Raw genomic sequence first — 288358 nt, forward strand, 5'->3', positions numbered from 1 at the left:
CCTAGGTATAGGGGAGACTCTGCCGGATTTTCGGCACGACTTAGGACGTATTCGGTCTTTTCTTGATTTGTATTGAGTCAATTGTATTAAATAATTATAATGTAATTGTCAGGTGAGCCGGGACAGCCTTCTTCCTCCGCCCAGCCGCCACAGTGGTCGTTGTCAAGTTTGTGAGTAAAATATTAATTTTAATTGTAATTTCAATAGTATTATATGTTCAAGCATGCCCATGCATTACCTATATGCATATATCTATGTAGTTAAACTCTAGGCACGTTTTATGTTGCATTCACAACTGTTAAAGTGCCATGTATGTTGTTGTGGTAGTTTGGAGCAGTGTGCGTGCGTTGGCGTGCGTGTGATGTGGTGTTGGCTATGGATAGGACGGGTAGTCACGGCTTGAGATCTTCGCTAGGACTCGATCCTTCGGGGATAGTCACGACTTGAGTTCTTCGCTGGGACCCCGATTTGGTTTATTAAGCGAAAGTCCGGCTTGAGTTCTTCGCTGGCACCAGGTTGGATTTAAGAGAGCTGTATAGGGGATCAGCTCCCATATATTATGATTGATATTACTGGGTGTGTGAGTGCTCCAAATTACCTTTTTGCAGTTATGATGTGAATTTATTGCTGATGTTGCATTTCACTCTACAGGGTATATTAGTTTTAGATAGTTATAGAGATTATGGTTAAAATTGATATTTTACTCTCTGAGTCGAACGCTCACTCCTGTTCAATATTTTTCTAGGCCATAGGAGGATGTTTTTGAGGTTAACCTGCTTTCTCCCTCGTAGGTTATTTATTCATGTTTGTGTAATTCTATAAATTTCTAGAATTTTCGCATGTGTTAGAAACCTTCATTTAAATTGGATCTGTAATATAAATTCTTATTTTGGACCCGTAAACTTATTATTTTATGCATGTTGATGGACTGGATGAGGGAGCAGAGCTCCCATTTATTTGATGTTGTTATGAGTATGTAGGGGGTGAGCTGAGCTCCCCAAATTGATATATATAGATTGTGTTTACAGGTCGGGTGAGTAAAAAACTCCCCGTTGAAAGGTCCATTTTATGGCCGGACTCTGTCCGGTTGATTTCTTGAAATTGGGCCCAAATGGGCCTTAGGGTTGGGTCAATGAATAGTTAGGCTTACTACAAGCCTCGGGGGCTTTAGGCTGGCCCAGGTCCTAGTGCAGGTCCGGCCCATATGTTGGGTCGTGACAAATGTGGTATCAGAGCTTAGGCTCTAGATTCTTAGGGAATGTTTGTCTAAAGTGTTGTGAAGAGTCTACTAGGAGTCACATGAGGAAAATAGGGTCCACATTCGTCTTGCATTGTCATCTTTGCTTCTAGTTTCTGCTTCATATAATTATGTATAAATATGAGTATATAGAGCTGTGTAACATGTTGTTTTGAATTGAGTGGGCTAATGCTGCTGAATTTCAGGAAAATGCGTAGAAGCAGGAGGGCTGCCACTGCACCAGAACCAGATGTGCCTAACGAGGTGTCAGCACAAGATGAGGCGCCTGCCCCGAGGAGGCGGGGTAGGAGGCCAAGAGCTGCTCAAGTAGAAGAGCAGCTGCCACCAGTTCAGGATCAGTCTTTTATGGCATAGGGTCCCATGGACCCAATGGTAGCTACTCTAGCTGGGTTATAGAGAACCATCGATATGATGGCGCAGTATATAGTCCATCCTCCACAGCAGCAGCAGTCCACCGCACTAAGAGTGGAACCTTACAAACAGATAATCAATTTCAAGAAGTTGGTGCCTGGTACTTATGATGTGTCAGACGATGCATATCGGTTTTTGGATTCTATGATGTGCAGAGCAGTGCTGATTGGTGATAGAAGACTTATAGAGTGTATGCATCATGTCATGGGACCTATGCCTAGACAATGGATGAATGACTACATATTACCTTGGATGGAGGGTTTATCGTGGACTCAGTTTGTGGAACTGTTCATCAATCAGTTTGTGCCAGAAAGTTTCAGAGATCAAAAGCAGTGGGCCTTTGAGGCCTTAAGACAGAATGGCAGGTCTGTAGATGAATATGCTATAGAATTTCTGGAACTGAGCAGATATGCCCCTACACCAGTAGCTACAGAAACTATGAAAGTGAAGAGATTCCTAAAGGGGCTTGACAGGAGGTATGCGAACCTAGCCATGATGTCTGATCAGTCTTTTGATGTGATAGTTGATCGAGCCAGAAAGATTGAGATTAGTTATACTGTGGATGACAGTGGAAGGGCAAAGAAAAATAGAGCAGAGGGTTCTTCAGGTGTTCCTCACATGGGTACTCCGGATAGTGGTGGCCAGAGTAATTACAGAGGGAAAAGTAGGAACAAGAAGAGTGGTTTTAGACATAAACCTCGAGGGTTCAGACCAGGATATGGATCCAGCAGTGGTCACAGTTTAGGGTACAGCAGTTCTGGGTCTGGTTCAGGATCCTCTTTGGCACCTTGTGCACAGTGTGGAAGAGGACATTCAGGACCTTGTATGATGGGTTCAGGAGTATGCTTCAGGTGTGGCCAACCAGGTCACTTTGCTAGGGAATGCCCCGTGTTCAGTGAGCCACAGATGGGGTCACAAGGTTCTGTTGCAAATGTTCATCGACAGTTGTATCCTGGTGCTTCCAGCATGGCAGGCAGTCAGTTCAGTGGCCAACAGGGCCGAGGACAAGGGGGACGTGGATTTGGAGGCAGATAAGGAGGTAGAAGTCAGTATCAGGGTTCTGCCACTCAGGGTAGGGGTCAAGCTCGGGTTTTCACGCTGACCCACCAGGATGCTCAGGCTTCCAATACAGTTGTGGCAGGTATTCTTCTAGTCTGTTCCTATAAGGCTCGTGTTTTGATAGATCCGGGTGTTACGCACTCATTTGTCTCCTCTGTGTTTGCCATGAGATTGGGTAGAAACCCTACCACTTTAGAATGCCCTTTGTCGGTAGCTATCCCACTTATCGACAACATAGATGTAGATATGGTTTTTTCGGGTAGTCCAGTGGTAGTGGATGGAAAGATCCTCCCAGTAGACTTGGTCCCTCTACCAGTAATGGATTTCGATGTAATCTTGGGGATGGATTGGTTGGCAACTCATTATGCCACTTTAGACTGCAGGAACAAAAAGGTGTATTTCCACATACCTGGTGTGGAAGAGTTTAGTTTTGACGGTGAAAGGAGCGTGGCTCCATATAATTTGGTGTCAGCAATTAGTGCTAGAAAAATGTTGAGGCGTGGATGTCAAGGGTATTTGGCATTGGTGAGAGATACATCTGTAGGAGGTGTCAATATGGAGAATGTTCCTGTTGTTAGAGAATTCATGGATATCTTCCCTGAGGAGCTTCCAGGGTTGCCACCAGGAAGGGAAATAGAGTTCTGCATTGATGTTGTGCCGGGTACAAACCCCATATCAATGCCGCCTTATAGGATGGCACCAGCAGAATTGAAAGAGCTAAAAGAGCAACTACAGGAGCTTTTGGACAAAGGTTTCATACGTCCGAGCACTTCACCCTGGGGTGCTCTTGTTCTATTTGTAAGAAAGAAGGATGGGTCATTGAGGTTGTGTATTGACTATAGACAGCTGAACAAGGTGACTGTGAAGAACAAGTATCCACTTCCTCGGATCGATGACCTGTTTGATCAGCTCCAAGGGGCTAGATTCTTTTCCAAGATAGACCTGCGATCAGGCTACCATCAGTTGAGAATTAGGAATGAGGATGTGTCCAAAACGGCATTCAGAATAAGATATGGTCATTATGAGTTCTTGATGATGTCTTTTGGACTCACTAATGCACCAGCAGCCTTCATGGACTTGATGAATAGGGTGTTCAAGCCATTTTTGGACCGTTTTGTCATCGTATTCATAGATGACATTTTGGTATGCTCTCGGACCGAGGAGGAACACGTGTGGCACTTGAGAATGGTGTTGCAGACTTTGAGGGAGCACCAGCTATATGCCAAATTTTCAAAATGTGAATTTTGGCTAGAAAGCATCTCATTCTTGGGACACGTGGTTTCTAGTGAAGGTATTCAAGTGGATCCCAAGAAAATTGAAGCTGTAACTGATTGGCTTAGGCCTACAATAGTCACTGAGGTGCGAAGTTTTTTGGGTCTAGCTGGCTACTATAGGCGTTTTGTGCAGGATTTTTCCAGGATAGTAGCTCCCTTAACTAAGTTAACTCGGAAGAATGTTCCATTCATTTGGACAGATGACTGTGAGGAGAGTTTCCAGAAGCCTAAGGAGTGTCTAACCACTACCCCTGTATTGACACTACCTATGAGTGGTGAAGGATACACCGTGTACTGTGACGCCTCCAGAGTTGGCCTAGGGTGTGTTTTGATGCAAAATGGAAAATTAGTGGCTTATGCTTCAAGGCAGCTGAAGAGGCATGAACAGAACTACCCCACCCATGATTTGGAAATGGCGGCTGTAGTCTTTGCACTAAAAATCTGGAGACACTACCTGTATGGTGAAGTGTGCGAGATATACACCGACCACAAGAGTTTGAAGTACATCTTCCAACAGAGGGATTTAAACTTGAGACAGAGGAGATGGATGGAGCTTCTAAAGGACTATGATTGCACCATCCAGTACCATCCTAGGAAAGCCAATGTAGTAGCAGATGCTTTGAGCAGAAAATCTTCTGGCAGCTTGGCGCACATTTCAGCAGAGAAGAGACCGTTGATTCAGGAAGTACATGAGTTGATGGATCAAGGTTTAATCCTAGATCTTTCAGATGAGGGGGTATTGTTGGCTCATTTTTCAGTGAGGCCAGACTTGCGAGACAGAGTTAGAGTTTTCCAGCACAGAGACCAACAATTAATGAAGATCATAGAAAGAGTACAACAAGGTGAAGGTGGTGAGTTTGGATTTGCCAATGATGGCGCCCTAGTGCAAGGTTCTAGGATATGTGTGCCCGATGTGGACAATCTCAAAGATGAAATCATGCGAGAGGCACACTATACACTGTACAATGTCCACCCAGGCTCCACCAAGATGTACCATGATGTGAAAGATAGCTATTGGTGGAATGGCATGAAGAGAGACATAGCAGACTTTGTGTCCAAGTGCTTGACTTGTCAGAAGGTGAAGTTTGAACACCAGAGACCGTCAGGGAAGTTGCAAGAGCTCCCTATCCCAGAATGGAAGTGGGAAATGATTACTATGGATTTTGTGATTGCGTTGCCTCGTACCATGCAAGGGTATGATTCGATATGGGTAATTGTAGACCGCCTAACCAAATTAGCTCACTTCTTGCCTATGAAGACTACATATTCTGTTGCACAGTACGCCCGACTCTATATTCGAGAAATCGTCAGATTGCATGGAGTTCCGGCTTCTATAATATCTAACAGAGGGCCCCAGTTCACTTCTTGGTTTTGGAGAAAGTTGCAGGAGGCACTTGGCACACAGTTGAACTTCAGTATGGCTTTCCAATCTCAGACAGACGGACAGTCTAAAAGGATAATCCAAACACTGGAAGATATGCTTCGCATGAGTGTTTTGGATTTTGGAGGTCAATGGGATGATCAGCTAGCTTTGGTAAAGTTTGCCTACAACAACAGTTACCATTCTAGCATAGGGATGGCACCCTATGAGGCACTATATGGAAGAAAGTGTAGGTCTCCTCTGTGTTGGACGGAAATGGGAGAAGCGAAGGTGCATGATGTAGACCTAGTGCAGTACACTTCAGAGATAGTTCCTTTAATCAGGGAACGATTGAAAACTTGACTTTCAAGAGGCGTAAGAGTTATGCGGACCCAGACGGAGGATGTGGAGTTTGCGATGGCGACTATGTATTCCTGAAGGTTTCTCCGATGAAGGGAGTCATGAGATTTGGAAAGAAGGGCAAGTTGGCACCTCGGTATATTGGACCTTTTGAGGTTACTGATAGAGTTGGAGCAGTTGCCTACCAGTTGGAGCTACCACCCAACCTTTCTCACGTTCATCTCGTATTTCACATCTCCATGCTCAGGAAATACATTCCAGATCCTTCTCATGTACTACAGCTAGACGTAATAGAGCTAAAAGAAAACTTAACATTTGAGGAGCAACCTGTAGCCGTAGTGGACTACCAAGTGAGACAGCTAAGATCAAAATAGATCCCTATGGTTAAGGTTTTGTGGAGGAGCCAGTCAGTGGAAGAGTGCACCTGGGAGTCAAAACGGGACATGTGTAGCAAGTACCCTTATCTGTTCAATGTGTAATTATGTACTTTATTCTGCCTTGTGTAAAATTCAAGACGAATTTTCTAAAAGGGGGGAAGAATGTAACACCCAAAATTTTAAATTTTATTATTTTATGAGTATTATTGATATTTTAATTTTATTTAAATTTTAAGAAATTATTTGAGATTTTTCGGATTTTAAAAATCGGGTTCGATTTTTCGAAAATTTAAGCTTTGATGATTTTTAAAAATTAATTTAAAGACCACGTGACAAAACTAAAAATATATTTGGAGTCTACAAATTTTTCTGAGTTTTTTGGAATTTTTTAGAAATTTTTGGACCTCGTTTTCGGTCCCAAGGCAGAGTAAAAATTTAAAATTTTGTATCCTGAATTGAACCGGCCTTTTCTTTTTCTTCCTTCTTCTCCCCGCGCGCGTCCCGGCCCTCCTCTCTTCCTCACCCGTTTTCTCTCTCCTCCCTCCTCCCCTTGCCACCCAACCGCCTCCCCTGCCACCCCCATTTCATGGCGCCCATCCTCAGCCGTCCCACCAGCGCCACAGAACTTGGAAAATGGCTCCGGCGACGAGGCAGCAAGCGCGCCGCTCAGTCTTCCCGGCCGAAATTCGACAGATCCGGCCACCAATCGGACCGGGTCTTGTGTCTAGATCCATCTACTCGTTGAGAGCTTTCCATAGACACTAAGAACACCGAAATCCATTGAGCGGTTTGTCCAATTTTTGCCCGGAAAGTTTTAGCCCATTTTGACTTTTGGGCTAGATTTCTCGCAAACCATGAACCCCACGAGAATACTGAGAGTACCAGAGCGCTCCACTCATCGAGACCTTTGCGGCGATATAAATTTCGAATTTTTCTGACATCGTTTTTTGGTGGGTCCCACGGAACTTCGCAGTATTTTTCCGAGCATTTAATGAGCTTAGGAAATTCTAAAAAATTTATGTACTAACCCCCGTGTTATGGGCTTCGTATAGGTTTCTTCAATTTGCGAAAATTCGACAGTTGTCCGGGTCTGTGAATTTCCGGCCAGACCGACCGGCTACCGGAAAAAGTCTCCAAATTGAATCGAGGTTTTGGCTACCCCATCATTGTTAGACGTCTCGAGCGCGTCCCCAGAGTCGGAATTGATAAAGGTAAACCCGAACCTTGCTTTTTCGTAATTTTCTAGTGTTTAAATAGGATTAAAAATCCATAAAATATTCGTGGTAGCTCAGAAAATTGTGATTCTTTTTGTAATAGCCTAGTAATATTGCTAAGGACCGCGGAGCAAAGTTTTAGAATTTTTAGAGCGTGTTTGGGTAGTTTTTGCAAAAATGATCAATTATAAGGACTAAATTGAAATTTTACATATTGTGATGGATGATTGATTTGATGGGCCCAGGAGGGGCTGTGTGATGTGATTGAGTTGTGGATATATGGATTGTGAATATAGAAGTGTGTTTTGAGCCATTTTGCAGGTTAGGTAGGTCCTAGGTATAGGGGAGACTCTGCCAGATTTTCGGTACGACTTAGGACGTATTCGGTCTTTTCTTGATTTGTATTGAGTCAATTGGATTAAATAATTGTGATGTAATTGTCAGGTGAGTCGGGACAGCCTTCTTCCTCCGCCCAGCCGCCACAGTGATCGCTGTCAAGTCTGTGAGTAAAATATTAATTTTAATTGTAATTTCAATAGTATTATATGTTCAAGCATGCCCATGCATCACCTATATGCATATATCTATGTAGTTAAACTCTAGGCACGTTTTATGCTGCATTCACAACTGTTAAAGTGACATGTATGTTGTTGTGGTAATTTGGAGCAGTGTGCGTGCGTTGGCGTGCGTGTGATGTGGTGTTGGCTATGGATAGGACGGGTAGTCACGGCTTGAGATCTTCGCTGGGACCCGATCCTTCGGGGGTAGTCACGGCTTGAGTTCTTCGCTGGAACCCCTATTTGGTTTATTAAGCGAAAGTCAGGCTTGAGTTCTTCGCTGGCACCAGGTTGGATTTAAGAGAGCTGTATAGGGGATCAGCTCCCATATATTATGATTGATATTACTGGGTGTGTGAGTGCTCCAAATTACCTTTTTGCTGTTATGATGTGAATTTATTGCTGATGTTGCATTTCACTCTACAGGGTGCATTAGTTTTAGATAGTTATAGATATTATGGTTAAAATTGATATTTTACCCTCTGAGTCGAACGCTCACTCCTGTTCAATATTTTTCCAGGCCACAGGAGGATATTTTTTAGGTTAACCTGCTTTCTCCCTCGCAGGTTATTTATTCATGTTTGTGTAATTCTATAAATTTCTAGAATTTCTGCATGTGTTAGAAACCTTTATTTAAATTTGATCTGTAATATAAATTCTTATTTTGGACCCGTAAACTTATTATTTTATGCATGTTGATGGACTGGATGAGGGAGCAGAGCTCCCATTTATTTGATGTTGTTATGAGTATGTAGAGGGTGAGCTGAGCTCCCCAAATTGATATATATATATATATATTGTGTTTACAGGTCGGGTGAGTCAAAAACTCCCCGTTGAAAGGTCCATTTTATGGCCGGACTCTGTCCGGTTGATTTTTTAAAATTGGGCCCAAATGGGCCTTAGGGTTGGGTCGATGAATAGTTAGGCTTACTACGGCCCAGGTCCTAGTGCCGGTCCGGCCCATATGTTGGGTCATGACAAAGACAATATAGGTGACTAACTTGTATTAAATCTAAGTTCTTATTGGAACTTAGGAAGAACATAGATAAAACTCTCTCAAAGGAGTTCTTAAGCTTACAAGCTTAACAATGGCAAATTCTGAAAACTGGCTAACAAAATGAAGAAGAAAGCCTTATAAGGCTGCCCATTGTTCTGCCAGCACTTGGAGTCTTTATCCAAGAGTTTCCCCAAGTGTTGGATAAAATACATTCACCTCCATTTTAGGTAAAAATCACATTTACAAGTCTGAATTAAATCCAAATTTTGAAATCGGAATTAAAAAGTTTCTTTCATCTTGTAGCTGAAAATGACAATGTTGTTTTTCCCTTTATATCTTAGACAAAAGACTCTCCCACTTTCCTTTGCAACTTGGATAAAGCTCACAAGGTGCAAGGCTACTGAATGGACAGAATTGGAATCTCTTTAAGATGGAAGAGGTTCGGTTTGGTGCACTTTGCTGGACTTTGGTTTGGCTCACTTTGCTGAACCATGGTTCGTTTCACTTTGAATACTGAATTGCATTAACACACCACACTTATGCTCCTCTTAAATTCCTTGCATGTTGGGCTGCCATATTTGATCAATATGTGCTTGAATTATCCTTGCAATCTTAGTCCTAGCTCTTGTGATTGCTCCTTTGAACATGGGAAATGGTTCGGCCATGTTGTCCTCATGATGCTCATCATCCCCTCCTTCTTAGAAAGAATTCGTCCTTGAATTTAAATATGCACCAAGATATGGAGATGGGTCAGAAACATTAAATGTAGAGCTAATGGATCCGTACCTGTTAGGAAGATCAATCTTGTAGGCATTATCATTGATCCTTTAAAGACTTAGAAAAGACCATCACTTCTTGGCTATAACTTGGACTTCCGTTGATTAGGAAACCTCTCCTTACGCAAATGAATTCATACAAGATCACTTGGTTCAAAGATCAATTGCTTCCGCCCTTTGTTGGCATTGCTAGCATGCTTAGTATTCTTAGCCTCAATTTCTGCACAGGCCTGCTCATGAATTTTCTTCACTATTTTGGCTTTCTTCTTATCATCAACACTAGCAAGCTCATCAATAGGCAAAGGCAATAAATCCTTAGGGTTAGAGGATTAAAACCATAAATAGGTTCAAATGGAGAAAAACTAGTGGAAAATGCACTATCCTATTATATGCAAACTCAATGAATGACAATCCTCCCAAGACTTAAGATATTGTTTAATTACAACCCTCAAAAGTGTGGACAATGTCCTATTGACTACCTTAGTTTGACCATCCATTTGGGGATGGCAAGTAGTGGAAAACAATAATTTAGTTCCTAACTTCCCCCATAGGACCTTCCAAAAATGACTAAAAAATTTGACATCTCTGTCACTCACTATAGTCTTGGGTATGCCATGTAATCTGACAACCTCTCTGAAAAACAAATTAGCTACGTATGTGGCATCATTAGACTTATGACACGGAATGAAGTGTGCCATTTTGGAAAATCTATCCACTATCACAAGTATGGAATCACAGGCTCTTAGACCTAGGCAATTCTAAGATAAAATTCATGGACATATTAACCCAAGGTTCCTTAGGAATGGGCAAAGGTGTATAAAGACCATTCAACATTACTCTAGACTTAGCTCCTTTGCACTTTTCACACTAAGAACACACCCTGTCTACATCCCTTCTCATGTGAGGCCAAAAGAAGTGTTCCATAAGAATGTCCAAAGTCTTGGCAACACCAAAGTGTCCCATTAACCCACCACTATGTGATTCATACATAAGCAAATCTCTTAAAGAGCTCTTAGGCACACATAACCTGTTTTTCCTAAACAAATACTTATTATGCCTAAAATTTTTTTGAAATGCAACCTTTTCACTTGCTGTAACACTCTCATATTAAGTAATCTATACATTCTACTATTCCAGTGACTAGTGTCTGTCCGGACAGTCAGGATGTCTAGAACTATATCTGTATCATCTAGAAAAGTCATGAATAAAAATTAATAGAAATTGTATGAAGGTGAAATACAAATAAGAAAAAGCATAATCAGTTAAATGAGCCGAGGTCCCAGCGATGGGTGACCAAACTGGGAAGTGACTGCGAGCTCAGTTGCTGCCCTAATTTCGTGTGGGACTCTGTGACACCCCAGGCCAAGGGATAATTGCGAAGTTAATGGTATTATGAAAACCATAGAAAAGAATAGAGAACCAGTTCAAATAATTGAATTAGAGTTCAGGAAGCAACCTAGTGCTATTGGAAAATTTGCTTAGACCGATAAAGGGAAATTTGATCAATTCACCCTTAGAGGTGACTCTTGGCCTAAATATCCATTAAAATGTAGGAAATTAAAATTATGAAAAATAGATTAAAAGTGAAGAGGTGAATGGAAGAAAAGAAAATAAAAGGAAAGAAATTTAAAAATTTAAAGCTTTATGACATCATAATGACACTAGCATGACACAATTAAAAAATTTATTATTTAATTTAAGTATTTGGATAAGTATAAAAGGGAATAAATGAGAATTAAAAATAAAGCAAATTCTTTCTTCTTCTTCATCAAATAGCTGTCCCACTCTCTCTCATTTTCTCTCTCAAAGTTCCACCATAGCCAAGCTGTAACACCCTCACTGTAGGTAGTCCGTAAGTTCTACTATTCCGATGACTAAAGTCTGTTCGGACAGTCAGAATGCCTAAAACTACACTTAAATGATAGTGAGGAGACATAAAATGATGGAATACATGATAAGAAAATACAAGAAAAATTAAGGAAAAATAAAAGACATGAAATGCAATTAGGTTAAATGAGTTGGAATCGCATTGATGGGTGATCGTATCGAGAAGTCACTACGTAGGCAGTTGACGATCCCAGACTTACGAGGAACCCTAGAAAGAAATTTTTGGGACTTAATTAAAGATTTACTGAGGTACAAATGACATTAAAAATGTTAAATAAAATTTAGTTAATCAGTATAAATGAAAATAAAATTAAAGGAACCGTCGGATCAGGGATTTAATCGGTATTATCAAAAAAGTATGACTATAACCCGAAGAGGGGCATTTTGGTCATTTAGCACATAGAGTTGACTTTTGACCTAAATTTCCATTAAAATAAGTGATAATAAAATTTTGAAAATCCCATGAAAATATGAAACTATATATGTAAAGTAATTAAAGGAAAAATGAGGGGGATTATTTGAAAAATTAAAACTTTAATTATTATAATAATTAAACAAATTCTTAGTGGAGTATATAAAGGCATAAAATGACAACATTCAGCAACTAAGTGCCATATTCTTCCTCACTTCATCACTTGGCAGAATTCAGCTCCCATTGTTGTCTCAATCCAAATGACCAAATGATGAACCCAGAAAAATTGACCAAATGAACAGTGTACATTCATTTGGTCATAACTAGCTCTAGACAGGTCCAAATGACCTAAATTTTATACCATTGGAAAGCTTACATATAGAACTACAACTTTCATGAAGATCACAGAGCCCAGAAATCCCTTTAACCAAATCAAATTGTTGGCCCAATTTAGGTAACAAAACTACCCAGAACCATATTACCCAGAAATTGCTAGAAATAGGCTTACTTGACCAGTTTTGGTAAAAAGGCTATAACTTGGTCCACAGAAATCCAAATGCCCTGAAACTAGTGCCAAAATTTTAATAAGACATAAACCTACAATATTAGTATTTTGACCAAAACCTAAAAAACAAGGAAACTAGGTCAATTGGCTAGTTCAAGTTAGCATACCAATTTTTGAAAATTTGCCTAAGTGACCATTGACTATAGAACAGTATTCAAGTCATATCTCCCAATAGGAAACTCCAATTGGGATTAGCCATATTATTCTAGAAACCTGAGAAATAGAGATACAACTTTGTTTTAGACATTTTTCTCAAATTATAAATGTAAGAATCCCAAAAGTTGAGTCAAAGCTATTGACCTGAACTAGGATCCTGTTGCCATAGGGTACTTGAGTCCATGCCAGTGATTTGGCTATAAGTAATTCTACAAAACTTAAAAAATTGTAATTCAAAATTTTAAGTGACCATAAAACATAGGACAATAAACTCTATGAAGAATACTAAGCCTAAAAGTGACTGCAACATATCCAATTAAATTGGTAAAGTGTAATTCCAAAATCTGCCTAGTTAAAGAGTCAGAATTAGGAATTGAACCAGTTATGATTAATTGACCATAACTTGAGTTCCAGAAATCCAAATGACATGATTCAAAAAAGAAAAACAAAGACAAGACATTGAGGAACAACTTCCATAAAGGAAGTATGGCTAAGCAGTAGCCATAAGGTGATTAAATTGATAAGTAAAGTTAAGGCACTAAAGCTGAACCTAAAGAAAGGTTCCCAAAACAAGCTATTTTATGGTAGAGTTTAACCCTAATATATTGCTAAACACTAAATTACATGAAATAGGTATGTGGGACCCACTTTTCCACTATAAAGTGACATGAAATTTCTAATAATTGATAATGCTTAATTGCCCAAAGTAAACCTAGACTTATGTATACAGTTTAGATCGATTGGTATATCAATTAGGGACTACAGATAGCAGTACTGCCTACATGGATAATTATTGATTGACAAAATATGTCTGATATGATTAATATAGGCTCTATACCTGCCCGTTGGCCATTGTGCCTAATTTTATTTCTGGCTTTAAAATCCTACCCGCTGGCCTTATGCCTGACATGATAGATGTATATTGGATAGACATATGACTGTCTAACCAGTATACTCTCATGTATCTAGCCTTATAGTCTGTTATAGGTTACTTAGGCATTGATATGATTTTAAAAGACTGAGAATGAAATAAATGAATAGATAAGATACTGATAATTAATTTATTTTCAAAGTGTAATAAAAAATGTAATAAAAATACAATTGACTGAGAGTTATGAAATTCTACCTAGAATTATTATTTTAATTATACAGTTATTTTTCTTTAAAGTTATGCACCACTAAGCAATTCGCTTAGCGCGTTGATTTTTCATCGCGTAGGTACTGACACAGCCACAGCAGCAGTCGCAGCAGTAGTGTCCTGGCAGAGATTTGATCAGATCTGACAGTGTCTGCTAATCACCTTAGCAGAGTAGTTTTAGTAGGGCCCATGTATATTTAGTTTTGCATTTTGTTCATTGCACTTAAATAAATGATGTAAATCTTTTTGAGATATGTAATTCAATTTTGATATTGTAAATAAATTGTAATTATATTTTAGATTGTAAATAAAGTTGTGAACTTTTATATATAAACTTCCATATGAATGAATGAATGAAAAATATATTTTCTTGAAATTGTATAAGCAGAAATGATAGGATATGACATGATGTATATGTAAATATGAGATAGATATAAAATTGTTTTTAACAGGTGAATAGTGAAACTCGTTAGATACTAATAAAAAAGAGGAGGCTCTGCCTGGGTATCCACAGAAACGATTTGTGATAAAAAAAAAAAATTTACCACATGTTTTCTATGAAGTATAAAATTAACAATGGACAGGACAAGATAAGATAAGATAGGGTGCTCCGGCACCGAATGTGGCACGCTTTACTCGGCTACACTATAGATGGGTAAGGGGTATCACATAAGCAATTTCAAGCTTTCAAAGCTTGATTTCATCCCATGAACCCTAACAATAACCCATAAAAAACTCTTAATTGACCCTAGAAGAGAAGAATTGAAGGGAGAAATTGAAGAAGAAATTGAAGATTGAAAAGCTCCATTAGAGGTAGGTGATTCCAAGCTTATTTTTTTGTATAATTGGTTAAGTTTAAGTTGAATAAGTAGAAATTAACATAAGAAAATAAGAAATCATGCATGATTGAGAAGCCATGGATTTCAGCCAGCCATGGTATAGTGAGGATTTGTTGTGTTTTAATCCAATTAAACATGCGTTCAACCTTAAATGAGTAAGAATAAGTGGTTAGTATGTTTGAATTTGCATGAATTAGGGAATTAGGAAATTAGGGTTCTTGGAGATTAGGGTTTTAGGAGAAATTTGGGCATTTTGAGAATTGATGACCAATTAATGTGTAAGATGCTCAATTTTGGTCTTTATGGTGTTTTGAATTATGAATTGATGATTGGAATTGAGTTGAGTTGTGGATATGAAATAGTTGAATTCTGGACAGCCTGACCTCTATTCATTTAACAGGTTATAAGTTGAATTGTGTTACTCCAATTGATGTGAGGTCAATTAGAAATAAAATTAGGGTCATAATGCCATAATTTTGATGGAGAAACCTTGCTCAAAAAGTGACCATAAGTTAGTCTAAAATTAGGTTGAATCAGAAATTGGTACCCTGATTCTGGGCAGAATTGACTATATAAACAGTATATGTTCAAATGGTCATAACTTTTTATAGAGAGGTCCAAATGATTTGATTTTTAAACCATTGGAAAGCTTAGACATAGTAGAGAACAACTTTCATGAAGAATAGAAACCCGAATTCTGACCATAACCTAGTTAAATTACTAACCAAAATTAGGTCACCAAAACTGCTAGAACCAAAAACTTGCCCAGAAAATATGGAATTGACCAATCCAGCCAGTTATGGTAAAAATGCTATAACTTGAGCTAAAAAACTCCAAATGAAGTGATTCAAAAAGGGAATTAAACTAGACAAATTAAGGAACAACTTTGATGAAGAAATTTTAGCCAAATTTCTACTGTAGATTAGTCTAATAGAACAGTACCTAAGTGACTATATCTGAAATTTTGAAATTTCATCTAATAGGCCTTAAATTGTAATTGGCAATCAATGCCAACAAATTTGTGACCTAAAATGTGGTATGACCATGTGTTTAGAAATGGTATACCTATTAATTATCAAGAAAGTCAATATTTTATATGAATAGTCAAGTGAATAGTAACCACAAATATACCAAATGTACAAAACTCAACCCTTAGGAGAAATTATGAGTAAAATTAAATAGGCAAAAATTTAATTATTGGATTTAGTATTAGAAATGGTTTGAATGGGTATTGAAACACTTTCAAATTATGTGATTCAGTTGAAAAGAAGCCCTCCAAGGAAGGAGGAAGAGGGGACTAAGTCAAGGCAAACATAAGAGGTTTGTGCACAATAATTTTAATTCTTTGTTTTCTACTTGAAAATCAATTTGAATAAATGTTATGAATAAATTGTGATTATTTTGGCTTTGAGAATTTTAATTGAAAAATAGTGTGTTGCCCACTTTGTAAATGAGAAATTTGAAATGAATTATGATTTGTGATTGATATGAAATATTTGAATTATGTGATTTAAATGTGATTTAGAAATCACACTTGGCGTGACAGTTCCATTGTGTTCTTTCTCTATTTATGGAGTTGAGATTGATTTTATTCTTCCCTCTTTGGCTTGCCAGTTTGAAGTTGAGATCAGATGAGTACTCATACAGCTAGTTAGCCACCTCCCTCATTAATTTCGGTTAGTGTGATTGTAGATTACTTTGTCGTAGTGTACAACACAACATTGATCATAAAATTTTGTGTCATGACCTAAGTTGCGTATTTATTGGCAACACCATGGTTTACAATTTATTTTGATAAATTGTTATTAAAAATCTTGACAACAATTTTGTGAACTGTGATTGTGAAAATTTTAGCTTCTTATTATTAATGAATGATTATATTTTTAATGGCTTTAGAAATTATTATTGTGCACCACTGAGTAAAATTACTCAGTGATGACTTTTTCTTACTGTCGCAGATAGGAAGAAGGATAAAACAGTAGAGTGAGCTGCTAAAGTTGCAGGACAAAAATCTATTTTTGGGTTTTGTACAGGTATAACACTTTATACTCAACTCAACTCAACTCAAGCTAAGCCTTTATCCCAAAAATTTGGGGTATAACACTTTATACCTTTGTAAATTTCTTTTGATGTAAATTTTTGTTCATATGTATCTATTGAACTAGATAAGCAATTGTACAATTAAAATTGTAATAATAATATTTTGTTCTCTCCTTTTGGAATTGCAAAAATTTGGGGGTATAACACTTTATACCTTTGTAAATTTCTTTTGATGTAAATTTTTATTCATATGTATCTATTGAACTAGATGAGCAATTGTACAATTAAAATTGTAATAATAATATTTTGTTCTCTCCTTTTGGAATTGCAAATTTTATATTTGAATTACACTAAATTAAATGAGATTGAGATTGTTTGAAAATGTGTTGGATTGTGTTGACCTTAAATGGAGTTGTGGGTATTTATATGCATATTGGAATGTTTTTAATAGGTTTTGAAAAACTGTTTTTTCCATTTTTAGCTGGCACTCTGCCAAAATTTTTGTAAAATTTTCGCAACACTGAATTAATTAAAAATTATAGCTTATCTTACAACTTCAATTAAAGGCTTTTAATAATTATTTAATATTACTTTACATTTTAAAATGATTGAAAATTGATTTAAAATCCCTTGTAATAGATTTAATGGGTTATCGGTAGGCGAAGTTTGATAATTCATTAGATATACTACAGGATCATGCTATGCCTTACGAAGGAGTAAAGTGTGACACATGCAGCATATATAGTGGCAAAATCCTCATTATCAGCATACAACTCTTTAACAAACTCAAATAAGTAACTTGGAATCAAGAGTGTTGAGAAGAGAATGCCTGCGTGAAAGAGCATTCGCCACTACATTCTCCTTGCCATGCTTATACTGGATCACATATGGGAATGATTCAATGAATTTCATCCACCTTGCATATCTTTTGTTCGACTTGCCTTGCGCCTTGATATGCTTCAAGGACTCATGATCCGAATGAATGATGAACTCCCTTGGCCAAAGATAGTGTTGCCCAGTCTCTAAAGCTCTCACCAAGGCATAAGGCTCCTTGTCATAGGTGGAGTAATTCAATGCCACCCACTAAGCTTCTCACTGAAATAGGTTATCAGTCTCCTTTCCTGCATAAGAACAGCACTAATACGTTTCCCAGAAGCATCACATTTTGTAACACCCCCTACTCGGTCTTCAGTGTAACTAAGTAAGGCGTGCTACATTAGGTGTCGGAGTACCCTATCTTATCTTACTTTATCCCTTTAAAAAATTTGAACTCGTTATATTTTAAAATAAATTAAGATTCATAGGAGAAACTGACAGAATTTCCCCTAATTTATTATTGTTTGGCGTGTCTCGCTATTTATCTGTTTAAAAATCTCATATAAATTTTCAATAAAATAATACATGATCTCATCATCATCAACTCACATTCATTTCTTCCAACTAACATTCATGTGTATCCATTCATGCGCAATTCATATATCAAAATTTTCAAATTTCATTAATTTACATGATTTACAAACTAATTATATAAATTCATAATTTATAAGATATAAAAATTAATTATATATAAAAGAGCTAATTTATTAATTTACATCATATATATATTAAATACATTTTTATAACTTACATTACATTACAACATGATAATTATTTACAAAATACAAAATATATTAGTATGACCTATATGGGCCCTATCTACATGCATTGCTGAGGAGATGACAAACTTGGCCACTTTGCAGATCCGGACTCCAAAATCCCAGTCTAATATCCACTGGGCTTTGTCTTCAGTACCTACGCAAGGAAACAATCCATCGCGCTAAGCATTTCTGCTTAGTGGTGCAATAATACAATAAGAAATAATATACAAATAAAAATAAAAATAAAAACTAATTCATGTAATCAAAAATTATTTTGATTTCATATAGAATTTTAATACTAAATATGTTTTATCATTCTTAACATTCTTTGGAAGTGCTTATCTCTTAATTTCATAATAATATATATATATTATACAAAATTAATTAAAATATTAAAACTTATATTCATAGTATTATAGAAGATGTATTTGTAATATTTATTTAAGTTAAATTTATTTTACTAATCTTTTTATCGCTTTATTTCACATTTTCTTATGTTTTAGATAATTTCATAATAAATAAAATTTTATAGCTAATCTAGTTCATTTCAAGTATTTCTTACTCAATTATTTAATTTCTAATATTATTAATTCCTAATATTCTTAACTTATTTCACTTCCTAAGTAACCTATGACAGGCTGACTAAATTGGATAAGCAGGTCCTTGGCACTGGACACCGTGGTGTCTCAGGCCGTCATACCATAGGACGTAAAATTTCAACCACGTATGCAATTAATATAGTTGACACAGGGCACCGCAGTGCCTTGGGCCATCATACCATGGGACGTGAATACGCAAAACGTCAACCACGTATGCAATCAATATGGCTAAGAAGCCATGATAACAAATAGTCGGGCATACAAGCCATAAATAAGGGCATAAAGCGATAAATATAAGTATAAAGCCTTACACAGTACTGCTCAAATAATCCCCTATTGACATGCCAATCTATTTAATCTGACACACGTGTCTAGGCAATACGTGGGCACATTAGTACCATTAAGTGTTTATATGTTTTATTATTTCATTATATCTAATTATAATTTATAGTATTTTAATTTTATTCATAGTAGAAACATAAATCTCCAAATCTTAATTTTTACATACTTTATGCATTCATCATACCATTCATGTTAATTGCAATTCACATCAATCGATTTTTATGTACCATTTGTACATCGAAATATTTTCCTTTCTCTCATAATAATAACATTTAGCCCCTTCACCCATCTATGTGATTCATTTAATTATTACAATATTTATATAAATTATCATTAACATTATTACCTCTTATGTACTAATTATTGTACAAGGTATTATTATCCTATTTGTAATAGAGACATAAGTCTTAATAATAACTTCATCTCATTTATACCTTTTAACAATTCATTCATGTTAATTACTTTTCATATTGTATTACTTATATATTATGAGTTCCATGTGTGATGGGAATACAAATTCTAACTATCTATTCACATAATTTAAGTGTTCATTAAGTCATTTAGGTGAATTACCATTACTATTCCAAGTAATCCATGAACATTTCATGGATTTCAAACTTCATACCTTAATTTTCTCTAGCAATTTAGTTCTTACATTTTGTGTCATTGTATTTACTATTTATATTACTATTCATGTAAATTTTGACTATTTAATAAATAATAGGATTACTAATTCTAAATTCATAATAATACTACATTTTAGGTTATACACTTGTTAGCACTAGTTGCCAATTACAATTCAAAGTTCCCTAGATGTATTTCCAAAATTTTAGTTTCGATCACTTAAATTTACTATTCCATTGGACCTATCTACAGGGGGAATTTGACTAAACTTCCTTCATCAAAGTTGTTCCTTAATATCTCTACTTTAATTCCCTTTTTGAATCACTCCATTTAGAGTTTTGTAGCTCAAGTTATGAAATTTTTACTATAACTGGCCGGATTGGTCATTGTCCAGAATTTATGGGCAATTCTGGTTCTGGCATTTTTGATGAGCTAATTTTGGTTAGCAATTTGATTAGGTTAAGGTCAGAATTTGGGTTTCTATTCTTCATAAAAGTTGTTCTACTATGTCTAAGCTTTCCATAGGTTCAAAAATCAACTCAATTGGAGCTTCCTAGAGTGAGTTATGACTAATTTACAAAGTACTTTTCATTTGGTCATTTTCCTGGATTCTAGAATTTCACTTCCAGATTCCAGCTCCAATTCCAACCTCTTCCAGCCATTTCTAGGTCAAGTATCCTACATGAAAATTGTAGTATTATGTCTTAGGTTTATTTTGCATTTGGTTTCACCTCAATTGAATTTACCTAGCTCAAGTTATAAGCAAATCAAACTACTGGACTCAAGCTGTCTAGATTCTGTCTCAATACACAACATTGCTCCTATTCAATTGTTTGGTCATCTCATTGATACATATCAACAATTGTGTGCCAAATTGACTAAATTTAGGCATAATTACATTAATTATATCATAACAATTAAAATCCCTAATTTTAGCAAACCCTAAATCAACTTGCATAAACTTTAAATTCCAAGAGAATTTCTAGCGCTAACCTTATTCCTTAGCTTCAATCAAGCTCAAATCACCCTTCAATTAGCTTAAACTTCACTTCTCCTTGTTGAACCACTTCTTGGCTGAATTTTCTTGCTTTCTAAACTCCTAAATTTTTGTAATTTCTTAGGAGTTTTCTTCAATTCAAGGTTGAATTTTGTGGTTTCTATTGATTTCCTAAAGAAATTATGTGAGAAGCCTATGGTTTTAAGCTAAATTTTGGGTGTTAATGGAGGAAAGTGTAAGAAAGAGAGAGAAAAAGAGCAATGGACGAGACTTTGATGAAGATGAAGGCTGAAATTTCAGCTCAATAATAGACATATATATTAAATAAATGTTTAATGGCAATATTGTAAATAAGTGGAATGGCAATTTTGTAATTATTTTGAAGTTTATAAACATTATAATTTGACTTTTCAATCATTATTTTTAATTTTCATAATCTCAATTAATTAAATTAATCTAGCTTTATTAAATTAATAATCCTCATTTTTGGTCAATATTGGACCCTAAAATTTAATTGACCAAATTTTGCTCTTACCGGGTTTATGTCTGTCTCTTCCATAATACCCGATAACTCCTTATCTTCCCTTACTTTGTGCTTATTTCTTTTCATTTTCTTGACTTATAAATTCATAGAAATTCCTTTAATTAAGTCCTAAATAATTATTTCACAGGGTTCCCCATGGTTTAGGGTTGCCAACTGTCTTCATAGTCGCTTCTCGTTAGGGTTGCCCATTGCCGGAGTTTCGACTCATTTAACCTATCTCCACTTCATTTCTTTTAATTTTTCTTTAATTTTTTTTGTCATTATTTAGGTTATTTATGACTCCTTACTCTAGTTTAAGTCTGGTTCTAAACATTCTAACTGTCTAAATAGACGTTAGTCATCGGAACAGTAGAATATGTAGACTTCCTAAAACGAGGATGTCACACATTCAATGTCAAAAGCTTTAATAAAGTCAGGCAAAATCAATAAAGGTGCCAAACACAATTTTTCTTTCAACAAATTAAATGCATGTTCTTGTTCCTCACCCCAAACAAATGCAACATTCTTCTTAACTAACTCATTCAATGGTGTTATTAGTATGCTAGAGTTCTGAATAAATCTCCTATAGAAATTAGCTAGCCCATGAAAACTCCTAACTTTAGATGCATTCCTAGGAGTAGGCCACTCTTTTACGGCTTTGATCTTTTCCTCATTTACCTTTACTTCTTTCGCACTCACAACAAAACCTAAAAAGACAATTTTTTCTATGCAAAAAGAAATTTCTTAACATTTGCATGCAACTTCTCTTTTCTCAACACGTTAAAAATAAGTCGTGTAATGCCCTCACTTTAGGTAGTCTATATATTCTACTCTTACGACAACTAATGTTTGTTCAGATAGTTAGAATGTCTGGAACTACACTCAAACTAGAGTGAGGAGGTATAAATTGACTGAATAAATACTAAGAAAAATCAAAGAAAAATAAAACAAGCAAAGTGCAATTCGGTTAAATAAGCCGATGCCACAGCGATGGGTGACCGTACTGGGAAGTGACTGCGAAGACAGTTGCTGATCCTAGATCCACGAGAAACCCTAAGAGATAATTTTGGGACTTAACTAAAGGTCTAATGAGGCATAAATGACATTAAAAATGTCAAAGAAAATTCAAGAAAGTTAGTTAATCGCTATAGATTAAAAATAACCCGATGAGCTTAATAAAGGGCATTTTAGTCATTTCACCCTCAGAGTGAAATTTTGACCTAAATGTCAATTAAAATGAGAGAGATTAAAATATATAAAATAAAGTAAATCATGAATTATATAATGGAAAAAGGAAAAAGAAAAGAAAAGAAAGAAAATAAAAAAGTAAATGAATTATGAGGTAAGCATGACCTAATGGTGATGTAATTAAAAAGAGTAACCAATTAAATGTTAACAAATATTTATAAGAGAAAAGAAGAGATAAAATGAGAAAAAATTAACATAAAAAGCAACTCATCTTCTTCTTACTTTCATCATGGCCGAACCATTATCCTCCCAAGCTCCTCCAATTTTTTTTTTCTCTTTTCAAGCTTGATTTCCCATCCTTTCTCACCATAAAACCCTAGACTCCATTTACTAAAAATCATCCCTACACTATAAGGAAGATTGTGATTGTCAAGAAGTGAAGAAAAATTTGAGTTTCACAAGTCCAAGAAGTGCTCACAAAAGGTTAGTGCATTAAACACATTTCTTTCCTTCTCTAAGTATGATTAGTATGGTAAATTGAAGTAAATTTCCATGAAATTAAAATGAATACCATGAGTAAGGGAAACCCTAATTTTGGCAGCCATGGAAAGTGTGATGAATTGATGGTTTTGAATTAGTTAGTGATGTTGATTGATGAACTTATATACATTAGAAGTTGAATTGCTTTGAGGATGCTTATGATTGAAACTTTAAGTTAGGGTTTTGACCTAACTTTGGGGCTTTGGTGTTATTACTTGAAATTGGTGTTGTTGAGACTATTTGTTGACTATTAGAAGTTCCATGTATGTCAAATGAAGTTTGAGAGTTGGAGGAATTGAAATTGAGAGTGCAATTTCTCTTGCAGGAAATTCGGACCTTTGAGTCCAGTGAGGTTTTTGAACCACAAATAGAGTTGTGTTGCTCCAATTGGTATGAGGCTAATTGGAGATGAAACTAAGGTCATAATGCCCCATTTTTCATGAAGAAACCATATCCAAAAACTGTCCCTAACCTAGCCTAAAATTGACTTGAATCCGGTTAACCCTAATTTTGACCTGGAAAAAAAAAAAGACCAAATGAACAGTAAATGTTCAAATGGCCATAACTCACACTAGGAAGGTCAGAATGACCTAATTCTTGAACCATTGGAAATGTTAGACATAAGAGTACATTTTTCATGAGTAACATAGAACCCAGATCTGCCTCTAACCAAGTCAAATTGTTAGTACAAATTAGATCAACAAAGCTGTCTAGAATCAATCTGCCCAGAATTTGTTGGACTTAGGCTCACCCGACTAGTTTTGGAAAAAATATCATAACTTAGTCTACAAAATTGAAAAAGCAATGAAACTGGTGCCAAAAGTTTTATAAGACATAGATCTACAATATTGATGTTTTGACCATAACCCAGAACCCAAGGGAACTAAGTCAAATTGTTAGAATAATTTAGTAGACCAAATCCTGGAATTTGCCTCAACTACCACCTGACCCCAGAACAGAATTTATATCATAACTTTCAATAGGAAATCCCAAATGGGATGATCTAAACTTTTTTGGAAACCTAAGAGATAGGACTTCAACTTTGATTTAGAAAATTTTCTCAAAATTTGAGTGTAAGAACCCTAAAATAAGAGTCAAAACCACTGATCTGAACCTGGAATCTTGTAGACACAGGGCACCTGAGTCTAGGCCAGTTAATTTGGTATAATTAATTCTACAAGATCTGAAAAATTGTAATTCAAAATTTCGAGTAATCATAAGATATAGAGTAACAACTTCTATGAAGAACATTGGGTCTAAAAGTGGCTGTAACATGTCCAAATAATTAGGAAAAAATTGACTCCAGAATCTGCCTGGTTCTGGAACTTGAGTGAGTTAAGGAACCAGTTTTGGTTATTTGACCATAACTTGAGTTCTAAAACTCCAAATGACATAATTCAAAAAAGGAAAACAAAGACAAAACATAGAGAGACAACTTCCATGGAGGAAGTGTAGCCAAACAGTGGCCACATCTTAGCCAAATTGCTAGGAGAATATAAGATACCAAATCTGAACCCAAAGAAAGGTTCAAAATATTATTTGATACATGACATGTAAATTACCTATATGAATTGCTAAATGCATAAGTTATATGAAAATGAAGGGAGAACCTATTTTCCCACTATAAATTGACATGAAACTACTATAAAGCACTAATAGTGCATGACATGAAATGATAAGATCATAAGTAATTAATAATACTAATTTGCCCAAAGTATACCTAGACTTATTTATGTAGCATGGATTGATTGGTATACCAATTAGGGACTACAGATTGCAGTACTGTCCACAGGAATAATCATTGATAGATAATATATGTCTGATATAATTGTTCTACAGGTTTCATGCTTGCCCGTTGGCCATTGTGCTTAATTTTATTTCTAGTTTTATGCCTGCCCGCTGGCCTTGTGCTAGATATGACAAATGTATACACGATAGGCATACAGATGTCTAACTTGTATACCCCTGTGTATCCAGTTTTTATAATCTGTTATAGGTTACTTGGGCACAGATATCAGTAATACACCTTAAATTTAAATAATTACATGAAGAGATCACAAATAAGAGTAATAAGACTGCACATGGAATAAATGAACAGAAAAGATCCTGATTAACTTAATTTGCTACCAAAGTTCTATAAACATGTAAAAGACTATAAACTCATGAAATCTATATTTCCTTATAAAGTTATACGTGAAATAAATATTTCAATTATTTAGTTATTTTTATTTCAATTTATGCACCACTAAGCGTTATACTTGGCGCTTTGGTTTTTCCATCGCGTAGGTACAAGAGATCACCAACAGCTGCAGTAGAGCTTAGACAGGGCTTTGATCAGATCTGCTGTAGTGTAGATTGTCACCTCATACTTTTTTTTTGGTAGGGCTCATGTATAGTTAAATTTTGCATTTTGGGTATTGTATGTAATTAAATGATGTAAATCATTTTGTGACTGTAAATAGATATGTAAATATTGTATTTGACTTTATACGAATGAAATAAAGTATTTTATTTATTTGAAATGATTATGAGTATTATGATCACATGAAATGAATATAGACTGTTTAACAGGTAAATAAGGAAACCCACCATGCACCAATAAAACAGAGGAGACCTTGTCTGGGTCTCCACAAAAATAAAATGTGATAAGAAAAGAAAAAAAAGAAATTTCTACACGTAAGATAATATAATTAAATAGACAATTAAATTGATATTGTACATGACAAGATAGGATAGGGTGCTCCGGCACCGAATGTAGCACATCTTGCTCGACTACAATGTAGACGGATGAGGGGTGTTATAAGTCTTAAGTAATGCATTTGCTCATCTATATTCTTACTATACACAAGAATGTCATCAAAGTAGACAACCATAAATTTCCCTACGAAAGATCTCAAAACATGGTTCATAAGTCTCATAAATGTGCTAGGGGCATTTGTGAGCTCAAATGGCATCACCAACCACTCATACAAACCATATTTATTCTTAAAAGCGATTTTTCATTTATCTCCTAATTTCATACGAATCTGGTGGTAACCACTCCTAAGATCTATCTTAGAGAAAATGCATGCACCATTCAGCTCATCTAACATGTCATTAAGTCTAGGTATGGGATGTCGATATTTTATCATTATCTTATTGATGGCACAACAATCAACACACATGTGGTATGTCCCATCCTTCTTTGGTACCAACAGAACCAGTACTGCACATGGGCTCATACTCTCTCTAACATGACCCTTAGTCAATAGCTCCTCTACCTTCCTCTGCAGCTCTTTGGTCTCCTCTAGACTACTCCTGTATGCAAGATGGTTTAGAAGATATGCTCCAGGTATGAAGTCCATCTAATGCTCAATGCCTCTGATGGGTGGAAGTCCAAGAGGCATCTCATCTGGGAATACATCTTCATACTCCTGCAAAAGAGAACAAGCAACACTAGGAAGAGATGGGTCAAGGTTAGTCATAGTCAATAAAGATTCCCTATACATAAGTAAACATAATAGTCTACCACTATACAAGGACTCTTTCACTTCTCTCCACTTAACATATGAATTTGTTTTTCTCTCTTTGCTCACCATTTGCCCGGAACCTTCTGTCTTTCCTTTTTCTTTTCCCTCCTTCTTATTTTCTCTCTTCTCACTTTTATTGCCTTCTTTTGGTTCAACCACTCTAGCTTTTTCACTCCCCTCATTTTTCTCACCCCATGATCTTCTAATGTGAAGTTGGACTTCAAGAACTTAAGATAGGGTTAAAGGGTTCAAGGTGACCTTTTGGCCATCCTTAGAACAGGAACAAGTGTTCCTTCGACCATCATGCAAAACTTCCTTATCGAATTACCATGGTCTTCCAAGAAGTAGATGTGTAACTTGCATAGGCACCACATCACAAAGCACCTCATCTTGGTACTTGCTTATTGAGAAAGGAATCACTACTTACTTGGTAACCTTGACCTTCCCACAAGAGTTCAACCATTGCAAACCACATGGCCTAGGATGCTTCAAGGTAGCTAAGCCCAACTTTTCCACCGTTAAAGTGCTAGCCACATGGTAATAACTCCCACCATCCACAATCACACTGGACACCTTTTCTCCCACATGGCACCTAGTATGGAAAATGTTCTCCCTTTGCTCTAAATCCCCATTATCAACTAATTCAGCTTATATAGTCAAAGTGCACATAGTGATCAAGGTGCAAGCCAGATCCACATCCTCAAACTGATGCTCATCCTCATCATCCTCTTCATTATGCACATTCGGCTCACTCTTATCATCTTCACTCTCTAACTCTCCATATTCGATCAAGATTATAACTCTTTTGTTAGGACACTATGAAGCTATATGTCCATTCCCACATACCTTAAACACTTGATGTCCCTAGCTCTATTAGTGGTGTTTGAAGCTACTGAAGTGACATTCTTTTCTTTCCCTTCCACCTTCTCCTTTCCCTTCCACTCCTCCTTCTTGGATTTATGAATAAACTTATCTTCTGTAGCCTTCTCACTATTCAACTTCCATGAAGGCTTAGGAGTTTAATAGGTTGCACTACCATGCTTAGCCAAATTCTTCTTCATAAGCTGTTTCTCAACCTTCATGGCCATGGACACTATTTCATTCACATCCATGTAGTGGTGCAACTCCACTATATTGGCTATGTCTTGATTCAGCCCACTAAGAAATCTAGCCATGGTAATTTATGAATCCTCTTCAATAATAGCTCTAATCATGGCAATCACTATAGCTTTGTGGTAGTTTTCAACACTTTTGGACCCTTGAACCAACCTTTACAACCTTTGGTGAAGCTCCCTATAGTAATGTGGAGGCACAAACCTATCCCTCAATAAATTTTTCATCTCCTCCCATGATTTGACCATTCGACCCCCATTCCTCCTTCCCCTAGATTGCAACTGGTCCCACCACATAATAGCATATTCCTTAAATTTAACGGCTGCAAACTTCACTTTCTTATATTCTGAATAATGGTGACATTAAAAAATTAATTCTACTTGCCTTTCCCACTCTAAATACACATCATGATTATTCTCATCATAGAATGGTGGTATCTTCATTTTAATGCTCTCTATATTCCCATCAACTATGTCTCTCTTTCTCTTCCATAACCATGACCATCTCTCTCTCCAAAGTCATCTCTTCTCCATTGCTCTCTCCTAGGTACCCTACAATTCCTTCTACCTCTCATCCCTCTCCCCCTAGGATGTGGTGGCTGAATTCCTCTCCCACTTGCTTGAGAGGTATGGCCATCAAAATCATCATCTCCCCACTCTTCCTCATGTTGGTCATTTCCCCAATCCGCTCTATCATGTTCCCTCCTATCTCTCCTATTTTCCCTAATATGAATTCCCAAATTCCCTTTTTTATCTTGCCTCACATCACTTGATCTCCTCTCACTTTCCCTTTCTCTGAAACTATTCATCATGCCTTTCTAACTTGTCCCTTACATCTCTCATCAAGGCAAACATCCTTTTAAATTGTTGCTTTATTGTTTGCTCTCTCAACGAATTACTAGCTTCCTTATTCCTCCCTTCACTTCTCTTCCTACTACTTTCTGCTTCATTGCTTTCTTATGACATGGTTTAAGCTGCAAAGAAACAAAGTTAGCAATAAAAATCCGTCACTTCACTCCCTTATATGTTTACTCTTGAGAAGGTTCAATCCACTCATGTCTAGCACAACTGGCTTTTACCCTTTTGCTATGCTCACAACACTCAAGCCTTTTTCCTCTCAATATGCTCAATCCAAGGTTCCCTTGGAACTCAAATTTGTCAACACAAGAAATTCATAAACATTGTCCAATATTGATATCCACACAAACAAGACAGAACAAAATGAAAATTAAAACATATGTATTGTGACACTAGAAGCAAAGAAAAAAAGGTAGACTCCAAAATGGATGTTATGACAAATAAGAGAAGTAGTTTTGAGAATCTGTTTGAAAAGAGATTCAAGCAAATGATAGAATTTCTTTACCAAAACTTACCACCAACTTCCCCACATAGAAATTAGATGTCCCATAAATTTTAGCTCATTCTAAGTTGGTTTGCTATATGAAACAAGGTGACTTCTAGTTTGATACTAAAATTTGTTCTATAGGCAGATGGATGAATTTTAACTTGAAATTTGGTACAAAGACTCCCAATACACTTTCTAGATGGCCTGTATAATTTTAGAATTTTCTAATTGTGTTTGCTTTGTGAACAAATTAAAGTTTCGTTTATGGCCAAATTTTGGTACCCTACACAAACAGGGGAACTTGAGCCTAAAATTTTGTATACTACCATCCCAAATAGTTTTTAGTTGGCCTACCAAATTTTACAATTTTCTAGGTGGGTTTGCTATGTGAACCAGTAAAAGCCTAGTTTATGGCCAAATTTTAGTACCCTACGCAAACAAGAGAATTTCAATCTAAAATTTTATGTAATATCTCCTCAGATATTATTTAGTTTGCCTACTAAGTTTCACAATTTTTTGGATGGGTTTGCTTAGGTTTCCAAAATTCACTCTCAAATCTCCTATTAGGCTAAACCTGCCAATTTCGCTTTTAGGACTAAACAAGCCATATTGTAACTTTTCAAAACATTAGTCAACTCTCAGCACATATACATTCAAGATAATACAAGATGCAAAATAGGTTAAAGAAGGGTGGTAAGGAAGAGCAGCAACACAAATAGACAAAACTAAGAAAAATGTGATAAGTAAGAACACAAAAAGAAAATTTTGAGAAGGAGATACAAAGATTCAGCTCAACACAAAGGAATAGACTTTAAAACCAAACAAGAACACAACAAAGATGAAAACTCACTTGGTTTTGAAGGCCAAGAGCTCTGATACCAAATGATGTAAGCTCACGTCTAGGCTGGAAACAAGCTCACATTTTATTGAAATGATTTTTCCATGGAATGTTCAAAACCAAGCAACAATCATAACTTAAATAACTCTTTTACTAACAAGATGACATAAACACCAATATGTGATGAATAACCATTTGAATAGTAGAAGAAAGTCAAGGATCTGATCCAAATAAGGCAACTTGTGCCAAATTACACCAGATATCAAAATGAGACAATATAAGTGACTAACTTATATTGAATCTAAGTTCTTAGTGGAACTTAGTAAGAACATACATAAAACTCTCTCAAAGGAGTTGTTAAGCTTACAAGCTTAACAATGGCAAATTCTAAAAACTGACTAACAAAATGAAGAAGAAAACTTTATAAGGCTGCCCATGGTTTTGCCAGCACTTAGAGTCTTTGTCCAAGAGTTTCTCTAAGTGTTGGATAAAATACATTCACCCCCATTTTAGGTAAAAACCACATTTACAAGTCTGAATCATTGAAATCTGAACCAAAAAATTTCTTTTGTCTTGTAGCTAAAAATGACAATGTTGTTTTTTTCTTTATATCTTGGACAAAAGGCTCTCCCACTTTCCTTTGCAACTTGGATAAAGCTCACAAGCTGCAAAGCTACTGAATGGACAATCTTTGGGATGGAAGAGGTTCAATTTGACGCACTTGGTTGGACCTTGGTTTGGCTCACTTTGCTGGACCATGGTTTGGTTCACTTTGAATACCGAATTACATCAACACACCACACTTATGCCCCTCTTGAATTCCTTGCATGTTGGGCTACCATACTTCATCAATATGTGCTTGAATTAGTCCTTGCAATGCGTTGGCCCTGTATCTTGTATTTGCTCCTTTGAACATGGGAAGTGGTTTACCATGTTGCCCTCACGATGCTCATCACGATGCTCATCGTATCCAAACCCATTTATAAAATAATTAATTATATAAATATATTTTTATGATATTATTTATAAATTTTGTTATAGATTATATATTAAATAAATAAAATTTAAATATTTTATATAATTATTAAATTTTAAAATATAAATTATTAATAAAAAGTATTTTTTTATTTAGAATATTAATTAAAATATAAAAAGCTAAACAAGTTTGGATAATGATAATCGGATTTAGGATATATTTGGTTAAGGATATATTCGGTTATTAAAAATATTAATGAGGTTCGGGTGGGATATCCTATCCATTACCTTTCCTTTAGAGAACAAATTGAGCTAAGAGGGTGAGAGATTACAAGTAAATATTTAAAACACTTGAGTTTGTAAGAGTTAATTTAAGCGAGAGATTTGGGTATAGTGGATTAATTAGGTTAAGAGCAATTTAATTATCTTTGTGAAGCACTTATTTTCTTAATGAAAATTATTCGATTCGTGGACATAAACTTTACAATAAAATAATGTTATATTTCTATGTGCTCTTATATTATTTAATTTTTGTCATTTTATTTTCTCTCTTAACCAATCTATAAAGTATTGGAAGTGTCATTGTGGAATTAGCTAATCACGTCACTTTTGCTTTCCCAATCATCAATTCAGGCAAGAAGCTAACACGTACGAGGTGAAAATGAATGTACGTTGTGGAATTAGCTATTCTTATAGTAGAATCAAGGGCGGATATATGTTCACTTGAGTGGGTCAATTGACCCATTCATTATATATATATATATATATATATATATATATATATATATATATATTTTATATGATTTCATCAAAATAATTTTTTATTCGATTAAAACTTTTTAAATATTATTATATTTAATAAACTTAGATTTATTGAACACTTCACTATAGACACCTACTATTTTAATATTTTAAATAAATAATAAAACCTAAAAAAATCAAAACATATCTACTAGAACTTTATTAATAATCAAGAATTAAAATTTTCTAATTATTCAAGTGTATTTTAATTATAGAAACTTTATTTTTTTTTTGTTTTACAATCAATTGATAAATTAGTGTTTGTTGATTTTTCTACAAGCTTTATATTAAGTATACTAATAGTTATTGTATATATTATTTTGACAACTGACGTGTAATATATAAAAAATCTACAAGCTTTACATGCTTGTAAAATTAGTGTTTATATTATATGTTGCAGTTGCAAGCATTGAAAGAGCATTCTTTACATTAAAAATTACAAAGACAAGTCAAATGACAGATCAATTGTTGAATGATTATTTGTTTATATATATTAAAAAAGATGTCTTTGATAGTATTAGTATTGAGTGATCATATAATGCTTCAAAAAAATGAAAACTTTCTAAGGACAATTGTTAATTTAACATTATAGTAATAATTTATTATTTTATGAAATTATTTTTTTTCTACTTAATTATTGTTATATATTGAAAATCTTATTTTTTTTTCAATAAATAGCTTATTATTATATACAATATATTTTTTTTCTTTTTCTTTTCTGTCTTGTTTAATCAGCAGTGTTTTTATGGTTTGCTTGCTTAGGTTCTTTGTCTTGGTTGTCTCTTGATTGGCTTGTGTCATTTGCTAGGCTCCCTGGCTTCTAATTATTAAAATAATAACTCATTATTGCTTGCTTATCAGACACACCAATAAATAAATAAATAAATAAATATTTAAATAAAAATAAAAAGAAGAAGAAGAAGATTGCTGCTGGCTTTCGGTGCCTTTGCAACAAGAACAGATGCATATATGGAACGGTTAGCATCATCTTAAGGACTTTGGCAATGATACCTTTAAGTTAGTTTTTGCAGAACCCAAGTGATGAGCTACCAGATCCAGACACAAAAGCTAGGAGAATTTTGGAATCTACTGCTAGTGCCGTATCATGTTGGTAGCCTCTGACGAAACAGTCTCTTGGATAAAAGATCAAGCTTTATCTTATCCATGTTAGGAGACGCTTTGTTTTGCACTGTGGCTGGTAGCTGGTGATTTTGTTGGCATCTCTTGTTAAACAACATTGTGGAAGCAAAATTGTTTTCCTAAGGATTTGCTCAAATGGAAATAAAGATTGAGACAAATAGATTTTAAGATGTTATAATACTGTTGTTATCATTATTATCCAATTTTAGTTATAGGAGAAAAACAAAGCCATTAATTTGCACAAGCTATTAGCATTATTTGGTTATTGATAATAGATACTCCTTTAGTGTTGGTCAAAGCGCTGCCCTGTGGCTGGAGCTGTGGCTGCGCATCGTATTTTATTAGCAACAGCGTTTGCATGGTGGTGTTGCCGAGTATGAAGATTGTTTTTCTGATGCTTTAGGTTTTGTTGGTGTTGCTGGTTCAGGCTTCACTGTGGGTGGTTGAGGTGTTGATGGCGGCTTCTTTTCCGGGGCGTCGTCCTTCTTCGGCTTCTTATTATCTATTTCGTCCAGAATCTACAAGAGACTTAATTGTGTTAATGATAGATGGATCTAGTCAATGTAGTTGATAACCAACAATAACATAATAATTCTAAACTAATGAACAGATGGTTGAGTAGTAATTAAGAGTACCTTAAGTGCTAGATCTTGGAAACATTTGTCCACATTTTCTTTAATTTTAGCACTACTTTCAACAAACAATAATCCATGCTTTTCTGCTAGAGCCTTTCCTTCATCTTTACTTACAACCCTTTCAGATTCCTGAATTCACATTTGATATATTGTAATTTGACATTCAATTTATAATTTGTTTGATTGATTGTGAGCAAACAAGAAGAGGAGAAAACTTACTTTATCAACTTTGTTTCCAACTAGTATCTTCACACATTTCTCCTTTGTGGTATTTTCTTCCATTTGTTTAATCCATTTGTTAACTAAGTTGTTGAATGTTGATCTCTGTGTCACATCATAGACCGTAATAAATGCATAAATATTAAATGTAGATTTCTTTTCTCATAAAAGAATAATTTATAAGAATAATTAAAGGTTTAAATAAAATATCATTTTAAATCATGTTGAAAAAAATAGTTTGACAAAAATAATTTTCTTATTCTAATAATTTTATGATTAAAATTTATTAAATTAAAATTTAAATAATATTTTAATATTTTTAACTAATATATATTACAAAAAACTTTTTTCAACAATAGCTCTAGCATCTAAATGCTGCCCATAAATTGTAGCTGCTGGAATCAATACTACCTTTAATTTTTTGGCAGTGATTTAAATTAAGAACAAACCTAAATATTAAGAAAATATGTATAGTATAAAAAGGAATTGTTGGAAAATGAGGGGTGAAAATATTCCCACATAAGTTGGGGAAAATTAAAAAAATGGAGTCTTCAAAAAGAGAGTGACCCAGAAAAAATAAAGCCCAAAATTTTGTTACGAGAATGAAAGTTGCTCCGCAATCAATGGCCTGAAAAATCAACATAAATAATGAACAAACATTATTAATGTCTCTTTATTTTGCGTATCTTTGATATTACTCAATATTTTAAACAAGCACTTAGTTCTTGTAAGCAATATTAGCTTATTTATAAGTTATTTTATTGATTATTAATTATTAAATATTAAATAATATTGCACAACTTTCTAAGAATAATTTTCATAATAAAATTCAATTTAATTCACTTATAAAAGTTTAATTGATGTGATTATATAATAAAATTCATGTGTCATCTTTAGAAATTTTCATCTGTGCACTCTCCTTTCTTTTTTAACTCTTGAATAGTCACTAATGAGGTTTTGTAACGCCTTCACTAGTCCGTACATTTTACTGTTCCAATGACTAATATTTGTTCGGACATTCAGATATCTGAAACTATACTTAAACTATAGTGAGGAGGCATAAATTAATGAAATAAATATTTAAAAAAATATAGGAAAAATTTTGAGAAATAAAATAAAATTTAGAGAATTTATTAATTGGTATAAAATAATAAAAATAACCCGATGAGCACCATGAAGGACATTTTTGTCATTTCACCCCTAGAGGTGAATTTTGACCTAAATGTCAAATTAAAATTAGGAAATAAAATAATTAACATAAATTAAATTTATGAATTTGAATTTGGAAAATGAGAAGAGAAAGAAGAAGAAAAGAAAAGAAAAGAAAAGGAAAGAAAAGAAAAGAAAGGAAATAGACTTATGAAATTTAAAAACAATAAAGTACAATAATTATAGAAAATATATAAATACTCATAAGATGACAAAAGCCACCAACTCACTTCTTCTTCTTCTTCTCTCTCCCTTGTGTGCCGCCCACCATTGTTCCCTCTTCCTCCATTTTTTTTTCCAAGCTTCAAGCTTGAATCTTCCTCCATTTACCCATCAAAACCTTTAGCACCCTTCACAAAAAATACTCCCCACTCCATAAGGAAGCCATAGATACCCATAAGAAGCAAGAAAGTTGAGGTTTGGGAAGCTCAAGTAAGGTTAGTGCTCTAATCCATCTTTCCTTCTTCATTAAACATGAAAGGCATGTTTAGCTAAGGATAAATTTCATGAAATTAAAAAGTAAACCTTGAGGGAAGAATCTTTGATTTTTCGGCAGCCCTAGGGGAGACATGAAATTGATGGTTTTTGTTGGTTTAAATTAGGTTAGGGAAGTGAACTAACAAGGTATTATATGTAGGAATTGATTTGCATTTAAATTTCATGAGATGGAAATTTGTGAGTTAGGGTTTGACCTAACTTTGGCACTTTTGTATTATATCTTGCAATTGGGATTATTGAGATATGTTGATGATATATAGAAGTGCTATGAATGTCAAAGTGAAGTAAGAGAGTTGGAGGAAATTGAGATTGGGAGTGTTTAATTTTCTGCAGGTTAGGACTCAATGAGTCCAGTCACTTTTTAAACCATAACTGAAAATGTGTGACTCCAATTGGTATGAGGCCAATTGGAGGTGAAAATAGACTCAAAATAGCCCATTTTTCATGCAGACACTATGCCCAAATTTTTCCAAAATCATGACCAATTCTCTGCCCAAACCCGAATGACCAAACACTGAAACCCAGAAAATGACCAAATGAATAGTACGTATTCATTTGGTCATAACTCTCTCTATACTGGTCCAAATGACCTAAAATTTACATCAATAGAAAACTTAGACATAGGGCTACACTTTTCATAAAGACCACTTAACCCAGTTTTGCTTTTAACCAAGTCAAATTGTTAGCACAAGTTGGGTCACTAAAACTGCCAACCCAGAAATAGTCCAAAATACTGTTCCTTTGGTATGCTTGACTAGTTTTGGCAAAAATGCCATAACTTGGTCTCCAAAGCTGCAAATTGAGTGAAACTAGTACCAAAAGTTTTATAAAACATAGCACAACAATTTTTATGTTTTGACAAAGCTCTAGAAACCATTGCATCCTAGGGAAAATACTAGCCAAAGTTAGGAATTGAAATCTGAAAAATGTTAAGTTGAACCCAGAATGCCATTTGATACCCATGTGTTCATTTGGCCATAACTCCCACTAGGAAATTCCATTTGAGATGTGCTAATATGATCTGGAACATGATACTTAGGGCTACAACATTGATTTAGACACCTTTGCCAAATTCTAAGTGTAAAAATCCTAAAAAGAGGGTCAAACATACTGCCCTGAAGTTTGACTATTACCTTTATAGGATTAAGAGTCCAGGTCAATACATTGATCATAACTCACTATACTAAGCTTGAAAAATTATGAAATTGTACCTGGGAGTCCCTAAGACATAGAGGAACATATCTTGTGAAGGAACCTAAGTCTAAAAATGACCATAAAATGATCAAATGACTGGTCAAAGTTTATTGACTAGGAATTATAAACTATGGATAGCTTAGAGGCAAAGGGACCAATTATGGTATTTTGACCATAACTTGAGTTCTATAACCCCAAATTCAGTGATTCAAAAACTAAAATTTAAGTTTAAACATAGAGGAGCATTTGTTATGAAGGAAGTGTGACCAAATAGACATCCTAACCTAGTCAAATTCCTAGATAAAGATAATATATCAAAATGAACCTAAAGAAAGGTTCATGGGAAAAATGCTATACATGGTGATTAAAATACTCATAAGGCTAATTAAATATTAAAAATGATATGAATATATAAATTGGGACTAATGTCTTATTAATATAAAATTAATGGTACTACTGAACGGTACCAGAAAATAGTAATAGTGATTAGTGCTAAAATAATTAAAAATGTTTAATTGCCCATAGTATACCTAGACTTATTTATTTAGTTTGAATAAATTGGTATACCAATTAGGGACTACAGATAGCAGTACTGCCTACCGAGAAAATCAGGAACTGATAATATATGTCTGGTATGATTGTTCTACAGTCTCTATGCCTACTTACTGGCCATTGTGCCCGACAGCTGGCCTCGTGCCTGACAGACGTATACTAGACAGACATATGGCTGTCTAACCAGTATACACCTGTGCATCCAGCTTTTATAATTTGTTATAGATTTCTTGGGCATTGATGAAAATTAATTAAAACTTAAAATACAATAAGTAATCATAAAAGATCCCGATAATATTAATTATCTCTAAAGAGCAATAAAAACGTAAAAGACCCAGAAATCATGATTTACAGATATTAATTCAATTGTTTAATTATTGTTATTATAAATTATGCACCACTAAGCGTTATGCTTAGCGCGTTGGTTTTCCATCGCGTAGATACTGAAGATCAGCAGCTGCCACAGCAGCAGCTGCCACAGTAGTATTCGGACAGAGTTCCGATTAGATCTACCACCAACCAGAGTCACGTCACCAGTCTTTCGTATTTTGGTGGGACCCATGTATAGACTAGTATTTTAGTTCATTATGTCTAGTTATGATGTATTTCATTTTGGACTTGTAATTAAACTTGAGATTGAAATGAAAACTTGTAATTTATTATCTATGAATTTTCATATGAATGCAATAGATGATACTTCATTTTGAGATCTTATAAATAGTTATGAATGATATGATAAAAGAGAATATGATAGGGAAATATGTGAAATGAATATGGACATGTTAACAGGTGATTAGTGGAAGCCCTCCAGATGCTAATAAAATAGGGGAGGCTCTATTCGGGTCTCCACAAAAATAAGATATAAAAAAAAAAACTACACATAAATTACCTAATTTAAATGACATTAAAATTTACAATAGACATGACAAGACAAGATAGGGTGCTCCGGCACCGAATGTGGCACTTCTTACTCTGCTATACAGTAGACGGGTAAGGGGTATCACATTTTAGTGGTATTAGAGCCGAGGTTTAGGCAGTCCTAGACCTAGATAGATAGAAAGAAATAGATGCATCACATGCATGGGCCTTTAGCTAGAGTCGAGGTGATACTAATACAGATCTGTTCTTTGTCTGTTTTATAGGATCGATGGCATCTGATCCTTCAGAGCACGGACCTCCAGGACCGATAGAGGAGGAGGTAGAGAGTCATGCACCTGCACCTGCACCTGCTCCTAGTAGGGAGCGAAGTAGCAGAGCAGAGTCATCTCGAGGTACTGTGAGTAGGGCATAGCAAGCCTTCTATGGCCAGATGACACAGCTGCTCCATTAGGTCACCAGAGCTATACGACAGCCACAGCCACCTCCACCTCCACAGCCACCACCACCACCACCACCACCACCACCTATAAAGCCACCACCGACCCCACAGTCGCAACCTGTACATAGATCCCCACTAGAGAGACTGTGGAAGTATGGGGCAGTTGACTACAGGGGTAAGAGGGAGGATGATCCAGCCGCAGCAGAGTATTGGCTGGAGAGGACAGAAAGGGTTTTGCAGCAGCTCCACTGCACCCCAGAGCAGCAGTTGGAGTGTGCTCTATCCCTATTACAGGAGGATGCATATAGATGGTGGGTGACAGTATCGAGAATGGAACAGCCTGCACAGATCACTTGGGAGTTCTTTCTGGCTAAATTCAAAAAGAAATACATTAGCCACGTGTATTTGGAGGCCAGAAGGAGAGAATTCCTAGCACTGAGGCAAAGGCAACTTACAGTCTCCGAATATGAGCGGGAATTCATGAGACTTAGTGGATATGCATTAGAGCTAATGCCTACATAGGTTGATAAGTGCAGAAGGTTTGAGGATGGACTGAATGACAATATCCGACTGATAGTTACATCTCACCACTTCACAGATTTCTCCCTATTAGTAGCGTCAGCTCTGGATGTGGAGAGAGTCAGAAATGAGGAGTAGTCCAGGAGGGATAGACAACGTAAGAGAGGTCCTGGACAGGGCTAGTTTAGTGCACCAGTTACTAGTAGTAAGAAGCATAAGAGTTCACAGAGCCAGACACATGGCCAGAGGGGCTAGTCTGGAGTATCTATAGCTAGTTCCCTGGGTACAGTAACAATAGAATCAATTTCAGTGCCAGAAAGGGGAGTGTCGACTGTTGACTGGTGGATGTTTCAGATGTGGGTCTACGGATCATTTCATACGAAGTTGTCCACAGGGGAGTGCTCCCACTACACTACCACAGACAGAGAGGACTACCCTGGTAGTACAGAGGGGCAGAAGACTTGTGAGGCTTGAGACAGCTGGTATATCACAGAGGGCCTATGAGACTACAGAACAGCCTAAGGCTGGAGTAGCACCTCGTGTGTACGCTATGGCTCGAGAGGAGCCAAATCCAGTAGACATTATTAGAGGTACATTTCTTAATTATAATACCTTTAAGTATGTATTGATAGACCCTAATTATATTCACTCCTACATATACATTGTACCTCCTGTTAAAAGAGGATACCGAGAGATGGGTTAGAAGATGACATGTTTGTCACCAACCTTTTGAACCATAAGGTTATGATAGATTATCAACCGAAAAGGATCGTATCAAAGATAATAGATGGAAATGAGAAGGAAGCTGTATATGAGAAGAAAAAAGATGAGTACGGAACTGGTTGAGGATAAAAAAAAAAAAAAAGAGTTAGTCTATTGGGATATACCGTGGTAACTATGCAATGCTCTTGATGTATGTGCTGTAAGCTGCAGACTACAGTACCAACTTGGGACTATTGTATAGAGCTACATATTTCCAATATTAAATCGAGATAAGGATAAGATTGTAGAACTAGGATTAATAAGACAGATTAAAGAAAAAGTAAAGTATTATAACACAAAAAGGCGAAAAGACAAGGAGATAGCGGTCCCTCGATTATTTACACTGTGTAAATTTCGAGGACGAAATTTTATTTAGAAGGGAAGAATTGTAACGCCCTCACTGTTGGTAGTCCGTACATTTTACTGTTCCGATAACTAATGTCTGTTCGAACAGTCAGGATGTCTGGAACTAGACTTAAACTATAGTGAGGAGGCATATATTAATGAAATAAATATTGAAAAAAATATAGGAAAAATTTTGAGAAATAAAATAAAATTTAGAGAATTTATTAATTGGTATAAAATAATAAAAATAACCCGATGAGCACCATGAAAGGCATTTTGGTCATTTCAACCCTAGAGGTGAATTTTGACCTAAATGTCAAATTAAAGTTAGGAAATAAAATAAATAACATAAATTAAATTTATGAATTTGAATTTGGAAAATGAGAAGAGAGAGAAGAAGAAAAGAAAAGAAAAGAAAAGGAAAGAAAAGAAAAGAACGGAAATAGACTTATGAAATTTAAAAACAATAAAGTACAATAATTATAGAAAATATATAAATACTCATAAGATGACAAAAGCCACCAACTCAATTCTTCTTCTTCTTCTCTCTCCCTTGTGTGCCGCCCACCATTGTTTCCATTCCTCCATTTTTTTTTCCAAGCTTCAAGCTTGAATCTTCCTCCATTTACCCATCAAAACCTTTAGCAACCTTCACAAAAAATACTCCCCACTCTATAAGAAAGTCATAGATACCCATAAGAAGCAAGAAAGTTGAGGTTTGGGAAGCTTAAGCAAGGTTAGTGCTTTAATCCATCTTTCCTTCTTCATTAAACATGAAATGCATATTTAGCTAAGGATAAATTTCATGAAATTAAAAAGTAAACCTTGAGGGAAGAATCTTTGATTTTTCGGCGGCCCTAGGGGAGACATGAAATTGATGGCTTTTGTTGGTTTAAATTAGGTTAGGGAAGTGAACTAACAAGGTATTATATGTAGGAATTGATTTGCATTTAAATTTCATGAGATTGAAATTTGTGAGTTAGGGTTTGACCTAACTTTGGCACTCTTGTATTATACCTTGCAATTGGGATTATTGAGATGTGTTGATGATATATAGAAGTGCTATGAATGTCAAAGTGAAGTAAGAGAGTTGGAGGAAATTGAGATTGGGAGTGTTTAATTTTCTGCAGGTTGGGACTCAATGAGTCCAGTTTACTTTTTGAACCATAACTGAAAATGTGTAACTCCAATTGGTATGAGGCCAATTGGAGGTGAAAATGGACTCAAAATAGCCCATTTTTCATGTAGACACCATGCCCAAATTTTTCCAAAATCATGACCAATTCTCTGCCCAAACCCAGATGACCAAACACTGAAACTCAGAAAATGACCAAATAAACAGTACGTGTTCATTTGGTCATAACTCTCTCTATACTGGTCCAAATGACCTAAAATTTACATCAATAGAAAGCTTAGACATAGGGCTACACTTTTTATGAAGACCACTTGACCCAGGTTTGCCTTTAACCAAGTCAAATTGTTAGCATAAGTTGGGTCACTAAAACTGCCAACCCAGAAATTATCCAAAATACTGTTCCTTTGGTATGCTTGACTAGTTTTGGTAAAAATGCCATAACTTGGTCTCCAAAGCTTCAAATTGAGTGAAACTAGTGCCAAAAGTTTTATAAGATATAGCACAACAATTTTTATGTTTTGACCAAGCTCTAGAAACCATTACATCCTAGGGAAAATATTAGCCAAAGTTAGGAATTGAAATATGGAAAATGTTAAATTGAACCCAGAATGCCATTTGATACTCGTGTGTTCATTTGGCCATAACTCCCACTAGGAAATTCCATTTGAGATGTGCCAAGATGATCTGGAAACATGATACTTAGGGCTACAACATTGGTTTAGACACCTTTGCCAAATTCTAAGTGTAAAAACCCTAAAAAGAGGGTCAAACATACTACCCTGAAGTTTGACTATTACCTTTATAGGATTAAGAGTCCAGGTCAGTATATTGACTATAACTCGCTATACTAAGCTTGAAAAATTATGAAATTGTACCTGGGAGTCCCTAAGACGTAGAGGAACATATCTTGTGAAGGAACGTAAGTCTAAAAGTGACCATAAAATAATCAAATGACTAGTCAAAGTTTATTGACTAGGAATTATAAATTCTGGACAGCTTAGAGGCAAAGGGACCAGTTATGGTATTTTGACCATAACTTGAGTTCTATAACTCCAAATTCAGTTATTCAAAAACTGAAATTCAAGTTTAAACATAGAGGAGCATTTGTTATGAAGAAAGTGTGACTAAATAGACATCCTAACCTAGTCAAATTCCTAGATAAAGATAACACATCAAAATAAATCTAAAGAAAAGGTTCATGGGAAAAATGCTATACATGGTGATTAAAATACTCATAAGGCTAATTAAATATTAAAAATGATATGAATATGTAAATTGAGACTAATGCCCTATTAATATGAAATTAATGGTACCACTGAACGATACCAGAAAATAGTAATAGTGATTAGTGCTAAAATAATTAAAAATGTTTAATTGTCCATAGTATACTTAGACTTATTTATTTAGTTTCGATAAATTGGTATACCAATTAGGGACTACAGATAGCATTACTGTCTACCGAGAAAATCATGAATTGATAATATATGTCTAGTATGATTGTTCTACAGGCTATATGCCTACTTACTGGCCATTGTGCCTACTTTATTTCTGGCTTTACAAGCCTGACAGCGGGTCTTGTGCCCGACAGTTGGCCTCGTGCCTGATAGACGTATACTGGATAGACATATGGCTGTCTAACCAGTATACACCCGTGCATCCAGCTTTTATAATTTGTTATAGATTTCTTGGGCATTGATAAAAATTAATTAAGACTTAAAATACAATAAGTAATCAAAAAAGATCCCGATAATGTTAATTGTCTTCAAAGAGCAATAAAAAAGTAAAAGACCCAGAAATCATGATTTACAGATATTAATTCAATTGTTTAATTATTGTTATTATAAATTATGTACTACTAAGCGTTATGCTTAGCGCGTTGGTTTTTCATCGCGTAGGTAATGAAGATTAGCAGCCGCCACAGTAGTGTTCGGACAGAGTTCCGACCAGATCTGCCACCGATCAGAATCACGTGACCAGTCTTTTGTATTTTGGTAGGGCCCATGTATAGACTAGTATTTTGGTTCATTATGTCTAGTCATGATGTATTTCATTTTGGACTTGTAATTAAACTTGAGATTGAAATGAAAACTTGTAATTTATTATCTATGAATTTCCATATGAATACAATAGATGATACATTTTGAGATCTCATAAATAGTTGTGAATGATATGATAAAAGAGAATATGATAGGGAAATGTGTGAAATGAATATGGACATGTTAACAGGTGATTAGTGGAAACCCGCCAAATGCTAATAAAACAGGGGAGGCTTTGTCCAGATCTTTACAGAAATAAGATATATAAAAAAAAATTCTACACATAAATTACCTAATTTAAATGACATTAAAATTTACAATAGACATGACAAGACAAGATAGAGTGCTCCGGCACTGAATGTGGCACTTCTTGCTCGGCTATACAGTAGACGGGTAAGGGGCGTCACAGATTTTCTCTCTTTTTTTTTAATTTTTTTTTTAATTTTTTTTTTATTTTAAGTTAATAATGATTAGATTTACTCTCTTTTTAGTAAATTTATATTTGTTGCTTCAATAATCAAATTAGATTCATAAAAATATTATAGAGTGAAACAATAACTAAAAATTACAATCGACTAAAGTATAATTCCCATCAATTAATTTGACAAGTTTAAAATTTTCATCATTCCAATTTTTGTCTTTGAATCAAGATAGTTATTTACATATTTATATATTTCCCTAAATAGATATTGTAACTTCACTAATTTCTACAGCCATTTATTCCCAATGCTTTTAATTATTTTAATCATAAAATTTCTTAAAAAAAATGAAAAATAGAAAGATGAAAGTGTGCATACGAAGAACGATCCCGTCGGCATCTCTATAATAATTAGCCGTAATTGCTTTGAATCTCTCTTGTCCGGCTGCAGGAAGCACAATGATTATTGATAATTGATTTGTGATTAATTTGGAGAAATCAAATAACTCATGCAGTACTACTGCAAAACATAACTTGGGTAAAATTTTTATTCCGTGAATTTGATTTGTTATGGTAAAATTTATTTATTAAGTATATAAATTTTATATATTTATATATTAAATTTACCCTGGATGCAAGAGTTTTTCATCTTGTATGATTGATCATAAAAAAATCATACACACCCATATACATATATACACTAATCATGAAAAATTAGAACTTAATGCAAAATTAATTAAATTGCAAGAAGGATTAATCACTGATTAAGCAAATAAGTAATTAATTAAGAAGTGTAGAAGCTAAATTATATGCAAAAAAATTCAATGGGAAAGTAATGTAAAGAAAAATATACAAACCAGTGTCCCAAATTGAAAACTTCAATTGCTTCCCACCAACATTTATCTCTTTGGTCTTGTTGGAGAAACCTTGAGACAAAACAAAAAGACACAACATCATCATACTAAGTATGCAAGTGTACTTTGTAATTAGCACCCAAAAACTAGGAAATCAAAGGGTAAAAATTAAAGTACCAATAGTGGGATTAGGATTCTTGAAGGCACCGGAAACGAAACTTTCAATAAGAGTGGTTTTTCCAACAGCAACGTCACCGATCAAGACGATCTTGAAGGAGTAAACATTGTTACTACCTTGCCCTGGTGGAGTTGCCATGGTAATTATTCAATCCAAGAAAGAAAGAAACAACAAACTTAATAAGCTTTCTCTTTCTTTGGATATGCAGATATTAACTACTCCTTACTCCAACACAAAATGTGTTATCATGTTTATATAGAGATCCAAAGAGAATAATACGATAATTAAGTATAAATTAAAGGTAATGGTCCACTGCTATTTTTGATACCAACTTAATTTTGTCTCTACTTTAATTTGTGATATATTATAATTAATGCGATATAAACTTGATATGTAACGGTTTTTTCTTTTTCATGTGTGAAAAAGAATTTATTATTAAATGGCCAGAGAATATTTTAAGATTATTTATTTTGAATACATCATATTAATATAAGAGGATATATCATTAAAATCGTTTTAATTTTAATGAAAAATTTGACCCGAAAATACTATGAACATAAATAAAAAAAAAATTAAAAAAAATCATAATGATTTTGTCAATTTCCAAGTTTTGGTTTATAGTTAGAAAGCTAACTTTGGATGAGCATCACGAAACAATCCAATCTCAACGTCACAAATATATTCCTCTAATTATTAATAATCAGATAAATATGTGTAAATGGCATTATTCCCAAGCAGTAGCACGCCACCCATATTATTTATATTTAAATAAGGCAAATTATTACGATTCACTTATCAGCATCTTAAAAAAGTTGGTTAATTAATTAGTTTTCCATTGTCATTTGCCTCAAAAATATTTCTTCAAATTCTCCAGAATCTTTCATTGCGTTTTCCTCATATGTATTCGTACACATCCTTTTCTTTCCATTTGCAAGAATCCTTTTCCATGGAATATAAGATAAGATAACAGCTAGTTTGGTTAAAGTATGTCTTGCATTATTCGTTCTCATTGAAAAATTACGTTTAATGGTAATTCTAGCTTTCAGATGATATTGCAGAACGCATAAACAGAACAGAACAAAACACATGAATAGAACGCTTTGTGACAAAGTACGAAGCATGCTCTCACATTCAAGTTTGGGAAAGAACTAGGCTGAAGCAATTAATATAGCATTTTTCTTAGTTAATAGATCTCCATCTACAGCTATTGAGTACAAAATTCTTTTTGAGATCTGGTCCTGTTCACCTACTGATTACTCTCAGCTGAGACTCTTTGGTTGCCTTGCTTATGCTTATGTAAGAGATGGTAAACTTGAGCCGAGGGCAAGAAAATGCATATTTATAGGGTATGCCTTTGGAGTGAAAGGCTACAGGTTGTGGTGTGATGATCCAAAGTCTCCAAGATTAATTATCAAAAGGGATGTGATATTTAATGAGTCTACTTCATTGAACAGTCGGAAGAAAAGTCAATCGCAAAATCAGATCACGTTGTCAGAGAATGGGTAGAGCTTGAGTTTGATACTTCAGCAGTTTAGTCCAGCAATTTAGAGGATAAGGTGCAAGTTTCTGATCAACAAGAGGATGTATCTGAGCAACAGCAACAGGAACCATATAGCATTGCAACTGATAGAGAGACAAGACAGATTAAGACCCTACAGAGATATGCATATGCAGATCTAGTTGTGTTTGCCTTGTCAATTACTGAGACAGTTAATGTGTATGAACCTAGCAATTATAGAGAAGCTATTTCTTGTTCAGATGCAAATCAATGGGTCAGTGCTATGGTTGAAGAAATTGAATCTCTTCGCAAGAATCAGACTTAAGAGCTTATAACGTTGCCTAAGGGATTGAAAGTGATAGGTTGCAAATGGGTGTTCAAGAAAAAGGAAGGCACTCCAGGGGTTGAAGCACCTCGATATAAGGCACGATTGATAGCAAAAAGCTTTACTCAGAGAGAGGAGATTGACTTTAATAAAGTGTTTTCTCTAGTTGTGAAGCACAGTTCTATCAGAGTCTTACTTTATAGTTGCTCTTCATGATCTAAAGCTCAAGCAACTAGATTTGAAGACATCATTTTTGCATGGTGAGCTAGAGGAGTAAATTTATATGAGTCAACCTGAATTTATATGAGTTAGCCTAAGGGATTTGTCATTGGAAGTATGAAAAACCATATTTGCTTGCTTAAGAAATCCTTATATGGTCTGAAATAGTCGCCTAGTCAGTGGTACAAAAGATTTGATACATTTATACTTCGTAATGGCTTTATTCGTACTTCAAATGACAATTGTGTGTATCATAGAAAGATTTTAGATGATTTCTTTATTTATTTGCTATTGTATATGAATGAAATGCTTAATTGCTGCTAAAAGCATGTCGCAGATTAACATTCTGAAAAAGTAGTTGAGTGATTAGTTTGAGATGAATGATTTGGATGCTGCAAAGAAGATATTGGGAATGAAAATTACTAAGGATAGAAGTGTTGAAAAGCTTTTTTTTGTCTCAGCAGGCCTTTGTTAAGAAAGTGCTTAAGCATTTCAACATGAATAATGCTAAACCTGTGACTGTTTCATTTGCTGCCTATTTCAAGTAATCTGCAAATATGTCACAAAAAATAGATGAAGAGGAGCACATGTCCAGTGTTCCTTATTCGAGTATTGTTAGTAGCATCATGTGTATAATGGTTTGCACCCGACCTGACATTTCACATGAGTTCTGAGGTATCTGAAGGATACTACAGATGTTGGTTTGACATTCGATAGGGCAAAGATGAGTGATTCAGTTATTGGCTATGTGAATTTAGATTTTGCAGGAGACTTAGACAAGAGGTGATCTTTGATAGGTTATTTGTTTACTTTTTCTGAAAGTGCTATTAGTTGGAAAGCAATATTACAAGTTACAGTTACTTTGTTCACCATAAAGCCTGAATATATGGCTTTAGCAGGGGCAGTAAAGAAAGCTTTATGGTTACAGGGTTTTGTGAGTGATTTTGGGTTGATACAGAACAAGCCAATAATATTTTGTGACAGCTAGAATGCAATACATCTCATAAAGAATCAGATATACTATGAGCTAACTAAACATATTGATGTTAGATATCACTTCATTCGAGACATTGCATTTTAAGGGACTGTAGTTATGGAGAAAGTCTTTACACAAAATAATCCAGCAGATATAATGATTAAGGGAGTTTCAGTCAGTAAGTTGAGGCATTGGCTAGACTTGATTAGTTTTTGTTGTGCTCAATATTGCCCTTGCAAAGACACATGACAAGACAGAGTATTGTGGTGATTTTTTGTTGATGATGGAGGGAATTCAAGCAAAGGGAAAGAATTATTATTTTTATATGGCTTGAATTTTAGATATGTCTTTTATGGATCCAATTTGTGATACGACCCGACTGGAATAAAAGTGAGGTTTTTAGTGGTAGCAAAGGGCCAAAGCCGATAGGCCCGGGTCCGTATGGACCAATATAAATATTGTAATATTATTCCCTTTGCAGTAAACTTGTAGGATATTCAGGAAACACATTGGGGTTAGGGTTTGAAAGTTCCAAGTGATTGTATATTACTCTTTTCAACGTAGTGAAACTTTTTCTCTTGTCTTGCCCATGGACGTAGACCTTATAATCGAACTACATAAATTCTGTATTATTCTTTTTTTCATTCTTATATTATGTGATTATGTATGTGTCTTAAATTTGTGTGTCTGCTATAATATTATTTATATGATTTCATTAAAATGGTTTTTTAAATATTATTATATTTAATAAATTTAGATTTATTGAACAGTTCACTACAGATACCTATTGTTCTAGTACTTTAAATAAATAATGAAACCTGAAAAAATAAAAATCTATCTACTAGAAATCTATTAATAAACAAGAATTAAAATTTTTTAATTATTCATGTGTATTTTAGTTACAGAAATTTTATTATTTTTAATTTGCAATCAATTAATAAATTAGTGTTTTTTGATTTTTCTACTAGCTTTATATTAAGTATATTAATAATTATTGTATATATTATTTTGACGATTGACATGTAATATATAAAAAATTTAAATATATCCATCACTTTACACGTTTATAAAATTAGTGTTTGTATTACATGTTGCAATTGCAAGCGTTGAAATGGCACTCTTTGCATTAAAAATTGCAAAGACAAGTTGAATGAAATCAATTGTTGAATAATTCTTTATTTACATATATTAAGAAAAAATGTCTTTGATGAGTGATCATACAATGCTTCAAGAAAATGGAAACTTTTCAAGAACAATTGTTAATTTATTATTATAGCAATAATTTATTATTTTATGAAATTATTTTTTTTTACTTAATTATTATTACATATTCAAAATCTACATGTGTTATTATTTTTTTTTTAATAAATAGTTTATTATTATATACATTTTTTTTTGGTTGTCCTGTTTAATCAGCAGTGTTTTTACGGTTGCTCGTTTAGGTTCTTTGTCTTGGTTGTCTCTTGATTGGCTTGTATCATTTGCTAGGCTCCCTGGCTTCTAATTATTCTCAACAATAACTCATTATTGCTTGCTTATCAGACAAAAAACAAAGAAGAAGAAGAAGATTGCTGCTGGCTTTCTGTGCCTTTGCAACAAGAACAAATTAATGTATATATGGAACGGTTAGCATCTTCTTAAGGGTTTTGACAATGATACCTTTATGCCATACTTGCTACTAATCAGTTAGTTTTTGCAGAACCCCAGTGATGAGCTACCAGACCCAAACACAAAAGCTAGGAGAATTTTGGAATCTACAGCTAGTGCGGTGTCATGTTAGTAGGCTCTGACCAAACAATCTCTTGGATAAAAGATCAAGCTTTATCTTATCCATGTTAAGAGACGCTTTGTTTTTCACCGTGGCTCGTAGCTGGTGATTTTGTTGGCATCTCTAGTTAGACAACATTGTAGAAGCAAAATTGTTTTTCTAAGGACTTGCTCAAATGGAAATAAAGATCGAGACAACTAGATTTTAAGATGCTATAATAGTACTGTTATTATCATTATTATCCAATTTTAGCCATAGGAGAAAAACAAAGCCATTAATTTGCACAAGCTATTAGCATTATTTGGTTCTTGATAATAGATACTCCTTTCGTGTTGGTCAAAGCGCTGCCCTGTGGCTGGAGCTGTGGTGGCGCATCGTATTTTATTAGCAACAGCGTTTGCATGGCGGTGTTGCCGAGTATGAAGATGGTTTTTCTGATGATTTAGGTTTTGGTGGTTCAATTTTCACTGTTGGTGGTTCAGGCTTCACTATCGGTGGCTCAGGCTTCACTGTTGGTGGTTCAGGCTTCACTGTTGGTGGTTGAGGTGTTGACGGCGGCTTCTTTTCCGGGACGTCGTCCTTCTTGGGCTTCTTATCATCTATTTCGTCCAGAATCTACAAGAGACTTAATTGTGTTATTGATAGATGGACCTAGTCAATGTAGGTGATAACCAACAATAACATAATAATTCTAAACTAATGAACAGATGGTTGAGTAGTAATTAAGAGTACCTTAAGTGCTAGATCTTTGAAACATTTGTCCACATTTTCTTTAATTTTAGCACTACTTTCAATAAACAAAAATCCATGCTTATCTGCTAGAGCCTTTCCTTCATCTTTACTTATAACCCTTTCAGATTCCTGAATTCACATTTGATAAATTGTCATATGAAATTCAATTAATTTGTTTGATTGATTGTGAGCAAACAAGAAGAGAGGAGAAAACTTACTTTATCAATTTTGTTTCCAACTAGTATCTTCACACATTTCTCCTTTGTCGTATGTTCTTCCATTTGTTTAATCCATTTGTTAACTAAGTTGTTTAACGTTGACCTTTCTGTCACATCATAAACTGTAATAAACACACAAATATTTAATGGGAATTTCTTTTCTCATAAAAAGAATAATTTTTAGGAATAATCAGAGAATTGATATTATGATTGTAGGTCAAATTTTTTTTTTTTATGAAAAAAAAATTATTTTAGATATTATAGAAAAAAATTAGTGTTAAAAAAATAAATTTATTATTTATTTTCCTTATAATTAAAATTTATAAAATTAAAATTTAAATAATTTTTTAATTTTCTCTAATTAATATATTTAAAAAAAAAAAATACTTCCCTCAACAATAGCAGCTTTGACATCTAAATGCTGCCTATAAATTATAGCTGAAATCAATGCTACCTTTGATTTTTTTTTATGGTTATTAAAACTGAGAACAAACTAGGGTTGGTAATTTTTGATATGATCCATTTACAAGACGTATAGTTAGGCGAGTTTAAGTTAAATATAAATAGATTTGAGTTATAAATTGGTCAATCTATTTAGGACATGCTAAAAATATAAGTTTAATCGGATTGACTCACTTAATCCACTTAAACACATGACATTTAAATGGGTTAACAAATTAACTTGTTTTATTTTAATGTGTTTAAATCTATTATGACCCATTTATGTATATTGCTAAATTAATTACGTGATTTTATTATACACATATAAAAATGTATTTTGATATTTTTTTTTAACTCTTACCAGTTATTAATGAGATTTTCTCTCCCCTTTTCTTTTCAATTTTTCTTTATTTTTTATTTTAAGTCAATAATGATTAGATTGACTATCTTTTTAGTAGATTTGCATTTGTTGCTTCAATTTTGAGGATTTTTGCTTCTCTTATTTTGGAGGTAATCAAATTAGATTCATAAGAAGACTATAGAGCGCAATAGTAGCTAAAAATTACTACTAAATGGAGTGCGATTCCCATCAATTAATTTGGCGAGTTCAAATTTTTACTATTTTAATTTTTGTCTTTAAATCAAGATAGTTGTTTATATATTTAATTTATTATAGGACTTGTGTTAAATTTATCTAATAAAAAAAGGATTAATAGTGCAAGAAAGTTTATTACTTCTGATTTATATCATTTTTTTTCAATGAACCTTTATCTTTCCTTCTAAAAAAGATTGTAAGAAACCCCGCAAAAATACACATTATCGACTTGTTATAGTAAAAATAATAAATCTAAAATCTCCAATAAATGAAAGAGATTAAATTTGAAAAACCATTTGAATAGATAAATTTTTTTACTTAAATTTGATTAATATAAATTAAAGATATAAAATATATGATAAAATTTATTTATTAAATAATAAATCTCATAAAGTGCATATATTTTAAAACTATGATAAATCTAAATATTAGACAATATTATAACTTCACTAAATCTCTACGGCCATTTATTATCAATGCTTTTAATTATTATAATCATAAGTTTTCTTACAAAAATGGAAAATATAAAGATGAAAGTGGGCATACCAAGAGCGATCCCGTCTGCATCTTCATAATATCTTGCCGTATTTCCTCGGATACGTTCTTGTCCAGCTGCAGGAAGCATAATGATTATTGATAGTTGATTTGTGATTAATTTGGAGAAATCAAATCAATCATGCAGTACTACTGCAAAGCAAATCTCTTGCATATAATTGATCATAAAAAATCACACATACACGTGTATGTGTATATATATACAGACACACACTAATCGTGGAAAATTAGAACTTGATAGATAATTAATTAAATTGCAGGAAGGATCCATCACTAATTAAGCAAATAAGTAATTAATTAAGAAGTGTAGAAACGCTTAATTATATGCGCCCATATTCAATGAAAAATTAACGTAAATAAAAGATTTTTTTTTATCTAAATTTAATTTAATATGAATTTAAAATATAAAATATATAGTAAAATTTATTTATTAAATTCATATATCTCATATAATTATGTTTTAAATTCACAATAAATCAAGTAAGAATTTTCTGTAGAAAAAAATATACAAACCAGTGTCCCAAATTGAAAGCTTCAATTGCTTCCCACCTATATTTATCTCTTTGATCTTGTTGGAGAAACCTTGAGACAAAACAAAAGACACAGCATCATCACACTAAGTATGCAAGTGTATTTTGTAATTAGCACCCAAAAACTAGGAAATCAAAGGGTAAAAACTAAAGTACCAATTGTGGGCTCAGGACTCTTGAAGGCACCGGAAACGAAACTTTCAATAAGAGTGGTTTTTCCAACATTAACGTCACCGATCAAGACGATCTTGAAGGAGTAAACCTTGTTACTACCTTGCCCTGATGGATTTGCCATATTAACTATTCAATCCAAGAAAGAAAGAAACAACAAACTTAATAAGATCTCTCTTTGTTTGGATATGGAGATATTAACTACTCTCCTCACTCCAACACAAGATGTGTTATCATGTATTATATAGAGTTCCAAAGAGAATAATATAATAACTAAGTTGAAATTGAAGGTAATGGTCCACTGCTGTTTCTGATACCAACTTAATTTGTTCTCTACTTTAATTTGTGCTTAGACCTTGATTTTCCCCAAGCACATTATGGAGAATAGGTTCCACAGTATATATATATATATATATATATAGAAAAGTAACATTTAAGAACACCACACTCCAATAATTCATCTTATCTATAATATATATATATATATATATATATGAAAGGAGTACATTTGTTTTGTCAAAAATACCCTTTTTTTTAATTATTTACAATTATATTTTATTATTGAAATTAATTTTAAAGTTTATATAAATTAAAATTCTTAATTTTATTTATACTTAAATTCTATTTAATTAAAATTTTCATTATAATTCAAAATAAAATTTGATAAAAAATAACAAAAATAGAAATTTGTTTTTTTTAAATCGTTACTTTCATTTTTTTTTTCTAAAAATATAGTTTATTTTACATAAAAATTAAGTAAAAAATCAGAAATTTACTTTTTTTTATGAATTTTATGTTTTCAAGAAGATTGAGGAACGACATTAAATTGAAAATTAAAATGATTTTAATTTTATTTTTATGGCTTTTCTTATGGCGGATTTTAATTGTCAAAATTTGTTACCTTATTTTAATAAATGAAAACATAAATGATAAGAGAATATATATTAAAAGTGTCCTTATTTACTAAAATGCAATAAGTAATAGAATTCTTAAACAAATGAAGAATTAAAAAGATGAGGGGAAAATGAATTGCACTTAAATATATGTCAATAGAAACATGCTCAGTTCTTGATTGCTGATAAATTGTAAGTATATTTATTTTCATATATATTCTAAGTAATGATAACATCTCAAAAATAAATATTAATATTATTATTTATTTTAATTTTTTTTCACAATTAGTTCCTACAAGAACTCGAATTCAATAGCTCACAACCATGGATACTACTTTAGTATTACTGAGCTAAAACTCATATTATTATTTATTTCAATTCTATTTTAATTTGCATATTTTCAAGTCAATAAGCTGAGAATCGCAATATATCTAAGTATGTGCCTGCAGAGGGCAACAAAGTTGAAATTTAGGCCAGAGAACAACTAATTTGCCAAGTTTTTTCTGCTATTCACTACTATATACTTGATACATCCATGATCATCGGAGATGGTGTCCTTACTCCATCTATTTCAGGTTCATTTTTACATTGTTATTAAATAATTGCATAAGATAAAAAATTTCAAGATAAAGAAAGCTATTCACGTGCATGTAGTCTAATTATATAGTTTATTTAAATAATTTTTATTCTTTTTTAATATAAGTCTCTATTTTCTTATAAAAAAAAAAAAAGAAGAAAGAGTCACTATTAATATTCATTCCCATAATTCTATTTAAATATACTCACCCTCTATTCAATTATTGATATAGAGAAATTGGTTTAATTTACTTTTTGGTGCAAAGATATTATCTTTTTATGTTTTAGTGATGTCCTACATAATTTCTACTATTTCAGTTTATGTTGGTTTTTGTTATATGGAATATACGCAGGGCCGATTCATGTATCATGTATATTATTAGAATTTGGATTGATTACATTTGTTTATATCTAATTTGTAGTCTTAATCTGAGATTCATAGTATATAAATGACTATATTTTATAGCCTTTACTAATTTATGATATCACGACCCAATTTATAGGCCTGACTGGCACTAGGACCTGGGCCGGTATAAAGCCCCCGATGGCCGTAGTAAGTTTTACTGTTCTCAAAATCCATAATCAATCAAAAATTTAGACCCAACATGTAAATAAAATTAAATAAAATAAAATATTTTTTATTCGGATCAACCCAATCCGATAACCATCAAAAAGTGAAGTTAGGGGAGTCCCTCTCAACCCTGATACCATCACTTACAAATTGTTTAAATACCATATAAATCTTCATTTATTAATATTTTCCCATAAAATAATAAATTTAAAAATTAGAGGTATTACATATAAGAGGCATCTTAATTTTTTATATAATATATATTCTTAAGAAAATAAAGAAATAAAATTTCAAAATATTTTAAGATTTATTAGTTAATTAATGAAATTTTCTAAAATTACATATAAAAAAATAAATAACGAATATGAGCAATAAGTACAACAACGCACGCTACAAAAAAAGCTAGTTATTTTAAAATAGCAAGTGATTTTTCATATGCAATTTTAATACATTGAAATTTTTTTTCTTTTTTAGTAGAACATCAGAGGAGTGGAGATTCGAATTTAAATTTATAAAATGAGTAATATGCCTTTAGCTGCTGCATCAAGTGAAGCCACATATAATTTATTAAGATTTTGGTAATGCTAGATATAAATAATGTTTATATATTTTAAGTGAAAATATATAGTTGATAATTAATATAAGGTGGAAACTTTATATTAGCAACAGTATATTTACACTAAAAATGTATAGATATATAATATCAACGCTAAACATTTTTATTAAACCTTATTAATATCTTTACAATTAAAATTTTCAAAATTTTTAAGTAAACGTTAACATAATGAATAATATATTTATTAAAATTATTTTAACAATTATATTCTAATTCATTCAATAAGTTTATTAGAATTTATCTCAAATTTAAGTAAATTTTATTACATTCCTTGTCATTTATACTTGTCTTAAATATGATTATCATCATTTATATATTACTAAAACTTGATAGTCATATAAGATTATAGGAAAGCTATGATTACTCTTAGGTCATATTAGGTAACGGCTTTTAAAGTAGTATTTAGTATTTTGATAATAGTCAAAATACTATCTGTTTTATCTAGTATTTTGATCATAGTCAAAATACTATCTGTTTTATCTATATTGTTTAGTGATATAATATTTATAGTGATATTCAGAGGTTGAGGGAATGGTTCACAAAAAGCTACCCCTCATAGTTTTTAGAGGTTAAGAGAGAATTTTAACTAATGTTAATAAGATAATACTACTATTCTTACATTTAACAGTTAATCCAATAGTTATTTTTATCGAATACTTCTATTATAAAATCACTATATTAACAGCTAATATCTAATTATTAACAGTTAGTAAAATAGTTAATAGTTACTAAAACAATTAACAATTATTAGAATAGTTAATATTATCGAACAAACTTTACTATAATTTATTAATAATAAAAGTTATTATAATCAATACAATATAGTTACAATATGGTTTATATATGTGGAAAAAATTCATTATCAATCAAAGTTTGATTTTACTAGAGAATAATTTAAAATTATTTATTTTGAATATATCAAATCCATGCATGAGAATTGCTCTTAGAAAATGATCCAAGAAAGGGACTTACTTTTAATGAACGAAAACTTACTAAAGATATATTATTATGACCATAAATATCAACAAAAATGGAAAAGAAAAATATCCATAATGATTTTGAAGCATAATGGAAAAGAAAAATATTCATAATGATTTTGAAGCTTTGGTTTATATATATATAGTGCTTAACTTTGGATGTATATCACGAAACACTCGAATCTCAACGTCACAAAACAATGGAATATTAACATCACAAATATATTCCCCTCATTATTTGATTATCAATAAATGGCATTCGATTCCCTCTGGCAGCAGCATCCTATACAGTTGGCTAGTTATTCTGATTCACTATTATCGGCATCCTGAAAAAGTCGGTGGTGAATTACTTTTCCTCATAAAAAAGGTATTTCGTTTCTTTTAAATAATAATTTTATTAATAAAATCTAGGAAAAAATTTATTTATATGAAATTCAGACCTGTAAACCTACCAATATATTCAACTTAAAATATAAAATGTTAAGTATAAAAATATGGAACAACATCAGAAAATAATAATATTACACAAACAATTTATATATATATATGCTTTTTCCATTAAATACAAGATGTATAATAATAGCCAATTCTGTTGAAGAATGTCTTGAATATATAGTTGAATTACTCATGTTCCACTTATTGAAGAATTACATTCAATGGAAAGATTAGCTTTAAAATTTGAAAGCAAGATCTCATCACATGGCTTTGGAGAAGATTGAGCAAATCTCCTCAATCTTTGAATGAATCTCTCAAGACTTTGTGAAAATATGCTTGGATTTCTTCATTTATGATGTGGGGCCAAATATGCTTTATTTCAAGCACATTTCATGGCTATATTTAGCCAAGCTTACAAAATATGTTACAGTGGTGTGAGAGTGAAGAAGCAAGAGTGAAGCAGAGAGAGCAAATTGAGATAAGAGGTTAAGATATCACAAGTGAGTGGTCAAAGTACTTGAGCTTGTGAGAATTAGTATGAGTGAGATTTCGGTATAGTGAGTCAATTAGATCGGAAGCAATTTAATTATTTTTGTAAATTTCTTCTTTTTTTAGTGAAAATTCTTTTCTATAGTCTTCTCATGTACACGTAGGCTTCACAACCAAATTAACGATGTAAAATTTCTATATGCTCATGTTATTTATTTTTTATTATTTTATTGTCCTATACTTAATCAATCTATAATGTTTTGGGAGTGTCATTTATGCAACAAGATATGTGGTGTTGGGTTGGTTAGCTAATGGTGTCACTTTTGCTTTCCCAACCATCAAATGGGACAAGAAGCTTATATATATGAGTTGAAAATGAATGCATAGTGTGGAATTCATTGCGCCTATGTATAGAAGTACACATTGTGATTTGGATTTGTCTAACTTAAAGTGATCTATAATTACTTGTTTCAATTCAGACAAAATTCAAAATGATATGAATCCAACCACTTATAAAATTCAAAAAAAAAAGAAAAGAAGAACTGTACAAGTAAAAGCTTCATTTCTGTTTTAATATGAAGCTGAAATTTCCTAGCAAGTAACATTCGGATAATAATAATTGGATTTGAGATCGACACAAATAATATAAATTTTAATTAGATTTAGAACGGATATAAATATTAAATTATTAACTGATTTTAAACTCAAATAAAGTAATTTTAATGAATATTTTACCCATCATCATCTAAATTTCAGAGATTTATTGCTCTTTCTTCCCTTTGAAGAAGTATTCTTTCTTTATTGAATCTGACTCCCAATTCCTTGCATTACTAATGCCAATTAACTTTGATGTGATCTTCACTTTATATCTGTTAGTCATGTCCTTGTGGAAGTAAATTTTATTACAGATAGTCTAACAAAATTTGGTGCTCTTGGGAGCTCTAATTTTATAGTTTGCTTTTGATGATGACTTGTTATTTTACTTTCAGACATACTGTTTCTATATATTTTAGCTTTTTTTTTTTTCACAATAATTGAAATGAGATCATAATCTTCTTTTGAGTGTGTTAAGAGAGACATATAGATCGGACAGTAATAAAACTTTCTTTTTTCTATTATTTTTTTTTTCAATTTTATAATTTCCCAACACTTGGGAATTATTGGGCTTTGGTAATGCTTGGAGAGGAGACATATTTGGAACTTAGGACAAGGCTCTGTTTAGGCAATGTGACGGTTGATCAGGCTATATATGTTGGGGCAGTATATATACATACATATATAAAAGGTTTGCAAAACTTAATTCATCATGATTTAAAATACAAGCAAGTAGATTCCACTTATTTTACATATGAATATTACTATATATATATTCTGTCATTGGTTTATGATAGATCGGATTTAAACAATAACTAAATAACTCAGATTTTTAACAACAGCCACCTTTACCTCCACCGCTGCCACCACCTGGCACTCCAGTGTATGAAGATGGTTGGGATTCAGTTGTAGATTTAGATTCGGGTTTAGGTTTAGGTTCCTCTTGCTCTGGTGGTTTATTCTTTGGTGTCTCTCGTTGTTTCTTTTCTTCTTCCTCTTTCCTTTTCTTCTCTAATTCCTCCTGCCTTTGCTTTTGTAATTGCTCCAACATCTATAAGGAAAATAATTAAGAGTAATATCCGACAGTCTCATAAATTAATCAGTTAAACAATAAATTTTGATTCAATGATATTGAAATTATATTTAGAAATATAAAATTTTGAATTCAAACTCTAATTGGAGTCTAATAAATTAGAAAAAAAAGAAAAAAAACTAATGGTTTGTTGCTAGAGTACGTACCTTGAGTGCCAGTTCTTGAAAGCATTTCTTCACATTTTCTTGAGTTTTAGCACTCGATTCAAAAAATAAAAATCCATGCTGTTTTGCCAAAGCCATTCCTTCTTCAGTACTTACTTCTTTTTGAGACTCCTGACACTATAACAAATATAGGCTTTGATAACATTTTTTTAAACATCATTTTATGCATGATATGAAAGTAATAAATAACATTAAAATAACGTATTCAGATATCAAGATTAGGGGTGTGAAAATGGTTGGTTCGGTTTGAAACCGAACCAAACCGATAAAACCGAAAATCGAAAATAAAAAATTTTAAAAACCAAACCAATTATTAAGAGAAAATCGAACCGAATCAAACCGATAAATATCAATTCAGTTCGATTTTAAACCGATCAAACCGAATTTTGTAAAATTTCATATTTTCAACATTAAATCTCAATAACAAAAACATAAAAAAAAACTTAGAAATCAAAACTAAAAAATCTTAGGTTTCCTTGATATATATATATATATATATTAGTAATTTCGGTTTGGTTCGATTTTTTTTATGAAAATAACCGAACCATACTAATTAACAGAAATTATCAAAATTTATAAATCAAACCGAACCGACTGATTTTTAAAACCGAATCGATTGAACCAAATTGACTCGATTCGGTTTGATTTTTCGGTTTAAACCGAAATCTGCTCTCCCATAATCAAGATAGTATATATATATATATATATATATATATATATATAACATCGTGTATAATAGTATTGTAAATTAATATATAAGTATTAAAAATTTTAAGTTATAAAATTTATGCATATTATTAGATGCTTACTGATAATTTTTATTAATAATATGTTTTAAATTTTAAACGGTATGTATAAGGCCTAATGTCAAAGTCTTAATTTGTTGTAGTGTGAAATGATTATTTGCAACCAATCTCTAATTGTTCTCAATCAAACAAGTAGAAGTTTATGAAAATTTACTTTATCAACTTTATTTCCAACTAATATCTTGACGCAATCCTTCTTTGGGGAGCGTTGTTCTACTTCTTTAGTCCAGAAGCTTGTTATGCTGGTAAAGGATCTTTTCTGTGTCACATCATAAACTGTGATAACAACAAATACTAATGTGAAAACTTCTTTCTGATTGAATAATAATAACAGAGCATGCGGTAAATTAAATGACTGTAATAGCAAAAGCTCTAGCTGCCTGCAAGATTGATTAAGCAGGAACCAGAATTGGTTCTACAATTTTTTATTTTCAAAGTTATCATGATAAAGATTAAAAGAATAAAACCAAAGCCAAAGCATATTTATAAATTTGTAGTAATATTGGAAGCATGTATATATACCAAAAATGATCCCGTCGGCACCCCTATAAAAAGGGTCTGTTATTGTTCTGTTCCTCTCTTGGCCAGCTGCATGAAAGAAGCACACGATCATGATTTTGCAAATCAATCATGCAGTGCAAAATATTTACAAATTCCTTTTTCCTAGGATAATTGAAAGAATATGCAGGCAGCAATGAAACAAATTATTGTTATTATAATTAACTAGACACTTATCTGAGCATTGCTATTAAAATTTAGTAGAATTATTTTTTCAATAGTGATTTTACTTGGTATTCATTCATAATTCATGTATGTTCATTAATTATTTTTTATTTTATTTTTCATTAGCTTCTATTATAACTCAGTTTTATATTATGCTTTTATTTCGTAACTCAGTATTATAATATATATATATAGATATTATGTTAAGAATTAAAAAAAAAAGTTATTCATAATAATAATATGATCATAAATTTAATAAGACCAATAATTTTTATTTAATATAAAAAATATAACTAAGAAAAAGATAGAAATAATTAGATGCATTAAAATTATAGGCAATTTATTTGATTGTATTTTTAATTATTTATACCCATCAGTTCTAAAATTAAGAATTTTTGACAATTATTATTCATAAATATAGATATAAATTAATTTTATTTAAAATTTTCAAGTGGAAATATAAATACCAGTGTCCCAAATTGTAAGCTTCAATTCCTTGCCACCTACTTTTATATACTTGATCTTCATATCCACACCTTGAGACAAAACATCATATAATTAGAAACCTCAACATATTATCATACTAAGTATGAAAGTATAATTAAATTCTAATTAATAATCAACGTGCAGGAAATCAAGTGTGAAAAATGAATGAAGCAAGTACCAATGGTGGGATCAAGCTCTGTAAAAGCATCAGAAATGAAACTGAGAAGAAGAGTGCTTTTGCCAACTCCACTATCACCTACCATAATGATCTTGAATGAGTGATCATACTTCCTGCTTTGCCCTGAAGATGATCCCATAATTAATTACTCAATCCAAGAAAGAAACTTTAGCTCTCGAGCTTTATCTTTGGATGGAAACTACTAATTCTTTACTCCAACGCAGAATTTGTTTTCATATTTATAGAGAGATCGAAAGAGAAGAGAATAATACATAGAAAGGGAAATGGCATCAATATTTCTTCTTTTGAGCTCGTTTTTTCTACTAGATTCCTAATAATGTTTATACCATGCTTTGATATAGATTCTCTTAAGCGATCTCTTTCTTTGGATGCAAACATATAATTACCCCAACACGGGATTTTGTTAATTATGTTTATAAAGAGTTCATCGAAAGAGAAGAGAAACAAGACGCAGTCATGGCATCTCATGATCTTGAGGTGACGGGCCATTTTCATGGTCATAGAGAGATTAGGTGGAAGGATTACTTTATTTTTTTAATGCATTATATATTTTTTTAATTAGTAAAAATTAAATGAAGAGAGTAATAATTAATAAACTATATAATATGAAAATTTTCATCTTAAAAGTGATAAATATCAAAATAAATAAATAGAAAGAATTGGGACTCTTATTCTCGGACTTTTAAAAGCCAAAAAAATCATAAAAATTAAAAAAAAAAGGAAAACTATCAAATTTGAATTTTAAAATTTCTAATTATGACACAGCTCATAGTGCATCATGAAGGATTCCATTTTCAACATCAGAAATCATGGAAGCGTTCATGGTATGGGATTCCCTCGTACAGATCAATCAAGTCTATCTTAGTTGGCTAATTACTTCTCATTCTCACTCCCCCAACCTCTCTACTAAAAAAAAGATTTGGAAGTTAGTTTCTTATTCATTATCTTCACATACTTTTTTTTTTACTATAACTTTCAAGTTCTAATGATAGAGATTTATAATAATGTCAAATTTATATTGAATTTTTTTTGCTACTAAAATTTCGTAAAATTATTTTTTCAATAATAATTTACATGGCATTCATTTATGATTATATACATGTGACAATGACTTTTTACATGCCATTGTTATATTCATTAATTATTTTTTATTTTATTTGTCATATGCCTATTTATCTTCCTATCATAACTCAATTTTATGTTGTGATATTATTCCATAATTTAGTCTTATAATATCTATATAGATGTTATTTTAAGAACTAAAAAAATTGATAATAAGTGATTAGTGATAATAATATGACTACAAATTTAGTAAGTCAATAAATTTTATCTAATATATACATATTAATCATTATTAATGAGAAAAATATACACTATATATTATAATAATTATTATTATTAACGAATTTTATTTAATTTAATATATACATATTAAGTTATTATTAATGATAAAAATGAACAAAAATATTAAGTATAAAGAAACTAAAAGGTCATATATTAAATAGTGGTCATAACAAAGTAAGGGTAAAATTGGCAAATGGAAAAAAAAATCTAATACTGTACCACTTTATCAACTTTTTGTGAACTTGTTTTGGAGACCAACTTTATTTTATTTATTTATTTATTTATATTTATTATATAGTTATAGATATGAACCTTGTTCACACCTGCTCATGCATAGAAGCATTCTTTCCGTCACTGCAAGAAGGGTCTTTTCATGAAATATATGCAAAGTTATGGTTGCCACTTGAAAGTCGCGGACACAAAAGAAATGAGGATAGAAAAAGCATATTAACTTAAACCAACAGAATAGAATAAATTATGTTCTTCCAACATGAGTGAATATTGACCAACAAAAACAAAGGCAAACAACTATACAAAAGCTAATGGATATTATTTGAGTGCCTGTATTCCCAGAATGATGATGATGATGATGATGATGATGATGATGATGATGATACAAGTGAAAGAAGGCAACTTCGTGACCGCATCAATAGTAGCAGTAAAAGAACACAGGAAAGCAATTTTCATATGCATGATCTGTTCATGATGTGTTGAGTGGAACTCATTGTGCATGCCATCTTCTTCTTGCAGCTTATGAAGAGCAACAACCACTAGATCTGGAAGGAGGTGCTTGGTTTTCCTGTTTCTGCTTTAAAATATTTCTCTTCACTGCAGTAGATCCTTCTTCCAAAAGACTAGGAACTTCCATTATCTGTAAGGCAAATCCTGGAATGTCAGTCAGAAATGGGAAGTAGTAACAGCAAATTTATCTCTTATCTGTATAATCTGAATAATGTATACAACTTTAATACTATAGTAGCATCATGTTTTGCCAAATTCTTTAATCGTGACAATTCTTTAATTCTGCTAAGACAATTTAAGTAGTTAGGATAAATAACTTATTCTTTTCAAAAGAGTTGCAAAAATAATTGTCGAGATCATATCATAAAATTCCTTGCATTCCATATGTAAACATGCTACTGTTAGCATACATTTTATGTTATCTGAAAAGAGTACCTTGAGTGCCAGTTCTTCAAAGCATTTCTCCACATTTTGTCTAGTTTTAGCACTACATTCAAGAAATGTACATCCATGCACTTTTGCAAGAGCGTTTCCCTCTTCTCTCCTTACAACCCCTTCAGACTCCTGAAATCACATACAAATAGAACAATAATGCCATTAAATAAGAATAAACAGGAGAAAAGGCTCACTTTTCACCCTTTTTTCCTTTCTCAAGCACTTTCCATTTTTTCCCTTCTCAGGTAATTTTATCGCATGAATGAAGAAATAAAAAAAGAAAGTTTGCAACTTAGCAACCTATGCGTCTAAAACAGGTAGGGAAAATTTTTTTCCAGGTATACATTTGTAAATGCAAATTACCATCTATGTTACTGGTTCAATATACCAGAAAGAGATATCAAAAATGCAATATGAAGACTTAAAGAAAAATGAACAGAAATGAACTTCTTTCATCCCAAAGGCAACTAGTCAAAAAGGGGATGCATAAGACATTCAAATTTGCAAGTCTTCTAAATTTCTTAGCAAATTTCAGCAGGCACTGACTGACTCAATTCTCACATGGTTGAGTTTACATGGAGATGATAGACAGGATGTGGAACCACAAATTATACATCCAACCGTCCAAGCACAAGTTGTTGCATTTCAATGTAAGGGCAATAATGCTGCAGAGTATGCAGAGGAGTCGTGTGACAAAAATTACAGGGCAATAGGACATTCTGCCAAAGTAAGATATATTGAAAATGAGTTCAAACGGACTCCAAGTGAAAACTTCATTAAATGATTTGCTGAGCAAAAAACTTCATTAAATGATTTATTAGTCTTCCATGTATTTACACTATTCAACAAAGAATTAAAACGTACTATATCGACTTTATTTCCAACAAGCATCTTCACACAGTCCTTGTTCGTGCAGTGGAGGTCAACTTCTTTAGCCCACACATCTGATAAGTTTGTAAAGGTTTCTCTCCGTGTCACATCATAAACTGCAATAAAAGCAAACAGCTGATTATTCTTTGAGTATGCATGCATACTTCAAAACATGTTACAAACATAATCCAGCAATGACTTTCTATGGCAGAACAATAGTGGAAATTTTAGCTAGTAGCATATCTATGACCAAAATTATCAACATCAGTTTCATGTCAACAAAGCACTAATCCAGCCAAGCAGAACAATGTCCAAGTGTGAACAATCAGATGCCCATAAATGAGTAGAATAATAGAAAAGCAGTTCCCTGATTCCTGCAAGCTAATCCCACAAACCTTCTTTTTTTTCATTTTCTTTTAGTTTTTGTGAAAAGTATTGATGCCAAAGGTATTGAGATAAGAATCATATCTATAAGCATTGATTTAAATTAATATGGCATATCCTGCAAAAGTAGAAAGAACTATAAGCAGAAGCACTCTGTAAAGCATTCTCCATATCTGACATGGCAACAACATTATTTATATTCAACATAATATATGCCAATATACAATATTTTCATTAATTGGCATCATCTCAAAAATCAACTTGATGCTAGAGCTATGTTCTAATATTGTTACTTCACATGGTTCTTTGACCCTACATCTACAAGGAATTAGTGCTAACACCAAGCCATGATAATTCATGAATTGCAACAAATACCATATTCTCAACCTGAATTTATAATGTAGGTAGCATACCAAGAATGATTCCTTGTGCATTTCTATAGTAAGAGCTTGTTAATGTTCTGAATCTCTCCTGTCCAGCTACAAAATACATAGTGATTTTACAAATCAGTCATGCATAATAAATTTCCAGTCTCAAAGAAAAGGAGGACAAAAGATAAGGAAAGAAGTAGGCACCAGCATGAATGACAAGGTTATTACTATTAAAATAAACAGGAACTAACATAACCATCCTTGTAATTTATTTCCAAAAAAAAAAAACCTTCAAAAATTTGCATATTAAATTTAGTAGACCAAAAGGTTGTTAATATATTTTGAGCCAAAACAAACTAGCATAGTTAAGTGGATCTGATATATTAAACTCAAAACAATTGTCTCTAAAGGAGTTGGAAAAAGTGAAGTGGTCACAACCCACCCTCTGACTTCTTTTGACTGAACAGTTCCTCACACTTTTGATTTACTTTGAGTATCCCACTGTTGCATTGATGGCAAACTTACATACTGGTAAAAAATATTTGAAAATATTTTGACAATGCAGGCTTCATCACTCACTTATGAGGAAAAAAGTAGAAACCAAAAAAAATAAATAAATAAATATTCAATGGGCAATGAATAAGATGGCAAATGGCATACCGGTATCCCAAATTGTAAGCTTCAATCGCTTCCCACCTACCATTAGCTGCTTGACCTTAAAATCCACACCTTGACACAATGAATAATCATATTAGAGAAGTGAACATTTCATCTGTGTTAATCAATCCAAATTAAATGAAGCAATCACACAACTCTCCTTTAATTTTTCCTTTTTTTGTAGATACAAAGTTCACAGAAAGACATTTGCTCACTGATACACATTTCATCACGAATAAAAAACGAAGAGCAACTAAAATAAGCTAAAACCATCAAAAACCCTGTCATGTTTTACAACCAGTCAGATGCTTTTCAGCTGGAAAGAGATCCAAAAGCATTACACCAATCTTGCAAACTAAGAATCCATGGAACAGTAAAACGACAACGAGAAAGAGATTCACAGAAATGGATAAGAATTTTAATACCAATGGTGGGAGAAAGATCCTCTACAGAACTGGAAATAAAACTGACAAGAAGACTGCTTTTACCAACCCCAGAATCACCGATCAACAAGATCCTGAATGAGAGATCAAAGCCACTGCCTTGCCCTGAAGATGATCCCATTATTCAATCCCAAACCCAAAAAAAATTAAAAAAATAAAAAAGAACAAAGAAACAAGGTCTCTCTTTTCTTATATCCCGTTTCTGGGTTTTCAAAGAAAATTCAAACCAAAAATTCTTTTGCTCTCAAATCCCTGTGAATGTGTTGTCTCTAATGATGTTCAAGACTTCTGGGCCTTCGTTTCTCCCCCCTAAAAGTACAGTGAAAAAGAAATGTATGTTGTTATGTATATAAAGCGAGAAGAGTGACAGATAAAGCAGAAAAAGTTGGAAAGGTAATGGGCATCAACATTGTTTTTTTGACAAAGCAAAAGAAAACGGCTAACTGCAGAGGAACACCTGACACCAACGTTATTCTTTACTTCTCTGTATACAGAACATGCGATGCCGTTTTCGCGCAATGCCCATGTTTGTTTCCAACTCCGGGCCCCACCTTTTGGTATCGTCTTTTCAAACTGGCGGTAAGTGCGTGATGTACACGCTCCGGCCAACAGACGAGGGTAGGATTGGTCTCCCGAATCCAAATCAGTAATTTTGTTTCAGAGGGATTAGCTCCCTCGAATTCGGTTTGATTTTTATATTGATCAAATTTAATAGTTAATTCTTTTAATATTTTTGAAAACATAGATTTAATTAAATTAAATTAATAAATTTTAATCTAATTTAAAACCAATTTTAATTAAATTATGCTTTTAAATTAAATTAATTCAATTTCAATCTAATTTTAATTTCGAGCCAGAAGGTGAAGGGCCAATGTCAATGGAAATTAGGCAACCTGTAAGGGTCACTGGGAATGGGTGAAGGGACTAATGGGTTACACCTGAAGGGTCCATTCAAATGTTATGTAACCATAAGTGGCTATGTCATGTTTACTTATTTGAGCTAACTAATTGAAAATAATTTATTGTTTGTTTATGGCAAAACCCATTTTCGAAGTTTATTTAATTTTTAGTTTTGTATATTGAGTCAATTGTATGCTATCGAGCACATGTATTTTCACTTTTAAAAATTTTAAATTTAATAATTTAAATTTAATAATTAAAAATATATCACTAACTTATCAGAAATTAAATTTATACCTTCAAACCTTAGTAAATAAGATTTTAACAACGAAATTTCTAAACTACCAACAACACATTTTTAATTAAGTAATAAACTTATTTCTTATTTACTTTATTTATAATTTATTATTTAAATAATTTATTATTTAATCCTTAAATTTTAATTGATATTATGATTTGATTTGTATATTTTAAAAATTAAATAATTTAATCTCTCATTTATACTTCCCTTAAAATCAAATATTCTTCTATTTAATATTGTCATTAGTTTAAGTGCAAAGATAAATACACTCTTTATTACAGTTAGTCCCTGAATTTCGACTGATATTATAACTTGATCTCTGTATTTTAGAAATTGAACAATTTAGTTCATGTGTTTGATAATTATTGAAATTATTAGAATTTCTTTTTTTTTTTCTTATTAACTTTGTTCTTAATAAAATTTTTTCTTAAATTCTTTTCATATAATAGAAAAAAATAATTTATTTGATAACAATTAATCTTAATTGAAATGAAATAAAAGTAAAAGACTAAATTATTCAATTTCTAAAATATAGTTGTAATACCATTCAAACATATAGAGCCAAATAGTAAATTTTACTTAATAGAATAAAGTATATATTTATTTTTTCACTTAAACTAATAGCAATATTAAAAAAAAAACTACTCATTTTGACGGAAGTATAAGTAATAAATTAAATTATTCAATTTCTAAAATAAAGGGACTAAGTTGTAATATCAATCAAAACTCAAGAATTAAATAGTAAATTTTCCTTATTATTTTTGTCATTAGATAATCCATTATTAATTCATCCAATAAACAAAGATTTAACTAAGTAATCTTAGAATTTATCTTTCTATACGTGTTACTATTAAATAAATTTTTTTTGTTGTATCTTTAAAAAATTAGTGAACTCGTAGATATATTAGCACATAATTAATGAATTGAACACAATAAATATTTTTTTAAATTGTTGTTGAAGGATTAAATGTTGATTTAAAATTGATTTGTGAAAATAATTTATTATTTTAAATGTTATTAAAAAATATTATATTGTTTTGAAATTTATGATTAAAATATGTTAATTTAAAATTAAAAGTTTTAATAAATATTTTTTAAAATAATAATTTCTCAATAATTTAAATAATAATAATAATATCAATTAGAATATAAATGTAATCATTTTAAAAATTGTAAGAAAAGCAATTCAATTAGACACTATCAGTAGCAATGTGGATTATTTTTCCATTTTAATTTGCATAGCAATCATCAAAGGAGTGCCCACAAGTCCACAACTTGTTAAGCAAAATTAAAGCCTGGTGTAACATTTAGCAAACCCAATAATGGGAGGTTCCAATTGGTAAAATTAGTGTGTCAGGGCAAATATATGTGTTTACTGAATTTTATGAGTGTTTTAATAAATGATTAAATTTTAACTTTTTTATAAAATTTATTAAATTTTAATTTGATTTTATAAAATTTACTAAATTTTAATTTGATTTTATAAAAATAACTGTGACCTGTTATTAAAAGTTTTCAAATTAATCTACATACCTGTCAATTACTTTATAAATAAAAGTATCTTATTTTATTAGTTAAAAAAAATAAATTATGACGCATAAAACGCTACCCTCTTTCGCAGTCAAATCCCTCTTTTTTCTCTATTTTTCCTTTACATTAGCTACTGCTTAGGTAATATTATTCATAAAATAATTGACAAGTTAGTAAATTAATATAAAAATTTTTAATTTTTTATTATAATAATTTTTATAAAATTAAATTAAAATTCAACAAATTTTATTAAAAAAAATTAAAATTTAGTAATTTCATAATTACACGTGAGTCCAAGCTTCTTAAGATTACCTTTCAATATAAGCTTCATGGGTTTGTCTTGGATAAATAAACCTTGAGGAGTGAGTTTGAATTTAATAACTTAACTTTTGATTATTGGTCTTAACTTTTGATTATTGGGACTTTTGTGACTTAATGTATAAATTAACATTTTAATTTTTATAAAAATTATAGTTATCTCCTCAACTTCAAAAATATCTTATCTCATTTTTAAATTTTAATAGTTTAATAAATTTAAAAATATCAAACACATATAGTAGCATCTTCAACTGATACAATTTCTCCTTTAATTTTCAGATTAGGATTATAAGATTCACTTAAGTTCAATTTAAAAAAATTAAGGTGTAAGATATAACTTTTTAAACGTTAGGATGTCATTAACCTTTTCATTTAAAAATAAAAATTAAACTATGCTATCGACCTTTATTTAATAGAACGTGCTCAAGGCGAAAGTGTATGGTTGAGAAAATAATAGCAAAACACTGTAAAATTAAAAGAGAAAAAAAAAAAAAGAATTGGTTTTGCAAATAAGGAATTACCCTGGTTTGCCCACCTTTGGAAGCTTGATATTGTTAAGTTTGTTGTGAGAGTCCCTTTCTTTATAATCTAACAAAGCACCTGCATATCACCCATGGTGATACCAACAATCACCACCACTGTCATCACCCAATTGAATGTTTCCCTTGTATGAGTTTTAATCGTGGGAAAATTATTATTTAATTTATATATTTTAATAAAACTAACTATTTGGTTTCTATATATTATTTAATTTTTGTAAAAACTTCGATTAAATTATTTAGTTCCTCCATAAAATTTTTTGCTATTCAATATTCGTCAACCTACTATTTATTTCCTCTATTTCAGTGACACTAATTAGTTAGTCCTTATATTTTGAAAAAACATATTAGTTAGTTTATATAATTTGACTCTGTTAACTATTTAATTTCATAGTTATTTTTTATATCTAAACGATCATAATTTTCTCTCCTTATTTTTTTCTTATCTTTTTTTTTTTTTAATTTTTGTTTGAAGCTAAAAGTTTTTAATTGCTGGAATGTGACTTTTGTATGGGACTGGTAGCCAAAAACAGGATTGACTTGTTTAGTGGATATGAATGGTATGAAGTTTTGCATTGCCTCCAAAATCGAGCTGTTTTCTTGTGGGGGCTTTGTCTTTGAGTCCTTGCTCTTTAGACGAAATGTGGCCTATATGAGTTTTATAGTAGGAATACTTTGAGCTGTGCTCCCATTTCTGCACTTGGGCACTAATCTCACTTGGTTTCTTAATATATTTTATTGATTTATCTGATTTATGTTATTGATATATTAATTTAACATCAGATGAACTTGTGGTTGATTGGAACTTAGTGTTCGTTTGACATTGAGTTTGGGAGGTTAAAACTATTTTTTTAATAAAAGTATCATTACATGCCGTTAAAAAAAGCAGTTTAAAAAAATTATTTTATTATTTTAGTATTTTTACGATTAAAACCTATTAAATTTAATTTAAAATTATTTTTTTTAATACTTTTTAATTAGTATATTTAAAAAAATAATTTTTTCAACTGCAGTTTCAACAGTAATAACAAACAAACCCTTAGTTTGATCCATAATTTCTGAACTAACAAGTGTGTGTATGCGCCTGCAGCAAATGGCACAGCAGCTCCCGGTGTCCCACAAGGTCTTAGCCACCACCACCTCCATCACAAGGACTATCACCAGGATTTAGACCACCTCCACCACCAATATCTGGATCATTATCCCCTCCTCCGCCTCCCATGACAAATGGTCCCAGGACTATGCCTCCTGGTGGAACCCCAGCTGCCCCACCACCTCCCCCTGGTGGCAGTGGAACAATGGCAAATTTCACTCCTGGTGCTTAGGTGGGCAGGCTTCCAATGCCTCCACCCAGTTTTTCCAGCCAACAGATGTAGTAATAGGTCACATGGCCTTCAGAGTGTTTGCAAGAGTGTTGTTCCAGTGTCTTGAGAGGCTTATGCAGAGTTGATGGCTTTTGCTGAACTTGAATGTATTACTTATCCATTAGATTTTAAGATAGCTGAAACTGAATGTATTACTTATGCATTAGATTGAATACATTAATCTATGATCTATATATTCTTCTTTGATCTCACATTATCTTTTTATTAAAATATTTTGTATATCTAACTTGTATACATAATATTTTATTGAAATTTTTTTAGTCCGTTTCGAATTTTAAAATTTTAATATTCATTATTTAACTAGGTGACCTTTTTTGTTCTTTCACAACTAAATTCAACTTGAGAAATAAAATTTAAAAAAAAATCGTAAAATTATGATATGATCTGCAAAATTCAAAAAGATTCAATAAATTGCTAATGGTTAAAATTATGAGTTGATAGTTTAATTTAAATAAGATAAGTTGACTATAGTTTTTTCCTGTAATCTATATAATCAATTCGAAAACTAAAATTTCAGCTCTTGGATTTTGACAGTCCTCATATATCTGTACAATCTGAACCAACTGAAAACCCAACTGAACAATCCAGTGGGTGGCAAACCTTTTAACTGGAACGCAGGCTTGCTGCTTGCTACTTACTACTGGTTTTTACAATTAAAAAATATTTTTAATTATATATATATTTTATTAAATATTTTTAACAAACTAGCAATGCATATAATTACATAATCAAAAGAAAATTTTATATAAAATTTAGTTGGGAACCAACATAGCAAACAGGAACAGGAAAGAACATCGCATTGTTTTATAGAAAAGCTGAATTAGGATGACCAAACTCGTAATTCATATGTGCTTTAGCGTAATTATGTACTAAGAAGAGCATCAGCTTTGCAATTCAAGTTTTAATAAGATTGGATGAGCAGAAAGTTATATCTTCGGTTATTTGCATACAATTTACTTGACAATATGATCAGGTGAAAACATAAAGTGCATTTCACTCTCCACTTGTATGGTTAATATCCATTAACATATCAACGTAGGTATAACAAATGGTTCCTACACCATGAAAATACTGGCTAATTATTAGGCGTACCCGGTGCACTAAAAAATTGGGTCTCACATGATTGTGAGAGAAGCTGTATCTATAACGGAGGTGCACCTAATAATTTCTCGAAAATACTTGCATGAAACAGAGGGAATGAAGCACATCGATCACCATAAGAGAAGACGAATTATAGCATAAAATACTTTTGGTCACTAAGATCTCTTGCAATGCGTGTTTACATGAATGGTAGAAGACAATTCCGTGAAATAATTTTTAATAAAATAATTTTTTTAATAAAATAAATTAGGATCAGGTTCCTAATTGCAGCTCTTAATTGTCTCCCAGGTGAAGGGTTTTAATCTGTGATGCCTGAAACACACTCTAGAGAGTTGAACCATAACAAAAATATGATCATATGACAAATAAACATATCAAAAGTGCATTGTCTTGCAAAAACATTAAATACACAAGCGAGCAGCATCCTTTCTAAGCATTTCATGTATTCCATTCAAATTTTTGGTCACCCAATTGATGTTTTTGCTGCAAGATGGATAAATGCTCATCTGTGGTAGGTTGTGCAGCGTTTTATGTACTTCTAGATAAAAGCTGCTAGTTCTATCTCCTTGTCAAGAAGTTGTCTGTGCAGGGTTTCAGATTCCTCTTCTAACTTATTCATTCCTTCTGCAATTGAGAAACACAACATTTTGATCATGCTTCAAAACGGTTATTTTCCATATCATCTTACCATAAGCCTGAACCTTGGAGATGGATAACTTTTATTATTTACCTTGAAGCCTTTGGAGAAGGGATACAAGGGAGCAGGACCTCAAAACTTTTCTTTCTGTCTGTCCAGTTCATTTAATTTCTCATGGGTAGCAGCCAACTCAGCTGTCTGTATTATTCTGCACTATGGACCAAAAAATAGGAGAAATTCAGTTTTAAATTTTGTGCACAACGAAGTCGAACAAAAGAGAAAATGAGACAAAGCATCAAGATCTCACCTGGTTCCTTAGCTCCATTATATGTGGCTCCTTGTCCAAGTTCTCCGCCATTCATCATAAATAAAAGTTCAACATCTTTTTTCTCTCCACTAATAGTTCAAAATAATTTGAACATCATAAGGGAAAATGCATATATATATATATATATATATATATATATATATATATATATATATATATATATATACACACATGAAACCTCTTACTAGCCGGCTGTAGAGTTTCTTGGCGAAGTTCATCCCTTATCTGATAAAAGAAGTGATCGCAGTGCTCACAAATTGGCAACACTAAGTTTCAGAATGAAGGCAACAAGAAATGCATTTTTCCAAATAATTTTCTACTCCCGCCTAGTGCAATTAAAATGAAAAGGAAATTTTCCATATTCCATGGTATGATGCGTAAATCACAATTAAATGGTTCACAGAAGTGCAGTTGTAAAAACGATTATAGAGAGAAGTCAAAAGATTTCTTATGAGTGCATATGTGCAGGCCGACATAAATGCATGAGTACTGTATGTATGTGCCACATTTGGGTAATGGGCATGTCAAAATATATTTAATAGAAGGAATTTCAAAATCTTGATTTTTCCTCTTTCTACCAACTTCTGATAACTATTACCAATGAGAATCATAAAAAAAAGTAAGGTCGCGAAATATCTACCCGTGCATTTAGCAATTGCAATCCAATCTTTAATTATTGAATTCTATTCAGCCCAAAGAAAACAAAGCATGCAAACATTCACCACTTAGTATTTACAGTTCCCAGTCCTTGTTAGTTTCCAAAACTTTCATATATGTTCAAGAGGCGAGAAGACGCATAATCTTCGGTTGACTCAAGGACAAATCAGGATGGCACAACCCTTATTTCATGGCAAGGGAACTGAAAGTAAAAATTGATGGTATGCATCCTTATCTGACAATAGTTTCCGAAGCTCATCAACACTAGAAATATATAAAAAGAAAACAGAGATAAAACAAGTTATTTGGTAACAATCAGAGTGCCTAGATTTTTTTCCCTTCTCAAAGAAGCTAAAAAGAAAAATTATCTAATTCTAAAAGATAGGATTTGAACCTATGACCTAATCCAAGCGATAGTTACAAAATTAATGATCTGATAACAAACATGCCTCAATTGCATCTCACAGGCCTTAGGTCCTTGTATGATATTGGCAACGTACTTGGCTTCACTAAGGTCAAATCTACATCATGGCATATAATGCGGATCTCTAGTCACAGCACCTATAGCTTCTTTCATGTCAATTTCCATGCATGTTGTAAATTTTTCACACCCAAATGGATTGGAAGAATTAAGCGTAACGTGCCCAAAATATTACCCTTTCTTGAGTCACTAGAAATATTCAGTGAGCATAAATAATGAAACTGCGAGCAAATCGAAGAAAGAGAAACAAATCTCATATAGCCCACAAAACTCGAAAATAATATTGCAAGAAATAATAAATACAATAACAATATGCATACTGTTCTAACAAACTATAAAAACTATAGATACACTAAAAGGTAAAACTCAACAAACACTATTTTTGCACTTCAATAAAACTCATATCAATCCTAAATATAAAAAATTGATCCTCATTCAAGTTGCGTTTGACAAAATTTACACAAGACACAAAATTAAACATGTGCTATCAAGTGGATTTCAATGTTAGCAGTTTAGCACAAGTTTAAAAGTGTTACTGTTCACAGGGACTAGATAAATGCAACAATTTGCTTTATATTTGCTCCCTCTCAATTCTTTCCCTTTTTGCTTTAAGTCTCAATTTGCCCAATCTTCGTGAGTGATCTACAAAAAATAAGCAAATGTCACTTTTGAGTTTAATGAGGGTAAATAATAAAATGAAATGAAATGAAAATTATAAAAGGATACGCTTGGGTTGCCTCCCAAGAAGCACATGTTTAGGGTCTTAAGCTTGACCTTCCACTCCAAATCACCCAAACATTCCCAGTTAGGGAATTTAGCCATGAAACCTCTACAACCTTTTGTGTGGGCTCTCCAACAATATAATATTTTAATCTTTGCCCATTAACTTTGAAGGTACCTGAGGTTTTATTCCCTATCTCCACAGCTCCATATGGATATACCTTTGTAACAGTATAAGGCCCTGACCATCTTGACTTCAATTTTCCGGGAAATAATCTTAACCTAGAATTATATAAGAGAACAACAGTCCCTTCTTGAAATTCTTTCCTCCTAATATGCTTATCATGTCATCTCTTAGTTCTTTCCTTGTAAAGCTTGGCATTTTCATAAGCATCCAATCTAAGTTCCTCAAGTTCATTTAATTGCAACATTCTTTTTTCTCCTGTAATCTTTAAGTCAAAATTCAGTGTCCTTATGGCCCAATATGCTCTATGCTCTAACTCCAAAGGTAAATGACAAGCTTTCTCATAAACCAATCTAAAAGGGGTGGTGCCAATGGAAGTTTTAAAAACTATCCTATAGGCCCAAAGAGCATCATCTAACTTTAGTGACCAATCTTTCCTTGAACTATTCACTGTTTTCTCAAGAATTCTTTTCAACTCTCTATTTGAGATCTTCACTTGACCACTAGTTTGTGGATGGTAGGGTATTGCAACCTTGTGTTTTACTCCATATTTTTGTAATAATCCCTCAAATTGATGGTTGCAAAAAAAGAGAACCTCTATCACTTATAATGGCATGTGGAGTTCCAAATCTTGTAAAAATAAACTTCTTAAGGAATTTGATCACAACTCTAACATCATTAGTTTGAGATGGTATAGCTTTAACCCTTTTGCTCACATAATCTACCCTAACTAAAATGTACTTGTATCCAAAGGATGATGGAAAGGAATTTGATGGTTGCAAAAATTCCTTGTGGATGGTAGGGTATTGCAACCTTGTGTTTTACTCCATATTTTTGTAATAATCTCTCAAATTGATGGTTGCAAAAATGAGAACCTTTATCACTTATAATGGCACGTGGAGTTCCAAATCTTGTAAAAATAAACTTCTTAAGGAATTTGATCACAACTCTAATATCATTAGTTGGAGATGGTATAGCTTCAACCCTTTTGCTCACATAATCTACCCCAACTAAAATGTACTTGTATCCAAAGGATGATGGAAAGGGTTCCATAAAATCAATGCCCCATACATCAAATAGTTCCACTTCCAATATGTTTTGGAGGGACATTTCATCTCTTTTTGAGATATTTCTCATCCTTTGACATCTATCACATGCATTTACAAACTTTCTTACATTTTTAAATATATGCGGCCAAAAGAACCCTGCTTGAAGAACTTTTTCTGCAGTCTTTGTAACACTCATATGACCCCTATAAAGTGAAGAATGACAATATCTAATAACATTTCCTATCCCCTCATCAGCTAAACATCTTCTAATCAGCTCATCTCCACATCTCTTAAACAAAAATGGCTCTTCCCAATCATAATCCCTCACATCGAAAAGAAATTTCTTCTTTTGCTGCCATGCCAGATCAGGTGGAAGGATTCTACACACCAAATAGTTCACGAAATCTGCATACCAAGGGATTTTTGCACTCATGATTACCAACAGCTGCTCATTAAGAAAATAATCATCTATTGGAAGCTCTTTCCCTAAATTATCTCCTTGTTCTTGCCTCAATCTAGACAAATGATCTGCTACCACATTTTCTACTCCTTTCTTGTGCTTAATTTCTAAGTCAAACTCTTGAAGGAGTAGTACCCACCTTATTAACCTCGGTTTCGCCTCTTTTTTTTGAAGGAGATACTTGATAGCTGCATGATCTGTGTACACTATTACCTTAGACCCCACAAGATAGGACCTGAATTTATCTACTATGAATACCACTACCAAAAACTCTTTCTCTGTAGTAAAGTAACTTATTTGAGCATCATCTAAGGTCCTACTTGCATAATATATTGCATACACCTTCTTATCTTTCCTTTGTCCCAAAACAGCCCCAATGGCATCATCACTAGCATCGCACATCAACTCAAAAGGTAATGACCAATCGGGTGGCTGCATAATAGGAGCAGATATTAAAGCTTCCTTTATCCTGCAAAAAGCATTCATATAATCAGTATCAAAATGAAATTCCATATCTTTACTCAATAAATTGTTAAGAGGTTTAGAAGTCTTAGAAAAATTCTTGATGAATCTCCTGTAAAATCCAGTATGCCCCAGGAAACTCCTCACTCCTTTCAAAGATGTCCGGGGTGGCATTTTCTCAATAATTTTTACCTTTGATTTGTCAACCTCAATACCCCTGTTTGACACAAGATGTCCCAAAATAATTCCTTCTTGTACCATAAAATGGCACTTTTCCTAATTTAAAATTAAATTAAACTCTTCACATCTCTGCAAAACTTTAGACAAGTTAGATAAACGTTCATTGAAAGATTTACCATACACAGAAAAATCATCCATAAAAACTTTCATAATATCCTCAATCATGTTAAAAAATATGGACATCATACATATCAGAAATATAGCTGGGGCATTACATAATCCAAATGGCATCCTTCGATATGCAAAGGTACCAAAGGGAAATGTGAAGGTGGTTTTATCCTGATCATCCGAGTGAATAGGGATCTGAAAGAATCCTGAATAGCCATCCAAATAGCAAAAATAGGAATGATGAGCTAATCTCTCAAGCATCTGATCTATAAATGGTAATGGAAAATGTTCATTTCTAGTTGCATTATTCAGCTTCCTATAGTCTATACACATTCTCCATCCAGTTACAGTCCTAGTCAATATTAGTTCATCATTTTCATTTTTCACTACTATGATGCTCCCCTTTTTAGGTACAACATGAACTGGACTTACCCAATTGCTATCAGAAATAGGGTAAATGATACCTGTATCAAGCAATTGCAAGATTTGTTTTTTCACAACCTCTTTCATATTTGGATTCAATCTTCTTTGTGACTCTCTAGAGGCTTTATGATCATTTTCCAATAAAATTCTATGCATGCACACAGAAGGATGTATTCCTTTAATATCATCAATGGTATAACCAATTATCCTTCTATGCTTTCTAAGTACTCTTAATAATTTTTCAACTTCACAATCATTCAGTTTAGTACTAACAATCACAGGATATGTAGAATTTTGACCAAGAAAAGCATACCTGAGATTTGTTGGAAGAGGTTTTAACTCTACCTTTGGTGTTTCACTTTTTTCAAGAATTGATGATGAAGTTGTATCTTGCTTCAAATCTCCAATCTTGTCAATACTAGCCACAGGCAAAGGTGGATTTCCTTTCAGAATTTGAGCATATTTTGTAGCTTCTTCAATCTCATCCCCCTTTTTGATGTTGTAAACCAAACAAGCTTTTAAGGGATCTTCAGGATGTTACTTTTTGAGCACTTCTCTGACCACTTCATCTATCACATCAATTCTCAAATATGAATTTGAATCATCTTTCTTTTTCATTGCTTGAAACAGATTAAATTCAACTTTTTCTTCCCCAACTTCTAATGTAAGCCTTCTATTCTTTACATCAATCACAGCTCCAGCAGTAGCAAGGAAAGGTCTACCAAGAATAATAGGAATGTGTACATCCTCCTCCATCTCTAATACTACAAAATCTACCGGTATGAAAAATGTTTCAACTTTTAGAGGAACATTCTCAATCACCCCAATTAGAAATTTAATAGACCTATCTGCTAACTGTAGTGAAATGGTGGTAGGCTTCATTTCTCCAATCTTCATTTTCTCATAGATAGACAATGGCATTAGACTAACACTGGCTCCAAGATCACATAAAGCCTTATCTATACTGATATCCCCAATGTGACATGGTATGGAAAAACTACCAGGATCTTTCAGTTTGGGTGGAAGCTTATTTTGCAAAATAGCACTGCTTTCTTCTTTGAGAGCTACGGTCTCAAATTCTTTCAACTTCTTCTTGTTAGACAAAATCTCCTTAAAAAATTTAGCATATGAAGGCATTTGTGCTAAGGCATCAGTGAAAGGAATAGTCACATGCAAAGACTTCAATACCTCTAAAAACTTCCCAAATTGTTTATCCAACTTTACTTTCTGGAACCTTTGTGGGAATGGTAAAGGTGGCATGTAGGCTTTAGGTGCTACATATTTAGGTTCTTCCTCTTTACTCTCTCTCTCTTTACTTCCTTTTTCTTCCACTGAACTCTCTTTCTCAGCTTCAATTCTATCTTCAACTTCAATTTTTTCATCTCCTTCTCTATTTTTCTCTTCTTCAACTTTCTCTTCAATCTTTTTATCTCCACTCTCCAATATTTTTCCACTTCTCAATGTAATAGCCTTGCAATGCTCTCTTGAATTTTCTAATTGGCTAGGAAGCTTCCCAAATGCTTTGTTGTTTGAAGAGCTAGCTTGTTGAGCTATTTGATTCTCTAGCATCTTGTTATGTGTTGCCATTTGATCTACTTTAGATGCTAATTGAGAAATCATATCTTGTTGACTTTGATGGCTTGCAAGTAGAGTCTCAATCATAGTTTCCAGTCTAGCTGTTTTGTCTGGTTGTGCTTGTTGTGGTAGAGGCTATTGTGGTTGTGGTGGAGCAAGTGCATTTTGAGGTTTAGGAATTCTAGGAGGAGGACCTCTATTCTGCTGAAAATTCTGATGTTGTTGATACCCAGAAGGTTGCTTAAATTTTGGTGTTGTCCTTGTCTACCTCCCCAAGAGAAATTTGAGTGATTTCTCCATGCTGGATCATAAGTTGCAAAAATGGGTTATTGCCTGGTCTTTGATTGTAGTTTCCCACATAATCCACTTGCTCACTTGAAAAATCTTGACTAAGTGCAGAAAAATCAGCTGCACAATTGACATTTGCAGCTCCAACTTCTAATGTAATACTAGAACCTCCAACTGAAGAATCTACGTTCATGCTTAGCTTGTCCATCTTCCTTGTTAAAGCATCAAACTTAGCATTAATCATATTCATGGCATCAAGTTTAAACATTCCAGCTGGTTTCTTGATCTCATTCCTCTCACAACTCCACTGGTAATTGTTATAAGCAATTTTATCTAGAGTAGTAAAAGCTTCATCTTTAGATTTCTCCATAAGATCATCTCCAGAAGATGCATCAATTGTACTTCTAATAGTTGATGAAACTCCATTGTAAAAGTGTTGAATAAGCATCCACTTAGGAATCCCATGATGTGGACATCTCCTTTGCAAATCCTTGTACCTCTCCCATGCTTCATATAAGCTCTCATCATCTCTAGGTTTGAAAGAAGTCAGCACATTTCTTAGCTTAGCTATCTTGCTTGGTGGAAAATATTGAGCTAAAAATGCTTGAGAAAGTTCATCCCATGTTGTGATAGAACCTGGTGGCAAAGAATGTAACCACTCTCTAACTCGGTCCTTCAAAGAGAAGGGGAATAATCTGAGTCGAATTGCATCATCAGAAACTCCATTTATCTTCAACATATCACTGATATCAAGAAAGTGTGCTTAGATGAACATGTGGACTTTCACTTGGACTTCCCCCAAATTGTGATTGTTATACCATCTAACAGAGTGCAGGCTTCAATTCAAAATTATTAGCTTCTAATCTTGGTCTTGTGATACTTGGCATGAAATCCCCAATGTTAGGATAGGCGTGATCCTTCACAGAGCGGTTGTTATTGTTGTTGGCCATTTCTTCTTGTAATTGCTCTTGCTCTTGTGCTCTTTCTTGTTGTTGTTGAGCTTTAAATTTAGATTTTCTCCTCCTAGATTCTGCTCTTAAAGCTCGTGCTGTCTTTTCTATTTCTGGATCAAAGAATAAATTGATTTCTTCACTTTTTGTCCTTCTCATAAAATAAAGTACCTGAAAAACAATATAATCAAATTTTCAAAGTAAAATGGTAAAAGAAAATAAAATAAAATGCCCAAATTAACCAAACAAACAATCATTCAATATCAAACAAAAATCAATTCCTCGGCAACGGGGTCAAAAACTTATTGGGCGTATTTGCAAGTATACGGGTCGTCTCAAGTAATAGAGTAGTGAATCAAGTATCTTTCCCACGAGGATTTGTCGTTTGAGTGGTAAATGCAAATGAGCAAAGTAAATTGATTAATCTAATTGGAATGGGTAAAGAGCAAGCAAATAAATTCTAAATCTAGATGCAATTGAACTAAATTAATAATGGGTAATTTAAATCAAAGTCTAATTATGTTTAAAGTGATTCCAGAGTTGGGGGTTTATGTATAAATTAATTAGGATTTGTCTTGGGTATTCCAATTTTAAGGGAAAATAGAGTTTGGAGGTGATTGATTCTAAATCCCTTTGATATCTTTTTTAAGAAAACCAAAGTGTGTTCTAAAATAATCAAATCTACTTTCGTACGATATTTGATTAATTTAAAACCCATTAAGTTTTGTAATCAATCGTTAATTCCTCTTAAAACCCTAGTTTATTTCCAAATCTAAGTGATTTTAGGTTACAATCCTTGATTATCTATCAATGACCTTCACCTTTCGGTCCTTCAATCAAAGATTAACACAATACCCAATGAGTACTAACATTAGGCAAGTAAATCAAGCACACAAGAAAGGAATCGAAACTCATATTTGTATAAAATATGGAAATAATCAGTCCAAATCCACAAATTAATCTAATACATATTTTCCAACTATAAAGTTCAGAGAGTTTACTCACTCATGTTGGTATTTACAAGAGAAATTAATGGAAAAGTAAAAAAAAAAAAATGATAAGAGGACTAAAAATAGAAAAACCCAGGTAAAAGAACACAAAACTCTGATTTCTGGAGCTTCTAGAGATGGTTGCAGCAGCCCCTCTTCCTCAGAATTTATGGCGTCCTCCTCCTCTCTATCTTTTTAATTTTTCTCTTTCCTTTGGTTTCTTAATGTTTCCTTTTCTGGCAAAAACTAGAAAATGATGATTTTATATTGTCCCAAAAAGTTTCCCTAAAAGTGAATAAGAGCCCAGGAGTGGATAGGAAATGAGTTGTAGAAATATCCAAGTCAGCAGAGTCATTCACGTTTTGGGCAGTCTGCTTAGGGTACTGCTTACCCTAAGTAGCTTCTTTAGCAAATTTCGGCCAGTGGTTGCACTGTCTGCTTAGGATTAAGTAGACCCTCAGCAAATCTCGACAGACTTGGAGTAAAATGAACTTTTCTGCTCATGCTTGACTTTCAGCTTGACTTGTGCTGCACCTTAAGCACTGCCACTTACCCTAAGCAGGATTTTAAGCAATTCTCAGTAGGTTTTGGAGTGAAAGCTTGAATATGTAGGATTTAAGCCATGCTTGACTTTCAGCTTGAACAAACTTAAGGTTAAGCTTATATGACATACCCTAAGCATCATAAGCAAAGTCTCAAGCAAATTTTGACTAATTTGCTCTTTCAAGGCTTGATTTCTTCAACTTTCCTCCATGCTTAAAGAAGTCCAAATTTCTTCAAATCACTTCCTAATGCACTTATTGATCCTCAATTTGCCACAAAAACCTATCAAAAACAACAAAGTTACAAAAATCAAATATAAGGTATCTAAAGTTAATAAATAAGCTAAAAATATAAAATATACTAAAATATAAGGGCAAAATGGATGCAAAACTACCCTAAAATGCCTATATAAAATGAGTGTAACATGGTGTTAAATGAGAAAAGGGTTCCCATATCATGGAAGGGTGTGGGTAAAAAAGTTAGTCCATATGACAGATAGTAGAACAGATAGTGAAACAGAACACAAGGTAGGCATAGAGAACAATAAAAGATATCATAGAAGGAGATTAATTAGGAAGGAACAGGATAGGAGGAGAATCATGGTTGGTACTTGAAATGTTGGATCACTTACAGAAAAATTAATGTAGCTTGTGGATACCTTGAAAAGGAGAAGGGTGAATATTGCTTGCATCCATGAGACCAAATGGGTAGGAGAGAAAAGTAAGGAAGTGGGTAATTCAGGGTACAAACTGTGGTTTACCGGAAAGGAGAGGAACAGAAACGGAGTGGGCATAATCATAGACAGGACATTGCAAGATGCTGTAATAGTTGTGAAAAGAGTAGGAGATAGAATTATACTAGTAAAGCTAGTACTAGAAGGAGAATTAATAAATGTAATTAGTGCTTATGCCCCACAAATAGAACTGGATAGTAAGAGTAAACAAAGGTATTGGGAAGATTTGGATGATCTAATGCAAAGCATACCAAATGAAGAGAATATTTTCATCGGTGAAAATTTGAATGGACATGTAGGATGTGATAGGCAAGGTTATGAGAATGTTCATGGAGGTTTTGGTTTTGACAGCCGAAATGAGGAGGGAAAAAACATCCTTGATTTTGCTATGGCATACGATCTAATACTAGCAAATACCTACTTTATAAAAAGAGAGTCACATTTAGTGACTTTCAAAAGTGGGCAATATAGAAGCCTAATTGACTTTCTCTTAACCAGGAAGACAAATAGAGCTCTATACAAAGATTGTAAGGTCATTCCGGGAGAGGGTTTAATAAGTCAACATCGGTTAGCAGTCTTGGATGTCAAGTTTAAGAAGAATTCAAGTAAGGTTAGAAGAGATAGTGTAGCTCAAATAAAGTAGTGGGAGTTGAAAGGAGTAAAGTAATTAAAGTTTAAAAATGAGCTTCTCGAGTCCGAAGCATGGAAGCTGGATGTGGAGTCCAATAGTATGTGGATACAGATGGCATCAAAGATTAGAGAAGTAGCTAGAAAAGTACTTGAAGAGTCTAGAGGATATGGACCACCCTTAAAAGAGAGATGGTGGTGGAATGAAGAAGTACAAAAGTTAGTGAAGAGAAAGAGGGAATAGTATAAGAAATTACCTAAGTATGATAATAATGAGGCATATGAATAGTATAAGATAGTAAAGAAAGAGGCAAAAAAGACAGTTAGTCAAGTAAGAGCGTAGGCCTTTGAAAAGTTGTATGAGAAACTTAGAACTAAAGAAGGGGAGAAAGATATTTATAGATTAGCAAGGAGGAGAGAAAAGAAATGTCAAGATCTCAATCAAGTTAGGTGCATTAAGGATAAAGAAAGAAAAGTGTTGGTGAAAGATAAGGATATTAAAGAAAGATGGAATTATTTTGATGATCTTTTTAATAATTGTCAAAATGGTAATAGCGTGAATATGGATTACAAAACAATAGAAAAGAATATGAATTATACTAGAAGGATTAGATCTGTAGAAGTAAAGTAAACACTTAAGAGAATGAAAGTAGGTAAAGCCTGTGGACTCGATGGAATACCAATTGAAGTGTGGAAGTGTTTGGGAGATATGGGAGTGGCATGGTTAACTAAATTATTAATTAATATTCTAAACTCAAAGAAAATGCCTGATGAATGGAGGAGGAGTATTTTAGTACCCATTTTTAAAAATAACAGAGACATACAGAGTTGTTCAAACTATGGGGAAATTAAACTTATGAGCCATACTATAAAGCTGTGGGAGAGAGTTGTGAAACATTGACTACATCATGACACTTCTGTCTCTCCCAATCAATTTGGCTTCATGCTTGGTCGTTCAACTATGGAAGCGATCTTTCTCATTAATAGCTTGATGGAGAAATATAGAGATGTGAAGAAAGATCTACACATGATTTTTATCGATTTGGAGAAGGCTTATGATAGTGTTCCAAGAGATGTATTATGAAGAGTGTTAGAACAAAAAAGGGTATCTATTAGATACATACAAGTGTTGAGAGATATGTATGAAGGAGCAACTACTATTGTGTGCACAGTAGAGGGGACACAAGAGATTTTCCTATTTCAGTTGGATTACATCAAGGTTCAGCTGTAAGCTCTTACCTTTTTACATTAGTTTTAGATGAATTGGTGAAACATATACAAGAGAGTATCCCTTGGTGCATGATGTTTGCGGATGATATAGTTCTGATAGATGAGACGCGACAAGGAGTTAATAGAAAGTTAGAGCTTTAGAGAAGTACTCTAGAGTCAAAGGGTTTTAAGTTAAGTAGAATGAAGACAGAATACATGCATTGCAAGTTTAGTGAAGGCCGAATTGGTGATAGGGAAGGAGTTAGTTTGGATGAAGTGGTACTGTCCCACAGTAATCACTTTAAATATCTCGGCTCAGTCCTTTAAGTAGATGAGGGATGTGAGGAGGATGTTAGTCATAGGATTAAAGCCAGATGGTTGAAGTGGAGATATGTCACGGGAGTTTTATGTGATCACAAGATTCCTAATAAGTTGAAAGGAAAATTTTACCGTACAGTTATACGACAGGCCATGTTATATGGTAGTGAGTGTTGGGCACTGAAGGAATCATATGTGTCTAAGATAAAAGTTGCAGAGATGAGAATGTTAAGGTAGATGAGTGGCCATACTAGACTAGATAAAGTCCGTAACAAGAGTATTAGAGAAAAGGTAGGAGTGGTACCAATTGAGGATAAGTTGATAGAAGGGAGATTGAGGTGGTTTGGTCATGTGAAGCGTAGACATACAGAGCCTCCAGTTAGACAAGTAGAGTACATTATGTTAGATGATAGAAAGAAAAGAATGGGTAGACTTAAACTGACCTGGAGAAGAGTAGTACAACATGACCTAAAAGCATTACACATTTCTGAGGATTTAACCCAAAATCGTTTAGAGTGGAGAAAGAGAATCCATATAGCTGACCCCAAATTTTTGGGATAAAGGCTTAGTTGAGTTGAGTTGAGTTGAGTTAAGTTGTATCCTTAATAAATAGCTTTTGTTTATTTTACTAAATTAACATTCTACTTTATTTATTCTTTTATTTCCATTGATTTCCTTCCAAAATAAAAGGATATAGAAAGTAGACTTAGAGGGAAATGGAGAAGTTCATTTTTCTTTAGTTTTCCTTCTCTTCAATCCTCTTTTTAACACCCAAACAAATGAAGGAAATTTCAATTCAGTACTGCCCCAGACCCAATTATCCTCACTTCCTTCGAAATGAGCAAAACATTAGAGAGAGAGAGAGAGAGAGAGAGAGAGAGAGAGAGAGAGAGAGAAATGAAAGGTAACTGGAGATACTAGTTGATACATAATCATCTGCCAAATCACTCTGTGAATAGTTGCTTTTGAGTTCTGGTATTTAAGCTTATCACACTTGTATTAGTTTTTCATGGTCTGAACTTTTGTTGTTACCCATCTAATTAATTTTATGAGTTCTCGTAGAATGGGTATTTGGTTCCAAAGGACACAATATGTTTATGATGGATTTAATGCGTATCATTTATTTTTGAAATATTCTCCTATTGGTTTCCTAGAAAATGAAATTTGTGAACTGATCGAAACATGAGGCGCCTGTGGTGATCTTTTAGAAACAAATTATGGTTGCAAGAAATTGTTTTAAGCATGTAATTTTTTTTGTTTGAATGAATGGTGTGAAGCTCTGATTTGAAATATGAGTGCTCTGTTGCTTAGGCTCAAAACATCATGAATGGGTATCAGTACGAAGTATGTATTCAATGCAGCAAAGAAAACTTGGTCCTAGCAGGTCCTGCCAAGACTATAATGACAGTGAAATGTGTTCTTCTTCAAGTTAGATTTCTTTTTTTCATGACCATGGGAATTTGGTTTTAAGAGGGAGACATCTTACTTCAAATGAGAGATTAGGTTAGCCTTAGAGAAGAAAAATAGATTGGTTTTACTTGACTTCAGATGTGTGACCTTCAGTCCATATTTGGGCATTTTTTTGACTCATTCAGCTCAGATAGATATTGAATTGACAAGAAGTATCTTTTATAGGGCTACAAATTTCAGTATCTTATCTTTGTTTTTCTAATTTAGCATGCTTTACCTGACTTGTGAAGAGTAAAAGCATTATGTAACTGTTTCTGGCATAGAATTAGGACCTGAGCATCCTAACATTTGAATTTTATTCAATTGTTTGTGCACATCATATTACTCTCAGAAACTTTAACATGATGCCATTGTGTCTATTTTGGAATTCGTATGCCTATATTTTATTTGTAAGGAGGAGAAAACCAGGCCAAGAGTTGCTAAGTTCCAACCAAACCCTATTTTGCATGGGCTTGCAGCATCTGACTATGTTCTTTGTGCAATTTCAAATGTTCACACCAATGATCTGGAGCAGACATCACTGGTATGTGAGTACTATGTAATTACTTTTATAAAAATTGTATAGAGTTCACTTAAATGTTAATTGGTGTGTTTACCAATACAGCAGATAGTAGATGAACCTGTTAAGGGTTGGGGTGGGGGGCACGCGCATGCGGTGTGTGTGTGTGTGTGTGTGTGTGTATAACTATTTATGAAAAAAAAACTTGACTATCTTATTGTTGAGTGAGCTGAAAAGGGTTTATATACAATGTACAAGAATAATCTAGAATTAATAAATTTCTTTATTCTACCCTGCCTAGTTTATAAGATCTAAAAACTAATTTTTACAACAAATCTGTTGGGACAAAATGCATGTAATGTTGAGCTGGAATGGGAAACAATCTAGAATAATCTATATGCTCTCTTTTTTTTTCTTTTCCTTCAGCCCATGTCCATACTTCAGCCCAACCCATTGATGGACTATCTATCAGGCCCCTCCTCAAGGTGGAGACTCGTGTGTATCGTGGATTCCCATCTTGAAGAGATGTCCATTGAATAAGGCAGAAGTTAAGGGTTTCGTGAAGAGATCGGCGAGCTGGTGTCTCGACGGTACATGCATGGTGGTGATGAAGCCCTTGTTCAACTGATCACAGACCACATGGCAATCGATCTCTAGGTGTTTGGTCCTCTCATGGAAGACTGGACTAGCTGCGATATGTTCAGCTGCTCTGTTATCGCAGTGGAGTGCGATGGGGAGATAGAGTTTCAAGCTGAAATCTTCAATCAGGTAACTGAGCCATTTTAGTTCACAAACAGTAGTTGCCATGCTTCTATACTCAGCTTCAGCTGAGGATCTGCTTATTGTGGTCTACTTTTTGGCTTTCCAGGAGATTAAAGAAGGTCCCAAGAAAATACAAAATCCTATAATAGATTTTATGCTCATAGGACAAGACGCCCAATCTGCATCGCAGAAGGCTCGAAGCTTCTGATCACTTTCTTGAGGGAAGAATAAGCTTTTGGAGGGGCATCCTTTCAAGTATTTGATGATATGGATGGCTGCGTCCCAGTGTGGTTTGCGAGGAGCTTGCATAAACTGGCTCAGCTTCTGAGTAGCATATGAAAGATCCGGCCTTGTAAGTCCCAGGTATAACAATTTTCCTATAAGCCTTCTGTATTTGTCAGGGTCTGTCATTAATTCTCCATTTTCATTATCTAGCTTCAATCCTTTTGGCATAGGATAGGGGCTTGTTTTGGCATTTTGTAATCCCATGTCTTGGATTATATCCAAGATGTATTTGCGCTGGCTCAGGAACATGCCCTTTTCTGACCTGGCTATTTCAAGACCTAAAAAGTACTTAGCATAGCCTAGGTCTTTGATTGTGAATTGGTCATCTAGGAATTTCTTAACTTTTATAATCTGATTCGTATCTGCACCTGCAATTAGTAAATCATCTACATAAACAATTAGCGAAATAAAATTGAGACCAGATCCTTTAGTAAACAAGCAATGGTCAAATGCTGACTGATGGAATCCAAATGCTTGTAGCTTCCCTATTAATTCTTTGTTCCATTGTCTTCGTGCATGCTTTAGACCATAAAGGCTTCTTACTAATTTGCATACTTGTCCCTGAGCTACTTTTGTATAACCTTCTGGTGGCTGCATATATACATCTTCATCCAAATAACCATGTAAATATGCATTGTTGATATCTAATTGATGAATGGGCCCATTGAATGTAGTAGCTATAGCTAAAAATAGTCTCACAGTAACTAATTTAGCTACAAGTGAGAAATTGTCATGATAGTCAATTCCAACCAATTGATTGTACCCCTTGGCAACTAACCTTGCCTTGTACTTGTCCATAGTACCATCTGGTTTGTATTTAATTCTGTACACCCATTTTGAAGCTATAGCCTTTTTGCCCTTGGGAAGGGTAGTGAGAACCCATGTGTTGTTCTTCTCTAAAGCCTCCAGTTCAGTTTTCATAGCATGAGACCAATTACTGTCCTCACTAGCTTGATGGTGGTTCATGAATAGTAGATACATTTGCCATAAATTGTATGTAATCATGATTATATTGAGGTATGAAGGGAAAATGTGATATGAAAGGTGAGAAAGAGATACCTGCAGATTCTGTGGTAGTACTAGAAAGTGTGATTGCATTAGAACTGTTGGCACTGACTTGAGTTACAAAATCATTTAACCATAAAGGTTTTGTTGTCATCCTTGTGCTTCTTCTGACTGATGCAGGACTGTGTGATAGCTGAATGTGGTTGATGCGTCCCTACCGCAAGTGCACGGGTCGTACAAGTAGTATAGAAAAATATCGATCCCACGAGGAGTCGTGTTAATGATTGAATTTTTGATATAAAAGTTAACTAAATCGAAGTATCTATGAAATTAAAGAAGTGAATTGATGAGTAATGGAGCGTAAAATCTATATGTGCAAAAACAATATTCTATTTAACAATGTATTGCATTAAACTAAAATTGCATCAAATTGAAATAAGCAAGTTCAAATATGACAATATTGAAAATGGCAATCAATTAAATTCAATTGAAAATTAACAATGGTAAAAAGGCGATTCCGGAGTTCGGGATTTCATATTCGAGCTATTTTGGGATTTAAATCGGTTATCCGATTTTATGAAACTTATGGGTTTTAAGGAGATTAATTCTTAAATCCTTTGAATTCCCTTTCGAGTGAGACAAAGAGTGCCTTAATCAAACTAATCCTACTTTCGTGGAGTTAGAATTAATTAAGACCCATTAAGTTCTTTAATTAATCTGTGAATCCTCTTAATCCTTAGCCTATTTCTAGGTCTAAGTTAATTAAGTCCAATTTCTTGATTATCTATCACAAGGTCTTCTCCTTTCGGTGCTTCAACCATGGATTAAGAACATCACTTAATGGGATCCTACACTAAGCATGTCATTAAGCATACAAGAAATGAATAAAACTCATTAAAACCACAAAATATGGATTACCCAATCAAAATCCACAAAATATCTCAAATATTACAACCCTTACTCCAGAATCAAAAGTAAACTACTCACTATCCATACTGCTTACAAGATATGATGAGTTTAAATGGAAATAAAGCTTTAATCTAAGCTAAGAAGTAAGAAATTAAACACTAAAAATGTAGAAAAATGTAAGGGAAGAAAGAAATCTGCAAATCTTGGTTGAGAATGGTGTGGAAGGTGAAAGTGACTCCTCAAATTCTGCCTCTCTTCTCCTCTTCTTCTTTGCTTCTAAAATGGGAAAATGGGACTATTTATAGCATTTTTCTGACATGGAGCCCTAAAATAGTATGTTCTAGGAGGAATTGATTGAGGGAATCTTCTGTCAGCTCATTAATGAACTCTTTATGGGACTGCATAAGTGGATCGCATAAGTTATGCGATCCCTTATGCGATTTCACCGGTTCTGAGTCACTTATGCGAAACTGCATGACTTGGTGCATAGGTTATGCACAATTCCGTGAAGGTGTATAAGGGAGGCGAGAATGTGCATAAGCTATGCTGTCTCCTTATGCACATTTCGACTGGTTCTGGAACAGTGATCTCTCTCCTTATGCAGATCTGCATAGCTTATGCGGCAAGTTATGCATAATTTGGTCAATGCATATTTCAGCTTGAAAACTTGTTTTTGACATCTTTGGCTGTAGAAGACACTCCTCAATGGCAAAATTCTCTTCAGTCCTTCAAAAACACTATTTTTCCTACAAAACAAAGTAAAAATTACAAATTAATCCAAAATCGACAATTATGAAAAACTAACTAATTTACTAATGAAGTTAGCTAAAGATAACTAATAATAGAATAAAATGGCTATAAAATTAGACCTAAATGACTATGCAAAATGTATGCATCAAATACCCCCAAACTCAAGCTTTTGCTTGTCCTCAAGCAAAATGTGGTGCAAAGTTTTTAGGGGTGTCTTATCCAAAGAGTTATGAAAATTACCAATTGAAGTAACTTAACACACCTTCAGCCATACCAGCAATCCATATACCCATCCTTCAAAATGCAAAGAATTTAATGCTTATCCAAGTTTTCACCGCTTAGCCATCAAGACAATTATCATTCAAAATCTCCAAACCAACCAATCAAAAGAGAGGGTCATGCTCAAAAGGAATTCTAGAACAATCAATAGTCAAAGTGTCTCTATATGGAATGATGGAATTGAATGAATGAATGAATAGTTCTCCAATCCCATAGGCAAATTCCCCACTCCTATCTCCACTAATGTAGCAAGTACTTTCAAGAGATCAAAGGTCTTTTTATGGATGTAATGGGGCCATGGGATTCAAAAAGAGGCTAAGAAGAAAAATGGGTAAAAAGTATTCAAAGCATGAAAATATGTTGCAATTTTGAAATATAAGGTACACTTTATTATATCTTTTTCTCTTTTCTTTATATGTATATATATAGGAGAGAGAAATACATAATGAGGATTGTCAAGTGCTAGCATATTTTACAAGACACATAAAATGGAGGGACATTTTGATACTTTAGACTTGTATTTTGCATTTTCTTTTGATGATTGTCCCTAAAGATGCCACCCCCAAACTCATTTCTTTTAATACTTTGGGTGGATTTCTTTCATTTTGATTGACAATGGTGAAAAGCACATATACTAGCACTTTTACAAGGTGACAAGTATTTCTTCTCCCTTTTATTGTATATTTTTTTCTTTTTTTTAATTTTTATTTTTATTTTTTTAGAAAGTGTACCTAACATTCAATATTATTCTCATGAAAAGGGTTGGAGTGTTTGGTTCATTGGCTAGGTAGCAATAAGGATTTCAAGAAAAATTAGGGATAAAAAGGTTCAAAGGGGTTTGCAAGGGTAAATTTTAATTGGGAAAAAGGGCCAAAGGTTTAAAATGAGAAGGTTTTAAATCAAAGAATGCCTAATCATCTCTCTCTTCAAGTACAAGCTGGTATTTCGCCTTGAAAGGTTTAGAAAATTTGTTCTAGGATTGGTGAGACATCATTTGACTATCTTATATCCAATAACTCCCTCTAAACACTTCCTTCTCCAAATGGCTAGTTGGGTGGCTTTTTGGCTAAGAAGATATAGACAAGAGATAGACACTTCAAAACTTTGCACCTTTTAGGAAACTTTCAATCCACAAACCCAACTAAAGGGTGAGTCAAATCATTCTCATAGGCACATTTTCAATACTCAAGGGATTTGGCAAAAGATTTTAATGCATGATGCATAATTCCTAAAATGAGTAATGCATTAACTAAATGGAGGGAGTCTATTTGTATTCAATGTGTACAATTTCTAAGTGATGTATAATGTGTGTGTAAATGTGTTATGTATATGTATGTGTGGAAATATATGTAAAATATTTACAATATATGTAAATGAAATGGGATGAGATGTTCCTATAATCAAAATGTGAAAAATAAAGCTAAAAATCAAAATGTGCACCCCCAAACTCAAAATTGGACATTGTCCTCAATGTCTCAAGCAGCAGATAACCAAAACTCAAAGCAAATAATATTGACCAGGAATTGTAAAAATTAAGACCAAAAAGAAAGAGTTACCTGGTATGAGAATTCAAGATAAAGGGAGGCATAAGAAGCTGCACAGGTTGTGCAGAGTTAAGAGCTGTCCAGAACATGTGCATAGGTAAGGTGCATAAGCCATGCGGTGCTGCATAAGAGGCAATATATGTTGCATAGGCTATGCAGGACAGTTGCATAAGGGGAATACAACCTGTGCAGTTCTGCAGAAGTAGCAGAAAGAGTTGCACAGGCTATGCAAAAGTTCTGCATGAGGAAATTCATAGTGCAAAGGTTGTATACAAAAGTCATGCATGGGAATTGGCAAGGGGAAATGTACAACCAGCAGTAAAAGTATTGAAATATATACAGAGTATGGGCAAATATGTACAAAAGGGCAATAAGTGCAATAAAAATCAAAGAAGACTAATGTAATAGCTATCCAATAAAACTTCAAGAAAAACATAATTTAAAACAAACTAATTTAGAACTAACAAACATAATCCAAAACAAACTATAAATGTTTGAACATATTTACAAAGGAAAAGTCCTACAAGTTGGAACAAAAGTAAAACAAACACTAATCTAGTTCTATTGTCTTGCCCTTGTCCAATGATGTTGCTAAGGGGCTGGTGGCTGCGGCCGGCTGTCGAAATGATGGTGCTGGAGGAGGTGATGGAGGTGGGGGTGGCATGCCCAAAAAGATCATGAGTTGCTTCACCATCTCCTTCAGTTCTTTCTGTTTGTCCCTGGTTTCCATGACAAGGTCAAATAGTTGATCATGACGATCCTTGAGTGTATCAAGACCAGTGTCAAGCTTCCTATCCATAAAGAATATATCATCACTAAGCCTTTCAAGATAGGTGAATAAGGCTTTAGTGTTGAATGCAGGAGGTGCTGTGGATGAGGAAGGTTCAGCTGTAGGAGGTATGGGCTGAGCAGAGGTAGCTGGAATGTCCTGAGCAGGCTGAGGGGGTGGGGTAGGTGTAGTAGGGTGCTGTGGGACGGATGGGAAAGCTTGGGTTTCTGGTTGTGCAAGGCCTCGGTTTACTGCAGGCGCAAGATCAAAATATGACAAATTGAACCCTGTTTTGGTTAAGTGTGCAGTATCAAAATATGAAGTGTCCTCAAGTGCTGGTATTGAGTGCTCTGCAGGATTAAAACCAAAATGCTTGGCTATGACAGTGATAAGCCCACCCAAAACAATGTCACCTATGGATTTGGTGGCAATATGCAGCACATGCTCACAAAAGAAATAACCGGGAGAAACCTTAACTTTGTGAAATGCACACCATAACATAAAGAGTTCAGATTTTCCTACAGCACCAGAACTAGTCCCTCTGCCCAATATGGTGCTAGCCATCAGCCTATGAATAAACCTAAGTGCAGGGTCAAGTATTTGGGATGTTTTGATCTTCCAGCAGAGAAAGTTTGAGGTTGGTTTGTGATGATTCTCCAAAATTGGGCAGCATTCCAAATGCCCTTGTTGGCTACCTCTACTCCAGTATGTGGTACTCTAAATAACCCATCAATAGCAAAACCACAAATGCTATGAAATTGGTCTAATGACAGTTCTCTATTTTGCCCCAAGCATCTAAATTTCATAATTGGCTTATGGTCTACATCATGCAAGTTGAGGGTAGCAGAGAATGAAGAAATAAACTCCAAAACTAGAATTGGATAAACTATCTCTTGCTTATGCACAAATTCTGTCCAACCCATACCATCAAGATATGCAACTACATTGTCAAATAAACCAAGAGATTGTAAAGCATCAGCAGATATATACCTAGTGGGTTGTACCTTCCTATCCTTAAGTCGCTTAAAAGCTGCTTTTTGAATCATATCAGGGAGAGGCCAGGGTAGCTTTGATACAAATGAGGTTGCTGAAATTGTCTTTTTGCTGGAAGAGGGTGTAGAGGCTGGAGCTTTTGGCTTTTTGGGAGGTGGTTCCGACAATGGGGTGGGTGGTTCTTTGCGTTTGGACAGAGGAGGGGCAGAGGACATGGGTCGCACAGATTTTGACCGGATTTTGCGTTTGTATGTGGTTGGGGGAGGTGGTGGGGTGTCGCCAGGAGGAGAATTGGGATTAGGGGGTATCGATGACAATGGAGAGACTTCGAGAGGAGAAGGTGGACTGGGAATGGGGAGGGGACTCCATTCTTGATGGAGAAGATGGAAGAGATAAGGGGGAAATGAAAATGTAGGGGGAAATTTAGGGTTTACGTGATGAAAGTGCTAGTGGAGAAAACGGGATAGAGACGGTGAGAATGCCGGAAGGAATGGAGGTTGAAGGACGGTCGTGGGGTGAAGAGGCGGGAAGTGGAGGTGGGGACTTTTGGGTGCCGAACATGTTTGTGAATCGGTTTTGTTAGAGATTGCTTAAGGGGAATATGATTTATGCATAACCTGTGCACTCTTTTATACATGTTTCAGAATGATTTAAACTTCAGAGAAATGGCTTATGCACAAGTGCATAAGTCATGCAATCGCCCTTATGCATGTTTCGCAGTATTGAAATCTTGGGTTGGTGGTCATGCGTTGTGCATAAGTCATGCACCTTCCTTATGCAAGTTTCGTGACCCTTGAAATTTTGAGGAGCGAAGTCATGCGGAGTGCATAAGTTATGCACTCCTTATGCATCTCTCGAAGTGGTTTTTCGAAAATCGGTCATGCGTAGTGCATAGGTTATGCACTCGCTCATGCAATCGCTCGGCAATTTTTTTGAATTTTGGTTGGTGGTCATGCAGATGTGCATAAGCTATGCACTCTGCTTATGCACTCTTCGGTGGGTTTTGAAATTCAGAATCTTTGGTTATGCAGAAGTGCATAAGCTATGCACATTGCTTATGCAGGTCTCAGCAACTTTTGGAATTTTACGATTTACGGTCATGCGTATGCATAGGCTATGCACCTTCCTTATGCACCCCTCGGCAAGTTTGGTTTTTCTGGGTTTCTGGTCATGCAGAAGTGCATAAGTTATGCACCTTCCTTATGCACCCCTCGGCAAGTTTGGTTTTTCTGGGTTTCTGGTCATGCAGAAGTGCATAAGCTATGCACATTGCTTATGCACTCTTCAGCAGAGAGAGAAAATGAAGGATTTGAAGTTATGCAAATGTGCATAGGTCATGCACTCTGCTTATGCAAGTTTCTAAAGATGTGAAATTTGACAAAATTAGGCTATGCAGAGTTGCATAAGCTATGCACTCTCCTTATGCACTTGCAATAAAGGTGAAAAATGGCAAGAATTGTGGTTATGCAGGATTGCATAAGCTATGCAGTTGCTTATACACAATTCAACAAGATTAAGTTTGCAATGGAACATGAATTGCAAGTATGAAAAATACCCTAGAATGAAGAAATATAATTCCATGAAGCATAAACCATGAGAATTTTCACCAAAACACATCAATATATACAAAGTTCATCAAAAATGCATCACACGAGCATGTAAAAATGGATCCTACATAAAAGACCTTTGAGAACTATGCCATTTTGACTCAAATTCTTCAAATCAACATTTAGCACATAAAACTCCATAAAATCTGCATAAAGTTGCATCTAACCACAAATGAGAAATGAACTCTCCAAGTTTTGCCAAGAAGATGCAATATTGTCCACCTTGAATTCCACAACCCAAGTAATCTCAAAACTACAAAAATGACCAACTTACCACCATATTAGCATTAAAAACACATATACTTAAAAGTCACACACCCAACCTCACCAAAAACACAAGCCATCTGCTGCAAACACCCTCTTTGCTGCAGAATTTTTTTTCTTCCTCTCTGCAGAAACCAGATTGCAGCTCCTGCACAGGTTAAAAAAAAAAATCAGTTCTTGGGAAAATTTGAAGGACAAAATTTTCAAGTTAAGAATCACTTCCCCATCAGTTTACCAGCCTTTCTTCATTGAATTACATCTACAAGGGACAAGATTTAACAATGTCAAAAATTGAATTTGGGGAGATTTAAGATAAAACAAAATCAATGAAAATGAAAGTAAATTAGCAAAAGCAAAATAAAAGGACTTGGGATGCCTCCCAAGAGGGCTAATTTATAGTCCTTAGCTGGACTCTTCATGAATTTCACTGAAAAGAGGTGAGGGATTGGAGAGCTTATAACAGCTTGCTCCCTTTATTGGGTCTCCAGTTATGTAATGTTTCAATCTATGCCCATTGACCTTAAAATTCCCAGATTTTTCACTCCAAATTTCAATTGCTCCATAAGGGAAAACCTTAGAAATTCTATATGGACCAGTCCACCTTGACTTGAGTTTTCCAGGGAACAATTTTAATCTTGAGTTGAACAACAAAACTAAATCACCTTCTTTGAATTCTTTTTTTCTCAGATGCTTATCACGCCAAACTTTAGTTCTTTCTTTGTAAATACGGGCACTTTCATAAGCATCCATCCTCAATTCCTCAAGCTCATTAAGTTGTAACAACCTTTTCTCACCAGCTTGCTTAAGATCAAAATTCAAGGTCTGAATGGCCCAATATGCTCTATGTTCTAGCTCCACAGGTAAATGACAAGACTTACCATACACCAACCTAAAGGGAGTAGTTCCTATAGGGGTTTTGTAGGCAGTCCTATATGCCCATAAAGCATCATCTAGTTTGATAGACCAATCTTTCCGAGAATTGTTCACTGTTTTCTCCAAAATATGCTTGAGCTCTCTGTTAGAAATTTCAACTTGTCCTGAAGTTTGAGGATGGTATGGGGTAGCTATCTTGTGCACTACACCATACTTCCTCATTAAGCTCTCAAATTGCTTATTACAAAAATGGGAACCCCCATCACTAATTATAGCCCTAGGAGCTCCAAATCTGCTCAAGACAAATTTCTTCAAAAATTTCACTACCACTCTAGCATCATTAGTTGGAGTTGCAATAGCTTCCACCCACTTTGACACATAGTCAACCCCAACTAAGATGTATCTATTACCATATGAAGGAGGGAATGGCCCCATAAAATCTATTCCCCAAACATCAAATAATTCCACTTCAAGAATATTATTTAGGGGCATTTGATCTCTTTTTGACAAATTTCCACTCCTTTGACATTTATCACAATTCGACACAAATTTCCTCACATCCTTAAAAAGATTTGGCCAAAAGAAACCAACTTGCAAAATTTTACTAGCTGTCTTAGAGATTCCAAAATGACCTCCATAATCAGAAGCATGGCAATGATGCATAATACTCTGTACCTCCTCTTCAGGAATACATCTTCTAATCAGACCATCACAACATCTCCTAAAGAGTAAAGGGTCATCCCATCTATAAAACTTCACCTCATGCAAAAACTTTTTCTTTTGTTGCCATGTCATACCTAGAGGTAAAACTCCACAAGATAGATAATTCACAAAGTCTGCATACCAAGGTAGTTTAGCAACAAGAGAGAAAAGTTGTTCATCCAAGAAAAACTCATCAATAGGGATTTCATCCAATTCTTCACCATCCAATTTCAACCTACTAAGATTATCAGCAACTACATTTTCAGCTCCTTTCTTATCTCTAATCTCTAAATCAAACTCTTGTAGCATCAGAATCCACCTAATGAGCCTAGGTTTGGCCTCCTTTTTACGGAGCAAATACCTGATGGCTGCATGATCTGAAAATATAACCACCTTTGAGTCAATAATGTAAGGTCTGAACTTTTCCAATGCAAAGACAATTGCCAAAAATTCCTTTTCAGTTGTTGCATAATTTGTTTGAGCCTCATCCAGTGTTCTACTAGCATAATAAATAGCATAAGCCTTTTTGTCCTTTCTTTGACCAAGAACAGCCCCAATTGCATAGTTGCTAGCATCACACATAATTTCAAAAGGTAGGCTCCAATCAGGTGGTTGCATGATTGGTGCAGTGATAAGAGCTTGCTTCAACCTGCAAAAGGCATCCAAACACTCTTGGTCAAATACAAATGGTGTGTCATTACTTAACAAATTAGACAAAGGTTTAGCTATTTTAGAAAAATCCTTGATAAAGCGTCTGTAGAACCCGGCGTGTCCTAGGAAACTTCGAATTCCCTTGACATTGGTAGGAGGAGCCATCTTCTCTATCACTTCAACTTTGGCTTTATCAACCTCTATTCCTCTGTTAGACACCAAATGTCCAAGCACTATCCCTTCCTGAACTATGAAATGACACTTTTCCCAGTTTAACACAAGGTCGATTCGCACATCGCTGCAAAATCTTAGAAAGGTTAGCCAAGCATATATCAAATGAAGATCCATAAACAGAGAAATCGTCCATAAAAACCTCCATTATGTCTTCAATTAAATCTGAGAAGATTGCCATCATGCACCTTTGAAAAGTGGCTGGTGCATTACATAACCCAAATGGCATCCTTCTATAAGCAAAGGTTCCATATGGACAAGTAAAAGTGATTTTTTCTTGATCATTTGGATGGATAGGGATTTGAAAAAAACCTGAATATCCATCTAAATAGCAAAAGTAAGAATGCCTAGCTAGTCTTTCCAACATCTGATCAATGAAGGGAAGTGAAAAATGATCTTTTCTAGTGGCAACATTTAATTTTTTGTAATCTATGCACATTCGCCAACTAGTCACTGTTCTGGTGGGAATTAATTCATTATTTTCATTTTTGACAACTGTCATTCCACCCTTTTTTGGGACAACATGTACTGGGCTCACCCAAGTACTATCTGAGATAGGGTAAATGATCCCTGCATCAAGCAACTTCAAAATTTCCTTTCTAACAACTTCTTTCATATTTGGGTTCAACCTCCTCTGATGTTCAATAGATGGCTTACAATTTTCTTCCAAAATGATTCTATGCATACAAAAGTGTGGGCTTATTCCCTTAATGTCATCTATGGTGTATCCTAAGACTTTCCTAAATTGTCTCAACACTCTTAACAACTTATCAGCCTCTAATGTACTCAAATTTGCATTTACAATTACTGGATAAGTGTTATTGGTGCCAAGAAATTCATACCTGAGCTGAGAAGGAAGTTGCTTAAGTTCTACCTTAGGTGCATCTTCTTCCTTGAATGATGGTTGCTTAGATTCGACTTTTTCCTTTTGTGTGAGTTGAAAAACTGGAGCAGAAATGAATGGTGGACTTCCCTCTAAGTGTTGAGCATATGCAGCTACATGAGGGTTGTCATAGTCTATGCCTCCTCCATGAACCAGACAATTTTCAAGTGGATCTTCTGGATATTTCTTTCTGAAGTGTTCTTCAACCAGCTCATCAATGATATCAACTCTCAAGCAAGTATCAGCTTCAGAATGATGCTTTTTCATAGTGTTATTAATATTGAAAACCAATTGCTCTTCACCAACCCTAAGAGTTAATTTTTCTCCCTTGACATCAATCAATGCTCCTGCTGTAGCCAGAAAAGGCCTTCCCAAGATAATTGGAATATTAAAATCTTCCTCCATGTCTAAGATGACAAAGTCAATAGGTATGTAGAACTTCCCAACCTTCAGAGGCACATTCTCCAAAATCCCTTCAGGATACTTAATTGACCTGTCAGCTAACTGAAGAGAAATGTGGGTTGGTTTAAGATCTCCCATGTTGAGCTTCTCATAAATGGAAAGGGGCATAAGGCTAACACTAGCCCCTAAATCACATAAAGCTTTTGTAGAACATGATTCTCCAATGTGGCATGGAATTGAAAAACTCCCTGGATCCTTGAGCTTTGGAGGAAGTTTCCTTTGGAGGATAGCACTACATTCTTCTGTCAAAGCTACAGTTTCATCATCTTCAAGTTTCCTCTTGTTTGAGAGAATTTCTTTCAAGAATTTTGCATAAGAGGGCATTTGTGAAAGAGCATCAACAAAAGGCACATTTATGTAAAGTTTCTTCAAAACCTCTAAGAACTTCCCAAATTGCCTATCAAGCTTGGCTTTGTGAAATCTTTGTGGAAAGGGAAGTTGTGGCTTGTAGGGTTCAGGAGGTATATATTTCTCTTCCTTCTCTTCAATTTTCTCTTTACAATTTTCTGCACTCTCTTGTTTTTCACTCTCATCAGTATTTTTCTCATTTTCTCTCTTCTCACTGTTTTCACTCTTCTCATCATTTATAACTTTTCCACTTCTTAAAGTAATAGCTTGACACTGCTCTCTTGGATTTTCTGGTTGACTTGGAAGCTTTCCAAAAGACTTAGCACTTGAGGAGGATGCTTGTTGTGCAATCTGGTTTTCCAGCATTCCGTTGTGTGTTTGCATATGTTCCAACCTTGCTTTCACCTCTCTCATCTCCTCATCATGCTTATTTTGGTTAGCAAGTATCTGTTGCAATAAAGCTTGATGGTGGAATTTCGTTCTTCTTTGTTTTGGTGGAGGGTTCATATTTTCTGCTGAAAATTAGGCGGTGGTTGCCTATTTTGCTGATATGGAACTTGACTCTCTTTGTTGTGGTTTAAAATTCTGATTTTGAACTTGATTTTATTGATTTCCCCATGAAAAGTTGGGATGATTCCTCCAATTTGGATTGTAAGTTTGAGAATAAGAATTCCCATTTGTTTGTTTCCATAATTACCAACATATCTCGCTTGTTCTCCATAGTCTACTCCACAGCTGGTTGTTTCCTCTGCATAAGCCACTTGTTGTGAACTTCCAGCTGATGATGATGAACTAACCAACATACTCAAATCTTCCATCTTCTTAGCAAGGACATTTGTGAGTGCATCAAATTTTGCATTAATCATGTTGAATGGATCAAGATCATACATTCCAGCAGCTTGCCTTTTCTGAGTTGGAGCTGGTCCTCTTGGACTACTCCAAAGATGAGTATTCTTTGCAATTTTCTCCAATAGCTCATAAGCTTCATCTTCATGCTTTATAATAAATTCTCCTCCTGTTTGAGCATCAATAATTCCTCTGATTGCAGGAGTGACATTTGTGTAGAAATTCTGATTTATCATCCATTTTGGAATGGCATGATGTGGGCATAATCTCTCTAATTCCTTCCATCTCATCCATGACTCATAAAGAGTTTCATCTTCTCTTGGTCTGAAAGCTGTCATTTGATTCCTCAACTCTTGAGTTTTTCCAGGTGAAAAATATTGTGCAAGAAATGCATCAGTGAGTTGCTCCCAATTTGTAATGGAGTTGTGAGGTAAAGAATCAAGCCAATCCAATGCTCTATCTTTCAAAGAGAATGGGAATAGCTTCAATCTTGCTGCATCATCAGACACTCCAGGTTGTTTTTGCATGTCGCAAATCATAGCAAACTTCTTCAGGTGTGTGTGTGAATTTTCAGAAGGATGTCCTCCAAATTGAGAATTTTGAATCATTTGAAGAACTCCAAAATCCATCTTGTAACTATTTGCATTAATCCTTGGTCTTGCTATGCTCTCTCTCAAATCATCAAAACGTGGAAAAGCATGATCCATCATACTTCCCCTAGGCACGTTTGCATTAACAACTTCTTCTCCGTGGGCTTCATTTTCATTGTTTTGACCATTTCCAGCATTACCAACACCAATTCTAATTCTTTCATCAGCCATGTCTTCTTCAATTTCAATCTCTCTCAAAACTTCCTTCCTTTTTCTGGTCTCTTTCTTGTTGGCTTTACAAAATTTCTCAATTTCAGGATTGAACAGTAAGGTTGTGTCACTTGAGCTTCTAGCTCTTCTCATAAAAGATTAAAAGTACCTGAAAAAGAACAAACAAACACAAAAATGAAAAGATAACAAAAATAAAACTATAATCAACTAAAATAATCAAGAATTCAATCTTAAACAAACAACTCCCCGGCAACGGTGCCAAAAACTTGATGCGTCCCTACCGCAAGTGCACGGGTCATACAAGTAGTATAGAAAAATATCGATCCCACGAGGAGTCGTGTTAATGATTGAATTTTTGATATAAAAGTTAACTAAATCGAAGTATCTATGAAATTAAAGAAGTGAATTGATGAGTAATGGAGCGTAAAATCTATATGTGCAAAATCAATATTCTATTTAACAATGTATTGCATTAAACTAAAATTGCATCAAATTGAAATAAGCAAGTTCAAATATGGCAATATTGAAAATGGCAATCAATTAAATTCAATTGAAAATTAACAATGGTAAAAAGGCGATTCCGGAGTTCGGGATTTCATATTCGAGCTATTTTGGGATTTAAATCGGTTATCCGATTTTATGAAACTTATGGGTTTTAAGGAGATTAATTCTTAAATCCTTTGAATTCCCTTTCGAGTGAGACAAAGAGTGCCTTAATCAAACTAATCCTACTTTCGTGGAGTTAGAATTAATTAAGACCCATTAAGTTCTTTAATTAATCTGTGAATCCTCTTAATCCTTAGCCTATTTCTAGGTCTAAGTTAATTAAGTCCAATTTCTTGATTATCTATCACAAGGTCTTCTCCTTTCGGTGCTTCAACCATGGATTAAGAACATCACTTAATGGGATCCTACACTAAGCATGTCATTAAGCATACAAGAAATGAATAAAACTCATTAAGACCACAAAATATGGATTACCCAATCAAAATCCACAAAATATCTCAAATATTACAACCCTTACTCCAGAATCAAAAGTAAACTACTCACTATCCATACTGCTTACAAGATATGATGAGTTTAAATGGAAATAAAGCTTTAATCTAAGCTAAGAAGTAAGAAATTAAACACTAGAAATGTAGAAAAATGTAAGGGAAGAAAGAAATCTGCAAATCTTGGTTGAGAATGGTGTGGAAGGTGAAAGTGACTCCTCAAATTCTGCCTCTCTTCTCCTCTTCTTCTTTGCTCCTTTTTTTTTCTAAAATGGGAAAATGGGACTATTTATAGCATTTTTCTGACATGGAGCCCTAAAATAGTATGTTCTAGGAGGAATTGATTGAGGGAATCTTCTGCCAGCTCATTAATGAACACTTTATGGGACTGCATAAGTGGACTGCATAAGTTATGCGATCCCTTATGCGATTTTACTGTTCTGAGTCACTTATGCGAAACTGCATGACTTGGGGCATAGGTTATGCACAATTCCGTGAAGGTGCATAAGGGAGGCGAGAATGTGCATAAGCTATGCTGTCTCCTTATGCACATTTCGGCTGGTTCTGGAACAGTGATCTTTCTCCTTATGCAGATCTGCATAGCTTATGCGGCAAGTTATGCAGAATTTGGTCAATGCATATTTCAGCTTGAAAACTTGTTTTTGACATCTTTGGCTGTAGAAGACACTCCTCAATGGCAAAATTCTCTTCAGTCCTTCAAAAACACCATTTTTCCTACAAAACAAAGTAAAAATTACAAATTAATCCAAAATCGACAATTATGAAAAACTAACTAGTTTACTAATGAAGTTAGCTAAAGATAACTAATAATAGAATAAAATGGCTATAAAATTAGACCTAAATGACTATGCAAAATGTATGCATCAGTGGTTTGAGGAGGATGGAAGAGGTGAATCTAGTTCTGTAGTAGGTGATGTGTCAATGGTTTCTGAATTATCATTGGATTCATTTAACAAGGTGGGTTCAAAATGTGAGTGAACTAGATCTATATCAGGTATGGCTAAAGGAATGACACTTTTGTGTTTGGCATGCTCACTTGCACATGGAAAATATTTTTCATAAAAAATCACATCTCTGGAGATTATGATTCTTTTATTTTGCAAATCATATAGTTTGTATGCCTTAAAACCTGAAGCATAACCTATGAAGATGCATTTGAAAGCTCTTTCTTCAAACTTGTGTTTTTGTGGCCTAATGTTAGTGGCATAACATAGGTAACCAAAAATTTTGAGGTAATTGTAATCAGGTTTTTTGTCAAACAAAATCTCATAAGGGGTTTTCCAATTTAAAACTTTGCTAGGCATTCTATTTATGAGGTATGTAGCAGTTAAAATGCTTTCCCCCCAAAAATATTTTGGCCCGCAAACATTAAAGCCCTTGCCACTTGTAGTAAATGCTTGTGTTTTCTCTCCACAACTCCATTTCATTGTGGAGTGTATGGGCAAGTTCTTTGATGTAAAATCCCTTTTTCTTTGAAAACTGTTGTAAGTTGCTGATTGATAAATTCAGTGCCATTATCTGACCTTACTGCCTTGACTTGTTTTTGAAATTGATTTTGAACCATATTTAAAAATTCCAATAAGGTTTTGTAAACCCTGGCTTTGTCAGGCAGTAAATATGTCCATGTGACTCTTGAAAAATCATCAACAATAGTGAGAACATATTTTGAATGTGAAATTGAGTATTCTTGGTAAGGTCCCCATAAATCAATGTGAATTAAATTAGAAAGTTCTTTTATAGCAATTTTGCTTTTTTGAAAACTAAGTCTTTGTTATTTAGCAAGTGGGCATACCTCACACATTTTATGGTTTTTAATTTCTGGTGTGATGACTGTGATATGAGATAACTTGGTATCTAAAATGTGTCCAAGTCTGTAATGCCATGATTCATAAGAATTGGGAGAAATAAAAGATTGTATGACTTCATTTGCTTGAAGTTTTGGATGAACATGGCTGAATTTAGGAGCAGAATTACAGTTACCCTTAAAGATCTTATGATTACTTTTGTTTGCTCTTATTACATATAGCCCTCCTTGCAATTCTCCTCTTGCTAGTACTACCTCAGTCACTGGGTCCTGCAGGAGGCAATGGTCAGAGAAAAATTAGATTGAAATATGATAGGTTTTAGTAAGTGCACTCACTGACAGTAAATTATATTTGAAATTTGGTGTGTATAGTGTATTGTGGAGATATAGGTATGGGTTTATCATGATGTTTCCACTGTATTTGACTGGTTTGGTGTTTCCATCAGGCAAGGTAACAAAACAGTGATTGTTTAATTTCACAGGTTTTTGGAAAAGGGAAAAATCATGACACATATGAGTTGATGCTCTTGAATCTACTATCTATATACCACTATTCTTACCATGTCTACTAGTAGAGTAGTAAGTTGGATTCTTACCTGCAAAGCCTGTGAAATTAACACAGCTTGCCTCATTTGTTACAGGATTCTGATTCTGCATGTATTTGGCAATTTCAAGCTAGACTATGCTTGCCCAATCAACTCCTGTTACTTCATTCTTGTGATCTGTCTTGCCTTTGCATTCAGGTATCTCCTCATACACATTAGCTACTGTGTTTTGCTTAGCCTTGCCCTTTTTCTATTTTAATTCAGTAAACCATTCTGGATACCCATGTAGCTTGAAGCATGTGTCTCTGGTATGACCATTGGCATTGCAATGATCACATGTTCTGGTTTCTTTCTTCCCAAACTCCTTTTTCTTGCCTTGAAATTTATCTTTCTGAAATTTCCCTTGATCGCCATTGTCAGAGTAAAATTCTCAAAGATCAACATGAATTTCCCTCTGCTTTTCTACTCTAAGTATCATAGAATAGGCCTTGTTTACACTTGGCACGGGATCCATTAGAAGGATCTGGTTTCTGACATGGTCGTAAGTCTCATTTAATCCCATTAAAAATTGCATAAGTTTATCTTCACTATTTATTTCTTCCATTTGTTTGGCTGCACCACATTCACATACTGGCAAAGGCTTAAGACAAGCCAATTCATCCCATAATTTTTTAAGTTTAGTGAAATATACTAAAACAGATGCATTATCTTGAGTTAGAGTACTTATCTCTCTTTTAAGCTGGTATAGGAGAGGTCCATTACTTTCTCCAAATCTCTCTTTAATCTCTTCCCACAGGTTCTTAGAAGAGGTTGCATAGATGAAGGCATCCACCAATTCTTTTGAGAGTGAGTTGAGTATCCATGAGGTGACCATGCTATCTACTTTCTTCCATTTATCCAAAGTTGTAGCATCTGTAGCAGGAACTTCATAGCTCCCATCTACAAAACCCAGCTTATCTTTGGCTCTCAAAGCCAGTATCATGGATCTACTCCATGACAAGTAATTTCTTCCTGTGAGAGGTGAACTTACAAGCATCATGCCCGGATGGTTAGAGTTGTGCAAATGGAAGATATCATTTCCACCATTATCGATCTACATTCCAGTGGTATTTCTGACAGCAGTACCACTACCAGTAGTATTTTTTGCAGTTGGTGTTTCAACCATGGAAAAACTTGCTGAATTGTATTGGATTTTAGAGAAGAACAATATATCAGTAGCACAGGTTGTGCTCTGATACCATGAAAAAAAAACTTGACTGTCTTATTGTTGAGTGAGCTAAAAAGGGTTTATATATAATTTACAAGAATAATATAGAATTAATAAATTTCTCTATTCTACCCTGCCTAGTTTATAGGATCTAAAAACTAATTTTTACAATAAATTTGTTGGGACAAAATGAATGTAATGTTGAGCTGAAATGGGAAACAATCTAGAATAATCTATCTGCTCTTTTTTTTTTTTCTTTTCCTTCAGCCCATGTCCATACTTCAGCCCAACCCATTGATGGACTATCTATTAGTTTACCATTTCATGAAGAGAAATTTTGTCAAGAGACCCTTGACGAGAAATAAGGACTTGATCAAGCCAAAATTACTCTTTGTTAGTTTGAACCTAAAATAAATTAATAGGTTGCATGGATCACAATCTTTACGGTTTTGAATCACGGTTCATTTGATTTGAGTGGTTCCATGTCATTTTGTCTATAGCCTAAGCAGCATGTAGTCGATTTATGTCGTACACACTTAAAAAATTAAGGAGTCCAATTTGGAAAAATCAGCTAATTATATTAATTGAGTGCAATTGTCTCTCTGAAGGTACTGAAACCTTTCTTATGATCCTTGTTGCTGATGAAATCTCGCCATGTCTCATTCTCATAATTACTCAAGTCAGATGAAGATAATATATTGCACATCTGGTCTGCATCAAATAAATGAGAGAGAGAGAAGTATTTGGTTCCTCAGTACTTCTAAAAGTAAAAATGCCTCGTCAACCGAGAAGAAAAAAAAAATCCTATTCCTTTCCTTCTGCCATATGATTTTGCTCTTAAGGACATGCTTAAGTTAATTAGGTCCTGATTTTTGGTTTGGATTATTATTCTTGAAAGTATAAGGAGAAGTGGTTTTCTTTGCAGGCTTTACCATTCTCGGATGCTCTGAAGCTGCTCTCATACTTTAAGGATTGGGTCTCAAATCCTGATATGGTTGGCAGTCACAAGCATTTGAATGAACAAAACTGTGTATTCATCATGTGCTAGCATTTATTAAATAACATTGGTAAGTTGTTACCTGTTTTGTTTCTATATTGTGCTAATCATGTCCATCCGGACATGATTTCTCCACCTACTTTGAACCATTCATTGCTTGCACATGAAAGAACATGTTTCTATGTCAACTTTAAATAATTTAGTTGTTAAGTTATTACTTGCTTTGCATTCCAGATTGAGCTTGTTTGCAGGGTTGCTACTGTGCTATTGCAGACACATCATAATCAATTGGTTACTACCCCGGCTGCAAGACCTGTGTTGACTGTTCTCAAGGACATTCTTTATGCAAGAGTCAAGGTATTCATTCGGTTCAGCCTTATTTAGTATATAGGTTCAGCCTTATTGAGTATTATATTTCATCAAGTTAGGTGAACATCCAATTCAACATTGGTCCCGTCATAACATATGCCTGATTTCTGCGTAGTGTGTTCTTTGCAACAAGAAATTTGAGAGTCTGCATTGACAAGATGATACACCTTCCAGGAGTTCAAGGATACACTTGGATTCAATCTTGCAGCAGTGGATCATTTGAAGGTATGAACATCAGAATGATTTTTTATTAAAATGGTAGACTGAAACCCTTCCATCCCTCCCTCCCCCCCCCCCCCCCGCCCCCCTTACCTTCTTTTAATTCCCTCATCTTTTTCCTCTGCTTCAGCCTTTGGGTTTATATACTTATTTTTTTTTTCTTTGGTCCTTTTAATAAATCAGCAGTTGATGGCATCTAGATCAGATGCACTCTTTAAAGATGCGAAAATAAAACTACTAGAAATCTGTTCGCAGCAGTCTAAAAGGTTGGAAGCAAGGACAGATACAAAAGAGGAGAAAAGGAAAAGGAAAAAAAAGAAGAAACCAAGTGATATGCATGCTTGGACATGAATAATTAAGCAAGAGAGGAAATGCAATAGATAATGTAACACCCTCACTGTAGCAATTATGTACATTCTACTACATTCTACTATTCCAGTAATCGGTGTCGGTCCGGACAGCTAGAACGTCTGGAAAAATATTTAAACTAAAGTGACGAACTTTAATTAACTCAAATATTAATAAGAAAAATGTAGAAAAGGTCTTAGAAATAAAATACAATCAAGTTGAGCCGATGCCTTAGCAGTGGGTAATCCAGTGGAAAGTTGCGGTTCTCGTAATTAGGAGCCCTAGACTCGGGAGAAAATTTATAAAATAATTTTTGGGACTCCAGAGAAGAGTCATTGAGGTTTCTATGGCATTAGAATGCCAAGAAAAGACTCAGAAAAGTTTTTCAATTGGTACAGACAATTTTAGTCTGTTAAACCAAACGGAGGGCATTTTGGTCATTTCCTCTTCAGAGATGATTTTTGACTGACTTGTCCAGTTAAGTAAATAATTATTATGATCTAAAATATGAATAAATACTGTTAAAAATTGAATTGAAAATGAGTAGAAAAGAGAAGAAAAGAAAAATGAAAGAAATTAGGAATTATGACATCATATGATGTCATTAAACACTCTCTACCGAATCACAACTTGACAAACTAATTAAAAGGGATAAAAACTAATTAAAAAGAGACAAAATGAAAAACCAATTTGTACTCTCATTTTCAAACAGCCGAAACATAGAGAGAAAGAGAGGGGTTCCACCATTGATGAAGCTTGTAAGCTTCATTTTCTCCCTTATCTTACCCCAAAACTCCTAATTGTCTTCACTAAAATTTCATCTTACACCTTTAGGAAGCTTTAAGTAGCAGAAAATTGAAGAGATTGAAGTTTTAACAAGTCAAGAAAGTGGTTAAAAGAGGTTAGTGCTACTTTCTTCCATATTTTTTTAGTAAACTTAAATTTGAGCATGAAAATGGAAAGAATTACAAGAAAAAAATTCAGAATTTATTCATGTTTGATGGAAGAAGAATTTTGGTCAGCATGTATACCTATGGGAATTGATGAATTTAAATGAAATAAAATGTGTTTATTAGAGTTGCTTAGTAGGTATTTGTGATTGGATGTATTAGATAGCATGGATAGTATGAAATGGACATTTTGGGAATTAGGGTTTGTGAAAAATTAGAGTTTTGCTTATGTAATAGTATATTAACATTGTAATGGTCAATTAGTGACCATTTGAATGTGTGTGAGGAGGAATTGAAGTGAGTAAGGATGTTGGAGTTAAACTTAGGCATGCTGCCCTTGGTAACCTGCAAGACTAGTTGTGAGTCTAGCAGGTTTGGGCAGTCATAAATGGAGTTGTATAGGTTCAATTGGTGCAAGGCCAATTAGACATGAAACTAGACACATAATGGCACAACTTTGGTGAAAAAACCCTGTCCAGAAAACCAAACTAAGTTGACTTAAAAATTGCCCTAATCCGGGTGACTTGCATTCTGCCTGGGCAAAATGACTAAATAAACAGTATTTATTCATTTAGTCATAACTCAGTGTAGAAATGTCTAATTGACTTGAAATTTTACCAGCTGAAAGCTGAGATATAGACCTACAACTTTCATGAAGAACACAAATCCAAATTCTGACCATAACCTAGTCAAATTGCCAACTAAACTTTGGTCAACAAATCTAGCAGAACCAAATTATCCAGAAATTCTGGGTACAGGTCAATCCGGCCAGTTATGATAAAATGACCATAACTTGAGCTACAAAACTCCAAATGGAGTGATTCAAACAAAAGAAATGTAACTAGACATAATAAAAAACAACTTTTATGAAGGCAATTTTATCAAATTCCTACTATACAAATGACCAATGGAACAGTAAACTTAATGCTTGAAATCTGAAAATTGTGAATAACTAACACTAAGCTTTGAAATGGTATTGACAACCAATACCAACAACTTTAGAATGCAAAATGTGGTATCTTGGTGAACTTAGGTTCAATAAATTTATTATGTATAAAAAAGTCAACAATTCGAGTGAATAGTAAGGTGAATAGTAATACAAAGACACATAGTATAAGAACTAAATTAGTAGAGGAAATTAAGGCATGAAATTTGTCATGGATTACTTGGAATAGGTAATTGAGATTTATACTCCCAACACCAGTGGAATTCATAATATATTAGCAAAACAACTTGAAGTATGAAATGTTCTTTACATGAATGGATTGTTGAATGTATAAATGAGATAAAAGTGTCATTTGGGATTTAAGTTCCCATCAAGAAAGAAAGGAAAAATGTTTTGAATACAATGGTACATGTGAATCATTGTTTAAAATTGTGATCAATATGAATAGCATAATGAATGAATAAATGAATCATATTAATGTATGAATGAGACATTAGTTCTCATTATTGTAGAAAGAAAAAGTACTTTGAGTATAATGGCATAAAGGGATAATTGATGTGAATTATGATCATATAAATGATCAAATGAATGTATAAATTATAATTGAGATTTATCATGAAATAATGAAGTCATAAAATACAATATATTAATATTTAATGATATTATGTGCCCTTGTATTGCCTAGACATGTGTGTCAGATTGGATAGTTTGGCATGCCAATAGAGTATTATTTTAGCAGTACTGCGAAAGGCTTTATACTTGTATTCATGGCTTTATGCCCACATTCTAAGCTTTATGCCAGTACTCATGGCTTAATGCTCGATTATGTGTTATCATGACTTTTTAGCCATACTAACTGCATACGTGGTTGACGTTTTGAGTCCCATGGTATGACGGCCCAAGGCGCTGTGGTGTCCAGTGCCAACGACTCGTTATTCAGTTTAGTCAACCTGTCATAGGTTACTTGGGCAGTCTCATTTATTAAAATAAGTTACGAATATTAGCAATTAAAAATACTAGAAAGCAAATAAATGAAAAAGAAGTTTTGAAATAGATTAGATTAGCTCCAAAATTTTGTTTCTTAAAAGGGTCTGAAGTAAATTAAATTAGTTCAAAAAAAAATTTAAATATTTTGAAATGATTGTAAACAACTTAGAAAGTATCAAGGAAGTGATAAAAAGACTAGTATAAGAATTATAACTTAAATAACATTACAAATGTGACTTACATAAGAATATAAGTATAAGTTTAAATTTTAGATTATTCGTATCTGGTATATTATTAATGTAAATTTCTAAACTAAGCACCTCCAAAAAAGAACATGGCAGGATAGAGGATAGTTAATATTAGAAACTAAATTAATTATAAATCTAAATTATTAGAACAATGGTTTATTTCTACCTTTATTTGTATATTATTTTCTTGCTATATTATTGCACCACTAAGTAGCAATGCTTAGCGCGATAGATTTGTTTCCTCGTGCAAGTACTGAAGTTAAAGCCCAGCAAATACTAAACAGAGATTTTGGAGTTCTGATCTGCAGAGTGTCAAAGGTTGTCACCTCCTCAACAATGTATGTAGATAGGGCCCATATAGATCATATTATGTATTTTGTATATTATAATTAGTTATTATTTGTAATGTAAACTATAAATTGTATGTTGAAATATAGATTATGGAACTGTAATTAACTTGTAGATCATGTAAATTATGAATTTATGTAATCAATCTGTAAATTATGTAAATTAATGAAACTTGAGAATATATATATATAAATTGTGCATGAATGGAAATGCGTGGAAATGAATATGAAATTGAGATATATGAATGAGATTTAAAATATGAGATGGTTATGAGAATAATTGATGAGATAATTATGATTAGCATGAATGAGATTTTTATTGTAAAGTATTATTAAAAATTTCAAACAGGTGAATGATGAAATGCGCCAAATAGAAATAAAATAGGGGAAACTCCGCTGATTTTTCCGTCTGAAAATAATTGATATAAAAAAAATAACTTGATATTAAATAAAACGAATTCAAAATCACTAAAATAATAAAGATAAAATAGGGTGCTCTGACACCGAATGTAGCACGCCTTGCTCAGCTACACTGTGGTCGGGTGAGAGGTGTTATAAATAATCAATAAAATCATAGGTTATACACATTATGATAGCCATAACGACAGTCCACAAGTCAAAAAGAAATTGTTTTGCTAGAGGTAAATAGCATGCAGATGTGTTACTTTGTGGACTGAAGTTAGCAGTTTTGGGACATTATTTAGCAAGTATTCATCTCGTTCTAAATGTAAAATATTTAGTGATGGTTTGACCCAAAGGAATTTCAGTTTCCCATGAAATGTTGAATGTGAGTGATAGTGAGGATGTTTAAGTGAGCATATCATGAAATGAGAGCATTGTTGTTGAATTGTAATTTTGCCAGAGCAGAATCTCTTGTTCTTCTTCCCCACAGACACACCTCCCACACCACCCACCACCCCCCCCCCCCCCCCCCAACTTTTTTTTTCAAGGTGATGAAGAAACATGATGGAGATTGGAGTGATGGTTTGACCCAAAGGAATTTCAGTTTCCCATGAAATGTTGAATGTGAGTGATAGTGAGAATGTTTAAGTGAGCATATCATGAAATGAGAGCATTGTTGTTGAATTGTAATTTCGCCAGAGCAGAATATCTTGTTCTTCTTCCCCAACCCCAACCCCACCCACCACCCCCAAACTTTTTTTTTCAAGGTGATGAAGAAACATGATGGAGATTGGAGTAGACAGTAGAAACATCATGAAGTAAAAGTTAGAGGTTATATATTAAAATAATTCTAATGGTTACAATTCTATTAGCAGAATCCCTCCAAAACCCATAATCAGCAATTAGGAAGGAGACCAGAGTTTCTATTATATATATATAGATTGCCCAGCTTTGTTGTATTGCTCTACTTGAAGTTCTTGCCCTCGTATGTCTGACCAAATTGCCAGTTCTTAGGGGCAACATGCCATGAAGTTGAGCATCTGCCATCGCTTGCTCTAGCCCTGAAGGTCAGTGACTCTCCAACCATATGAGCACTGGTTTTCCAAGTGGAACCCCAGTCTCTTTCCATTTGAGTCCACCTAAGCTTGTCATTGCCCTTCACTTGAACACTAACAACATCTCCAGCTCCACCAACATTCCACACTATGACCTGATTGAACCATGGATTCCCCATTATTGTGAACCTGATTCCTCCTTTCTTCTGGCAAGGAACCCTGCAGCCAATACAACTCATTTAAATATAAGATCTACCTGCACATTTTAATAAGGATTTATTGGGTAAAAGCTTTGTAACTATAACAATCAATGGTTATGATGAAACTATAACATGTATATCGGTTTCACCATATAAAATTTTCCCATGCTAACCCTTCACACCAGGTTGCAAGGAAATGCCATTATCATCTAACCTGCGGTATTGGATAGGAACAATGCCAGCAGTGTAGTCAGCGATTTGGTTGAAGACGGGCTTGGCTATATCGAAATGCTGACGAGGTGAATTGCACCAGCCTCCATTGTCACTTGGTAGAGATGGATTTGGTGGGCAGTGATCGGTTGCTGTAACAAACAGAGATCCTTTCTTGCACCATTTAGGGTTATCGATACATTGAATTTCATAACAAGCACCACATGTCTGCCCTTTCCTGAACAAAACTTCGCTTAGAGCTGCTGTGTTCAAGCCGTAGCCTTCCCCTACAACGTCTTTATAGTTACATGCTCCCCCTGCAAATTTTTTTATATTAGTCCAGGAAGAATGATGAAAAAGAATAATCATTTAAAAAAAAAAGCAATTGAATTCTCATACAATTATTTAAAATTGAATTCTTTTATTTTAAACATGAAAATTAATTAAAAGAAAATCAATTAAATTCATTTTTTTTATAAAATTTTAATTTTTCAAACAAGAAAAATTAGAATCTTGCAGGAGATATGAATCTTAATAAAAGAAGCAGGGGTTATTAATAATTGCATTGTCTTGTAGAAAAAGTATTCTGACAATTTTTCTTCTCGAGACCAAATTTATATTTCTCGTGTATGTGCCAAATCAATAGCATCACGACTTTTGAATTTTATTCTGCAACTTTCATTATATTTCAAAATAAATTTTCATTTAAATTAAAAAAACTGCTAATTCAAATCCATTAAGGGGAAGAAAGGAAGAAGAATAAGATATAAATTATTTATTACCAAATGATCCAGTGCCACCTTCATAAAAGGTGGCATGAGCTTTGCTCCAAGGCCCCGGCTTGAACTTTGGCTTGTGATGTTTGACAGGTTGAACACGTTGGCTGTGTCGTCCAACTGCATGGAGAGCAGAGTGCATAGCTTTTGCTTCGCAATTAGCCAATGCAATAGCTAAGAGCAATAATAATGTGGCAGACAAGGCTCCCAAAGGCGATGCCATCCTGCAGGGCACAATGACAACTTCTGGCACTTCGCCTTTGGTTCTTCTTGTCTCTTCTTTTTGTTTGAGGGTTAGATTTTTTTTTTTTTCCCAGCCAATGCTATGATATTTATAGTGCTAGATTTTGCTTGTGTTTGTTATGGGTTTCTATTGTCAAGGCATTTGTTGAAAGGATCTAAGTGAATTTAGGCCTTTACGTAGGGTAAGCTAAGCTCTGGCTTCGTAATTGCCTTCCATTTTTAACAAAGAATTAAGCTCTATTGCTTTTGCAATGTTCATTCTTCAAGTACCACACTTTCTTTTAATTTCTATACAATGTAAGGCATAGAGGGAAACCTGATAACCCGCGTTCCATTTTCACCGAGCTATGGCTAGACATGTATAGCAGCCTCAAGTGTCTATCTATCTATCTATCTCTCAATTTTTTTTTTTTCTTTATAATTCATTAACAAACATCAAAATGTTAGTAAAACATAATTTTCTCGTGTGTGTGTATATTTATATATATGTAAACAATTAAAAACTTATGTTAAAAGATGATTTGGGTAGAGCAAAAATAATTTTTATATATAGTAACTGATCATTTTTCATTTTATACAATAAAAGAACCTTTTATAATAATGTCATTTGGTCCCAATATAGTTTTGTTTTATTCATTAATTTGGTTAATTGCACATTTCAATAATTTAATAGTCATATTATAATCGGTAAAAGTTTGGTTGAATTTCAATTTAGTGATTTGTAGTGAGATTTGATTAACTTTCAACAAGTGGGAGGTTTGAGTTAGAAGTGATTAGTGGAATTGGATAGCCCTTGTATGTTCTAATTCTCAACTCATTCCAACTCTTTTTATCAGAAAATCTGAAATGAAGCCGGTATGTATATCTGTTGGTTGGTATTTTTAGCAGGGGATCTGGGGAAATAAGAACTCTCGAACTTGGATATGTCAGATGATTGATATGCCTTTAGCCACTTAACTAAGTTAGGTTAAGGTTATAAATCTTAGGTTTTGTTGTAGTTTACCTATCATTATCCAAAGCATTGGATTTTTATTAAAACAAACAAATAAAAATGAAAAAAAAAAAGCTTTTCTCCTCATCAATTAAGTCTCCCATATCAAAAAGAATTAGAAATAATTAATGATAATAAGAGTGATTACCGACCAATGAAACTGTAGATCAAGTGCAATAGAACTCATCCTCTAGTCATTATATAAGGCTATCAAATTCCCCATTTTCTGTCATGCTTTGTTTCGATTCTATTATCTTCTAAGAGTGAAGTTTGATTAACTAGAAATCAATGATGAAGAAACAATTTGCTATTCTGCTACTTCACCTTTTTTGCTCAGCTGCATTTTTCCCTCAAGGTCTAGCTCGGCCATGGTTGCAAGGGTTTGAAGATGAGGAACCTCAAGGTTTTGCACTTCCACCCATTCCCTCTAAAGTTGCAAAATGCTTGGGAGATTTCCACGTTGAAAAGAAATGTGTTGGTGAGATAATTGCATCAATTTGGAATCACAAGGTTTCGGTTGATCCAGAATGCTGCAGCTCAGTTGACGAAACGAGTGAAGATTGTGCTGGAACTATATTTGCCGGCCTTAGCCATTCCTTTTTTACAATTGTTTTGAAAAATTATTGTGCTCATCATAAATAAGCACCACAGCTTAAAGCTTAGTTATCTTCATTAGGATTTTGTTTTGTTCTTTGAATGATATTTAGGATTATATTCATCATTAGAGATTAGGATTTTTAGATTTGGTTTGTTGCTATGAGTGTCTCCATATGATAAACGTTAATAAAGATTGCCTTGCCTTTTTCAATACGGTAGTAAGTACTCAATTCTAAAAGAAATTCTTGTAGAGATCCATTTCTCTTAGCTTAGTCATTGATAGTACTCAAATTAAAATTGGCAAGTGAATTTGATCCAATCTAAACACGCAAGTGAATAGTCTTGCATGATTTAAGGGGGGAAGAACTTAGAAGTCTTGCATGATTTAAGAAGGGAAGAACTTAGAAGTCTTGCATGATTTAAGGAGGGAAGAACTTAGAAATGTATTGAGATGAAGAACGTAATGAAGGGGTAACTTGAGCGTAACGTCTTAAATTTATCTTCACTATCTTCAATCAACTGTACCTAACTTAATTAGTCATTAGTCCTACAGCTTGGAACATGATTGGATTTATCGATCCTTTATTCATCATCAGCTACCAAAATATCCATCTCTTCGTTAGAAAATGATAAAATTTAATTTCCATGACTAATTTGTCATGGGATCGTTGACTTGTGGTAGCTAGCTTAAATTTGGTGGGTGCATTTGCAACTTGCCTTGGTGGAAAGGTCAGCGAAGACTAAATCCGATCAAGGCTTGGTTTGACCCATAAATCACATTGGAATTGACCTGAGTCAACGGTTTCAACTCTTGAATCGATTCTGAATCTAACCTTTTTTCTTGAATTAGAGTAAGAACCGATTAGAAACTAGCAGGTTCAAATCGATGATTTGTCTTTTTAATTTTTTACATTAGAAACTAAATAAATTATGTCTAAAAATTTATTATAGTTTGATAATACGTAGAATCGAATTAAAATAGACAACAACCATTTTCAACCAAAATCGAGCCAAACCATGAGGTCGGTCGAACCAATGATTTCGCCTTGAAATTGGACTGCAGCCAAGTCTATCAAAGACGATTTCAATAGATTAATATCATTCATCGTATCTCAATTTAGGTGTTGTATTATAATAAAAGTATCTAAAAATTAACTTATAGCTATACATCTTTTAAAATAAAATGAAATAATATATATAATTAATTTTTTATTACATTAAAATAAAATAAAAAATTAAGATAAATTAAATGTAAATCTTTTGTATATTAACCTGAATTTGAATTAAAAAGTAATACAAGTAAAAATAATATTATTAATTTTCTTTAAGAAAATAATAATTTCATAATTTTTAATAAGATAAATTAAATAATTAATTTTAAATATTTACAAAAATATTACATTATTTTTAAAAATATGATTTTATTTCAAATAAGTAAAAATAAATACAAATTTAAAATTTTAAACTAATTGTAAAGTTTGGAAGAAAATTTCCATAATCATATTCATGATTTATTTTGAATACTTTTATAAAAATTGCAAAAAAAATTAAATTTAAGTTTAGAAATTTTCGTTATACAAATTAAAATTGAATAAAGATCATGATGCACCATATAAGTCAAGAGATAGTGAATGATATTTAATTATAAGTTAATCTATAAACTGATGATAGCAGGACACAAGAAGAAATTTTAATAATATTAAAATTGAAATTCGAGAATTTTTATAATTCTAAATTTTAGAGAATATCTCAATAAAATCATCTAAAATTAAGAGACTATTAATAAAATTTAACCCCAATTTCAACACTATTAAATTAAAGCTGGTTAATACTAATGAATAATGAAGTACATGCTAACCTTTTTGTTCCCAAACAAAAGCCATGACTTTTAATTGAATTTTGATTTAATAGTATTGTAGACATTTTTAACATTAGAAAACTCAAATAATCTGAGTCAAAATTCAATTAATAAAAATAATTAAATATATAAACAAAATTACAAAACTATTCGAAGATGAGGTGTAATGGACTATCAATAATACGTCAGAGATATGAGAAATCATGCAAAAACTGTAGTTTAGAGGTGTTGGTGGAAAGAACTTGATGGATTAAAATTTGTATATCAATTGTGGACTAGGAAGTTCTTATCTAAACCTGTTTTATTATGAATTTAAGATATAAATATGTGAGATTTATATATTTAATAAATGAATCTCGTTATAAATCTTACATTTTAGGTTCATGACAAATCAAGTGTAGGTAAAAAAAAATTCTATGGAATTAGACTATAATATCGATTTGGTTAGTAATTTTAGAGCCGGTTAATAACTCAGTTAGTTAAGAATTCAATTCAATTTAATTCGGTTGATCAAATGCTCACCCCTATATGAACACATTGACCTTATTAATATGTACATGTGTCCAGCTAGATGCATGACGGGTATGCTAAATGGAATCTTCCATTTAATATATGTGAATTTGAGAAAAAAGTTTTTCTTACTTTGATAGTGATGATTAGAAAATGGAGACATCTTAAATAGAAAAAATATCAAAGAAAAATAATAAAATTAATTAAGAGGAAAACTATACATTTAAAAAAAAAAAAAAAGAAGATAGAGTTTTCAATAATGAAGACAAAATATAAATTTGAAGTATAAAATTTCGTACTGCTGTAATTTTACATGAAAAAATTTAAGATAAATTTTGTGTAAAATAAAATTATAATTATCTTAATTTGAAGGGTTTGATCGTATTCACATAACATTTAGATTATATAATAATTAAATAAAAAAAAGTAATAAAAATAAACTTTTAAAATAAAGCTTACAAAAATATCCTGTTTCCTGAATATAATTTAAAATAATTAAAAGTTACACCAATATAGAAAAAAAAAATCTAAATTTCTCTTTTAGCATAACAATTGAATAATCAACCCTTAAACATAACCCATCCCCTGGTAGGACACCACAGCATCACTATATATATATGTGTACACCCAGCTAGCTATGCACCCCATTCTCCATAAGTGCTCAATCCTATTCCATTCAAAGCAATCAACCATGAACAAGACTTCTGTGCTCCTCGGCCTTACTTTCACCTTTCTTTTTTGTGGTAATCTCTACTTGATAGCATATATATATATATATATATATATATATATATATATACATATTAATGAAATTTAACTATAAGGGATATTGGCTATGGTTTTTGTATTTATTTTTTTATTTGAATTCAATTATACCTTAATATAATTGAGTTCTTAATTTTTTTTCTTTATGTTTTTATAGAAATTTAGAAATATTATGAAACGGGTTAATAATTTTATTTTTATATATTTTTCATATAGAAGTTTAATTTTCACAGTGAAGCCATTGGTTTATATATTAATTACTGTCGATTAATCATGCAGGAGCTCACCCGGCGAAGATAACTTTCACAAACAATTGTCCATATACAGTATGGCCAGGAACCTTAACGGGCGGCAACAGGCCTCAACTCTCAAGCACCGGTTTTCAGTTAGCAACCAAAGAAACTCAATCCCTCGATGCTCCAGCCCCTTTCACTGGAAGGTTTTGGGGCCGAACACTGTGTTCCACCGACTCCTCTGGCAGGTTCACTTGTGCAACTGGTGATTGTGGATCAGGACAAGTATCATGCAACGGCGCTGGTGGAAATCCACCAGTTAGCCTCGTAGAATTCACTTTAGCAGAAAACAATGGACAAGATTTTTACGACATTAGCCTCGTTGATGGGTTTAACGTGCCAGTATCAGTGTCTCCACAAGGCGGGTCTGGTAATAACTGCACTACTGCGAGCTGTCCAGGAAATGTAAACTCAGTCTGCCCTACACAATTAGCAGTTAAAGGGTCTGATGGAAGCATAATTGCTTGCAAGAGTGCATGCGAGGAATTCAACCAGCCAGAATATTGCTGCACAGGGAACTTCAATACCCCAGAAACTTGCAAACCCACAAATTATTCAATGATCTTCAAGAACCAGTGCCCTCAGGCTTATAGCTACGCTTATGATGATTCAAGTAGCACCTTTTCTTGCAGCGGTGGAGCTAACTACGCTATCACTTTCTGTCCATGATGAAGACTTTAGGTTGAAAATTAAGTAGTGGATTAAATAAAACAAAAGTCTGGACAGACTTGACAGAAATTAATACTATTATCGGTAATTAAGGGTGTATGAATAAGCACCAATTTTTGGTGAATTATTAATATATACTTTTTCCTTGATGAATTATACAATAATATTAAATATTTGATATCCGTAGCCGTTTGTTCTTTTTGTGCACCCTTTTCCCTTTTTTTTTTTTTTTAATTGATTCTGGGGTTGGAATTCAAAATCTCAACAATTCTAATTTTACTGAATTAGAAGTTCATTATTTTTTTTTGTAGTGGTTATGTTTGGATATCATACGATAAATAAATTAATTTATTTATAATAAAATATAAATTAATTTATTTAAAATTTTTATAAATTAATTATTTAATTCTAATTATATTAAAACCTAATAAAAAGATGGTTGATCAACCAATGCCATTGCAAGAAAGACAGTTATTTTCGTTAAAAATACAGAGCATCCAATGGACTCAGCCATAGCAGAGTAGTCTGAGAGAAGCCAAGAAGAACAGATACCAAGGCTGGCCCTTGATTGCAAACCCACAAAACTTTCACGATTTCAATGTTCTTTCCTCATAATTCAAGCACAGGTATAGGCATTCTCTTTTAAAACAAGTACATGTTAAAGTGTATTCGCTTTTGTAGTACTACAGATTTCACACTTTGCAGAAATTCCAATCTGGATTAATTTATTCTCTCTCTTGTTTAATGTAGACATTTTTAGGCTTTAAAAAGAAAGGAATATCTAAGTGCACATAGGCAATTACTTGGAAGCCTTGTTGGATCTGATTATCCTTATCCGCAAGATCAATCATCTGGTAAGTGGTATCCATTTGTTCTTTAAATTTCTCCTCTTCAACTATATGAAAAATTCAAATGAATCAACAAGGGGGCACACAAGATTAAACCTAGAAGACGGAGCAAGACTATTTAAATAGCTTCACGCTTGTTTTCCTAAACAAATGAAGAAAGCCCATGCATGTTCATCACAGATTAGCAAAAGGTACTAGTGCCTCCTTTCAATTCTTGTGGGATGGACAATTATCTATCACTATATTACGACTCTATGCCCTTGTAGAATCGCCTATTAGAATGTAATCAACCTGGATTATTCCTCATATATAGACATTGACCTTATTATTTTGCACATGTGTATAGTTGTATAGGAGATTTTCTTTAACCTTATATATGAAGAATGGTTAATTAGAAAATAGAAGCATCCTAAATAGAAAAATAAGAATGAAAAATAATAATTAACTAATTAAGAAGGAAAACTATACAATTTTACAAAACAAGAAAAATAATAAAAATAAACTTTAAAAAAAATCCTACAAAAATATTTTCCTTCCTAAAAAAATAAAAATAATTAAAAAGTTACACTAAAAACAAAAAAAAAAAAAAAATCTAAATTTCCTCTTTAACTTGACAATTGAATAATTAACCCAAGCCCCCGCCCAGGCAGGACGCTGCAGCATCACTATATATACACTTAGCTGGCTGCGCCCGCCCCATTCTCCTTGAGCGCTCTGTCCAACACCATTCAAAGCACTCAACGATGAAGAAGACTTCTGTGCTTCTCGGCCTTACTTTCACCTTTCTCTTTTGTGGTAATCTATGGATGTATAGTTTTTATATAGAAGTCTAATTTTCATCCTGAAGCCATTGGTTTATATATTAACTACTGTCGATTAATCATGCAGGAGTTCACCCGGCGACGATAACTTTCACAAACAATTGTCCATACACAGTCTGGCCAGCAACCTTAACCGGTGACAACAGGCCTCAGCTCTCAAGCACCGGCTTCCAATTAGCAACCAAAGAAACTCAATCCCTCAACATTCCAGCCCCATTCACTGGAAGGTTTTGGGGCCGAACACACTGTTCCACCGAATCCTCCTCCGGCAGGTTCACTTGTGCAACTGGTGATTGTGGTTCAGGACAAGTATCTTGCAACGGTGCTGGTGGAAATCCACCTATTAGCCTCATAGAATTCACTTTAGCAGAAAACAATGGAAAAGATTTCTACGACATTAGCCTCGTTGATGGGTTTAACGTGCCAGTATCAGTGTCTCCACAAGGCGGGTCTGGTGATAACTGCATTACTGCGAGCTGTGCAGGAGATGTAAACTCTGTCTGCCCGACAGAATTAGCAGTTACAGGGTCTGATGGGGGCACTGTGATTGCTTGCAAGAGTGCATGCGAGGAATTCCACCAGCCAGAATATTGCTGCACAGAAAACTTCAGAATCCCAGAAACTTGTAAACCCACAACTTATTCAATGATCTTCAAGAACCAGTGCCCTCAGGCTTACAGCTACGCTTATGATGATTTAACTAGCACATTTTCTTGCAGTGGTGGAGCTAATTACGCCATCACTTTCTGTCCGTGATGAAGACTTTAAATAAAGTTCATCTATTTTTTGACAACAGGTAGAAAAGTAGTGAATTAAATAAAAGAAAAGTCTCGACAGACTGGACAGAGATTAATATTGTTATTGATAATTAATGTGTATGAATAAACAGTTAAGCAAAATTTGATATCGTCACGTTACCTGTTTTTTGTTTTCTTCGTGCATCCTTTTCCTCTTTTTGCTTTGCTTGCCGTATACATTTGGTGGTGTTTGGATCATTGGATGAATCATATACTCATCTCTGCTCTGCTCTTGGCATATAATGACAAGAAAACATGTTCAGCTAATTTAACATAGAATCTCCAATTCTCCATTCTATGTTTAGGAACCATTTCCTAAGAGATAAGCTGATCTGCTTCATCAGCTGGACAAATTTTTTAAAGGGTCAAAATAAAAAATATAATAATTTTTATTTGCATTTATCAGCTGTCCAATCCAGCTCTTTGTCTTGGATAACTCAAATTATTTATTTAAATGGGTATTTCAGAATTCATTTTGAATAATGATTCAAATTATAAATTATTATATTTTTAATTTTTATCATTTATTAATTCAAGTTAAATTTAAAAAGAAAAAGTCATAAGTTTTAGTTTAAAATTTAATTTACAGTTATTAATATTTTTAATAAAATTATTATATTTTAAATGTAAAATTTTTAAATATTAAATATTTTAAATTATGTTTTTAATAATATTTAATAAAATATTTTTTTTTTATTTTTTAACCCAAATTTTTGATAAAATATTATATTTTAAATGTAAAAGTTTTATAAGATTTGCATTGCAAAACTCAATGCACAAATAATAAAATAAAAAGGGCTTAATATTATATGCTAGAGAAAAAAAAAATCGCTCATAGCATTCTATAAATATATGTCACATAGAGAATTAGAGTAAATTAATATTTATCAATATAATATTGGTAAAAATCAATAAATTCATAATTATAAAAAAAAAATAAAAAACCTAATGAAAATTGAGTTGTGGAAGGGAGGAAACGCACTAAGGCAGGATACTGAATTTATTTGTAACTTATAAATAGAAGGATAGTGCCAAAGATTAGGAAAGATTCAACAAAAATGTAAAACATTGAGATACTATTACAAATATGATAGGCCGATGACTAACTTGGTGAGATAATTTTATCTTATCTTAATTCAAAAATAAGTTATCTAATAATTTTTTTCATTGTATTTTATAAAGAGCATTAAAGGAAAAATAAAAGATTTTTTTTTAAGAAGTACAAATCAATGGAGACAATGAATGCTATAATAAAGTTACAATGGTGAACTATATTGTAAATTTTTTAATTGGTTGTTTTTAGTTAATAATAATTATTTTCTATTGATGTATTATTGGTTGTTTCTATTATATTTTTTTAATTGATTGTTTTTAATTGATAATTATTGATGCTCTAAATGTTATTTATTAAGTTTAGGGGAGCTCAATAAAAATAATTGAAAATCATTACTTAATAGTACATATAAAGTAAAATTTTTCATGAAGTTTGGGGGCTTGAGCCACCCAGCCGCCTCCCTTCGCCACCACACTTTTATTTATTTATTTATTTTTTATTTTTTAATTGTGAAGTCTTGCATTGACAAGGCCCAAAGGCTAAACTTACATCAGATGTTCAGATTCAATATAAAGGCCTTGTGAGACCTAAAATCCAACCCATTATAGAACTCCAAAATAGCAACCATCAATGCATGCAGCTAGTAAACACAAACCGCCTAACACGTTTACAGCATCGTCTGGCCTCCTAGAGCCGAAGATGGTGCAGTAACAGAAGAAGAAGCCACCACGATAGAAGAAACTGAAGGTCTGTAAAGCTCCTAGGCCTCACACCTCTGCTGAACTGTTGTCAACGAAAATCACCGGAGGAGATGATGGGTAGAGCTCAAGGCATCTCACTTCTTATAACCTAGGGGTAAGTCGACAACCTCAAGATGGCCTACTTCCGACCTAAGAGATACCCATCAAACAAGACCAAATAGCTTTCCTCTAGGAGACTGTCCACGTCGGCGAACAAACCAGCACATAGCAATACCAAAACCATCACACCAGGTCTTCGCTAAATGCCCACTTACTGAAACTCTCAACCTGCAGGTCAATAAGCACAAACCCAAAAACACATATACACTCAAACTCATACGAGGGAGGGCTATCCCATCCCATAGGCTCAAGAAAACAACGTCTTTAATTCCTTGCTCAGAGGTGGGGGAAGTTGATGAAAAGAGAAACTCGGCGAGCCCGAGAGAAGGAGAACACAGTACCAAAGATTGAGAGAAAATTCTCTTTCTCAAACCAAGAAGGAGAAACTTTTTTCCGCTATTACACTTTTTATGCACTTCATATTCAGTGATAGAATATACTCTATAATAAAATCATGGTAAAGATATTCAAATTGTTTGATAGAAAATAATTGAGAGTTATTATGTTGTTGTCATGCCTAAAGAAGAACATAAAATCTATAGTAAAGCAAAGAGAATGTGGCATGTCGGGGAATAAACTTAATTATTATATCTATAAAAATAAAGAGTTAATACATTAATCTAGTAATTAGTGAGATTTTTTTGTTAAGAAAATGATATTAAGTATTATACATGTAAGTGAACATATGATTGAAGATCACATTCCTACTATAATATATGTTGTTTTGTGTTCTCTCTCTTCCCATACGTTCTTTGAGAATTGTGTCAATTCCTTTCCTTTCCAACAAAGTGGCAGCAACCTGAGATAGTCGAAAGTTGGCAAAAAAAAAAAAACTTCCGTTCTAAAGACAGCACCAGTAAGATCAAATGGGCAATAAGATTTATTTTAGTATATCAGCCAATAGCATTGCAAGAATGACAGTTAATTTCGTTAAAAATACAGAGCACCCAATGGACTCGGCTATAGCAGAGTACTCTGAGAGAAGCCAAGAAAAGCAGGCCCACGAAATTTTCATGATTTCAATGTGCTTTTCTCATAATTCAAGCACAGGCATTCTCTTCCAACTCCCAATTCACTGCAATGGCGAAGAAGAGAACAACAGATAGGCAAAAGACAAGGAAGAAGAAATTACACCTAATTGATAACATACCAAATTACACAAAGCAGCCTAGGAGCCCCGCACCTAAACGCCGTTCTGATTTCTCTTCCTTCTTCTCCTCCCCTTCTTCTTTTATCTCCAATTCAGGTTTGTGGTTTCAATTTTCTCTGTTTACTTCTCGATTGAGGGTTTTTTTTCAATGATAATCTCTGTTCCGACGAATTGCCTGTGTATTTTCTCACATTGGTTCGTTTTTATTGTGGATGTTATTTGCTTGGCATATCAATTTTTCTGTTGCCTTGTCAAATTTGGGGCTTTGGAATATAATTTATTCTCTGGGTGTGGAAATTGCTTGTGGGTCTTCTTCGTATGCTTCATACGTACATTGTTTTAGAATTTTTGCATCATTGCTTGTTAATCGTTGATTTTACCACAGAAAACAAACTGTTCTTTCTGATGGGTTCTATTTTAAGCTGGATAGGAGAAAAAATTGTGCATTGTAAAATATGTTAGAGGGAGAATTTTATATGCAACATGTTTAACATTTTTATATCACGTTGATTAACTACCAAATACATCATGGAGACTTCTCGGGTTCTGGCTATTGCTGTATCTATACTGATACATTCTTAGCCGGTTGAATTTGTTGCAGCTATGTTAAAAATTAAGACCCTTTGAAATTCCATTTATAAGTTTTGTGGCTGTGATGTATTATCATTTCAATGAAATATGGATTGAGATACAACTTTTGTTTGGATCGTGTAATCTGCAGGTCCCCTTAGACATGGTTTGTTCAGTATCACGATCAGTAGTTCGGATAAAACTACAGTTCAGGAAAAAGAATTGCCTGAGCTCCCTATAGTTCGGTGCAGAAATTCTGCAGATAAAAAATCAAAACTGTTATCTGATTTATATGAAAATGCAGTTATAAAAATCAAATCAGTTGCCCAACATACAATTGTTGATCACTGCAGTGATAGGTTTGTCCTGCACCCATGAGTACTACTTGTAGCCATATGTAGTCAATTTCAGCCATCTGATCACTGATATGATTATTTCTCTCTCCTTTTAAAAATTTCAGTTATCAGACAAGTTTCATGACAATGGAATCTACCCCCGAGAAATCACAAGTTACAGAAAGCACTAGCTTTTGTGTAACTCCAGGAAATGTTGTGTGGGCAAAAATGGACTGCCAAATTTGGTGGCCTGCTGAAGTAGGTTATCTTTTACTTTGTTCTTGTAATCCAATGTGATATTTAGTTGTTGCTCTTAATGCAAATTTTCTCTCCCACTGATTGTCTGATTCTAAATATGCTATAAACTATTGTCAATATATGAGTGTTTAGACCCCTCAAATATGGAGCATACTTTTCATTATATTCTGTTGATGCCAATTTATCAATAAAACATGGTTAACCTTCTTTTAGATAATTGGAGAAACATCCTCTGAAGCTGATTCAAGAAGCAAAGGTATTGATGGCCATGTTCTAGTACAGTTTTATGGCAATTACAGAAGGTACGATTCAAAACTCTTGTTTGCTTGGACATTCCTTGGAACTTCAAAAATTTTCCTGCCTTTCTATTGTTTGAACTAAAGGTTGATCCAATATTGCTTTTCAGTGCTTGGGTTGATCCAGCTAGAGAAATTTCACAGCTTGAGGATGTGAGCATTGACTATTCCACTGCTCCTGTAGATAGTCTCAATTCATATCATTATTTAATCAGTGCCAACCACAAATTAGTTTGAAGCCTTTGAGTTCTTTTTATTTCTTCCTCCTAGCAACTTATTTTTTGCAAGGAAAGATTGGGGGATGGAGCCTAATCCCTCTGCACATGTTATTCTTGAGCATAGTTTGGCAATTGTTGTAATTTATAAAAGTATTTGATTTTGAAGCACCATGAGTTTATTATGTTGAACTACTCGAAATCGATATAGCCCTTCATTGAGGTATTTTAGTTTGATTCATCAGTTACTCTGCCTACTGTCTGTTTACATGCATGGCCTTCACCTTTTTTCAGTGCTTTGAAGAAAGGAGCAGTAACACTATGGACACATTTCAAGATGCTTTAAAACAAGTACATGTTAAAGCGCATTCATTTTTGTAGTACTACAGTTTTCGCAATTTGCACAAACTCCAATCTGGATTAATCTCTCTTGCTGAATGTTGACATTTTTAGGCTTTAAAAAGAAAGGAATATCTAAGTGTACATAGGCAATTACTTGGAATCCCTGATGGTTCCGATCACCCTTATCAGCAAGATCAATCATCTGGTATGTAGTATTCATTTGTTCTTTAACTTTCTCTCGTCTTCAACTGTGTTAAGGAAAAAAAAAAAGATCAAATGAATCAACAAGGGATTGCACAAAATTAAACATAGAAGATGGAACAAGACTATTACTAGTGCCTCAATTAATTCTCGCTGTGATGTGTGAACATTTAGATGAGAGAACTATTTTTTCATCAGACCAATACAAATTCTATTTTCCCATCATTCAGTCTAAAGCTTATATTTTGCAATATGCATTTTTGTACCTAGGAAAACTACAATATCTTAAAAAACAAAATGTTCTTTTTTCCCTTTTAAGATTTTATTTTTCTTGTTTGAGCAGATAAATGGACTTCATCAATTTCTAGTAGAACAGAATGCAATTTCCTTAAAAGAAGAAAGGGCAAGAAGAAACAAAAACCTAAAATTTGCTTTGACGTAAGTTGCCAGCATATATATTTGCACCTTCTAATGGTAAGCTGATTGCCCAATTTTGTTTTTACAGTTTTCACACTCTTTTGCAGGAAGTTGTGTTTCCTTTAAGATCTGCCAGAAAGGTTCGCCGGTTCAGGATAATGCGGTACCTTGGCCTTGTAGCTCCTATAGGTTCTCCTTTCTGACTTGTGCAACAATTGCTTTGTAGCTAGTATCCTATACTTTTGCTTCTCCTTGTTGGCTTTTGTAAATACATAAAATCTTTCTTATTTAAGTTTCTGAGCATACTATTGGGTCTGTCATTTGGTTATTAGGAATGCAAGTTTTCAAAATCACAAGTGATGCTATTATGAGCATAATTGACGTTTTCTTTACATATTTTTTCCTTGTTAAGTGAAGATAGCAAAAATCTTAACACAACCAAATAAGTTCGTAACATAGATGAAGACTAATATCATATAACTTTGAAAATGTACCCTATGATTTAAAAAATCAATCTAACTAATACCATCAAGCATCACAATGTTTTGAAATTAGAGATTAAATTTAAAATCAATAGAAATTGAACTAAACGTGCTCATCTTTATATTCAAACATACTATTTTTTAGGTTTTAGTGATAAAGGTGAAATTAAATGGAAATAGATGCGTGCTTAAACTCTCTTACTCTCTATCATTATTGAATGCCATCATGTGGCTGATTGCCTTGCTAAACAAGGAGTCACAAGAGATGTGGATTTTGTGGCTTGTTTATGGCGTTTTTGTGAATATGAAATGTTCATCAGTTAGCCGCATCTGTCTGTTCGGTTTGGTCTTCTGCACAACAAACGTTTCATGTTTTGGGCTGGATGTAAGGTATTAATTGCCTTGGTTCTTAGTCGATGGCCTTGGTGTTAATTTCAGGTTCCTTTTGCTGTTAGGTCTTGAAACTTGGAAATCTTGTTTTGTGTTACAGCATCTCTGAGAATATTTGGGGCTATTGTCTGTTTTAGCTGGTTTATGTAATTAAATTGTGGCGCTTGTGTCCTCTATCTCTCATTTGCTGTCAGGAACATGTTACTTCCTTTTGGTCTTGTATCTGTCTCCAAGTTCTCCCACTTAATAGTGTATGCCCTAGCCTTGGATTGATTATCTGAGTTTTGATTTGATGATTAGAGTTTAATATGGCTTGCTCTGTTAAAATTTTCCTGAATTAATATTCAATAAAAAATTTTAGCTTGTAAAATTAAAAAAAAAAAAGGGTACAAAGATAAAAATCCAATACAATTCACCTCACCAATACTCAAAAAGAAAAATAAATTGAGCTAGTTTTGGGTTTGAATTAGGTCAGGTTCATTTTCTATATATGGTATCAGAGCTTACCCTATTTTACTTTTAATATTGGATTACCTGCAGATGTTCATACTTACAAATTTTATACCCCAAATGTTCATACTTGGGCATTAGGGAGATGTATTGTTTCATATTTGTACTAAATATAAGACTTAAATAAACCTTTTCCTTTTGAGTTAGCTTTTGATATTAGGTTAGGTCCGGTTTATTTCTTCCACATAAGTTGTTAAAATTTAAAAAATAACATGTAGAAAAGTTATTTCTTAGAAACATTTTTTTTTAGAATATTTTCTTTTTTAAAGTTATTTTTTTTTTTAGGGATTTTTAAGGTTAAGTTCCATTTTTTGATATTGTAAGGCAATAAAACACATTGATCACTTTATTGATATTTTTTTTTATTAGGAATCTAATTTTAAATATAAATAAAAAAGAGTGGTTTTCTCATTCATAATTTAATTTGATGTGAATAATTTTATTTTTATTAAAGTAGATTGCAAATTTATATCACATATATAAGGCATTGCCCTAAGGATAGGTTCAATATTTAATTAATCAAATCGAATTAAGTTAAATTTATCCAAGTGCATGCATTGTCAAATAATAAAGTAATTATTATAATAATAATTGAGATTGGATTTTTTTTTTCTAGAAGCCCCTAGAGTGTATAATTAATTATTTAAATTAAAATTTACAACATCCAATGGATTGTTTACTTATCCTTTTGACCCTTCATGGATATAATTTTATGTTATTAGATTTTTCATGTTATATATGTTTCTTAATATAGCAATTGGATGTGACGTTTAATATATATACATACATATATATATACACACACTCTAGAAACTTCTAGAAAAAATATCTACTCTCAATAATAATAATAATAATAATTATTATTATTATTATTATTATTACTTTAATAGGGAAATTATTCTATTTTCTTATTCCATCCACATTTTCTAGAAAAAGAAAATATGAAATGCGTTTATAAATGAAAGGATTTTCCATAATTAATTCATGTTATAACAGGTAATTACCTTGTTAAGTACAGATACAATAGGAAAGCAATTAGAGGAAATATGTTTCATTTATTTTTTCTAATTTATTATTATATTATTATATTATTTTTTTTAATTTATATAATTATACTATATTCATTTATTTTTTGAATAAATTATAAAATACATAAGGTGTTTGTGCACTTTCACTTGCTAAAAAGTAATTTTTCTTTGAATTATAGAGGATGAGACTCACGTTATTATGAGTAAGAATAGATGTGCATAGAATGCACTAAATAATTTTTCAAATTTTTGGGATTACTTTCTTAATAAATTTCACACTAATTTTGAACCGTCAAGTTTGTCTTATGGAAATAAATCTTGAGTCTTATTTGGTTGTTTCTCCTAAAGTGTAAAATATTAATTTGTTTGGTTGGGAGTGAGTGTAAGTGAACATAAATGCTCGTCTTTGGAACCACAAAATCCTTACATGTATGCAATTGTCTTTGGAACCACGGAATCCACACAATATTTTCTTTATATATCTTCTCTGTATGCTGGCAGAAAGAGAAGCATTATATACCCACACATCATGCTATAGACATAACCACAGTTCAAAACTCTTCATATTATCACCATGGGTTCCGAGTCCCAACAACTGCACTTTATCTTGTTTCCTTTTATGGCCCAAGGCCACATGATTCCTATGATGGACATGGCTAGATTACTAGCTCATCATGGAATGATTGTTACAGTAATCACTACACCACTTAATGCAAAGCGTTTCCTACCAACCCTTTCCCGTGATGTGGACTCTGGCAGTATTCGGTTTATTGAAGTCCAATTTCCTGGAGAAGCAGGACTACTAAAAGATTGCGAGAACGTTGACATGCTTCCTTCATTGGGTTCGGGCGTTGATCTCTTCTTGTCAACCTACCGGCTTCTGGAGCCAGTCCAAATATTGCTTGAAGAGCTAAAGCCATGGCCTAGTTGTATAATTTCTGATATGTGTTTACCCTACACAGCTGAGGTTGCTAGGAAGCTTGGTGTTCCAAGAATCGCTTTCAATGGCGCTTGTTGCTTTTCTATGCTATGCCTTCACTGCATAAACGCTTCCAGCATACTGGAGAGTATAAAATCTGAATCCGAGTACTTTGTTGTGCCTGGATTGCCCGATCATATTGAATTAACCAAAGACCAGCTCCCAATATGGGTGCGTTGAGTCAGCAAGTAGAAGTTGCTGAACAGGTGACTTGTGGGATTATTGTTAATTCCTTTGAAGAGTTGGAGGCAGCATATGTCCAAGAATACAAGAAGGTAATGAGCGATAAGGTTTGGTGCATTGGTCCGGTATCACTATTCAACAAGAACAACTTGGATAAGGTTCAGAGAGGGAATAAAGCCTCAATTGAAGAATATGAATGCTTCATGTGGCTTAATTCCCAGCAACCAGGGTCTGTAATATATGTCTGCTTTGGTAGCCTTTGCAATTTATTAACTTCACAACTGATAGAACTTGGTTTAGGCTTAGAAGCATCAAACAGGCCTTTCATTTGGGTGCTAAGAGGAGGGGGGAAATCAAAAGACATAGAAGAGTGGATTGTAGAAGACGATTTTGAGGAGAGGACCAAAGGGAGAGGCCTCATTATTCGAGGTTGGGCACCACAAGTACTAATACTGTCACACCCAGCTATTGGAGGGTTCTTAACACATTGTGGATGGAATTCAACGCTAGAAGGGATATGTGCTGGTACACAGATGGTTACATGGCCACTTTTTGGAGACCAGTTCTGCAATGAGAGGTTAATTGTGGATGTGCTGAAGATTGGTGTAAAGGTTGGGACAGAGGTTACTGTGAGATGGGGAAATGAAGAGAATGTTGGAATTTTGGTGAAAAGGGAAGCTGTTACAAGGGCTATACAAAGGTTGATGGATGAAGGATAGGAAGTTGAGGAAAGAAGAAAAGGAGCAAAAGAGTTCAGCATCATGGCAAAAAACGCAATTGAGGAAGGTGGATCTTCTTATCTCAATATGACACTACTAATACAAGATATCCTGCAACAGAAATGTTGAGTATTTACCAGCATAATAATGTAAAATAATGTTGCTGAGATTGTTGCTCTTGGCTGGTAAAGAAGAATAATTTATTGCTTAGCAACTTATCCATGTTTATGTAACAATTTCGTCATTGATTATCTAGCAAATTGCTGAATTTATGGGACTGTGAGTTCTTTGACAAAGAGTGTATACTCTTCTTTGCCCGATTCATTATATACATTATTATATATATTGTATTTTAAATTTATAATAAATTATGTATAAATAAAAAATTTTAAAATAAATTATAAGTAAATAAAACATTTTTTTATTTATATTTATTAGCACCAATATTTAGCAACAAATAAAAAAATTATTTTAACTCAATGCTATTCCATTAAAATTAATTTAAAAATATAAAAACTTAAATTTAAATCTAAAAAAATGAGGCAATTACACATAAAATTTTGGACCATCAAATCAGCGTCTCTTTGTCCTATCCCGGCAGACAAACCTGCATTATTAGTTCGGTTTGGCATCCGCCGAATCCAAGAAACGCAAAAGATTATGCAGACAAATTCCTCCATCAAATCCCATACACTGTGCAGACGTGGTCCACTTGCTCTTGGCTTAGCAACGTAAGCTCTTGCGTCACCAACTAGAAAAGCTAGCTTTCTGTTTCTCTAACTGCTCATAGAAGAAGAAGAAGAAGAAGAAGAAGAAGCAGAAGCAATATCTACGTATCCACACACTATATGAACACAGACACAGATCATTATTCATTACCATGTCTACCTATTCCCACCAACTGCACTTTATCTTGTTTCCTTTCATGGCCCAAGGCCACATGATTCCTATGATGGACATAGCTAGATTATTAGCTCATCATGGAATGATTGTTACAGTAATCACTACACCACTTAATGCAAAGCGCTTCATACCAACCCTTTATCGTGATGTGGAATCTGGACTCAGAATTCAGCTTATTGAAGTCCTTTCCTGGAGAAGAAGCAGGTTTACCCAAAGATTGCGAGAATGTTGACATGCTTCCTTCATTGTGTTCGGGCGTTGAGTTCTTCTTGTCAACCTACCAGCTTCTGGAGCCAGTCCAAAGATTGCTTGAAGAGCTAAAGCCAAACCCTAGTTGTATAATTTCTGATAGGTGTTTAACCTACACGGCTGAGATTGCTAGGAAGCTTTGGAGTTCCAAGAATCGCTTTGAATGGCTCGTGTTGCTTTTCTATGCTATGCTTTCACTGCATATACACTTCCAGTATACTTGAGAGTGTAAAATCTGAATCCGAGTACTTTGTTGTGCCTGGATTGCCCGATCATATTGAATTAACCAAAGACCAGCCCCCAGGAGCAATGATTCACAATATGGGTGCGTTTACTGAGCAAGTAAAAGTTGCTGAACAGGTGACTTATGGGATTATTATTAATTCCTTTGAAGAGTTGGAGGCAGCATATGTCCAAGAGTACAAGAAGGTAATGAGGGATAAGGTTTGGTGCATTGGTCCGATATTACTATTCAACAAGAACAACTTGGATAAGGTTCAGAGAGGGAAGAAAGCCTCGATTGAAGAATCAGAATGCTTCAAGTGGCTTGAACAACAACAACCAGGGTCTGTAATATACGTCTGCTTAGGTAGCCTTTGCAATTTATTAACTTCACAATTGATAGAACTTGGTTTAGGCTTGGAAGCATCAAACAGGCCTTTCATTTGGGTGCTAAGAGGAGGGCCGGGGAAATCAAAAGACGTAGAAGAGTGGATTGTAGAAGATGGTTTTGAGGAGAGGACCAAAGGGAGAGGCCTTATAATTCGAGGTTGTTCACCATACTGTCACACCCAGCAATTGGAGTGTTCTTAACACATTGTGGATGGAACTCAACGCTAGAAGGGATATGTGCTGGTACACAGATGGTTACATGGCCACTTTTTGGAGACCAGTTCTGCAATGAGAGGCTAGTTGTGGATGTGCTGAAGATTGGTGTAAAGATTGGGACAGAGATTACTGTGAGATAGGGAAATGAAGAGAAGGTTGGAATTTTGGTGAAAAGGGAAGCTGTTACAAGGGCTATAGAAAGTTTGATGGATGAAGGAGAGGAAGGTGAGGAAAGAAGAAAAAGAGCGAAAGAGTTCAGTATCATGGCAAAAAATGCAATGGCGGAAGATGGATCTTCTTATCTCAACATGAAATCACTAATACAAGATATCATGCAACAGATAGCAAATTTTGAGTAGTTACCAATGTAATGCTACATTTGGATTTGGATTTGGATTGGTGTGAATTTCAATTAACAATAAGTACTTGAATTTGATATCACCTTAAAATTTTACAATTTTCATTTAAATTTCAAATTGAAATCTTTAATTATTTCAAATACATACACCCCTATATCCAAATGCGATCTAAAATTATTTCTTAGATTATTGCTCTTGGTTGCCAACTGAATGCATGTTTATGTAACAATTTATTCATTGATTATCTAATACTATGTCTCTCCAATCAGGCCAAGTGCATTTTAGTTAATGTTGTGCTGGTTGTGGAACTACTGGGAATTGCAGTAAATGTGTGGGAGTTGAGACTGTAGTGAATTGGGAACCAGGCGACAAGTTTGGGATAGTGGCGAGGAGAGTGCAAGTAAAGAAGAGGCTATAGATTAGGGATAGCATCGGATGAATAGAATGTGGAAGAGGTGAGGATAAAAGGAAGAGAGCAAGAGAGGTTGAAGATAAGGCTAATAGAGCAATAAAAGAAATTGGATCTTCTTGTGATGGAATCCAATGTGTGTCAGTAAATGGTCCCTCCAGGGTTTGGCGCCATTGTACTGGTGTTGCCTTGCAAATTGCCAATATCAATAAATAGAACTTAAAATTAAAAAAAGAAAATATTTAAAAAAAAGGTAGTGGTTGATGCCCTACTTTTTAATGTAAGAAATAACTTTTCTACAATAATTTTTAATTTTAATTTTTTTTTCATTTCTTCTATTTATACTAAAAATAATTCTTTAAGGTTATTGATTATTTTTAAGCCTCTCGTTAATTAAAATTAATTTTTACAATCAACCAATCAACTTACATTTCAATTGTCAATTTATCATTTATTTTATCAGTGTCGATTTTATTTTTCAATTATTACATTTAAATTTTCAAAATTTTGTATTTACTTTTCAAACAATTCAATAAACTTCTTTTCAATTTTCTACACACTTTGCTTTTAATTAATTATAAAAATTGATAAAATTACGCACAACAGAATCAATTCCTACAATTATTTATTCAGTAGATAGAAATAATAATTAGATGATATACTTCATATTTAGCACACTTGCATTTAAGTTGTTAACAGCTAAATTATTTTTACAATATATAATTTTTTTTTAATATTGGTGTGGAAAATTATATTAATGATGAGATTTATACATTTACGTTTATTACTGTTTAATCTCACACCTTTATCACCGGCTAAAACCTGAAAAATAGTATGTTTGAATATAAAGATGTGCACATTTTGTTTAATTTCTATTAATTTGTAAATTTAATTACACTTTAAACCTTTAATTTTGAAATTTGATTAAATTTTAAATTATAATTAAATAGTTTTATTGTGATGCTTAATGATAGTAGTTAGATCAATTGCTTTAAAAATGATGAAATCTTGTGTTTTAATCTTAGTTAGAGTTAAATTAATAAAAAAAAATATTATAGTGTAAAATTAAATACTTTAATTCCTCTTATTTTTATTTTTTTCATTTATGGTATGCAAAGGCTTAAAACGTTTAATTTTAAAATAATGGAGAAGGAAATTTATATAAATTAATCAAAACCTTCAGGACTTTTTAGTACATTACTCTATTTTTGAAGGATTTTTTTGCAGAATTTTTTTTATTTGAACTCGATTTACTATATAAATTCAAGATATAAAATATTAGGTGAGATTAACCTATTAAATATATAAATATCACGTATTTATATTTTATATGAGGATGAAATAGGTAAAAATTTCTCAGATACCACTAAGTAATGAATTGTGAATTTGCCTTGAATTTTCTCATATTATTTTTTATAATTAGCTTAACAAATTTCACCGTAATTTGGACCTCGAAGTCACCTTCTCTTTGTCTTATCCAGACAAACCTTGGTTCCGTTTAGCATCTGCCGAGATCCAGAAAAGGCTAAAGAATATGCAAACAATATTCTTTATATGTATGCTCTCGTCTTTGGAACCACAGACTCCACCAGCTAGGCTCCTGCACTGTCTCAAGAGAAGCTAGCATTTGTATCCTCTCTGTATGCCGGTAGAAGGAGAAGCAATATATACCCCATCCCATACTATAGACATAACCATTGTTCAGAACTTCCTATTATCACCATGTGTTCCGAGTCCCACCAACTGCAAGCTAGCATTTGTATCTTCTCTGTTTGCCGGTAGAAGGAGAAGCAATATATACCCCATCCCATACTATAGACATAACCATTGTTCAGAACTTCGTATTATCACCATGTGTTCCGAGTCCCACCAACTGCAAGCTAGCATTTGTATCTTCTCTGTTTGCCGGTAGAAGGAGAAGCAATATATACCCGCACCCATACTATAGACATAACCATTGTTCAGAACTTCGTATTATCACCACCATGGATTCCGAGTCCCACCAACTGCACTTTCTCTTGTTTCCTTTCATGGCCCAAGGCCACATGATTCCTATGATGGACATAGCTAGATTATTAGCTCATCATGGAATGATTGTTACAGTAATCACTACACCACTGAATGCAAAGCGTTTCACACCAACCCTTTCTCGTGCTGTGGAATCTGGACTCAGAATTCAGTTTATTGAACTCCAATTTCCTGGAGAAGAAGCAGGATTACCTAAAGATTGCGAGAATCTTGACATGCTTCCTTCATTGGGTTCGGCCCTTGAGTTCTTCTTGTCAACCTCCCGGCTTCTGGAGCCAGTCCAAAGATTGCTTGAAGAGCTAAAGCCAAGGCCTAATTGCATAATTTCTGATATGTGTTTGCCATACACTGCTCAGGTTGCTAAGAAGCTTGGTGTTCCAAGAATAGCTTTCAACGGCTTTTGTTGCTTTTCTATGCTATGCGTGCACTGCGTTTACAGTTCCGGGATACTTGAGAGTGTAAAAGCTAAGTCCGAATACTTTGTTATTCCTGGATTGCCTCATCATATTGAATTAACAAAAGAGCAGCTCCCAGAAGCTGCGCTTCCAAACGCGGGTGCGATTCATGTGCAATTGGAAGAAGCTGAAAAGCTGACATATGGGATTCTTATTAATTCCTTCGAAGAGTTGGAGGCAGCATGTGTCCGAGAATACAAGAAGGTAAAGAGGGATAAAGTTTGGTGCATTGGTCCGGTTTCATTATACAACAAGAACAGCTTGGATAAGGTTCAGAGAGGGAATAAGGCCTCAATTGAAGAATCTGAATGCTTCAAGTGGCTTGATTCAAAGCAACCAGGGTCTGTAATATACGTATGCTTTGGTAGCCTTTGCAATTTATTGACTTCACAACTGATAGAGCTTGGTCTAGGCTTAGAAGCGTCAAACAGACCTTTCATTTGGGTTTTAAGAGGAGAGGGAAAGTCAAACGAAATAGAAGAGTGGATTGTAGATGGTGGTTTTGAGGAAAGGACCAAAGAGAGAGGTCTTATAATTGGAGGTTGGGCACCACAAGTATTAATACTGTCACACCCTGCAATTGGGGGGTTCTTAACACATTGTGGATGGAACTCAACGCTAGAAGGGATATGTGCTGGTACACCGATGGTTACATGGCCACTTTTTGCAGATCAGTTCTGCAATGAGAGGCTAGTTGTGGACGTGCTGAAGACTGGTGTAAAGGTTGGGACAGAGGTTACTGTGAGATGGGGAAAGGAAGAGCTGGTTGGAGTTTTGGTGAAAAGGGAAGCTGTTGCAAGGGCTATAGAAAGGTTGATGGATGAAGGAGAGGTGGCTGAGGAAAGAAGAAAAAGAGCGAAAGAGTTTAGCATCATGGCAAAAAATTCAATGGAGGAAGATGGGTCTTCTTATCTCAATATGGAACTACTAATACAAGATATCCTGCAACAGAAATGTTGAGTAATATCAGCATAATTGTTGCTCTTCGTTGGTTAAAGAAGAATAATTTGTTGCTTACCAACTTAATTAGTCCTTGATCGTCTCTAAGTTTTCTGGAACTACGAGTTCTTTAATAAAGATTGTACCCTTTCATATATTGCTCTTTCCTAGTAGTTTTCATTACTGTTTTAAACCGTAACTTGCATAAATTTCCATGTTTAATGACTCTAAATTATTTTAGTTTTTAATCCATTCCAATGCCTTGAGGCCTGCAGGTATACCAAAGCCCCGCAGCTGTGATAATTTCTTAATCCATTGCCCAGCAATTGGGCATTAATATCCAATCATTTTAGCATTAGTATGGACTTTGAGTGGATTTCTAGAACACCTTTGAACATTTACATTTTTGTTTCTTACTGGCACAACACATGCAAGATTTCAAAAAATTCAAGGGCTTGCGGTCCAACTGAGGAAGACTGCACAAAAAATTGGGGAGTTTGTTTCAATGATGATCATAACATCTTCTACTTGTCTATTTGACTCTTCTATATGTCCTCCTGCATATTCTGGGGGACAAAGAAATGCACTAAACTCATGGCTAATTGGTGAAAATTTTCCGTATGGAATTAAAATACAAATCAGTACAAACAACTTCTTTATCAAATCCAAACAGATGCCACAAATATACATTAAACTACAGATATTTGATAAAAATTAAATTATGGTTTCTCATGTGCTATGAAATTGTATAAATTAAAAATAAAATAAAATAAACACACAAAATATTAGTATTTAAGTGATTCACCCTCTCAATATAGAGTTACATTCACAGGCAACCTATCAACCTAATTACACTTAAGAGATCAAACTGCTCATAATAAATATATTAGTTAATTCTTTTTAATCTCCTGTAGACATAATTCTATATATTTACCACTTTAATTACTACACTATAAAGGGTATCTTCAATTATGCAGGTAAGAGTCATCTCACTGGGCAAGAATCCCTCCTCTTGAATTCTATTATGTCTTTTCTCCATCTTTACCCGAAATCTCTTTCCCTTCATGAAACTGCATAGGACAAGAATCCCTGCTCAATAATGGGCAGAGTCAAATCCTCAGCAAAACCCTGCTCAACAATGGGCAGAGTCAAATTCTCAGCTGTAACACCCCAAAATTTTAAATTTTATTAGTTTATGAGCATTATTGGTATTTTAATTTTATTTAAATTTTAAGAAATTATTTGAGATTTTTCGGATTTTAAAAAATCGGGTTCGATTTTTCGAAAATATAAACTTTGATGATTTTTAAAAATTAATTTAAAGACCACGTGGCAAAACTAAAAATATATTTGGAGTCTACGAATTTTTCTGAGTTTTCTGAAATTTTTTCGGAATTTTTGGACCTCGTTTTCGGTCCCAAGGCAGAGTAAAAATTTAAAATTTTGTATCCTGAATTGGACCGGCCTGAACCGGTAGAATCGGACCGGCGCCCTTTTTCTTCTTTCCCTTTCTTCCGCGCGTCCCGACCTCCTCCCCTTCTTTCTTTCTTTTCTCTCTCCTCGCCCCGCCGGCCACCACCTCCTCGCCACTCCCACCACGGCCGCCTCCCACTGTCGGTCCCTGACGGCCGCCCCAAACGCAAAAACGCGCGAACGTCCTCCCCTGCGCGCGCGACTTTTCGACTTTCCCGGCCAAAATCCGGCCGATCCGGCCATCAATCGGACCTGGTCTTGTGTCTAAACTCATCTACTCGACGAGAGCTTTCCATAGACACCAACAACACCGAAATCCATAGAGCGGTTTGTCCGATTTTTGCTCGGGAAGTTTATAGCCCATTTCGACTTTTGGGCTAGATTTCTCACAAACCGTGAACCCCACGAGAAAACCAAGAGTACCAGTGTGCTCCACTCGTCGAGAGCTTCGTGGCGACATAAATTTCGAATTTTTCCGACACCGTTTTTCGGTGGGTCCCACGGAACTTCTCAGTGTTTTTCCGAGCATTAAATGAGCTTAGAAAATTCTGAAAAATTTATGTACTAACCCCCGTGTTATGGGCTTCGTGTAGGTATCCTCAATTCTCGGAAATTCGACAGTTGTCCAGGTCTGTGAATTTCCGGCCAGACAGACCCGTTACCGGAAAAGTCTCCGAATTGGATCAAGGTTTTGGCTACCCCCCCATTGTCAGATGTCCCGAGCGCGTCCCCGAAGTCGGAATCGGCAAAGGTAAACCCGAACCTTGCTTTTTCGTAATTTTCTAGTGCTTAAATAGGATTAAAAATCCATAAAATATTCGTGGTAGCTTAGAAAATTATGATTCTTTTTGCAATAGCTTAGTAATATTGCTAAGGACCGCGGGGCAAAGTTTTAGAATTTTTAGAGCTTATTTGGGCAGTTTTTGCAAAAATGATTAATTATAAGGACTAAAATGAAATTTTACATATTGTGATAGATGACTGATTTGATGGGCCCAGGAGGGGCTGTGTGATGTGATTGAGTTGTGGATATATGGATTGTGAGTATAGAAGTGTGTTTTGAGCCCTTTTGCAGGTTGGGTAGGTCCTAGGTATAGGGGAGACTCTGCCGGATTTTCGGCACGACTTAGGACGTATTGGTCTTTTTCTTTGTTTGTATTGAGTCAAATTTATTAAATGATTGTAATAAAATTGTCAAGTGAGCCGGGACAGCCTTCTTCCTCCGCTCAGCCGTCTCAGTGACCACCGTCAAGTCGATGAGTAAAATATTAATTTTAATTGTAATTTCACTATTATTATATGTTCAAGCATGCCCATGCATCACTTATATGCTCATATTTATGTAGTTAAACTCTAGGCACGATTTATGTTGCATTGATAACTGTTAAAGTGCCATGATGTTGTTGTGGTAATTTAGAGCAGTGTGCGTGCGTTGGCGTGCGTGTGATGTGGTGTGGTGTGGACTATGGATAGGACAGGTAGTCACGGCTTGAGTTCTTCGCTGGGACCCGATCCTTCGGGGGGTAGTCACGGCTTGAGTTCTTCGCTGGGACCCCCGATTTGGTTTATTAAGCGAAAGTCCGGCTTGAGTTCTTCCCTAGCACCAGGTTGGATTTAAGAGAGCTGTATAGGGGATCAGCTCCCATATATTATGATTGTTACTACAGGGTGTGTGAGTGCTCCAAATTACCTTTTTGATGTTATGATGTGAAAATGTTGTTGATGTTGCATTTCACTCCACAGGTTGCATTAGTTCTAGATAGTTATAGAGATTATGGTTAAAATTGATATTTTACTCTCTGAGTCGAACGCTCACTCCTGTTCAAAAATTTTTCCAGGCTATAGGAGGATATTTTTGAGGTTAACCTGCTTTCTCCCTCGCAGGACGATTACTACTGTTTGTATAAACTTGTTAAATCTTAGAATTTCCGCATGTGTTAGAAATGTTTATTTGATTTGGGTCTGTAAACTAAATTATTATTTTGGACCTGTAAACTTAATATTCTATGCATGTTTGATGGATTGGATCAGGGAGCTGAGCTCCCATTTATTTTTATGCTGATGAGTATGTGGAGGGTGAGCTGAGCTCCCCAATTGAGTATTTATTGTGTTTACAGGTCAGGTGAGTCGAAAACTCCCCGTTGGAAAGTCCATTTTATGGCCGGACTCTGTCCGTTTGGTTTCTTGAATTTGGGCCCAAATGGGCCTTAGAGTTGGGTTAATGAACAGTTAGGCTTACTACGGGCCTCGGGGGCTTTAGGCTGGCCCAGGTCCTAGTGCCGGTCCGGCCCATAGGTTGGGTCGTGACAAATGTGGTATCAGAGCTTAGGCTCCAGATTCTTAGGGAATGTTTATCTAAAATGTCGAGAAGAGTCTAATAGGAGTCACATGCGGAAAATAGGGTTCACATTCGTCTTGCATTGTCATCTTTGCTTCTAGTTTCTGCTCCATATATTGTGTATAAATATAAGTCTATAGAGCTATGTAATGTGCAGTTTTGAATTTTGTGAGCTAATGCTGCTGAATTTCAGGAAAATGCGTAGAAGGTGAGAGCCGCCATCGCACTGTAACTGATGTGCCCGACGAGGTGTCAAGACAGATGAGGCGCCGCCCGAGGAGGCAGTGGTAGGAGGCCTAGAGCGCTCAAGTAGAAGAGCACCGCCACCGCATGACAGATCAGTCTTTTATGGCACAGGGTCCCATGGACCCAATGGCAGCTATTCTAGCTGGTCTGCAGAGAACCATCGATATGATGGCGCAGTATATGGTCCACCCTCCACAGCAGCAGCAGTCCACCGCACCAAGAGGGGAACCTTACAAACAGATCATCAATTTCAAGAAGTTGGTGCCTGGTACTTATGATGTGTCAGATGATGCATATCGGTTTTTGGATTCCTGCAGACAGGCAGGAACAGTGTTGCAGTTGACTGATAGAAGACTTATAGAGTGTATGCAGCATGTCATGGGGCCTATGCCTAGACAATGGATGAATGACTACGTGTTACCTCGGATGGAGGGTTTGTCGTGGACTCAGTTTGTGGAACTGTTCATCAATTGGTTTGTGCCAGAAAGCTTCAGAGATCAGAAGCAGTGGACCTTTGAGGCCTTAAGACAGAATGGCAGGTTTGTAGATGAATATGCTACAGAATTTCTGGAATTGAGCAGATATGCCCCTACAGCAGTAGCTACATAAAGTATGAAGGTGAAGAGATTCCTAAAGGGGCTTGACAGGAGGTATGCGAACCTGACCATGATGTCTGATCAGTCTTTTGATGTGGTGGTTGATCGAGCCAAACAGATTGAGATTAGCTATGCTGTGAATGACAGCGGAAGAGCAAAGAAAAACAGAGCAGAGGGTTCTACCGGTGTTCCCCAAATGGGTACTCCGGATAGTGGTGGCCAGAGTAATTACAGAGGAAAGAGTAGGAACAAGAAAAGTGGTTTTAGACACAAACCTCGAGGATCTGCACTGTGGTACGGATCTAGCGGTGGTCACAGCTCAGGTACGTGAGTTCTGGTCCGTTCAGATCCTCCTTGGCACCTTGTGCACAAGGTGGAAGAGGACATTCAGACCTTGTTTGATGGGTTCAGAGTATGCTTGTGTGTGGCCAACCAGGTCACTTTGCTAGGGAATGCCCCATGTTCAGCGAGCCACAGATGGGATCACAAGGTTCTACTACAAATGTTCCTCGTCAGTTGTATCCGGGTGCTTCCAAAGATGGCAGTGGCCGATGGCCAACAGGGCCGAGGACAAGGGGGACGTGGATTTGGAGGCAGATCAGGAGGTAGAAGTCAGTATCAGGGTTCTGCCACTCAGGGTAGGGGTCAAGCTCGGGTTTTCACCCTGACCCACCAGGATGCTCAGGCTTCAAATGCGCCAGGCGTGTATTCTTCTGGTCTGTTCTTATGAGGCTCGTGTTTTGATAGATCCGGGTGCTACGCACTCATTTGTCTCCCCTGTGTTTGCCATGAGGTTGGGTAGAAACCCTACAACCTTAGGATGTCCTTTGTCAGTAGCTACCCCACTTAGCGACGACATAGAGGTAGATATGGTTTTTTCGGGTAGTCCAGTGGTAGTGGATGGAAAGATCCTCCCAGCAGACTTGGTTCCTCTACCAATAATGGATTTTGATGTAATTTTGGGGATGGATTGGTTGGCAACTCACTATGCCACTTTAGACTGCAGGAACAAAAAGGTGTATTTCCACATACCTGGTGTGGAAGAGTTTAGCTTTAACGGTGACAGGAGCGTGGCTCCATATAACTTGGTGTCAGCAATTAGTGCTAGAAAAATGTTGAGGCGTGGATGCCAAGGGTATTTGGCATTGGTGAGAGATACATCTGTAGAAGGTGTTAGCATGGAAAATGTTCCTGTTGTCAGAGAATTTATGGATGTCTTCCCGGAGGAGCTTCCAGGGTTGCCACCAGGAAGGGAAATAGAGTTTTGCATTGATGTTGTGCTGGGTACAAACCCCATATCGATGCCACCTTACAGGATGGCACCAGCAGAATTGAAGGAGCTAAAGGAGCAGCTACAGGAGCTTTTGGACAAGGGTTTTATACATCCGAGCACTTCACCTTGGGGCACTTCTGTTCTATTTGTGAGAAAGAAGGATGGGTCATTGAGGTTGTGTATCGACTACGCATAAATTGAACAAGGTGACTGTGAAGAACAAGTATCCACTTCCTCGGATCGATGATTTGTTTGATCAGCTCCAAGGAGCTAGATTCTTTTCCAAGATAGACCTGCGATCAGGCTACCACCAGTTGAGAATCAGGAATGAGGACGTGTCCAAAACGGCATTCAGGACAAGATATGGTCATTATGAGTTCTTGGTGATGTCTTTTGGACTCACTAATGCACCAGCAGCCTTCATGGACTTGATGAACAGGGTGTTCAAGCCATTTTTGGACCGTTTTGTCATCGTATTCATAGATGACATTTTGGTATACTCTCAGACCGAGGAAGAACACGTGTGGCACTTGAGGATGGTGTTGCAGACTTTGAGGGAGCACCAGCTATATGCCAAATTTTTGAAATGTGAATTTTGGCTAGAAAGCATCTCATTCTTGGGACACGTGGTTTCAAGAGAAGGTATTCAAGTGGACCCCAAGAAAATTGAAGCTGTAACTGATTGGTTTAGGCCTACAACAGTCACTGAGGTGCAAAGTTTTCTGGGTCTAGCTGGCTACTATAGGCGTTTTGTACAGGATTTTTCCAGGATAGCAGCTCCCCTAACTAAGTTAACCCGGAAGAATGTTCCATTCATTTGGACAGATGACTGTGAGGAGAGTTTCCAAAAGCTTAAGGAGTGTCTAACCACTGCCCCTGTGTTGACACTACCTAAGAGTGGTGGAGGATACACCGTGTATTGTGACGCCTCTAGAGTTGGCTTAGGGTGTGTTTTGATGCAGAATGGAAATGTAGTGGCTTATACTTCAAGACAGCTGAAGAGGCATGAGCAGAACTACCCCACCCATGACTTGGAAATGGCGGCTATAATCTTTGCACTAAAAATCTGGAGACACTACCTGTATGGTGAAGTGTGCGAGATATACACCGACCATAAGAGTTTGAAGTACATCTTCCGACAGAGGGATTTAAACTTGAGACAGAGGAGATGGATGGAGCTTCTGAAAGACTATGATTGCACCATCCAGTACCACCCTGGGAAGGCCAATGTAGTAGCAGATGCTTTGAGCAGAAAATCTTCTGGCAGTTTGGCGCACATTTCAGCGGAGAAGAGACTGTTGATTCAGGAAGTACATGAGTTGATGGATCAAGGTTTAATCCTAGATCTTTCAGATAAGGGGGTATTGTTGGCTCATTTTTCAGTGAGGCCAGACTTGCGGGACAGAGTTAGAGTTTCCCAGCACAGAGACCAACAATTGATGAAGATCATAGAAAGAGTACAGCAAGGTGAAGGTGGTGAGTTTGGATTTGCCAATGATGGCGCCCTAGTGCATGGTTCGAGGATATGTGTGCCTGATGTGGACAATCTCAGAAATGAAATCATGCGAGAGGCACACTACACATTGTACAGTATCCATCCAGGTTCCACCAAGATGTACCATGATGTGAAAGATAGCTATTGGTGGAATGGCATGAAGAGAGACATCGCAGACTTTGTGTTCAAGTGCTTGACTTGTCAGAAGGTGAAGTTTGAACACCAGAGACCGTCAGGGAAGCTGCAAGAGCTCCCTATCCCAGAATGGAAGTGGGAAATGATTACTATGGATTTTGTGACTGGGTTGCCTCGTACTACGCGAGGATATGATTCGATATGGGTAATTGTAGATTGCCTGACTAAATCAGCTCACTTCTTGCCTGTAAAGACTACATACTCTGTGGCACAGTATGCCCGGCTCTACATTCGAGAAATAGTCAGATTGCATGGAGTTCCGGCTTCCATAATATCTGACAGAGGGCCCCATATCACTTCTCGGTTTTGGAGAAAGTTACTGGAGGCACTTGGCACACAATTGAACTTCAGTACGGCTTTCCACCCTCAGACAGACGGACAGTCCGAAAGGACAATCCAAACACTGGAAGACATGCTTCGCATGAGTGTCTTGGATTTTGGAGGTCAATGGGATGAGCAGCTAACTTTGGTGGAGTTTGCCTACAACAACAGTTACCATTTCAGCATAGGAGTAGCACCCTATGAGGCACTGTATGGAAGAAAGTGTAGGTCTCCTCTGTGTTGGACAGAAATGGGAGAAGCGAAGGTGCATGATGTAGACCTGGTGCAGTACACTTTAGAGATGGTTCCCTTAATTAGGGAACGATTGAAAACAGCTTTCAGTAGGCAGAAGAGTTATGCAGACCCCAGACGGAGGAATGTGGAGTTTGCAGTAGGCGACTATGTATTCCTGAAGGTTTCTCCAATGAAGGGAGTCATGAGATTTGGAAAGAATGGCAAGTTGGCACCTCGGTATATTGAACCTTTTGAGGTTACTGATAGAGTTGGAGTAGTTGCCTACCGGTTGGAGCTACCACCCAACATTTCTCACGTTCATCCCGTGTTTCACATCTCCATGCTCAGGAAATACATTCCCGATCCTTCTCATGTACTACAGCCGGATGTAATAGAGCTAAAAGAGAACTTGACGTTTGAGGAGCAACCTGTAGCCATAGTGGACTACCAAGTGAGACAGCTGAGATCAAAACAGATCCCTATGGTTAAGGTTTTGTGGAGGAGCCAGTCAATGGAAGAGTGCACCTGGGAGTTAGAACGGGACATGCGTAGTAAGTTTCCATATCTGTTCAATGTGTAATCATGTACTTTATTCTGCCTTGTGTAAAATTCGAGAACAAATTTTCTGTAAGGGAGGAAGAATATAACACCCCAAAATTTTAAATTTTATTAGTTTATGAGCATTATTGGTATTTTAATTTTATTTAAATTTTAAGAAATTATTTGAGATTTTTTGGATTTTAAAAAATTGAGTTCGATTTTCCGAAAATATAAACTTTGATAATTTTTAAAAATTAATTTAAAGACCACGTGGCAAAACTAAAAATATATTTGGAGTCTACAAATTTTTCTGAGTTTTCTGGAATTTTTTCGAAATTTTTGGACATCTTTTTCGGTCCCGAGGCAGAGTAAAAATTTAAAATTTTGTATCCTGAATCGGACCGGCCGAATCGAACCAGACCGAATCGGACCGGCTCCCTTTTTCTTCTTCCCTTTTCTTCCGCGCGTCCCGACCTCCTCCCCTTCTTTCTTTCTTTTCTCTCTCCTCCTGCCTCGCCGCGCCACCTCCCCCGCCACTCCGCCACGGCGCCACCTCCCGGTATCCCTGACGGCCACGCCCCAAACGGCCGGAAAACGCGTGCGAATGTCCTCCCCTGCGCGCGCGACTTTTCGACTTTCCCGACCAAAATCCGGCCGATCCGGCCACCAATCGGACCGGGTCTTGTGTCTAAACTCATCTACTCGACGAGAGCTTTCCATAGACACCAAGAACACCGAAATCCATCGAGCGGTTTGTCCGATATTTGCTCGGGAAGTTTTTAGCCCATTTCGACTTTTGGGCTAGATTTCTCACAAACCGTGAACCCCACGAGAAAACCGAGAGTACCAGCGCGCTCCACTCGTCGAGAGCTTCGCGGCGACATAAATTTCGAATTTTTTCGACACCGTTTTTCGATAGGTCCCACGAAACTTCGCAGTGTTTTTCCGAGCATTAAATGAGCTTAGAAAATTCTGAAAAATTTTTGTACTAATCCCCGTGTTATGGGCTTCGTGTAGGTATCCTCAATTCTCGGAAATTCGACAGTTGTTCGAGTCTGTGAATTTCCGCCGCATGCACTGCACGGAAAAGTCTCCGAATTGGATCGAGGTTTTGGCTACCCCCCCATTGTCAGACGTCCCGAGCGTGTCACCGAAGTCGGAATCGGCAAAGGTAAACCCGAACCTTGCTTTTTCGTAATTTTCTAGTGCTTAAATAGGATTAAAAATCCATAAAATATTCGTGGTAGCTTAGAAAATTATGATTCTTTTTGCAATAGCTTAGTAATATTGCTAAGGACCGCGGGGCAAAGTTTTAGAATTTTTAGAGCTTATTTGGGCAGTTTTTGCAAAAATGATTAATTATAAGGACTAAATGAAATTTTACATATTGTGATAGATGACTGATTTGATGGGCCCAGGAGGGGCTGTGTGATGTGATTGAGTTATGGATATATGGATTGTGAGTATAGAAGTGTGTTTTGAGCCCTTTTGCAGGTTGGGTAGGTCCTAGGTATAGGGGAGACTCTGCCGGATTTTCGGCACGACTTAGGACGTATTGGTCTTTTTCTTTGTTTGTATTAAGTCAAATTTATTAAATGATTGTAATAAAATTGTCAGGTGAGCCGGGACGACCTTCTTCCTCCGCCCAGCCGCCTCAGTGACCACCGTCAAGTCGGTGAGTAAAATATTAATTTTAATTGTAATTTCACTATTATTATATGTTCAAGCATGCCCATGCATCACTTATATGCATATATTTATGTACTTAAACTCTAGGCACGATTTATGTTGCATTGATAACTGTTAAAGTGCCATGATTTTGTTGTGGTAATTTGGAGCAGTGTGCGTGCGTTGGCGTGCGTGTGATGTGGTGTGGTGTGGACTATGGATAGGACGGGTAGTCACGGCTTGAGTTCTTCGCTGGGACCCGATCCTTCGGGGGGTAGTCACGGCTTGAGTTCTTCGCTGGGACCCCTGATTTGGTTTATTAAGCGAAAGTCCGGCTTGAGTTCTTCGCTAGCACCAGGTTGGATTTAAGAGAGCTGTATAGGGGATCAACTCCCATATATTATGATTGCTACTACAGGGTGTGTGAGTGCTCCAAATTACCTTTTTGATGTTATGATGTGAAAATGTTGTTGATGTTGCATTTCACTCCACATGTTGCATTAGTTCTAGATAGTTATAGAGATTATGGTTAAAATTGATATTTTACTCTCTGAGTCGAACGCTCACTCCTGTTCAAAAATTTTTCCAGGCCACAGGAGGATATTTTTGAGATTAACCTGCTTTCTCCTCGCAGTCGATTACTCGCTTGTATAAACTTCTTAAATAAAAGAATTTCCGCATGTGTTAGAAATGTTTATTTGATTTGGGTCTGTAAACTAAATTATTATTTTGGACCTGTAAACTTAATATTCTATGCATGTTTGATGGATTGGATGAGGGAGCTGAGCTCCCATTTATTTTTATGCTGATGAGTATGTGGAGGGTGAGCTGAGCTCCCCAATTGAGTATTTATTGTGTTTACAGGTCGGGTGAGTCGAAAACTCCCCGTTGGAAAGTCCATTTTATGGCCGGACTCTAACCGTTTGATTTCTTGAATGTGGGCCCAAATGGGCCTTAGAGTTGGGTTAATGAACAGTTAGGCTTACTACGGGCCTCGGGGGCTTTAGGCTGGCCCAGGTCCTAGTGCCGGTCCGGCCCATAAGTTGGGTCGTGACATCAGCAATTAGTAAGCTTTTGTCTAATCACTCTCTTCAATGGCTAAAGCCACTCTCCATGGGGAAAACCTTTCTCCACAGGCAAAGCTATTTTTCACAGACAAATTTATCTTTTCAAGAGCAAAACCAAATAACATTTCTAGTATTACAGTATTAATTCTTTTAATCTTAATTTAATAAAGAGTAAAATAAGATAAATCTAACATTATTCAAATTAGAAAAACTCTTTCAAATTAATTAAGATTTTGAGTTATAAATCTAACACTATTTTTTTTTTTTTAGAAATCATACTAAACCGAAGCCACTTCAAATCAAAATCATTATAAACTAAAATCATGACAACTAAAACTGTTTCAAACCAAAATTAATCCTGATTAATCTGACTAGTAAATTGCAATTTGCAATAGTAATTTTAATATTATTAAGGAGAAAATTTAGAAAAATTTAACATGATAATTCTAAGTAATCAAGTTCAATAGTCTGAACTCAATGTACCAAATCAACAAATCCTAAAACTTGAAAATACTTTTTAGAATAAATTTTCATACCAATACAAAATGCACATTAGCAACAAGATGAGCAACTTACAAATTCTGAAAGCATATTGAAAGGTATTTGCAATTAGAGACGACCTAATATCATCATTTGACTGAAATTTCTTGTCATTCAAGGGGTTATTTATATTTAGGCAAGCAACCTGCATCAGTACGAAACGTCATGTCGTCCATGAGACCACTTTCTAGTTTCTACTAGAGTCTTAGATCATTCATTCTACTGGAATCTTAAGCTAATTCCACCGCCTCTATATATATATATTGTACAGAAAAAGCCCATTTGAGCCGCGCTTTTTCCGGTCTTTACGGAACGCTCATTTCAATCTCAGTGTAACCGATCTTGCTCCCCCTCGAAACTACCAGTACTTCAATGGCGGGTGCTACGGAAGCCACTGCCAGTGCGGAGACGGATAGCGTAACACCTGCGTCTGCTGTCGGGAGTAATATAGAGCTAGAAAACAAGCCACAAACGGAGGAAATAAAGCGATGGGGTGATGTAGTGGACGATGAGGAGCAACCGAGCGATACTGTCTCATCATCAGAGGATAAAGTCGTTGAAGAACTTAAAGTGGATAAATTATCGATTGATGATACCAAAAAGATAAACAAATTCCTCGATGACCCTGAAGATTCTAGCATCCAAGCTGTAAGATGCCTATGAGCTGTGTTAGGGTTTTGTAGAACTGTGGAAATTGAAAGAATTTATGTCATTTTGTTTTGGGGATTTTTATTCAGTATCCGATAATTAATTTTCTCTACTCTGCCACTTTTTATTACTCAGATTTTGATTCATCTACTAAGTATTTGTTATGATACTGGAATTATGATTATGTTTTCGTATGCTGGGGTGTATAAAAAGCAAATTCAGGGATGAAAATGTGAATTTTGGGATTTAAAATTTCAAAATATCGTATTTTTATAATTATTGCTTATGAGCATTATGATACTGACAATAAGGAAAATATGTGATGTAATTTTTATTGTAAAGCTGAACCAATTGAGCTTGTCTCCATGTGACTGAGTTTGGCATTGAAGTTCAAATTGGGCAAGTCTACCTTGGCTGAGGTTGTTTGTTAGGTTTTAATTGATGTAGGTTACATCTGGTGATACCCCATATGCATCAGCAAGTACATTTGAAGATTTGAACCTGTCACCCGAGCTGTTGAAGGGATTGTATGTGGAGATGAAATTCCAGAAACCTAGCAAAATTCAAGCCATAAGTCTTCCTATGATCTTGACTGCTCCATACAAAGATTTGATAGCTCAGGCACATAATGGTTCTGGTAAGACCACTTGTTTTGTGCTCGGCATGTTGAGTCGCGTCAATCCAGATGTGAAAAGACCTCAGGCACTTTGCATTTGTCCTACAAGGGAGTTGTCTATTCAGGTTATATTCTTGCTTTTAAGCTCTTATACTTCTTGATTTCCTTGCCCCTATTTTTTGTTTGTTCAATGCTTAATTTGGTACATGAAGAAATAGAGTAGGTAAAACAGCTAATTGATGATAAAGTTATGGGCAGGTTCCATTTGAAATAGTTGGCAGTATGTTTTGAAAAGCAGAATTATATTTAAATTCTCAATATAATCAAATTTATGATGGGTTGTTAAATGTTTGTTTTGATACCTGAGATCTTCACCACAAGAATTTTACCAGACCGAAGCATAAGACTTTATCAGGATCTATTTTGAGAGATTACAATTAGGTGATAGAGTGATAGGGCAACAAAGTAATGTGCATGATCTTTTTTTTTTCCTCTCCTTATATATATATATATATATATATATATATATATATATATATTGCTTAAGGCAATTTTTTTCTTGTAGAATTTGGAGGTTCTTCAAAAGATGGGAAAGTACACTGGAATCAGTTCAGAATGTGCTGTGCCAATGGAAAGTGCAAACAATGATAGATCTAGAAGTCGGCCACCAATATTTGCACAAGTAGTTATTGGCACCCCTGGTACAATAAAGAGATTAATGTCACAGAAGAAATTAAGTGTTATTGATATGAGAGTTCTTGTTTTTGATGAGGCTGATCACATGCTGGCCAAGGTACCCTTTTTATTTTGATTATGTTTATACAGTGGTTTGGTTGCAATTATAAAATATTCTATACCCTTTACCTGTATTCAACTTTTAGATTGGTCTGTTGTTCTGTTTGCTCAGTAATTTCTTTTATAACATTTTCAACTTGGTTAGCATTTCTTGACTAATGTTTGGCTTCAGTGAACGCCCAAATAAATTTCATTAACATGATTCTCTTGGAAGTATTTAAAAGTGCAAAAATTGTTGACATGCTTGTTTCCAATTCCAGTCTATTTCATCATATTTAGCATCTAATTTATACACTGAAATAATTTTCTCTTGTCTAGATGCAACTGATGAGATGTTCTTTTGTGATATCTCATATTATTTTTGTTTTATTTATTGGTTTGTTGCATAAATAAAATTAGGAATCTTTTAAAGCCATTGATCCTCGGCTGCTAATAAAAATCAAACTGTGTGTAGGATGGATTTCAAGATGATTCCTTGAGGATAATGAAGGATATTGAAAGATTCAATGCTCAATGCCAGGTTTGTCATGCTGCTTGCATATTTTTTACTGAAGCTGATGGTGCTGAACTAAGATTAAACTGATATTTGCGTCAATTTTCTTGAATTATAAGATTCTGCCTTTTGTCGATAATCCTTACAGAGCACTCCTTGTCATTGAAGGGAAAATAAAGTTGCATGTGCAAATTTTGAGTACAATGGTTTACTTAAATCTATTTCCAATTTCTTTTCAGGTTCTTTTGTTTTCTGCGACGTTTGATGAGACTGTCAAGAATTTTGTATCAATGATTGTGAAGAAAGATCACAATCAACTCTTTGTGAAGAAAGAAGAACTATCATTAGATTCTGTGAAGCAATACAAGGTATACTGTCCTGATGAGATGGTCAAAATTCTAGTAATTAAAGACAGAATCCTTGAACTAGGAGAGAACCTCGGACAGACAATTATATTTGTGAACACAAAACGTAGTGCGGCTATGTTGCATAAGGCACTTGTTGACTTGGGTTATGAAGTGACCACCATTCATGGTGCACTCACTCATGAAGATCGAGACAAGATAGTCAAAGAGTTTAAAGATGGGTTGACTCAAGTTCTGATATCAACCGACCTTCTAGCCCGAGGCTTTGATCAACAGCAGGTGCTGCCTCCCATCTAATAAAAAATGGTCTTCTTATTGAATGTCTATTGTATTGTCTAAGATCCTAACTCTATTGTTTATCATTTGCAGGTTAATTTGGTTATCAATTATGATCTTCCAGTGAAATATGAGACTCCATCAGAGCCTCATTATGAGGTGTACTTGCATAGGATTGGTAGAGCAGGGCGTTTTGGCCGCAAAGGTAAGTTTCTTTATTTGGTTTTGTTTTTGGTGGTCATATATGCTTGTATATGAGAAATATGGTTCTTAGAAGATAAATTTGTCTTTTTTTTTTTGGTTCTATATTCAGAAATGCCACTGTATTATACTACCACCTTGAAAATATTTGAGTAGTTCAACTGATGACTCGATTTCCCAAGTTCATTAGGTTCTAGATTTTAGGTGCATCTCAGATTGAGGTGCTATTTGAACTCTATTGGAGCATAAATGAAGTTTGATTTCATTGTGTGTGTGGGGTTTATTGTAATACTTAATTTGTTATTTGTAGTGAACAGGATGATTTGCTGTCTATTCTCTCCCAACCATGTGTTATTTTTATGCATCAAATTAATTGTGGTAATAGTAATTATTGATTCTAAAAGCTCCAATGCGATCCTGCAGGAGCTGTCTTCAACTTTGTGATGACTGATAGGGACGAGATGATCATGGGAAAAATTGAAAAGTATTTTGGGACCCAAGTAAAAAAGGTAATTTGTCAACGACTCTCTCTGCTTATTTAAGCATTCTCTCTTCTGTTCACATATCTTGTAAAGCTCGCAGAATTAACTGATTACATCTCATTACTTCCTTATGCAGGTCCCATCCTGGAACAGTGAGGAGGATTTTAAGATAGCCCTGAAAGAAGCTGGGTTGCTGTAATGTCAGCCACATCTGTTATTGTTGAGCTTGGCCGGTACACAAGCATGGATGTTGGAGCAGCATAGTCTCTTGAAGAGTTGCAGATTTTGTCACAAACATGAATTTTGGTGATTTGAGTGATCGTAATTTTGCAGATTTCGTCACGGATACCAGTTATAGTTGTCAAGTCGACCATTCTATAAAGTTGCCCATTTTGTATAGAAAATAGTTTTTTTTTTTTTTTAGGACTATTGAAAATAGTATAATGTGATGAAATTCTGCTATAAAATTATTATTTATTAAAAATTTTCAATAGGTCTTGTATATATATATTCCAAGAAATGTGGATTGTAGATGTAACACTCTAGGCAAATCCCACATTGGTAAAACACGGGAGAGATGCTGGGTTTATAAGTTGGTGGTTCATAACCCTAGTGACGCGTTTTAAAACCGTGAGCTCTTCGGCCTAGAGCTGACAATATCACTAGTGGGCCAGGCAGTTACACTATATGTGGATGTTTTAAATTAAGATATTAATTTTTTTTAAAAAAATTATTGGTTATTTTTTAATTTTTAAATATTAATTGAATTAATCAAAATAAATTAATTTGGGGATGAATGATTATATTGGTCTTTAATTAAATGCTATTTAATTTTCGGAATTAATTCGGGACTCTGAATTGGGATCACGCCGTAGTTCTTCCAAGTGTGACAATTGCGCAAGTGCAATATTGTGGTTTTGACTCCAATTATTTTTTATTAAAAAAAAAAGACAAATCTGTCTCAATTATTCTGCTCGAAAACTCAATATTATATAAAGGGTATATGTATATGCTAATGTAAAGTGGTTTGCACGTCTCTGTTGGTGGCCACCACTTCTATTGCTGCATTGCCTATATAATGTTTTCTTCTGAGCCTGCATTAGCATTCATCTCTTCCTGCTTTTTAGACAGAAAAGAGAGATATGGCTGCTATGGCAATGAAATTGCTGGCTGCATTACTCCTAGTGGGATGCGCCAATTTAGCTTTGGCTTGGGATGGAGCTGCTGGAGTGATACATGTGGGTGGCAAAGTAATGTGCCAGGATTGCACCAAGGGCTACAATGAATGGGTTAATGGTGATAGACCCATTAAAGGTGCTCTTGTCCTCTCTTGTTTTTGCTTTCCCTTTAGTTTGCAGATCACATCATGGTTTCTATACACAGCCATATGAATTCTACATGTATATTAAATGATGATTGTATCTTGCTAGTAGTCCTCTTTACCCATTTGATGTTCAAAGATCAAAATTCTTGTATGGCAGGATGCAAGGTATCTCTTACATGCATGGATGAAAGAAGAAGAGTTATGTACTATAACAGTGATGTGACAGATAAGTTAGGGCAATTTGATATGACTGTGAACAAGTACATTAATGGGAAGGAGTTAAAGGAGAAGTTGTGTGCAGTGAGACTTGTATCATCTCCAGATCCTACCTGCAATATTCTCACTGACTTTGCTGGTGGAAAATCAGGGGTGAAGCTCAGGCAACCCACCTTGATTTATCGTGATATGGTTAAATATGTGCTTGGCCCATTTTATTTCACTAGTCCAATGTGTGATCAACCTGATACTAGTGAATCTAATTATTACCATGGAAGTAATTATTGACTTCTTGTTTTTAATTTTTGGTCTTTGATTTGTATGCTCCTTATACTCTTACATTTATTTTGTTTATCATTTTTATTTTGTAATCAAATTGTGGAAAGCGTCTTCCTTTGATCAAATAAGGAGGTGAACTTCCTATGTTGAAAAGCAATTCTAAAACCTATCCTTCGCTTTTCTTTATGCTAATAAATTTACTAATTTCATTGAATAAATTTCATTCCTTTCCTATATTTTACTCCTACAACAAGATGTCAAAGATTTAAAGCTCAATTATATCCCTATATTTATTGAAAAAGTTTAATTTAATTTATTTTTAATTTTTTTTATTCAATTTGATTCAAAATTTTAATTTAAATTCAATTTAACTCAAAAATTAAAAAAAAATAAAAAAAAATTAAGCTTCTTGATCTTTCAGCTTAAATAAAAAAGGCAAGAAATTTAAACCAAAAATTAAGAAACTGAAATTCTTGATTTTTAATTTAAATCAAGAAATTTAGCTAATAAATTTTAATTTTCAAGCTAATTTGAGTTTAAATTGAAACTTCTGAACTAATTTGGACAAAAAGTTAAAAATTAAGTAAATTTAACTTCTTCAATAAGTATAGAGCTAAATTGAACATTTTACCAAAAATTCCATGAATTTCGATATGAGTAACTCTAAAATCCCTCTTAACAAAGCTTATAAAACATTTTTTCAAAATTTTTTTTAATAAAATAAATTCACATAAATTTTCTCTCTCTCTTCCCCTCTTTCTTTCTCCACGTCTCATTACTATCTTTGTCATCCCTATCTCTGTCTCCTTCTCCCTCCCCATCTATCTCCTTAATGTTCTAGCAGCCTGCTTGGCAGTTCGTTGGAGTCTTCATGTATCTGAAGTTATCAAAATGCTAGTTCAATTCATTAAGCTAATAAATGGAAGATTGATCGTCTTATATATGCTCTTAACAGCACTTTAAATTTCTATCAATGCTTCAACCTGTAAATATTAGGCTTGCTGTCATCAATATACTATGATAGTATCTGGTTTTCATTTAGTCAGGTCAGAAACTCATATTATAAATATTGTTGGGCAAAGAAAATGGCATTCCATGGAAGAAGGTCAATTCGAGAACTTACCTGGGAAGGGCAAACCCCTGAACCATAGCACTAATCCTCATGCAGACCCAGCTGAAGACACTATAGGATCCTCTCTAAAAATGGATGTGAAGCAGAGTGGGTTGAACTCAACCAAGAGATAACAAGTGTCTAATTGGCAGTTTGCCTTGAAGAAAGCATAGACAAATAAATGCAGTGGGGATCAAACCAAATGGGTTGCTTACACTGAAGCTTTAAAAATGCAGATGAGCAATATATATGATAAGCTAAGCCCTTAGCTATCTAGTTTCTCACAGTTTATTATGTTGTCTTTTAGGATCAGGTTCCTAATTACAGCTCTTAGTTGTCTCCCAAGTAAGGGGTTTTAATCTATGAAGCCTGAAACACACTATAGAGTGTTGTTTTTATCAATTTTCCTGTGGTTTCCTTTAAAGCTCCATTTGAAAGTAAACAAAGAGAAAATAGAATAGACAATTGAACTATGACACAAATATGATCATATGATATATAAACATTGTCAAAAGTGCATTGTCTTCCAAGAATATTAAATACACAAGCAAGCAACATCTTTTCTAAGCATTTCACGAATTCCATTCAAATTCTTGGTCAGCCAGCTGATGTTTTTGCTGCAAGATGGATAAGTGCTCGTCTGTGGTAGGTTGTGCGGAGTTTTTTGTATTTCTGAATAAAAGCTGCTAGTTCTATCTCCCTGTCAAGAAGTTGTCTGTGTAGGGTTTCAGATTCCTCTTCTGTCTTATTCATTCCTTCTGCAATTGAGAAACACAACATTTTGATCATACTTCAAAATGGTATTTTCCTATATCATCTTACCATAAGCCTGAACTTTGGAGATGGATAACTTTTAGTATTTACCTTGAAGCCTTTGGAGAAGGGATACAAGGGAGCAGGACCTCAAAATCTCTTCTTTCTGTTTGTCCAGTTCATTTAATTTCTCATGGGCAGCAGCCAACTCAGTAGTCCGTATTATTCTGCACTGTGGACAAAAAGAAAAGGAGAAATTCAGTTTTAAATTCTGTGTACAGCATAGCCGAACAAAAGAGAAAATGAGACATGGCATCAGGATCTCACCTGGTTCCTTAGCTCCATTATTTGTGGCTCCTTGTCCAAATTCTCCCCTATTCATCATAAATAAAAGTTCAACATCTTTTTTCTCTCCACTAATAGTTCAAAATAATTTGAACATCAGAAGGGAAAATGCCTATATATATATATATATATATATAACAACTTACTAGCCAGCTGTAGAGTTTCTTTGCGAAGTTCATCCCTTATCTGATAAAAGAAGTGATTGTAGTGATCACAAATTAGCAACACTAAGTTTCATAATGAAGGCAACAAGAAATGCATTTTTTCAAATAATTTTCTGCTCTCGCCTAGTGCAATTAAAATTGAAAAGGAAATTTTCCATATTCCATGGTATGATGTGTAATTCACAATTAAACTGTTCAAAGAAGTGCAGTTGCAAAAACGATCACACAGAGAAGCCAAAAGATTTCTTATGAGTGCATACGTGTAAGCATACAGGCAGGAGTACAGTTTGTATGTGCCACATTTGGGCAATGGGCGTGCCACATTTGGACAATGCGCATGCCAAAATATATTTAGCAGAAGGAATTTCAAAATGATGATTTTTCCTCTTTCTACAGACTTCTGAGAACTTTTACCAATGAGAATGCGAGTCTCATAGAAAAAAGTAAGGTCAGGAAATATTTACCCTGCATTTAGCAATTTCAATCCAATCTTTACTTATTAAAGTCTATTCAGCCTCAAGAAAACAAAGCATGCAAACATTCACTACTTAGTATTTACGGTTCCCAGTCCTTGCTAGTTTCCAATACTTTCATTTATGTTCAAGAGACAAGAAGACACATAATCTTTGATTGACTCATGGAAAAATCAGGATTGCACAACTCCTGTTTCATGGCAAGGGAACCTTAGACCATTCTGATCCTACAACATCAGCAGAAACCAACTCCGATACAACACATGCATTCTTTAGTTGCAAATAGACAATTGTATAGAGAAAAGTCCTTAAACTAAATCCGCAAAAAATAAGAACATGTGACCAACAATATTTCTTGGTTTGTAAAGGCAACAGGCAAAGGCGGAAAGATTGCAACTTACATTATTTTGAATTTTAACCTGATCAAGTGAAAGTAAAAATTGATGGTATGCATCCTTGTCTGACAACAGCCTCCGAAGCTCATCAACACTAGAAATATATAAAAAGAAAACAGAGATAAAACAAGCTATCTAGGAATAATCACAATGCCTAGATTTTTTTCCCCTTCTCACAGAAGCTACAAAAAAAAAAATTCTAATTCTAAAAGATAGGATTTGAATCTATGACCTAATCCAAGCGATAGTTACAAAATTAATGATCTGTTAACAAACATGCCTCAATTGCATCTCTCCTTAGGTCCATGTATGAAATCGTCAACTTCACTAAGGTCAAAACTACATCATGGATATAATGCGGATCTCTAGACACACCGCTTCCAGCTTCTTTCATATCAATTTCCATGCATGTTGTAAATCTTCGCACCAAAAAACATATTGGAAGAATTAAGTGTAGCATGCCCAAAATATTACCCTTTCTGAGTCACTAGAAAATATTAAGTGTGGATAATAATGAAACTGCCAGCAAATCTAAGAGTGAAACAAATCTCATATAGCCCACAAAACTCGAAAACAACATTGCAAGAAACAATCAATACAACAACAATATGCATACTGTGCATCAGGCAACCCACCTTTTATCCTTCAAAAGGGCAATAACTCCAGCTGCTTCAGAAGGTGACACATGTGAAGGAGACTGTGGTCGATCTGTAGGTCGTTGCAAACCGTAGCTACTACTTGGTGTTACAGGGCGAGAGGAATTAGGGGAGCTCGCTACAGATGGAGGGTACCAAGATTGTGAAGGAGCATCTTGTGGATGTGGCTGAGCTTGCTGCTCCTGAGAACCCCTACAGTCGGACATAGTTGAAACATAAGTGCCTAAACATAAAACCCACATAAAAGAAAAAAATTAAAAGAAAAAAAAGAAGAATGAAATAACAAGAAAAGTGTTATGGAAAGTCAATCACTATATTATTTCTCTGTATATTCTGTATTCTGTATTCCTATTTAGGATTTCTTATTTATGATTTTTTCCTAATTAGTAGAACACAATTATAGGAATCAATTGTATATATATACCCATGTACAGATTAATTGAAATCAATGAGAATCATCTCTTTCTACATGGTATCAGAGCAGGTCATCAATCTAGGGTGACTATTTGTTCTCATTACCCAGCTCAGGAGAGACCTTGGCCGCCGACCGGCCGTTTCAACCCCATCATTCCACCACTGTGTGCTGTTACCTGATCCAGTATACCATTAAAGGACTTCTGAGGTTTGGCTCTCAGATCCTATTTCGGTATTTGCTTGATTTGTGATTTTGGGTTATTTTGCTGCTATAAGCACTTTGGATTAGCGTTTCGGTTAGTTTTCTTTGTCTCAACAAATGGCAGACAATAAGAATGTTATTTCTGATGTGATTCCGGTGATGACTAAGATCACGGAACACAAACTTAATGGTTCGAATTACCTGGAGTGGAGTAAGACTGTTAGGGTCTATTTGCGTAGCATTGATAAGGATGATCACCTTACTCAAGATCCACCCACTGATGATACACGACAAACTTGGCTAAGGGAGGATGCTCGGTTGTTTTTGCAGCTTCGGAACTCGATTCATAGTGAGGTAATTAGTTTAATTAATCACTGTGAATTTATTAAGGAATTGATGGATTACTTAGATTTTCTGTATTCTGGTAAAGGAAATATCTCCCGTATTTATGATGTTTGTAAGGCATTCTACCGTGCTGAGAAAGAGGATAAGTCTCTCACGGCTTATTTTATGGATTTTAAACGGGTATATGAGGAACTTAATGTATTGTTGCCTTTTAGTCCTGATGTAAAAGTTCAGCAGGCCCAACAAGAGCAACTGGCTATTATGAGTTTTCTTGCAGGCCTTCCTTCAGAGTATGAGACTGCTAAATCTCAGATCCTCTCCAGTTCTGAGATTTCCTCTTTGCATGAAACGTTCACACGGGTCCTTCGTACAGAGAGTACTCAATCTTCACAGCCTGCCAGTAGTGCTCTTATTAGCCGTAATCCAAATGGACAACAGGGTAATAGAAGAGGAAGTAGAGGAGGAATTACAGGCAACAGAAGTAATCAGCGTAATGGAGAGGCTAGTTCTAATCAGGACTCAAGAGGAGTCATTTGTTATTATTGCCATGAGCCTGGCCATACAAAATATAATTGTCCGCAACTTCAGAGGAAAAATCAGCGATCACAGATGGCAAATATGGCGTGAGAATTCTCTGATATCTTCCTCTGAGAAAACTATTTTAGTATCTGCAGAGGATTTTGCACAATTTTCCCAGTATCAGGCATCTCTAAAGCCTACCAGTTCCCCTGTCACTGCGATCGCTGAGTCAGGTAAATCCACTACATGCCTTGTGTCTTCTTCATCCAAATGGGTTATTGATTCTGGTGCGACAGATCACATGACAGGTAATTCTAGTCTTCTATCAGCAGTCTAATCTCACTCTCTCACATTACTTTGGCGATGGTTCTACTTCTTGTGTCATGGGTTGCAGGCTGCGAACCCGACTTCGTCAATTTCTTTGTCTTCTGTTTTGTGTCTACCAAAATTCTCTTTTAATCTAATTTCTGTTAGTAAACTTACTCGTACCTTAAATTGTTCTGTTTCCTTTTTTCCTGACCAGTGTTTGTTTCAGGATCTTACGTGAAGCGATTATTGGTAGAGGACGCGAGTCAGTGGTCTCTACATTCAGGAAATCATGTACCGCGTCGCTTGTTTGCTCCATACCTTAACACCTCTTGAAGCTCATTGTAGATTGGGTCATCCTTCTTTGTCTACCATGAAGAAGCCGTGTCCTCAATTTGATATTTATCAAGACTAGAATGTGAGTCGTGTCGGTTTGCAAAACATCATCGTTTGCCTTACGTATCTAGAGTCAATAAGCGGGCTTCATCCCTTTTGAGTTAGTTCATTCGATGTTTGGGGTCCTTGTTCTATTACATCTAAAGCGGATTTCGTTATTTTGTTACTTTTGTTGATGATTACTCTCGTGTTACTGGTTATATTTAATGAAGAATCGTTACGAGTTATTTTCTATCTTTTGTGCCTTTTGTAATGAAATCAAAACTCAATTTAATATTTCTGTGCGCATATTAAGAAGTGATAATGCCAAAGAATATTTTTCAGCACAATTTCAGTCTTATATGACACAAAATGGCATTCTTCATCGATCTTCCGTATGCGGATACCCCATCCCAAAATGGCGTGGCGAAAGAAAAATCGTCATCTTCTTGAGGTAACTCGTGCTCTTCTTTTCGGATGAAAGTACCTAAACACTTTTGGGCTGATGCGGTTTTCTGGCATGTTTTTGATCAATCGTATGCCGTCTTACATCCTTAATGGGGATATTCCTTATACTACTTTGTTTCCTACAAAATCCTTATTCCCTATTGAACCCGTATTTTTGTTGTACCTGTTTTGTGCGTGATATTCGTCCACAGGTTACTAAATTGGATCCAAAATCTCTCAAATGTGTCTTCCTTGGGTACTCCCGGCTCCAAAAAGGGTATCGTTGTTTCTCTCCTACTCTTAATCGTTATCTTGTTTCTGCAGATGTCACATTTTTTGAGTCCACTCCATTTTTTCCTCCATCATCTGTGTATGAGAGTCAGGGGGAGGAGGATGATCTCTTAATATATACTGTCCAACCAATGTCTAGTCCTCTCCCACAACCTGTTTCTTCTGTCTCTAGACCTACTCGACCTCCCGTTGTTCATGTTTATTCCAGGAGATTGGAGATTCGACTCGAGATCCTCCACCGCTACTTCGTTGGGCGATCCTGCACCTCATCGATCATGATTCTGATCTAGACTTACCCATTGCTCTTCGTAAAGGTAAACGTTCATGTACTTACCCTATCTCTTCTTTTGTTTCTTATAATCAATTGTCTTCTTGCTCTCGGTGTTTTGTTACTTCTTTAGACTCTGTTCCTATCCCTAATACTGTTAATGAGGCACTGTCTCATCCTGGCTGGTGTGATGCTATGAAAGAGGAAATGGAGGCTTTAGATGCTAATGGTACATGGGAACTATTGCCTTTGCCCACTGGTAAGAAAGCTATTGGATGCAAATGGGTATTCTGATGAGTAAATCTCGATGGTTACGTGGCTAGGTTAAAAGCATGCCTTGTAGCAAAAGAATATGCTCAGACATATGGGGTTGATTACTCTGATACTTTTTCTCCTGTAGCTAAACTTACTTCTATTCACTTGTTTATCTCTTTAGCAGCTACATATGATTGGCCCCTGCATCAATTGGATATCAAGAATACTTTCCTTCATGGTGATCTTCGAGGAGGTGTATATGGAGCAACCACAGGTTTGTTGCTCGGGGAGTTGGGTAAAGTTTGTAGGCTTGGAAGTCTCTTTATGGCTTGAAACAAAGTCCTAGGGCATGGTTTGGGAGATTCGGTGAAGCGATGCAGAATTTGGTATGCAAAAGAGTAAGTGTGATCACTCAGTATTTTATAGGCAATCTGAGGCTGGCATAATTCTCTTGGTAGTCTATGTGGATGACATTGTCATCACTGGGAGTGACTCTGCAGGTATTTCATCTCTTAAAACCTTCCTCCAAACTCGATTGGACCAAAGACTTGGGATTGGTAAAGTATTTCTTGGGTATAGAAGTTATAAGAAGTAAGAAGGATATTTTCTTGTATCAAAGAAAATAGGTCCTCGATATATTGACAGAGACAGGAAAATTAGGTGCTAAGCCTTGTAGCGCACCAATGACTCCAACTTTACAACTGTTAGCAGGGGATAGTGAGTTGTTTGAAGATCCAGAGAGATACAGGAGATTGGTAGGAAAATTGAACTACCTTACAGTCACTCGTCCTGACATTGCTTATGCCGTTAGTGTGGTAAGTCAGTTTATGTCTTCCCCAACTGTTGCTCATTGGAAAGCCTTGGAACAAATCTTGTGTTATCTGAAGGGCGCTCCAGGAAGAGGTTTGCTATATGGCAATCATGGGCATTTGAATGTTGAATGTTTTTCAGATGCCGACTGGGCTGGATCTAAGGTTGACAGGAGGTCAACTACTGGATATTGCGTTTTTATTGGAGGAAATTTGGTGTCTTGGAGAAGCAAGAAGCAGAGTGTAGTTTCTCGATCTAGTGCTGAATCCGAATACAGAGCCATGGCACAATCAGTATGTGAGGTAATGTGGATACTTCAATTACTAGATGAGACCGGTTTTAAGACCTCTCTGCCTGCGAAATTGTGGTGTGATAATCAAGCTGCTCTTCATATTGCTTCTAATCCGGTGTTTCATGAGCGGACCAAACATATTGACATTGATTGTCACTTTATTCGTAAAAAGATTCAACAACAGATCATCTCAACAGGACACATCAAAACTGGAGAGCAGTTAGGAGATATTTTCACAAAAGCTCTGAATGGAGCTAGGATTGACTACATTTGTAACAAGTTGGGCATGATTAACATCTATGCTCCAACTTGAGGGGGAGTGTTATGGAAAGTCAATCACTATATTATTTCTCTGTATATTCTGTATTCTGTATTCCTATTTAGGATTTCTTATTTATGATTTTTTCCTAATTAGTAGAACACAATTATAGGAATCAATTGTATATATATACCCATGTACAGATTAATTGAAATCAATGAGAATCATCTCTTTCTACAAAAAGAATAGGCAACTGTAATGAGTGTGGACACTAGAATTATGTTTCAACCTCAACACAATTGTTTATTAGACATGATATATCATTTGAACATAACAGGTTATACAAGTAATCAAGATAAAAGACAAACAAAACCAAAATTATTGAAAGTATGCAATAGCAGGTTAAACACATTTTCAAAATAGAGGATATAACATAAAGGGTATATATTAAGCTTTCCGTATGAGAGAAAAATGACAATACAATTAAGCACAAACCATTTTCCACCATGTTAGTAAGGGAAAATCAAGAGTATGTAATGTTAAAATCACACAATAATACCTTGATCAAGACTTTCAATACTTGTTTAGTTCTGCAATCAAATTTGACCATAAAATTCATCAAAAAAAAAAGCCAACCGAAACAATCCACAATACCCAAATTGCAAGTGCATCACCATCATCGATGAATCCAAATCATTGAAAAAATCTCAATTCAGCATATAAATTGTTAATAAAAACAGAATCTCATCAACCCGAACCAATACCTAGTTAACTGAAATAACAAAACCAATATATAAAAAAACTCCCAAATTTAAAGCACAAGAAGAACAGAAAACGAATACCAGAACTTGAACATAGCTTGAAAGGAGTCCTTCATCGGTCCGATTAAGCAATTGAAACAAGAAATCGGAACCGTAGAATTGATAAAAAGGCTTTGTTCAAAGCAAACAAAAGTAAGGAAACGAGAGGATCTCTCTGTGCTCTTTATACTTCCTGCTGAGAGAACATATGGCTTCCCCGAGTCTTGACGACTTCTATGCGGTGCTTGTGGCGTCGTTTAATGGGTAAAGAAGAAGCGTATGCATGCGTATGCTTTGGAAGGAAAAAACCAAGCAGCTGCGCTGCGTTTTGGCAATGTCGTTTTAGGTGGCCCTTCGAAATTCATTGGCTCGTTTCTCCGTTGTGTTAGCCCAATATATTTTATTATATGATATGATTGTAATTTAAAGGTAAATTATATAAATAGTAAGCTCAACTTAGAGGTATTAAATATATTTTATAAGATTCAATTTAGTTATTTTTTTAATTTTATATTTGAAATTCAAAATTTTAATTTTAATTTAAAAATAAATTTATTTTAAAAAAATAAAAATTAAATATAATTATATAAAAATTTAATTAAATTATTATTTTTATAAATAATTTATTCCAAACGAAACCTTAAAAGCGTGCTTTATAGGAAATTCATGGCAAATAATAAGATCAAAGGGTCATGGATTCTCTTGCCATTAGATCAAATTAATATTATTAGCCCATTTTGTGTTTTGAATTGAATAAATGTGGAATTTATAAATTTTTTTTTATAAATTATATAATTTGACTTATATTTAATCAATTTCATAAAATTATAAATATAAAATTTCAAATGAATTATTTTACATGAAATATATTAAATTTGAATTCATAAATTAAATTCCATAATTATACAAACTAAATTCTAAGAATTATTAGGCGATTGGGTAACATTCCCCACCATCTGCAGAGAAATGCAGGGCTGCTCAACTGGAACCTGCATAAAATTCATAAATTAATGCAAATATTAACACATATTTAAAAAAAAATCAAAAATCAACCCAAAAATCCTAATTTGGGTGCTTACAAAGTGGCCAGCCCCCAGAATCCAATAGAAAGACAAGTTCTTGTATGAGCTTGTGAACCCTTTGGTGGTTGTGTTATCACCTTTGCAATACAAAGGAGTAGGATCCACACTCAGAAAATTTTTCAAGCCATCCCATCTGAAATGTAGAATGAATCAAACCACTAATATTTGATTATAGAAACCCATTACTGTAAAGTAAAAATATTACTGAATGTTGGCTATCTGTACTTGAGTTTATTAAGCCATGCTTCTGCTCCTTTGGTTGAACATATGAGATCAAGCTGCAATATTGATTTAAGCCATATTAACTACGTTAACTGATGAAATATGTATGTAAGCTTCAAATAGATCAATGGACCCTTGTCAGGCCAAAGTTTATGGTCTTAAGATTGCTGTAGGCACCAACAACTTTAAACTGACCTGTTTCTTAGAGTCAGTAATGTCTCCTAAATGGGTCATTATAATATATATATAACAACAATAATTACTAAATTATTAATCTCAATCTCACATGCATACACACTATCATTATTTTAGGTAGATCCTTAATGAAGGCACAAATCTTAATTACCTGGCCATTGTATATGATCACCCTTATACCTTTGGCTAAGAGCTCATCAACCTGAAGAAAAACAATGAATATGTTAAATTCTCATGATAATATGCTTGTAATTATATTATAAACTTATTAAGCTATCATGATAATACATTTCAATACCTCTTGGATTCTAGGCTTCATGAAGTCACCAAGTAAAGCCTGAAAAACCAAGCCACTTTGTCCTCCCCAACTATGATAGCAGATCAATGAATATCATCATTAGATTAAGCACGCAAATTAACTACGTTTCCAAAAGCTGAATACACTTATGTTTTCAATTACTGAAAACTTGGTGGCACTGCCAATCTTTATTTTGACTTGTTAAACATATGATTTTTTTTTTTTTTCTGTAGGTCAATGCATCGCATGACTACACATATATAAGGATTAGGGCTGTGCATAATTTCTAGGGAATCAAATCGAATTGAAAAATCAAACTGAATCGAATCAGAATTAAAAAAGAATTATTAATACAAAAATCAAATCAAACTGAAATTATTTTACCGTTTTAATTTGAATTTAAATAAAAAATTCTGACAAAATGAAAGTATAAGAATTAGATAGGTCATAATAAAAATTAATAGTCGGACTGGACTTATCAACTAAAAGTTATATGTTTAGCCATTCAAAAAAAATCATTATATATATATAAACTAAGAATTTGATCTTACGTGACATTCTTTGGAATAATCTTCAGCTTCTTTCTGATAGGCCCATTCATCAAACCATAAAGGTTCCTAGCACGAGGTGATCGATAATACCTTGCCTCAAGATATCTCGAGTACCTATCTCTTGAATGTCCTTTTGATCTTTGTTTGGAGATCCCCACCACCGGGTCATTATCAAAATCAAGCATGAAGTTATAGAAGTCCTACAATATAACATTCTTTGTTAACCCAGTAATTAACCAAGTTCTCTTGTTTGGATCGACGGAAAAGAAAGAAAGGAAGAGAAACTTGGAAAAATTCAATTGTAATTAACCCATAACATTTGTCTCCAAATTATTTGGACATCAAATTTCTGAAGATTGTTGTTGGTAAGAAAAACATACCACATTGTTACTGTAGGCTAGAATAGCATTCTCAAGTTCACTCCACGTTGATGTAGCATTTTCATATTCGCCTTCGGCTAGCTGCTGTTGAATCTTTAAAGCCAAACTGCATTTTGCAAACAGGGTTAACAATTTTTGTTGAATTACTAAAGATGTTTCATTTTACACATCAAGAGATGATTTTTCAAACCTGTTTGAGATGTTTAAGCCATTGCTGCTCATTCTTGATAAGTCTTTAAGTAAAGGTCCCCATGAAAACTGCATTTCAGTTCACAGGTCTAATATCATCGGTGGCAAGAGAAGCGGAAATGTGGAAGAGAAAGCTTGTGAATTGTAAAATTTACATACCACAAAATCTTCAGGAGAAATCCAGCTATCTCCCAGAGCAACTCCTGAAACAAAATGAATTGAGAACTATTTCTTTTAGGGCTTATTACCCTTTTACATTTACTATAGTTCAGTGTGATTAGGTTCTTGGTTAAGAATCCTAGGCATGGAAAGAAATTACCTCCCAGTTGAAGCTTTAATTCCCCTGCTTCAATGGCTTTAAAAGCAGAAATTCCAAGAGTGACAGCAAATTTTCCTCCATAGGACTCTGCAAATATATACAAAGGACTCTTCTGGAGGGTCCCATTTCCATTGAAGAGCTCCTTCAATAAGGTAGTTAAATCAGTTGCTGCTTCTTCATCAGTCCTGACCACCAAGGTCTGGTCTTCTACATAACTAAACCCTGAAGCCACTGGACTATCCTAAAATCCCAAGAAAAATTGCAGAAACTTAGAAAAATAAAATCAGAGGAATGAAAAAAGAAAAACCCAGATTTTAAAATGTACCACAAATAAGAGATCTGCTTTGTGAAGCCATGTAGAATTCCTAGGCTTCAAATTGCTGTCAAGTGGTCCTATCTCTAGGAAATTTCCAAATGCAACACCAGAGCCACCCTGAATCCAATATCAACATTAGAATCACATAATACTCTATGGGATTTTCATAATAAAGCATATATTTTTATAAATTCTCACTCACTGGGCCTCCTTGGAGCCATAGAACTGTTGGCCATGGTTTTGATGGATCTTCCACTCTATAAGGGCTTTTATAAAGCCACCAAAACAGGTGTGCCTCTACATTGTACATAGTAAAAAAATGTAAAGGACAAAAATAAGTTTTTGGAGGACTTTGTTACTAAAAAAAAATAATAATTAGTAAGTATGAACATACTAGGTCGAACTTCGACATAGCCCCAACATTCAGACCCATCAAAGGTTACCCCAATGGAGGCCAGAGATAAATGAAACAAAGTAAAAGAAAATACAAGGGAAATCGAAAGAAGGAAGTGTTTCTCCATGGTAAATAGTTTTGTGACAAAATGAAGACTCTTGGTGGAGGTTTATATATGACATAGACTTGAGACAATCACATAAGAATCATCACCTCCCTCCCCTTTTGACTATATTTGAACAAGAAAACAAACATGCAGAAGGCAATTCCTAGGAAGCTTATTTTATGGAAATTCATAGTAATATGACACTATGAATTTTGTTTGTTTATGTTGGTCAAATTGGCTGGAACAATGAGAAAGAAATGGAAGCCGAAGCAAAGATATATATATATATATATATATATATATATATATATATAAAGAAACTGTGAATTAAAATGGTCATCATTAGTCTTTATTATCAGTAAGGTCTCCTTGACGCAATATCAAAATCAACAATGCAATCATAGACGGCAATCATAAAAAACGGCTCGTGATTTTTTTTTTTTTAAATATTGGTTCTGGATTGCTTATTTGTCAAGTGATTATATGCATTATGGTTCTATAATGAAACTTGGAATTAAATTCTACCTACTATTATTATTATTATTATTATTATTATTATTATTATTATTCAACTTATTTACCTCTTCATTTGAAAATTAAGTAGTAGAGCATGCACTTCAAACTCGGGAAAAAATTAATGAGGAGATAATCTGGTTGATCTTCCTCCACTTTAAAAATATAGGAAGTTGAGAGATTTCAAGTTTACACCTCTTTATCTACTCTTTTAAAAGAGTATTCACCTTCTTGAATTGTTAAAAGGGGGAGAGTTAAACATCTCTATTTATCTCTTTTAAAAGTATTCACCTTCTTGAATTGTTAAATGGGAGAGAACTATCTGTCGCTATGCAGCATACCAACTATAATGTAGTTGATTGAACCATGTTTAAATAAAAGAGAATCCTTTATATTGCATGAATAATGTATTGGACTATAGGCTCAATATATGTATGAATTGGGTTGATGTATTTAAACCAGAAGTAAGGGTCCAATGGCAGAAATAAGTTGACCCTAGCTCCATAATTTTCTTGAGTTCCCTTGATGGCTAAGTCATGGAGTATTATCAGGATTTCAGTAGCTGGAAGCAATAGACAGCGGGATGTATAATAGGGAAGTGGAAGTGGAATGGCTACAACTCATAATTAATATATAGCATAAGAATCTTCACCTCTCTGTCTTTGCCTAAAACAAATATCTCAAAATCATCTGCAAGAATTTAATATATATATATATATATATATATATATATATATATATATATATATATATATATATATATATATATATATATATGATCATTGGCAAATACTCTCTTGTTTTGTTTATTGTTCCTTTAATAATGTAAACAGATCAGCAAATAGAGCTGCTGCCTGAGTTGCTAAAACTCTGTCTCTTCTTTTGTCTTGGGTTTGCGGACAGACATTTTGTTTTCTTATGTCTTTTAAGGCCTTGTTAGTTGTGTTTGGATTGAAATTATAAAAAGTTATTAATAAATTATTAAATATTTATTTGATTGTATTTATATTTAAATAATATAATATAATGTATATTTAATTAATTAAATATAATTACTTAGTAATTTTATGTGTATGCTTAGTAATTTTATGTGTATGTTTTATGAATAAAATATTACATAAATAAATATATGATAAAAAAAATATAAAAATAAATAAATTATTAATCCCCTTAATTGTTTCCCTCTAAAAGATTTATTAGAACAATCTAATAACATTAAAGGGGATTAGAGTGTGTTTAGTAGAAAGTTAAAAAATTAAAAGTTAAATGTTACCTTAGGCTCTAAGATTAACATTTAATTTCTTAAAAAGACATAAATATTAATAGGGTGAAAAGTTAATCTAATCTCTATAAGTATCCAAACAATATTAATAAGAGATTAAAAATTATAAAGATGATAATTATTCTTATTAATCTCGTAATAAATATCCCACATTAGTTAGTGTGGCAAATTTTACTTTTTCAAAAAAAAAATTGCCAAATGCATTATATTTACTATATATTATGTTTATGTAGATAACCTAATTTAAAATTTCTTAATTCAATTTGGGCCCATATCGTTTATGTGAGAAGAATGCTTGAATTGTGCCCACGAAGACTTAAAATCAAGAGCCTATTTTTGTATCCAATCTTCAAGAGACGAAGCCAGAAGCCCAATAGGCTCATATTCAAGTGTTAATCTTGGAGAGATCGTTAAATGTAGGGGTGTGCAAACGGTCGGTTCGGTTTCAAACCGAACCGAACCGAATCGACAAAACCGAAAATTGAAAATTAAAAATTTAAAAATCGAACCGAACCGATTGATAAGAGAAAATCGAACCGAATCGAACAGATAAATATCGGTTCGATTCGATTTTAAACCGATCAAACCGAAATTTATAAAATTTCATATTTTTAACATTAAATCTAAATAATAAAAACATAAAAACAAAAAAATTAGAAATCAAAACTCAAAAATCTTAAGGTTCGGTTCGGTTTTCTTTGATTTGGGTTCGGTTCGATTCGGTTCTATTCAATTTGATTCAATTTTTTTTTATTTCCTATATATATTAATAATTTCTGTCCGGTTCAGTTTTTTTTTATTTTTTTATGAAAATAACCGAACCGAACTGATTAACTGAAATTATCAAAATTATAAACCGAACCGAATCGATTGAACTGAATTAATCGGTTCGGTTCAGTTTTTCGGTTTAAACCGAAAACTGCTCTCACCTAATTAAATGTTCTCTTTATGTACTGTTATTATTCATTTTTATTTGTCATTTTTAAAAGTTATTTTATTTATAATTATTTATTATTTAAAAATAATTAAAAGTATTAATTATTTTTCTTTTAAATTTACCTTTATTTTTATTAAATATAATAATTATTTATATAATTTTTTAAAACTCATCTAAAATTCTCTTCTTATGTTTTTAATTAGGTGAGATAAAGAATAATTTAATTAAATTAAAAAATATTTTATTATAATTTAAGTGATTTAATTACTTTTTTTATGTCAACCGTATAAAAATCTTAAACGACAAATAAAAATAGACGAGATGAATATTATTTACACATTCATTCACATAAATATAAATTTATTATTCATAAAATATATTATAATCTAGTTTAGTGCATTAAAAGCACTAATTAATTATTCAATGTCTTATTTTTTTTTCTAAGAATTTTATTATAATATGTCAATTAATACTTAGAAAATATAGGAGAGACCAAAAGTAGTGTGAAATTTAATTCAAATTTGATCTACATAATTTTCTCCCACTTTGTGTGAATTTCAAACATTTCTCCCTCCTTTTTTGTTGTCACTATCATCATTATTAATTATTTGATTAGTTTATGTTCACCTTCATTACTCAATTCAACCATTCAATTTTCTATTTTCTATTTTTATTTGTTTAATTAAAATAATAAAATCTCTTATATGTCCTAAATAATAATATCAATTAGCAGCCCTTGATGTAGGTTAGTTGGGCAAGGCAAAAGTTGACCTTGGCTACCTAGATAAGGTAGCCTAGCTATTGATGCAAGCATCTTAACCACTCTACAAATTATTTCTCATTAAGATTCCAACATATGATATTCATTTTTCATAGCTAATTACTAATCATACTTGATCAAAATTATGAGTTAAGGGCCTACTTTGATTTGGATTGCTATTGAATATATACCATATTAATTTTTATTATATATATTGCTAGGTACCCTCTCTTGGGACTCTCTAGCTCTTTTTCAATTAATTGAAAACCTAATTAACAATGGGATGACAATTCATTTTTGTAATGCTATAAGTTTTTGGCATTGGCTTAATTGTGGACAGTTAAGCATGTTTGGGGACTGGGGAGCTTTGAGATTCATAACCATGTGAGATGTTTACAAGAGTTTTAGTACACCACCAAGACATTATTAAGTTTGGTGAAATGAAATCTATGTATTGAAGATTACAGTGAAAAATAATAATTAAGTTTTAATATGAGCATAGATAGCCTGGATGTCCAACTCCTGTTCTTGAGTAATGACCATATGAGCATTATCCTGATTTATCTCAACATCCTGGATCATTGGGGCAACTAATCAATAAGAAACTATAGCTGATAATAGTCAAGTTTTCTAAACATTCTAGGATCACAACCGGGGATTTGAGATTTTGGGAATTATCTCTGATGATTAACGAAGTCTTAAGTCTATAAGTATCAAAATAATACTACAAGTCAGATACACTTACTCTACATAATTCTCTACAACATTCAATTATTGGTCTCTCAATCTCTCAAGTAATTCATTAACTTGAACATTAAAATGATTAGTCAATGAATTATTGACATCGTTCATTCACTTATCAAAAAGATTTACAATAACATCACAAAGTAATTTATTTTTTAAAAATAAAATTTTCACACATTAAGAAAAGTTTGATTTTATTCTCTTTCAATGTAACATTTAATCATTGAATGAACAACCAAATGCTAAAGCTCCTATTTATCTTATGCAGAATTTGTGAACCTCTTTTTGCCTCCATATGTGTACTCCCCCTAGTAAAAAAAATTAATATTAGTACACCACCAAGACATTATTAAGTTTGGTGAAATGAAATCTATGTATTGAAGATTACAGTGAAAAATAATAATTAAGTTTATAAGTATCAAAATAATACTACAAGTCGGGTATGCTTACCCTGCATAATTCTCTATGACATTTAACTATTGTTCTCTCAGTTCCTCAAGCAATTCATTAACTTGAATATCGAAATGGCTAGCTAATAGACTACTGACCTCTTTCATTTATTTATGTCAAAATCTATAAACTGGTCAAAAAGACTCACTATAGCATCACAAAGTAATTATTTTTTAAAAATAAAATTTTCACAAATTAAGAAAAGTTTGATTTTATTCTCTTTCAATGTGACATTTAATCATTGAATTAACAACCAAATGCTAAAGCTCCTATTTATCTTATGCAGAATTTGTGAACCTCTTTTTGCCTCCATAAGTGTACTCCCACTAGAAAAGAAAAAAAAAAAAAGAAAGTAGAATATTAATGGGGCTAATAAAAGTATTAGCTAAAAAGGCATTTTGATTGCCCTGTTTTAAGGAAGTGACATGTGCCTTTTAATAGGACTGAATGCCCTTTTCTTTCACAAATAGACACAATGATGCAGGGCTCAATGGCCTTGGAAAAATGTAGTTTAGGATTAATCATCATGCAAAAGGACTTCATTTCTTGAAGATCTTTTTCTTTGATCTACCACCATAATTTCTCCCAAACTTATTATTATTATTATTATTTAACAGTATTATTGGTAGTTTTTTTTTTTTTAACTATTTCAACTCATTTCCATTCCATTTTATTTCATTGTATTAATCATATTATAGTGCTAAAGCAACTAAATGTTTTAATATCTGAAAAGCCCCTCATCAATTATTAAAGCAACATACACTCTAATATTCAGACTTAAACATCTAGAGCATAAAATTTATAAGTAAACACATTTACAAATGGTCCAATATTGAAGCAGAGCAGATTTTAATATTAAGTAAAAAAAAATAAATCGAACTTAATTTCATCTCAAAAACTAATTAAAATTGAGAAAGTTTATTCAAATCTTATATATAACTTAAATACCTCGCGATTCAATATGAGATAATATTAATTTTTATTCTCAAATTATTTGGCCCACTTTTCTATTTGATTTTCTATTCCAATTTAAATTTTTAAAAAAATACATTTCCAAATCTGATTAAAGAATCTACTGCCTGAAAAGCTCACTTTAACATTCAATTTTTATTTTTCTCAATTGTTTCATCACCAACAAGGTCTTTTAATCATTCCTTGGATAAAAACAAAGAAAACTAATAAAGCTAATTATTTTAATAAATATTAATAAAAATTTAAAATTAATATAAATAAAAATTATAAAAATATTATTTATAAATATATCTAAAATATTTTATAAAAATTCTTATTTTTAGAGTGTTTTCTTTTTTAATTGAATTCTCACCAATAAAAAAGGAAATATATTATTTTTTTAAAAATAAAAACTACACAAACTATTTTCGTAAAATTAAAACTGTTTATTCACATTAGTTGAATATTTAAAAAAAAATAATAAAACTTGAAATTGTAAGTACTATTTTATCCCATAATTCCTAAATATTTTGGTACATGCCATGATTCCTAGGTTAACCACATGGCACAGGAAGGGAATGGTACTTGCACCAATAATGTCAATGTCATGTGACTCTAGCATATCCGTGGTGGTTAAACAGACATTAGATTAAGGGGCAAAAGAGTAATTAGAAACCCAACTAACCCTTTATAAAGCTTCCCCCTCATTTCCATCTCCCACATGTGATGCGGATCGCGGCCGCAATTAATGGACTCATTCGGCGTTCTTTAACAGAGTTGGATTATAAAAATAATAATAATAATAATAATAATTTATATATTAATTTTAATTAATTTAAAATTAAATTTAATTATTGTTGTATTTCATGAATATTTTTAAAGTAATTTAACTGTAAATAATTCTAAAATACGTATTTTTCCACATTATGATATATATAAAAATTTTAATGCATGGTTTTATCGATTAAACAATATTATAAAATTATAAGCTTTTAAAGGAGTAGACATGCTATTAATATTTTGAATTTTAATAATTATTTTTCATTATATTATTTTAAAATTTATTTTAAACATGCAAATTTATTATAAAAATTATTTAAATTAAATTATTTTATTGAAACTAAGTTGAATTTAAAAAAAAATTCAAACAGATTAATTAGGATAGTGTATTCTCAAATTTTTTTTAAAATATAATTAACTATAATTAAAACTCAAATCTAATAATGACTTAAAATTTAATTACAATTCTGTATTTATTGAGAAAGTTTAATTTAATTTATTTTTAATTTTTTATCTAATTTAGCTCAAAATTTTCAATTTAAGTTTAATTTATCTCAAAAATCAAGAAATTGGGTTTCTTTATTTTTGGGATTAAATTAAGAAATTTAGCTCATAAATTTTAATTTTTGTATTAAATTAAGTTTAAATTGAAAATTTTAAACTTATTTAGACAAAAAATTAAAAATAAATTAAATTAAACTTCTCAATATATATAAAAGCTAAATTAAATATTTTACCATTTAAAATTTAACAATGTTAAAATCGACTCCAATTAATATATGCAATTATTAATTTATTAACTATATTATCTGCATATTTTCCTTTAAGCGTATCTAACATAAATTCAATTTCATATGAGAACGAGTCTAATAATTATTAAATTATTCGAGATTTATATAAAATTAATTAAATTATATATAATAAATAAATATAAATATAAATATTTAATCTAATAATTATTAAACTCATTTTTATATGAATCGAAGTTTTCTATAATAGTACCTTACCCTACTAGGAGAATATTCACAGAAATTTCATATTGAAGCTTCCACTACTAGGAGAATATTCACAGAAATTAAAGCATCATAAAGAAATGAAAGATGCAGCAGAAGAAACCCAAATAGAGGAAAACCCTGGTTATTGGATAATTAATCTTTGCTTGGAAAAAGAATATAAAATGGCAAATCCAGGCTTTGCCATCCAACCAAGAATTAATATCAAGAAAGGCATTATATTCTTGACAGGTTCTTAAAAAGTTGACATGCTATTCCATGAGAAAACCTTAATGATGATTCATCATACCCACCTTTTTCTGGTTTTTCTTCATGGGAAAACTGCACTTTCTCATGCCCTTAAAATAACCTTTAAATCACCTTTTCATGAGAAAATTGCACTTTCTCGATATTCTAAGTAGTGCTGTGCATAGTTTCGGGAGTTTCGAATTCAACTAAAGAAACATATTGAACTGATAAGAATTTATTTTATAAAATAATTCACGTAAGTCATAAAATGTTTTAAAATTTCTCAATATCATTAAATTAAAACTTATTAATATAAGTAGCCCTATTTTTAATAAACCTTTCATATTCTTTGAGATTATATTTATTTATATATCAAAAGGATCATATTTGATAGACTGCTTATTAGCTCAATTCAAATTGATTTCAGCTAGAATTAATTGTTTTAATTTAATGATTTAAGGGAAGTGGGATTGAATCATAGGGTTCTCTAATATCAATTTTGATTTTAAATTTTTTTAATTTTTATTTTATAAAAAAATATTGAGTTTTGATTCAGATTAAATTGGCTAGTTAATAGTCATTCACAAGGAGAAGCAATTCAATTAGGTCTATTTAAAATAGGATGTGGAAATTGCTTTTGAGTTAATATCTCATATAGTGTATAGTTTTCTCTTTAATCTTTTATATTCATAATTAAAAATATTTTCATATTAATTTATGCATACTAAAAGTAAATATATTTTTTATACAATCTTAAAATATATTCCTTCACATCAATTTATACATTTAAAAATTGTAAACTAATCATGAAGTATGGATTAATAAAGTTTAATTCTAATTAATGGGGAATGAGATTTTTATTTTTATCAATTGAATTAATTATTTTATTAATTTTAAAATTTAAATTCCTGATTTTTATATTATAAAATAATATTTAATTATTAACTATATCAATGGTGGGAATATGCATGGTTATATCATTACTAAAGAATATTATTATATTAATTTATGATTTTAATTATTATAAATTTGATTTTATATAAAAATGAATTTAATAATTATTAAATTAAATATTTACATTTAAATTTACACAACACACATTAATTAATTAATTATATAAATTTTTTTAACAATATATAAAAAAACAAAATACTAAAAAAATTAAAAATATAATATTAATGCCCTAAAATTGGATTCAAGGAGGTCTATCCTATAAACTATTAAGAATAATACTTAAATATCTAGTTAAAAAATACTATTTACTCATAATTTTATTTTAATTTTTATTAAAAAAACTCAATAATTAAATTTAAGATATTAATTTAATTAAATAAATATATTTATATAAAGATTTTTTTTTCAATAAAAATAGAGGTCAGTTCGTCCCTCTTTTAATAAATTACATTCATTACTATTTTAATATAAATTATAACACCCTGAATGTTTAAATAATTATTTTGTGTAGTCACTTGAATATTGTCTGGTTTAGCGGGCCCAGAAGGGGCCGTATGTTATTGCTATTGTGGGCTTGAGATTCTGTGTGTTGCGTTTTATTGAATTTTCATACAAGGGGTTAGGTCTACTTATAAGGGAAATTCTGTTGAAATTTTGCAATACCTTAGGATTTATTCTTGCTTTTATAGATTAAATTAATTGGTTAATTCTGTCAGTTAATTGATAGAGGTCAATGTATATATATAGGTAAACGGTGCCGACCAATCTTCTTCTATCCAATTGACTAGCTATAGTCGAATCATCCTCTCAGCGAGTAGATATTTATTTTATTTACAATTTCAATATTATTATACTTCTAGCATACTCATGCATTACTTATATATATATATATATATAATAAATATCTACTCACTGAGAGGATGACTATATATATATATACATCCTCTCAGTGAGTAAATATTTATTTTATTTACAATTTCAATATTATTATACTTCTAGCATACTCATGCATTACTTATATATATATATATATATATATATATATATATATATGGCATGCCCCATATTGCATTTGTATTTGATGAATGCTGCTTTAGTTGCTGTGTTTTGATAATCTGGAGCTGTGTGTTTGTGTGTGTGTAGTGTGGTATGATGGATATGGATAGGACAGGCAAATCGGCTTGAGCTAGTCTCGTTTGAGGCCCGATCATTTTTTAGGAAGTCGAGTTGAATACGTATTTGAGTTGATCTCATTGACTCCCACATATGGATTATTAAGCGAAAGTCTGGCTGTAGTTGATCTCGCTGGCAGGCCTTGGATTAAGAGAGTTGGGTAGGGGAATCAACTCCCCATATATGTATGTGTGAGTATAGATTTGACACGGGTGCATGAGTGCTCCATATTATCTTTAATGTGACTTAATATGATTTGTATGATTTGTATGAAAATGATGCATTTCATTTCTAAGGATGCATTAAAATTACATAGTTATAAAAATTGTATGTAAAATAAATATTTACTCTATGAGTCAAATACTCACTTCTGTTCACTATTTTTTCAGGTTACAGGAGAACTTTTTCCTTGTGATTAACTTGCTTTCATTTTTCACAGGTCTACTTGCTATTATTTTTATGTTTTGTACAATCAAATATAAAAATTATAGATCTCCGCATGTGTAAAAACACATCATTTAGTTTTGGACTGTAATATTTATCAATTTGGGATTATAATCTATAAACTTTATGTAAGTGCAATTGTGTGGTTGGATACTTAAGATGGATGAGAGAGCTGAGCTCCCATCAATTTTATTTTGAATTATGGATGATTGCTAGGTGAGCTGAGCTCCCCAAATGTATATTTATTGAGATTGCAGGTCAAGTGAGTTAATAACTTCCCGTTGGATAGTCCATCTTATGGTCGGATTATGTCCGGTTGATTTCTTGAAATTGAGCTCACTGATGGGTTAGAGTTTAGCTAGGCTTTGGGGCCTTATATTGACCCAAATCTGTGCCGGTCCAGCCCATAATTTGGGTCATAACATAAATATTTAATTTAATAATTATTAAATTTATTCTTATATAAAATTATAATATTTGGTAAGGTGTTAATATATGACGCCGGCAACACTGCATGATTATATTAACTCAAAGAGCTAGACAGCATGCCTTTTTTTTAATTAATTAGCAATTAATTATTGTTAATGCATGAAAAAATATTAAATTAATCACTTAATTACTTGGTCTTTTGTTTAATTCCCTTCTTCGACATGACATGCTGCCTAAGCATGCCTGTGACTAATTTAAACGTCATCAATGTAGTTTTAATATTATAATAAAATATATTTTGCACTTAACCAAATTAATTTGCAATTATTTAATACAAGACCAAATTAATTTGCAATTATTCAATACAAGTTCCTTTCTTTCTTATTTTTTGCTATATGTTTTTTTTTTTTTAATTTAAGGAGTAAATCTATTATTGAGATATTATTTTAATTGAATATTTATTCTATTTTTGAGATATTATTTTAATAGAATATTTATTCCACTTTTATTTATCAAAATATTATTAATCATCAATTTTAATAACTCATAATTTTCACTAATTATCAATAAATTAAAATAAAATTTCGTCAACACTTAACCTTTATCATGCATGGAAAGATACATGTAATATTAACATTTATAAGGAAAATATTTATAATTAATTTAAAGTAAAGATGACATCTTTATGCTAATAAATAATTGAAAGATTCTTTCTTAAAGAATGATTCCTTTCATTATTAAACAAGCTATTCACACTAATTAGAATTATCCACATTTCTTTTTCTTTTTTTTTTTAAATTATTAGACTTCATGTGTAAATGGGGATAAATATTACATGTGATTATTTAATTTTATGAGTATTTTTATAAAGAGTTATTAAATTTTATTTTTTTTCGTAAAACTATCTTCTCTATCAACAATCACTAATTAATTTTTTCATAAAATTTATTAAACTTTAATTTCTATTTGCATTATTTTTTATGAAATCAAATTGAAATTCAGTGAGTTTTATGAAAAAAAAATTAAAATTTAATAATTTTTATGAAAACATTTTTATAAAGTTAAGTAATTACATGTGATAATTACCCTATAAATGGATGAATTTTTTTTATTTTAGACCTAATACATTATTAATCCAAGAACAAGATGTGTGATGAAATCCACATTTTAAATATATAGGTTTCATATATTTATATTTTAAATTTATGATAAGTTGGATGTAGACAAAATTTTTTCATAATTAATATTTTTTAGCCAAAATGCATGATTATAATATTTTATATTTAAAAAAAACCATATTTAATTTAAAAATATATGCACATATGAGATAAATAATCTGAATTTTATCTAATTTATTATTTCATAGATTCTTGCCCCCAATGTTTATTTTATTTCTTAAATTTGATAAAAAAAAATTGTATTATTTATATTAAAGAAGTAAAGGATTTATAAAAGAATAAAATCAATAAAAAAAATTCTCAATTTTCATTTCACAACAACATATGTACCTCAGCAGCAACAGCTACAACGAGGATAAGGGGTCCAATACCAAATGAACCATAGGGATGATGGCACGTATCAGCGAAGCACGTGGCAGGAAGATAGAAGGAGGATCTTTGGGCTGAACAGCTAAGTCAATGTCCATGCGTAGCCAAGTGGCCGACCTTTGTGCTTACGTAAGAGACGCAAGGATGATCCGAATTAGCGTAAGCGCCAAACCCACCCATCCCTGTCTAATCATCCAACGGATCTTCAAATTCTGGAGCCACCACCATCAATCTTAGCCGTTAAATTCCCAAGGTATTACCTCATTTGTTTATGCGCCTTGTCCCTCACTCTAGGCGTTGTTTTGTTGTTGATTTCTAAGTTGCAGGTCGTTTAGACCTCTCTCTCTCTCTCTCTCTCTCTCTCTCTCTCTCTCATTTTTTATCTCAAGTCTTCTCCTTCTTCTCCATTCTCCATTGCCATCTGCAAGAATTCGTCACCTGTTTAAAGAATTATTAATCACATTATTTCAAGAAAGCAATTCTTGCACATATATCTGCTCTGAAAATGGTAATAATCTATTTGATCATTTACTCTCTTTCTCTTAATGTGAGCAGGTAGGGTAGTTTGTTTCTTTCTTTCTTCTTGAATCCATTTTCTGGGTTTGCTCTTAATAGGACCCATTGTTGGTTCCACCATGGCTAGAGTCATTACTAAGCACAGCTTTCTTCTCCATCTGCCGTACACATAGAGATGCAGCAAGAAGTGAATGCAATATGTATTGCTTAGATTGTAAAGGTGATGCATTTTGCTTCTATTGCCGTTCTTCAAGACACAAAGATCATCAAGTAATCCAGGTGGGTCTTTTAATTATTATTCACGTTTTCCATTTCTTTTTACATAGGCACTCATGAGGTTGTGTATGCATTTGTGTTTTAGCAGTAATGGGTTCTTCTTCCTCTTTCTCTTTCTTTCTTTCTTTTTGGGTTTTTTGATTGGTATAGATAAGGAGATCTTCATATCATGATGTAGTGAGGGTTGCAGAGATTCAAAAGGTACTGGACATAAGTGGAGTTCAAACCTATGTGATAAACAGTGCCAGAGTATTGTTTCTCAATGAGAGGCCACAGCCAAAATCTGGGAAAGGAGTTCCTCACATTTGTGAAATTTGCGGGAGAAGCCTTTTGGACCCATTTCGTTTTTGTTCATTGGGATGCAAGGTATGGAATTAATCATTAAATGACCACTAATCACTCACATTGATATGTACCTTCTTGATCATCATTCATCATTCATCATATGATCACAATTTGCTCATCTTGGCTTCTGCAATGACCAACATTTCACATAGTATATATCACCATCATAACAACATCCATTAATTGGCATCCACTATTGTTACCATCATCATGTTCACATTTCAATAATGTTTTGTTTTAGGTCATTTTTGGGAAAGATGAGAGGTTTCTTTTAGAAGGGGTTATTATAATTCTTTTGATATGTATAAATTTTTCTTTAACAACTTATATATATATATATATATATATATATATATATATATATATATATATATATATATAGCTTGTAGAAATAAAGAGAAATGGAGATGCAAGCTTTACCTTAGAGACTAAGAATGAGGAATTAATGGAAAGAAGAGAAGGGATATCATCAAGAATGGTCAAATCAAGAGAGGATCATGAAGAATTGCGTGAAGGACCACAACAAGACATTTACCCGCCTACGCCTCCTCCACCTCCCACTGCTAGTGCAAGAAGAAGAAAAGGCATTCCTCATAGAGCTCCTTTTAGGTCTTAATTAATCAATTAATTAAAAACACCTATAGTATATTCCATCACCCCATCATTTGTTGCACAAATTACTCCCTACGATTCCTTCCCATGGGGTCAATTGACCTTAACTAAAGAAAGTGTAGGGTACCCTTTGGTTGGAGTGTCCAAAAATCCAAGAGGGGTTAGTAAATTACCCTTTTGGGTTTTGGGTCCCATGCAAGAAAAAATTCTCTCTTGTGAAGTTGCAATAATGCATACACTTTGTTATTGATATAGTTGCAATGTGTGCATGTCATTAATAAATTAAAAGCAAGCGATTGCGGGGTCCTTTTTATAGTTTTCATGGGGCCACTAACCACATGGGCATTTTACATAAAGAAACAACATTTTTTCATTTGTTTATTAATACATTTGATGTATGTATCAAAGGCAAAGGCAAAGGCAATCAAGCAAAATCAACTTTCTATGCCAAAATTGAAAGAGGTAGTGGGATTGCTCACTTTGTTCCTTCTTTTCTGTCCTTTTCCCATTGTTGTGTAAAAAATTTTCCCATGAAAATGACAAAAATGAATATGGTTCTCATCGGTGGCACCTTAACCCAAGGAGCCAAACAATTAGGTAGAGTCGATGTGGAATGATGGCTACTTTGATATCAGGCTTATTCTCAATCTCATTGGCCTGGATCTTCCGTGTGTCACCACCTTACTTTTTATACAATACTTATATTTAATTTACAAAAAACTATCTTCTTGTAATTCTTTTTTTTTTCTTATTAAATTTTTAATTTGTAACTTTACGATCCTGAATATATATATATTTTTAATTCTTTTTTTTTTCTTATTAAAATTTTTTTTTATCACCCACAACATGTATTTTTTTGCCACTAAATTCACTATTTCGTCGCTGAATGATTGGGGCGAAACTAAAGTTTATCATTAGCGATGAAATATTTGTCATTTTTTTAATCATTATGACACAAAATACTACTAATAATAATAATAATAATAAATAATGTTTGTATTTGTATTGGCATATATTTTTTATTAGAGAAATGAGAGAGTAGAGATTTGAATCCGAGTTTGCTAAGTAAGAAATATGTTTTCATTTACTAAATCAAATCAACTTAGATATATTGATATATTATTGAATTTTGGTCATTGTATAAAAAAATATTTATATAATTAGAAATTGAGATATGAAAGAACATTCAGAGTCATAACTGGTTACCTGACTTATCTCTTGGCCGGCCTTTAGTGCGGAGGATTTTACCAATTGAGGTAACTGTCCCGGAATTAATTGATGGGGATATCTCTAGTTGGGGATTTTTTCTGACCCTTTGAGCAGGAGCCAATTCTTCGAATTCCTTTGAGTTCTAGGAGAACTGATCGTAGTATGCATTTGGCCTCGTGTACGTAGTGGTCATTATAGCGTGTGTTCTGGTTGCTACATTGCTCAACTTTTGCAAATGGATTCAAAGGTTCCATCGACAAGCTCATCTCCCACACTGAATTGGGGCTTTGTTTGGTGTTTATTAAAGTCTTGTTGGGCAATATTAACTGTTTTAGTATTTATTAGTTATTGTAGTAACTGTCAGCTATTTTACTAGTTATTAGTTATTAGATATTAATTAGCTGTTAGTGGTTAACTATTTATATAGTTGTTAGAACTGAAGTGTTTGGTAAAAATAGCTATGAGATTAATTATTAAATATAAAAATTGTGATATAACTTGTTAAATTTAGTTAAAACGCTCCCTTAATCTCTAAAAATTAGGAGGATTACCTATTTATGAACTACTCTTTCAACCTCTGAACAATAGTATAAGTATTATGTCACTGAATACTATAAATAAGGGAGATAGTATTTTAATATTATGAAAAAATAATTTTAAATTTTTTTTATTAAATTTCGACTAAGATTAAATTTGTAAAAATAATTTTAATATTATTAAGTTAAAATGATTAATAGAATAACTTTGTTTTATTATTTTAAATTTAAAAATAATTTTTATTGCAAAATTATTATTTGCTAGCTTAAAAAAAGTGATGCACAGTCCGATAGAAAATCTAGTGACAAATTTTAAGCCCTAGCCCAATAAAGAGAGAAAACAATCCTGTTGCGAAGGCAAGGTCTGGGTGTTCATTATTGAGATTGAATCAAATTCAATTAATTTTTTATTTAAATTTCTTTTATTCGATTTAGTTAAATTTATATTTTTAAATGAATTTTTTATTTAATTTAATTTAAATTTTAATTTCAAACTTCACACTTATTTTATAGCTTTGCTTAGTTTTTGATTGATTTATATAAATATGTCAAAGTGCAAGGGGCATGTGATTTCTTTTCAAATGTCTGTTTTGATACGCCATTATTAAGCAAAGAAAAGAGTTAGTATTATGATCTGTCAATAAGATCTTAATCCAATAAAGAAAAGTCTCTCACCCACCCAATAATCCAAGAAAAAGTCTTAGGAATCTCTAGTCTGTATTGAGAAAATGACAATACCAAGTTGAAATTGCCACCATCCACACATTTTTAATCTTCAATAGATACCACAGATTCCATACCTCATACTATCCCATCTGAATCTTTTACTGAAAACTCCATCACCATGGTGTCCAAATTCCGTAGCCTCCATCTCCATCCCCAACCGCAACCCCACTCTTCTCTCATCTCCGCAATAACCAAAATTTCAAAATTCCCAAGCCACTACTCTTCATCCCCAGTTACCATTACGACCAAACTAAATTTCCCATATGGGCAAAACCAGTTTCTCCACAGGAGAATGGCATCAAACCAACCCAGAATTAATCCAAAAGTAGATGAATTTGAACCTGTATCAACCCTTACCAATGATGATCTCAAGCCAGTTCCACCAAATCAAAGGACCTTTTCTTGGTGGGAAATGGCCAGTCTATGGATTGGTCTTGTTGTGGGGGTGCCATCTTATTACTTGGCAGGCAGTCTTGTTGATCTTGGAATGGCTTGGTGGCAAGGGATAGCCACAGTTGTAGCTGCCAATATAATTTTATTAGTTCCTTTAGTTCTTACAGGGGATCCTGGAACACGTTATGGAATCTCCTTCCCGGTCTTGGCTAGATCTTCTTTTGGAATTCGTGGTGCCCATATTCCTGCTCTACTTAGAGCATTGGTTGGATGTGGCTGGTATGGAATTGAAACTTGGATTGGTGGTGAGGCAATCTTCATTCTTTTACCTAAATTCATTAAAGAATCTTCTTGGTCTCAATTTTGGCCTTGGCTTGGCACTTCCCCATTAGAATTTGCTTGTTTTATTGTCTTTTGGGTAGCTCAATTGACTGTAGTTTGGAAGGGAATGGAAGGGATTAGACAGCTAGAGAAATACTCAGCTCCTATATTAATCACACTCACTGCTTGTTTACTTGCCTGGGCTTATGTTAATGCTGGTGGTTTTGGTCATATGCTGGCTTTGTCCTCTAGGCTATCTTCTTCTGAATTTTGGGCTCTGTTCTTCCCTTCCCTAACTGCAAATATTAGTTTCTGGGCTACTCTTGCACTAAATATACCAGATTTTACTAGATACGCCAAGAGCCAAACTGACCAAATAATTGGTCAGGCTGGTCTGCCAATTTTCATGGGTGCCTTTACATTTGTTGGATTAGCTGTAACCTCATCAACAACTGTGATTTTTGGACGTGTGATCTCTAGTCCAATTCAACTTCTTGAGCAAATTGGTGGGTTCATTACAATGATTCTAGCCATAATTGGAATTAGCCTAGCCACTTTAACAACAAATATAGCTGCAAATGTTGTGGCACCTGCCAATGCACTTGTCAGTCTTAGCCCATCAAAGTTCACATTCAGGAGAGGAGCTCTTTTAACTGCATTGCTTGGTATTGTTTTCCAGCCATGGAGACTGCTCCAATCAAGTGAAAGCTTTGTTTATACTTGGTTAGTTGGCTACTCTGCCTTATTGGGCCCAATTGGGGGTATTTTACTAGTAGACTATTATCTTATTCAGAAGACAAATTTAAGTGTCAAGGACTTGTACACCTCGAGTCCATATGGAGCGTACTTTTACTCAGGGGGTTACAATTTGGCAGCATTGGCAGCTCTTATTATTGGGATTTTGCCAGTGATTCCAGGTTTGTTACAGAAGGTTGGAATTCTGTCTACAATTCCAGGCACCTGCGTGGTCATCTACAATAATGCTTGGTTTTTTAGCTTCTTTTTTGCAGGTTTTCTCTACTGGATTCTGTCAAATCTTACAGGAAAACAAAAGAAGTCACTACCTATAGATCCCCTCTTGCCTAATGCAAACTAATGATTATTTCTTTTCTTCTTGTTCTTTTGCTTTCCAAATATATATATTTTTTTAAGCACAGGAAAACTGCAAACTGCTTGTAAAGAACAATTATGGAACTTCTGTTGTAAATTTCCCAAGTTCATATGCGTTTTAGGCATTCAGCACATTTGAGAGGCTGAATTTTCATATGGCCTTGTATGCAACATAATCATTTGCAGTAAATTTGCTATGTTGAAAACAATTCTTTTCTTTTTCCTTTACAAAGAAATTCATTAATTAGTTGTTATACACAACTTATGTTCTGTCACTTGGACAAAACATTCAGGAGCATAGCATGAATTTTGAGGCTGAATCCATGCAGGTGTGGGTGGAAAATGAGCAACCTTAGGGCTGTCCTAATTCTTGCATAGGCCAAGACCAAATAATTGAGACTCAAATTTCTTTACAGTTAGAAAAAAAAATTACAAATTTGTTTAGAGCTGATAACATCCAAAATTATTGTGAGGTTGGAGGAACTAGACAAGGTGCGAGCCGCTTCTGTGTTTCTTTAATTCATTGCTCTTTTTTCCTTAGCATGCCAAATCCAACATTTTTTTTATAAGAATCAGGGGAGTGAAGGCTCAACCTAATACCTATTAAGTGAATAATATGTTTTTGGTCACTGAACTAAGTCATACTAGACCAACACCCTTCTTTCTTCAGCTAACTTGATATACTATAGCTTTTTTTGAATAAATTATTTGTAAGAAAAGAACTTAATTGAATTTTTAGATAATTATATTTGATCCTTATTTCTTTTAAAATATATTTTTTTAATATTTATTCCAAACATAAGATTAACTAAAAAAAATCAATTGAATTAAATTTTTATAAAATTCTAATTTTTATTCAATCACATAGTTTGGTCTCCTAGAATATGGTGCCCTTGGAGTTTTCTATTTGATGTATCAAAAGGCCCAATGAATTAGGATTTCCCTATTGGTAAGGTCATTTCTGGGCAAGCAAATCATTTATGATGAAGAGGATAAGTTTCAAGAGAATGAGTTGGAGTTCTTGCAGAGTAGAATTATGCAATGTCAGATATAAGATAAATATTCCAAAGAACAAGGCTTTTTTTGAATAATTCAATTTATCTGAGACCCTGTAAATTTACTCTTTTTCCTATTCAAAAATCAGCCCTTTGTTTTTATGTTTTCACATCAAGAATTCTTTGCTGATGAAGAGAGGCATTATAAATGCGGATAACCTTCGCATGAGGAGATATTGCACATTGCCTACATTCAATTATGGGCAATGGTCAACTAACAATTAGTTGGTTGACAAGACCATGCATACAAATATTTCTGCGTTTCAGAATAAATATATTCATGTAGTAGCCTCTAAATTAAAATGAAATGAAGCTACAAATTAAATTAAAAAACCAACATATTGTTGGTAATGCCTAACTCAATTTAAATACCGATTGTTTCAACTATTATCTGTACTTATCACAAAAATACTAATATCATTATAAAATGGAGAATTTACTTTTAACTAGAAAGTATTGAAACTGTATATGTAAATGTTACATGATAATTTAAAAAGATATTTTAGTTTGAAAACCTACCATTACAAGTTAGAGGAATTTCTTTTAAAACAAAATTAAAATTCAAAGATTTTTTAATAATAAATTAAAATTAAGAAATAAAAGTAAAAATGAGGTAAAATTTAAAGTCGGATTATAAAAATGATCCCATTTGACACTAACATTGCCATTGAAAATTAATTCAAGCGATAGTCAATTCTACCTTTCAGTCTACCATTCAACTTTTTTGTTTAATTAATATTAATTATAGGAAGTACGTCATATATCTTTAGACTCGTTTAAGAAAAAAATTAACTCTTGTATACATATAACACCAACCCCAACACTATTAAATGTAAATAAAAAGCTTTTCAAGCATGAATCGTCAATATTAAAATCTTAATTAATTTCTATACAATCTTGATGTATATCTTTAGAAATCAAATTTATGCTTCAATCAAATCACTATTAATTAATAATTTGATTGTGAACATTTCAAAGGTAATTGGAAAATAAACCTCCTGCATAGAGTGTAGTGATAGGCCTTTCCGAGCAAGTGGCTGTCTTCCAATCAAACCTCTCTGTCGATCTTTCCCCCTTAAGTCCAACCAAAATAGTGAACTAGCTAGGGTTTCATCTTTGACTTATTCCAAGGCAAAACAAGAACTACCACTATAAGAAAATTATTCTTTAACAACTCGTCGTTAAATACCAAGAAGTAATTGCTGTTAATTATTAATGTCTATACAGTTCAATCGTTAAATTATTGTTATAGGATTCATCATTAAAAAGTTTAATAAAAACTTTATATAACTTGCTATTAATGTTAATAACAAGGATATAATAATTAATTGATAGTATTTATTAATTATTAATGATTGTAAATTTGATTGTTAAGTGGTCATTATAGGTTTCCGTTGTTGAAAAGCTTAACAATGACTTTATACAACTTGTCGATAATATTAATAATGTGGATACAATAATTTATTGTTAAAATTATAATATTAATTGACTACTATTTTAATTGTCATTAATGTAAATTAATAAAAAAATAATTATTAAATATAAATTAGAATATTATTATTTTACAATGTAAGAATCTTTATGCCGTCGTTAAAAATTATTAACGAAAAAAAAAATCCTTCAACAGTAAATAATAGTAGCTAGAGATTATTAACAACAAATAAAAAAAAGTCGTTACAAATTATATATAACAACTAAGATCTAAGAGAGCTACCAATTTCTTCATTAGTCATTAATAATTAATCTATTAGTTCTGCCCTTGAGATGATTAAGTAATTGAAACATTGGCAAACCCAATCGATGTGCTTTCAATGCATGCACAATACTCCATTAATTTACACTTCACTAGATCGAGATGCTTGGTTATAAAACTCGAAGTTGACAATGGCTTCTTTACTGAAATTTGGCCAGTTGCCTATTAGCTAGCTAATGCAAATTAATTAATTCATTATTGCCTCGTATAAATACTCGAAAACTCTTATTTATTTATGGAGAAAAGTTTTAGCTGCATTTAATATAAATCTAAATTCATCTGTTAAATTAAATATTTATATAAAATTAATTAAAATATTTAAAAATAAATACATAAATTTAAATATAAATATGATTTATCAATTATTATATAAACTTATTTTTATATGAAATTAAGTTTATAATTAGCTGCATCCAATTTTTTTCTTCTAAAAAGAAAAGAAAAATCTCCATAGCATATGAGATGAAAATTGAAGCCATAATAAAACAAAACAACAATTGCAAATAGTAATTGGTATTTGATATTTATTCTCATAAATATGTTTATTATATATATATATAAAATAGATGAATTTAAATTTAAACTTAAATAACTCCGTGTCAAGTATCTATTTAATTAAAATTCATTTTAATCTACATATATTAAATTGACATTCGATTATCATTACTTAAATATCTAATTATTTATAGAAATAAATTTAAATAATAATTATTTAATATATAAAATTGAAATTTAATATAAATATTATTTTTAAAATTGAATTCTATATTTATTTCAATCGCATTACCTCTCCTACGAGGAGGGGGATGGCCCTTGGGATGTGAACTATAGGAGAAGACATAAATAATGCAAAATATTATATTACACGTACAAAACATATAATATTATAGAGCTGACATGCAGAAAAGCCATGCAACGAATGGAGAAGAAAAGACAAAGTTAAAATAAAAAATCATTGACACACATAAACACCAAAGAAATTAAATTTTTGTGCCAGCGTGGCACGTTCTCAACCACACACAAAATTGCTAATCTTGTAATTGTTAGTTTCAGAAAGTCATTGACTTCGTAGACGGTGGTGTAGCTAGGTCACTCGTGCCTTACAGGAATTATTTAAGGCCACAATGACCTATGACCAGAAGGGTATTTAATATTTTAGACGATACTTAATTAGGTAACAAAGACCCTGATCGGAAGTTACAATTATACAATAATTTCAACAATTAAGAAGAAAAAATACAAATATAAATATAAATAATGAAAAACTTTGCATTTAAAGATGATTTAGCAGAAAAGAATAATATTTTCAATAGTTATCAATCATTTTTCATTTTGATTGATAAAAAAATTTTATATAATGCTACTCTTTTAAACTTAATATGTGTATGATAAATAAAAGAATATGTAACGTTATCGAATTTTATTAATAAAAAATTTTTACTCGTATTTAAAGATTTAAAATCTCTAACTAAAAGAAATCAATATTCTATGTTGTAATTCGAAATGTCAAAAGAAAAAGAACAAAACTTATAAATATAATCCCTAAGTATATAGAAAATGATAATAGTTAATAATTTTTAAAAAATAATTAAACTTGAATTTGTATACATTAGCAGATAATTAATATTTCTTAAACTTGAATTTCTATATATTAAGGGTCACCCGATAATCTTATATAGATCCGATCTAAGACCTTACAAACTAAGGAATACAGTTACTAAAGGGTACTTGAAATTCCACTTAGCTAGGTCTACCCCTTTAAAATTATTTTGGCTCAAACTAAGAACCCTATAGGCTACAGAGCCGCCAATATAAAATATTCATATGCATGCAAGTTCTCAAAAGATTTGTTTAATTTAGTTGTTAAGGTCAACAGCTGTAATCCATGGATATATATGTATATATTGGTGCGTCGGGAGGGGATAATCACATGTAAATAGTGTCATTATCAGTTACTTATTTTTATAATTACCATAATTAATTAAGAGTTAGCTGGATCCACTTTGCATTTGTGCCTAAGCTCTATTAGTTCATATGCAAACGTGACTAGTGCGTGGAGCCAGCCAATCTAATTCTATATGTATTTACCATAAATAATTTAACTAATTCATTATTGCATGAACAAAAGAATATACCTAATGAAGCAGCCAAGAATGTAACCCTCTGGCTTTTTTTTTTTTTTAAATCTTTATTTTTTTGAAGAAATATTCAGAATTGTCAACTCAAATTCCTCACTTCAAATTATTTTTAATTGTGGATTGATTAAGCTCAACCCCAACTACCATTTTCGTTTCCCTTCGCATGCATTTGAATAATTCATCATTGAATAAAGTTTCCACCTATAATTAATTTTGGTTTCAATTTCCATGCAAAGAACCAATCCATAACATCAACGTTTTAATATTGTAAATAATTAATTTCTTACATTTTTATTTTTTATTGATGAGAAAATAAGAATTTAAATTTTTTTAATTATAAAATTTTTTGAATCAAAGAACTATAGTTTTTTTTTTTTTTTAATAATATTCAGTCTGTCAACTAGGGAAGTTAGGCACTTGTTAACGATATTAATTATCATCTTCTCACCAAATATACACTTTCATTTCATTATATATATATATATATATTAGAGGTTTAATTAGAAGTTTATTTTTCAATAATTCTGTTTTTTGGGGCAAATTCTACGTGTAAAGAAAGGAGATAATTGGGTGGTCGGTCGATCCGACGTAGTAGCAGGGCAAAAGTCATCATATATAAAAATTCATTAAAAGGAGCATATATACATAAACTGAACCAATTAAACTCTTAATTACTATGATTTGAGAGATAATTAGTTACGACTATAAATTGATATTAAAATGGGAAACACAAAGCCATCGCCAAGAAAAATATTGCAAGTTGGAGATGATATTTTCTTCATATACTGATCTCTAGTTAATTATAATTGTCATCATTGAATTGGATTCTTCGATAATGGCATAATGAGATAACTAACAAGCCTAACATTGGATATAGCTGTTTTTTGTCCTAGTTAATCTGTTGTTATTTGCTCTTTTTTCAATTTTTATATAATGCATGGAAAGTTGAACCCAAATCTTAGGTTTCGCTCTATATGTAGCTGTCATTGGACTAAGCACATTGTTATCTTCTTAATTAACCATCAAATCATTTTTCTTATTCTAATGTGACTAATGACTTATTCTTGATGGAGATGATTTTTTGGATAAGACAATTATATAATGAATGATAAAATCATTTATACATGATTGATAAATTAATATTTTTGAGTTCTACCAATGTATTAATTCAAGATAGGTGGTCAAAAATGGATTGCCATTTGCCAAGACAACTATTAAATGAACATTTCAAAGTAAAAAGAGAGAATTAATCAGCTCATTTTGTTTCTAATTAAGCTCAAGATAATACTAAAGAAAACAAAAATCATGACCCTCTAAAGGTGGTATACTGGTTAGATTTAAGCTTGTCTCAACTAAATCTATCTTCTTAGATACCTCTAGGTGCATCCTCCATACCCAATTAGATTGTCTCTTGCTGGATACTATCTATAAGAATTGAAATCGCAAAGTATAATAGATTGAAGAGTAAAATCTAACTATCAGTTGACTAATTAAGCTTCATGATTATTAAATCTTATGTGTTGAACATATGTGCAAATAGCTAGAAATTAAGAGTAGATTTTTTTTTTTTTATAAAGAACAAAAAAAAAAAATCATCATAATCAATGACCCTACTTGATGGGGAGGCAAAAAGTCAGCCATGGCATCCCACCATAAATTATATATGTAGCAATCAGAGAGAGAGAGAGAGACGTGGCTTCAAGGGTAGGAAGGAGCCTAGAAAAGAAGACAAAGTAATAGATTGAAGGTTGGAGACGGGAGAGCAATGGAGTGGAAACAGATAGGAGGTTTGGCTGTCCCTACCATGCATGAGACCATTTTGTGGGTGTTGACTCAATTTTTGTCAACTGTTTTGCTAATATACAGAACACTAGTCAGTCGTCAGTAACCCAATTCAGTTGGTTTCTTCAAAACTAGCTACTGTTTATATACATGTTTTCCCTTCAATTCTCCCCTATATAAACACCTCACTACACTTCTCCCTTTCTTTATAATTTTTCTCACTACATTTTCATACATACCCTCTTGTGTATGTATAAACAGGTACGAGCATACTTATTTAGGTTAAACATAAATTTTGTCAACGGTTTTGCTGATATACAGAACACTAGTCAGTCGTCAGTAACCCAATTCAGCTGGTCTCTTCAAAACTAGCTACTGTTTAAATTCATGTTTTCCCTTCAATTCTCCCCTATATAAACACCTTTTCCTTCTCAATTTTTATCACTACACTTCTCCCTTTATTTATAATTTTTCTCACTATATTTTCATACATACTCTCTTGTGCATGTATAAACAGGTACGAGCATATTTATTTAGGTTAAAGCATAAATGTCACTTATGCAGAATTAATCTTGCACCCTTAAAAATTTGCTTCACAATCGATCCTTTTTCTCTTGTGTATCTGCATCACTGCAGGAACATATGTGTCCTACAGTGGCAATGGAAAAGGAAAATGAAGAAGCCCTACAAACCCAATACCAAAAGGGAGTGAAACGGTTGTATGAGAAAGGCATTGACAAAATTCCTGACAAGTATATATTGCCTGTTCAGGAAAGACCCAATACCACTCAAGCAGAACCTAGTGAGGTCTGCAGGGAAAATATTAAATTGCCTATAGTTGATTTTGCTGAATTGCAAGGCTCAAACCGTCCCCAGGTCCTCAAATCCCTCGCTGATGCTTGCAAGCAGTATGGCTTTTTTCAGGTAAGGAATATCCATGTCATCAATTCTTTGATCATTTAATTTTTCATCTTGTTCAATGATCCTTGGGTTAAATGCATGCAGTTGGTAAATCATGGCATTCCTAGCGATGTTATTAGTGGAATGATCGATGCGGCTAAGAGGTTTTTCGAGCTTCCTTACGAGGAAAGATCGAAATACATGTCAACAGACATGAAAGCTCTAGTTCGATATGGAACTAGCTTTAACCAAAACAAGGATAATGTATTCTGCTGGAGAGATTTCTTGAAGCTAACGTGCTACCCTATTTCAGATGTCCTTCCTCATTGGCCTTCTTCCCCTACCGATTTCGGGTGAGAGTGATCCGTTTTTGAATAATTTAAGTTCTTTTCTCTCTCTTTGTTAACATTATTTGCTTGTGGGCTGCATCTATGTTTCCTTCGGGAAATTTTTGCTTACAATTGTGGGACCTATAATATTTAATAGGTAAGTCTGCTATATATCTTGTACTTTAGGTCCACGGTGGACCGAGTTTAAATAAAAAAATTATAAAATACATCTATTGTATGTCCAATGTCCCACTAGCTATAATCAATGGTAATAAAGAATTTATTGTACATACAACCATGCAACCATTGATTTATGTGAGTTTCATCAAATTTGTCAATCACTTTATCCTAGCCCTTCTCTTAGAAAAATAAAATGGTTATTGTTATGGATGGAGTAACTTGCTTCACTTTGTTATCTAATAAGTATATGCTAATTGTTGTTTTATGGTGAAGCAGGAAATTGGTGGCTACCTACGCAACAGAAACCAAATACTTGTTTGTAATGGTAATGGAAGTCATCCTAGAAAGCCTGTTGGGAAGCAACAAGACAGGAGAAGATGATGAAATTATGAAGGATTTTCAAGATGGTAGCCAACTAATGGTGGTCAATTTCTTCCCTCCATGCCCAGAGCCTGATCTCACATTAGGAATGCCTCCCCATTCTGACTATGGATTCCTCACACTCCTTCTCCAAGATGAAGTTGAAGGCCTGCAGATTCAATACAAGGAGAAATGGTTCACAGTTGAACCAATTCCCAATGCTTTTGTTGTCAATATTGGTGATCATCTTGAGGTTTGTTAGCCAAATCTTTATTTTTATTTCTTAGATACTTGAAAATTTCCATAAATAATTAGTGATGAGGTCTACGAAATAATAAAAAAAAATTATAAGCTAGGAATTTTTTTAAGGGTAAGCTAGGAATCTTAGTCGTAAACCTTAGATATAAGATGTATAGTGATTTCCCTTCGTGTGTGTGTGTATGTATTATTAATTGAGTGTTATATTTACATTAAACGAAGATACTTTATCAATGAATTATGATAGAAAAATATTCAATCAATCACCCAACATATTAGCAATTGATAATAAATAAAATATTTTTAGCATAATCGTTTATAATATTTGACTTTATAATAACAATAATAATTTCTATTTTGTTTTAGATATTTAGCAATGGGAAGTACAAAAGTGTGTTACATAGAGTAAAAGTGAACTCAGAAAAGAGTAGAATTTCGGTGGCAACTCTGCATTCTCTTCCTTTCAGGTGCATGGTGAGGCCATGGTCAAAACTCATTGATGAGGCCAATCCAAGGCGATACAAAGATACAAATTTTGCCACTTTTCTTAACTACATATCATCTCAGGAGCCCAAGAAGAAGGAATTCTTGGAATCTAGGAAATCGATTTGAACAAATTCCATATCAAATCCATAATTAAATAATGTGTTATCAAATAAGCACCCCAAAAAAAAAAAAAGATGTAAGCATCAATTATATAGCAATGATATGTTTAGAATGTATTTTCCTTTTGTTAAAAAAAAGGTATTTATGTAGATTGGGTTAATGGTAATGATAAGTATGAAAACTAGAGTTTATATCTCTCTAAAGGTAGCAAATCCAATCCCACATGGAAATCGGAGTAGGTTCTTTTGTTAGGTTTGAATCAGAGTTGTATTCAATAATTGAATCAAATACTCTTTATAGTTTATTTGCTTGCTGTTAAAGCTATATAAATAGATGAAAATATTTGTTAAATTCCTCAAATGAAAGGATTCCTTCCCTACGTTTGAACATTGTCGATAACTATAGTGTCATATACAGTTATGTAACATTCTATTTTGCATTGCTGGAAAACAAAAATTAGTCGGCTTTATATACCTTAGATTCAATTATTAAAAATAATTTGGATTTATCATTTGAAATCAATGATCTAAGGTCTAAAAATTGTAGTGTTACAAATGATATCAAAACTATTTTTAATCAGTCAAAAAATTATTTGGAGTTGATGGACTTGTGACGAGATTGCTATTTATGGCTAAAAACGAAGTGCAGTCACTCAAAATACCAGTGAATTACAGTACTTAATGGACTTTACATACATGGGCCTAACTATTAAAAATAATTTGAGTTAAATAATACTGTCATTAAAGCCCAAATCAAATGGTTTATGGTCTGAAAATAATTACATGGAGTGTTACAATTTAAATAATGGTTTCCTTACCATTATTATTTCTTTATATTTTTAAAGATTACCCTAATCAAGATATAAAAGTTCGAGAAATTCTATTTACGCATAAACTCACACTTAATATTTAATTAATTTTTACCAAAAGTAGCTTTGATATAGATTGCAATAGCCACTTAAATTTTTTTATTGCTTTATTAAAAATGAATAGGAAGATGAAAACATGATTAATGGAAAATCAATAATTAATGAAATCTTCATTATGTAAAAACGTGAAAACTGTGTTTGGCAGAACATAATTTCAATTGGAATGAAAGAAATCTTCAACTCCATGAACCAGCACACGACCATCATTGTAGATATTCCATTTTGTGATTTTTACGCCATTGATGGAAGGACAACCACTCTTGGATGGTGTGATCAAAAGGGCTCTTAGGCCAGAGTCCAAAGGGTATGGCTCATAGCCCTCCGATAGTGATCCTGAATTAAAATCTTCTTTGTCAACCTTGGATACTGCAACCTGGTACCTGAGAACCATCGATTTCTCAATGTTCAAAGCTTCTTCTGGAGGAGCAAATATAGTGATTGCGTTGTCGTTATATAGAATAATTCTATCACGTTACAATTGAGGTTAGCCGTTTCTCAAGAATGAAAGACATGTTCTTGTAACCAGCTTCACAAAGGGCTTTGGTAATCTTGTCAATATCTACCATCACCTTAGGATCTGATCTTAATGGGTAAAAGTAAATATCCATGGAATTATAAATAATAATCCTGGAATTATTTACTTTTAATTTAACAGAATGTATTGGTGTATACCAACAAAAAAGATCATTAAATGTTATCTGCGCTTTAAATTTTGCTGATTTACCTTCACTTGGTGATGGCTCTTCATGTATCGCCATTTCTTCATATTTTGTTCTGCCTGACGAGATCAGATTCGTCTGAAGAAAGAGTTTAGTTCTGCCTGACGAGATTAGGTTCGTCTGAAGAAAGAGTTTAGTTCTGCCTGACGAGATCTGATTCGTCTGAAGGAGGAGCAAAACAAGTAAAAAGGGCAGAAGGAGAGAAATAGATGCCATTATATTAGTTGTGGGATGAGTCTGTATGAGCCAAGCAAAGAGACAGTAGCATATATGTATAGTGGAGTTTTAGTTGTTCATGCTATCACTACTACTACAAGAAGTAGGACTTGAATTTAATCAACTCATGCTGCATCCAACCAATAAAAAAGCCAAACTAATGGTCTTTCCTGCACCACAGAGTCCCAAATGAATTGCATAAATTCATCTGAAATCGCACAAGCAATTGGTTTGGATACCCTTCAAGAACCCATCTTCTATTAAACAAACAACTTCCAAATATTCCATGAAACAGAATTTAACTAGGAATGAGAAAACAGTAAGAACCCTGTAGAATCAAAAGAACATGCAAGCCAACGAAACCTATCCTTGTCGAGACTCTTCCCTTCTTCCTCTAGCGAAGGCCTTTTACGCAATTTATGAAGATCACACGCGTCAAACTCCAACCAAGCCACCAAATACAATAAACCCACTCAAAGTCAACCTTCTCTAAAAAACGACACCTAATCCACCACTTTATTAATCAGTGGATTCAAGGTTGCTGTAGAGAAGCATATCTGCAGAAATCTAGTTGGTAAATGACTGATAATGGCATTGTCATATCCTTCAAAATACAATTGGTAGAAGGGGTCAAAGTTTGCTTGCTCTAGATGATTTTCGTCGAGTTAAAAGGCATATTATTCATTTGAGTATTAAATCACTTTCTCCTGTAATCTTTTTATTAAAAAAAAAAAAAAAAAAAACTTAATGTTATGTAAAATAAATTATAAAAAGAGTATTCATTTCATTTTAATTTGATTATAGGTACTTGACAAGCTGGCTATATGATGTAAAGTGAAATTTTCATAGATAAAATTAATTGCAGCACTTCCATGAATGTAGAAACATTGCCAAACCACATAAAATTTATAAATTATTTATTTAATTTATTTTTTTTTAATTCTTTGAATATGTAAATGGTAAATTATGCAACCCTCATACTTCATTGAAAATGCAAGCCCATATTAGCCTAAGATAGATTATTAGATCTTAACAACATTGATGTAAGAATATTTAAGATATAATTAGACCTTAATTTCATTTTATATTATCTAGATGCCATTCTTTTAACAAATTGAAAGAAAGAAAGAAAGAAAGAAACTCTCTTATGTGTTCTGATTATAATTTATGGGCATATATTTAAAAAAATAAATAAAAAAACAACCTGTGAAGGGAATATTAAATCCCAAACAAATAAATTATGGCCTTGGCTCTATTTAATTTGACCTATTATGGATTAATGGTCCATCATCCAGCCCATTGATATATTTACAAATTTTAAATTTCAACCATTCTATGTGTCATATTCATATTGTCACCATTTTTAAAAACCTCTAAGCATGAAATGTATGCTTACATTATTATTTATACTCTTCATTTCGCAACTCCCACAACAACTTAGAAGATAAGGCTAATTTTTTTTTTTTTTTTATTAAAATTCACTTTTAAGTTTCGCTAAAAATATTGATGATTACAAATTTAGTGTGATTCATACCGTCCTACTTCTTGTAAATTTTTCCATAGGCAACCCCCCACTTGTGCTACAACTAAAGCCATCATGGACATAGGGAGCAGCCTATCGTGGGTACATTTCTTGACATAGTCCAATTCCATTGCTAGCTCCTATAAAATCATTAACATATGTTGATATTTCTGCAAATTAGAATTTTATGAATATTTTCCTAGTCATGAGTGCATAGAGAAGCCGTGCACTTACTTAATACTCATCTATCTATAGGTATTGCAAGGAATACTAGAATATTAGCAGTGAAAATTTTTGCTGCTAAAAATATTAAATTTATTGTCAGCAACAATAATATGAATTACTACATAATAGATATTTTACAACAAAAATTATAATTATTGACAATTATAATTATTACTGTAAAAAATTCATCAATAGTAACAATAATTGTTACTGTCAAAAATTATAGTGAATGGTAAAAACAATTATTACTATAAAAAATTAATCCTTTTTTTTTAATTGCATATTGGATTTTATTTTCTTAATCACTTTCTTGCTCTAAAAGAAAATTTATATTAATTTTAAAATTTATTAATTAATTAATATGAAATTTTCTAAAAAATTGTATATGTATAAAATTAAATTATGAGTACATACGACAAATATAAAATAAACAATATACGCACATTAACAAATACTAATTTTTATCAAAATAAGTAGCTTTAACATACATTTGGATTGCAATAGCCGCTTACTTTTTTTTATTTTTTATATTGCTGTATTAAAAATAAATAGAAAAATGAAAACGATTAATCGTTAATCAATAACGAATGTAATTGGAATGAAACTCCAACTCCATGAACTAGCACACGACCATCATTGTAGATATTCCATTTTGAGATTTTTACGCCGTTGATGGAAGGACAACCACTCTTGGATGGTTTGATCATAAGGGTTCTTAGACCAGTGTCCCAAGTGTAGAGCTCATAGCCCTCGGATAGCGATCCTGAATCAAAATCATTTTTTTTATCAACCTTGGATACTGCAACTTGGTAGCTGAGAACCATCGAATTCTCAACGCTCAAAGCTTCATCCGGAGGAACAAAAATAGTGATTGTATTGTTGTTATATAGAATGATTCTATCAACTAAAAGGTACAATTGAGGTTAGCCGTTTCTCAAGAATTGAACGCATGTTTTTGTACCCAGCATCCCAAGGGGCTTTCGTAATCTTGTCAATATCTACCATCACCTTACGATCTGATCTTGATGGGTAAAAGTAAATATCCATGGAATTATAAATAATGCTGGAATTATCTCCTTTTAATTTTGCTGAAATTATTGGTATGTACAAACGTAAAAGATGATCAAATGTTATCAGCCCTTTAAATTTTACTGATTTAACTTCGTCACCTGGTGATGGCTCTTCTAGTTCTTCATATTTTGTTCAGCCTGATGAGATCTGATTTGTCTGGGGTGGGAGTTTTGTTCTGCCCGACGACACCTTATTCGTCTGAAGAAAGAGTTTAGTTCTGCCTGACGACATCTGATTCGTCTAAAGGAGGAGCAAAACAAGTAAAAAGGGCAGAAGGAGAGAAGTAGATGCCATTAGATTAGTTGTGGGATGAGTCTGTATGATACAAGCAAAAGAAACTCACTCTCTATGTATATAATGAAATGGAGGTTCTAGTTGTTTATAATACTACTACTGCAAGTAGGACTTGAATTTAAACAAACAACTCCCAAATATTCTTCCTCAAGCCAAGTCCTTTTACGCAATTTATTGTCTTCTTCAATACGGATTTGCGTAAATTAATACATATTACAGAGATAATAGGCAAAGGGCCTATGTAGAACCTTAAAATTATACTAAATAGTCATATAAATTTTTAAAGTGTTTTGAGGCTTAATTAAATTTTTCAACTTTGAAAAAAGATCTAATAAATCCTTCAAATTTTAAAAATATATTAAATAGGCTCTTTTACTATTTTGTGGACAAATAAGCCATTTAACTTTTAAAAAATAGATAAAAAAAATTAAACTATAATTTGTTTATAATATAAATCTAGTCAAGACCGTGTACACAAATTTTTCAGTGCATGAGTCATTATTAGTAATCATGCGTATCTTATTTGCAACATTCTAGTAAAAATTTATTAAATCCTAAGCAGACTAATATGTTGTTATTTATAAAATGGTTCAAAAAGCTAATTTACAGGAGTTTCTTGAACTCATAGATAAGTTTCTTGAATTATTCGATAATGAATAACTTATTAATCTACTCCATAATACAACAAATACTTACTAAGATGTTGCATATTAGATATATAGGATTATTGATAAAGACTCCTGGACTGAAAGAATTTCGTACATGGCATTAACTAGATTTATATTAGAGGTAAATTGTAATTTAGTCTTTTTTATCTCCTTTTAAATGTTAAGAGATTTATTTGTTATAGTAAAAAAACTTATTTGATCTATTTTAAAATTTAAATTATTTATTTAATATTTTTAAAACTTAAAGAATTTGTTTAGAATTCAAAACATTTCAAGAATTAATATGGCTATTGACGGTAAAAATAGGCCTTTTACCGAGATAATATTAAGATCACAAGTGTCAAACTCCAACCAGGCCTCCAAATACAATAAACCCACTCAAACTCAACCTTCTCTAAAAAACAACACCTAATCCCCCCACTTTATCGATCTGCGGATTCAAGTTTGTTGCAGAGAAGCATAAATCTAGTTGGTAAACGACTGATAATGGCATTATCATCTCCTTCAAAATACAATTTGGTAGAAGGGGTCAAAATTTGCTTGCTCTAGATGACTTTTGTTGAGGTAAAGCGGCTTATGTTAGGGGAATTATCTTAAAGCCTCCCATAAAAGAAAATGTTATGCATGGAGGGATGGGCAAAAGCATAGTGAAATGAAGCCAATAAGGGTAACCTTAATATGCCCAGTTGGTTTGGTTTAGTGATTAAAGGGTATATCACTTACAGGGTCAAGTTCAAACCCCTCCCCTTCAATCCCTTTATTAAAAAAAAAAAAAAAAAGCTTTAATATAATATCAAATGAATTATAGAAAGAGTATTAATTTTATTTTAGGTACTTAACATGCTGGCTATATGATGCAAAGTGAACTTTCATAGTTAAAATTAATTGCAGCACTTGCATGAATGTGGACACAATGCCAAACCACATAAAATTTATATGTTATTTATTATTATTATTTCTTGATTCTTTGAATACGTAAATGGTAAATTATAATCTTAATGCTGCATTGAAAATTGATGCATTCTTATTTTATAGGCAATTAGGATACATTTTACACATATTTTGCCTTTGTAAATAGTCATTTTATATATTTTTAGTAATATTTTAGTTTAGTTCACTATATTTGCATGATTTTTATAATTATTATTATTATTTTTTTTTTTTGCATTTTAGATAAAATTGTGGTTAAAAAGTGCTGAGAGCAGTGATAAAAAGAATTTCATACCATTGTAAAGGTTGGAGAGCCTAAAAGGAGTGAGAATTTCAAGTTTTGGTAAGACAAAAAATTACGCAAGCATTTACACGGTCGTGTTTTTGATCTTGTAAAGATGAAAGCCGTCATAACAGAAGTTGTACTTCTAGTTACACAAGCAGTATGATGACGGGCCATGTCGTTATATGGGTCATGTAAAATTTACACCAGTGGTGTAAATTAACCCTTGAGAGATTGCTTGGATAGTCTAATTTTGTTTTTGTTGCGGTGTTGTTGTATGCTGGAGCAGTTAATTTCTTTTGGTTTGGTGTTTTCTTCGTTTTTGTTGGGCCTGTGATTCTAAAGCTCTTTTTTGGTGTTGCCCTGCTAGTTGTTTGTTTCTCTTCTTTGCTCTACACTCTCTGTGTAGAGTTCATGTCTCTCTCTCTTTTCTCCTTATAATAAAAATTCTTTTTTGCTTATAAAAAACAATGACATGATTGTATGAAATTTACTCTTTTAAATTCTTCTTTTACTTGTTTTCTAAACTTATAGGGCTGCAATTTGGCAGTATAAAAGCATAATTTTCATAGTTTTTGCTAAGTTTGGAAAGTGAGAGAAAGACCAAGACACACTTTTATTTTCCTATGAAATTGAAGAACGGCAGCAAGGAAAACTCACCATACTCCACCATGCTGAATTGGTTTCAGTCTGATTCATCATTTAGACTAGTTCCTTATTTGGGTTCTTCGGTTTTCCAGTTTTATTTCATGCTTATAGTCATTAAATATAATGTAAGAATGACAATGGAGCAGAACAAGGGCGGAGATCACTCCCCGCCATTCCCTCTTTATAGAAGATTGGAATCGGTTAGGAACTTCCCCACAGGTGAACGGGGCGAAGAGGGGGGGCTTTTTTTTTTATTTTAATTTTTTATTATATAATATAAATTTATTTATTGAAAAACTTAATTTTTATTAGTACGTGTATTATTGCTCATGCGTACGCATTTTCAATATTATTATTTTAATTTTTAAATAATATTTATAATTTAACTAAACGACTCATGAATTTATGATAATTTCAAATAACAAAATTATTTAATATAAAATTTATTAAATTTATATATATATATATATATATATATATATATATTAATTTAGTAAAAATATTATTTTTCTAATTGAAATTGTTTACATATTATGAGGACTTCCTAAAAATATGAGAAAAGTTGTGTGATTCTCTCTCTATATATAAATAAAATAATAATAATTTTTTTTTTTTTTTACAAATATAAGACACGTTAAAGTTAACAAATGAAAAAAAAATTAAAGAGAAATTATTAAATAATTTAATCTATCACTTTATCTATAAATTAAATAAATAGAATTATTTTATAATAATATATTATTGTGATTTAATTAATTTTAATTATTATGTTATATTTATATAATTATAAATAAATATAGATAATGTGGAGCAATTTAATTAACTTAGTTTGATGATGTGTTAGATAAATTTATCTTAAAAATCTTTCAAAATATAATTTTCTTGCAATGAAAAAATACAAATTATATATTTGTTAATAAAATTTTGCTTTGTTTTCTATTTTATCTCTGCCTTGGAGCGATGTCACACACTCTTTGGTCTTTGGCCATTGGCCATCCATCTCTCCAGCTAATGTTTATCTCACTTCTTCATTGTCACCAAATTTTTTTCCTTTCGCATAACGTCAACCTCTTAAAAATTTGCTTTTTATCTTTTGTTTCCTATAAAATCAATCAGTCAATAAGTAGTTTATTAAATAATACTTATATATTAATTAAAATAATTATTAAAATTTTTTAATAATTAAATATTCAAATTATGAGATATTTTTGTGGAAAAAAATATAAAATTAATATATACTTTGAAGAATATTCAAATCTATTATAAATAAAGCATATTGGATTATTTTTATTTTAATTATTTTCTATTACATTTTCTACAATAATTGTGCCAAGCATCATTCTTTTTGTGGATTGATAATATTTTGGCTTTAAAATAACATTTAACTCCCTTACATATATATAAAATATTATTAAAATATTGATAATATTCTATTTATATTGAAAATAGAAAAAGATAATAGAATTTACTTGCATAATAATTACTTTCTAATATTGATTTTAAATCAACTTTTGGTGCTCAAAAAAATTTGTTTGGGCATGATAAAAAAAAAAAAAAAAGAAATTTCTCTCTTGCATCTTGTCATTAATAAAATAATTTAAATAATTAATAATAATTAATTAAATAATATATGTTATTATTATCTAAAATTATGCACAATAATAATAATGGCTTACGATTCTTTTAGTATTTCAACTTCATAAAAATCTATTGTAGTAGTTGTACTCAATTGATATATAAATATATATACCATCATAAAATAAAGCAATATTTTATCCCTATCATCATTATGCATTATTAAAAGTATGAAAATCATTATTTTTTTTTTAATTTCAATAATACTTATCTGATTTGATCAGTTTGATGTCCCTATCATCACTCATTTATTAATCATTTAATTGTTAAATAATAAATATTTTTTTTATAATAAATCAATAAATAGTTTTTAGGAGGGAGATTATAAAAATGAGAATTCGATCTTAAATTTATCAGGTGATTGATGCACGTGTGATTATATATTGGTGCCAAATAAGAAATATAATGTGATTATTGTAATATGCAAAATTTTACTATACTTCTAATTTTATTATGATAAAGAATTTGTAAATTTTGTAATGAATAAAGTTTAAATTAATTAATAAATAACTAACAAAATAAATTAAAATATTACTAATCTATTAGAAAATTTTTAATTTATAATCAAATATTTGAAATAAAATTAAGTGAGAGTGATTAATATAAAAATTACATTGTATGCACGTGTAATTTTTACAAATCGAACTGAATTTTAAAGGACTTCTCTTTTATTCAGCTCACTGGCCAAGATTCAAAACTTAACATTTGAAGATCCAAGCTTTCCAGTAGACCAATACTCAACCCAGCCAGCAAGTTTATACTATGAACTAAATTGCAAAATCCAAAAAAAAAAAAAAAATGCAGTTCAATTTAATTTTAATTCTATCTCACTAATCAGTTTTGTTTGATTAGTTATAATAAATTATTTGATTTTATCGATTTAGTTAAATTTAAAATTGAACTGACAAAATGTTCAAACTACCTAAAATCCTAATATAAGGAAGCTTCACAAGATAAACATGAAATATCACCTTATCTATATTCTATTAGTGTAGATCAATAGCACTAATTTTTTACTATTTTGAATTGTCACATGCTTGCCATAAATATTTTCATAATTTATGTTTATTCTGTGATTTTCATGCATATATATGATTTTGACAGTGAATATTGCCGACATAGACAGACGAGGAATGCAAGCAGATAATGGAAAATTGTTACAGGCACTTCCTATAGGAGGAGAACTGATAGATTGTGAGTCAATTCTGTCTAAGAATTCCAATGACAGCCATACAGCTAAAGCTGACATATTGGTCATGGCAATTTATATGACTCGGGGAAAGCATAGGATTGAGTAAGAATTTAAGAACGTTAGTCAATCGGTTGATTTTTCTCATTTCTAAGCTTTCTATATCGATTATTTCTACACTATTTTAGAGTTTCAAAAATAATTAATTAGCTACAAATGTGTAAGGTATTTAGTTTTATGAGGATTTCTCCTTTAAATTCCTGTGAGAGTTGATGTTTTTTGTTAGTGTTGTCTATTTTTCTATTTCTTAACTTCTTTTTCTTGTTCGACCCTTGCCGCTTTTGGTTTTGGGCTATAAGCTTGTTGGTATAATTCTGGATTTGGTGTATTTCTTCTATCTTATTTGCTCTTAATAAATTTAGTTGCTTATTAAAAAAAAAAAATTAACGACTTGGCTTAAATTGGACAAAAATTGTTCAAAAGATTGAGAATGTTGGTTCTTAAAGGGAAAGACAATGATGATTAAAGCAAAAGTATAATAGCCATGGGTCAGTTCAAGAATAACACGACCAAAGCAAGAAATTACCACCTGAATCGAACTCCCCAAAAACTAGAACCATAATCACCATTGAACCATACCAACCTACACCGTCTTCAATCGAAACCACCTGATACCACCTAAGGCCGGTACAGTTCCAAATCACTTCCTTTCTCATCCATGAATCGCCGGATCCCATCCACAGCCAGCCAGGACTTGTGCGTGAGTGCTTAGTGGGGTGTGAGGTTCATCATGCTCATGGTGAAAGATGTGGAGCTTATGCTACCATGCCAATTTTAGATAGTGGAATTGAGCGGTGGAACCGCCTACAAAATGATATCGTTTCCATATAGAAGATAAATCAAAGAATCAAACGAGCTTTTATCAGAAGACAATTGTCTGCAGAACAATTGTCTGCAGAAAAATTGCGGCATACCGTTAGTGGGATAAGTCAGAATGAGCAACCCTATCCCCATCCCTCATGAGGAATACAGAAGTTCCGCTGCAAGGGCTACTTGATTACACCTATATTCCATTGGTCGAATACTTGTTTAACCCAAGAGATTTCGAACACAAAACAAAGGATTATCACAGCAGTTGAACAAAATTATAACCTCCACCTAAAGTTACTTCTAAAATATAGGAACTATAATGTTCAATTTGGTATAGTAAGAGCTTTCGCAATCAATGCACTTTCTCAGGAAAATCTGGGTTGACAGTCCGGTAAAATGATGATCCGGCAGATGAATATTGCATCATGGATCTGACATGTTTGATAAAGTGGTCAGCACAAATGAGTAGCATTTGCTTCCTCCAGATATATATATACCTCCCTTAAATACCTAATTCTGTACACACATTTTCAAAAAAAAAAAAAATAAAACAGAAAAAATAAAATAAAAATTGAAATGTAAACACTATGCTTCTTTTTCTCTCTTAGCCAAAAAATAGCTCATACCACTTCTTTACAATACTCCTACGGACCCAGCATTTTGATTAACAATTCTACAAGCAGGAACCATTCTCTGCAGCATAGAAGTCCCTTTGAAGGTCACCATCTGACAACAACTTTTTCTGTAATTGCTAATCTGCATTACAAGGCAGGCAATTTCAACTTGAGCCAAGAGGTGAGGCAGAGACACAGATGAAAATATAGATATGCATGTGCATGTTTGAACATGTAGATATCACGTACCTGGTCAGGTTTTATCTTTTGAAAACCGAATTTATCAGTCCATATAGATTCTGCTTCTTCAGCAGCTGGGAGCACAAGGCTCTGAACATTTAAAAAAGCCAGCAACTTCTCGATGCAGGAGAACAATAATTGGAAATAGCCCTGAAAAAATAATTTGTTCCATAAATAAAGCTTCACATAGCACCATAGTCCAATGGCTGAAACTACAATACATAAAACTATTACAGTACAATTTGACAAACATGGTTGGGCCAGATGAAAAAGCAACTGTTCCTGCTTAATGGAAAGGGTCACAGGACAAAATAAAGTTAAATGTAATGAAATTAACTAGATATAATGCTTCACATCCATATGCTAATCTCACCTTCCCATGGTTGCCATTACTTGTTGCAACTAAGGGAAGTTCAGCAACTTCTTGCCCAAAAATTCTAAGTATTCCGGCTGACACAACAAATGAACTGCAAAATCAGAAATATAGACTCTAGTCAACCTTCAGAGAATGAATTTAAAACTAGATTATACATGCAAGTCCATCTCTTACTTGACAACTAATACTGCACAGTACATCCCCTCATAATCTTGGCCTTTAGAATTCTTCCTATAAGAACGAATAAGCTTTACGCCAATTGTGCAATAGGGTAGGTAATGAACACAAAAATAAGAAACACAATGTTTGCGCATGCCCATGCAAGTGTCTAAGCTTACCCATAAACCATCAAAGGAATAAGGTCACGTCCAGTTTTATCTACTATAGGATCAAAACATTCCTGAAACATAAATATATTAATTCAGTGAAATAATGCTCATCATGGCTCTATCATAAGCATAAAGCAAATGCAGGGAAATAGAAAATGGTATTGTAATTTTGTACTGCATTAGCAGATATGAGTAATCAAGCATCATATTCATTCCATATGCATAAATTATACAATGACCACTGAGCAAAGCTAGAAAAATAGAAAACAGTATCATAATTTATTGCTGCATATAAAATTCCAATGATAAATAACTATCAACTTTCATCAATAGTAAGCATCCTCTACAAAACAAATTTTAAAAAAATCATAATAAAAAAAAAAAAGAAAGAAGAAGAAGAAGAAGATGTATCCCACAATGAGGTAAAGAATAATAAAACAATTTATCTGTGCATATTTAAATGCATAACAAAGATTTTATGCATTGCAAAATGGGCTAATAGTCAAATATATCCTGAACTTTGTACAAATTTTCAAATTTATCCTATTCTTTCAATTTTATCAATTTTAGCCTAAACTATAACATTGATAACTATTTTCTCCAATTTAGTGGAATAGAATTGAATAGTACATATGTGTGTGTGTATGCAATAACTAATAAGTAAATATTTTTTAAAAATTATTTCATTCATAAAAAATTGATATCTTTTATTTATCAATTACTAGGAAAAATTAATATAGTTATTTTTTGAATGAAAAATAAAGCAGAAAATATTTTATGTTTACTAGCATTACAAATAAGTGGAACATATCATTTATTTTCCTTATTGATATAATTGCAAAGGTTTACAAGTACATTTTATTTACCCTTCATAAACTGAATAAAATTGTTACTAATATTAAGTTTAGGCTAAAATTGATGAAATTAAAAGAATGTGACAGACAGAAAAAAGGGTCAAGTTTCAGGACCTTTTTTCTTCTTTTGTTATTAAGCCTTCAATATTTGCCGTAAAAAGCATCATGCAATAAGCAACTGGTGGCATGCGTTTTATTTAAATGGTTGGTACTTACTTGGAAGATAGCAAGAGCTTGAGAAAGTAACACTTTAGTTTCAGCTGAAACGATTTTGCCACTAAGAAGCCTCCATCTCGCATCAATATCATTAATGGTTTCCAAACCTTTCTCCTCATTCTTCTTCTTTATAACATCCAAAAGAGAGATGGGGAGTTTTTCAGATCCACGGATTATCAACTTCTGCAAAGTAGAATGGATCCTGCCACAATCCGGGCAACAAAACCACTTCCCTTCTGGCAATTCCTGTCAAACAAGTAGCATTGGATAACATGTCCACTGGACATAAAACTAAGTTGATAAAAGCAAATCTGAGTTAAAAGGAAAAAGTAGGAATTATATAAGCACAAACCTTTAGGTTTGCCATTTTATGACTCCTCAAACAGCCCACATGAAATTCCTTCTCACACTGTAACAAGATGAGAAAAATAGAGCAATTACTGAGAACTGAATTGATAAATGTAATTCCATTTGTGTAGGACTTGATAGCTTAACATGACAAGATGATAACATGAAAAATAGGAAGAATACCAATTGAGTAAAATTCATCTAATTTTACAGATGCAAGCAACTGACAATGGAAATTATGTACAAAGCATTTGCAGTCAAAAGCACTAGACATGAATGGCAAAGATGATTACCTGATCACAAAGTATAATTGTGCGTGGACCAAATCCAGATCTGCTAAAATCGTAAGCTCTGCATAAAAAAAAAAAATTAAAAACAAAACAAGATATCTACATCAAAAGGAGGTTAATAGAAAAGAATAAACATATCAATAGCAACAAGACATCCATTCAAATTGCCTATGCTTCAATCATGGGGCTAATGATTCAGGCCAGAGTCCATATGCTTCGATCATTGCAGTCTATCAGCGTAACTTTTACCTGCATAGGACGCATCCACTAAGTTCTGCTTCTATGTTTCTGACAATACGAATGCATCTCTTGGTTATCTGTTCTATAGGATCAACTCCAGAAATCCTTCCAGCCGCAACAGCATTGGCATTGTGTTCTACGAACTTTTCCCTTTGGAACATATTCTCGCAAAATTGGCAAAACCATTTACCACGGGGAATACTTGCAAGAGATGCACATCCTACACAGGCCAAAGAAAAACTTGCTCATCAGAATCAACTCAGCCAGATCACTGCTCTGGAACTAAACTAAAAAGATCACTGATAGTGTTTTCTGAATTCATGCTAGTGATCATTCCGAGAAGAACCAGATATATAAAAAGGAGAGGCTTCTGCCCCCTTCCCCCTAAAAACTTATGAATAAATACAACAATAAATTGAAACACAGTTAAATAATAAATAAACTCACATTTGATATGCATGAAATGGCATGTACAATTCATAGCCCATCAATTCTCTCACTGCCATACTATGCAATTCATGGATCATCTCTGTTTTCTAGTAGATTTGATAATGGTTATAAAGTAGTTTCTAGCCAAAAAAATACTTTAGCCCTAAAATATTATTAAAGAAGACAGTGAAGGTAACTACAAGCCAACATTAACGAAAAAATTACTTTTCAAAATTCAATGATTGATATATAATAGTTACTTGATCATTCACTGAATAATGTATATTCAAAATGGAGGATTTAACATGTTATGAAGACCAACAATCAAAATGTTCCCTGGATTTTAGAAAGAATTCCATTTCAAATTATTAAGTACAGTTGTGATAAAATCCATGCCATATAACTGATATCTCACATGTTAACAAGATCCGATCAATAACTACCTCTACCCCCTCCCAAAAAAAAAAAAGAAAGAAAGAAAGAAAGAAAAAGATGAGAGAGAAGAAGAAGATTTGAACATTTACAATAATGTTAGGAATCATGTTCACCTTTATGGAAAGCCCTTGGACATCCATCACAAAGAACAAGACTCCCACCATCTGCACATACGATGCATAGGTCATCATTGTCCTTGGCAGAATACTTGCGACCTTTTGATAGCGATATTGCCAGTTCATGAAGTGACACACCATTAGAAGTGTAAATATATGCATACCTAACAAGAAAACACAGTAATGACTTTATAGATCCATTAATAGTGGGAAGGCTTAGAATTAAAAGCTACCAGTATCACATCATAAACTTACGGCTTTTTGCGAGTAGCCCACCCTGCATGAGCTTCAAAAGTTGAGGGGCTGACCTGCACGTCAGTTATAAATATTGCCAACATGTCTGATGAAAAATTAAGGAACCATGAAGTTCAAGTGAGAAGTACCTCACAGTTGCAGCAACAACAAAGTATTCCAAAGCCCCTTTTGTAACCCACAAGCAATTTCTGCTAAGAATAATTAATTAAGTTACACACTTAAGATGGTGTAAACAAATATAAGAATCAATGACAATTATCTCAACCACCTGCCCACGAGCATAGTATGCTACTTCAGTCCCATCAGGCAATCCACCTTCCTCAAAAACCAATTTGTGCAACCTCTGATCTCTTGAGAAAATAATGTAGAAAACACAAGATTACTTGCCAAGACAGAGAGTAGTAATTCAACCATGCTACAACAGGAACCAATCAGGGCAAAGGAAAAGGGGGAAGGGGAAGAAAAGAACCAACTTTGTTGTTATTCTCCACTGGCTCTTATTTTGTGAAGAGACACCCACTGATGCACTTTTCAAGGACTTTGATACTACAGCTGATTTTGGCGTCCTGAAAAAAAGAGGAAGTGCACCATGAAAAAGGAAAATGGGAAGTCATATCATCTCATAATAATTATCCTTTCACCTCTCATCCTATTTGAGAACCAAGGATATTATCTACTTGACAGAAAGAGAGAGAGAACCTAAAACTGAACATGATAAGCAGACATCAAATCTACATCACAATAAGGGGATAAAAAAAAAAAAAAAAAACCTCAGTGTTATCTTCCATTGCTTCCCTTTCCGTGAGGAAAGATGCAGAGAAGCATTTTTTGAGGATTTTGTCATGATCTCTGGTTCTGACAACCTGAATAAACAAAGTTTAATTTACAAAATCTCTGCATTACAATATCCCACCAACCAAGTGCACACGGAAACACCATTTAACATATATTTATGTCTTCCACAAGGCTTTAGATTTTAGAACAAAGAAGAAGAAACATTAATTACTAGCACAAAATGGAAAGCTGAGACTCAAGCCAGGAATATGTTATACCAAGCTAAACAACAAGATAAATAAGATACCAACTTTGTTGTTATTTTCAAGTCAATCTTTTTCCTTGAAGACATTCGCACTGGCACACTCCTTAACAACTTTATGTTTAAATCTCGTTTTGATGACCTGAAATAATGCAAACAATATAAAAAATGAAAAGACAGCCAGATCATTAACCCGTTCACGGACTAAAAGGTTGGAGAAGGAAATGTCACACATGCAACAATACTGATAAAGCACCACATGTAATGGGATACCAACTTTCTAGTTATCTTCCTTAGAGTATTATCATGTGAGAGTGTAGACACAGAAGCACTTCCAGATGACCCCACAGACAGAACCAGCTCTGCTAAGCTGAAATAAAACAGATGGGAGAGAATTAGCATAACTAGAAACCATTTTATTCACATTTTTGCAAATTATAAGTTGAAAAAGCAGCTTTATTGATCTCTTATTGTCAACTAATATATCATATAGTAAGAAGATGCAGTAAGAGTTTCCAGGTTAAGCAAAGACACTAGCATTCAATAGATACCAAAGCCAAAATTTGCTCTGTAGTTATTAACCTTATTTCATTTCCACACCTTTCCAATACAAATTAACTTCCTGAAGTTCATGGATAAATAAACTGGCATTCAATAACAATTCACCCACAGAAAAGGACATCTAATCTGCATGATTCATTGGAGAGCTCATACCACATACAATGATAGTCACAGTTACTTTGGTTCTTCATTTTTCCCTAAAGTAACCATATTGGATAAGGATGCATAGATATGGTACAGCAATTTAACACTTAAAACTAGTAAAAAAAGAAAAATGAAATTAAATAGGCCAGCTAGACACTCAGACACATATCAGCATGGGATACTCAGTCCACAAGTCCAAGTAACAGAGATAATAAACGGAAGAAAACCCAGCAATAAGCAGTTAGGTTATCTAAACCTACTTCAATGGAAAATAGCTAATTTAAAACCTCTTTTATCGGCAATCATCACATGTGCAGAATCACAAGTTTGGACCATTTGGATGTGCCTAGGTGATGTTATAAATTATAACTCAACTCAACTCAACTCAATTAAGCCTTTATCCCAAGAATTTGAGATCGGCTATATGGATTCTCTTTCTCCATTCTAAACAATTTTGGGTTAAATACTCGAAAATGTATAATGCTTCTAGGTCATGTTGTACTACTCTCCTCCAAGTCAATTTAGGTCTACCACTTCTTTTCTTTCTATCCTCTAACCTAATGTGCTCTACTTGTCTCACTAGAGTCTCCGTATGTCTACGCTTCACATGACCAAATCACCTCAATCTCCCTGCTCTCAACTTATCCTCAATTGGCACCACTTCTACATTTTCTCTAATACTCTCATTACGGATTTTATCTAGTCTAGTATGACCACTCATCCACCTTAACATTCTCATTTCCGCAACTCTTATCTTAGACACATATGGCTCCTTCAGTGCCCAGTAATCACTACCATATAACATGGCCGGTCGTATAGCTGTACGGTAAAATTTTCCTTTCAACTTATTGGAAATTTTGCGATCACATAAAATTCCCGTGACACTTTTTCACTTTAACCATCCAACTTTAATCCTATAACTAATATCCTACTCACATACCCCATCTACTTGAAGCATTGAGCTGAGATATTTAAAGTGATTACTTTGAGGCAGTACCACTCCATCCAAACTAACTCCTTCCCTATCACCAGTTCGGCCTTCACTGAACTTGCAATGCATATATTCTGTCTTCGTTCTACTTAACTTAAAACCCTTTGACTTTAGAGTACTTCTCCAAAGCTCTAACTTTCTATTGACTCCTTCTCGCATCTCATTTATCAAAACTATATCATCTGCAAACATCATGCACCAAGGGATATGATGTTATAAATTACAATTTGGGAAAATTTTATAAAAGTAAAGGAAAAAGTATTATGCATTACACGACATATAAATTCTGACCAAATTATGCAACATGCATTACTTAAAAGGAAAGAGTTAGAGAGAGATGGAAACAAAACTTAAACCAGAATTGGTACTTGACATAAAAAAATTCACAAATATGTTTCAAGAAAAAAATTGGAAAATTGGAGGTCATAAGCTGGGCTAGGAAAACATCTAAATATTATACCAAAGATTTGGGATCAAATCTGGCTAAAAGGCCATAGAATTTAAAGGAGTGAAGGACTATTCTAAAACTGTACCACAGCTCTAATCCTGGGTGGAAGAGGGATGCTAAGAATGGTGGGGTATGCAAATACCGACAAATCAAGCTGAGGATTGAATTTTAGAAGGGGTAAGGATTTTAATTTCAAAATTGGTTATAAAACTAGCAAAAACACATCTGCTTCACATAAAATTAAATAAAACTCAGCTTTATTTTCACTCTTGTGTATGGAGTGTATTTCTATTTAAGCTTCAAGCTACGTCAAGTGATATCAAAGCAAAAAAATTGCCTCAATCAAGATGGCTTACCTGGATGGAGGTGGCGATTACAGTGGTTCTTGCAATGGTGATCGAGGAACTAGAGTCCTTTACCATAAAGACAAAACGTTGCAAATATGGGAGCGACGGATGGATCTCAGATTCGAGCATATTGAGAGACGCCTCAAAGAAATTGTAGATTGTCTTGGTTCAATGGAAACTAAAACAAATAGGAATTGGGTTGACAAAAGAAGGCCGGGAGATAGTGTAGCTCATGGTGACCCTATTTATCGACAAATTTCTGCACGTAGGCAATATATCTACTATGATGATTCGGAGGAGAAAAATGACAATGAATTAATCAAGTTCAATAGGCATCAACAATGTTATAGGAGAAGAGGCACCCATGAAAATCTTGAAAAGGAAAATCGATTGAAATTTGATATTCCTTATTTTTATGGGGATCTCAACATAGAAGAATTCTTAGATTGGATCGTAAAGGTGAACCAATTCTTTGATCATGTGGACATAGCACCTAAAAAAAGAGTCAAATTGGTGGTTTGTCAGTTGAAAGGAGGTGCTTCTGCTTCATGGGAACAATTGCAATCTATGAGAGCAAGAGAAGGAAGGGGACCAATTCGTACGTGGTTCATCATGAAATACCTATTGGAACAAGAATTTTTGCCTCTAGATTATAAGCAGATTTTATTCCAACAAAAAGTTTGCCAAGAGAAGGTCCAACCAAAGTCTTTCTTGGTTGTGAAACAAGAAAGTGAAAAACAAAAGGAGCTTCAAGATTCAACAATGCAACTTGAAGTAGATGAGCCTAAATTTGAAGAATTGGAACCTAAAATTTTAATTGAATTTCCTTTTGCCATGGTTGAAGATGAAAAACTTCAATTGGAAATCATTAGACCAACTGTTAAAGCTTCAAGAATGTATTATTGAAAAAGTGAAATATCAAGCCTTGGAGACTTCAATAGAAGCTGAGGAAAAGCAATACATGGAGCCAATATTGGAGATTGGAGGAAATCAAGCAATGGAGATCAAAGACTTTTCTAACACCTTAATTCCTCTTATTTCCTTTGATTTTATTTGTCTAGGTGTTCTTATAGAAACAAAGGCGAGGGTGAAGTTGATCAATTCAATCTCGTTTGAATCTCCATTTTTTATCCTATCAAAGAATGCAATACGGTGTACTTTTCCAAAGAAGTTCTTCATTCTTTTCCACTTCAAATTTCGAGGGAGGATTTATTCCAAGTGGGGGAGAATGGTGCTGGAGTTGTTTTGGCTATATTTTTGGATCGTTGCAAGTTATTTTAACTTGAGAACGAGTTTTTTTTCAAGTGGGGGAGTATTATGCAGGGCCTAGAGAACAAGGCAAAAGTTTTTTTTTTTTTAATTAATTTTAATTTCCAACAATCCTAATTTATCTTCGACGTCTTGTGAAGACTTCCAGCGACTGTAGAGATTATATTAGAATTAATTAGGAAGTTTTCTACTCTATTTAGGACTTATTAATGTTTTTCTACTTTATTTAGTATTTAGTTTTCCTATTTAGTATATATCTTCTTATTGTATTTTAGTTTATCTTAAATTCCTATTCAGTAGTTTTACATTCCTATTAGGTTTAGGATATTTATATCTATAAATACCCTTATTTACGTGAAATTTGGGGGACAGATTTCAATTAATAAATTTCCAGCAGAGATTTTACTCTCAAATTCTCTCTCACGGGTGTGTGTGTGAGTCATTTATCTAGCTTCGCTGCGTCAAGAAGCTCAACATCTTGAGGTCAAATGAAATTCCATCTAAGAATTATTTTAACTTGTACAGCTTCAATTTAACCAAGTTAAATTCATTCAGATAACAAGGGTAATTGCCAAGACTATCTCCATTCTTGAATATGTGAATCTATAACTGACTAAAATTAGCCCCCATGATTACAAAGTCAACAGAGATGCAACTTCAAACCTTAAGTATTTTCAAAAAGCCTACTCTCAACACCACACCCCCCCCCCCCCCCTCCTCTTTTTTTTACTCTTAATACTATGGAAGAAAACAAATGAAGACACTGTTCCTTTCAAATTAGCTCGTTTTGTTTATCCATCATGCCACAAATTAAATATAAAATAAAATAATCCACCAAGAATAACAAACCAGAAAGTGCAAAAAAAATGTAGTTGCATACCTAATCTTTATACTAGCTTCACAAGCTGGGGTGCCATTAGATTCCTTTGACTCCACACATGAATTGCATAAAAGCCCTACTTTGCCAACAAAAATTGTAGGGAATGTACCTAGAATATTTAGCAATAAAAAAATTTAGGAGAAGATTCCAGCATCATCAAGCAGCTCTTAACATTTGATACAATTTGAACTGAAAAGATTATGAGAAAAGTTCACCTTTGCATCTCTTACAGGTGAAAGTTTTCTCTTTTGGCAAATCACTAATGGCATTCTGAATTGTTGCTTCTAGAGAATCCAAAGGAGATAGGCGGCATGCATTCAGAACATCAAGTAGACTCTTCCCATTCTCAAAACAAATGTACTGTGCCGCACGTCTGTATTGTTTGATCGCATGAATCTCAAATTGTGAAGGTGGGATAACCTAAATTAATGGGAAAAAAAAATAAAAAAGAAACAAATTAATAAAGAAATCATCCATTCATGAAAATAAATTACCTGTTAAACTACATTGCAGCAAATACTCACTCTACATCCGTTGCAGAAAGAGCATGAACACAGAATTCCAACATCTTTGATCGTACCCCGGAGACAAAATGCCTGAAACTAAGGTGCCCAAAGGGGAAAAAAATAAAAATAAAAAAAGACAAAACTACTACGCAGAGTAATAAAGAAAACAAATGACAAACAACACCAGAATAGGGCATCAAAGAAACGAAACCTTCTTGCCGCCCATGTAAACAACTGGTACCCCCTCAAGCAAACCAGTCTCAAAGAGCTCCTTGACTGTCATTGGTACATTGTCCAATGCAATCTTTTTAGACATTTTCAATTCTAAATTCTTCTTTGGAGGGGTCAACGCACTTCCGTCAGCTACAATCTCCACATCTACCTTTGAAATCATTTTGCTGTCAATATCTTCTAATCCATTAACTTTTACCTCCACAGGCTCTACCTTAAACTTCAAAGTTGACCGCGTCAACCGTCTCAGCTTATTGCTCTTCACCTCATTACCCTCAGCAACCAATTTTTGCGCACCCTTAGTGCCTCCTTCCTTGACTAGAATTGGCCAAGGCTCACTCACTGTTTCATCTTCACAAACGGGCAATTCCACATTGCAAATTGATTGGTCTCTGCATACAGTTCCAACCACCGCTTGATTCTCTTCAATTACAGTTTCAACTACTGGGCACTTCCAATCCTCATCAAGCGAAGTATTTATTCTATTGGTTACATCAAATTGTGGCTCCTCATGGGTATTAATCCTTTTATTTAGTACATCCTCACTGATTTTATCACATTCACTAGCTCTACTCTTCTTAACTCGAGAATAAACAATGAAACCATTTATCTTAGCAACTTTGAGTCTCTTACAGTCACCGTCCTCAGATACTTCCTGCTGCGACTGTGTATCAATTGGGAGACCATGGCTAAGACCAAGTGAGCCAGCAAGCTGGGACTGAACTCCAACCACAAAAGGTAGCTCTCTCTTCATGTTCAAAAATAATCCAGCAGAATCACTGCAAAAAATAAAAGGAAACCAAAGAAATCGAAGAATCACAGGAGAAAACATGAAATTGAGAAAGAAAAGAGGAAGATTCCAGGGTTTAGAGGGGGGAAGTATTACCTGAGTATCAGATGAGAAGCATGACGAATTTGAATTAGAAAATGAAATTGAATGAATTGAGGTCCAATTAAGCGGATCTTTTAAGGGTTTTAATCGAATGGATTTTGAATTTGATTGAGATGAGATTGGAGAGAAAACGAAGGGGATGTTATTGGAAGGCGAACTGAACAATGATGGACAGAGCATACATGTTGAAAGAGAGGGGGCTCCAAAGTGGCAGGATCTGTAAATAAATGCTATTATTACATATTTACCTTAATACCCCCACTCTTTTTTCCATGCTTCCCGAACTACCCTGCTCTATTTTCACCCTCTTGGGCAATTTGATTGGATACAAAATAAAATATCATTGGATTTGGATGTATAAAATTAAAATGGTAATGCTATTTTACTTTCCAATTCCAATGTTTTTTTAACATTATAATTTAAACTAAATTTAATATAAAAATTAAGAAATTAAAATTTTACTAAAAATCAAAAAATTAAACTTTTTAATTTTTTATTTTAATTAATAAATTTAAATTTTTTAATTGAATTAAAATTTTTAAATTAATTTAAATAAAAAAATAAAAAAATAAAAAAAATAAACTAAATTAAATTTTTTAATAAATATGAAGTGAAATTAAGCATTTAACCAATATTTTTTTTAAAGAATTCTACTTTTTTTTTATATAATTTCACTCACTTTTCTTTTCTCAAATTTTCTTTGACAAAACAAACTCAACAAGTTTTTAAATCAATTTTCACACAACAAATTAAATTTTTTTTAGGCAATTTTAAATGTGTAGCTTCATCAAAATCAAATGGTAAATCTAGAAAAAATTTTTTTGGAATCAATATATAATAAAAGAATATAGTAAAATATTATAATATCCAGTGAGATTTAATACCTTAAAAATTATTAAAAATTAAATAGAGTTAATTAATTTTTCATTATAAAAGTATATTTTTCATAAAAAAATCGTTATGTGACATAGCCTTTTTTATCTTTATTTTTTCCATGTTTATATAAAAAAAAAATAGCTTATCATAATAATTTTTTTTTCTAAATATTTTCAAATTTTTAACTATTATAATCTCATTTCATACCTTAAAAAAATTAATAGTTGTCTAAACTTCTATTTATTACATTTATTAAAAATTTTAAAATTCTTAACTTTACAATTTTAGGCATTATAAAACTGTACTCATTATATTATATATCTTTAAAAAATAATTTTTTTTAATTAAATTTTGTATTGGATTAGAAGAATGGTAAATTACTTTAAAATCTCTAGGTTTTGCCATTATTCACAATAAATTTAAATATATTTTTATTTTTTAAACAATTATATTAATACATGCTTAAATAATTATCACTAAAAATTATTTACAAAATCTAAACATTTATTGTTAAAACATTCGTTATACTCAAAATCTAAGAATTTTAATGATACTTTAAAAATCGCCATGTGAGTATTTTTTTTTTATTTATCCTCTTATTAGTATAAAATAAAAATAATAAAAATAATTTATTGATCAACTAATTTTAAAATCTAAAATTAAATGATATATTTTTATATCTTTATTAAATATAAAATTATATGAATTGCTATTAAAAAAATTTATTTATGAACACTTTAAATAAAATTATAATTAATTAAAAATTATATTATAATAGTTGATTATAATGTAAAATTAAATACTAAATTATATAATTTAAATAAGCTAATCACGTTTAAAAATATAAACCTTTCCCACGTTTTACATTTTGATAAATGATTTTAATTTTAATCCAATTGACCAAATCAAGAAATTATGTCCGATTTTTAAATTGAATTTTTGGGGGTATATGTCCCATCCCACGTGACAAATCAGCTGGCTTTTTTAACCATATAACATAAGAAAGCCCTGAACTTAACGGTAAAACAAGATTCTTGGACCCAAAAGACGATGAACGGGCCATTAAGCCTGCATGGCCTCATCTTCAAATTGTGTTCAACGCATGCAAGGAGATGAGTTGACCATTCGTTTGGGTTGACATTGCTAGATTTATTTGATTCTGGGGATCAAAAGGGGAGGGAGTATTTGAAGACAGTATTGTTTTATAGCACATGAGCCATTTATTAGGAAATCTATAAACAATATCTTTTACCATTTCACATTTAAAACAGATAAGCATAATGGGATTGTTGAATTGCTTGAGATATTGGGCATCATAATTAATGGGTTTGCTTTGCCATTGAAGAGAACAAGCTCTTTCTAGTCCATGCCTTCGATTCCTCTTCATAAGCCCAAGTGTGTATCGATGTATCATCAACAACATTCATATTGTATCACTTAATTTGTGGAAAAAAATTTCAAGCTTGTTCATACTATAAGTCTTATTTGTTTTGCATGGATGCAACAGAAACAAGAACAGAGCATGGATGGGCTGCATTACTTGGGATAGACGGATGAGCGAGATAGAGAAAGGAAGAGAGGTTTGGTAGTGGAAAGGGAGAGGAAGAGAGGGGTTTTGGTGGGATTTTAGTATACAAAGTGACATTGAGAAAAGCCATTGCAAGAGCAAAGCTGAGCTATTTTATTTAGGAGTATACATGGATCAGTTTGATCAAATTCAATATTGTTTTATCAAATCAAATTAAAAAAGACAATTTTGATAGTATTCAAATAAAAATTAATAAATTAAATTATAAAATCACATATATTTAATTTTTACATTTGTCAGATTCAATTCAATTTGAGTAATTTTTATTTTTTTAATACTTTTAAATTTTTATAATTCAATTCTTATTAAACTTTTTTCATATATATATATTATCACACATTAACTTAAAAATAAAATATTAATTTAAAATATATTATACAATAAAAATAAAAAATAAATAAATTTATTCACGTGTGTGTATATATTAGATTGATTTTTATTATGTCAATCAAAACTCAAAATAAAAATTTAATTTATAATTATTTTTAAATTATAATTATTATTTAAATATATAAAATAACTAATTTCGGTTTGAATTTATTTAAATTGATCGGTTTTATGGTTTTTTTTACACCCCTCATTGTGTTTATGGTGTGACAATGCCAATGGAGAGAGATTTTTTTTTTTTTTTAAGTGATATGGGCCTAGACGTATAAAATAAAAAAAGCAAATTGAAGAAATGATGAACAAAATTTATTTAATATTAAAATTATTTTTTAATATTTTATTATTAAAAATTAAATAATATTTTTTATTAAAAAATATAGAGATTTATTAAAATTCATAATGGTAAGTATTAAAAAAGGGAAAATCTTTCGGCTCAAATTTATTTATGGCCTACTAAATGGACCATAAAGGCCCAGTGAGGATGAGTCATGGAGCTCAGATGGGCCGAGATCAAGGATAATGCATGGTTTATTGAGAGAAAACTCCACAAAACTGCCACATCCATTTTTCTCTTTGCTTAAAAATAATCGTTTTAGTGCAACTATTTTATTTATTAATATGATACACATTCCAAACAATATTATATAAATTCTGGAAAATAGAAAAATCCTAAAAATATATATTTTTTATTTTTTAATTTATTAATTTTTAAATACTTAATAATAGACTTATAAAAAAATATTTTTATTTATTTTTTCAGTCACATATTAAAATTTAAGGCAATTTAACCAAAAAAAAAAAAGAGCCCATTAAAATGCTTGTCCAATCGGGAGTAGTTTGATGGTTTTCTTTACTTTTTAGAGTAAAGAATATAATTTTAAATTTAAATTTTAATTAAAATTATATATATATATATATATATATATATATAAAGAATCTCTAATTTCGGTCTCCATCATTCCGGCCCACGGAAAAATGGCCAATGGTGCTGAGTAGATAATTCCATATCGTAATAAATAGAATAATGCTGATCACCAACCGTAACTTCATTGCATAGACAGTCGTGGACCGACAGTATAGACCCCAATTTTTTTCTCTCTATCAATTAAAAATTTTTCATTTTTCAAGATTTAATTTAAAATATTTAAAATATATATATATATATATATATATATATATATATATATATTATGTGATTTTACATTTTAACACGTAAGAGATTGTATTTTAAGTTTTGTCAATTTAATATTATTAATAAATATAATTCAAACCGTCAATTATTATTAATTAACAATAACGTAATAAGTATGTGATAGAAATATTGCAATACATTATATTTACATTAATGTCTCCTCAATAATTTTAAGAGTATTATGTGTTGCAGATCAATCATATAACACTATATCAATGCCACACTAGTATTATTTAATGGTAATCGATGATGTGAACAACATTTGTTAATTGTAAAAAATATAAAGTATTAAATTAATAAAAATTAAAATACAACCTGTTATGTGTTAAAGTATGAAATCAATTTTTTTTCATTTTCTATATATTATTAAATTTCTCTATTATTTTTAGATTGATAAGAATATTAACTTTTTTTAGTGATTGTAATATTTTTATATTCAATTATAGGGTTTTAATAATTAAAGGTGTTATTTTTATAGATTTATTTTATTTTTTGAATAATTTAGTTCATAATATGTTAAAATATTATATATTTAAACTATAAAAATATTATTTAATTATTATATTTGAATAACTAACATTTTTCTTAATTACATGTTGAGGGAGAAGAGTTGAACTTGAGTATCACAGGTTAACATGTATGTGGTTAAACAATGTGTCTAAAAAGATATTTAGAATTCAAAAGAGGGAAAAACATTTGTAACGACCTAAATTCTGGGCCAAATCGGCATTAGAGTTTGGATCAGCATAAGGCCCCCAAAACCCGTAGTAAGTCTAACTATTCTCTAGCCTAACCTTAAAGCTCATATCCAAGCCCATTTTTAAGAAATCAACCGAACAAAGTCTGGCTATAAATTGGACTATCCAACGGGGAGTTTTTTAGCTCGCCGAACCTATGATCACAATATATATATATATATATATATATATATATATATATATATATATATATATATATATATATATATGGGGAGTTCAACTCACCCTCACAACCCACAATCAATCAGTTTAATTAGATGAGAGCTCAGCTCCATCATCCAAAATATATGTCCGTCCCATTCAACCATACATGCATAATCTTAAGTTTACAATCTCAATTAACAATCTTTTACAATCCCAAATCAATAAAATATTTCTAGCACATGTGGGGTTCTAGAGTTTAAATCAATAACATAACATAAATATAAATATAGCGACTCGTAGACCTGCGAGGAAGAAAGCAAGTAAGTCACAAAAAAAAACCCTCCTGTAGCCTAAAAAAATGGTGAACAGGAGTGAGCGTTTGACTCATAGAGTAAGATATTGATTTTGTATACAATTTTTATAACTATCTAAGTCTAGTACATCCTTAAGAATGAAATGTAATATCTTTACACAATTCAAACAAGTCAATTCATAATCACACTAAAGGTAATCTAGAGCACTCACACACCCGTGTGTCAAATCCATACTCACACACATATATATGCGAGTTGATCCCTATACGGCTCTCTAAGTTCCAACCTCTACCAGCGAGATCAACTTAAAACCGAACTTTCTCTTAATATCCAAATGTAGGGGCCAGCGAGATCAACTCAAGCCGTGCCTATCCCTACTTATCCATAATAAGGATTAAGTCCCAGCGAGTCAAGTGTCAGCCGCGACTACCTATCCTATCAATATCCATATACACACCAGCTCACACACGCGACTCTAGATTGCCATAAAGCATCAACCACAGTGATGTCATCAAATACAAATACAATACAATGCATGCCTAGCTAATAAATATGTATGTATATCTATAAGTGATGTATGAACATGCCTTGAATACATAATAATATTGAGATTATAAGTAAAATCAATATCTACTCACGGTACTTCACAAGTCACTGTGGCGGCTGGACGAAGGAGGAAGGCTGGCCTAACTCACTTAAACAATTATATTACAAACTGATCAATATTTACTTAAAACAAAACTTTGAAAGAGTCAAAGACAACTTAGATTTTACTAAAAAATTGGCAGAGTTTTCCCTCTATCTAGGACCTACCCAACTTGTAAATGTGGAAACCCAATATTTTATCTATTTATTTATTTATTTATTTTAATTAGCTAATAATAATTTAATATATTTATCTAAAAAAAAAAGAAACATTTTATTGGATGGCCTACTTATTTATATATATATATATACACACACACATATAACAATAATAAAAGATGATGAAAATATCTGTTGAGAGTATTTGGTAAAAAAAGGAGATGATAAACATTTTTTTTACCAAATACTCTCAACAGGTATTTTCATCATCTTTCATTATTGTTATATGTGTGTATGTGTGTGTATATATATATATATATATATATATATATATATATATAAATTTATGATTTATAATATGATGTGCACGGAGAATCCATAAATTTTTACTTCTTTATTCATCACCTTGGATTCTATTTTTAAAGAGATTCGAATATTCAATCTGTCACCTAAAATTGTCTCTCTTTTATTGAATATAACTATTGTCTTGGAGATTTCAGGTGAGTGGTAATTATAGTACATGGCACCGTTTTAGTCCCTTTTAATATTTTTTAACATTAAATTTGTTATTAAATGAAATTTTAAATCAATAATTCAACAATTATTTTACATGTGATTTTTTAGAATTTTATTTTATTATTGAATTTTATTCTGATTTTAATTAAATAATTGATTTTGTCAATTATCTCTACATTAGAGCTATTAAAATTCCAGGAACAGGCCTTTAATGTCTTTATATTGATTGATATCTGACTATAAAATTTACCGATGTATTACACTGAATTGATTTGAAATTGATTTGATCTTGTTGACTCTCTAAAATTATTGAAATAAACTATTGAAATTGCACTATCAGTTATTATTTGATATCTAAAATTTTTTTGTTGATTTTGATTGATTTGTACAAATTGATTTTCTGTTTTGAATTGCTACCTGTGCCCAGTATCTGTATCTGTTATCTGGCCCCACCGTGCAGACTATCACGGTATTAGGTTGCATTGTTGAGTCATGCATCATTGCAATTTATGATTTGCATTAGCATCATATGCATTGATATCTGTGAAGGAGGAGGAAGATATCTAATATCTGATAGCGCGCTTACCATCTGGCCTTTAGTGATGTGGGGTATCATCACCCTGGTGTACTGTACCATAAAATTTTATTGAATGAATTTCTTATATATATATATTTTACAAAATTATTTTTATTAATGATTTGATAGCATGAGCATGATTTTATTGAATAAAAAATTTATTGTGAAATTAATCAAGCGTCTGCCTGTTTCTGTTCCGTTATGTGTTATAATTATCATTCACTGAGCATTAGCTCAAACCATATTTTCTCTATCTATTATCTATTTCAGATCAGTAGAGTTCTGCAGTTGATCAAAATATTCAGTCTATTTTCTGAAGAGGGACAATCTTTGATTTGTTCTTATGGTATGCCCGAATTCATATTTCCTCGGGCTAATAATTAGTTTAGTTTATTGAACAATTTAAGTTTTTATTTGAAATCTGTAGAGACTCCGCAGTTTACTTATTGGATATTTATGATATTTATTTTGTTTATTTGGATTTTGTCTATTTTTTTTTTAGATTAGTAAGTAACAATATATTTATTCAAGATACTCTGATAAGGCTTGCGTGATTTAAGAATACTTAAATTATGCGCCGATCACGGCTCAGAATTTTAGGTCGTGACAAAGTTGGCATCAGAGCCCGGTTTAGGTCTAGTAAACTTGCGGAGCATAGGATCCTTAATGTTTTTCCAGTTTATCATTGCTTTAGATAGCTGCGTCCTTCGTACTTGTTCACCTATCTTAATTTGGCTTACATTTTCAAATTTAATACTTGTTTATTAAAATGAATAGGTGGCTGGGTCTGTTAAACATAAGAGGAGAACTAGGGCCACCGGTTTTAATGGTGCAAACCTTGATCCAACAGGGGATGTACCATCTCAAACTTTTAATCAGACATCTGAATAGACGCCTATGGCTAAGAATGGGGCACAACCATTCCAATTAGCTACTGCAGCTCAAGCACCTACAGCTGGTCAGGTTACTGTGGCAGATCTGGCAATGGGATTGCATGCAGTGAATCGTGCTATTAATACTATAACTAAGTACCTTACAACTCAATAATAGCAATCAGTGGTTAGCCCTATTTCAGCACCAACTCAGGATAGGGCTTGATTTCTTAACTCCACAGACTTTCTCAAGCTAAAACCAAAGGAGTTCACTGGAGAGGATGCATTAGCTAATCCCTTAGATTTTTTAGATGACATGGAGGCGTGTTATGACACTATGGGTTGTAGTAGTGCTAAGATGGTAATGTTGGCAGGAAATCAGCTTAAGGGAGTTACTCGTGAATGGTATCTCTCTAAGAAGAATGGGCGACCCGAAGGTTCTATCCTCTGGCCTTAATTTCACTCTCTCTTCTTAGAGCAATTTCTCCCTCCTAGTGTTCAAGAGGCTAAGGCTTTAGAGTTTGAAACCTTAAAGCAAGGCAACAAGACAGTTACAGAGTATGAGATGAAGTTTACCAAATTATCCCATTTTGTTAAACACTTGATTCCAAATGAGAAAAAGAAGGCTCACAGGTTTTATAGGGGCTTACGAGACAAGCTAATTGATTATGTAGCTCCTTTACGACTACCTAAATATGAGGAGGTGGTTGATCAGGCTAGACAAATGGAGATATATGATGATGAACGTTGGGCTCACGAGCAGCACAAGCGATTTAAGAAAGATGGTTAGGGTAATCAGTTTAATAGAGGATAGAGTCATCAGGGTTCTTATCAAGGTAATAAGCAGGGTTCTCAGTCTACAGTTGGCAATACGGCACATTAATCTAGAGTTGGTTAAGGACGCGAGCAGAGGACTCATGCATGGAATGGTCAGTATAGTTAGATTAGCACTGGGCATGTTTCCACTCCTTGTCAACATTGTGGTAAGCTACATAAGGGCACTTATCATTAGGTCACTGAAGCATCCGTTGGTTATGGACAATTAGGACACCGTAGCTAGGACTATCCTATTAGTGGGATAACTCAGAGTGCTGGTCAGGCAGCACATCCTGCTCCCTCTCAAGTTAGCCAGTTTCACAGTATGGTGGTAGAGGTCAGGGTTTTAGTGGTCATGGTAAGGGTGGTTGAGGTTCTGGTGATAGAGGATATGCTCAAACTTAGGGACATACATCTGGTGGTAGAGGTCAAGTCAGGGTTTTTGCTTTGACTCAGTAGGATGCTCAAGCATCTAATGCAGCAGTGACAGGTACACTTTCTATTTGTTCATTTGATGCTAGAGTACTGTTTGATCCAGATTCCACTCATTCCTTTATTTCTCCATATTTTTCCATGAGATTAATTACACCACTTACTTGGTTAGAGTATCCTTTATCTATATCAACACCTATGGGGAATGCAATAGACACTGATATGGTGTATAGGGGATGTATAGTTCACATTGGAGATAGGGAATTAGCTACAGATCTTGTTTCTTTGGATATGTTTGAGTTTGATGTGATTTTAGGCATGGAATGGTTAGCAACTTATCACATTTCATTGGATTGCCATAATAAAGTTGTATTCTTTAAAATTCCTAGGGAGGTAGAATTTCAATTTGAGGGAGATTGTAGTATACCCTCTAGTAATCTTATCTCACCCGTGAGTGCTAGATGATTATTGCTAAAGAGGTGTAAGGGGTATCTAGCTTATGTTAGAGACGTCAGGTAGAAGGTGTAAGTTTGGAGAATGTTACAGTGGTTAAGGAGTTTCTTGATGTGTTTCTAGAAGATTTATCAGGTTTACCCCTGGAGCAAGAGGTAGAGTTTAGTATAGACTTAGTTCCTAAAATTAAGCCCATATCTATGCCACCTTATCGTATGGCACCTGTAGAACTTAAGGAGTTGAAGGAGCAGTTACAGGACCTACTAGATAAGGGGTTTATTCCCCTAGTGTTTCTCCATGGGGTACTCCTATGTTATTTGTGCGGAAGAAGGATGGGTCTTTGAGAATGTGCATTGATTATAGGCAATTGAATAAGGTGACTATGCATAAAAAGTATCCTCTTCCATGCATAGATGACCTGTTTGACCAACTTTAAGGTGCAAAGTGTTTTTTTAAGATTGATCTTCGATCTGGGTATCATCAATTGAGGGTTAAGAAAGAATACATACTCAAGACTGCCATTAGGACTAGGTATGGACACTATGAATTTCTCGTAATGCCTTTTGGTCTTACCAATGGGCCAACAACTTTTATGGATCTCATGAATAGAGTTTTCAAACCTTTCTTAGATCAATTTGTTATAGTGTTCATCGATGACATTCTAGTGCACTCAAAGAGTAAAGAGGAGCATGAGTAGCATTTGAGAATTATCCTTCAGACCTTACGGGAACACAAGTTATATGCCAAGTTCTTAAAATGTGAGTTCTGGTTAGATAGTGTGGCTTTCCTAGGCCATATAGTGTCTAAGGATGGGGTGTGTGTTGATAAGAAGAAAGTTGAGGCAGTGCTTCATTGGCCTAGACTAACAACTGTGTCAGAGATTCATAGTTTCTTGGGTTTAGTAGGGTATTATAGACGGTTTGTTCAAGACTTCTCTCCTATTACAGCACTTTTGACTAAGTTGACATAGAAGAATGTAAAATTTCAATGGTCTGAGGCTTGTGAAAAAAGTTTTCAAGAGCTTAAGACTCATTTGACTACAGCACCAGTGTTAGCTCTTCCGTCTAGATCAGGGGGTTATGCAATGTATTGTGATGCTTCTAGGATTGGTTTAGGATGTGTTTTGATGCAGCATGGACGGGTTATTGCATATGCTTCTTGTCAGTTGAAAAGACACGAGCTGAATTATCCAACTCATGATTTGGAAATGGCTGCAGTAATTTTTGCTTTGAAAATCTGGAGGCACTATCTGTATGGTGAGACTTGTGAGATCTTCACTGACAAAAAAAGCCTCAAATACATCTTTGACCAATGTGAACTTAATCTTAAGCAAAGGAGATGGGTAGAATTGCTGAAGGATTATGATTGCACCATATAGTACCACCCTGAAAAAGCTAATGTTGTGGCTGATGCCTTAAGCAAGAAGTCTTCTGGTAGTTTAGCCCACATATCTACTAAGAGGAGGCCTCTGATTGGTGAATTACATGAGTTGTTAGATCAAGGAGTAGAATTTGAAATCATATCTGGATCATTCTTAGCACATTTTTGAGTTAAGCCTATCTTGATTGATTGAATTAACGCTGCTCAGAAGAAGGATTCTCAGTTGTGTAAGATTATAGATAGTATCCATCAAGGCCAAGCTCAAGGGTTCATGTTAGATGATGATGGAGTTCTTCGTTATGGCGCTAGACTTTGTGTTCCTAGTGTTGATGAGTTGAGAAGAGAAATCATGGAGGAGGCACACCATTCTGCTTACACAGTACACCCAAGTTCAACTAAGATGTACCGTGATTTAAAAGAGCATTATTGGTGGGGTGGCATGAAGAGGGATATTGTAGACTTTGTTGCTAAATGTTTGACTTGTCAACAGGTTAAGGCAGAACATCAGAGACCATCTGGTTTACTTCATCCGTTACCTATTCCCGAGTGGAAGTGGGAGCACATTGCCATGGACTTTGTTGTGGGTTTACCTAGTACACGAGGTGGTTACAATACAATTTGGGTGATAGTGGACAGATTAACAAAATCTGCTTATTTCCTTCCTATGAAGACTACATATGACTTTGCTAAACTTGCACAGTTGTATATAGACAAGATTGTTAGTTTTCATGATGTTCCAGTTTCCATTGTCCCCGATCATGGTACTCAGTTTACTTCTCGATTTTGGAAGCAATTTTAAGAAGCTTTGGGAACACGAGTAGACTTTAGTATTGCTTTTCACCCCCAAATAGATGGACAGTTAGAAAGGACCATACAGACGTTAGAGGACATGCTTCGCGCATGTATTATGGATTTTGGTGGGTGTTGGAATCATCATCTACCTTTAGTAGAGTTTGCTTATAATAACAGTTATCAAGCAAGTGTAGAGTTGACAAGTATAGAGATGGCTCCATACGAGGTATTATATGGTTGAAGGTGTAGGTCACCAATTTGTTGGGATGAAGTTAGAGAAAGAAGGCTTACTAGACCAGAGTTGATACAGTTAACTTCAGAGAAGGTTCGGTTGATTCGTAATAGACTTTTGACTGCTCAGAGTCGATAGAGAAGTTATGCTAACCCTAGTGTAAAGATGTAGAGTTTATTATTAGTGATCATGTATTTCTAAGAGTTTCTCCTATGAAAGGAATCATGAGATTTGGGAAGAAAGGGAAGCTTAGTCCTCGTTTTTTTGGTCCATTTGAAATTTTGGAGAGAATTGAAGCAGTTGCTTACCGTTTAGCCCTTTCACCTGGTTTTGCACATGTACATCCAGTTTTCCATATTTCTATGCTTAGGAAGTATGTACCAGATCCATCTCATTTTTTGCAATCTCAGACCATATAATTTAAGGATGATATGTAATATAAGGAGCAACCAGTAAAGATTTTAGATCGACAAATTAGGAAACTCTGGTTTAAGGAAGTGGCTTTGGTCAAAGTTTTGTGGCATAATCACTCAAGTAGTGAGACCAAATGGGAGGTAGAATCTGAAATGCTAGACAAATATCCTCATTTATTTGATTCTTCAGGTTAGAATTTTATCTGTTTAAATTCGGTGATCGAATTTCTTTTAAGGAGGAAAGTATGTGAAAACCCAATATTTTATCTATTTATTTATTTATATTAGCCAATAATAATTTAATATATTTATCTAAAAAAAAAGAGAAATATTTTATTGGATGGCCTACTTATATATATATATATATATACAAAATCAAAATTGAAAATCAATGTTCTTTCAAAAGACCAGAATTTACTCTTAGAAATCCTTACACAGGTTGAAGATTCTCAACTACAACAGGAATTTTTAGGAAAACTTTTAAAAACCTTTGAAGAACAACCAATACAAAAACCTTCTATTCTGCCCTCTGTTGCAAAAAACACATATGACCTTACGGCCATATTGGGTAGAAAGAAAACTTCAAAACAATCAACTGTTTCAGTCCAAAGCCTCCAGGAAGAAATAGAAGTTGTTAAGGTTGAGCTTAATGAACTTAAAGAAAAACAGGCACAGGACTCAGAAACACTTCAAAAATTACTTTCAAAACAAATCAATGAAGAAATCGAAGAAGAAAATGAAGAACATACTTTAGAAATTCAAAGTCTTGAAAAACCTACAAAGGATTTTCTCTTCATTCTTAATGAGATTTCTTTCAGAAAATATTTGATTAGAATTTCGATAGTTTTTTCAAAAGATTTCAGGATCGATACAATTGCCTTATTTGATACAGGTGCAGATATAAATTGTATTAAAGACGGCATTGTTCCAGAAAAATTCCAAGAAAAAACTACTGAAAATCTTTCAGCTGCAAACAATTCCAAAATCAAAATCAAATACAAAACAGAGGCTTCAATAGCTAGTTCAAATCTTCTTATACAAACTTCATTTGTTTTAATAAAAGATATCAGTCATAGTGTCATTTTAGGGACTCCTTTCATTAATTTGATTACTCCCTACAAAGTTAACTATGATAGTATTTCTTTTAAAACAAAAAATCAAAATCTTGTTTTTCCTTTTGTTGAAAAACCCAAAACAGAGAATTTGAATATCATAAAGGCTTATTCCATTTTTGATAATCAAATAAATGTTTTGGAACAGGAAACAAGACCGCATTTACAAAAAACACGATTCTTTTTAAACAAGCTTGTTTTCAAAAATCAATTTGATTACTGCTTATTACAAACTAACCCTCATGAGTTTTTGCGGATGCGAATCACCCAACAATGGAGATTTAGTCCATTTTGGACCAATAATCCTCTCCAAAACTCCTGCTCAGAAATTCAGAATTAATGTAGCCAGAACTGCATATGTTCCCTCAGAGAGGCACCAATGTTTATTAGATAATCTTTGGACTCTAATACAAAACAAATGATTGGGAGTTTCAGCTCTCAATGCACTTTGTGTTGAGTTTGAAGAAGCTAATAATTATGTGGCTGACCTCCTTAGCAGAATTAAATATCATGAGGATCATATCATGGTAGCTCAATCATTCATTGAGTTTTTACAAAACCAAATTTTATACAAATCCATTACATCCAGAATTAGTCCATCAGATCCATCCACTTCTAACCAAAATCATCACCTTGAATTACAAAACAGAATTTGAAGGCCTAGGATCCCCATCGATTCTAGTGTAAAAATTCAAAGGCGAAGATGAAGGCCTAGGATCCCCATCGATTCTAGTGTAAAATTACCATTGGCCCATCGTCAATGTGAAAATTATCACCACTGGAAGTCCTCTTTGCTTCACTTGGTGCCAATAGTCCTTAGCACATTTCAAACCCGTTGTCTTTCGAAGAAATTCAGCAACAAGTTCTCAACGTCTTCCTCAAGAGATCATGGCAGATCCTACAAAATATCATCCAGTCGAGAATCAAAGAACAATGGATGTTTTCCAAAAGGTCTCAACTTTACAAAAGCAATCAGCAAGGTCAAAATGGATGGTCATGGGAATGGGAGTACTACTCAAAACCCGTTTTCGCACTCAGACTGTCACAACTGCGACCTCTGTTATCAAATTGTGAACACAGCTTAGATTTCACATTCCCGCCAAAACCACTCGGATGCACGGTACTCGGTATCTAGATGCGAGAACTATTCAAATGGGGTATGTTAGTCGAGTTCGAGTTACAAAATCGATTGTGAAATGATAAGGTTTTTGGGAAATAGAGTCCTTCAAGAAGTTAGAAGACTATTATTACTCGTAAACTAGTCAACTTACAAATAATTTCAACACCTCCAGTATTAGCAAATGGAGCTTCAACAAGCAATCCATTACTTACCGATACAAAACTTCCTCCTCTCTATCATCTTCCAGATTGGCCATGCAATCATGAAGATTATTTCGTCCAACTCAACAAATGGCGAGCAAAGACAGTCGTTGACAACTGGCGAAAATATAGATATCCAGAGTATATACTAGTCCATACAGGTACATATTCTCGGATATTCGTTCATTACGAACATTTGCCGAATCCAAAACCCTTTCACATTGAAACCCAGTATGAAAATTACATGGTTTAATATGAAAGCTACTATGACTTATCTTCTGTCTCGTCCGATGACGAAACAAGTGATGATGAGGAAACATGGCACAACCTACAAAATATGTTGGAAGGCTAACACGAGTGGTCCAAGCTCCACTCCATAAAAAAAAAAAAAAAAAAGAAAAGAAAAGAAAAAGAAAAATTTAAGACCGGCAAAAGAAATTTATGGCGGCAAAATTATCTATCTTGCTTTTTACTTTTTAAAATTTTGCACTTTTACTTTTCTTTTTGTAATCATTTTACTTTGTTTTCTTTTACTTTATTTCAAAACCAGACAGGACACTGTTCACCTGTCATATCTTGTACTGTTCACTTTTTACTGTTCACACGTGAAGGCATCAAGTGGCAGACACTGTTCAAACTTTCCAAAATTACAAAGCTGCCCCTGGACCCTTCTATTTAAGGAGGCATTCATCCAAGGCAAAGGAAGAGCTTTTCTTTGGAACTTCAGAGCTTTTACAAAGGAGCCAAAGCCTCTCCAAGCTTCTCAAGTCCTAGAAGAGTTCTCGCCGAGGTTCAGAAGGAGCATGAAGGTCGATTTACTTCCCATCTAGCCCTACCTCTACCTCACCTACAAACCTTTGTACAAATCTTACAAAATTTATAAGATTTTGAAGTATGTTTTCTTTAATTTCTTTTACAAAGTTTCAAATTTATTTCTTTAGCATGCATATGGTCGGTTCAACCGCCTGATCTGCATAAATATACGTATATATGTTCATAGGAATTGGCTCTGCACTATTGAATATATACATGTATATTCATATTTAATTTACAAATTTAATTTTTATCTTTGTTAAGTATATATATTCTTAACGGACTGGCTCTGCCGCCTATAGAATATATATATATTAATTTTCATTTCTGAAGATTTCCTTTCTTTGTGCATTTTGTTTATTTCTTTAGTTATTTATATATTGCTCAAGATCTAGATTATTACTTCTTCCCTGTTAGCTCATCCCCCTTTCGATCTTTGGGTCTCCTTGGTATCAGAGCCAAGGATCGAAAGGGGGATGAGCTAACAGGGAAGAAGTAATAATCTAGATCTTGAGCAATATATAAATAACTAAAGAAATAAACAAAATGCACAAAGAAAGGAAATCTTCAGAAATGAAAATTAAAAAAGAAATATATATATTCTATAGGCGGCAGAGCCAGTCCGTTAAGAATATATATACTTAACAAAAATAAAAATTAAACTTTGAAATTTAAATATGAATATACATGTATATACTCAATAGGCGGCAGAGCCAGTCCGTTATGAATATATATACGTATATTTATGCAGATCAGGCGGTTGAACCGACCATATGCATCCTAAAGAAATTTTGTAAAAGAAATTGAAGAAAACTTACTTCAAAATCTTATAAATTTGTAAGATTTGTACAAAGGTTTTGGAGATGTAATTCCGGGTAGGACTTACAAAGGTTGCTCAGCACATGAGCTTCCTAAGATCTACTACAAGGAAGTACAAGGGTTTGTAGGTTTGTAGGTGAGGTAGAGGTAGGGCTAGATGGGAAGTGAATCGACCTTCTTGCTCCTTCTGAACCTCGGCGAGAACTTTTCTAGGACTTGAGAAGCTTGGGGATGGAGAAGCTTGGAGAGGCTTTGGCTCCTTTGTAAAAGCTTTGAAGTTCTAAAGAAAGCTCTTGTTTGCCTTGGATGAATGCCTCCTTAAATAGAAGGGTCCAGGGGCAGCTTTGTAATTTTGGAAAGTTTGAACAGTGTCTGCCACTTGATGCCTTCACGTGTGAACAGTGATTCTTGTCTCCTTCACATGCGAACAGTAAAAAGTGAACAGTATAAGATATGACAGGTGAATAGTGTCCTGTCTGGTTTTGAAATAAAGTAAAAGAAAACAAAGTAAAATGATTACAAAAAGAAAAGTAAAAGTGCAAAATTTTAAAAAGTAAAAATGAAGAGAAAGCAAGATAGATAATTTTGCCTCCATAAATTTCTTTTGCCGGTCTTTTCTTTTTCTTTTTTTTTTTTTTTTTTTTTTTTTTTTTTTATCAGAGTGGAGCTTGGACCACTCGTGTTAGCCTTCCAACATGTTTTGTAGGTTGTGCCATGTTTCCTCATCATCACTTGTTTCGTCATCGGACGAGACAGAAGATAGGTCGTAGTAGTTTTCATATTGAACCATGTAATTTTCATACTGGGTTTCAATGTGAAAGGGTTTTGGATTCGGCAAATGTTCGTAATGATTGAATATCCGAGAATATGTACCTGTATGGACTAGTATATACTCTGGATATCTATATTTTCGCCAGTTGTCAACGACTGTCTTTGCTCGCCATTTGTTGAGTTGGACGAAATAATCTTCATGATTGCATGGCCAATCTGGAAGATGATAGAGAGGAGGAAGTTTTGTATCCAGGTAGAAGTAATGGATTGCTTGTTGAGCTTCCATTTGCTAATACTCGAGGTGTTGAAATTATTTGTAAGTTGACCGTTTCTCGAGTAATAATAGTCTTCGACTTCTTGAAGGACTCTATTTCCCAAAAACCTTATCATTTCACAATCGATTTTGTAACTCGAACTCCAAATAACATACCCCATTTGAATAGTTCTCGCGCCTAGATACCGTACCGCATATCCGAGTGGTTTTGAAGCGGGAATGTCAAATCTAAGCCGTGTTCACAATTTGATAACAGAGGTCGCAGTTGTGACGGCCCGAGTGCAAAGTGAAATCGGGTTTTGAGTAGTACTCCCATTCCCATGACCATCCATTTTGACCTTGCCGATTGCTTTTTGTAAAGTTGAGACCTTTTTGGAAAACATCCACCGTTTCTTGATTCTCGATCGATGATATTTTGTAGGATCTGCCGCGGATCTCTTGAGGAAGACCGTTGAGAACTTGTTGCCCGAATTTCTTTGAAAGACAACGGTTTGGAAATGTGCTAAGGATCTATTGGCACCAAGTGAAGCAAAAAGGACTTCACTGTGGTGATAATTTTTCACATTGACGATGGGGCCAATGGTAATTTTACACTAGAATCCATGGGGATCCTAGGCCTTCCTTCTGCCTTTGAATTTTTACACTAGAATCCAGTGGGGATCCTAGGTCTTCAAATTCCTGTTTTTGTAATTCAAGGTGATGATTTTGGTTAGAAGTGGATGGATCTGATGGACTAATTCTGGATGTAATGGATTTGTATAAAATTTGGTTTTGTAAAAACTCAATGAATGATTGAGCTACCATGATATGATCCTCATGATATTTAATTCTGCTAAGGAGGTCAGCCACATAATTATTAGCTTCTTCAAACTCAACACAAAGTGCATTGAGAGCTGAAACTCCCAATCGTTTGTTTTGTATTAGAGTCCAAAGATTATCTAATAAACATTGGTGCCTCTCTGAGGGAACATATGCAGTTCTGGCTACATTAATTCTGAATTTCTGAGCAGGAGTTTTGGAGAGGACTATTGGTCCAAAATGGACTAAATCTCCATTGTTGGGTGATTCTGTCATCTGCAAAAACTCATGAGGGTTAGTTTGTAATAAGCAGTAATCAAATTGATTTTTGAAAACAAGCTTGTTTAAAAAGAATTTTGTTTTTTGTAAATGCGGTCTTGTTTCCTGTTCCAAAACATTTATTTGATTATCAAAAATGGAATAAGCCTTTATGATATTCAAATTCTCTGTTTTGGGTTTTTCAACGAAAGGAAAAACAAGATTTTGATTTTTTGTTTTAAAAGAAATACTATCATAGTTGATTTTGTAGGGAGTAATCAAATTGATGAAAGGAGTCCCTAAAATGACACTATGACTAATATCTTTTATTAAAACAAATGAAGTTTGTAAAAGAAGATTTGAACTGGCTATTGAAGCCTCGCTTTGTAATTAATTTTGATTTTGGAATTGTTTGTACTGAAAGATTTTCGTAGTTTTTTCTGAATTTTTCTCGAACAATGCCGTCTTTAATACAATTTATATCCGCACTGTATCAAATAAGGCAATTGTATCGATCCCAAATCTTTTGAAAAAACTATCGAAATTCTTATCAAATATTTTCTGAAAGAAATCTCATTAAGAATGAAAAGAAAATCCTTTGTAGGTTTTTCAAGACTTTGAATTTCTAAAGTATTTTCTTCATCTTCTTTTTCGACTTCTTCATTGATTTGTTTTGAAAGTAATATTTGAAGTGTTTCTGAGTCCTGTGCCTGTTTTTCCTTAAGCTCGTTAAGTTCAATCTTAACAGCTGTTATTTCTTCCTGGAGGCTTTGGATCAAACAGCTTGGTTGTTTTGAAGTCTTCTTTCTACCCAATATGGCCGTAAGGTCATATGTGTTTTTTGAAACAGAAGGCAGAATAGAAGGTTTTTGTATTGGTTGTTCTTCAAAGGTTTTTAAAAGTTTTCCTAAAAATTCCTTTTGTAGTTGAGAATCTTCAACCTGTGTAAGGATTTTTAAGAGTAACTTCTGGTCTTTTGAAAGAACATTGATTTTCAATTTTGGTTTTGTAAACAGTTCATTTTCAGAATCTGAACTGGATGATGAACTTGTGATTAATTCATCAATTTGTAATCCTTCTTCTGTGGGTTCAGAATTACTGGACTCACATTCGGTTTCAATTAAAAGAGCAGTTATTTTATTAATAACTTCTTCTTCTAATTGCAACTCATGAAGTTTTTTGTTTAATTTGCAAAAAATTGCAGTGTGGCCTTTGTTACCACATTTGTAACAAGTCCAATTTTTGAACTTTGTTTTGGATTGAGGACTAGGTTTGCTAGTCTTTTTTGAAGGTTTTTTGTAATAGGAATCTTTTCCTGGTTTTGAAGAGTTTTTGTATTTTTGGGATGATTTTTTGTAAGGTTTTCTGCTACAACTTCCTCCACACCGAGTAGGGTTTTTGGTTCCTATTTCAAATTGTTTGCAGAAAGATCCTAACTCTTGACGAGTTTTTCTCATTTCCCATTTCAAATGTTTTTGTAATTTCAAATCCTGACAGATTTATAAACCTTCTTTTTGAGTGAGACTGACTAGTTCACCATAGGTTAATTTATCATACGGGATTTGATTTCCAAAGGCTTCCTTAATTTTATTCCTAACCTTTTCTCCTAAAAGGATCTAAGTCCAAAGAAGGAATTTTTCTTTCCAAAAGGGTTGACTAGAATCTTCTCTAAGCATTACCCTAGTAAGGAAAGTGGTTTTGTAATACTGAAAATCACTCAGTTTTTTGCATCTAAGGTTTGAAAGGAGTTCGGCATTTTTATCCTTAAGATGAGATGGGTCACCTACGAAGTGTAAGGAGATTGTCACTATCAAGGTGGCTACTGCATCTGGGATTGGTTGGCCTAACTCATCAAGAATTGGCACACCATCTTCTTGAGTTTGTATGGATTCTAGAATCTCAGATTTTTGTAGGTTCGTGAGATGATAATCCCACCATCCTTTGAGCTGCCCTGAGAATCCTCGCAATGAGGAGTTCAAAGAATAGCTCTGTCCGGGTTCCAGCTTTGGGTTTTGTAAGCATTTGTCGCCATGGTCATTTGCTGGAGCAAATTCAAGATGTTGTATTCAGACATACCATCTATGTTCCATTCATAGACAGTAGAGGCATTGAATTTAGACTGGGTTAGGATTTCAGATCTATTTTCTATGCCTAAGTCTGGAGCTGTTATTGGAAGGGGTGTTGTTACCCGCGGCCAATAAAGTCTATTGATTTGTAAGGGTTTTGATACTGAATTTCTTCAGTTTGGATGGGCTGGTTTTCCTGGCTTTGGATATCTGAATCTGAATCTTCCTCAATTATATTGACACTCCTTTGGGAAGTTTGAGGTGTTTCAGGTGCTACTGGAGTAGAAGTCGAAGCTTCTAGCCTAGTTTTCATATCTCTCAAAGCCTGAATGAACTCAGAATTGTTGTTGTTTTGTAAATCTTTTTGACTATTTTTGGAAACTTGGAATGGTTTGAAAATTGGGTTTTTCAATTTTGTATCTGGCTTAGTTTCAACTTGGGAAACTGTAGCCTGTTGGTTTTGTTCCATTTTTTGTAATTGCTTACCAATGGTATGCAAATGGGCATTTGTAAAGTTATTCTGTAAAACAATGTTTTTTATGTTCACAGAATCACTTTCATTTGGAATTTTGTAAGGGGCTGCTTCTACTGTTTGTTCCAAGTGGGGAATTTTAACTATCCTAAGAGGAGGATGTTCAGACTGTATTTTTCTACCATCTGAAATTTCCCATTCAGGAACTTTGTTTCTAACAGTAACAGGATTTACAGACAATTCTGGGATTGATTTTGAAAGGGGTTTCTTTTGTAATTCAAAGGTTTTTTGAGGGTTTTGTTCCTTTAAAACCTTTTGTTTTGAATTCTTAACAGTAACAGGGTTAACAGACAGTTTTTCTTCTGTTTGTTTAGCAGATAGTTTTTCTTCTGCTTTCCTTAGAAGATCTTTTAGAGCTGCAATGAACTCAGATTGATTATCTTCTGGCTCCTGTTGTTTAGGTTTTGTAATTTGAGAAGGTTTTGTAACTGGAGAAGGTTTTGTAATTGGAACTGATTTTTTGAAAGTTTTTGGAGTTTTGGAAAACGGAAATGAAATGTTATGCTCTTTAGCATACATCTCAAACCAATCAAAGAAAAGAATATGAACTCTGTGTTGGTGTACAAAGTCATAATATTTCTTTTGAATTTCTTCCCTTCGACCAGTGAAATTTTTGAAAAACCATATTTGCTTTTTATGATTTTTAGGAGAATAAAAATCATCATGCAAATATTGTCTGTCTACTTCAAATTCTTTTTCAAGCACATTTAGTTCATGGTTTACATTTTCTGTAATGGCTGAAAAGGTAAGAGAAGTAGGTTCTGACTCTGTTTGGGTTTCATCTTGAACAGACTCGTTTTGTAAATTTGTATAAACTGGATGTGGAACATTTGTAGAGTAATTTACGTTTTGTAAAGTGGATATAGGTATTTTTGAAGTAGAAAACCTAGAAGAGCTAGGTAAGTCTGAGGTAGAATACCTAGGCTGTATATTTTGTATTTCAATTGGTTTTGTAATAGGCAAACTAATGACAGAAGGTATACGAGACACTCTTCCTATGTCAACAGTACTGGATGTTGAGGAATCATCTGAAAACCTAAGGCTTCTGTTAAAGCTAAGGCTGACTCTTCCATCGTCATACTGGGTTACTTGCCTAAGTTGAACATTTGGCTCAACTAATTTTGAAGATTCTGGTTCCACTGCACCTTCTAAAATCCATTCTTCTGGTAGGGTTATGTCCTTCCATTGGATAGATCTAGGGATTACAGTATTGTATTTTGTAAGATCAGTTTGTAAAAGCAAAGTTTCTCCTCTTTTGCTTTGAAACTTATGTTTTGTTGCAAAAGCAGAAATCATAGCTTTGTAATGAATTTTGTAAATCAGTGCAAGAGGAATAGATCCTTCAAGCATTTTGTAATTGTGAGTTTTGATTTGTAAACAAGGGATTTTGTAATGTTACTGTCGTTTAACGAAACAGTAAAATTTGGATAGCAATCAAAAGATATTGGTCCATTGCACAGGCTAGACTCGACTGAACTAAGCAAGGAGTCCTGAAAGTTTATGAACCTAGTATCTCTAAGGACTGCTAGGATTGAGGTGTTCAACCCTTCTTTTGTAAGCGGTTTAATTCCAACTTGGACTAAACCTATATGGATGTATTTGTGTTGTTTTTCACGGTGTTTTTGTAAGGATTTTTGAGACAGAAGAGAAATTGTCTCAAAGGGTTTTGTAATCTGAAGATCTCTCTCTTCAGTTTTGATTGTGAAATCAGTTTTGAAAAAATTGAGTTTTGTAGTCTGATAGATCTGATCCTTTTGTACTTTTGGAATTTCCCAATTATCTATACATTTTTCAAAATTTTCGATTATTATTTCTTCACTATTAACTATCTTTCTCGACTCGGAGGACGAGGTAGAAGAGTTTGAAGAAGAAACTGTCCTACAGAAAATTGGATTCATACTTAAAGAATTTTACCAGGTTAATCTTTTGAGTTAAGTGAGGTAACCGCACCATGAATCACTGCCCTAAAACGCCCTCTCGGCTAAACACGGGACTTACAACCCAAGCCTATTTACACCTCTAAAGAAGCTGTCTTATCACCTTAAGATCATCTTACCAACCTCTCAAAATGTTTAAATGTGAATCCGAACCTTAAATAAAACCTTTTCCCCCCCAGGCTCTGATACCAAGGAGACCCAAGGATCGAAAGGGGGATGAGCTAACAGGGAAGAAGTAATAATCTAGATCTTGAACAATATATAGATAACTAAAGAAATAAACAAAATGCACAAAGAAAGGAAATCTTCAGAAATGAAAATTAATATATATATATTCTATAGGCGGCAGAGCCAGTCCGTTAAGAATATATATACTTAACAAAGATAAAAATTAAATTTGTAAATTAAATATGAATATATATGTATATATTCAATAGACGGCAGAGCCAGTCCATTATGAACATATGTACGTATATTTATGCAGATCAGGCGGTTGAACCGACCATATGCATGCTAAAGAAATAAATTTGAAACTTTGTAAAAGAAATTGAAGAAAACTTACTTCAAAATCTTATAAATTTTGTAAGATTTGTACAAAGGTTTGGAGATGTAATTCCGGGTAGGACTTACAAAGGTTGCTCAGCACATGAGCTTCCTATGATCTACTACAAGGAAGTACAAGGGTTTGTAAGTTTGTAGGTGAGGTAGAGGTAGGGCTAGATGGGAAGTGAATCGACCTTCTTGCTCCTTCTGAACCTCGGCGAGAACTCTCTTCTAGGACTTGAGAAGCTTGGGGATGGAGAAGCTTGGAGAGGCTTTGGCTCCTTTGTAAAAGCTCTGAAGTTCCAAAGAAAGCTCTTTTTTTTTTTTTGCCTTGGATGAATGCCTCCTTAAATAGAAGGGTCCAGGGGCAGCTTTGTAATTTTGGAAAGTTTGAACAGTGTCTGCCACTTGATGCCTTCACGTGTGAACAGTGATTCTTGTCTCCTTCACATGCGAACAGTAAAAAGTGAACAGTACAAGATATGACAGGTGAACAGTGTCCTGTCTGATTTTGAAATAAAGTAAAAGAAAACAAAGTAAAATGATTATAAAAAGAAAAGTAAAAGTGCAAAAATTTAAAAAGTAAAAATGAAGAGAAAGCAAGATAGATAATTTTGCCGCCATAAATTTCTTTTGCCGGTCTTAAATTTTCTTTTTCTTTTCTTTTTCTTTTCTTTTCTCTTTCTTTTCTTTTCTTTTCTTTTTTTTTTTTTTATGGAGTGGAGCTGGGACCACTCTTTCTATCCTTCTCTCAGGTTTTGTAAGTTGTGCCATGTCTCCTCATCGTCACTTGTTTCATCATCTGACGAGACAGAAGATAAGTCGTAATGACTTTCATACTGAACCATGTAATTTTCATACCTTGTTTCAATATGAAAGGGTTTTGGAGCTGGCAAATGTTCATAATGAACAAATATCCGAGAGTATGTACCCGTATGGATTAGTGCATATTCTGGATATCGGTATTTTCGCTAGTGATCGACAACTGTCTTTGCTCGCCATTTGTTGAGTTGGACGAAATAGTCTTCATGATTGCATGGCCAATCTGGAAGATGATAGAGAGTAGGCTGTTTTGTATCCAGGTAGAAGTAATGGATCGCTTGTTGTAGCTCTCCATTTGCTAATACTTCTGGAGGTGTTGAAATAATTTGTATGTTGACTGGTTTTAGGAAGAATAATAGTCTTCTTACCTCTTGAAGGACTCTATTCCCTAAAAACCTTGTCATTTCACAGTCAGATTTTGTAACTCAGACTCCAGCTAACATGCCCCATTTGAATAGTTCTTGGGCGTCTAGATACCGGGTACCAGACATCTGAGAGGTTTTGAAGCGGGGAATGCTGAAATCTAAGCTGTGTTCACAGTCTGGATAGCACAGAGGATACCTGTTAGGATGTTCCTGAGTGCAATGAAAACGGGATTTTGAGTAGTACTCCCATTCCCATGACCATCCATGGTGACCTTGCTGATTGCTTTTTGTAAAATTGAGACCTTTTTGGAAAACATCCAGCTGCTCTTTGATTCTGGACTGGATGATGTTTTGTAGGATCTGCTCGCGGATCTCTTGAGGAAGACCGTTGAGAACTTGTTGCCTGAATTTCTTCGAAAGACAACGGGTTTGGAAATGTGCTAAGGACCTATTGGCACCAAGTGAAGCAAAGAGGACTTCACTGTGGTGATAATTTTTCACATTGACCAGTGGGGCCAATGGTAATTTTACACTAGAATCCAGTGGGGATCCTAGGCCTTCAGTCCTTCGTCTTTGAATTTTTACACTAGAATCCAGTGGGGATCCTAGGCCTTCAAATTCCTGTTTTTGTAATTCAAGGTGATGATTTTGGTTAGAAGTGGATGGATCTGATGGACTAATTCTGGATGTAATGGATTTGTATAAAATCTGGTTTTGTAAAAACTCAATGAATGATTGAGCTACCATGATATGATCCTCATGATATTTAATTCTGCTAAGAAGGTCAGCCACATATTCATTAGCTTCTTCAAACTCAACACAAAGTGCATTGAGAGCTGTTACTCCCAATCGTTTGTTTTGTATTAGAGTCCAAAGATTATCTAATAAACATTGGTGCCTTTCTGAGGGAACATATGCAGTTCTGGCTACATTAATTCTGAATTTTTGAGCAGGAGTTTTGGAGAGGACTATTGGTCCAAAGTGGACTAAATCTCCATTGTTGGATGATTCTGTCATCTGCAAAAACTCATAAGGGTTAGTTTGTAATAAGCAGTAATCAAAAAATTGATTTTTGAAAACAAGCTTGTTTAAAAAGAATTTTGTTTTTTGTAAATGCTTTCCTGTTTCCTGTTCCAAAACATTTATTTGATTATCAAAAATGGAATAAGCCTTTATGATATTCAAATTCTCTGTTTTGGGTTTTTCAACAAAAGGAAAAACAAGATTTTGATTTTTTGTTTTAAAAGAAATACTATCATAGTTAACTTTGTAGGGAGTAATCAAATTAACGAAAGGAGTCCCTAAAATGACACTATGACTGATATCTTTTATTAAAACAAATGAAGTTTGTAAAAGAAGATTTGAACTGGCTATTGAAGCCTCTGTTTTGTAATTAATTTTGATTTTGGAATTGTTTGCAGCTGAAAGATTTTCAGTAGTTTTTTCTTGGAATTTTTCTGGAACAATGCCGTCTTTAATACAATTTATATCTGCACCTGTATCAAATAAGGCAATTGTATCGATCCTGAAATCTTTTGAAAAAACTATCGAAATTCTTATCAAATATTTTCTGAAAGAAATTTCATTAAGAATGAATAGAAAATCCTTTGTAGGTTTTTCAAGACTTTGAATTTCTAAAATATTTTCTTCATCTTCTTTTTCGACTTCTTCATTGATTTGTTTTGAAAGTAATATTTGAAGTGTTTCTGAGTCCTGTGCCTGTTTTTCCTTAAGCTCGTTAAGTTCAATCTTAACAGCTGTTATTTCTTCCTGGAGGCTTTGGACTGAAACAGTTGGTTGTTTTGAAGTCTTCTTTCTACCCAATATGGCCGTAAGGTCATATGTGTTTTTTGAAACAGAAGGCAGAATAGAAGGTTTTTGTATTGGTTGTTCTTCAAAGGTTTTTAAAAGTTTTCCTAAAAATTCCTTTTGTAGTTGAGAATCTTCAACCTGTGTAAGGATTTCTAAGAGTAACTTCTGGTCTTTTGAAAGAACATTGATTTTCAATTTTGGTTTTGTAAATAGTTCATTTTCAGAATCTGAACTGGAAGATGAACTTGTGATTAATTCATCAATTTGTAATCCTTCTTCTGTGGGTTCAGAATTACTGGACTCACCTTCAGTTTCAATCAAAAGAGCAGTTATCTTATTAATAACTTCTTCTTCTAATTGCAACTCATGAAGTTTTTTGTTTAATTTGCAAAAATTTGCAGTGTGGCCTTTGTTACCACATTTGTAACAAGTCCAATTTTTGAACTTTGTTTTGGATTGAGGACTAGGTTTGCTAGTCTTTTTTGAAGGTTTTTTGTAATAGGAATCTTTTTCTGGTTTTGAAGAGTTTTTGTATTTTTGGGATGATTTTTTGTAAGGTTTTCTGCTACAACTTCCTCCACAGTCTGGAGTAGGGTTTTTGGTTCCTATTTCAAATTGTTTGCAGAAAGATCCTAACTCTTGACGAGTTTTTCTCATTTCCCATTTCAAATGTTTTTGTAATTTCAAATCCTGACAGATTTATAAACCTTCTTTTTGAGTGAGACTGACTAGTTCACCATAGGTTAATTTTTTATACGGGATTTGATTTCCAAATGCTTCCTTAATTTTATTCCTAACCTTTTCTCCTAAAAGGATCGGAAGTCCAGCAAGGAATTTTTCTTTCCAAAAGGGTTGACTAGAATCTTCTCTAAGCATTACCCTAGTAAGGAAAGTGGTTTTGTAATACTGAAAATCACTCAGTTTTTTGCATCTAAGGTTTGAAAGGAGTTCGGCATTTTTATCCTTAAGATGAGATGGGTCACCTACGAAGTGTAAGGAGATTGTCACTATCAAGGTGGCTACTGCATCTGGGATTGGTTGACCTAACTCATCAAGAATTGGCACGCCATCTTCTTGAGTTTGTATGGATTCTAGAATCTCAGATTTTTGTAGGTTCGTGAGATGATAATCCCAACATCCTTTGAGCTGCCCTGAGAATCCTGCAATGAGGAGTTCAAAGAATAGCTGTCTGGGGTTCCAGCTTTGGGTTTTGTAAGCATTTGTCGCCATGGTCATTTGTCGGAGCAAATTCAAGATGTTGTATTCAGACATACCATCTATGTTCCATTCATAGACAGTAGAGGCATTGAATTTAGATCGGGTCGATTTCGATCTATTTTCTATGCCTAAGTCCGAGTCATATTGGAAGGGGTGTTGTTACCCGCGGCCAATAAAGTCTGTTGATTTGTAAGGGTTTTGAAGACTGAACTTCTTCAGTTTGGATGGGCTGGTTTTCTTGGCTTTGGATATCTGAATCTGAATCTTCCTCAATTATATTGACACTCCTTTGGGAAGTTTGAGGTGTTTCAAAGCATCTTGGAGTAGAAGTCGAAGCTTCTAGCTTAGTTTTCATATCTCTCAAAGCCTGAATGAACTCAGAATTGTTGTTGTTTTGTAAATCTTTTTGACTGTTTTTGGAAACTTGGAATGGTTTGAAAATTGGGTTTTTCAATTTTGTATCTGGCTTAGTTTCAACTTGGGAAATCAGAGCTGTTGGTTTTGTTCCATTTTTTTGTAATTGCTTACCTATGGTATGCAAATGGGCATTTGTAAAGTTATTCTGTAAAACAATGTTTTTTATGTTCACAGAATCACTTTCATTTGGAATTTTGTAAGGGGCTGCTTCTACTGTTTGTTCCAAGTGGGGAATTTTTACTATCCTAAGAGGAGGATGTTCAGATCAGATTTTTCTACCATCCGAAATTTCCCATTCAGAACTTTGTTTCTAACAGAATGTGATTAACAGACAATTCTGGGATTGATTTTGAAAGGGGTTTCTTTTGTAATTCAAAGGTTTTTTGAGGGTTTTGTTCCTTTAAAACCTTTTGTTTTGAATTCTTAACAGTAACAGGGTTAACTGACAGTTTTTTTTCTGTTTGTTTAGCAGATAGTTTTTCTTCTGCTTTCCTTAGAAGATCTTTTAGAGCTGCAATGAACTCAGATTGATTATCTTCTGGCTCCTGTTGTTTAGGTTTTGTAATTTGAGAAGGTTTTGTAACTGGAGAAGGTTTTGTAATTGGAACTGATTTTTGAAAGTTTTGGAGTTTTGGAAGCGGAAATGAAATGTTATGCTCTTTAGCATACATCTCAAACCAATCAAAGAAAAGAATATGAACTCTGTGTTGGTGTACAAAGTCATAATATTTCTTTTGAATTTCTTCCCTTCGACCAGTGAAATTTTTGAAAAACCATATTTGCTTTTTATGATTTTTAGGAGAATAAAAATCATCATGCAAATATTGTTCGTCTACTTCAAATTCTTTTCAAGCACATTTAGTTCATGGTTTACATTTTTCGTAATGGTGAAAAGGTAGGAGAAGTAGGTTCTGACTCTGTTTGGGTTTCATCCTGAACAGACTCGTTTTGTAAATTTGTATAAACTGGATGTGGAACATTTGTAGAGTAATTTACGTTTTGTAAAGTGGATCTAGGTATTTAAGTAGAAAACCTAGAAGAGCTAGTAAGTTCAGGTAGAATACCTAGGTTGTATATTTTGTATTTCAATTGGTTTTGTAATAGGCAAACTAATGACAGAAGGTATACGAGACACTCTTCCTATGTCAACAGTACTGGATGTTGAGGAATCATCTGAAAACCTAAGGCTTCTGTTAAAGCTAAGGCTGACTCTTCCATCGTCATACTGGGTTACTTGCCTAAGTTGAACATTTGGTTCAACTAATTTTGAAGATTCTGGTTCCTTGCACCTTCTAAAATCCATTCTTCGGTAGGGTTATGTCCTTCCATTGGATAGATCTAGGGATTACAGATTGGATTTTGTAAGATCGGTTTGTAAAGCAAAGTTTCTCCTTTTTTGCTTTGAAACTTATGTTTTGTTGCAAAAGCAGAAATCATAGCTTTGTAATGAATTTTGTAAATCAGTGCAAGAGGAATAGATCCTTCAAGCATTTTGTAATTGTGAGTTTTGATTTGTAAACAAGGGATTTTGTAATGTTCATCGTTTAGAAAACAAAGAAAATTTGGATAGCAATCAAAGATATTGGTCCATTGCACAGCTAGACTTCATTGAACTAAGCAAGGAGTCCTAGAAGTTTATGAACCTAGTATCTCTAAGATTTGCTAGGATTGAGGTGTTCAACCCTTCTTTTGTAAGCGGTTTAATTCCAACTTGACTAAACCTATATGGATGTATTTGTATTGTTTTTCACGGTGTTTTTGTAAGGATTTTTGAGACGTAAGAGAAATCGTCTCAAAGGGTTTTGTAATCGAAGATCTTCTTCGCTTGATTGTGAAATCGCTTGAAAAAATTGAGTTTTGTAGTCGATAGATTTGATCTTTTGTACTTTGAATTTCCCAATTATCTATACATTTTTCAAAATTTTGATTACTATTTCTTCACTATTAACTATCTTTCTCGACTCGGAGACGAGGTAGAAGAGTTTGAAGAAGAAAGCATCTGACAGAAAATTGATTCATACTTAAAGAATTTTACTAGGTTGATCTTTTGAGTTAAGTGAGGTAACGCACAGGAATCATCGCTAAACGCCCTCTCGGCTAAACACGGGACTTACAACCTGCCTATTTACACCTCTAAAGAAGCTGTCTTATCACCTTAAGATCATCTTACCAACCTCTCAAAATGTTTAAAAGTGAATCCGAACCTTAAATAGAACCTTTTCCCCCCCAGGCTCTGATACTGGGATTACCAACAGGCAGGGTCTCCTTGGTATCAGAGCCTGGGGGGGAAAAGGTTCTATTTAAGGTTCGGATTCACATTTAAACATTTTGAGAGGTTGGTAAGATGATCTTAAGGTGATAAGACAGCTTCTTTAGAGGTGTAAATAGGCCTGGGTTGTAAGTCCCGTGTTTAGCCGAGAGGGCGTTTTAGGGCAGTGATTCCCAGTGTTACCTCACTTAACTCAAAAGATCAACTCGTAAAATTCTTTAAGTATGAATCCAATTTTCTCAGAGGATGCTTTCTTCTTCAAACTCTTCTACCTCGTCCTCCGAGTCGAGAAAGATAGTTAATAGTGAAGAAATAGTAATCGAAAATTTTGAAAAATGTATAGATAATTGGGAAATTCCAAAAGTACAAAAAGATCAAATCTATCAAACTACAAAACTTAATTTTTTCAAAACTGATTTCACAATCAAAACTGAAGAAAGAGATCTTCAGATTACAAAACCTTTTGAGATGATTTCTCTTCTGTCTCAAAAATCCTTACAAAAACACCGTGAAAAACAATACAAATACATCCATATAGATTTAGTCCAAGTTGGAATTAAACCACTTACAAAAGAAGGGTTGAACACCTCAATCCTAGCAGTCCTTAGAGATACTAGGTTCATAAACTTCCAGGACTCCTTGCTTAGTTCAGTCGAGTCTAGCCTGTGCAATGGACCAATATCTTTTGATTGCTATCCAAATTTTACTGTTTCTTTAAACGACAGTAATATTACAAAATCCCTTGTTTTACAAATCAAAACTCACATTTACAAAATGCTTGAAGGATCTATTCCTCTTGCACTGATTTACAAAATTCATTACAAAGCTATGATTTCTGCTTTTGCAACAAAACATAAGTTTCAAAGCAAAAGAGGAGAAACTTTGCTTTTACAAACTGATCTTACAAAATCCAATACTGTAATCCCTAGATCTATCCAATGGAAGGACATAACCCTACCAGAAGAATGGATTTTAGAAGGTGCAGTGGAACCAGAATCTTCAAAATTAGTTGAGCCAAACGTTCAACTTAGGCAAGTAACCTAGTATGACGATAGAAGAGTCAGCCTTAGCTTTAACAGAAGCCTTAGGTTTTCAGATGATTCCTCAACATCCAGTACTGTTGACATAGGAAGAGTGTCTCGTATACCTTCTGTCATTAGTTTGCCTATTACAAAACCAATTGAAATACAAAATATACAGCCTAGGTATTCTACCTCAGATTTACCTAGCTCTTCTAGGTTTTCTACTCCAGAAATACCTAGATCCACTTTACAAAACGTAAATTACTCTACAAATGTTCCACATCCAGTTTATACAAATTTACAAAACGAGTCTGTTCAGGATGAAACCCAAACAGAGTCAGAACCTACTTCTCCTACCTTTTCAGCCATTACAGAAAATGTAAACCATTAAGTTAATGTGCTTGAAAAAGAATTTGAAGTAGACAGACAATATTTGCATGATGATTTTTATTCTCCTAAAAATCATAAAAAGCAAATATGGTTTTTCAAAAATTTCACTGGTCGAAGGGAAGAAATTCAAAAGAAATATTATGACTTTGTACACCAACACAGAGTTCATATTCTTTTCTTTGATTGGTTTGAGATGTATGCTAAAGAGCATAACATTTCATATCCGTTTTCAAAAACTCCAAAAACTTTTAAAAAACCAGTTCCAGTTTCAAAACCTTCTCCAATTACAAAACCAAAACAACAGGAGCCAGAAGATAATCGATCAGAGTTCATTGCAGCTCTAAAAGATCTTCTAAGGAAAGCAGAAGAAAAACTATCTGCTAAACAAACAGAAGAAAAATTGTCTGTTAACCCTGCTACTGTTAAGAATTCAAAACAAAAGGTTTTTAAGGAACAAAACCCTCAAGAAACCTCTGAATTACAAAACAAACCCCTTCCAAAATCAATCCCAGAATTACAAATGGAAAGTGAATTCAAAATTTCTGAATTCATAAATCATTACAAAAAGAGGAATTAGTCATTCAAAATTTGAGTACAAATTCTTCAATTTCAAACTTCAACCAGGAGTCTGAAGAAAACATACCTTTACAAAAAGATGGATTAGTTAATAATTCATTCGATTCAGATTCCAAAATTGAATCTGAAGAAAATGCAAAAAATGTCAACATGCTTTTAAAAAATCAAGAATTAGTCTTAGATGTTTTAAAGCATGAAGAAAATCCTAAAAATCAGAAAAAACTACAAAACCCTCCAGTCCAATGCCTCCAAAGAGAAATAAAAATCACTAAGAATGAGCTTAAACAACTTAAGGAGAAAAAGGCACAGGACTCAAAAGCAATCCAGCTTTTATTTTCAAAACTCCAGGAAGAATCTGAGAAAAATAAAGAAAATAGTTTGGAAACTCAAAAACCTCCAGAAGATTTTCTTTTCATCCTCAATCAGATCACCTCCAGAAAATATTTGATACAAATTACCATTGTTTTTTCAAAAGATTTCAAAATCAATACAATTGCCTTATTTGATACAGGAGCAGATTTGAACTGTGTTAAAGAAGGAATTGTTCCAAAGAAATTTTACGAAAAAACCACAGAAAAACTTTCAGCTGCAAATAATTCAAAAATGGCTATTAGTTATAAGACAGAAGCCTCCATAGCTAATGGTGATTTTCTTTTCAAAACCTCATTTGTAATTGTTCAAGATATTCATCATAGTGTAATCTTAGGGACTCCTTTCATTAACTTGATAACTCCCTACAAGGTTAACGATGATAGTATCTCCTTCAAAACTACAAAACAAACTCTTGTTTTCCCTTTCGTTACAAAACCAAAAACAAGAAATCTCAATATTATAAAAGCTTGTTCCATTTATAATAATGAGATTAATGTTTTAATAGAGGGAAAAAAGCAACACTTGTTGTATTTACAGCAAGATGTTTCTTTAACAAGAATTGAAAAACAATTACAAAATGATTTGGTAAAAAAGAAAATTTTGGATTTCAAAACCCAAATTGAAAGAGAAATTTGTTCTGATTTACCAAACGCCTTTTGGAATCGAAAACAACATATGGTAGATTTACCGTATGAAAATGATTTCAATGAAAAACAGATACCTACAAAAGCCAGACCAATCCAAATGAATGCTGAACTAGAACAACACTGTCGTTCAGAAATTTTGGATTTAAAGAAAAAAGGATTAATTACAGAATCTAGATCTCCTTGGAGTTGTGCAGCTTTTTATGTGAACAAAAATTCAGAAATAGAAAGAGGCACTCCTAGATTAGTAATTAATTACAAACCTTTGAATAAAGCTTTGAAATGGATCAGGTATCCAATTCCAAACAAAAAAGATCTTTTACAAAAACTTCATTCTGCATTTGTGTTTTCCAAATTTGATATGAAATCAGGATTTTGGCAAATACAAATTGATCCAAAAGATAGATACAAAACCGCATTCACAGTTCCTTTTGGACAGTATGAGTGGAAAGTCATGCCTTTTGGCCTGAAAAATGCCCCATCAGAATTCCAGAGAATTATGAATGAAATCTTCAATCCATATTCAAAATTTTGCATAGTCTACATAGATGATGTTCTTGTGTTCTCGGAATCAATTGAACAACACTTCAAACACTTAAGGACATTCTTCGCTGTTACAAAACGAAATGGCCTTGCCGTTTCAAAATCAAAGATTTCTCTTTTCCAAACCAGAGTTAGGTTTCTAGGTCATTACATATCCCAAGGAACCATTACTCCAATAGAGAGAAGTCTAGAATTTTCAAACAAATTTCCTGACAAAATCTTAGATAAAACCCAGCTACAGAGATTCTTAGGTAGCTTGAATTATGTCTTAGATTTTTGTCCGAATATTAACCGTCTAGCAAAACCCTTGCATGATAGGTTAAAAAAGAACTATGTTCCTTGGACAGATCATCACACTGAAGTGATCCGTCATATCAAAAAACAGGTCCAAACCATTCCTTGTCTGCATTTGGCAGATCCATTAGCCCTTAAGGTAGTCGAGACAGATGCCTCAGAGTTAGGTTATGGTGGAATTTTAAAACAAGTTTAAAACGGAAAAGAACAAATAGTTCAATTCCATTCTGCACATTGGAATGATTGTCAAAAGAAATACTCTACCATCAAAAAAGAGATTCTTGCAATTGTCATGTGCATACAAAAATTTCAAAGTGATTTATTAAATCAAAAATTTTTACTTAGAATTGATTGCAAATCAGCCAAAGAAGTTTTTCAAAAAGATGTTCAAAATCTTGCATCAAAACAAATTTTTGCACGATGGCAAGCAATTTTAAGTATTTTTGATTTTGAAATAGAATTTATAAAAGGAGATACAAATTCCATCCCAGACTTTCTAACCAGAGAATTTCTTCAAGACAGGCCAATGCCCAGAAAGAAAAATACCAAGGCTGAAGCCTCAGCCTCTACAAAACCAAACCCTACAAAACCTATCATCTCTTCTGCAAAACCTATTCAAACTTGGGCAGATATGGTCGAAGCAGAAGAAGAAGATCAAACAAAATTTATTGAATCTCAGGCTCCAGAAACAGACAGTCAGATTCAAAAATGGATAGAATCACTATCTAAATCTCCTGAAGTTCTTCAGGCTCTACAAAACATAACTCAGGCCAATCAGGCCCAGAGAGGTAAATCTACAAAACCTATTTTCAAAACCCAGGAGAAAGGAGAGTCTTCCTCTCAAAAAACCCTTTCTCAAAAATTTCAAAACATTTCTCAAGCCCATGAGATTTTACAAATAGATTTTCAAACCAATGTTTCCCAACCAAATTCTTCTCAAATAGTTTTGTCTCAAACAAAATTAAAAAAGAAGTCTTCGGAATGGATTACAAAAACCCATTTTCAAAATGTTTTGATCATAGAGGATGAGTTCCTACACCAAGATGCCTCTATGGCAATTTCAAAAGCCTTTACAAAAGGATGGTATTACAAACCTTGGGATCTTTTCAAAACCCAAGCCTACTATCAGGCAATACTTGAATTTACTGGCTCAGCAAACTTCAAACATTTTTATCTAAAAGAAAATCATGCTGATCCGGCTTATTCAACCTGCCACATTCAAAACATCCTTAATCCTTCTGATTGGGGACAAGACCTTACAAAACCAAAAATCTTCCCATTATCATTCCAAAACAAGATTGACCATTGCCAACATTTCACCATCGGGATTACCAATGTGCATGGTACAATACCTTCCTCATACAAAATCACAAGAATAGTCATTCATGGCTGTTCTATTTCCAAAAAACATTTGATCCTTCCAAAACCCCTTCATGGTTTGCTCAGTGGTGGAAGTATTTTGGTGCACTACCTGAAATCCTTACACCAGAAATATCAGAGAGTTTAAACCTTTTCAAAACCCATTACAAACCCTCACCCAAAGAGAAAAGGTTTCCTCCTCTTCTCTTGTTCTCTTCAAAATTCTTTTTACCTTGGGTTCTTATCTGGTTCTTTGAATTTCGACCCCAAGATGGACTAAATACAATCATCAGAAGGTTCAAGGTAAAATGGTGGGATTCATTTAATATCCCGGAAACAATTACAAACTAAGGAGTAAAAACCTGGCTTAAGGGAAAAAACCTTTTGCCACCAACTCCTATACAAAACTTTTCAAATCAATTGTTTTTGGCCCAAAGATCACATGCTATGGCAAGATTAGTATGAGCTAAAAATGATGAAGAATATTTTGCAATAATGGAACAATTATTGCAAAACAGAACCAATTCATCTGCAGCCAATTCTGACTCAGAACCCATCATAGACTTGGGAGATGATGATGAAGAAGGTTGTGGTACCTCTTCACAAATACAAAATCTGTTGTAAAAAGAGTGGTCCCAGCTCCACTCCATAAAAAAAAAAAGAAGACAGAAAAGAAAAGAGAAAGAAAAAGAAAAATTTAAGACCGGCAAAAGAAATTTATGGCGGCAAAATTTTCTATTCGACTTTTATTTTTACTTTTTAAAATTTTGCACTTTTACTTTTCTTTTTGTAGTCATTTTACTTTGTTTTCTTTATTTCAAAACCAGACAGGACACTGTTCACCTGTCATATCTTGTACTGTTCACTTTTTACTGTTCGCATGTGAAGGAGACAAGAATCACTGTTCACATGTGAAGGCATCAAGTGGCAGACACTGTTCAAACTTTCCAAAATTACAAAGCTGCCCTGGACCCTTCTATTTAAGAAGGCATTCATCCAAGGCAAAAGAAAGAGCTTTCTTTAGAACTTCAGAGCTTTTACAAAGGAGCCAAAGCCTCTCCAAGCTTCTCCATCCCCAAGCTTCTCAAGTCCCAGAAGAGTTCTCACCGAGGTTCAGAAGGAGCAAGAAGGTCGATTCACTTCCCATCTAGCCCTACCTCTACCTCACCTACAAACCTACAAACCCTGTAACTTCCTTGTAGTAGATCTTAGGAAGCTCATGTGCTGAGCAACCTTTGTAAGTCCTACCCGGAATTACATCTCCAAAACCTTTGTACAAATCTTACAAAATTTATAAGATTTTGAAGTAAGTTTTCTTCAATTTCTTTTACAAAGTTTCAAATTTATTTCTTTAGCATGCATATGGTCGGTTCAACCGCCTGATCTGCATAAATATACGTATATATGTTCATAACGGACTGGCTCTGCCGCCTATTGAATATATACATGTATATTCATATTTAAATTTACAAATTTAATTTTCTTTTTGTTAAGTATATATATTCTTAGCAATTTGGCTCTGCCTTTATAGGATATATATATTTAATCTTTAATTTACAAGTTTAATTTTCATTTCTGAAGATTTCCTTTCTTTGTGCATTTTGTTTATTTCTTTAATTATTTATATATTGTTCAAGATCTAGATTATTACTTCTTCCCTGTTAGCTCATCCCTAGCCTGTGCAATGGACCAATATCTTTTGATTGCTATCCAAATTTTACTGTTTCCTTAAGTGACAGTAACATTACAAAATCTTGGAGGGGTTAGTAATATCCAACTCAAGAGACCTTGGTGGTGTATAATGCCCCCCGGATGGGGCCCATGTGGGCCCCTACCCGGGGCCTCTCAACTCACACGGTGGGAGAGGGGTTGGAGAGTGGATGCCTGGGATGCCCAAAGATCAAAAGGGGGATGAGCTAACAGGGAAGAAGCAATAATCTAGATCTTGAGCAATATATAAATAACTAAAGAAATAAACAAAATGCACAAAGAAAGGAAATCTTCAGAAATGAAAATTAAAAAAGAAATATATACATTCTATAGGCGGCAGAGCCAGTCCGTTAAGAATATATATACTTAACAAAAATAAAAATTAAACTTTGAAATTTAAATATGAATATACATGTATATACTCAATAAATGAGCCATCGTTATGAATATATATACGTATATTTATGCAGATCAGGCGGTTGAACCGACCATATGCATGCTAAAGAAATTTTGTAAAAGAAATTGAAGAAAACTTACTTCAAAATCTTATAAATTTGTAAGATTTGTACAAAGGTTTTGGAGATGTAATTCCGGGTAGGACTTACAAAGGTTGCTCAACACATGAGCTTCCTAAGATCTACTACAAGGAAAATGCAGTTTGTAGGTTTGTAGGTGAGGTAGAGGTAGGGCTAGATGGGAAGTGAATCGACCTTCTTGCTCTTTCTGAACCTCGGCGAGAACTCTCTAGGACTTGAGACGCTTGGGGATGGAGAAGCTTGGAGAGGCTTTGGCTTTGTAAAGCTCAAGTTCAAAGAAAGCTCTTGGTTTGCCTTGGATGAATGCCTCCTTAAATAGAAGGGTCCAGGGGCAGCTTTGTAATTTTGGAAAGTTTGAACAGTGTCTGTCACTTGATGCCTTCACGTGTGAACAATGATTCTTGTCTCCTTCACATGCGAACAGTAAAAAGTGAAAAGTACAAGATATGACAGGTGAACAGTGTCCTGTCTGGTTTTGAAATAAAGTAAAAGAAAACAAAGTAAAAATGATTACAAAAGAATAAAGAGAAACGTAAAAGTTCAAATAAAAGTAGAAAAGAGAATAAAAGCAAGATAGATAATTTTGCCGCCATAAATTTCTTTTGCCGGTCTTAAATCTTTTCTTTTTCTTTTCTTTTCTTTTCTTTTCTTTTTTCTTTCTTTTTTTTTTCTTTTTCTTTTTCTTTTTCCTTTTTTTTTTTTTTTTTTTTTTTTTATCGGAGTGGAGCTTGGACCACTCATGTTAGCCTTCTAACATATTTTGTAGGTTGTGCCATGTTTCCTCATCATCACTTGTTTCGTCATCGGACGAGACAGAAGATAAGTCGTAGTAGCTTTCATATTGAACCATGTAATTTTCATACTGGGTTTCAATGTGAAAGGGTTTTGGATTCGGCAAATGTTCATAATGAACGAATATCCGAGAATATGTACCTGTATGGACTAGTATATACTCTGGATATCTATATTTTCGCCAGTTGTCAACGACTGTCTTTGCTCGCCATTTGTTGAGTTGGACGAAATAATCTTCATAATTGCATGGCCAATCTGGAAGATGATAGAGAGGAGGAAGTTTTGTATCCAGGTAGAAGTAATGGATTGCTTGTTGGAGCTCTCCATTTGCTAATACTTCTGGAGGTGTTGAAATTATTTGTAAGTTGACTGGTTTCTGGAGTAATAATAGTCTTCTAACTTCTTGAAGGACTCTATTTCCCAAAAACCTTATCATTTCACAATCAGATTTTGTAACTCGAACTCCAGCTAACATACCCCATTTGAATAGTTCTCGGGCGTTTGAAAATTGGGTTTTTCAATTTTGTATCCGGCTTCGTTTCAACTTGGGAAACTGTAGCCTATTGGTTTTGCTCCATTTTTTGTAATTGCTTACCAATGGTATGCAAATGGGCATTTGTAAAGTTATTCTGTAAAACAATGTTTTTTATATTCACAGAATCACTTTCATTTGGAATTTTGTAAGGGGATGCTTCTACTGTTTGTTCCAAGTGGGGAATTTTTACTATCCTAAGAGGAGGATGTTCAGACTGTATTTTTCTACCATCTGAAATTTCCCATTCAGAAAATTGCTCAAAACCTTAAATCAGCTTGTTTTGGGTCTCCTTGGTATCAGAGCCTGGGGGGGAAAAGGTTCTATTTAAGGTTCGGATTCACATTTAAACATTTTGAGAGGTTGGTAAGATGATCTTAAGGTGATAAGACAGCTTCTTTAGAGGTGTAAATAGGCCTGGGTTGTAAGTCCCGTGTTTAGCCGAGAGGGCGTTTTAGGGCAGTGATTCCTGGTGCGGTTACCTCACTTAACTCAAAAGATCAACCTGGTAAAATTCTTTAAGTATGAATCCAATTTTCTGTAGGACAGTTTCTTCTTCAAACTCTTCTACCTCGTCCTCCGAGTCGAGAAAGATAGTTAATAGTGAAGAAATAGTAATCGAAAATTTTGAAAAATGTATAGATAATTGGGAAATTCCAAAAGTACAAAAAGATCAAATCTATCAGACTACAAAACTCAATTTTTTCAAAACTGATTTCACAATCAAAACTGAAGAAAGAGATCTTCAGATTACAAAACCCTTTGAGACGATTTCTCTTCTGTCTCAAAAATCCTTACAAAAACACCGTGAAAAACAATACAAATACATCCATATAGGTTTAGTCCAAGTTGGAATTAAACCGCTTACAAAAGAAGGGTTGAACACCTCAATCCTAGCAGTCCTTAGAGATACTAGGTTCATAAACTTCCAGGACTCCTTGCTTAGTTCAGTCGAGTCTAGCCTGTGCAATGGACCAATATCTTTTGATTGCTATCCAAATTTTACTGTTTCGTTAAACGACAGTAACATTACAAAATCCCTTGTTTTACAAATCAAAACTCACAATTACAAAATGCTTGAAGGATCTATTCCTCTTGCACTGATTTACAAAATTCATTACAAAGCTATGATTTCTGCTTTTGCAACAAAACATAAGTTTCAAAGCAAAAGAGGAGAAACTTTGCTTTTACAAACTGATCTTACAAAATCCAATACTGTAATCCCTAGATCTATCCAATGGAAGGACATAACCCTACTAGAAGAATGGATTTTAGAAGGTGCAGTGGAACCAAAATCTTCAAAATTAGTTGAGCCAAATGTTCAACTTAGGCAAGTAACCCAGTATGACGATGGAAGAGTCAGCCTTAGCTTTAACAGAAGCCTTAGGTTTTCAGATGATTCCTCAACATCCAGTACTGTTGACATAGGAAGAGTGTCTCGTATACCTTCTGTCATTAGTTTGCCTATTACAAAACCAATTGAAATACAAAATATACAGCCTAGGTATTCTACCTCAGACTTACCTAGCTCTTCTAGGTTTTCTACTTCAGAAATACCTAGATCCACTTTACAAAACGTAAATTACTCTACAAATGTTCCACATCCAGTTTATACAAATTTACAAAACGAGTCTGTTCAGGATGAAACCCAAACAGAGTCAGAACCTACTTCTCCTACCTTTTCAGCCATTATAGAAAATGTAAACCATGAACTAAATGTGCTTGAAAAAGAATTTGAAGTAGACATACAATATTTGCATGATGATTTTTATTCTCCTAAAAATCATAAAAAGCAAATATGGTTTTTCAAAAATTTCACTGGTCGAAGGGAAGAAATTCAAAAGAAATATTATGACTTTGTACACCAACACAGAGTTCATATTCTTTTCTTTGATTGGTTTGAGATGTATGCTAAAGAGCATAACATTTCATTTCCGTTTTCCAAAACTCCAAAAACTTTCAAAAAATCAGTTCCAATTACAAAACCTTCTCCAGTTACAAAACCTTCTCAAATTACAAAACCTAAACAACAGGAGCCAGAAGATAATCAATCTGAGTTCATTGCAACTCTAAAAGATCTTCTAAGGAAAGCAGAAGAAAAACTATCTGCTAAACAAGCGAAGAAAAAGCATGCATAACCTCATATCGTTAAGAATTCAAAACAAAAGGTTTTAAAGGAACAAAGCCATCAAAAAACCTTTGAATTACAAAAGAAACCCCTTTCAAAATCAATCCCAGAATTGTCTGTTAATCCTGTTACTGTTAGAAACAAAGTTCTTGAATGGGAAATTTCAGATGGTAGAAAAATACAGTCTGAACATCCTCCTCTTAGGATAGTAAAAATTCCCCACTTGGAACAAACAAAGAGAAGCAAATTTACAAAATTCCAAATGAAAGTGATTCTGTGAACATAAAAAACATTGTTTTACAGAATAACTTTACAAATGCCCATTTGCATACCATAGGTAAGCAATTACAAAAAATGGAACAAAACCAACAGGCTACAGTTTCCCAAGTTGAAACTAAGCCAGATACAAAATTGAAAAACCCAATTTTCAAACCATTCCAAGTTTCCAAAAACAGTCAAAAAGATTTACAAAACAACAACAATTCTGAGTTCATTCAGGCTTTGAGAGATATGAAAACTAGGCTAGAAGCTTCGACTTCTACTCCAGTAGCACCTGAAACACCTCAAACTTCCCAAAGGAGTGTCAATATAATTGAGGAAGATTCAGATTCAGATATCCAAAGCCAAGAAAACCAGCCCATCCAAACTGAAGAAATTCAGTCTTCAAAACCCTTACAAATCAACAGACTTTATTGGCCGCGGGTAACAACACCCCTTCCAATAACAGCTCCAGACTTAGGCATAGAAAATAGATCTGAAATCCTGACCCAGTCTAAATTCAATGCCTCTACTGTCTATGAATGGAACATAGATGGTATGTCTGAATACAACATCTTGAATTTGCTCCAGCAAATGACCATGGCAGCAAATGCTTACAAAACCCAAACTGGAACCCCAGACAGAGCTATTGCTGAACTCCTCATTGCAGGATTCTCAGGGCAGCTCAAAGGATGGTGGGATTATCATCTCACGAACCTACAAAAATCTGAGAATCTAGAATCCATACAAACTCAAGAAGATGGCGTACCAATTCTTGATGAGTTAGGTCAACCAATCCCAGATGCGGTAGCCACCTTGATAGTGACAATCTCCTTACACTTCGTAGGTGACCCATCTCATCTTAAGGATAAAAATGCCGAACTCCTTTCAAACCTTAGATGCAAAAAACTGAGTGATTTTCAGTATTACAAAACCACTTTCCTTACTAGGGTAATGCTTAGAGAAGATTCTAGTCAACCCTTTTGGAAAGAAAAATTCCTTGCTGGACTTCCGATCCTTTTAGGAGAAAAGGTTAGGAATAAAATTAAAGAAGCATTTGGAAATCAAATCCCGTATGAAAAATTAACCTATGGTGAACTAGTCAGTCTCACTCAAAAAGAAGGTTTAAAAATCTATCATGATTTGAAATTACAAAAACATTTGAAATGGGAAATGAGAAAAACTCGTCAAGAGTTAGGATCTTTCTGCAAACAATTTGAAATAGGAACCAAAAACCCTACTCCAGACTGTGGAGGAAGTTGTAGCAGAAAACCTTATAAAAAATCATCCCAAAAATACAAAAACTCTTCAAAACCAGAAAAAGATTCCTATTACAAAAAACCTTCAAAAAAGACTAGCAAACCTAGTCCTCAATCCAAAACAAAGTTCAAAAATTGGACTTGTTACAAATGTGGTAACAAAGGCCACACTGCAAATTTTTGCAAATTAAACAAAAAACTTCATGAGTTGCAATTAGAAGAAGAAGTTATTAATAAGATAACTGCTCTTTTGATTGAAACTGAAGGTGAGTCCAGTAATTCTGAACCCACAGAAGAAGGATTACAAATTGATGAATTAATCACAAGTTCATCTTCCAGTTCAGATTCTGAAAATGAACTGTTTACAAAACCAAAATTGAAAATCAATGTTCTTTCAAAAGACCAGAAGTTACTCTTAGAAATCCTTACACAGGTTGAAGATTCTCAACTACAAAAGGAATTTTTAGAAAAACTTTTAAAAACCTTTGAAGAACAACCAATACAAAAACCTTTTATTCTCGCATACATTTCAAAAACACATATGACCTTACGGCCATATTGGGTAGAAAGAAGACTTCAAAACAACCAACTGTTTCAGTCCAAAGCCTCCAGGAAGAAATAACAGCTGTTAAGATTGAACTTAACGAGCTTAAGGAAAAACAGGCACAAGACTCAGAAACACTTCAAATATTACTTTCAAAACAAATCAATGAAGAAGTCGAAAAAGAAGATGAAGAAAATATTTTAGAAATTCAAAGTCTTGAAAAACCTACAAAGGATTTTCTCTTCATTCTTAATGAGATTTCTTTCAGAAAATATTTGATAAGAATTTCGATAGTTTTTTCAAAAGATTTCAGGATCGATATAATTGCCTTATTTGATACAGGTGCAGATATAAATTGTATTAAAGACGGCATTGTTCCAGAAAAATTTCAAGAAAAAACTAATGAAAATCTTTCAGCTGCAAACAATTCCAAAATCAAAATTAATTACAAAACAGAGGCTTCAATAGCCAGTTCAAATCTTCTTTTACAAACTTCATTTGTTTTAATAAAAGATATCAATCATAGTGTCATTTTAGGGACTCCTTTCATTAATTTGATTACTCCCTACAAAGTTAACTATGATAGTATTTCTTTTAAAACAAAAAATCAAAATCTTGTTTTTCCTTTTGTTGAAAAACCCAAAACAGAGAATTTGAATATCATAAAGGCTTATTCCATTTTTGATAATCAAATAAATGTTTTGGAACAGGAAACAGGAAAGCATTTACAAAAAACAAAATTCTTTTTAAACAAGCTTGTTTTCAAAAATCAATTTTTTGATTACTGCTTATTACAAACTAACCCTTATGAGTTTTTGCAGATGACAGAATCATCCAACAATGGAGATTTAGTCCACTTTGGACCAATAGTCCTCTCCAAAACTCCTGCTCAAAAATTCAGAATTAATGTAGCCAGAACTGCATATGTTCCCTCAGAAAGGCACCAATGTTTATTAGATAATCTTTGGACTCTAATACAAAACAAACGATTGGGAGTAACAGCTCTCAATGCACTTTGTGTTGAGTTTGAAGAAGCTAATGAATATGTGGCTGACCTTCTTAGCAGAATTAAATATCATGAGGATCATATCATGGTAGCTCAATCATTCATTGAGTTTTTACAAAACCAGATTTTATACAAATCCATTACATCCAGAATTAGTCCATCAGATCCATCCACTTCTAACCAAAATCATCACCTTGAATTACAAAAACAGGAATTTGAAGGCCTAGGATCCCCACTGGATTCTAGTGTAAAAATTCAAAGGCGAAGGACTGAAGGCTTAGGATCCCCACTGGATTCTAGTGTAAAATTACCATTGGCCCCACTGGTCAATGTGAAAAATTATCACCACAGTGAAGTCCTCTTTGCTTCACTTGGTGCCAATAGGTCCTTAGCACATTTCCAAACCCGTTGTCTTTCGAAGAAATTCAGGCAACAAGTTCTCAACGGTCTTCCTTAAGAGATCCGCGAGCAGATCCTACAAAACATCATCCAGTCCAGAATCAAAGAGCAGCTGGATGTTTTCCAAAAAGGTCTCAATTTTACAAAAAGCAATCAGCAAGGTCACCATGGATGGTCATGGGAATGGGAGTACTACTCAAAATCCCATTTTCATTGCACTCAGGAACATCCTAACAGGTATCCTCTGTGCTATCCAGATCGTGGAACACACTTAGATTTCAGATTCCCGCTCAAAACCTCTCGATGTCCTGCACCGATCTAGACGCCCGAGAACTATTCAAATGGGGCATGTTAGCTGGAGTCCGAGTTACAAAATCTGATTGTGAAATGACAAGGTTTTTAGGGAATAGAGTCCTTCAAGAGGTAAGAAGACTATTATTCTTCCTAAAACCAGTCAACATACAAATTATTTCAACACCTCCAGAAGTATTAGCAAATGGAGAGCTACAACAAGCGATCCATTACTTCTACCTGGATACAAAACAGCCTACTCTCTATCATCTTCCAGATTGGCCATGCAATCATGAAGACTATTTCGTCCAACTCAACAAATGGCGAGCAAAGACAGTTGTCGATCACTGGCGAAAATACCGATATCCAGAATATGCACTAATCCATACGGGTACATACTCTCGGATATTTGTTCATTATGAACATTTGCCAGCTCCAAAACCCTTTAATATTGAAACAAGGTATGAAAATTACATGGTTCAGTATGAAAGTCATTACGACTTATCTTCTGTCTCGTCAGATGACGAAACAAGTGACGATGAGGAGACATGGCACAACTTACAAAACCTGAGAGAAGGATAGAAAGAGTGGTCCCAGCTCCACTCCATAAAAAAAAAAAGAAAAGAAAAGAAAAGAAAAGAAAAGAAAAGAAAGAGAAAAGAAAAGAAAAAGAAAAGAAAAAGAAAATTTAAGACCGGCAAAAGAAATTTATGGCGGCAAAATTATCTATCTTGCTTTCTCTTCATTTTTACTTTTTAAATTTTTGCACTTTTACTTTTCTTTTTATAATCATTTTACTTTGTTTTCTTTTACTTTATTTCAAAATCAGACAGGACACTGTTCACCTGTCATATCTTGTACTGTTCACTTTTTATTGTTCGCATGTGAAGGAGACAAGAATCACTGTTCACACGTGAAGGCATCAAGTGGCAGACACTAACTTTCCAAAATTACAAAGCTGCCCCTGGACCCTTCTATTTAAGGAGGCATTCATCCAAGGCAAAAAAAAAAAAGAGCTTTCTTTGGAACTTCAGAGCTTTTACAAAGGAGCCAAAGCCTCTCCAAGCTTATCCATCCCCAAGCTTCTCAAGTCCTAGAAAAGTTCTCGCCGAGGTTCAGAAGGAGCAAGAAGGTCGATTCACTTCCCATCTAGCCCTACCTCTACCTCACCTACAAACCTACAAACCCTGTAACTTCCTTGTAGTAGATCTTAGGAAGCTCATGTGCTGAGCAACCTTTGTAAGTCCTACCCGGAATTACGTCTCCAAAACCTTTGTACAAATCTTACAAATTTTATAAGATTTTGAAGTAAGTTTTCTTCAATTTCTTTTACAAACTTTTCTTAGCATGCATATGGTTGGTTCAACCGCCTGATCTGCATAAATATACGTATATATATTCATAACGGACAGGCTCTGCCGCCTATTGAGTATATACATGTATATTCATATTTAATTTACAAATTTAATTTTCATTTCTGAAGATTTCCTTTCTTTGTGCATTTTGTTTATTTCTTTAGTTATTTATATATTGTTCAAGATCTAGATTATTGCTTCTTCCCTGTTAGCTCATCCCCCTTTCGATCTTTGGGTCTCCTTGGTATCAAAATTGAAGTGAGGTAACCGCACTTGTTTTGGGTCTGAATTTTCTATAGGACAGTTTCTTCTTCAAACTCTTCTACCTCGTCCTCCGAGTAGAGAAAGATAGTTAATAGTGAAGAAATAGTAATCAAAAATTTTGAAAAATGTATAGATAATTGGGAAATTCCAAAAGTACAAAAAGATCAAATCTATCAGACTATAAAACTCAATTTTTTCAAAACTGATTTCACAATCAAAACTGAAGAAAGAGATCTTCAGATTACAAAACCCTTTGAGACGATTTCTTTTCTGTCTCAAAAATCCTTACAAAAACACCGTGAAAAACAATACAAATACATCCATATAGGTTTAGTCCAAGTTGAAATTAAACCGCTTACAAAAGAAGGGTTGAACACCTCAATCCTAGCAGTCCTTAGAGATACTAGGTTCATAAACTTCCAGGACTCCTTGCTGGTCGATTCACTTCCCATCTAGCCCTACCTCCACCTCACCTACAAACCTACAAACCCTGTACTTCCTTGTAGTAGATCTTAGGAAGCTCATGTGTTGAGCAACCTTTGTAAGTCCTACCCGGAATTACATCTCCAAAACCTTTGTACAAATCTTACAAAATTTATAAGATTTTGAAGTAAGTTTTCTTCAATTTCTTTTACAAAGTTTCAAATTTATTTCTTTAGCATGCATATGGTCGGTTCAACCGCCTGATCTGCATAAATATACGTATATATGTTCATAACGGACTGGCTCTGCCGCCTATTGAATATATACATGTATATTCATATTTAATTTACAAATTTAATTTTTATCTTCGTTAAGTATATATATTCTTAACGGACTGGCTCTGCCGCCTATAGAATATATATATTTAATCTTTAATTTTTAATCTTTAATTTTCATTTCTGAAGATTTCCTTTCTTTGTGCATTTTGTTTATTTCTTTAGTTATTTATATATTGCTCAAGATCTAGATTATTACTTCTTCCCTGTTAGCTCATCCCCCTTTCGATCTTTGGGTCTCCAAGCTTTTCCATCCCCAAGCTTCTCAAGTCCCAGAAGAGTTCTCACCGAGGTTCAGAAGGAGCAAGAAGGTCGATTCACTTCCCATCTAGCCCTACCTCTACCTCACCTAAAAACCTACAAACCCTGTAACTTCCTTGTAGTAGATCTTAGGAAGCTCATGTGCTGAGCAACCTTTGTAAGTCCTACCCGAAATTCCATCTCCAAAACCTTTGTACAAATCTTACAAAATTTATAAGATTTTGAAGTAAGTTTTCTTCAATTTCTTTTACAAAGTTTCAAATTTATTTCTTTAGCATGCATATGGTCGGTTCAACCGCCTGATCTGCATAAATATACGTATATATGTTCATAACGGACTGGCTCTGCCGCCTATTGAATATATACATGTATATTCATATTTAAATTTACAAATTTAATTTTCTTTTTGTTAAGTATATATATTCTTAATGGACTGGCTCTGCCGCCTATAGGATATATATATTTAATCTTTAATTTACAAGTTTAATTTTCATTCTAGGTTTTCTACTCCAGAAATACCTAGATCCACTTTACAAAACGTAAATTACTCTACAAATGTTCCACATCCAGTTTATACAAATTTACAAAACGAGTCTGTTCAGGATGAAACAGGAATCACTGCCCTAAAACGCCCTCTCGGCTAAACACGGGACTTACAACCCAGGCCTATTTACACCTCTAAAGAAGCTGTCTTATCACCTTAAGATCATCTTACCAACCTATCAAAATGTTTAAATGAGAATCCGAACCTTAAATAGAACCTTTTCCCCCCCAGGCTCTAATACCAAGGAGACCCAAAGATCGAAAGGGGGATGAGGCCAAAAGGCATGACTTTCCACTCATATTGTCCAAAGGGAACTGTGAATGCGGTTTTGTATCTATCTTTTGGATCAATTTGTATTTGCCAAAATCCTGATTTCATATCAAATTTGGAAAACACAAATGCAGAATGAAGTTTTTGTAAAAGATCTTTTTTGTTTGGAATTGGATACCTGATCCATTTCAAAGCTTTATTCAAAGGTTTGTAATTAATTACTAATCTAGGAGTGCCTCTTTCTATTTCTGAATTTTTGTTCACATAAAAAGCTGCACAACTCCAAGGAGATCTAGATTCTGTAATTAATCCTTTTTTCTTTAAATCCAAAATTTACGAGCAGCGGTGTTGTTCTAGTTCGACATTCATTTGGATTGGTCCGGCTTTGTAGGTATTATTTACATTGAAATCATTTTCATATGGTAAATCTACCATATGTTGTTTTCGATTCCAAAAGGCGTTTGGTAAATCAGAACAAATTTCTCTTTCAATTTGGGTTTTGAAATCCGAAATTTTCTTTTTCACCAAATCATTTTGTAATTGTTTTTCAATTCTTGTTAAAGAAACATCTTGCTGTAAATACAACAAGTGTTGCTTTTTTCCCTCTATTAAAACATTAATCTCGTTATTATAAATGGAACAAGCTTTTATAATATTGAGATTTCTTGTTTTTGGTTTTGTAACGAAAGGGAAAACAAGAGTTTGTTTTGTAGTTTTGAAAGAGATACTATCATCGTTAACCTTGTAGGGAGTTATCAAGCTAATGAAAGGAGTCCCTAAGATTACACTATGATGAATATCTTGAACAATCACCATTAGCTATGGAGGCTTCTGTCTTATAGCTAATAGCCATTTTTGAATTATTTGCAGCTGAAAGTTTTTCTGTGGTTTTTTCGTGAAATTTCTTTGGAACAATTCCTTCTTTAATACAGTTCAAATCTGCTCCTGTATCAAATAAGGCAATTGTATTGATTTTGAAATCTTTTGAAAAAATAATGGTAATTTGTATCAAATATTTTCTGGAGGTGATCTGATTAAGGATGAAAAGAAAATCTTCTGGAGGTTTTTGAGTTTCCAAACTATTTTCTTTATTTTTCTCAGATTCTTCCTGGGGTTTTGAAAACAAAAGCTGGATTGCTTTTGAGTCCTGTGCCTTTTTCTCCTTAAGCTGTTTAAGCTCATTCTTAGTGATATTTATTTCTCTTTGGAGGCATTGGACTGGAGGGTTTTGTAGTTTTTTCTGATTTTCAGGATTTTCTTCATGCTTTAAAACATCTAAGACTAATTCTTGATTTTTTAAAAGCATGTGAACATTTTTTGCATTTTCTTCAGATTCAATTTTAAAATCTGAATTGGATGAATTATTAACTAATCCGTCTTTTTGTAAAGGTGCGTTTTCTTCAGACTCCTGGTTGGAGTTTGAAGGGGAAGTTGAAGGATTAGTACTCAAATCTTGAATAATTAAAGATTAAATATATATATATTCTATAGGCGGCAGAGCCAGTCCGTTAAGAATATATATACTTAACAAAGATAAAAATTAAATTTGTAATTTAAATATGAATATACATGTATATACTCAATAGGCAGCAGAGCCAGTCCGTTATGAATATATATATGTATATTTATGCAGATCAGGCGGTTGAACCGACCATATGCATGCTAAAGAAGGAAATTTGTAATTTTGTAAGAAAAGAATTGAAGAAAAACTTACTTCAAAATCTTATAAATTTTGTAAGATTTGTACAAAGGTTTTGGAGATGTAATTCCGGATAGGACTTACAAAGGTTGCTCAACACATGAGCTTCCTAAGATCTACTACAAGGAAGTACAGGGTTTGTAGGTTTGTAGGTGAGGTAGAGGTAGGGCTAGATGGGAAGTGAATCGACCTTCTTGCTCCTTCTGAACCTCGGTGAGAACTCTCTAGGACTTGAGAAGCTTGGGGATGGAGAAGCTTGGAGAGGCTTTGGCTCCTTTGTAAAAGCTCTGAAGTTCCAAAGAAAGCTCTTTCTTTGCCTTGGATGAATGCCTCCTTAAATAGAAGGGTCCAGGGGCAGCTTTGTAATTTTGGAAAGTTTGAGCGATTATGCCGCCACTTGATGCCTTCACGTGTGAACAGTGATTCTTGTCTCCTTCACATGCGAACAGTAAAAAGTGAACAGTACAAGATATGACAGGTGAACAGTGTCCTGTCTGGTTTTGAAATAAAGTAAAAGAAAACAAAGTAAAATGATTACAAAAAGAAAAGTGCAAAATTTTTAAAAAGTAAAAATGAAGAAAAAGCAAGATAGATAATTTTGCCACCATAAATTTCTTTTGCCGGTCTTTTTCTTTTTTTTTTTTTTTTTTTTATGGAGTGGAGCTGGGACCACTCTTTTTACAACAGATTTTGTATTTGTGAAGAGGTACCACAACCTTCTTCATCATCATCTCCCAAGTCTATGATGGGTTCTGAGTCAGAATTGGCTGCAGATGAATTGGTTCTGTTTTGCAATAATTGTTCCATTATTGCAAAATATTCTTCATCATTTTTAGCTCCTGCTAATCTTGCCATAGCATGTGATCTTTGGGCCAAAAACAATTGATTTGAAAAGTTTTGTATAGGAGTTGGTGGCAAAAGGTTTTTTTTCCTTAAGCCAGGTTTTTACTCCTTGGTTTGTAATTGTTTCTGGGATATTAAATGAATCCCACCATTTTACCTTGAACCTTCTGATGATTGTATTCAGTCCATCTTGCGGTCGAAATTCAAAGAACCAGATAAGAACCCAAGGTAAAAAGAATTTTGAAGAGAACAAGAGAAGAGGAGGAAACCTTTTCTCTTTGGGTGAGGGTTTGTAATGGGTTTTGAAAAGGTTTAAACTCTCTGATATTTCTGGTGTAAGAATTTCAGGTAGTGCACCAAAATACTTCCACCACTGAGCAAACCATGAAGGGGTTTTGGAAGGATCAAATGTTTTTGGAAATAGAAACGACCATGAATGACTATTCTTGTGATTTTGTATGAGAAAGGTATTGTACCATGCACATGTTGGTAATCCCAAGATGGTGAAATGTTGGCAATGGTCAATCTTGTTTTGGAATGATAATGGGAAGATTTTTGGTTTTGTAAGGTCTTGTCCCCAATCAGAAGGATTAAGGATGTTTTGAATGTGGCAGGTTGAATAAGCCGGATCAGCATGATTTTCTTTTAGATAAAAATGTTTGAATTTTCTTTGAGCGATAAATTCAAGTATTGCCTGGTAGTAGGCTTGGGTTTTGGAAAGATCCCAAGGTTTGTAATACCATCCTTTTGTAAAGGCTTTTGAAATTGCCATAGAGGCATCTTGGTGTAAGAACTCATCCTCTATGATCAAAACATTTTGAAAATGGGTTTTTGTAATCCATTCCGAAGACTTCTTTTTTAATTTTGTTTGAGACAAAACTATTTGAGAAGAATTTGGTTGGGAAACATCGGTTTGAAAATCTATTTGTAAAATCTCATGGGCTTGAGAAATGTTTTGAAAATTTTGAGAAAGGGTTTTTTGAGAGGAAGACTCTCCTTTCTCCTGGGTTTTGGAAATAGGTTTTGTAGATTTACCTTTCTGGGCCTGATTGGCCTGAGTTATGTTTTGTAGAGCCTGAAGAACTTCAGGAGATTTGGACAGTGATTCTATCCATTTTTGAATCTGGCTGTCTGTTTCTGGAGCCTGAGATTCAATAAATTTTGTTTGATCTTCTTCTTCTGCTTCGACCATGTCTGCCCAAGTTTGAATAGGTTTTGCAGAAGAGATGATAGGTTTTGTAGGGTTTGGTTTTGTAGAGGCTGAGGCTTGACCTTGGTATTTTTCTTTACGGGCATTGGCCTGTCTTGAAGAAATTCTCTGGTTAGAAAGTCTGGGATGGAATTTGTATCTCCTTTTATAAATTCAATTTCAAAATAAAAAATACTTAAAATTGCTTGCCATCGTGCAAAAATTTGTTTTGATGCAAGATTTTGAACATCTTTTTGTAAAACTTCTTTGGCTAATTTGCAATCAATTCTAAGTAAAAATTTTTGATTTAATAAATCACTTTGAAATTTTTGTATGCACATGACAATTGCAAGAATCTCTTTTTTGATGGTAGAGTATTTCTTTTGACAATCATTCCAATGTGCAGAATGGAATTGAACTATTTGTTCTTTTCCGTTTTGAACCGGATTGGTTGTGCACCAATGTTTATTAGATAATCTTTGGACTCTAATACAAAACAAACGATTGGGAGTTTCAGCTCTCAATGCACTTTGTGTTGAGTTTGAAGAAGCTAATAATTATGTGGCTGACCTCCTTAGCAGAATTAAATATCATGAGGATCATATCATGGTAGCTCAATCATTCATTGAGTTTTTACAAAACCAAATTTTATACAAATCCATTACATCCAGAATTAGTCCATCAGATCCATCCACTTCTAACCAAAATCATCACCTTGAATTACAAAAACAGGAATTTGAAGGCCTAGGATCCCCACTGGATTCTAGTGTAAAAATTCAAAGACGAAGGACTGAAGGCCTAGGATCCCCACTGGATTCTAGTGTAAAATTACCATTGGCCCCACTGGTCAATGTGAAAAATTATCACCACAGTGAAGTCCTCTTTGCTTCACTTGGTGCCAATAGGTCCTTAGCACATTTCCAAACCCGTTGTCTTTCGAAGAAATTCAGGCAACAAGTTCTCAACGGTCTTCCTCAAGAGATCCGCGAGCAGATCCTACAAAATATCATCCAGTCCAGAATCAAAGAACAGCTGGATGTTTTCCAAAAAGGTCTCAACTTTACAAAAAGCAATCAGCAAGGTCAAAATGGATGGTCATGGGAATGGGAGTACTACTCAAAACCCCGTTTTCACTGCACTCAGGACCGTCACAACCTGCGACCTCTGTGCTATCCAAATTGTGAACACAGCTTAGATTTCAGCATTCCCCGCTTCAAAACCACTCAGATGTCTGGTACTCGGTATCTAGACGCCCGAGAACTATTCAAATGGGGTATGTTAGCTGGAGTTCGAGTTACAAAATCTGATTGTGAAATGATAAGGTTTTTGGGAAATAGAGTCCTTCAAGAAGTTAGAAGACTATTATTACTCCAGAAACCAGTCAACTTACAAATAATTTCAACACCTCCAGAAGTATTAGCAAATGGAGAGCTCCAACAAGCAATCCATTACTTCTACCTGGATACAATACTTCTGAATTTCTGAGCAGGAGTTTTGGAGAGGATTATTGGTCCAAAATGGACTAAATCTCCATTGTTGGGTGATTCTGTCATCTGCAAAAACTCATGAGGGTTAGTTTGTAATAAGCAGTAATCAAATTGATTTTTGAAAACAAGCTTGTTTAAAAAGAATCGTGTTTTTTGTAAATGCGGTCTTGTTTCCTGTTCCAAAACATTTATTTGATTATCAAAAATGGAATAAGCCTTTATGATATTCAAATTCTCTGTTTTGGGTTTTTCAACAAAAGGAAAAACAAGATTTTGATTTTTTGTTTTAAAAGAAATACTATCATAGTTAACTTTGTAGGGAGTAATCAAATTAATGAAAGGAGTCCCTAAAATGACACTATGACTGATATCTTTTATTAAAACAAATGAAGTTTGTAGAATCTTCACAACATTTCATATCCGTTTTCAAAAATTCCAAAAACTTTCAAAAAATCAGTTCCAGTTTCAAAACCTTCTCCAATTACAAAACCTAAACAACAGGAGCCAGAAGATAATCGATCAGAGTTCATTGCAGCTCTAAAAGATCTTCTAAAGAAAGCAGAAGAAAAACTGTCTGCTAAACAAGCAGAAGAAAAATTGTCTGCTAAGCAAACAGAAAGAAAACTGTCTCTATCATCTTCCAGATTGGCCATGCAATCATGAAGATTATTTCATCCAACTCAACAAATGGCGAGCAAAGACAGTCGTTGACAACTGGCGAAAATATAGATATCCAGAGTATATACTAGTCCATACAGGTACATATTCTCGGATATTCGTTCATTACGAACATTTGCCGAATCCAAAACCCTTTCACATTGAAACCCAGTATGAAAATTACATGGTTCAATATGAAAGCTACTACGACTTATCTTCTGTCTCGTCCGATGACGAAACAAGTGATGATGAGGAAACATGGCACAACCTACAAAATATGTTGGAAGGCTAACACGAGTGGTCCAAGCTCCACTCCATAAAAAAAAAAAAAAAAAAAGAAAAGAAAAGAAAAAGAAAAGAAAAAGAAAAATTTAAGACCGGCAAAAGAAATTTATGGCGGCAAAATTATCTATCTTGCTTTTTACTTTTTAAAATTTTCCACTTTTACTTTTCTTTTTGTAATCATTTTACTTATATATATATATTATTTTTGAAATTAAATATATATCTGTAATCTGAACAACCCAGTTCAATAATAACTCTTATCACATTCTATACCTAATAAAACTCTTGAAATATATATACCATAATCAACTCTTTTTACTAAACTTTGCTCTCAAAGCCTGTTTAGCATCTCATTTTTTTACCAAATACTCTCAATAGGTATTTTCATCATCTTTCATTATTGTTATATGTGTCTATATATATATATATATAATATATTCTTAACGGACTGACTCTGCCGCATATATATAATCTTTAATTTATAAATTTAATTTTCATTTCTGAAGATTTTCCTCTCTTGTGCATTTTGTTTATTTCTTTAATTATTTATATATTGTTCAAGATCTAGATTATTGCTTCTTCCCTGTTAGCTCATCCCCCTTTCAATCCCGGTGCGTACTTAGTATCAGAGCATGGGGGGAAAAGGTTCTATTTAAGGTTCGGATTTACATTTAAACATTTTTTAGAGGTTGGTAAGATGATCTTAAGGTGATAAGACAGCTTCTTTAGAGGTGTAAACAGGCCTGGGTTGTAAGTCCCATCTTTATAGCCGAGAGGGCGTGTTTAGGGCAGTGATTCCTTTGGCGATTACCTCACTTAACTCAAAAGATCAACCTAGAAAAATTCTTTAAGTATGAATCCAATTTTCTGTAGGATAGTTTCTTCTTCAAACTCTTCTACCTCGTCCTCCGAGTCGAGAAAGATAGTTAATAGTGAAGAAATGATAATCGAAAATTTTGAAAAATGTATAGACAATTGGCAAATTCCAAAAGTACAAAAGGATCAGATCTATCAGACTACAAAACTCAATTTTTTCAAAACTGATTTCACAATCAAAACTGAAGAGAGAGATCTTCAGATTACAAAACCCTTTGAGACGATTTCTCTTCTGTCTCAAAAATCCTTATAAAAACACCATGAAAAACAATACAAATAGATCTATATAGGTTTAGTCCAAGTTGGAATTAAACCGCTTACAAAAGAAGGGTTGAACACCTCAATCCTAGCAGTTCTTAGAGATACTAGGTTCATAAACTTCCAAGACTCATTGCTCAGTTCAGTCGAGTCTAGTTTGTGCAGTGGACCAATATCTTTTGATTGCTATCCAAATTTTACTATTTCGTTAAACGACAGTAATATTAAAAAACCCCTTGTTTTACAAATCAAAGCTCACAATTACAAAATGCTTGAAGGATCTATTCCTCTTGCACTGATTTACAATATCCATTACAAAGCTATGGTTTCTACTTTTGCCACAAAACATAAGTTTCAAAGTAAAAGAGGAGAAACTTTGCTTTTACAAACTGATCTTATAAAATCCAACACTGTAATCCCTAGATCTATCCAATGGAAGGACATAACCCTACCAGAAGAATGGATTTTAAAAGGAGCAGTAGATCCAGAATCTTCAAAAATAGTTGAGCCAAATGTCCAACTTAGGCAAATAACCTAGTATGACGATGGAAGAGTCAGCCTTAGCTTTAACAGAAGCCTTAGGTTTTCAGATGATTCCTCAACGTCCAGTACTATAGACATAGGAAGAGTGTCTCATATACCTTCTGTCATTAGTTTGCCTGTTACAAAACTAGTTGGAATACAAAATATTCAGCCTAGGTATTCTACCTCAGATTTACCTAGCTCTTCTAGGTTTTCTACTTCAGAAATACCTAGATTCACTTTACAAAACGTAGATTACTCTACAAATGTTCCACATCCAGTTTATACAAATTTACAAAACGAGTCTGTTCAGGATGAAACCCAAACAGAATCAGAACCTACTTCTACTACCTTTTCAGCTATTACAGAAAATATAAACCATGAACTTAATGTGCTTGAAAAAGAGTTTGAAGTAGACAAACAATATTTGTATGATGATTTTTATTCTCCTAAAAATCATAAAAAGCAAATGTGGTTTTTCAAAAAATTCAATGATCAAAGGAAAGAAATTCAAAAGGAATATTATAACTTTATACACCAACATAAAGTTCATATTCTTTTCTTTGATTGGTTTGAGATGTATGCTAAACGGCATAATATTTCATATCCGTTTTCCAAAACTCCAAAAACTTTCAAAAAATCAGATCAAATTTCAAAACCTAAACAACAGGAATTAGAAGATAATCAATCAGAGTTAATTGCGGCTCTAAATGCTCTTCTAAAGAAAACAGAAGAAAAACTGTTTGTTAATCTTGTTACTGTTAGAAACAAAGTTCCTGAATGAGAAATTTCAGATAGTAGAAAAGTACAATCTGAACATCCTCCTCTTAGGAAAGTAAAAATTCCCCACTTAGAACAAACAGTAGAAGCAGTCCCTTACAAAATTCCAAATGAAAATGATTCTGTGAATATAAAAAACATTATTCTATAGAATAATTTTACAAATGCCCATTTGCATACCATAGGTAAGCAATTACAAAAAACGGAATAAAACCAACAGGCTACAGTTTCCCAAATTGAAACTAAGCCGGATACAAAATTGAAAAACCCAATTTTCAAACCATTCCAAGTCTCCAAAAACAACAAAAAAGATTTACAAAACAACAGCAATTCTGAATTCATACAGGCTTTGTGAAACATGAAGACTAGGCTAGAAGCTTCAACTTCTACTCCAGTAGCACCTGAAACACCTCAAACTTCCCAAAGGAGTGTCAATATAATTGAGGAAGATTCAGATTCAGATGTCCAAAGCCAAGAAAACCAGCCCATCCAAACTGAAGAAATTCATTCTTCAAAACCTTTACAAATCAATGGACTTTATTGGCCGCGGGTAGCAACACCCCTCCCTGTAACACCCTCCCGGTAGCAACTCCGTACATTCTACTGTTCCGGTGACCGGTGTCGGTCCGGACAGCTAGAACGTCCGGAAAAATATTTAAACTAAAGTCAGGGACCATAATTAACTCAAATATTAATGAGAAAAATTTAGTAAAAATTTTAGAAATAAAATACAGTTAAGTCAAAAGAGCCGGTGCCCAAGCGATGGGTAACCAGAGGTAAGTTGCGGTTCTACTTAGCGAGTCCTAGACCCGGGGGAAAAATTATAAAATAATTTTTGGGACTCCAGAGAAGGGTCATTGAGGTTCCTATGGCATTAGAATGCCAAGAAAATATTTAGAAAAATTTTTCAATCGGTACAGACAATTTTGACCCGTTAAGCCAAACGGAGGGCATTTTGGTCATTTCGCCTTCAGAGGTGATTTTTGGCCGACTTGTCCAGTTAAGTAAATAATTATTATGATCTTAAATATTAATAAATATTGCTAAAAATTAAATTGAAATGTGGTAGAAAAGAAAAGAAAAGAAAAATCAAAAATTAAGCAAATAGTGACATCACATGATGTCACTCACTTACTCCCACCCAATCACCACTTGACAAAACTAATAAAAAGAGATAAAATGAACTTAAAATGAGATAAAAAAAAAAACAAAAGAACCAGCAGTTTCCTTCTTCATATGGGCTGGAATAAGAGAGAAAGAGAGAGAAAAGGAAAAGAAAGAAAGAAAGAAAGGAAGAAGGAGAAGGAGAAGTAGCAGAAATAGGGGTTCAGCAGGGCAGCATATTTCTTGTCCGTCCAGGTGAGTTTGGCTCAACATCTAAGGCTGATTTTTGGATATGTTTAAGCTATGTATGTGTGGAATTTATGGTAAAAATTTGGTGATTGTTCAACGGTTGGATTTGGAGAAACATATTGTTGAACACAGGCTGTCTGTAGGTTGAATTCTGAATTTTGGCTACTGAAATTTGAGAAAAATAAATAGTTAGGATGCTTATAAAATTATGAAATTTGGTACAAATGATATTTGGGATGTTGAGGCTGCTGTGTTAAAATTTGGTGAATTTTAGACTTGTGGTTTATGAGATATAAATTGTTTTGCATGAGCTGTCTGAGTAAGACTGATTTCTGCAAAAATTCAGATTGTGAAGGGTTGAATGAATGTTTTGATATCTCATGATATAGAATGATTTGATGCTGAAATTTTTACTGATATTGTATAGGGATGTCTTGAATATATGGTGTAAATTTGGGATTTATCTAACGGTTAGATCATTATATATAAATTTGAATGCACAAGCTGCCAGATTGGGTATTAATGGGTTGTGGATTTAAGATTTATGATGGGAGTTTAGTCCAATTTAAGGGGAAATGCTATTGAATTTTTATTGGATATTTAATTTAGGAAAGTGAAGTTATAATTGATTATGATTATTATGGTTCTAGGAGAAATCTTGAAGAATAACAAGCTCAAGGTTGGTTTCAAAAAGGTTAGTGCATATACTTATCTTCCTTTCTTAAATTTTGTTAGGAAGTTAAATTGAATGAGAAATTGATGAAAAAATTGAACAAAACATATCTGTGGGAGTGTGCATGAATTTCGGCAGCTTTGATGTATAAGGGTATGATGAGTTTAATTGATATTAAACTTGCCTAGAGATGGTATGAGATATGTATATATGTGATGGATGGGTTGATAAAGTATAGGTTGCATGAAATGAATATGAAAACTAGGGTTTTGGGGAGTAAAAATTAGCTTGGCTTATGAAATTGTTAAAGTACATCCTAATGGTAAATTAGTGACCATTTGAAGGAATTTGACCTTAATTGGGACTGCAATAAAGCATGGCAAAGAGAAGGTGTGTGCTGCCTAGAGGGTGTAGAATGGTGACTGAAAATTCAGTCCATGTACACAGCCATAACTTTGGCTGTGTAAGTCCAATTGGTGTTTGGCCAATTGGACATGAAACTAGGTTTATAATGGCACATTTTTGCTGAAGAAACCATGCCCAAAAGACCAAAGCAAGAGGACCAAAACTTGGCCCCAATCTGGAACCCTGAAACTGATTCTGCAGAATGGACCAAATGAACAGTAACAACTGTTCATTTGGCCATAACTCACTGTAGATTTGGTCAATTGACCTGAAATTTTTACAGCAACAAGTTAAGACATAGAAAAACAACTTTCATGAAGGAACCTACCCCAAATTATGGCCAGAACCTATCCAACCAAGTGACTCTAGTTACTGTTCATGCACTGTAGATATGGTAAATCTGCAGATTTGGCAATCCGGCCAGCTTGGGTTTTTGGACCATATCTGGAGCTACAAAACTCCAAATGGAGTGATTCAAAAAAGGAAATTCAACTAGACAAAATAAGGAACAACTTTCATGTTTTACATTTCTTCAAATTCCAACAGTAACAGTGTCTAATGGAACAGTAAATTTGACCCACTAAAACTGAAAATTCTACTAGTATTGAGTTACACTTTGGAATGGTATTAACACTTAATGCCAACAAGTTTTAAACACCAAATGTGGCATGTTTGGAGTGCCAAAGTCAATGTACATATTTTCTATCCAAAAGTCAACATTTTTGTTGACCAATGAGGTGAATAGTGACACCAAAACCAAAAATTGGCAATTTTGCCAAAATGACCTAAGCTTTGAGAAAGTGACCAAAACTAACAAGTTTTGAATACAAAATGTGGTATGTTGGGAGTATTAAAACCAATGTACCTATTGTTTATGCAAAAGTTAACATTTTAGTTGACTAATGAAATGAATAGTGACATGAAAACTTGAAATTCAAAAATTGTGAAACTTAAAAATGCAAAATGCCCTAGTAGGCCTAATGTGATTGGTTTGGATAGTTTGGCATGCCAATAGGGTATTGTTTTAGCAGTACTGCGAAAGGAAAGGCTTTTATGCCTGTATTCATGGCTTTATGCCCGTATCCATGGCTTTTATGCCCGTATTCATGGCTTTTATGCCGATTATGTGATATCATGGCTTTTTAGCCATCGATCGCATACGTGGTTGACGTTCTGCGTCCCATGGTATGACGGCCCGAGGCACCGCGGTGTCCAGTGCCAACGACCCGTTATCCAGTCCAGTCGTCCAGTATAGGTTACTTGGGCATGGAAAAGTATAACTGTAATTGAACTGATTATTGAAGAAAATACGAAAACTAAATATCAGGAATGATTACGATAGAATACAATGAAAACTTAAAATTCATGAAGAAGTTAATATCATAAAACGTAATTAGCCCTCGACTAAACACTAAGTTGGTAATTATTCAGTTCTTATCAACACAATGGCTAAGAAATTATGATTTTTATATTGTATATTATTTCTTTCTATTTTATTATTTGCACCACTAAGCTTTATGCTTAGCGCGTCGCTTTTGCAACGCGTCGCTTTTGCAACGCGTAGGTAGTGAAGATTGGACAGAGCGCCAGTAGACCACAGATTCGGTAAGGCAGTTCACAGTTCTGCATAGTGTCTGTGTCACCTCACTGTCAGCAGTGCATTGGTAGGACACTAGATGTCATTTTGGTATTTTGTAATTGATTTTATTTTCTCATATGTATTTGAAACTTATGTAATGTATTTTGATATTCATGTAAATAATGAAAAGTGTGGTTGTAAATGGAAAAGTGAATGTTTATCTATGATTTATGCATGGTATCATATGAGATGGATGAATGAGAACTGAGATTGAACATTGTTAAGAATTTGATAAATGGAGTTGAGATGATGGAAAATGAATATAGGAAGTGTTTTTCACAGGTTCCGAAGAACTGTTTTCTCCATTTTTAGCCGGCACTCCGCCGGATTTTCTTTAAAATTTTCGGAACCTCAAATAAATAGTAATTTCGATAAATGGCTTAAAATAAATTATATTTCACAAGTTATATTAAAAAGGAAGAATAAAAATGAATTAAGATAAAATAGAGTGCTCAGCACACTGAGTGGCATAACTTGCTCGCACTGCTTGTAGTCGGGTAAGAGTGTCACATTTAGTGGTATCAGAGCGCGGTTTAGGCGTTTCTGGACCTAGATAGATTGCATATCATGCATTGCATTCATAAGAGTCGAGGTGACACAATTGCAGATCTGTATTTCTTGTTTATTTTAGGTTAAGGTATGGAATAAGAGAGTGAAGAGACAATGAGATAGCGAATGGAAATAAGAAGGAGACTATATTTAAGATGAAAAAGGATGAGTACATAACTGTTTGAGGATAGGATTGAGACTAAGGAGAAAGTGAAGTAGGATAACACGGAAAGGTGAAGAAATAAAGAGGTATTAGCTCCTTGGCTATTTACATTGGGTAAATTTCGAGGACGAAATTTAAATAAGAGGGGAAGAGTTGTAACACCCTCCAGTAGCAACTCAGTACATTCTCTTATTCGGTGACCGGTGTCGGTCCGGACAGCTAGAACGTCCGGAAAAATATTTAAACTAAAGTCAGGGACCATAATTAACTCAAATATTAATGAGAAAAATTTAGTAAAAATTTTAGAAATAAAATACAGTTAAGTCAAAAGAGGTGCCCAAGCGATGGGTAACTGGAGGTAAGTTGCGGTTCTGAACGAGGAGCCCTAGACCGGGGAAAAATTATAAAATAATTTTGGGACTCCAGAGAAGGGTCATTGAGGTTCCTATGGCATTAGAATGCCAAGAAAATATTTAGAAAAATTTTCAATCAGTGCAGACAATTTTGACCCGTTAAGCCAAACGGAGGGCATTTTGGTCATTTCGCCTTCAGAGGTGATTTTTGGCCGACTTGTCCAGTTAAGTAAATAATTATTATGATCTTAAATATTAATAAATATTGCTAAAAATTAAATTGAAATGTGGTAGAAAAGAAAAGAAAAGAAAAATCAAAAATTAAGCAAATAGTGACATCACATGATGTCACTCACTTACTCCCACCCAATCACCACTTGACAAAACTAATAAAAAGAGATAAAATGAACTTAAAATGAGATAAAAAAAAAACAAAAGAACCAGCAGTTTCCTTCTTCATACGGGCTGGAATAAGAGAGAAAGAGAGAGAAAAGGAAAAGAAAGAAAGAAAGAAAGGAAGAAGGAGAAGGAGAAGTAGCAGAAATAGGGGTTCAGCAGGGCAGCATATTTCTTTTCCGTCCAGGTGAGTTTGGCTAAACATCTAAGGCTGATTTTTGGATATGTTTAAGCTATGTATGTGTGGAAGTTATGGTAAAAATTTGGTGATTGTTCAACGGTTGGATTTGGAGAAACATATTGTTGAACACAGGCTGTCTTTAGGTTGAATTCTGAATTTTGGCTACTGAAATTTGAGAAAAATAAATAGTTAGGACGCTTATAAAATTATGAAATTTGGTACAAATGATATTTGGGATGTTGAGGCTGCTGTGTTAAAATTTGGTGAATTTTAGACTTGTGGTTTATGAGATATAAATTGTTTTGCATGAGCTGTCTGAGTAAGACTGATTTCTGCAAAAATTCAGATTGTGAAGGGTTGAATGAATGTTTTGATATCTCATGATATAGAGATGATTTGATGCTGAAATTTTTACTGATATTGTATAGGGATGTCTTGAATATATGGTATAAATTTGGGATTTATCTAACGGTTAGATCATTATATATAAATTTGAATGCACAAGCTGCCAGATTGGGTATTAATGGGTTGTGGATTTAAGATTTATGATGGGAGTTTAGTCCAATTTAAGGGGAAATGCTATTGAATTTTTATTGGATATTTAATTTAGGAAAGTGAAGTTATAATTGATTATGATTATTATGGTTCTAGGAGAAATCTTGAAGAATAACAAGCTCAAGGTTGGTTTCAAAAAGGTTAGTGCATATACTTATCTTCCTTTCTTAAATTTTGTTAGGAAGTTAAATTGAATGAGAAATTGATGAAAAAATTGAACAAAACATATATGTGGGAGTGTGCATGAATTTCGGCAGCTTTGATGTATAAGGGTATGATGAGTTTAATTGATATTAAACTTGCCTAGAGATGGTATGAGATATGTATATATGTGATGGATGGGTTGATAAAGTATAGGTTGCATGAAATGAATATGAAAACTAGGGTTTTGGGGAGTAAAAATTAGCTTGGCTTATGAAATTGTTAAAGTACATCCTAATGGTAAATTAGTGACCATTTGAAGGAATTTGACCTTAATTGGGACTGCAATAAAGCATGGCAAAGAGAAGGTGTGTGCTGCCTAGAGGGTGCAGAATGGTGACTAAAAATTCAGTCCATGTACACAGCCATAACTTTGGCTGTGTAAGTCCAATTGGTGTTTGGCCAATTGGACATGAAACTAGGTTTATAATGGCACATTTTTGCTGAAGAAACCATGCCCAAAAGACCAAAGCAAGAGGACCAAAACTTGGCCCCAATCTGGAACCCTGAAACTGATTCTGCAGAATGGACCAAATGAACAGTAACTGTTCATTTGGCCATAACTCACTGTAGATTTGGTCAATTGACCTGAAATTTTTACAGCAATAAGTTAAGACATAGACAAACAACTTTCATGAAGGAACCTACCCCAAATTATGGCCAAAACCTATCCAACCAAGTGACTCTAGTTACTGTTCATGCACTATAGGTATGGTAAATCTGCAGATTTGGCAATCCGGCCAGCTTAGGTTTTTGGATCATATCTGGAGCTACAAAACTCCAAATGGAGTGATTCAAAAAAGGAAATTCAACTAGACAAAATAAGGAACAACTTTCATGTTTTACATTTCTTCAAATTCTAACAGTAACAGTGTCTAATGGAATAGTAAATTTGACCCACCAAAACTGAAAATTCTACTAGTATTGAGTTACACTTTGGAATGGTATTAACACTTAATGCCAACAAGTTTTAAACACCAAATGTGGCATGTTTGGAGTGCCAAAGTCAATGTACATATTTTCTATCCAAAAGTCAACATTTTTGTTGACCAATGAGGTGAATAGTGACACCAAAACCAAAAATTGGCAATTTTGCCAAAATGACCTAAGCTTTGAGAAAGTGACCAAAACTAACAAGTTTTGAATACAAAATGTGGTATGTTGGGAGTATTAAAACCAATGTACCTATTGTTTATGCAAAAGTTAACATTTTAGTTGACTAATGAAATGAATAGTGACATGAAAACTTGAAATTCAAAAATTGTGAAACTTAAAAATGCAAAATGCCCTAGTAGGCCTAATGTGATTGGTTTGGATAGTTTGGCATGCCAATAGGGTATTGTTTTAGCAGTACTGCGAAAGGAAAGGCTTTTATGCCTGTATTCATGGCTTTATGCCCGTATCCATGGCTTTTATGCCCGTATTCATGGCTTTTATGCCGATTATGTGATATCATGGCTTTTTAGCCATACTGACTGCATACGTGGTTGACGTTCTGCGTCCCATGGTATGACGGCCCGAGGCACCGCGGTCTCGGTGCCAACGACCCGTTATCGATCCGATCGTCCAAGTATAGGTTACTTGGGCATGGAAAAGTATAAGCGTAATTGAACCGATTATTGAAGAAAATACGAAAACTAAATATCAGGAATGATTACGATAGAATACAATGAAAACTTAAAATTCATGAAGAAGTTAATATCATAAAACGTAATTAGCCCTCGACTAAACACTAAGTTGGTAATTATTCAGTTCTTATCAACACAATGGCTAAGAAATTATGATTTTTATATTGTATATTATTTCTTTCTATTTTATTATTTGCACCACTAAGCTTTATGCTTAGCGCGTCGCTTTTGCAACGCGTAGGTAGTGAAGATTGGACAGAGCGCCGATAGACCACGCAGTTCGGTAAGGCGGTTCACGATTACGCATAGTGTGCATGTCACCTCACTGTCGTGATGCATTGGTAGGACACTAGATGTCATTTTGGTATTTTGTAATTGATTTTATTTTCTCATATGTATTTGAAACTTATGTAATGTATTTTGATATTCATGTAAATAATGAAAAGTGTGGTTGTAAATGGAAAAGTGAATGTTTATCTATGATTTATGCATGGTATCATATGAGATGGATGAATGAGAACTGAGATTGAACATTGTTGAGAATTTGATAAATGGAGTTGAGATGATGGAAAATGAATATAGGAAGTGTTTTCACAGTTCAGAACTGTTTTCTCCATTTTTAGCCGGCACTCCGCCGGATTTTCTTTAAAATTTTCGGAACCTCAAATAAATAGTAATTTCGATAAATGGCTTAAAATGAATTATATTTCACAAGTTATATTAAAAAGGAAGAATAAAAATGAATTAAGATAAAATAGAGTGCTCGGTACACTGAGTGGCATAACTTGCTCGGCTACACTGTAGTCGGGTAAGGGGTGTCACACTCCCAATAACAGCTCCAGACTTAGGCATAGAAAATAGATCTGAAATTCTGACCCAGTCTAAATTCAATGCCTTTACTGTCTATGAATGGAACATAGATGGTATGTCTGAATACAACATCTTGAATTTGCTCCAGCAAATGACCATGGCGGCAAATGCTTACAAAACCCAAACTGGA

At 33.6% G+C, this 288358-nt stretch overlaps 18 protein-coding genes, 2 non-coding genes and 3 pseudogenes across 26 annotated transcripts; 14 read left to right on the top strand and 9 right to left on the bottom strand.

The window, feature by feature from the left end:
• Window positions 1–33191: 33191 nt before the first annotated feature.
• On the bottom strand, window positions 33192–44937 carry LOC110669186 (ras-related protein RABC2a-like). Its single transcript, XM_021830698.2, has 6 exons — window positions 44722–44937; window positions 44548–44616; window positions 44072–44135; window positions 33705–33828; window positions 33486–33614; window positions 33192–33368 (listed from the first exon to the last, which is right to left on the bottom strand). Exons 1-6 carry the CDS (start codon window positions 44858–44860, stop codon window positions 33192–33194), a joined length of 702 nt encoding a protein of 233 aa, XP_021686390.2. The 5' UTR covers window positions 44861–44937.
• A 4781-nt stretch (window positions 44938–49718) lies between these two features.
• Window positions 49719–52985, bottom strand: LOC110669165 (ras-related protein RABC2a). 2 transcript variants are annotated; one of them, XM_058143588.1, is made up of 6 exons: window positions 52736–52985; window positions 52563–52631; window positions 52041–52106; window positions 50459–50565; window positions 50241–50369; window positions 49719–50123 (listed from the first exon to the last, which is right to left on the bottom strand). In XM_058143588.1, the coding sequence occupies exons 1-6, from the start codon at window positions 52872–52874 to the stop codon at window positions 49893–49895; spliced, it is 741 nt and encodes a 246-aa protein (XP_057999571.1). In that variant the 5' UTR covers window positions 52875–52985; the 3' UTR covers window positions 49719–49892. The 2 variants fall into 2 exon arrangements, with proteins under 2 accessions (XP_057999571.1, XP_021686363.2); XM_021830671.2 differs by having other exon boundaries at window positions 50459–50580; window positions 52736–52984.
• Window positions 52986–58584: 5599 nt separating this feature from the next.
• On the bottom strand, window positions 58585–61576 carry LOC110669166 (ras-related protein RABC2b). The gene is made up of 6 exons (XM_021830672.2): window positions 61352–61576; window positions 61155–61223; window positions 60487–60552; window positions 60119–60240; window positions 59141–59275; window positions 58585–58952 (listed from the first exon to the last, which is right to left on the bottom strand). The coding sequence occupies exons 1-6, from the start codon at window positions 61488–61490 to the stop codon at window positions 58734–58736; spliced, it is 750 nt and encodes a 249-aa protein (XP_021686364.2). The 5' UTR covers window positions 61491–61576; the 3' UTR covers window positions 58585–58733.
• Window positions 61577–63150: 1574 nt separating this feature from the next.
• On the bottom strand, window positions 63151–67000 carry LOC110669163 (ras-related protein RABC2a). The gene is made up of 6 exons (XM_021830669.2): window positions 66600–67000; window positions 66178–66246; window positions 65560–65625; window positions 64757–64878; window positions 63893–64021; window positions 63151–63587 (listed from the first exon to the last, which is right to left on the bottom strand). The coding sequence occupies exons 1-6, from the start codon at window positions 66736–66738 to the stop codon at window positions 63468–63470; spliced, it is 645 nt and encodes a 214-aa protein (XP_021686361.2). The 5' UTR covers window positions 66739–67000; the 3' UTR covers window positions 63151–63467.
• Window positions 67001–67013: 13 nt separating this feature from the next.
• LOC110669155 (uncharacterized) lies at window positions 67014–71530 on the top strand. The gene is made up of 2 exons (XM_021830660.2): window positions 67014–67196; window positions 71336–71530. Exons 1-2 carry the CDS (start codon window positions 67014–67016, stop codon window positions 71528–71530), a joined length of 378 nt encoding a protein of 125 aa, XP_021686352.2.
• A 1699-nt stretch (window positions 71531–73229) lies between these two features.
• Window positions 73230–80511, bottom strand: LOC131178801 (vacuolar protein-sorting-associated protein 37 homolog 1-like; annotated as a pseudogene).
• Window positions 80512–80761: 250 nt separating this feature from the next.
• Window positions 80762–80868, top strand: LOC131179015 (small nucleolar RNA R71). Its single transcript, XR_009148022.1, has one exon. It is a non-coding gene; the product is annotated as a small nucleolar RNA R71 (small nucleolar RNA).
• A 21182-nt stretch (window positions 80869–102050) lies between these two features.
• LOC131178883 (small nucleolar RNA R71) lies at window positions 102051–102158 on the top strand. Its single transcript, XR_009147891.1, has one exon. It is a non-coding gene; the product is annotated as a small nucleolar RNA R71 (small nucleolar RNA).
• Window positions 102159–113821: 11663 nt separating this feature from the next.
• On the bottom strand, window positions 113822–117269 carry LOC110647914 (expansin-A16-like). Its single transcript, XM_021801955.2, has 3 exons — window positions 115255–117269; window positions 114477–114789; window positions 113822–114281 (listed from the first exon to the last, which is right to left on the bottom strand). Exons 1-3 carry the CDS (start codon window positions 115469–115471, stop codon window positions 113972–113974), a joined length of 840 nt encoding a protein of 279 aa, XP_021657647.1. The 5' UTR covers window positions 115472–117269; the 3' UTR covers window positions 113822–113971.
• A 2763-nt stretch (window positions 117270–120032) lies between these two features.
• LOC110647926 (thaumatin-like protein 1b) lies at window positions 120033–121356 on the top strand. The gene is made up of 2 exons (XM_021801975.2): window positions 120033–120190; window positions 120492–121356. The coding sequence occupies exons 1-2, from the start codon at window positions 120085–120087 to the stop codon at window positions 121172–121174; spliced, it is 789 nt and encodes a 262-aa protein (XP_021657667.2). The 5' UTR covers window positions 120033–120084; the 3' UTR covers window positions 121175–121356.
• Window positions 121357–122682: 1326 nt separating this feature from the next.
• Window positions 122683–123755, top strand: LOC110647942 (thaumatin-like protein 1). The gene is made up of 2 exons (XM_021801999.2): window positions 122683–122817; window positions 122911–123755. The coding sequence occupies exons 1-2, from the start codon at window positions 122766–122768 to the stop codon at window positions 123597–123599; spliced, it is 741 nt and encodes a 246-aa protein (XP_021657691.2). The 5' UTR covers window positions 122683–122765; the 3' UTR covers window positions 123600–123755.
• A 2692-nt stretch (window positions 123756–126447) lies between these two features.
• On the top strand, window positions 126448–130491 carry LOC110647935 (uncharacterized). 2 transcript variants are annotated; one of them, XM_058143589.1, is made up of 10 exons: window positions 126448–126800; window positions 127426–127633; window positions 127735–127867; window positions 128081–128169; window positions 128274–128316; window positions 128673–128729; window positions 128832–128925; window positions 129265–129359; window positions 129446–129527; window positions 130141–130252. In XM_058143589.1, exons 1-10 carry the CDS (start codon window positions 126635–126637, stop codon window positions 130215–130217), a joined length of 1044 nt encoding a protein of 347 aa, XP_057999572.1. In that variant the 5' UTR covers window positions 126448–126634; the 3' UTR covers window positions 130218–130252. The 2 variants fall into 2 exon arrangements, with proteins under 2 accessions (XP_057999572.1, XP_057999573.1); XM_058143590.1 differs by lacking the exon at window positions 130141–130252 and adding an exon at window positions 130259–130491 and having other exon boundaries at window positions 126451–126800.
• Window positions 130492–131848: 1357 nt separating this feature from the next.
• On the top strand, window positions 131849–133925 carry LOC110647961 (UDP-glycosyltransferase 73C1-like; annotated as a pseudogene).
• A 383-nt stretch (window positions 133926–134308) lies between these two features.
• LOC110647952 (UDP-glycosyltransferase 73C1-like) lies at window positions 134309–136101 on the top strand (annotated as a pseudogene).
• Window positions 136102–137895: 1794 nt separating this feature from the next.
• Window positions 137896–139954, top strand: LOC110647966 (UDP-glycosyltransferase 73C1). The gene has a single exon (XM_058143591.1). The coding sequence runs from the start codon at window positions 138363–138365 to the stop codon at window positions 139818–139820; it is 1458 nt and encodes a 485-aa protein (XP_057999574.1). The 5' UTR covers window positions 137896–138362; the 3' UTR covers window positions 139821–139954.
• Window positions 139955–152051: 12097 nt separating this feature from the next.
• LOC110647975 (DEAD-box ATP-dependent RNA helicase 38) lies at window positions 152052–156152 on the top strand. The gene is made up of 8 exons (XM_021802041.2): window positions 152052–152433; window positions 152881–153174; window positions 153615–153842; window positions 154299–154364; window positions 154577–154981; window positions 155072–155183; window positions 155603–155688; window positions 155798–156152. The coding sequence occupies exons 1-8, from the start codon at window positions 152158–152160 to the stop codon at window positions 155858–155860; spliced, it is 1530 nt and encodes a 509-aa protein (XP_021657733.2). The 5' UTR covers window positions 152052–152157; the 3' UTR covers window positions 155861–156152.
• Window positions 156153–156273: 121 nt separating this feature from the next.
• Window positions 156274–157507, top strand: LOC110647627 (pistil-specific extensin-like protein). The gene is made up of 2 exons (XM_021801558.2): window positions 156274–156975; window positions 157143–157507. The coding sequence occupies exons 1-2, from the start codon at window positions 156804–156806 to the stop codon at window positions 157487–157489; spliced, it is 519 nt and encodes a 172-aa protein (XP_021657250.2). The 5' UTR covers window positions 156274–156803; the 3' UTR covers window positions 157490–157507.
• A 1557-nt stretch (window positions 157508–159064) lies between these two features.
• On the bottom strand, window positions 159065–167244 carry LOC110647983 (vacuolar protein-sorting-associated protein 37 homolog 1). Of its 2 annotated transcripts, none has more exons than XM_021802059.2 (7): window positions 167003–167244; window positions 161357–161600; window positions 160728–160815; window positions 159836–159875; window positions 159672–159718; window positions 159456–159576; window positions 159065–159349 (listed from the first exon to the last, which is right to left on the bottom strand). In XM_021802059.2, the coding sequence occupies exons 2-7, from the start codon at window positions 161581–161583 to the stop codon at window positions 159189–159191; spliced, it is 684 nt and encodes a 227-aa protein (XP_021657751.2). In that variant the 5' UTR covers window positions 161584–161600; window positions 167003–167244; the 3' UTR covers window positions 159065–159188. The 2 variants fall into 2 exon arrangements, with proteins under 2 accessions (XP_021657751.2, XP_021657745.2); XM_021802053.2 differs by having other exon boundaries at window positions 161357–161569; window positions 167003–167240.
• A 551-nt stretch (window positions 167245–167795) lies between these two features.
• Window positions 167796–171213, bottom strand: LOC110647634 (serine carboxypeptidase-like 51). The gene is made up of 13 exons (XM_021801567.2): window positions 170907–171213; window positions 170715–170809; window positions 170522–170629; window positions 170197–170437; window positions 170037–170080; window positions 169879–169946; window positions 169689–169794; window positions 169309–169508; window positions 168758–168827; window positions 168611–168661; window positions 168268–168320; window positions 168040–168175; window positions 167796–167949 (listed from the first exon to the last, which is right to left on the bottom strand). The coding sequence occupies exons 1-13, from the start codon at window positions 171031–171033 to the stop codon at window positions 167878–167880; spliced, it is 1371 nt and encodes a 456-aa protein (XP_021657259.2). The 5' UTR covers window positions 171034–171213; the 3' UTR covers window positions 167796–167877.
• A 12289-nt stretch (window positions 171214–183502) lies between these two features.
• LOC110647998 (protein RGF1 INDUCIBLE TRANSCRIPTION FACTOR 1-like) lies at window positions 183503–185254 on the top strand. Its single transcript, XM_021802070.2, has 4 exons — window positions 183503–183725; window positions 183833–184012; window positions 184160–184375; window positions 184737–185254. The coding sequence occupies exons 1-4, from the start codon at window positions 183723–183725 to the stop codon at window positions 184968–184970; spliced, it is 633 nt and encodes a 210-aa protein (XP_021657762.2). The 5' UTR covers window positions 183503–183722; the 3' UTR covers window positions 184971–185254.
• A 2233-nt stretch (window positions 185255–187487) lies between these two features.
• LOC110648005 (purine-uracil permease NCS1) lies at window positions 187488–189413 on the top strand. The gene has a single exon (XM_021802081.2). It carries the CDS (start codon window positions 187556–187558, stop codon window positions 189245–189247), a length of 1692 nt encoding a protein of 563 aa, XP_021657773.2. The 5' UTR covers window positions 187488–187555; the 3' UTR covers window positions 189248–189413.
• A 7039-nt stretch (window positions 189414–196452) lies between these two features.
• On the top strand, window positions 196453–198839 carry LOC110647640 (probable 2-oxoglutarate-dependent dioxygenase SLC1). Its single transcript, XM_021801581.2, has 4 exons — window positions 196453–196913; window positions 196995–197242; window positions 197675–198011; window positions 198383–198839. The coding sequence occupies exons 1-4, from the start codon at window positions 196632–196634 to the stop codon at window positions 198626–198628; spliced, it is 1113 nt and encodes a 370-aa protein (XP_021657273.2). The 5' UTR covers window positions 196453–196631; the 3' UTR covers window positions 198629–198839.
• An 11213-nt stretch (window positions 198840–210052) lies between these two features.
• Window positions 210053–222067, bottom strand: LOC110648013 (uncharacterized). Of its 4 annotated transcripts, none has more exons than XM_021802110.2 (23): window positions 221862–222067; window positions 220956–221754; window positions 220763–220840; window positions 220454–220658; window positions 220239–220347; window positions 215876–215968; window positions 215648–215740; window positions 215333–215425; window positions 215036–215128; window positions 214831–214912; window positions 214691–214750; window positions 214563–214615; window positions 214305–214471; window positions 213337–213547; window positions 213091–213148; window positions 212802–212858; window positions 212450–212695; window positions 211389–211450; window positions 211225–211281; window positions 211048–211141; window positions 210684–210824; window positions 210447–210576; window positions 210053–210251 (listed from the first exon to the last, which is right to left on the bottom strand). In XM_021802110.2, exons 2-22 carry the CDS (start codon window positions 221727–221729, stop codon window positions 210454–210456), a joined length of 2949 nt encoding a protein of 982 aa, XP_021657802.2. In that variant the 5' UTR covers window positions 221730–221754; window positions 221862–222067; the 3' UTR covers window positions 210053–210251; window positions 210447–210453. The 4 variants fall into 4 exon arrangements, with proteins under 4 accessions (XP_021657802.2, XP_021657793.2, XP_021657785.2 ...); XM_021802101.2 differs by having other exon boundaries at window positions 210165–210336; XM_021802093.2 differs by having other exon boundaries at window positions 210165–210576.
• Between the last annotated feature and the right edge of the window lie 66291 nt (window positions 222068–288358).

This window comes from Hevea brasiliensis, chromosome 3, assembly GCF_030052815.1.
Source record: "Hevea brasiliensis isolate MT/VB/25A 57/8 chromosome 3, ASM3005281v1, whole genome shotgun sequence".
NCBI lineage: Eukaryota > Viridiplantae > Streptophyta > Magnoliopsida > Malpighiales > Euphorbiaceae > Hevea > Hevea brasiliensis.

Excerpts from the sequence above, each read along its gene's own strand:
- LOC110647914 (XM_021801955.2), bottom strand. The coding sequence starts at position 115,471 with ATGGCATCGCCTTTGGGAGCCTTGTCTGCCACATTATTATTGCTCTTA. Across the intron at positions 114,790-115,254 it reads AGGTGGCACTGGATCATTTG|GGGGAGCATGTAACTATAAA; the intron begins GTAATAAATAAT and ends AAAAATTTGCAG. Across the intron at positions 114,282-114,476 it reads GTTCCTATCCAATACCGCAG|GGTTCCTTGCCAGAAGAAAG; the intron begins GTTAGATGATAA and ends TATTGGCTGCAG.
- LOC110669186 (XM_021830698.2), bottom strand. The coding sequence starts at position 44,860 with ATGGCAACTCCACCAGGGCAAGGTAGTAACAATGTTTACTCCTTCAAG. Across the intron at positions 44,136-44,547 it reads GTTTTCAATTTGGGACACTG|CCGGACAAGAGAGATTCAAA; the intron begins GTTTGTATATTT and ends TGCTTCCTGCAG. Across the intron at positions 33,369-33,485 it reads TCCAAGATCTAGCACTTAAG|ATTCTGGACGAAATAGATAA; the intron begins GTACTCTTAATT and ends AGTCTCTTGTAG.
- LOC110647998 (XM_021802070.2), top strand. Across the intron at positions 184,013-184,159 it reads AAGATCATCAAGTAATCCAG|ATAAGGAGATCTTCATATCA; the intron begins GTGGGTCTTTTA and ends TGATTGGTATAG. Across the intron at positions 184,376-184,736 it reads TTTGTTCATTGGGATGCAAG|CTTGTAGAAATAAAGAGAAA; the intron begins GTATGGAATTAA and ends ATATATATATAG.
- LOC110669166 (XM_021830672.2), bottom strand. The coding sequence starts at position 61,490 with ATGGGATCATCTTCAGGGCAAAGCAGGAAGTATGATCACTCATTCAAG. Across the intron at positions 60,553-61,154 it reads GCTTACAATTTGGGACACTG|CTGGCCAAGAGAGGAACAGA; the intron begins GTATTTATATTT and ends TCTTTCATGCAG. Across the intron at positions 60,241-60,486 it reads TGCCGACGGGATCATTTTTG|TTTATGATGTGACACAGAAA; the intron begins GTATATATACAT and ends TTGTTATCACAG.
- LOC110669165 (XM_021830671.2), bottom strand. The coding sequence starts at position 52,874 with ATGGCAAATCCATCAGGGCAAGGTAGTAACAAGGTTTACTCCTTCAAG. Across the intron at positions 50,581-52,040 it reads TGCAGACGGGATCGCTCTTG|TTTATGATGTGACAGAAAGG; the intron begins GTATGCCCACTT and ends TGTTTATTACAG. Across the intron at positions 50,124-50,240 it reads TCAAAGATCTAGCACTTAAG|ATTCTGGACGAAATAGATGA; the intron begins GTACTCTTAATT and ends AGTCTCTTGTAG.
- LOC110647975 (XM_021802041.2), top strand. The coding sequence starts at position 152,158 with ATGGCGGGTGCTACGGAAGCCACTGCCAGTGCGGAGACGGATAGCGTA. Across the intron at positions 152,434-152,880 it reads AAGATTCTAGCATCCAAGCT|GTTACATCTGGTGATACCCC; the intron begins GTAAGATGCCTA and ends TAATTGATGTAG. Across the intron at positions 154,365-154,576 it reads GATTCAATGCTCAATGCCAG|GTTCTTTTGTTTTCTGCGAC; the intron begins GTTTGTCATGCT and ends ATTTCTTTTCAG.
- LOC110669163 (XM_021830669.2), bottom strand. The coding sequence starts at position 66,738 with ATGGGATCATCTTCAGGGCAAGGCAGTGGCTTTGATCTCTCATTCAGG. Across the intron at positions 66,247-66,599 it reads GGATCTTTCTCCCACCATTG|GTGTGGATTTTAAGGTCAAG; the intron begins GTATTAAAATTC and ends CATTGTGTCAAG. Across the intron at positions 63,588-63,892 it reads TTGAAGAACTGGCACTCAAG|ATAATGGAAGTTCCTAGTCT; the intron begins GTACTCTTTTCA and ends TTTGCCTTACAG.
- LOC110669155 (XM_021830660.2), top strand. The coding sequence starts at position 67,014 with ATGGGCATCAACATTGTTTTTTTGACAAAGCAAAAGAAAACGGCTAAC. Across the intron at positions 67,197-71,335 it reads ATCGTCTTTTCAAACTGGCG|CCACCACCACCTCCATCACA; the intron begins GTAAGTGCGTGA and ends ACAAGGTCTTAG.
- LOC110647966 (XM_058143591.1), top strand. The coding sequence starts at position 138,363 with ATGGATTCCGAGTCCCACCAACTGCACTTTCTCTTGTTTCCTTTCATG.
- LOC110648013 (XM_021802110.2), bottom strand. The coding sequence starts at position 221,729 with ATGAAGAGAGAGCTACCTTTTGTGGTTGGAGTTCAGTCCCAGCTTGCT. Across the intron at positions 215,969-220,238 it reads GAAGCTAGTATAAAGATTAG|CTTAGCAGAGCTGGTTCTGT; the intron begins GTATGCAACTAC and ends GTTTTATTTCAG. Across the intron at positions 214,472-214,562 it reads TGGGCTACTCGCAAAAAGCC|GTATGCATATATTTACACTT; the intron begins GTAAGTTTATGA and ends TTTTCTTGTTAG.
- LOC110647634 (XM_021801567.2), bottom strand. The coding sequence starts at position 171,033 with ATGGAGAAACACTTCCTTCTTTCGATTTCCCTTGTATTTTCTTTTACT. Across the intron at positions 170,810-170,906 it reads CTATGTCGAAGTTCGACCTA|AGGCACACCTGTTTTGGTGG; the intron begins GTATGTTCATAC and ends TGTACAATGTAG. Across the intron at positions 168,828-169,308 it reads ATTATTCCAAAGAATGTCAC|TTGGGGAGGACAAAGTGGCT; the intron begins GTAAGATCAAAT and ends CTGCTATCATAG.
- LOC110647640 (XM_021801581.2), top strand. The coding sequence starts at position 196,632 with ATGTGTCCTACAGTGGCAATGGAAAAGGAAAATGAAGAAGCCCTACAA. Across the intron at positions 197,243-197,674 it reads TCTTCCCCTACCGATTTCGG|GAAATTGGTGGCTACCTACG; the intron begins GTGAGAGTGATC and ends ATGGTGAAGCAG. Across the intron at positions 198,012-198,382 it reads ATATTGGTGATCATCTTGAG|ATATTTAGCAATGGGAAGTA; the intron begins GTTTGTTAGCCA and ends ATTTTGTTTTAG.
- LOC110648005 (XM_021802081.2), top strand. The coding sequence starts at position 187,556 with ATGGTGTCCAAATTCCGTAGCCTCCATCTCCATCCCCAACCGCAACCC.
- LOC110647942 (XM_021801999.2), top strand. The coding sequence starts at position 122,766 with ATGAAGAAGACTTCTGTGCTTCTCGGCCTTACTTTCACCTTTCTCTTT. Across the intron at positions 122,818-122,910 it reads TTTCACCTTTCTCTTTTGTG|GAGTTCACCCGGCGACGATA; the intron begins GTAATCTATGGA and ends TTAATCATGCAG.
- LOC110647627 (XM_021801558.2), top strand. The coding sequence starts at position 156,804 with ATGGCTGCTATGGCAATGAAATTGCTGGCTGCATTACTCCTAGTGGGA. Across the intron at positions 156,976-157,142 it reads TGGTGATAGACCCATTAAAG|GATGCAAGGTATCTCTTACA; the intron begins GTGCTCTTGTCC and ends CTTGTATGGCAG.
- LOC110647935 (XM_058143589.1), top strand. The coding sequence starts at position 126,635 with ATGGCGAAGAAGAGAACAACAGATAGGCAAAAGACAAGGAAGAAGAAA. Across the intron at positions 127,868-128,080 it reads AAATTTGGTGGCCTGCTGAA|ATAATTGGAGAAACATCCTC; the intron begins GTAGGTTATCTT and ends ACCTTCTTTTAG. Across the intron at positions 128,730-128,831 it reads TTCAAGATGCTTTAAAACAA|GCTTTAAAAAGAAAGGAATA; the intron begins GTACATGTTAAA and ends TGACATTTTTAG.
- LOC110647983 (XM_021802053.2), bottom strand. The coding sequence starts at position 167,037 with ATGAAGGACTCCTTTCAAGCTATGTTCAAGTTCTG. Across the intron at positions 159,876-160,727 it reads AGGTTAAAATTCAAAATAAT|ATAAGGGATGAACTTCGCAA; the intron begins GTAAGTTGCAAT and ends TTCTTTTATCAG. Across the intron at positions 159,719-159,835 it reads AGAAACTCTACAGCTGGCTA|GGGAGAATTTGGACAAGGAG; the intron begins GTAAGTTGTTAT and ends TATGATGAATAG.
- LOC110647926 (XM_021801975.2), top strand. The coding sequence starts at position 120,085 with ATGCACCCCATTCTCCATAAGTGCTCAATCCTATTCCATTCAAAGCAA. Across the intron at positions 120,191-120,491 it reads TTTCACCTTTCTTTTTTGTG|GAGCTCACCCGGCGAAGATA; the intron begins GTAATCTCTACT and ends TTAATCATGCAG.